Source organism: Schistocerca americana, chromosome 2 (assembly GCF_021461395.2).
Source record: "Schistocerca americana isolate TAMUIC-IGC-003095 chromosome 2, iqSchAmer2.1, whole genome shotgun sequence".
In the NCBI taxonomy this organism is placed as follows: Eukaryota; Metazoa; Arthropoda; class Insecta; order Orthoptera; family Acrididae; genus Schistocerca; species Schistocerca americana.
This window is the reverse complement of record NC_060120.1, coordinates 595,507,391-595,795,748: the sequence shown is the minus strand read 5'-3', so window position 1 is coordinate 595,795,748 and position 288,358 is coordinate 595,507,391. Positions and strand designations below refer to the sequence as shown.

At 42.1% G+C, this 288,358-nt stretch overlaps 1 pseudogene; it reads left to right on the top strand.

Moving 5' to 3' along the window:
• The first annotated feature begins 87,103 nt into the window (after positions 1-87,103).
• Positions 87,104-87,221, top strand: LOC124597203 (annotated as a pseudogene).
• The last annotated feature ends 201,137 nt before the right edge of the window (positions 87,222-288,358 follow it).

The following is a 288,358-nucleotide window of genomic DNA, read 5'->3' as shown; positions in this document are numbered from 1 at the left end:
TTTGTACTTGCTTCATATTGACCTGCAGTATATGGCCTGTTGTATATATGGCCTGTTGTACTGTAACTCGTAAATTGAAAATATGATACGTGTGGCGCAGTAAACTGCTCTGTTATCACGTCATTCGCGTATGTTCGGAGAGTCGGCAGCCGCTCTTTCGGTATGCGCGCAGTTACCGCTTCTTGCACCATCGCCTGCCGTGAACGCATGTTACCTGCTTCGTTCACCTGTCTCAACTGTACTCCTCCCATTTGCTTCTGTTTCGGATCGGAAAATTCCGGCGCAATATCTTGTGGACATACAAATGGAAACTCATGACTTTTTTGTGATTCCGCAACTGAAGCGGAAGATTACATAGTGGACTTCGTTACGTCTTTATTTTTTTCCACCTCTACTTCAGATGATACTACCGATTCTGTCGCCTCACTACTGCTTTCTGTACTGGTCTCAATACACTGCTTCAGGTCTGTACGAAGCTGTTCATACTGCTGCTTATTTTTCGAGACGATGTTTCAATGCGTGTTTCCTATATTTTTAGCGCGTCTCGCGTGACACGTTTTCTGACATTGAGTTCTTCCACGGTTTGTTGCGCCTTACCAGACGCCTTAGGTGCTAAATTATCAACTCAGTACGCATCTTTTTCTGATCAGCCCTAAGCTATTGAATTAGGTCGCGCGCGTCTCTCACCTCTTTCCGGATATCAGTAACCTGTTTATTAACTTCCGTCCGCATCTTTTGCTGATCTTAGCGGACTTTTTCGAACACAGCATTGGTTTCAAATTTAATACTATTCAAAGCAGCATTTGTTTCGGTTTTTAAATTCGCCGTTTCGATTTTTAAGTATGCTAACCCTGCTCTCATCGTTTCACTTGTTTGCTTGCCAACAATAGTGAGTTGCTTCAACATTGCGAACACTGTATCAGACTCTTCGCCATTGTTGTCTGTCACCATTTGGCGTAAATTTTGCCGTTCGCGTCTTTCAAGTAACGTCTCACTGACTTATGTGCACAGTGCTGACGCACTTACACTCATTCTTTCCGTAGGAAACCATCCCGTTAGATTCAGAATTACAACATTTGGTTCAACGTACGGAAGTTTCACGTCCTCTGATTATGCTTCTGAACCACTAGATCTGTCATCTGTTCTGTTTTGTGTTGTTCCGATCTGAGGTACCGATCGCGAAACTGTCACTGTTTCCTCTGCGCCGTCACCTGGTTTGGTTTCGTGAATCGCATTCGATACATTTTCTTGTACGTTATTTTCTATTCTATCACGGTTTTCAGTTTGCCCTATGTGCGATGACACGTCCGTTCGCCACTCAGATCGTCTAACTGACATCTTTCATGCACGATTTGCGTGAGCCTGAGCTCCAGTCAACATGAAGGTATATGATCTGACACATCTCCAAAATATCATAGAACGTCTCTTATGCCATTAACACATCATTATGAACGCTATACTCAAACCAACTCAACACTGCAGTGAACAACTTCGCGCGCCAGAAAGGTCATGTTTTACTCAAAACACAAAATTTTTTTTTACTCGTTAATACGACCTTTTCTACTCAGGGAATGACACATTTATAGTAATCTGATCACTCTGGAGACACATACATTGAACAACCTTGTCACTATTTGTTAAAAAATCTTTTTTTCTTAATACCAAATATAAATTACTCTTTCTAATTTGTCTAATTGCCATCCTGGAAGACCAATTGCCCTCCTGGCAGGGTCGCCATTATCTCACACCACTTCTTTTCACTTTTATTAGACATCAGCAAAACACCCTGTGAGTGCGTTAGTGTCACTAGAATTACTTTTTGGTTGTAGGAGTGGAATCTTATTCCATGACAGAGCGCATCGGTGTTTCGCTGTAAAATTGGTTTAATTTCTCTATTATTGCCAAAGAAGCACATGAGTTTACATAGATTTTGACATGAAAATTTCAGGACAGTTGTCAATATAGCTCATTATGTCATGTTTAGCAGAAATAACACTGAAAACAACAATATAAAATTTAAGCAGAAGGTTCTCTACAAGATTTTTCTTACTTCTAGACAGTGAAGTTGGCCAATATTGTGACAAATCATCCGTTTCCGGTTCTAAGTTTGGCACTATTTAGGATGACAGTCAAGTCTACAGAGGATGGTTACTTTCTGTTACAAGATGAGCAAAAGATTACTCGAGGTTGCTCGACTTCACAGTGGGCGCAAGCTGGTAATGCAACAATTTTACGCCCCTGCAAGTGGCATTTACCTTTAGCTGCGACGTGCTGTCGGCTGCATAGCTGGTTCTGGAAAATACGGTGATACACATGTGCATAGATGGAGCAGCTTGTATGCTTCAACACCCTCTCAGTTCTCACAAGAACAATTAGCTACCTGGCTGTTTCGTTTCTGTGTTACTAGAGCCCAACGACTCTTCAGCTAATTTCTAGATGAATGTCAGCCAAAGTAAACGCAGTGTTCACACAAAATTCCTTTTTTGGCGCCATACAGAGCTTGATGCGCCCTGATCTACCGTTGACACTGGTTCGGAGGAGAGTCCCCAAAGTTTTCGGCATTGTGTCTTTCGTAGCGAACTGTCCCCCACCTGTGTCCTTTCTTGGTTCACGTCACGGCTTTTTCAGGACAATGGGAGCATTCCTTTCATCTTCTGGAAACTAGCCCTGCCAATCGCAAGGGGCTACCTTTAAACTGCGTCGCAGCAACACCCTTCTTTCTCCTTCCAAGTTTATTTCAGCCAGTCGGACATTTTGTGCCCGCTCCTCACGCCTAAATGTTACATGTGTACATCATGAGCATACCATGGACCTTTCACGTGATCAACTGCGTCACTGGTCTGTTTGTATCCATCTGGAAATTCCCCAACACAGTTTTCTATAGAATTTTTCTGTCGCGAGTTGTATCACCTACCGCGTTTGTTGTCTCTCTCGCTGTGGGTCACTAACCCCTCTTGGAAACTGTCCGTTGTATGCAGTCCGTGACGGCGCAACTCGCGCCTTCCCCCAAACTAAAACATTTCTCCCAGCTGCTTTTTTCACCTTTTGCTCATTGACATGCAGGTTTGGGTTTGGTGTGTTAATATCGTCGAATCGAGTGCCATCCCTTATGGCATTACCTACAGTACGTTTGATAGGCAAATGTCCTCACAACCACTGACATATGTCAGGTGACATTCATCTACTTGTTACGGCGTTTAAAATCTCACTTAAGGTTCGAAATTAACATTCATCAAGCTCCCACCTTATACGCTAATGTGCATAATCATAGAACACAGAACATTGAAAATAATGTACACATTTGTGAAGCAGGCTTTTGTATCATCAAATATCAGTCCTAAAGTGTAAGCTTTCACAGCTGATACATCATTTGAAGCTTCAAGTCCGTTAGACCATTTAAATGGGAGTGCAGTCGCATGGCATACGTCTTAGTTTTAAATTTCACATTTCTGGACAACAGAGATCACTAACATAACAAGTTATTCGTATTATTTTATTATTGTTGGCACGCTGAAGTCGTGACTTAATATTTACCTGGGACAATCTGTCGTCATAGGGATAGAGAGAGACAAATCCATTCATGTTGCCACGTAATCGTGACTTATTCGTATTTAGTTTCACAATCTACTAAAGCTCTTTCACACAAACAGGCCAATCGAAATAGACAACCTGTACAGTTTCAACACAAAAAGGGTTTTTCATTAAAATCGGAATTACCTTGCAGGTCAGTCAGTTACTTCTGAAAATGCACAAGGACAAGTGCGCTTCGAACTAAAAAAGCTCAAAAAAACTCAAATATACTAAAATGGCTCGAAAACAGATATAAGATTGACAGTGAACTCAAAACGCTTAGGAAACTATCCTTGTAATTCTTTCAAGGCCACAATGAATTCTTCAGCCTCACGTTTGCTTTAACGGGTGTGAGTTTAGGGAACGTGTCTGTTCTCTACCGCGATTTTATTCTCTATACATGCCCATCAAATCAGAAAGAAGACGTTCCTCACCCTGCAATATCTTACTGTGCACAGTATGCAGTCAATTATAATTAAAATGTGACGTTTGCAATTCATTCCGGATGTTACACTACTTTTACCTTCATATGTATCGAGTTTTTAACGCAGGATCGCTCCAGGAACCACTCTGGACTTAACCAACATACTTTGCGGTAATATAAAATGTCTTGATTCTCTTTATTTAGTTCCACCGGAAAACTGTTGCATCTGACAGAGGAATAATGCATAAGACTTCAGAAATTTTACTGCTCATACCACCGATTTTTCATGCGCTGCATTCCTGCAAATTTAGCACAAAGTGCTTTTTGATGTACAGAACGATGAATCCAGTCTGTCTAAGGTTGAAGTTTTTCTGCTCTTCCATTATCAACTAAATCTTCAAATTCTTTCTGCATGTGACTGTAATATCGTTTCATAGCAAAATTGCAGTACCCGTCGTTTGTGCTACGCATAATACATACTGAAAATTCTCATCCTTCTATTCTGTTACTCCCATCCAATTTTTAAAGGCTTGCGACAATAGATTCCTACTGCCTCTCTTTGTGCAAACAGCTACTGGACCTTCATACCACGAGCAAAAATAGCGAAGAGTCAATGCTAGCGCCACGGCCCGGTCGAGCTGAAGGGAGTTGTGTCGACCGGAAAAGATCACACGGTAATACTAAATGAAACGTCGAGTTCAACCAGGTACTTCCTGGAAGGAACGAGCGGGAATACATGAAGACTGCACCCAGTGAAATTTGAATCCAAGAGAAATCAAATTTACACCCAGTTTTCCTGGAAACTACATACTGAAGGGCAGGGCCTACGTGCACAACGTGAATCCTCATCCACTGGAAACGCTCCCTGTAAGCCACTCTCTACCTGGACTCCGAAAGTTCGCGTCGACTCCAGTGGCTGACCGCTAGGACAGTCACTGTCAATACGACTACGTTTCGTAGTGTTCAGCTGGTGTGTGCCGCGTGTTTGTGCACTTATAGGTTCGATATGGACGCGTCAACTACCATATGAGTGAGCCATGTGGCCACTATGTATTACGAAGAGAACAAAAGCAGACGGTACTGTGATTTGGCGCCGTTGAAAATATAAGTGCGAAAGCTGTAACGTGCTTAGTTCAAACGAGCATTAATGTGGAGCACCGCTTAGAAATACAACATACTGTGAATCAAACAAAGAAGAAATCACGGAAGGAAGAGACTTCGATTTCTAAAATACATACAGATGAGTCAGTTCACCTGCACAATCGACGATATGATTTTGTTACTGAAATGCCACAACAGCAAGCGACGAAGGGGACACTATGCAACCACCGGGCCAAATCATACGAAAATCGGAAAGAACCAAAAACTCGGCAAGAAGCTGATCTTGAAGTAGAGGTACTAACTATGAATGATGTTACTAGTTTTCTCTCAAGTGACGACACTTTGGTGGCAGGATCATAGTTCTGACTGGAAAAACAGTAAGACCAAACAGGACATTTTTATGGATGAGGCCTTCTAATCCTGTAGCAAGCAATTTTTACATATATACGATATTCAAGCAGACTTTGTGAGTGCAAAATATGAAACAAATATCTGTCAAGCGGCTTTTGCATACCTACCAAACAAAAGGAAAGAGACATAAATTCGCTTTTTTCCGCCATGTTATGGATAATGCGCCTGAATGGAACCCAGAAAATGTCACCATTGGTTTCGAATCAGCTGTAATTTCTGCACTAAATGTTGTACTACCATAGGTTGAAGAGCATGGCTGCACATTTCCATACGAAGAAATCTTCCTGGGGGAAAGCGCAAGGCTTGCGACTTACTGGGGAGCGCAGAGAAAATGATAGGCAGCAAATTCGCCAGTGTGCTGCTCTGGCGTTCCTTCGACCTAAAGATGTCTGCGATGGCTGGCTTGAGATACATTCACAAGCATCGGATATCCCACGCTTTCTCACTTTTACGACGATTTTGTGGAGAGATGCTTGGAAAATGATGATCTCCCGATAAAGCTGCTACAGATGGCGCCATCGTACCAACACCGCCGTAGAAGGCTGGCACAACAAAATCAATGATTTGCTCGGAAAACAGAATCTTCAAATTAAAGACGTGATCGAGTGTATGAAGACAGAAGCAGAGAACTCGGCATGTGCATTAGCGAGGTCAGCAAACTAAAGAAAAGTCTCCACGAAACTTGATGAAAGGCTGGACCAAACAGCAAAAATATACGAACAGGATGGTGACATCAGGGGTTGTTTGAAATAAATCTGCTACCTACAAAAATATCAGTGATGTCAGCGAAGTCATTAGCTAGTGTTGGAAGATGTATATGAAAAAAAAAATACAAACGTAAAAAGTAACTTATAAATTTAGAAAATAATTAAAAATTAAATAAAACAAAAATAATAAATTTAAAACTTAAAATACTGACGTGCCTGTGCTTACAAGGTAATTTTAAACGCTCCTAAATGAAAATTTACTATTGTCATTTAGCCAGTCCAAAGTATGGATAAAGTGTGATGATAGTCGGTTTAATAGGAAAAATCCATAGCACAATATGACCACTTCCTGTATAAAACGACATTACGTATATGGAGTAGCATGATTCTGATAGTTTTTTCCTCTCTGTCTCTCTCTCTCTCTGATGGCATTACTAAATTTTTACTTATGACCGGTTCCTGCGAACGTCGATCATCTCCAGAAACAATCGAAAACATTCATTGATCAGCCTACCAATCTGCCGGTATATCCACCTTTGGAACGCAGAACAGCGGCGACATTTCGCGGCATGGAGCCATTGAGGCCGTGGTAGGTCGCTGGAGGGGGTTGGCATCACATTTGCACATAACTCCCGTGAATTCCGAGGAGGAACGCGTTGGGCTCTGACGCCGCGTTCAATCACATCTCAGATGTGTTCAATCGGAATCAGATCTGGTGTAATGGGGAGCAATAACGTCAATTAGAACTCGCTTCTGAGTTCGTCGAATCACACTTCTGTCCTTGTAACACGGTGCATTATCTTGCTGAAAAATGCCACTGCCGTCGGGAAACATAATCGTCGTGAACGGATATTCGTGGTCTGCTCTTTAGCCGTCATGGTACCTAGAATGAGCGCAATGGATGCCTACGTGAATGCTCCCCAGAGCATAAAGCAGACGTCGCCAGCTTGTCTCCTTGCCGCAGTACAGAAGTCAAGGAGTTGTTCCTCTGGAAAAAGACGGATTCACGCCATCCCATCGGCATGGTGAAGAAGGTATCGGGATCGGAATTCACGAGACCATGCAACTCTCTTCCACATTACCAACGTCCACTGCCGATGGTCACGTGCCCGCTTCAGTCGTAGATGCCGATGTCGTGGTGCCAACATTAGCGCATGCATGGGTCGTCGACTGCGGCAACCCATCGTTAGAAGCTGCTGGTATACCTTTCCGGATGTGAGGTCTTGGTCCAAGAAACACTTCTGTTCCTGATGTTTCGTCCAGGACTGCGCTGGACATCCTCACAGGCGCTCTTCCGCTTAGTCTTGCCGACTGACCGGTCGGACGTCCGAGGGCGACATATACACTGCAGGAAAGGGGGCATGGTCGAAGAATCACATGATGAGCAGAGATAATCCATGTCAAACATAAAACTTACCTATCCATTATCGTTTTGTGAAAGACAAAATTATCTAGCGATTCTGCAAAGCTCCTGTACATATGTCGCTAATTTTCATTGCCTCCTCTTTCCTGTTAAAATTATACTGATTCTTGTAAATTTCAATGGCTTCTCTACGTAGTCGTGGATAATAATTTGACTTTATAGATAAAATTTATGTTTCAGAAAACATTTCGTGGTTTCCTGATGTCTCTATTTTTCTGTAGTCGGTCAAGACTTTTGTGCTCTATTAACGGTGTATTTACGCGCTTCTTTGGAGTTCCAGTATAAACTTTACCACACGTACACGGAATTTTGTATACACCACATGCCGACAGAGGAGAGCGTTTATCCTTTACAGATGGGAGTACTTGACTTATTTTCTTTGTTGGTCTAAAGACCGGTCTGATGTCATGTTTCCGTAAAATCTTACCCATCTGATCCGTTACTTTTTTAATAAAAGAGAGAGAAACGGTATTTTTCCTACGTTGTGGTTCATCCTTGTGCTTCAGTCTTCTGTTCCTTGGCGGCCAAAATTGCTGCAAAATTCTCTCTGTTCATTTAAAATTTAGTTTGGGTGCTTAATTGGGTGAATGTAGAACTTTTCCCTTCTAAAATGTCCATTCATTGGCTTTTGCAGACTATGTAAAACAGTGAAATTTCTCCTGATGTTTTCAGTAGAGTGTTTATTCTCACAGACGTGCGTGTCGAAAGCTAAAGGTTGTTTTCGCTCATGTTTAGTTTTCTCTATATCTGTTTTTAAATTTCTGTCTGTCTCTCCAACGAAGGCTTTATTACATTCTCTGCATTTTACTTTGTAAGGTCGGAATGGTTTTATCGTTGTATTTTGTCTATTTTATGAGTGATGTTGGCACGTAATGGCAATGCTGTAACGCGTCGCTGTCAAAATTGTGTTAATATAACGGTAAACAGTGTAATACAATGAGAACCAGTTCTCCATTGCATATAAAATATCTTTGTCACGTGGATTATAGCATGCTGGACAATGAATGTGTCACAACTATGACAAATACACATTATGCACACAGATTAGCGTAATACAGTAAGGCGCAGCTAAAACTGAGACATCTTTTAACGCAGATCTGAGATACGCTTAAGCTGTCCACACTAAACATATACTAAACACAAAATACAGCATTCACTCATGATAGATTTTCTTCTTTGTAATAGGTGGCTTGTGGAAAAAAGCAAAGTTCGAAACTAGTCAGCCAACATTAATTATTTATCATCTTTGGTTTAAACTTTTAAAAACGTCTTTTCTACAATATTTGGAGCTGCAAGAGGTGACACACCGAAAAAGTCTTATAACTTTAAAATACACTTTTCATCGATGTACCTATTGGTACAAGGCATTTACAACACTTTCGTGGGGCAACTCAAAGAATTTATTAAAGTAGTTAGAAACAAACAGCCAAATTTTCTGGTTAGTATATTACTGACATTCACCAATATAGTGACAGAACTAAGAGTTTCATAAACAGCGTACATCTTCGACAAGAGTTATGGCAAATGAAAAGTAATGAAGATAATCATACAATGAAGGCTTTCAGGACCAGATGTTACAGCTGCCGAGAATCCTTCCGGATTGTATGGCCGTGGTCCATGGAAATCTCCTATCCTTGACGTTTCGTACAAAGCTACGTTGGACATCTTCGGAGGTGCTCCTGGTTGTGCTGAGCCTTAAAAAAAATAAAAATAAAAAAAAGGTTGGCCAATTTCTGCCCATTCAACTCGTGTGATTAAGCTCGAAAAAGTTCAGACGTCTTAATAAACGATGTAGAATAAAATGACGGCTCACTACCGCAGATATTCTGCTAAGACGGTACCAGTAAGCTCTATGTATACATTATTTTCTGTTCCCATCGCTCTGGTTGTTGATACACGTACCAAGCTCGTGTATCTCATGGCTGTCTCGTTTTCCCAAATTTACGTGCCTATAGCTGATTCTGTATTCTTCGAGAAGTGGTTCGCGTAATAGATTAGACGAAACTGATCTCTAAGTACGAGACAATACTGTTTCACGTGTCTTGGAACTGCAGCACTGTCGCTGTGAGAAAGAGGAAGCAAGGCTGAGAGTGAAAGGGAAGCATAATTTAGACAGTCAATGACAGAGAGCGACGTGGCCCGGACATTGGTACACCGCAGCAGTGTTGCTGGAAACACTATTACAGCCATACAGTGTCATACGGCCGGCCGAAGTGGCCGTGCGGTTAAAGGCGCTGCAGTCTGGAACCGCAAGACCGCTACGGTCGCAGGTTCGAATCCTGCCTCGGGCATGGATGTTTGTGATGTCCTTAGGTTAGTTAGGTTTAACTAGTTCTAAGTTCTAGGGGACTAATGACCTCAGCAGTTGAGTCCCATAGTGCTCAGAGCCATTTGAGCCATTTTGAAGTGTCATACGGTAAGGCCTGTGTGAACGCGCCGTAAGAGCGCTCGGCTCTCTTACCTGCCGGTCGAGTATCCTACTTGCCGGACGGAGATCGGACGCGAGATTAGTGGAGCTTTCCCCGACCTTCTCTGGCTGCAAATTTTGCTGGGTGCAGCTTACATAACACCATGAGCAGAGCCGACACAAACCGAACCTACATTCTGAGGTTGCCCTCAAACTCGGCCCCCGTGAAACTTGTCACCCCGTGGGACCCTGTATTACGTACACACACACGCACACGCACACACACACACACACACACACACACACACACGCACACACACAACTACACTCCTGGAAATGGAAAAAAGAACACATTGACACCGGTGTGTCAGACCCACCATACTTGCTCCGGACACTGCGAGAGGGCTGTACAAGCAATGATCACACGCACGGCACAGCGGACACACCAGGAACCGCGGTGTTGGCCGTCGAATGGCGCTAGCTGCGCAGCATTTGTGCACCGCCACCGTCAGTGTCAGCCAGTTTGCCGTGGCATACGGAGCTCCATCGCAGTCTTTAACACTGGTAGCATGCCGCGACAGCGTGGACGTGAACCGTATGTGCAGTTGACGGACTTTGAGCGAGGGCGTATAGTGGGCATGCGGGAGGCCGGGTGGACGCACCGCCGAATTGCTCAACACGTGGGGCGTGAGGTCTCCACAGTACATCGATGTTGTCGCCAGTGGTCGGCGGAAGGTGCACGTGCCCGTCGACCTGGGACCGGACCGCAGCGACGCACGGATGCACGCCAAGACCGTAGGATCCTACGCAGTGCCGTAGGGGACCGCACCGCCACTTCCCAGCAAATTAGGGACACTGTTGCTCCTGGGGTATCGGCGAGGACCATTTGCAACCGTCTCCATGAAGCTGGGCTACGGTCCCGCACACCGTTAGGCCGTCTTCCGCTCACGCCCCAACATCGTGCAGCCCGCCTCCAGTGGTGTCGCGACAGGCGTGAATGGAGGGACGAATGGAGGCGTGTCGTCTTCAGCGATGAGAGTCGCTTCTGCCTTGGTGCCAATGATGGTCGTATGCGTGTTTGGCGCCGTGCAGGTGAGCGCCACAATCAGGACTGCATACGACCGAGGCACACAGGGCCAACACCCGGCATCATGGTATGGGGAGCGATCTCCTACACTGGCCGTACACCACTGGTGATCGTCGAGGGGACACTGAATAGTGTACGGTACATCCAAACCGTCATCGAACCCATCGTTCTACCATTCCTAGACCGGCAAGGGAACTTGCTGTTCCAACAGGACAATGCACGTCCGCATGTATCCCGTGCTACCCAACGTGCTCTAGAAGGTGTAAGTCAACTACCCTGGCCAGCAAGATCTCCGGATCTGTCCCCCATTGAGCATGTTTGGGACTGGATGAAGCGTCGTCTCACGCGGTCTGCACGTCCAGCACGAACGCTGGTCCAACTGAGGCGCCAGGTGGAAATGGCATGGCAAGCCGTTCCACAGGACTACATCCAGCATCTCTACGATCGTCTCCATGGGAGAATAGCAGCCTGCATTGCTGCGAAAGGTGGATATACACTGTACTAGTGCCGACATTGTGCATGCTCTGTTGCCTGTGTCTATGTGCCTGTGGGTCTGTCAGTGTGATCATGTGTTGTATCTGACCCCAGGAATGTGTCAATAAAGTTTCCCCTTCCTGGGACAATGAATTCACGGTGTTCTTATTTCAATTTCCAGGAGTGTACATAGTCAGTTACGACACCAAAGGCGGGTTGGTCTATAAAATAATGCATATGAAGGTGCTTGACTTCTTGAATGAAACCAGGATAACAGACGTCGCTATATATATATATATATATATATATATATATATATATATATATATATATATATATATATATATACACATGGATTTTTTCGTAGCAAGATTTTCTGCTCTTGAGTGAGGGAGGTCATTTACTACAAAGGCTGAACAACACATCATAAAAGTGAATCGATTGCGCACATACAGAGGCATGTGTAGCACGCCACATTGATACCAACTCAAACCGCAGGCTTTGGTTCATGAATTAGTAGAGAGTTGTGCTGAACGACGTCCACTAACATTGCAATGCAGCTGTCGCGTGATCGCTATTTATTTCGTCCCTGGACGAATCAACTCAATAACGAGAGGACGAGTGCGATATCTCCATGTCGAAAATGCATTGTCTAAGACTTTAGCACGGCTCGAAGTCAGTAAGGTGCGGCCGTGCATCGTCGCTTCAAAGGAGCAAATCATTATACAAATCTTTTGCTATACGAGACAAATTAGCAAAATAAATTATTTAACAGGTGGAAAACTAAATAAGGAATAAAAGCGAACTTTTTTTAGGTTAGGCTTTACCGTGACTGTTACTGACATTAATTGAAACAACAAGTTTACTGTTACCACTCACCGTTTTATTTTTCCACGACGCGTTTCGAAGGTTTAAACCTCCATCATCGGGTGGATGTACATTGGTTAGTATTACATATGTGTGTGTGTTGTGTTACGATTTTGGAGGAACTTGTGGCACTGCCTAGTGGAGAAACAAGACACTATTTCAGAATATGGTTTTGGATTACTTTTGACAAAAAATTAAACTGATTCTATTGGTAAACTTTAATAAGTAAACTAGAGTACCTCCAGTGGTCACAGGTTCCCTTCGCTGTGGTAACACATCACATGTATACTGCCACATTTGTAAACAAATATGGCGTCTGGAATCAGCTGGATGCAAGGTTCGTATAGCAGAAGAGAAGACATTATCGCAAAGTGCAAAGAATATACATCGTAACAACATTATTCCGGAATAATTGTTTAAAGCATTTGGAGGTATTTGTTTTGAGGTGTCGAATATATGTGTGTGTACTTCAGGTGGTATATAAATCCAATTTTGAAAAGTTAAAACAGCTAAACATTCGTACTCATTTATACAATCAGGAGAAATGTTAAAATGGCTTAAACTTCATACTTGATAATAACAATTAGGTGAAATATTACAGACTTGAATTACAATGATCACATTGGCTACAGCAGTAAAATCATACATGGATGACACTCTTTGAAGAAAGAGAGAGAGAGAGAGAGGAAAGAGTGATTATATGAGAGCAAACATTTACATGGCAAGGAGTCTTAAGATTACGTGTTGCATATATTAGCTGCCTAAAGGTTGGGGTAATACATTGGTTAATGCTATAAAATATGCAGATAGATATACATTTGTGCCAGTAGTTGATGTACATACAGTTTTAAGCTGACAAGGGGTACAAGCTGTTGGTGTGATGAATTATCTGTGAATGATGTCAGTCTCTTGTACTCTTGGCGGCCATGTGAATGATAGACTCACAGACACAAAATTGACGAATCACTTGAACAATACTTAAAACGGGAGTGTACGTGTAATTACGTAGTGCAAGCAGGCAATTTACACACAGTAGAAACGACAAATACAAGCACAGAGCCGCGCATTAACTAGAGATAAACAGCACCAACATATTAAAGCTCGTCTGCGAGAAAGATCACTAACATTCACAGCGAAAGAAAAAGTTTATTAATTGTTAATGTTATCGCGCCGAACACCTATCAAGTTCGTCACACAATTTGAAGTACTAAGATTTATCAAAACGTTGAAGTTGACTGACTCCACAAAAGTGCTTAAAAAATGACAAAAGTTGACGTGGTCACAAAAGCACAATCATTGAACAACACACGAAAATCTCTATCCCGACTGAGAAACTATTTTTAGGTGTCCAACTAACGACCAGAGTAAAAATTATTTACTAAGTCCGAACGTGATATCAGCACCTGCGGCGCTCTGGCCATCCAAGTATCATTCGCCAACCTTATCCAATGAATCCGCCGGTAAACGCACTCACCGGCATCAGAAACTTTGCGAGGCAGCCGCTGCACTGACAGCGGAAAAATCGTAGGCATTTTCCACGTTGCATACACAACAGTACAAAACTCAGAGATTTCTTCGTATCGAAGTAAATTTTTCAAGAGATCTACACTCATGCTCATAAATTAAGGATAATGCTGATACATGGTGAAACAACGCTCTGGTGTGCGGTTTGCGGGTTTAAATCACCTCAGGGTATGACAATGAGGTGCATTTGACCTGTGGTCGTCGCACGGTGGCACTGACAGCAGTCCACATACGCAGAGGTGTGTTGGTGCATGTCAGTGTACGGTGCAGCGGGTAAGTGCGCAGGCGTTTTCAGACGTGCTAATGGTGACCGTGTGTTGAAAATGGCTCAAAGAACACAAGTGGATGACGTTATGAGGGGTAGAATACTAGGGCGACTGGAGGCTGGTCAAACACAGTAGGTCGTAGCACGGGCCCTCCGTGTGCCACAAAGTGTGATCTCGAGATTATGACAACGATTCCAGCAGACAGGAAACGCGTCCAGGCGCTACAGTACGGGACGTCCACAGTGTACAACACCATAAAAAGACCGATATCTCACCATCAGTGCCCGCAGACGGCCACGGAGTACTGCAGGTAGCCTTGCACGAGACCTTACCGCAGCCACTGGAACAGTTGTCTGCAGACACACAGTCTACAGACGATTGAACAGGCATGGTTTATTCGTCCGGAGACCTGCAAGGTGCAGTCCACTGACTCCTGGTCACAGGAGAGTCCGTAAAGCCCGGTGTCAAGAACACAGTACATCGTCATGGGAACAGTGGTCCAAGGTTATGTTCACGGACGAGTCCAGGTGCAGTCTGAACAGTGTTTCTCGCCGGGTTTTGATCTGGTGCGAACCAGGAACCAGATACCAACCCCTTAATGTCCTTGAAAGGAACCTGTGTGGAGGTCGTGGTTTTATTGTGTAGGGTGGTGCTATGACTGGTGCACGTACACCCCTGCATGTCTTTGACAGAGGAACTTTAACAGGTCAGGTGTATCGGGACGTCATTTTGCACCAGTATGTCCGCCTTTTCAGGGGTGCAGTGGGTTCCGGCTTCCTCCTGATGGATGATAACGCACGGCCCCACCGAGCTGCCACCGTGGAGGAATACCTTGAAACAGAAGATATCAACCAAATGGAGTGGCCTATCTGTTGACCCAAACCCCATCGAGTCTGGGATGCTCTCGGTGGACGCATCGCTGCACATCTTCAAACACCTAGGACACTTCAGGAGCTCCGACAGGCACTGGTGCAAGAATGGGAGGCTATACCCTAGCAGCTGCTCGACCACCTGATCCAGAGTATGCCAACATGTTGTACGCCCTGTGTACGTTTGCATGGTGATCATATCCCATATTGATATCGGGGTACATGCGCAGGAAAAAGTGGCGTTTTGTAGCACATGTGTTTCGGGACGGTTTTCTCAACTTATGACCAATAACGTGGACTTACAGATCTGTGTCGTGTGTTTTCCCTTTGTGCCTATGCTATTAGCGCCAGTTTTGTGTAGTGCCACGTTGTGTGACTCCACATTCTGCAATTATCCTTAATTTATGAGCATATATCTAACAATGTATGCTCCGTCAGTCCTCTCTGATGGAGAAAATGGAGAAAGCTGGGTACATGCTATTTAGTTAACAGTTTGAGACCCTAGCGTTTCCGCGCGCTGGCTTAGTTGCCCACAATTTGGCGCACAGCGTCCCTAGTGAGGTACGCTTTATCAGCCGGACTGCGTCCTGGCGCGCGCTGCACTGGCGTGTGGTTCATTAGCTGCACACTCCTCGGGGACAGCGCCGCGCGCCCGGCTCGGCGGACGCTTCTAACGCACTCCCCGCAAATAAGAGGTGGCCGCATTTGCATAACGCCAGTGCTTGGACGCAGCCGACCAGTACTGCCAGTGTGCCGTGTAGCTACCCGCCATCTTGCGCCTGGGTGGAATGTCGTATCATCAGTGCAGGACCATTCTTTCCTGCGTCTGGCACTATGAGTAGCACCTGCATATCTTTCTTCCTTACCCCTTAAGACTTATGGCTTCATCCACACTGGATTATTCTCTATCTGATTTTGTGCATTCTTTTTGTGTTTCCACCCTCCGAGAGCATGACTTACCTGGATCGGCTGCATTATTACGAACATAAAAGTCGAGTGAATTCTGCAGCTGGGTTATCTGGGTACTCTCCTCTTTTTATAGTTTATCATAAAATATGCGTTATTTCTACAAGGTCACAGTCACCAGACATATTTAAAAATTAGCACCAAGGGCCGGCCGGAGTGGCCGTGCGGTTCTAGGCGCTACAGTCTGGAACCGAGCGACCGCTACGGTAGCAGGTTTGAATCATGCCTTGGGCATGGATGTGTGTGATGTCCTTAGGTTAGTTAGGTTTAAGTAGTTCGAAGTTCTAGGGGACTGGTGACCTCAGATGTTAAGTCCCATTGTGCTCAGAGCCATACTTTTTTTTTATATTTTGAGGGGTCTTAACCTTACGTCTGTACACGCCTCCTCAGGCGGGTAGGCTGTTAGTCGTATAGTGATGACCAAGCAAAACAACAGGCTCAAATTACATTAAAGGCCGCCTCGAGACGGTGCTCTGAATCATACGCAACTAAAATGTAAGACACGACAGCGAGGCAAATTGTTAATGTAGCCGACGAACTACACAAACGGAATGAGCTAAGACCTGTGGGTGGAAACGACAAAAAAGACAAAAATAAACTAATCACATGATACTTATCACACAGATGGCTGGTTTAGAAAACGTCTAATAACAAGTAATGTCGATTTACTAGAATCAGCTGGCCAGGTATCCTACAAAAACAGGTACCTATTACACTGATATAGGAATAAATTACAAAATGATTTAATGAAATCCACATGAACAGCCATACAATGAGGGTCCTTTCTAGATTTGTCCCTGTATTCGATAAATAAGGTATCAAATAATGGCTAATCTGTTCTGTAACAAGAATATATAAGAAGAATTAAACACTATTTCAATAAAATACACAACACTAATGAGACAAACAAGGCTGGTAACCACTGCATACAAATAGCTTACAGTTAATCTTAACAACAAGTGCGTTAAACACTATTCAAATTAACTGCAAAAATACCACTGATTAAAGAAGGCTGGCGAGGACTGAATAAATAAAGTGCCAGACAGGTAGGCTGCAATCACGCTTGACAGGAAACGTGGCCGTGCATACACAAAAAGCAGAACCAAAGTATCCAGGCAATTAAGCAACACAAAATATAATCCACATTCGCCACAAATCGCGCATTGCTTTATTTTCTTTTAGTGACAGTCTTCTACTGTTTGATGGGATCCCTCCTGCGCCAACTCCCAACTCAGGGAAGCACTTGGCACCTACGACCTCAATTATTTCCTGGATACGTTCCAATCTCTGTCTTCCTCTACAGCTCCCTCTAAGACCATTGACATTATTCCCTGCGGAGAAACCCCTCATTACTTACCTTACAAGTCCACCTAACTTTCAACATTCTTCTGCAGCACCAAATCTCAAATGCTGCGGTCCAAACTTACATTCAAAGAAATTTCATCCTCAAATTACGGCCTGTGTGTGATACTAGTAGATGTCTCTTCGACAAGAAAGAGATTTTTATGAGTGCTAGTCTGCCTTTCACATCCTGCTTGCTTCATCTGTCTTGGGCTATTTTGCTGCCTAGTGTAATAAAAGTGATCGTAGTGCAATAAATATACTAAATGATCCTTGATCATATGAAATGGCGGGTTCCAAATTACAGACTCGAAAGCCAGAAATCCATTACTACTAGCTACATGAAAATGCTTAAATGTCAACTTATACAAATCCTTAATGTATTTACAATAGGGATTATGGACTTCTTAAAAAAGATAAACCATTATTTGTATTTTATTCATGATATGTTCAAAAGATGATTGTGCACAAACTGATTGATGTATGATAGTAATTTCTTTTTCAAATATTGATAGACATAAATCTTTGTCTTTGAGTAGTCAGTCGCATAAACCGGTATGGAGTAAAAGTTATTTGTATCATATTGATTTGTATTGCTGAGTGAAATGAGCGCAAAGATAAGCGTTAAGCACCAGCAAGTCCACCAGTGCTCATATGATTTAGTAGAAGAAACACAAACATCCTCTAGACTACCATAAAAACTTATACAAGCAATGTGTAACAAGCCTTCCACTTACAACATGGAAGAGGAGGAAAAGATGAATATTATTAATAAAACTCGTTATACAGATCCTACCATTGCTATCTCTTGCTGCAGTGTGGCAAATGCTGTGAAAATTTGACCAACTGCCCAAATTAGTAACTTACTTCAAAATTAGTAAATCAAATTTGGGCAATAAGGGAGTGGTGACAATCAGAATATGGTGGCGTCATCTGGGATAATCTGAAAGTGAAATGTGAATACTATGTTCGACTGTTATTCCTGTAGCAAATTAAAAGTATATACATTGCGAAAATTTTATATGAATAATCAACCAAGTAAGAAACAAAGCTATGAAACAGCAGCAAATGGAATTCTCAAACAAGAAGAAGAAAAGGATGAAAAATAAGAAGTGAGGTGGACAATTAACAATGTCAGAGCCCAACAACAAAGTTAACTACTACAATTATTTTCTGTATGTTTTTCATTTTTTGGTCAATTGTTATGTTGAGTAATCGTTAATAATGACAGACACTGAACATAAATCTGAGTAATATGGGTTGGAGGGAGGGTAAGGGTAATATAGACATTGGAGATGTAGCAGTGTTGTGAAACAATAACAGGAAAACTCTACTGACAAAGCAGTAGAACAAAAAAAGGACTCTGATGATTCATGGACATTATTAAAATTATGATAATAATAAGTACCATGTTGGCATTGTAAATAAAAATGAGTAGTCAACACCTTAAAGATAATAAGGACCAATTTGTAAAAACTAATGAGCCAGTTGAAAATCAAAACAAGAAATTAAGAACAAGTTCACAGAATTCGGCCATTCAACAGAGCACTATTTGATTGCATCAGTAAAAATATAGTGTAACTAAACAATATAAATCAAGAAATTGAGAGAGTACATGTTCAAGTAGTGTCTGTTGAGTTCAAAAAGAGAGGAATTGAACTTAAAATTAACACTGAAGACAATAATATCAAAGATATGATCTCTGAAGACAGAAGAGAAACAAAATTGCTTTCGAAAAGTGCATGTTGACAAAAATGTAATCGAATTTGGACATTGGAAACAAATGTTGACATTAAAGAGGCAACTTTTGAAAGCAGTTTTGTCGAAAAGGTGGAAACAGTAGACAACAAATTCACAGAAAATGTGTGATTAAGTCACAACAAAACCAGCACTCTAGAATGTAGTGTTTCTGTCCTGTGCAAAAAAGTTGAATTGTTCATTGATGTAGTTAATGGAAATCTTATTCACAAAGTTGGTACCATGTTTTTCAACATACCAGTGAAAAACTTTTTGCTTGAAGGTAGCCTACATCCTGTAAAATTTCTGTGGCATTGGAAAGATAATTTTGTGTCTAATATGTCTGACATTATGAAAATCAAATTTGTTAAGAAGGTCCTAGAAGGTGAAGCATTAAGTTGTGCTTATGCATATGCTAAGGATGACACAACTGATGCAGATCTTGAGAAAGGATGTTTAGAGAAAATTTGATCCGAGACTGAACAAGCTCGAATAAAAAGTGAAATTCTCAATGGAACAAATTACAGGGAGGGGCTTATTATCAGAGAACAGTTTTCAAAAATCAGGTTAAAAATTATCTCATTTCAGCAAAAATTTTGACTAACTCACCCAGACAGATGCTTTAAAAACGATGTTACCAGGTGAGGTATAGTAGGACCTAGTCTATGGATAAGATGACACAATAGACCAGTTTTTGAAATATGTAGATAAATTAGATAGAATTTTGAAAAAAATCTGGCAGTGCACCTACAGTAGACACACACATTTTAAAAGAGGTAGCAATCAAAACTGGCACAGTAATAATCACAACAGGAGGGAACATATTAATCACAGTGAATATAATTATCAACATAAGGAACAAAATAGAGTAAATGGTTACAGTTTTCATTCTGGAGAGCAACACAGCAATAGTTAGAGCACAATTTGCAATAGAGATGATGCTAGAAACACAAGGAAACAGGATGATATATTAATTCAGGAAACAAAAAGCTAAATTGTCAGTCTGCAAGTTAGGGGCTCATGGAAAAAATAACAAATGGATCAGAAATTACACAAATACTGACACATACTGTAGTGAAGTGATTAGTAGCTATCTTAATCATGTGTGCTACCTAATTAATACTATATCTTTTCAGAACAAAATATGTTCACCGTGTAAGGCAAATATCCAAATAAGGTAACTGAGCACATGTAAATTGGACAAGAGGATACAGAAGAAATTAATTTATCAGAATCCTCTAACTGGATAGAGACTTATCATTTGTTAAATGCTGAAGTAACTGAGTTTTGTAATGATTTCTGAATTCAGAAACTAGTGGAAGAACCATGTAAGAATAAAGCGAATATTGTATTAATTAACTTAAACTTAAGTGCAACTGGGAATGTAAACAGTAATGAAGTAGGGAATGTTGATGTTGATTAGTGATGATGTTTGTGCTATTACAGAAGGTAAGTAATGATGAATATGATAATGAAGAAGAAAAGTAGTTCGTTTATTTTAAAGAAGGCATTAGGTATAAGCAAGGAAATTTGTAGTAATGGCTATGAGGCTGCAGAGGTACCCAAAGACACTGTTAAAGGATTAAGGGATATTAATTATAATATCACAGCAAACATACTCTTAATTTCATTACTAGTAAGACAGCATGTATAAACAATCATACTATTTAAGTTACCACTTATGACAGTGACAGTAAGCTGCTTAATGTCATAAATGAGAATGAATGTTTTTATATAGTATATAGTACAGTAGGTAGTGTGATGCTATCGTGAAAGATGTAAGCTGTAGAATCAAAAAAGTCTGTGTTTAATTTTATATCCAGACTGGAGGCATAAAATTAAATATATTATTGCAAAATGACTTCAAGAATTGTACCACAGTGTTAATCTAAGGGAAACAAGTAAGTGTGCTGCATTAATGTAATTCTCACTGATGATGATAATGATGTCTGTGTTAATTAAATAAAAGTGTCCCAAGGTACCGAAAATGGGAAGAACAATCATGATTTTGTGAAGTCATTAGTTTTGAAGAGAAAAAAGATGACAAGTCATAAGAGCGTGATATAACTGATAAATGTAGTGATGTTTGTTGCCCATTCATTAAAGTCATTGGATCATGAGAAGGCAAGTGTCTTGTTGGCACAGACGGCCAAACTTCAGGAGTGTCTGAATCCAGAAGTAAAAAATTTAAATGTAGTGAGGGTTATGTAGAATTATCTGTAATTGGAGTATGGATAAAAGTTGTAACTGGGAAACATAGTAAAGTGATTACAAATCAGTCTTTAATAACTTTTACAATTAATGAAGTAACTTTTGCACATGGATTTTTAACAATTCAAAATCGCAGTGACGACCTTATCCTCTGAATGACTTGGATAGTAAGCGTGAATGCAAGTGGAGGGCAGAAGTTGATTATCAGTGCACCTGATGAGGATTATATTTGTATTAATTTTATAAAGTCAACTGTATCTTATGAGAAGGATAAAAGAAATTATATGCAATGTTTAAAAGTCAGTGGGTTTGTTGTCAAAGACATGCCAGAATTAGATACAGATGAAACAGAATTCAAAGAACTTGTTGACACTAAGATTTCAGAAGTAAAAGCTTTAAGTGATAATCAAAAATGGGTATTAGAATATTTGTTGTGGGAGTATAACTAAGAGAGCTCCAGTTAAGAAAGAGTTGCATGAGATGGAAGTCTGTGATATCATTCAGAAAAGTAAAACAAAAATATCATGTGACTAGGGCCTCCCGTTGGGTAGACTGTTCGTAGTTTGCAAGTGCCGATTTGACGCCACTTAGGCGAATTGCGCGTCGATAAGGATGACATTATGATGATTAGGACACAGCACCCACTCCCTGAGTGGCGAAATCTTCAACACAGCTGGGAATCGAACCTGGGCCCTTAGGATTGACATTCTGTCAAGCTGATCACTCAGCTACTGGGAGAAGACATTCAAAGAAGTGTTAGCCCATATAACAGTCCATTAGTCATTATTTCAAAAAGAGATAGAGAAGTGAGACTGCTTCTGGATTCTAGGCATTTGTGCAAGTATTTTTACAGAGAAACAGATCACCCTGGAAAGACTGATGAACTTTTACACAAATTTAAAAATATTCAGATTTCGTCTAGTTTGGATTTAACTTCTGGATTTCATCAGATATATTTAGCTCCTGAATCTCATAAATATACTGACTTTCTTTAAAGAGGTCGACATTACCAATACTGTGTAGTGCCTTTAGGTTTGAACTCATCTGTAGTTGAATTTATAAGAGCATTGGGTTATGTACTTGCCTAAGATCTTGTAGGAAAAGTCACTGTATATGTAGATGACATTTTGGTAACTGGAGAAAGTTGGGAAGAGCATTCTGAACTGTTGAAGGAGGTATGAGAAAAATGTACACAGAGAGGTATGACTCTGAAACTTGAAAATGTAAATTTGCTGTTTCTGAACTTAAATTCTCAGGTTATGTAATTATTAGGGAAGGAATCTTGTCAGATCCTGATCCTGATAAAATTAAAGCAAGCACCATGCAGAAGAAAACAGTTGAGTCACTTTATGGTTTCTGTGGATGGTATTGAAAATTTATGAGGGGACAAAGTTTCAGAGCTCCTGGTTTAAGCAATTTACCTAAAAAGAACACTAATGGCATTTAGACCCAAGAGTGTCCGGAAGCATTTGGAAATATTAAGTAAGAATTGAATAATCAAAATTTGTTTCACAGACCAGATTTTAGCCTACCACTTTGTTTACACAGATAGTAGTGACTATGATTTGGGAGTAAAACTATTTCAGGTAAGGGAAATTAATGGGGAAATCATACAGGACGAAATTGCCTTTGCAAATAGAACACTGTTAAAGCTTGAAAAATCTTACATAGTTACACAAAAACAATTGTTATCTGTTTACTGGGCATTTACAAAATACAGGACCTAATTATTGGGGCATAAAGTAATTGTACATTTGGACCACAAAGCATTAAGCTACCCAAAGGAATGTAGACTACCAGTAACACCGGTTGGGGAATGTATTTGCAACAAATTGATCATGAAATTAAATATGTTAAAGTTTCAGATAGACTGATGACCATAGATGTTAAGTCCCATAGTGCTCAGAGCCATTTTAAATGTTCAGACAATATTATTGCTCAGGCTTTTTCTACGATGCCACTGGGTGGAAGTAACGAAAATTTTGATCAAAATGAGGTAAAAGTGTTTAAAATCAGATATACAAAGGGTATATGTGAAGAGAAAAACGTTAGGTCAATGAATTATTACTTGTGTCGTTACCAAGTCAATTTTACTCATGTTAATTGTATAAAAAGGCTTGGGAATCTATAAAATGACCGTTAGAACATTTCGTTTCACTGTCTAGAATTAGTTTTCATCAAATGAAACTTTGACATTTCTCGTTTTCTAGTTTTGGGACGGTGTGAGGAATGCTCCACACCATTTCTCACAAAATAACTGCAATCCCTTGTAATATATATAATTTACTTGTGTTTGCTGTGATAGATTTTCTTATGTTTAATATTATTTTTGTATATCTATGGAACTTTCATGTTGCCCCAGTGAATCAGTGTACTTTATGTAGATGTGAAAGAAGCATTTAAATATAACACTGACAAATAGTTAATCAACAGCACTTTAAAGCAAATTTCGGTGTTATTGGCATTTTTGTTATAATTTATAGAAAATATTTTTTACATGAGTAACTAAATAATTCATTTTTCAAGGAAACATGTGAGAATGAGCTGGTTGTCTCATCTTGAAAAGTAATTTGAAAGGGTTCGATAGCAATTTTTCATATGTTATTGTATAATCTACTATGTGACATGAAAACTAAAGAATACAAAATGCTTGTAACAATCAGAGACTAAAAGCAAAATGAGTGATAAAACCGTTAATCTTGCACATGGAATAGGTAGAAGCTCTGTTGTCTTTGGTAGGCACACTACTTGGCAAGTGGTGCCTTCCCCTGCTGGGTGCATCCATTCTTACTGTAATTTCTTGTGCACTCTATTCTAACTCTTCCTTGTCTGGGTTCTTATCCCACTGTGCTCTTCACCTTCTTGTTTACTCTTCTCTATCTGGGATCTGTCCTATTTTATGTCATAACTTCTGTGAATGAGGTGATATGACAGTTCTACACTTGAAGCACCTGTCATTTCATGCATAAAAAAATTGTTGCAAAGGAGGGCAAGAAATAATTTTTGTTGAAGCATATTTTTATATCCTGGAGGTGTTCTGTATGAAAGCTAAATTTGGAAGTAAGAAGGTTCTGGTATCCATTGTTGCTGGTAGATTAGATTCAACTGTGGAATTTGGTAAAATGAATGTATACTGTGTTGATAGGAGGTTAATGTTGAGCAAGAGTAACAGTATTGGAGGAAGTAAAGTGAATTTTGCTTCGGTGAAAGTCTGGCACACCTGATGTAAGACAACATAAAGGACATGTGTGTATTAGTGAAAATGTAAAAGACACTGTAAACTGTTGTTGAAAATATTTCACTGGTGTTCTGAGCTAAAGGACTAAGTTCTTAATTATGTACTGTACATTAATTTTGCTGTCCGATTTTCTATATTTTCTTTAAAGCACTTCTGATAAATCTATGTGGACTAAGATGTTTTCTTTTGGCCATAGGGCATTACCAATTAATGATATTTCACTTACTGAACACAGATTTAAAAATATTGTTATATAAAGAAGTATAAAGAAAAGTATTTGTGTAGTGATAACTATTAGACATTTGTTGATCACAGTGTCCTTGGGTTTCGCAAAATGCTTACAGACATTATCATGACACTACTTCTACTGTTATGCCAATACGATAAAATCACTTTTATTTGTATCATCTCTTGCTTATCCCAAATATTTTATATGATGTATGGTAATAATTTGAGAACTACAGAACAGGAAAATAATCAGATTTCGAAATTGCTTTGAAAATTTGTGAGGAAAGATCTTTGTAAAGTGAAATTTTGCTCTTGTTGTCGTTTGAATGAAGTAATAATGCTAAGGTAGTCAAAATGTTGTATATCATGTAGTGAGGAACTGGTGAATATTGACTTGTTACCACTCCGAATCTTGTTAGCCTAGTTAGTTTTATTATTTTGTTTCAAAATTTTTCTTGCATTTTATGCCTTAAAAATTTCTGGGGTACCTGTAGTAAAAATGGTTATGTGGAGATAAATGTACTAACCGATCTTCGAACATATGAAATGACCATCCCGAGCTGAAGACTCAAAACCCCGAAATCCAGTACTACATAGCTATACGAAAATGATAAATGTCAACTTATGTAAGCACTTCATGTAATTACAACGATGATAATAGAATTCTTAAAAAAGGTAAACGATTATTTGTATTTTACTTATGAAATGTTATGTTCTACAAATGAATCTGCACAAAAATATCGATATGTTACAGTAATTTCTTTGCTACACGTTGTGAGAGGTAAATCTTTGTCTTTTAATAGTCAGCTGTGCGAATTTCAGTTGTACGAGTTGGAATTACGAAGATAGAGTAAAATATGTTATAGTGATTTGTATTGTGAAGTGAAATGACTGAAAATATAAATGTTAATCACCAGAATGTTCACCACTGTTTGTATGATTTAGCAGAAGAAAACCGAACATTCTCCAGACCGACATAAAAAGCTATACAAAAAAAATAAATAACGAACCTTCAACGTACAACTAAGAAGAGCAACAAATAAGTATTATATATATATATATATATATATATATATATATATATATATATATATATATATATATAAAGAGAATTTAAGTAAAAAGAAATAAATCAGTTTATATTTGGAAATTTATTTTAACATTGATCATTGAAATTGCAGATATTAAACTTGATTCATAACTGAACTGGTGCCTTATTTAGGATTGTGAAAATGTGAGTTTGTAATCTTACAGAACACATCAAATGTGGAGCCAACATTGGTAGACTGCATACTACACTGCATTCATAAAATAACACACGAAGAACGTTGAAACATATGCAAGAGGGAATTAACCACAACCAACCGATTCAATTTTCACCCAAAGAAGTTACATTCGTAGCGCAATCCTGTCCGTCATGTAATTACCACACACTGGTATACTAAATTCATACTAACTCCCCGTGAAATCTTCCTGAAAAGAATAGCTGAGAGCTACTTTGATGATTACACCACATGCTTCTTCATGTGGTCAACTTGGTTTACACAAAGAGTGTAACTCCATAATAATTTTGATGATTAAAATAAATTAGATCGAAAAGCAATTCACAAAAGAAAAACCTCAAACTGGTTACTATCGTCTTACTACTAACCTGATGCATCAAACAATTGTATATGCACGTGGTACTGGTCTCACAAAGTACACCCCACATGGGTTGAACATACAGAAAAGTTGCTATATTGAAAAATATTGTCAAGACCAGACGTTATAATCTCACGCACATTCGCATTTAAGATTGATGATCTTAGTTAGAGTTACTGAGCAACACATGGTTCCACTTTACCCACAAAGTAGTGACAAAGCAACTACTGGAAGATATTCTGAACTTCACACTCGAAATACACTGCGTTGCAATTTAAGATAACATTAGATATTTTAGAGCTAAACATGAAATAAAGGTGATTAAATTTTCAGTTAGGCTGAACTTAAGAAATCCATTGTCCTACGGACTTAGCAGACACGCGCTTAGCCGGAGATCTTACCACTTCAGACGCTCTCTGCGGACCGACTGACCTGTGCCGCTACAGAGCGTGCTTAACAGATAGAAACGGAAGTGACCAGAGAGGCAGCTTTCTATACCAACACGACAAGGGACGGACAGGACCATACTACGAATAGAACCCTCTTTGCTTCTAGAAAGCACAGCTACCTGTTACGACGTTGGTCCTACTGTTCTCTAGCAGACAGGCTTGTCTGCTACCATCAAGCATGCATCTAGAAATACATTTGCTCATTCATTCTTTCGCACAGAAGGGAAGGGGAACGACAGTATCTTATCATATACAGTATATAAAAGAAAGCGGATGTAGGTTCCATATGAGACTGTGTGACATGAATTACATATAAACTGTATTTTAAAGTGTAGTAGTGTGACAGATCGTTCTTGTTTATGTGTAGTAGAAGTAACATGTTCCGCTGCTCAATCTCCTCCCAGTTAGTCAGAAACACCACAGTAAATTTAGAAGAAGAATTTATGCCGTAAATGACAACAGATGTAAGAAATTAACATGAAAGGAATCCAACAGAGACCTTTCAATGTGACCAGCTGCCCAAAATCAATGTTGGGCAACAAGAGGGCGGTGACGATCATACAAGCTAGTAGAATTCCTAATTGAATCTATTTCCTGAGTCCCAATCCCAATGTTAAGTTCCTCACTGTTCTAATTTCTGCTACTTCTCATTACTTTCGTCTTTCTTCTATTTATTCTCAATCTATGTTCTGTACTCATTACACTGTTCATCCCATTTGGTATACCTCCTTCAGTTTCTCTAAAGAAAGCAATGTCATCAGCAAACCTTATCGTTGCAACCCTTTCACATTGAATTTTAATTCTACTATTCATCGTTTCTTTTCCTGTTATTGCTTATTCGATATGTAGTTTGAAGAGAAGAGGCGAAAGAGTACATCCCATTCTTAAAAACCCTTTTAATCTGAGCACTTTGCTCATGGTCTTGCATTGTTACTATTTTCTCTTGTCTTGTACATATTGTGTATTACCCTACTTTCCATCTTTCCATATAGCTCATAGTTACTTTTCTCAAAAATTTCGAACATCTTCCACCATTTGACATCATCGAATAATTCCTGTTCTACAAATCCTGTGGACATGTCTTGATTTTTTCTCGTCTTGCTTCAATTATCAACCACAACGTCAGAACTTTCTGGTGATTTTAACTTACCTAATGCCAAACCCCTCGTCATCTGTCACATCCTCAAGTTTCTTTTCCATATAATATCCTTGTCAGAACTTGCATGCATGAGAGGTTAAGCTGATTGCGCGATGATTCTCTCACTTGTCTGCTCTTGCTATCTTCAGGATTGTGTGGTTGACGTTTTCCAGAAAGTCAGATGGTATATCGCGAAACTTGTACAGTCCACACACCAATGTCAATAGTCACGTTGCTCTCTTTTCTTCCAACGATCTCAGAAATTCTGACAGAATGTTATCTATCCCTTCGGTCTTATTCGATCTTAATTCTTCCAAAGCTCTTTTAAATTCGGATTCTAATGCTGTATCCCATGTCATGTTGCTCTCTTTTCTTCCAATGATCTCAGAAATTCTGACAGAATGTTATCTATCCGGTCTTATTCGATCTTCATTCTTCCAAAGCTCTTTTAAATTCTGATTCTAATGCTGTATCCCATATGTCTTTTACATCGATTCCAGTTTTCTTCTTGTGTCGCAGCACCAGACAAAGATTCCCCCTCATTGAGGCCTTCAGTATACTCTTTCCAACTATCTTCTCTCTCCTATTTACTCAACTGTGGAATTACCATTGCATTCTTAACGTTCCCACCGTTGCTTTTAATTTCATCGATGTGTGTTTGACTTTCCTGTATGCTGGGCCTGTTCTTCCGACAATCATTTCTTTTTCGATTTCTTCACGTTTTTCTTGCAGCCATTTGGTATTAACCCCATGTGCACTCCCTATTTACAGCATTCCTAAATGACTTGTATTTCTGTATTCCTGAATTTCCCTGAGGATTTTTGTATTTCCTTCTTTTATCAATCAAATGAAGTATTTCTTCTGTTACCCATGGTTTCTTCAAACTATCTTCAAACTATCTATAGCCTCAGAGAACCTCAAGCTTATTCTTAGTACTTCCATGTCTCAATCCTTTGCACGTTGATATTTCCTGATTGTTCGCTTAGGCTTCAGCCTACTCTTCATCACAACTAAATTGTGATCTGTATCTACATGTGTCCCTCTGTACGCCTTATATTCTAGTATCTGAGTTCGAAATACCTTTCTGACCATTATGTAATCAAAACTGAAATCTTCCCTTATCTCCCTGCCTTTTCCAGGTATATCGCCTCCTCTTGTGATTCTTGAATTCGTCACTATTACCTACTGAAATTTCAGTGAAGAACTCAGACTTTCACATCTCTTGTTTCTAGTACCAAGGCCATATTCGTCTGTAACACTTTTTACTGCTCCTTCCCCTACAACTGCATTCCAGTCTCCCACGACTATTAGATTTTCATCTCCCTTTGCGAACTGTATTACCTTATCAATACCCTCAAACACTGTACCTCTTACATTTGGGTAGCGACGTCAGCATAAATACCAGCACTGTCATTTTCGGTGTTGGTTTGCTGTCGATTTTGATGTGAACAATCCTATATCGACCTGCTCACAGTAAGTCACTCTCTGACCTTCCTTCCTATTCATAACGACTCCAACTCCCTTAAACCATTTTCTGCTGCTGTTGATATTACCCTATACTCGTTTGACCAGATATCCTTGACTTCTTTCCATTATTCTTCACTGACCCGTCCTTATCTAGATTGAGCGTCATTATTTACCTCTTCAGATTATTTCGCTTCCTTACTACCTGCAAAATTCTGACATTCCACCCCCCCCCTCCCCCCCCCCCCGCCCAACTCACTAACAGGGAGATCATCATGAAACTTTTTCAGTTGCAGGCCACCAGTTCTGTGGATGCACATTATGTGCCTTTTATGTAGTGGTCTCCATTGCCTTCTGCAGCCTCATACTCTTGGCCATAGTCGATTCCTTCGCCTTAAGGAACTGTTCCCTACCGCAACGGCCAGAGAGTACCCCTGAACTTCTGTCCGCTTCTCTGCTCTCTTTGACAAGCCGTTGGCTGAATGATCTTTGACAAGCCGTTGGCTGAATGAATGTGACTTCTTATGCCGGAAGTCTTCGATCGCCATTGTTGAGGGTTTTGTAAGGTTCCCATGTTTTCTGTTATTGTAAGTAATTCGCCTTTACTGCACTGCGACAAAGATGAAGAGCCTTGACTCTGAATTTAGTTTAATTCTGGTTGGCTTGCTAGACAGTCTGTTGTATAACATTGGCACATTCATATCTGAGGCATGGTGTGAAGAGTTGAGTTTTTCAGAGGAGGAGATCTGTTCTGAATGTGGGAGAGGCTATCTGCAGTACTTTATTTTGAATACGGAAATTCGTTTAATAGTTTAATTCCATCTTGCTTTTTTTAAATCTGTCTTGTAACTCTTTTGATGCAGCCCTCTCCTGTGCCAACCCCTCAGAGTAGCACTTGCAACCTACATCCTCAATTATTTGTTGGATGTACTCAAATCTGTATCTTCCTCTACAGTTTTTGCCCTCTACAACTAACTCCAATACCATGGAAGTCGTTTCCTGATGACTTGACAGATGTCCTATTATCCTGTCCCGTCTCCTTGTCACTGTTTTCCATACATTCCTTTCCTCTCCTATTGTGCACAGAATCTCCTCATTCCTCAACTTATCAGTACATCTAATTCTGTAGCATCACACCTAAAATTCTTCAATTCGCTTCTGTTACGGGTTCCCCACAGTCCATGTTTCACTACCTTACAATGCTGTGCTCAAAACGTACATTCTCATCTAATTCTGTAGCATCACACCTAACATTCTTCGATTCGCTTCTGTTACGGGTTCCCCACAGTCCATGTTTCACTGCCATACAATGCTGTGCTCAAAACGTACATTCTCAGAAATTTCTTCCACAAATTAAGGCCTATGTTTGATGCTAGCAGACTTCTCTTGCTTAAGAATGCCAATTTTGCCAGTGCTAGTCTGCTTTTTATGTCCTCCTTGCTCCGTCCGCTATTGGTGATTTTGTTGCCTAGGTGATACAATTCATTAACTTCATCTACTTCGTGACCATCTATCCTGATATTAAGTTTCTCATTGTTCTCATTTCTGCTACTTCCTATTACTTTCGTCTTTCTTCGATTTACTGTCAATCCACATTCTGTACTCATTAGACTGCTCATTCCGTTCAGGAGATTTTGTAATTCTTTTTCACTTTCATTCAGGATAGCAGTGTCATCAGCGAATCTTATCACTAATATCCTTTCACCTTGAATTTTAATTCCACTCCTGACACCTGTCTTTTTTTTCGATCATTGCTTCGTCGATGTGTAGATTGAATAGTAGGAGCGAAAGACTACAACCCTATCTTACACCCTTTCTAATCCGAGCTCTTCATTCCTGGTAGTCCACTCCTATTATTCCCTCTTTTACATATTGTATACTACCGTCTTTCCCTATAGCTTACCCCGATTTTTCTCAGAATTTCGAACGTCCTGTACCATTTCACATTGTCGAATCCTTTTTCCGTGTCGAAAAGACCTACGAACATCATTTTTCTTTTGTATGGCTTCCATTATCAAGCGCAACGTCCGAATTGCCTCCGTGGTGCCTTTACCTTTCCTGAAACGAAACTGATCGTCGTCTAACACATCATGAATTTTTTCCCATTCTTCCGTATTTTATTCTTGTCAGCAACTTGTTATTTATGTTAATAGAGAACATTTTGGTGGAATTTTATTGGTATGTTTGTAATTTTTGTAATTAGAGAATTTTGTAGTTGTTACAGTTATCCTGTGTTATGCAGTCTTTTAGTCTATCATCGCTGTTAGATTTCTTCGAAACGATTTTCTTGAAAGTAAAGCAATACTATTGTACAACCACTATCGAGCGTGGTCGTGAACTGCTAAACACTGTAAGTTTTGGCCCGGTGTCGCAGAAGTTGTATGCACTCAGCAAGAGATTTGTTTTTATTTGAAAGGAAATTTATAAAAAGATTTGATTATTCGTGTGACAAAAAGACCATATAGTCTGAGAAATTGCTTTCGCTTTAAAATCATGTTATATTACACTCAAAAAGTTAGCTCACAGCTATACAGAAAAGTTATTAAAATGCTTGAGTTTTTCACTCTTTGTGCGAAGCAAAGACGCTACACTAACAGATATAAATTAATTATATTTGTGTTTTAAATAGGAGAACAAATCTTTTAACCTTGTTCTTCTGAATGAAAGCGTTTCAGAGTCCCACCTAGTTATCCAGATTTACGTCTTCGTTGGTTTCCCTAAAGTTCAAATATAATAAATTTCCTTGAGACGGAAAAGCCTCTGTCCGTGAATCGGCACGGATTTAGAAAGTATCGCTATTTCGAAACTCATCTTGGCCTTTCCTCACATGGTACCTTGCAAAGTAAGCATGAAAGGAACTGGCAAATTCCTATTCCTAGATTTACGAAAAGCATTTGACACCGTGCCTCACTGCGGACGGTTAAAGAAGGTAGGAGCATGCGGGACCGGTTGCCAGATATGTGACTGGTTCGAAAGCTTCTTAACTAACAAATGGTTCAAATGGCTCTGAGCACTATGGGACTTAACATCTATGGTCATCAGTCCCCTAGAACTTAGAACTAGTTAAACCTAACTAACCTAAGGACAGCACACAACACCCAGTCATCATGAGGCAGAGAAAATCCCTGACCCCGCCGGGAATCGATCCCGGGAACCCGGGCGTGGGAAGCGAGAACGCTACCGCACGACCACGAGCTGCGGACTCTTAACTCGACTGCAAGTGATCATCAGAGACAAGGGTATCGTCAGGAGTGCCCCTAGGAAGTGTCGTATGACCGCTGTTATTTTCTGTATACAAAAATGATCTGGCGGCAGGGTGGGCAACAATCTGCGGATGTTTTCTGATGATGCTCTGGTGTTCGGGAAGGTGTCGTCGTTGAGTGACTGAAGGGGGATACTAGATGACTTAGGCTAAATCCTTGGTTGGTATGACGAGTGACAGGCAGTTAGATCTAAATGTAGAAAAATATAAGCTAATGCAGATCTGTAGGAAAAACGATCCCGAAATTTTCGAAGGCAGCCTTAGTAGTAGGCTACTTCTTGTTGCAATCATGGTGGCTAAATATTTAGGGATAAAGTTACAAAGAGATATAAGTATAATGGAATGAGCATGTGAGGATTGTAGTAGGGAAGGTGAATGGTCGACGTCGGTTTATTGGGAGAATTTCGGAAAAGTGTGGTTCATCTGTGAAGGAGACCGTATTTAGCACACCATTACGAACCTTTCTTGGGCATTACTACAATGTTTGAGATTCGGATTAAAGGAATACATCGAAGTATTTCAAAGGCAGGCTGCTAGATTTGTTAACTGGTAGATCGAACAACACGAAAGTGTTACGGAGATGCTTCGGGAACTCAGATGGGAATTCTTGGAGGCAAGGCATCGATCTTTTGGAAGAACACTGCTGACAAAACTTATAGAACCGACATTTCAAGGAGTCTGAAGATTGATTCCGTTGCCACCAACGCACATTTCGTATAAGGATGACGAAGATACCAGAAATTATGGCTCACACAGAAGCAGACAGAGTCGTTTTCCCTCACTCTGTTTGCGAGTGGAAGAGTAAAGCAACAGGCAGCCACGCACCGTACGGTAGCCTGTGAAATATTTATGTAGATGTAGATGTACATGGAATCACATAATGCAAATTTCGGGATGTTCCACTGATAATGACGCTTCGTTTCCATCCCCAATAAGAACCCGCACTTTGGAACGTTAAATGTTAATATTTCTTTTTCTGAAACTGCCTCTGGCGCTCGTGTCCATTCTCATCCCCAGAATCATCTCCCCAATCTCCCTCCCTTGTACAGTAACCACTTTCCCATACATTCACACTGACAATTGTTTATCACATGCAATACACACGAATATGTATATGGAAAAGTACGTAAGAACAAACAAACGCACATTCAATAGCGAAATAGCCGCTAAATTAACTGTGCAGTTGCAACATTTTAACAATACCATAGACAAATTAAAACAAGAAAACACAAACTGTAACAAAATTAACAAAAACAACACTGGCTTTGAACAACATAGCGTGTGGGAAATGTTGGTCGTAGACATGCAATATTTTACTGACAAACACACTGGTTACGGTTCCTACAAGCCACACCACAAGTTGGGAAACGGGGCCAAATTTCTAGTAGTTTACTGTCGAATTGAGATTTTCACACACAAATGTTTTATTCATATCTTACAGAAACTAGCAGTATGGCAATAAACAGCCGTTTAAACACGCCGCTAACGGCAATCAAATCATTTATAGCAATACAACAGTTTTAAAATTTAAAGAACATTAGTAAACAGGCCACTAAAGTAAATACAGAACTTTGTTAATAAAGTACGGTGAGGTAGTGAAGCTACCAACACCACCATTAAAAAAAAGAACAACGGTCTCAGCAAACACACGATTAATGGCAATAAAGAAATGGAGGAATTTAAAAAGGTTTTTAAACAAAAGTGTCCTGGAATATCATTAGAACATAACAGATATGACGGACCCGTATTAGGCGGCCACAAATCACCCACTCAGGGATGCTCAGGCTAGGCAGAATACTGACCAATTTAAATACGCCCATGAACACAACTGCCACTCTCAGGCTGGTCACTGCACCGACTTCAGCCAGCTAAAATATGCAATAAGATGGATTAACTTGCTGACAGGATTAGAGCTAACCTCGTGCAAGGAAACATTACACCACACAGTCCTGAATGAGCGACCACATGATCAACCAACAAGAAGCATGAATTTACTCATAACACACGACAGAATAGCGAAACAATTAAACTGCCAAAATTACACCTCCCATCGGGCAGTAACGAGAGGAGGAGGAAAGATCACTGTCTTCAATTACACCGGTGCCGGAGACAGGAAACCCGATCGCCAGAGGGCACAAGGCAGGAGAGACACTGGTTACGCAAACTTCTTACTTAAGGATTAAAGCTTCCACTAACTTAACTTGCAATTATGCTCGAACAGGCAGTACACGACCTCCGATGGCAAGGATCCACACATCCGACCGCGCACACGTTGCCAATGTACCCAACACGCCACGGTCACGTGACAACACACTCTGGGGTCGACAGAAGCGCCCGATCCCATGCGTCGGCTTTGACCCGTGACGTAAGGGTGTTGTCGTGTGTGACGTCATGACGGCGCGGAGTTTGGTTTGAGTGTGGCTGTCTCCAGTTCTGTTTTATCTTATTTTATTTACTTTTCTGATCTGTTCGTTCTATCTCGTGAGATTCTTTTTAAATTTAAAAATAATTTTTACTTATGTTAATTATCGGGTCGACAGAAGCGTCCGATCCCACGCGTCGGCTTTGACCCGTGACGTAAGGGTGTTGTCGTGTGTGACGTCATGACGGCGTGGAGTTTGGTTTGAGTGTGGCTGTCTCCAGTTCTGTTTTATCTTATTTTATTCACTTTTCTGATCTGTTCGTTCTATCTCGTGAGATTTTTTTTTAATTTAAAAACACTTATTACTTATGTTAATTATCTGTTTCCTCCAATTTCGGTTTTAGTTTATTATATTTATCTTTCTGATCTGTTCGTTCTATCCCGTGAGATTTTTTTTAAAGACAAAAAACACTAATCAGCTACTGAAGCATCTTTATCTTATATGGGTTGCAGGGGTTACGACCCCTGGGGAGGTGGGTGGGTATTCATGCATGGCTGTCTTCACTTACACGTTGTAGCTACGCAAGGCGTCTAAATTTGTTTATATTTAGTTTGCCCCCCCCCACCCAAAACACCCCATTTCCCGCGCTTGTCCCGTTAGTGTCATTAGGCTTCTTGTGGAAAGTGTGTGTGTTTTTGTTTCCGCCATATTTGTGACGTCATGAGTCAAAGCAGACGGGCGGGATCGGACGCTTCCGTATTTCCCACACTCTGTCACCGGAGTTCACGTCTTCTCTGCAACGGTGACGGGTAGTGACCGCTCCTTCATGTTAGGTGTTTTAAACTCCAGTGTTGAAACGGAGGACTTAAAGAAGCTTGTTAGCGTCCCACTAAGGTGAAATGAACAGCAACTACCCGTGGGGCGATTCTGTATACAACCAACCCGCGGGGAGCTCTTCCGTCAACTCGACCCACTCGTTACACACAACCGATATACATCACGTCAGCGCTGGAGAGCCACACTGCCCTCCCGCGTCTACCAGACTCTCTGAGCGCATGCCCCTACTTCCGCGCCACCACACCAAGTTACCACCGGTCAATGATCTCACTTCCTCCATAGCTGTTTTCCGGAAGCAAAAACGCAGATATCGATAGCAGAGGGAAAAGGCAACCAAGCAGCCACTTAATGACAGACAACATATCAAACAAACATGTCAGGGGAAGAAAAGGAAAATCAATGCAATTTAAAAACAAGGTGTAGCACGAGTCGATACACGGCTCATTTACATTTACTAAAAATTAATTTTATTCATTTTTCTGTGCAATGAAATATTACGTGATTTCTTCAAACGTCTCAGGCTGTCATCTTTTGATCAGTGCTGCCTTCAGTGCATACCCTCACAATAATGTTGAAGCTGATCACGTAAGAATCTTAACGCAGTTGTGCCTGGAACGAATTAAAAGAAAAAAAAGAAAAAAGAAAAATAAGAAAATGCTGAAGATGAGAATTCTTGTGAAATCTGCGAACAGGCTTCCTCTAATATGGGAGAAACAGATCAGGAAATGACGCACATAAATAAACAGTGTGATTAAGGAACTATTTTCAGTTGGGATGTCTTTCAGCTCTCTTGTATTTTGGACCTGATCCTTGCATTTTACATGAAATACATTTTTACTTAAGAGTTAAAACACTCTATGAGAATTTATTATGTTTATAGTATAGTTCATGCAACACGAAAGTTATTACAAGTACACCAAAAGTAATAAATAGTAGGAAGAAAAATGGAGAAGCAAAGAAGGGAAAAGAAAGGGGGAGAATCGACAAAGGTACACTGTCGACATTATCTATCGAGAGACCTCATTGTGTCTGCAATCCGTCCTGTGTTTGCTCTTGCTGCCACGAGCTAACACCACGTCGTTGAAGAGATACAGGCTAGCTACCGTGTAGCAAGCAGGAGGCGGTATCTGTTAGCCCCTCGGAAACTACTACAGAGTTCATCTCCTAGTAGCATTCATATTCCTCTGTACGTAATTGCGACCATATTGAAATGTTCAAATTACTGACAAAGTACCTTCTACCAGTCATTTGGTAACAAGTTATGTAACACAGCACTAGAAGCTGCGGTTTGCGAGTATTGACGTGTACAGTTATACTTAGAGGAGCTTTAATTGCCGGCCGGTGTGGTCGAGCTGTTCTAGGCGTTTCAGTCTGGAACCGCGCGACCGCTATGGTCGCACGTTCGAATCCTGTTTCGGGTATGGATGTGTGTGATGTCCTTAGGTCAGTTAGGTTTAAGTAGTTCTAAGTTCTAGGGGACTGATGACCTCAGATGTAGAGTCCCATAGGGCTCAGAGCCATTTGAACCATCTGAATTTTAATTTACAGTCAGCAAAACACTTAAGACTGATAACTTCGGAGTTTTATAAGAGTAAACATACCATCTCCGAGAGACGCAGAAACTATTAATTAAAACAGATGTTTTATTTTAATCGCAGCTGTGAAATGATACCGGTGGTCACAACCAGTTTCAACCGTTAGAGATCATCTTCAGATGCGGAATAGTCGGCCACAATAAAATAGGTCACATTCGTCATCATGAAACTTTGTGTTTCAGTATAAATTTGACTGTTTAGTTACCCATTCACGGCGATGAATATGACTTTTGATGCTCCTGACAGCCAGTCTCCAGATGATGATGGCCTCTAATATCCGAAGTAGATAGTTCTCCGGATGTGACTGCAACAAATAATCAGTTTTACACACTTTTAAGATACTGTTCCTGCGAACCTATATTCTCTGTAATGCACTTAAAGCGTTGCATTTCCATGCCCAGTTATTGTTTGGATACTCCTGTCCACTCAATGAATGGCACTTTCTAAGCAAAAAAATTCCCATATCATGGAGCATCATGTTTCGAAATGAGCAAGCCGGATGCTAATCCCCTTTTGGGACTCATCATAGATGTTTGCAGCACTTTGTCCAAATAGTTTGTGGATCCGTTGAAAAAGTTTACGACAAGGCCCCTCCGTCACCAAAACTAGCTTGTGACGCGTCATCGATGATACGTTGGTATTAAAATTTCTTGTTTTCATACAAGCAGAGATTATTTAATGCCTTGTTTACAGTATCTTAGAACAAACTTCAGAATGAAATTGAGCTGCAGCGATCCTCGTAAAGAGAAATGGCACTCTTAATTTCGATCCAAACTTTCTGTATTTGTTTTTGAGAAGACTGCCTTCATGCACATAAGTGACAATGTACTAAATTAATAATAAAGAAACGGCGAATGAGATAAAGTATCAGTTTAGTTCTCTCAAGGGATGATGTCGAATATTACGATAAGTAATGTTCCTGTTTCTTCTTAGCGAAAACCAGCCAAGTAATCTTGATGGAATGCTGATGAGATCAGAAGGAGCTTATTTCGACCATTTTACAGATATTCCCGTCGTCGGAAAGTTACACTGCAAGGGAAAGAAACGCACCAAGGAGCAATTACCCGAATGTGACGGAGATCGGTATATGTGATGCTAATGTAACGACAGACAAATAATCACAATTTCAGAAAAATTGATTTATTCAAGAAAACAGTTTCAAAATTACGAAAATCAACAACGCGATGGTCCACGTCTTGCCCTTATGCAAGCAGTTGTAAGTAGCCTCTTTATATGTTTGTATGTTGGCAACGCGATAGACTGCACTAATAATAACTGACAGCGCTATTCGCCCTCTGTAGGAAACTCTGTAGCTGGTCAGACTCGCAGTTAGAGGTGAGTAGCCAGCAGTGATGGAAGTTAGAAGTTATTAGCCAACAGTGATGGAAGTTGGAAGTTAATAATTAGCTGTGATGGAGGTTAGAGGTCTGAAATGTTAGCGCGAGCGGACGGTCTGGACGTGTCCGTCATGGAGATTTAATATTACTGACGATTATACACTCCTGGAAATTGAAATAAGAACACCGTGAATTCATTGTCCCAGGAAAGGGAAACTTTATTGACACATTCCTGGGGTCAGATACATCACATGATCACACTGACAGAACCACAGGCACATAGACACAGGCAACAGAGCATGCACAATGTCGGCACTAGTACAGTGTATATCCACCTTTCGCAGCAATGCAGGCTGCTATTCTCCCATGGAGACGATCGTAGAGATGCTGGATGTAGTCCTGTGGAACGGCTTGCCATGCCATTTCCACCTGGCGCCTCAGTTGGACCAGCGTTCGTGCTGGACGTGCAGACCGCGTGAGACGACGCTTCATCCAGTCCCAAACAAGCTCAATGGGGGACAGATCCGGAGATCTTGCTGGCCAGGGTAGTTGACTTACACCTTCTAGAGCACGTTGGGGGGCACGGGATACATGCGGACGTGCATTGCCCTGTTGGAACAGCAAGTTCCCTTGCCGGTCTAGGAATGGTAGAACGATGGGTTCGATGACGGTTTGGATGTACCGTGCACTATTCAGTGTCCCCTCGACGATCACCAGTGGTGTACGGCCAGTGTAGGAGATCGCTCCCCACACCATGATGCCGGGTGTTGGCCCTGTGTGCCTCGGTCGTATGCAGTCCTGATTGTGGCGCTCACCTGCACGGCGCCAAACACGCATACGACCATCATTGGCACCAAGGCAGAAGCGACTCTCATCGCTGAAGACGACACGTCTCCATTCGTCCCTCCATTCACGCCTGTCGCTACACCACTGGAGGCGGGCTGCACGATGTTGGGGCGTGAGCGGAAGACGGCCTAACGGTGTGCGGGACCGTAGCCCAGCTTCATGGAGACGGTTGCGAATGGTCCTCGCCGATACCCCAGGAGCAACAGTGTCCCTAATTTGCTGGGAAGTGGCGATGCGGTCCCCTACGGCACTGCGTAGGATCCTACGGTCTTGGCGTGCATCCGTGCGTCGCTGCGGTCCGGTCCCAGGTCGACGGGCACGTGCACCTTCCGCCGACCACTGGCGACAACATCGATGTACTGTGGAGACCTCACGCCCCACGTGTTGAGCAATTCGGCGGTACGTCCACCCGGCCTCCCGCATGCCCACTATACGCCCTCGCTCAAAGTCCGTCAACTGCACATACGGTTCACGTCCACGCTGTCGCGGCATGCTACCAGTGTTAAAGACTGCGATGGAGCTCCGTATGCCACGGCAAACTGGCTGACACTGACGGCGGCGGTGCACAAATGCTGCGCAGCTAGCGCCATTCGACGGCCAACACCGCGGTTCCTGGTGTGTCCGCTGTGCCGTGCGTGTGATCATTGCTTGTACAGCCCTCTCGCAGTGTCCGGAGCAAGTATGGTGGGTCTGACACACCGGTGTCAATGTGTTCTTTTTTCCGTTTCCAGGAGTGTATAATTTTTGTAACTGGATGCCACGGACGATTATATATTTTTTGAACTGGATGTCACATTATTAAGGTAAAATTTGCTGAATACATTGTTTCCTCTGCAACAAAATGTTTCCTTTGCTAACCACATGCCTAATAGTAGTTAGAGCCTACAGTAGTTAGAATCTTTTATTTAGCTGGCTGTATTGGTGGTTGCTGTATCACTATAGCTCCTGTAATGAAGATTTTCTGTGAGGTAAGTGACTTTTGAAATGTATGGATTATTGTTAGGAACTCTTCTAATTCAGGGCCATTCTTTTGAGTTAATTTTAAAGCAGTCACATCGCGTTATCCCTGAGTATTGTAGGTAATTAATGAACAGGAGAAGTTTGAGTTGCGTTTGTCAGGGCAAATTTTGTGGATCAGAAATGAAATGATAAGAAACAGCAAAGTGACTCTTCCATTCAATTTCACTCACCAGATTCAGAACTAAATAACGTAGAAGTTTCACAGTTATTCGGCTTGGCATTGACTGACAGAGTTGTTGGATGTCCTCCACAGCGATATTGTGCCAAATACTGTACAATTCACGGGTTAGTCATAATCTCTAGATGGTTGGGGGGCCCCGTCCATAAAACTTCAAAGGTTTTCAATTGAGAAGAGATGCGACGACCTTGCTGGACAGGTAAGATTTAGCAATGTGTGACCACGTGGGAATGATCTTGTTGAAATGTAATCCAAGGTTGGATCGCCATGAAAGGCAGCAAAAAAGGCCGAAGAAAATCGTCGACTTACGACTATGATGTAAGGATGCCCCTGAGGACAATCAAAGGGTCCTTTTACGAAAAGATATTGCACTCCAGGCCATCTCTCTTGGATGTCGAACCGTATGGCGGGTGACAGTCACGCTGGTATCCCATCATTTTCTGGGGCGTCCCCAGACATGTCTTCGACCTAGAATCTGGATGCTGTGGACGACCACCAAAGGATCCCCCAAAAATGAAAAGAAATGGCTTCCGAGACCATCCCTCCAGGTTGTCATGCTGCATGGCGAGCCACAGTCAGATTAGTGTCCCTCAGTGCCTGGGGCGTCTCCAGACACGTCTTCGCCCTAAAAAGTCATTTACTGAGGTATGATGTGCTCAAAGATGAATCCCAATCACTAGCGAAGACGTGAGTGACAGACTGTTCACAGCTTTTTCTCAACAATATGAAAAAACACACTACAAAAACTCACTCTCCTAGGCGTGTTTCTCATTTTGCCTTTGCTAGCGTACTTCTTCGTTTTTAAAGATTTTATTCTGACTTATTTATTGTGTGGATACACGCCCGTTAAGTGCGATCTTGACGTATACGTATTTTCTAACGTAACAGCAAACTTGTCTTTATTTCGATGTGTTCATGATAGAGCCATGACCCTGGTACTGATATTTTCTTTTCGTCTTTGTTATGAAAATATGATGATGTTCTAAAAAGGCGAAACGCTTCATTAAAAATAATTTTTGCACCTAAGACTGTTTTTCTTCAAAATAATCTTTATATGGTTGCTGTACCAGCCAACCTGACGGAGTGCGAAAAGTTTTATAAAATTAATGGAATAGTATATTATTTTATGTTACAGTGTCAACAGTAGCCTGATATTTTCGTGAGCTCTCCGTTTTAGACGTGATATACTACGAGCGATTCGAGGCTCCATGAAAATCCCACGAAAGTAAGACGCAAATAAATTGCAGTGTGCTTGGCACGAGGATTAAGTCAGATTACTGTTAATATGCCAGTAGGGAAAAGAAAGTGTGATTAGGGTGTAACAAAACGTCTATGGCGATGACATCACAGGCAGAACTCAACCAGAAGAATGGGTAGGAGATTAACCCGGTCCGTCACAAAAGAAACATCGAAGCTTTCGCTTGCCAAATGGAAGTTCAGCGCGTTAACCCTGCGCTACCTCGCTCGGTAGTGTGTCAGCGAATTTTAATCGCCACCATTGATATGATGGTGGGACCCATTGTCGCCTTGACACAGACTGCATGGAGAACGGTATACAGGTATACTTAGCATAAAGAGGCAACAAGTAACTGAAGAAGTCAGTTGAAGTAAAGAGGCTCTTTGTTGTCATAATATGCTTTTAATATGAAGTACTGATTCTTTTGCACTGCTAAAAGACGGTCAGTGCCCAAAATAAAAAGAAAAAAAAAAGAAAAACACACTTTCCAGGAGCTGAGTAACTGGCTGGCTCTCGTGATGACAATGATAGGTCTGTGTCGGTATGGAGCAAAGACACATACATAATACATACAGGAGCTTTTTGGGAAGTTTGGTATATAAACCTTCTATCTGGCTAAATTGTGCACTTTAGTTTCAACTCGTTAATTTCGTGCATGTTTGTTTGTTTATCAGGGACAGTTCCGCGTTTTATCTTCTGTGTACTGGATAGCAACGCTATTCGCATTGCGCCAGGCATTTATTTTGTGCCTGAATAGCCACTGCAGTAGTTACAGCCCCTAGACGGGTGCTAGCTCTCGCTACTGCCGCAGCACATCAGAGGACAACATTTCCGCCTGTGAGTTTGTCACAGCTTCTCATAAAAAGCGACTTATTTTTGATTTCCTCTTAGTTCTATGGTTTGTTTATTTATCAGGCACAGTTCCACATATATTAACTGTCTAAAGTATATTTCCGCCATCTTTAGTGTGGATGAGAACTGTGATTGCTATGAACAGATGCGAGCTCAGTTGGTGGCCTCTCAACTTGCGCCATCTTGTGGAGGGTTTCCCGTTTCGCTTACTATGAGATCAGAGGTCCACTATACACAGGAATCGGCTACACGGATAGCGGGGGCTGTGTGGACGGGACTTGAATGTTTTGTAGGTTAGAGGGTCTCAGGAAACTACATAACGGGCGTCTGTCTAAACGGGTGCCAGGAAAACGTAAGAAGGTAGACCTAGCAACTGTCGGTTTTGTAGCTGTAAATTGTCGTAACTGTGTTAGAAATGAACCAGAGCTCCAAGCACTAATAGAAAGCAGTGAAGATCGAATGGCTATAGGTACAGAAAGCTGGCTTTAACCGGAAGTAAGTTCAGCCTAAAATGGAGGTTATTGCTTTTTACTGGCCATAATCAGGACAGGATCAGTTAAGTTGATAGAAAATCCACGGATTACAGTTTATAAGACACAAAATGCTCTTCTTTCGGGATAAATAGCTTGGCTCGTATTTTCGTGACCGCAAAGGTTTGTGGTATCTAAAGGCACTAATTTTTTTCGCACTGAGCAGCCGGCCTTTTTTTTTAATGAAATTATATACAGGTTCATAGTTATCTTGGTGAGATGGCCACCATGACGGCCAAACAAATATCGCCCAAGCCGGTTATTCGTGTTCGTACAATTGGACTCACCTACATTTCCACTTGGGAAGCTATTAAGAATGTATTAAAGAGATTAATGTTAGGAAATAATAAAATGTGAATCATTAGTTGAATAAAATAAATACTTATTCACACTTATGTGTTCACAGTTATACATACATCTTAACAGACGAAGGCCAGGAGGGGGAAATATAACGAAAGAAGTATCAGAAGCAGACAGACAAGTGATGGAGATCGCGTCACAAAGTCATTATAATTTATTATCCTTCTTAAAGGTTTTGAAACGCTTTAGATTCATATTCCATAAATAGGAAACCTTTCTTTGTCGTTAATATCTCGGTGCATCATTAATTCATTACATCTGGTGAAAGTTAATTTTATTAGCCCAAGAGGAACAAGATATGTCGTTATATGCTGTCAAAAGTAATTCACCTTGTAGTGTGGTTGGGGTACATTTTATAGGTAGAGGTTATACTTGACAACAATATAAACTAATAAACGGTTAAATTTACCGCCCCCCCCCCTGCACCCCCCCTCCACCCACGCACGTGATATAGTCACTGAACACCTCAAAGAAAACTTTCATTTCAAATAGGTACCCAACTCATACAATTATAAGTGGGAGTGATTTCAATCTACCCTCGATATGTTGGCGAAAATACGTGTTTAAAGTCGGAAGTAGACAAAAACGTCGTCCAAAATCGTGCTGAGTGTTTTCTCAGAAACTTATTTTGTACAATTAGTTCAGCAACACACTCGAAGTGCTGATGTTCGCAAAACATATTTGACCCCTCAGTAGCAAATATCCCTGAGCATTTTCGGAGCCATATAGTTAGCATCAGGATGGATACAGGGATTAATGACCACAATGTTGTTGTAGCGATGCTGAGTACCGTAACAGCAAAATACAACAAAAATAAACGCAAAGTATATCTGTTCAAAAAACAGATAAAAATATGCTTGGCACTTTTCGATGAGCCTTCACTCCTTCTAATCTGACAATATAAGATCCGATGTGGTTTGAATTCAAAGAAACAGTATTGACGGAAATTGAAAATTATGTACCAAATAAAATAATAATAGATGGTACTGTTACCCCGTGATAGAGAAAACAGGTGAGAACACTGGTGCAGAAGAAACGAGAAAAGTATGGCAAATTTAAAAGAAAGCAAAATCTCCGAGATTTACGAGTTTTTACAATAGCTCGAAATCCAGCACGATCTTCAGTGTGAGATGTTTTTAATAGTTTCCACAACGAAACTCTGTCTCGAAATCTGGCAGAAAAGCCAAAGATATTCTGGTCGTATGTAAAGTGCATCAACTGTAAGAGGCTATCGATATCTCCAATGCCCGATAGCAATGGTGATTTTGCTGATGACAGTCCCATTAAAACAGAGTTACTGAACATGGTTTTCCGAAATTTCTTCATTAAAGAAGATGATGTAAATATTACAGAATTCGCATCAAGAAAAACTGCCAACACGAGTAACTTAAAAGTAGATATTCTCAGTGTGGCGAAGCAGCATGGATCAATAAGAACAAGGTCGCTGGTCCAGGACTGTATACCAATCAGATTCCTTTCGAAGTATGCTCGTACAAGATCTCCGTACTTATAAATCATAGGCAACCGCTCGCTCGTCGAAAGATTATGGACCCATATCACTAACGACGAATTGCAGAAGGATTTTGGAACTTATACTTCTTTCGAACAGTATGAATAACCTCGAAGAAAACTGTTTATTGACAAACAGTCAACACGAATTCAGAAAGCATTATTCTTGTGACAGATAACTAGGCCTTTAATCTCAGAAATTAATTAGTGATGTCGATAGGGGATATTAAAGTCATTCCAGAGTCTTCGATTTCCAGAAAGCTACTGACGCGGTTCACCAAAAGAGACTTCTAATAAAATTTCTCTCCTATAGAGTAATTCCTCAGTAGTGAGACTGGGTTCGTGATTTCCTGTCAGAATGGTCACATTTTTCTGTCAAAATGATCGCATGTCGTAAAAACTGACAGAACGTCATAGAGTGAAGCAGAAGTAATATCTGACGGTCCCCAAGTAAGTGTTAAGGCCCCCCGCTGTTCCTGATCTACATGAGACAGTCTGAGTAACACTCTGAGATTGTTGGTACATGATGCATCAATTTACTGCCTTGTAAAGTGATCATATGATCAAAACCAACCACCAAATGATTTTGAAAAGTTATCTGTACGGTGCGAAAACGGCCGTTGAGTCTAAATAATGAAAAATGCGAAGTCATCCACATGAGTGGATCTCGGTAACTCTATAAAGCACACAACTTTAAGGCCTGTAAATTCAATAATATAGTTAGGGATTAAAATTAAGAATAACTTAAATCTGAATACCACATACATATTGTTGTGGGAAAATCGAACCGAAGACTCTGATTTATTGACAGAGTACTAAGAAAGCGCAACATGTCTACTTAAAAGGCTGCTGTGTGGTGTGGGATTCACATCAGATGAGATTAGGGAGGATACTGAAACAGTTCGAAGAAGGGCAGCTCGTTCTTTTATTTATTATTTTTTCGCGAAGTAGGGGAGAGAGTGGCACGGATGCGATACGTAAAATGGGGGTGGCGTTCATTAAAACAAAGACGTTTTCATTGCTGCAGGATCTTTTCGTTAAATTTAAGTCACCAGTATTCTCCTCCGATTGCGAAAATATTCTGTTGGCGCCCACCTACATAGTGAGAAATGTTCATCACAACAAAACAAGAGAAACCAAAGCCCCCCGGAAAGATCAAAATGTTCGTTTTTCCCGTGCATCGTTGCGAGGGGACCGGTAGGGAAATAGCTTGAAGGAGTTTCGAAGAAACCTGTGCCTGGCACTTAATTGTGAATTGCAGAATAATCATGTAGATGTGGATGTTAATGTACATCTACTTATTAATCGGGCGTTTAATGTAAAATGCTGACCTGCGGGAAGTAACACGTTATCGTTAGCTTTCCCCAGAGGCAATGGATTTTAATCAGTCGTCTTAAAGTCATTCAGAATGTGAGACATAGTCACGGATTAAAACAGTGAGCCGATTGGTGTAGAATAATTTTATTTTCGTCAATGATCAAAAAACGTTTGGTCCTTTTCGTTTATCAATGACCGTCTTCAGATCTGAAGGAGACCTCAGTAGTTTGATCCCTTAGAAATTCACACACATTTGAACATTTTGAGGTCTGTAGGACAACATGGGAAAATCAAACTCAGCTAGTGGACAGTTTACATTTTAAAATAACAGAAATGTGCTATAATAACAAGTATTGCTTTCATAAGCGTGGAAATTAGCGCTTAGAAGCGTACCTGTTTTACAACACGTAATATAGTGAAGCAGTAGTGGCGTCGTCAAGAACTACACACAAAATCAGCTTAGCTTCGCCGCACATACACTCCTGGAAATTGAAATAAGAACACCGTGAATTCATTGTCCCAGGAAGGGGAAACTTTATTGACACATTCCTGGGGTCAGATACATCACATGATCACACTGAGAGAACCACAGGCACATAGACACAGGCAACAGAGCATGCACAATGTCGGAACTAGTACAGTGTATATCCACCTTTCGCAGCAATGCAAGCTGCTATTCTCCCATGGAGACGATCGTAGAGATGCTGGATGTAGTCCTGTAGAACGGCTTGCCATGCCATTTCCACCTGGCGCCTCAGTTGGACCAGCGTTCCTGCTGGACGTGCAGACCGCGTGAGACGACGCTTCATCCAGTCCCAAACATGCTCAATGGGGGACAGATCCGGAGATCTTGCTGGCCAGGGTAGTTGACTTACACCTTCTAGAGCACGTTGGGGGGCACGGGATACATGCGGACGTGCATTGTCCTGTTGGAACAGCAAGTACCCTTGCCGGTCTAGGAATGGTAGAACGATGGGTTCGATGACGGTTTGGATGTACCGTGCACTATTCAGTGTCCCCTCGACGATCACCAGTGGCGTACGGCCAGTGTAGGAGATCGCTCCCCACACCATGATGCCGGGTGTTGGCCCTGTGTGCCTCGGTCGTATGCAGTCCTGATTGTGGCGCTCACCTGCACGGCGCCAAACACGCATACGACCATCATTGGCACCAAGGCAGAAGCGACTCTCATCGCTGAAGACGACACGTCTCCATTCGTCCCTCCATTCACGTCTGTCGCGACACCACTGGAGGCGGGCTGCACGATGTTGGGGCGTGAGCGGAAGACGGCCTAACGGTGTGCGGGACCGTAGCCCAGCTTCATGGAGACGGTTGCGAATGGTCCTCGCCGATACCCCAGGAGCAACAGTGTCCCTAATTTGCTGGGACGTGGCGGTGCGGTCCCTTACGGCACTGCATAGGATCCTACGGTCTTGGCGTGCATCCGTGCGTCGCTGCGGTCCGGTCCCAGGTCGACGGGCACGTGCACCTTCCGCCGACCACTGGCGACAACATCGATGTACTGTGGAGACCTCACGCCCCACGTGTTGAGCAATTCGGCGGTACGTCCACCCGGCCTCCCGCATGCCCACTATACGCCCTCGGTCAATGTCCGTCAACTGCACATACGGTTCACGTCTACGCTGTCGCGGCATGCTACCAGTGTTAAAGACTGCGATGGAGCTCCGTATGCCACGGCAAACTGGCTGACACTGACGGCGGCGGTGCACAAATGCTGCGCAGCTAGCGCCATTCGACGGCCAACACCGCGGTTCCTGGTGTGTCCGCTGTGCCGTGCGTGTGATCATTGCTTGTACAGCCCTCTCGCAGTGTCCGGAGCAAGTATGGTGGGTCTGACACACCGGTGTCAATGTGTTCTTTTTTCCATTTGCAGGAGTGTATTTACAAGGAGATATAAACTAGACCACACTGTCGGCAGAGTGATCCTATTACCAGCGCTGCTGTTCAAATCAACCTAAGGTGTAGTATGTTTGTGTCATACTCACGTTAGATGTCGTTACTGTGAGCTTATTCATATTCGTATAATTATACATAATGCAATAAAATGAAGAATGCATTAGGTGAAATACATAGTGAGCTCATAAGGTGTATAAATATTACAGTGATAAAATATAACAAATTAGAACATGAATAAAGCTAAATTTTAAAGTTGTTTTCTTTTTAACAATTTTAAAATTTCACTTTATTCCCGCTTAAATTTGCTAAATTTTATCACTGTAATGTTGATACACTTTACTAACCCGTTATAATGATTTGTCAGAAAGAATACGAAAAACTTGTAAGGTTGCTGCGGGTGGCTGTGGTGAGGCTGTGGTAAGAGGGAAATTCGATGCGTGCTGCGCTTCCGCGTTAATTAGCATTGAAATTAGTCAATCAGACCATTGCGCGCTCTTATTGAAGTGGCCCACCAGATACAACTGGCGCCAGTTGTTCTCATAGCGTAGATGACAGCGCACGGGACTGTTCAGTGACTGGCTCGGGTTCGATCATTACTACCGTCCCATGTCCAATTTTTGTATCGAACAAGAATTCGCTTTTGGGAAACCAGACAAAGAATGCCTTTGGCGACACCGCCTCTGATGTATGATCTAAATTTGAGCCCGTAACCCCCTGAATGGTTAAACAGGAAACGGCGCAATATATCGAATTTTTACCTTAGCATTATTTCTTAGCATAACTTACCCTGTAACACCCTTACAAGCTGTGCATTTTCAGTTTCTCGCGGTTTAATGAATGGTCCATTAAATTTCGGGCATGCAGCCGCGCAAATAAAATTTCTTCCACTGCTATTTCGGCCGCGTATCTTCTGGCCATCCTCAGAGTGTGTCGCAGACGAAATATCAGTGGAAGAAACTTTATTTGCATGGCTGCATGTCCGAAATTTGGTGGAATACCCTTACAAGCTTCTCAGACTCTTTCTGACCTACCTGTATAGCTTACTTATTTTATTTTTCATTTTATTGCGTTATGTACAACTAATGAATTAACGAATGCGAAAAGTTTACAGTAGCGACATCTAACGTGCCTCCTACGTCACACGCATAATTCTTGGTTGTTGTACATCAGCCCGATTTGAGCAGTATCGCTGTTAACAGGATGACTCTGCCGGCACTATAGCCTAGCTTACACTATATTTAAAATAGGTGTGACGAAGCTGATTTTGTGTGTATTTCGTGACGATTTTACTATGCCTTGATTGTACCAGGACATATATTTTAAGTGTTTCTTTACGCCTCTGTTAAAGTAGTACTTTCAGTATGACATTTTTTTATTGTGCATTAGTTGTATTTTATTTTCCCATGTTATGCTACAGATCTGAAGACCGTCATTGTTGAGCGAAAGTGGTTATCCGCTTCCTAAATGTAATGCTACTTTCTCTTTTTTAGGCTACAAATAAATCATAATACTGAAACGCCTGTGTAGAATATCGAGACGCTGAGCCAATGTTAAGTTCGTGCTTAGCTTCTGATACCGCGAACATGGAGCAAAACTGGAGAGGACTGTAAAATCCTGGGCGGAGATCTCGTCACCACAACCATCAGCTGACATGTTGTAAGTAGGCTGTTTAGGTTTTCTTATTGGTAACGCCACATAGCGCTCTGTATGAAAATCACTGGCTGTGCTGTGTGCAGTCTGTGGCAAGTTTGCATTGTTGTCTGCCATTGTAGTGTTGGGCAGCTGGATGTTAACAGCGTGTAGCGTTGCGCAGTTGGAGGTGAGCCGCCCGCAGTGGTGGATGTGGGGAGTGAGATGGCGGAGTTTTGATAGCGGATGATCTGGACAGAAACAGTAAATTTGTAAGACTGGATGTCATGAACTGCTATATATATTATGACTTTTGAACACTATTAAGGTAAATACATTGTTTGTTCTCTATCAAAATCTTTCATTTGCTAACTATGCCTATCAGTAGTTAGTGCCTTCAGTAGTTAGAATTTTTTATTTAGCTGGCAGTAGTGGCGCTCGCTGTATTGCAGTAGTTCGAGTAACGAAGAATTTTGTGAGATTCTTTTGTAGGGATTATTGAAAGTCAGATTGCGTTGCGCTAAAAAATATTGTGTGTCAGCTTAAGCACAGTCATGTATAATTTTTCTAAGGGGACGTTTCATATGTCGACCCTTAGCCGAGGATACCTCACTGGAATCTTCTGATTTTTTCTTGTAGTTTGTGTAATTAGTGTAGCTATTGTTTATTGTTAGCGCGTAATTATAGAGAGAATTTCCTCTGTAGTTGTAGTTTTTCATTGTTGTACAGTAAAACAGTTGTGGCGTGCATGTAGATTTGCACCAAGTATTTCGCAGCTGCGCTTGCAATTAAGGAGATATTATTTTCAGTGCTATGTTAATGTGTTTTCTTATTTTACTCTTCAAATTGTGCTTTTCTGTGTTGTCGTGTGAAATATTGTGACAATAATGGCGTGTGAAAAACGTAATACTAGGCCCCATAGTAAAATGAGAAATGACAGTGAAGACGAAAGCAGTGTGTTAGCGCCACCATGTAATGAATTAACTAATGTTCAAACTAGTAATTTGGTAATTGTGCATAGGGAAATGGAGCGGGCGGCAAATAATGGTGTAGACAGTGAAACAATTAGTGAACAGGGGAGCATTATCGATCGATCGGTCGGCAACAGCTTGCCTCAGGAATCCGAAATGACAGGACACAATCTTGCAAATACTGTAGATTCAGATCTTGCGTCCTCGCCGTTTTCTCAAATAAGTCAAGACACATTTTCTGCTTTTCAAAATGCGAGTATTGCCGGTTCAAATGCATTGCCGCATAGCACTTAGGAACATGTTTCAGACACCAGTGCATTGTTATTACAATTAATGCAACAAATGGGACAAAAGCTTCAAAAGTTAGACACAATGGAACAAAATCTTCAAAAGTTAGACAACAATGCAAACTAGCCACAGACTGCACATAGCTCAGCCAGTGATTTTCATACAGAGCGCTATGTGGCGTTACCAATAAGAAAACCTAAACAGCCTACTTACAATGTGTGTAGCCTAAGTCTACTGGCAGCCTGTATGCGACCATCAGGCACTTGGCGACGGCAGAGGGGAACTCTTTCATGAGCGCGAACATGGGTTTCACTCCCGTTTGGCAGCGAGAAAGGGTTGTTACATTAACACTCCCCTACCCCCAGCCACATATCTAGACTGCTGTCCTTTCTAAAGAACCTGAGCTTCCTGCGATTATAATAATAACTACAATACAACGTATAAAATGTTTTGATGTAATAATGAAAATGGTTTACATCACTGCTCAGCTCATCTCTTTTGAATAACATGCAAGAAACTGCAGTTTACAGAAATGCAGAATTTGAAAAGCATTCGTTACAACATTTGAGAAACAAGTTGTCATGCAGTTGATTTATGAACTGTAACATCAGCAGTCTCTCACAACTTCGACAACATCAAAAATATCGTGATGGAAAGTCGTTCTTTCGCCACTGTCAATATTTCAACTAACAGAACTAATGCTGCGGGCTATGAATGTATGATTGAATAAATGAGGAGAAATCTGTTTTTCCTTCAATCATTTCCATCTTTGGAATTACATTTTCCTAGAGTTATATGAGTCTCAACTTTATCTTTGGTAAGAATAGAAGCTGAAGTAATGAATTAAAATTTGTGCCAAGGCTGGGACTCGAACCCAGGTCTCCTGCTCATTTTTTTAAAAAATAAAGGTAACAATAACAGAAATAAATACACTAGGTACCACCTTGTGAAGGTGTAAATCTGATACAATTTGATGCTTTAAGTGAAAAAGCTGTTTGGCACGAATTCGAGTCGAACATCGGCGAGTCTGCATATCCGTCCCCCATGGCATTGGTTCATCTTGTAAGTAGGCTGTTTAGGTTTTTATGTTGGTAACGCCACGTAGCGCTCTATATGAAAAGCACTGACTGTGCTGAGTGCAGTCTGTGGCTGGTTGGACTCATTGTTGGAATATTCGCTTGTGTAGTGTTGGGCAGTTGGATGTGAATAGCGCGTAGCGTTGGGCAGTAGAGATGGGCAAACTGAAACACGTAACTGTTTCGAAACAAATGAAACAGTACAATGTAATGTTTCGATGCGGTGTTTCGAAACAGTGAAACAGTTTGTGTTTTGTAATCTAATAAACCTACACATTTTATCATCTTGAATGTCTACTGTATAAGTATGTCCATATAAACACAAATGAGGTGCGCGAGCTCTAATCATATCGCAGAAAGTATGAAACTATCACTTAGGCGTCTTGGCAGTTTCGTATTTCCTGCAGCAAATGCGCTGCTTTTGTGTCGTGTGACTTTCATACTATTCAATTGGCTGAGGACAGTCATTGCTGAAGACAGAAGAACCACCACGAACGGAACTGGAGGTGGGAGCAAACTGCAGAAAGAACAGATATGCTACTAGGATTCCCACATTCCGTTAGTATGGGTAATATACCCATCCTGCTAATTTCCATGCACACAAAGGGAATCATTGTGGATAATAGGCACAGTGACTATAGACTCACAAATAACGCCAAATAATTCGAATAAACAACAAAGTATTACAGGAAAATTTTTGTCTTTCAAGGTGTTTCGAACCGTTACTATAAATTCATCATGCTTCCCAGCCCTTCCCGTTCACCATTACACTATCAGTGATATGTCAAACAGATTGCTTGCAATTATACCTACATCAAATTTATGTATATGTCTAATACCTGTCACTCTACGCCTTTTTTATTCAAAATGTTGTAGGCTTACTTGCGTTTCTTAATATGATTACTGTACATGAACAGAGAAGCGTATGTTACAAAAAAAGTGTAATTTAACTGAATGATTTTCACATATTTAATATTTTGAATGTGAATAACGTGCGTTGTTTTATTGTTTGGTTAGTGTTTATAAAGCAGATGTTACGCTATTTCGGAATAGGACAGTCAGCTAGAAGCGAAGCTTTATTTTCGGATATCTTAAGCTTCATGCTATTGCTTGTCAAAAAGATTTCGACCCTCTTGAAAGTGTTTCATGAAGTGGTATGTTGTGTTTCAGTACCTGTGCCGAGCCCGAATCTCGTCCGACACAGAGCGGAATGAAACATCATTGTTTCGATACAATTAGTCCGTTCCAAGCACAGGTGGACTGAAACAGCCTTATTTTGAAACAACGATACAGTTTCTGTGTCTGGCTCGAGATCGAATCTGGTTCGGTTATCCGAGACAGGGGCGGAATTAAACACCACTGTTACGAAACAGTGAACCACAGCCGTTCCGAAACACTGAAACAGTTCCACGTATCGATACACTGTTTCGAAACATAGAAACAGTGGCCAAGTCTATTGGGCAGTTGGAGGTGAGCCGCTAGCAGTGGTGGATATGGAGAGAGAGATGCGAGAACTATGAGAGGTTACTATAAGCGGACGATCTGGACGTGTGTCCCCCAGAAAAAGTAAATTTGTAAATATGGTTGTCATGAAATTATAGATATATATGATGATTTTTGAACATTATGAAGGTAAATACATTGTTTTTTCTCTTTAAAAATCTTTTATTTGATAACTATGCTTATCAGTAGTTAGTGCCTTCAGTAATTAGAATCTTTTATTTACCTGGTAGTATTGGCTCTCGCCGTGTTGCAGTAGTTTAAGTAACGAAGATTTTTGTGAGGCAAGTGATTCATGTAAGGTATAGGTTATTGTTAGTCAGGGCCATTCTTTTGTAGGGATTATTGAAAGTCAGATTCCGTTGCGCTAAAAATATTGTGTGTCAGTTGGGTGATGATCAGAATAAGTAAAGAGAAAACGGTTTGAGTACGTTGAGTTTTACTCAGCTGTCTTTGTATCAAATAACGTAGAAGTTTACTAGCACAGTAATTCATAATTTTTCTAAGGGGAAGTTTCAATCTCACTGAGCTAAATAAAATACAACTCTTCGGGATTGGCGCCTGTCTATGCCTATCCGAAAACAACTAACCTATTACTAAGGAAGAAAGTACAGGGAAATAACACACACGGGAGGTATGAAAACGAGAGGATTTGTGTAGGTGTCTTTTTCTCTTATTTTAATTTTTTTATTTTTTTATTTTTTTGTGTATCCCAGGAGTCGCTCACGCTCTGAGATGTTGGAACATCCAAACGTGTCTTCTCGAAATTTTTATGGGAATTCCGTTTGTAGTTCGTTCAGAGCATCATTTCAGCAAAATAAGTATTGGCATCTCATGAGCCGGCCGGAGTGGCCGTGCGGTTCTAGGCGCTACAGTCTGGAGACGAGCGACCTCTCCGGTCACAGGTTCGAATCCTGCCTCGGGCTTGGATGTGTGTGATGTCCTTAGGTTGATTAGGTTTAATTAGTTCTAAGATCTAGGCGACTGATGACCTCAGAAGTCTAGTCGCATAGTGCTCAGAGCCATTTGAACCATCTCATGACCTGGACATTCCAGGTGGAAGGCGGGTCATGGCACTCCACAGAAAATTTGAAAAGAACTGCTTGTATTTTGGATTATGAACGAGTGCACAGAGTTGATCATTAAGGTACCTAAGATAGCTAACCGTATGGCCACGTATCCAATTAAAAGCATCAGTTTTACGTAATGAATCATGTATGGGAATAAAAGCGTCTGGAAAGAGAACTGAGCAAGTGTTAGTCGGGTAAGGAAACCCAACACACGCTGCGTGCATCTCCAGACGTCAAACAACGGACCAAATGAGAACCAAGGTTTTGAGCGTACATCCTTATGACTGGAGGTCTTGGGGACCACAGCCGTTCACTATTGTAAGAAACTGAAGCGCCTACACCCATCCCTATGATATTATTTATTGCTAACAGTTTCGGCGCTTCAATGCGCCTGAAGATGGCGCATGGATGCGCCGAAACTCGTAGCTACCCAATAAATACGTTCATAAAGACGGCTGTAGGCGTTTAATTTTTTTTACAAATGAGAATTGGTGGGAGTGTAGTCGTCGACACCACAGTGAGCACATATGGGTGTGTCAGCGAGGCAGATGCGAGCAAGCGAGACCTTTCGAACTGTTGACATTGACGTTGATACAGGAGGACTGGATGCCAGTATGGACAAGTCTGCATGCACCGCTTTACATACACAACAACATCTGATATGAGGAAACTTGCATTCGACGGGACTGGCAAGACAATGGATTTGTATTGCGTCGTGTACAGTTTTTGTCCAGAGTATTCTTGGAAGGATGTAGCTTAATTCCAGAAATATATGCCGAAGTGATAAATGAGGGGTGGAATCTCTAATAAAATGACTAGGGCTGACGTGGAGACAAGCGAGTATTCGTGTAAAAGCAGTCTGGTGAGGTTCCAGGGGCAACAGCTAACAAAAAGTGCCGTAACCGATCTTCCACATGCAATAAGCCAACCCCAGCAAGCTCACTTGACAGGGTAGGGAAGGTATATTGAAATCTGAATACCGGTAACGTTCCGGCGTAGACAAATGATCCCATCGCCATCAACATACGATGGACGAGGGTAATCCGGACCAGAAATACACGTGCCGTGTGAGAGATGCGAGAGGCATAATAAACACATCAAAAAAAGTTTTGCATCACCTTGGTTCCGAGAGTTCCGCAACCTGTACCGAAAACTGGAATAGAGATCCATATAAACATCATTTCCGCCTTTTTATTGCTCACGAAAACCACACATTGCATGTTGTGCCACCATACAGCGAGACCCTCAGAGGTGGTGGTCCAGATTGCTTACACACCGGTACCTCTGATACCGAGTAGCACGTGCTCTTGCCTTGTTGCATGCCTGTATTCGTCGTGGCATACTACCCACAAGTTCATCAAGGCACTGTTCGTCTAGATTGTCCCACTACTCAACGGCTATTCTGCGTAGATCCCTCAGAGTGGCTGTTCGGTCACGCCGTCCCAGCTCTTTTCCACCTATCCCATTCATTGTGGATAGGGTTCATGTCTGGACAACACGCCGGCCACTCTAGTCGAGTGATGTCGTTATCTTGAAGGAAGTCATTCACAAGATGTGCACGATGAGGGCGCTAATTGCTGTCTATGAAGACGAATGCCTCGCAAATACGCTGCCGGTATGGTTGCACTATCGGTCGGAGGATGGCATTAATGTATCGTACAGCCGTTACGGCGCCTTCCATGACCATCAGCGGCGCACGTCGACGCAACATAATGCCACCCCAAAACATGAGGGAACCTCCATCTTGCTGCACTTGCTGGACAGTGTGTCTAATGCGTTCAGCCTGACCGGGTTGCCTCCAAACACGTCTCCGACGATTGTCTGGTTAATGTCATATGCGACACTCATCGGTGAATAGAACGTGATGCCAATCCTGAGCGGTCCATTCGACATGTTGTTGGGACCATCTGTACCGAGCTGCATGGTATCGTGGTTGCAAAGATGGACCTCGCCCTTGGCGTCGGAAGTGAAGTTGCGCATCATGCAGCCTATTGCGCATAGTTTGAGTCGTGACACGACGTCCTGTGGCAGCAGGTAAAGCAATATTCAACATGGTGGCGTTGCTGTCAAGGTTACTCCGAGCCATAATCCGTAGGTAGTGGTCATCCACTGCAGTATTAGCCCTTGGGCAGCCTGAGCGAGGCATGTCATCGACAGTTTCTGTCTCTCTGTATCTCCTTCATGTGCAAACAACATCGCTTTGGTTCACTCCGAGACGCCTGGACACTTCTCTTGTTGAGAGCCCTTCCTGGCACAAAATAGCAATGCGACCGCGATCGAGCCGCGGTATTGACCGTCTAGGCATAGTTGAACAGCAGACAACACGAGCCATGTACCTCCTTCCTGGTGGAATGACTGGAACTGATAGGCTGTCGGACCCCCACCGTCTAATAGGCGCTGCTCATGCATGGTTGTTTACATCTTTGGGAGGGTTGTGACATCTCTGAACAGTCAAAGGGAGTAAGTCTGTGATACAATATCCACAGTCAACTCTATCTTCAAGAGTTCTGGGAACCGGGATGATACAAACTTTATTTGATGTGTGTTGATATTCGCGTATCGCGCGTGCTGTACAGCTTCGACAGATATAAGGTAGTGATCAACGAGGCCAGCATTTGGAGGAGACATCTGCTGTTCCTTGCTACCATACAACGAAGATCGTTCGTAAAATCAATGCCAAAGCAGCGGATGGTGGTGGCCACACCTGGAAGAATGACAGATCATGGGTAGGTCTTCACCAATGAGAAGAACTAGCGATTTGGAAACGTTAAGAGAGCTGCTCGATGCCTCACTCTATGTCGCCATCCATGTTAGAGCTGCGCTGATGTCATCTATGCCGCGTAGGTAGAGGACGAGATCGTCAGCATAGGCCGTACAAAAGAAGCAGTGTCTGTACAGTGACAGGTCCACCAGGCTTTGGCGAAGTCCCTGTAGTAGGGATTCTAGAGCAAAAGCATTCAGTACTGTGGAAAGTGGGAAACCCCATCGGATGGAGCGCTCGATCGCTAGAGGCGCGGTGAGATGTCCGTTATAGGAAGTGAATTACCACTGTTACTATATGAGCTGGAAAACGCAGGTGCAGGGGGACCATCTTCAAAAAGTATGACTGATATCAAGCAACGCCAATGCACTAGGCAGGTGTCGTGACCTGGCAAGTGCGATCACATCCCTGTAACGGCAAAGGCCATAAGAATATTGTTGCCTTCACCCAGGGAATTTTGATCAAATGACGTGAAGTACGAAATTGCCTTCGTCAGTCATGATGCCAACGAATGGGTGAAAATTTTCTTGTTGCTTTTGAGTGAGCGATGGGCCAGTATTATCACATATCCACAACTGACGAAGACTCTTAGGGACAGGGATAATCATCCCAACTAGAAAGGTGGCTCGGATCGTCGTTGTTGGGGACATCAGTACGCGACAGAGGGACGTCCAAGCAGGTAGCAACAGATGGCTTAAACACTTGTATGATTCGAGGGCAGGCCTTCAAGCCCGGGGGGCTTATCGGCTGCGCCCGCCTTGAGGGTGATTAAGACTACATCTGTGGTCTAGAGCGAAGTCCTCTGGTATGGTGATTATGATCAGTGCCACTTCCTCCTCAGTTAAGGTCAGGTGATGCAGGATGGCAGCGATCAAGCAGGGTGAAATGGGATTAGAAAGTGCGAGCAATGTCACATTGCGTAGTGTATTGTTATTCTAACGCATTGTTGAGGTTGTGGATGAAAACCCGACGACGACGCCGGCGTTCTGCAGGAAGGTGGTGCGTAGACAGCGTTTTGTGAGGCATACAGTCATGAGGTGTAGAGCCTGAAAAGTGAAGTTACCCATGCTTTAGCACGATGTGCTATCACCTGATGAATGGGAGAGAATGCCATCGAAGCAGTCACGTAGGATATCGTAATAAGAAACCATTACGCTCACATGACAGGCCTTGACGTCTTTGCCATATTCCATCAATGCCCCGCACAGAGCCTGTTTCATAGAGGACAGTGAGGGCGTCATGACGATGCCTTGCACATCACCTATTGTCCCCCTGTTGGCACTGAGGGTAATAAGTAGATGCATGGCTGGCGTGAAACATACGGCAGAGCCACTATGGCCTCTATAATTGAGTGTAAGCTGGGTCAGGTTCCACTATGGGGCACACCTGGTGGGTGGGCCAGGATCCTGATCTGCTTCGTCGTCGACATCGTCAGCCCAGGAGATCGAAAACAGTGGCTGGCAACTGTCGCGCCCATCGAGGGCTGCAGGTAGTGACGCTGTCACAGTTGGATCTGGGACATCTCCTTCCGGGGGATCTATTATCGTCAGTCAGGATCGCAGGACATTCCGCAGATGGGACGTTGGGAGCGGCCACACCTGTCGTCAGTCTCGAAGTGAGATCACTATCTGGTATCTAGTTCACTAATCACGATAATCATATGAAGGTGTGTGTCATCGGAGGGCGACTTAGCTTCTTCCATTTTCGGAGTGGTCGTTGCTTTCGGAGGTACCGTTCCATGTCAGAATAAGGCCGTTCGTTGTCCGACATCATGCACATCTGAAGGAAAGCAGAGGTAGGCGCCACACTCATTTCGATGTCCATCACGGCGGGCGGGAAGTCGATCGAACACTGAAGGGTTGTGGTTCTTGTGTCCATGAGAGGAGATGGTGCCGGAAATGTCTCGCCCGCACCACCATTCCTGAGGGGACGTTCCGACGGGAGAACAGGTGCATCTTGAAGTGATGCATCTGGGTTCCACAGAATCGAGGCGTAGATATTTGGTAAATAAGTGACTGTTGGTTTGTGAGGTGCGTCATCAAGTAGAATCTGGTGCAAATGGCGACGGAGACAATATGGTCCCTGTCCACATCCTGCCATGTATGTGGTTGGCCATGATACATGATGGTGGGCTGCATATCACGTATCAGTAGATATGTGTTTGAACGGCTCGTTCTTGATCTGTGTCGTAAATATCTGCCATTTTTCTGCATGTGGCCCACAACCTTCCCTGTGGGGTCGGAAGGCTTCAACGATCACTTCTTGGGGCACCTAGTAAGGGAGCTCAAACACCAGAATTATTTGAAGATCAGAAACAGCGTGATCTGCCGTCACCTCCCCAATATGTCCGTTAGAAATTTTAGTCCGTGTGCATACTGTCGAATTGCGTCAGCGCATGCTTTCTTCGTCGTCACTTTAATGTAGAAGATGCTGCCGGTGACAGGGAAGTCAATACCTATCACTTCTTCTGGGTCCAGCCGTAGCCCTATGCGAATGAATTGTTCGATTTCGTAAGCGCATGGTCGTTCATGGCCGGTTTGGAATATAACTTCACGCGTCACCAGGCGCTAAGAATGCGCCATAGGAAACAATACTTACGGATGCTAAATAACACAAATACCGCCGAAGTAAACAACTCCGTCAGCGGAGCTCTGCCCGGAGCGCTACCACGGCCGAAAGCCGACTTCTGACGGCAGCTGTGCTGAGCACTACACCATTACTACATTATGGCGCACACATCTGTACGGAATATTCTAGTTTAATGCACTCCGTAACACAAACCTCAATTCATACCTTCAGTCCATTTTCTCCTTCTTAAATAAATAAGTACTTATCCAAGATGAAATCGAGACTCACATGTCTCTAGGAAAACGTAATTCAATCACCTACACCTGAGGTACAGGAGTGATTTACCCATTACGTGCAATCCTGGGCTGCTGTTCCAGTATCTGAGAGCCTCGGCAGTACTGACGTTTAAGAAAGGAAAAATGGGCTGAAGCTGTGAATTGCGGTTTGTGTTGGTGAAGCCCGTGAAGCTGTCTGAGCCATAGTGCAGGATGGTTTAGTGGTTAGCACATCTGCCTAGTAAACAGGAGACCTCACTTCGGGCTTCAGCGTTGCCACCAATTTTAATTCATTACTTCAGCTTCTATCCTTAGATCCACCTTTGTTCGGAGAGTCGGTCTTTCCGTTATTTTTCTCATTGAAGTGGTGGAGGTCTACCTCTCTTCGTCTTGGATTATGTAACTTCAAGTTGGTTTTGTTTTCGGTAGTAGGCACAGTCATCCTCTGAATGGTTGCATTTATCTGGTTGGAATATTCCATGTAAGTTGTCAGGGCGCAAGCACATCATGTGCACAAGAAAGTGGGAAGCATCCTGCGTCAAACGTATGTTCCAGAATGACTTCCCCTATAGGAAGTTTCTAGTTTTCATGGTGTTTTATTCCTTGAAAGTTATCTGAGGAGTTTCCAAATTTATTTATCCTTTTCCTTCTTCTTCTCCTTTAACTGCCTCTTCCTCCAAGAACATTGGCGGGAAATTGTGTGATCTGCTGTTTGTCCAAGGTTTTTCTGAAAAGCGATTCTGTGCTTAATCCAAACCACGAGCTTAAGTTATTTAGCCATGCTAAACTTCTACGTCCTGGACCACGTCTGTCATCAGTCTTCACTGGAACTGTTTGCCGCAATGGATTAAGTATTCGACTTTTCTTGTCTTGATGGTACTGAGAATTTCTAAACCTTGGTTCGTACGCCGCAGTACTGCCACATTTGTGATGTTATCAGTCCCTTGCATCTTTAATGTCTTTCCCTACGTGCCCCTCTCAAAGTCCCCCAGTTTCTTACCTCATTCTGTGCTAAGCGCCCGTGACTGAACCCCCACAGAGTACGGTTTTCTTACACGTCGCCGGCCGCGGTGGTCTAGCGGTTCTAGGCGCTCAGTCCGGAACCGCGCGACTGCTACGGTCGCAGGTTCGAATCCTGCCTCGGGCATGGATGTGTGTGATGTCCTTAGGTTAGTTAGGTTTAAGTAGTTCTAAGTTCTAGGGGACTGATGACCACAGATGTTAAGTACCATAGTGCTCAGAGCCATTTGAACCATTTCTTACACGTCGCATCTAAGTAGTTGAGCGCGATGTATAATACTTACGTCACGGAAAGACAAAGGTTTTTCATTTTCTGGAAACAACTTCTAGCCTATTCGGTTCTGCAGCGAATTTCTTGAGAAAAGTAACAGATACTGTTGATCTGACACCCCAAATATTTATATAATCGAACCCTTTCGGTCTTGCCATTAACGAGTGCAAGAGTATCCTGAAACTGAACTCGGTTTCTCTTCATAACCATCAATTTTTTCTTCCTGACCTTTCAACGTAACCTTTTAGTCGTTTTCACACATTTTCCAGGTTGGTAGCAAGTAAGATAGCGTCATCAACATATGTGACGTTACTGAAAATAACTCCATTAATTACAACTCTTCGAGATTCATCAAGAAGAGAATCTTTTCAGAATAGATGTTGAAAACTTTCATAATCAATATTTCTTCTGGGACGCACGTTGGTTCCTTTACAGATTTCCTAACAATCAGAAGTCACAAGCCCAAGCTCTAGCCCCAGTTCAGTTAAGATATGTACATATATGTGTAAATTAAATGCCTTTACTAAGATGTGTCTTTTGGTAGGGGGGGGGGGGGCAAGGTATCTTGAGCTACATGACCGCTGCCCTTTCCTCCTTAGATCCACACCAGCACAGAGGAAAGCTGATGTTTAAATGCTCCGAAATGTTCTACAAACTTGTGTTCTTCTTTCTAAAATCACAGGCAGAAATAATACTCTGTATAACAGATAACTGTAAGTACTTGACAAGAACGTGTTCCATTTATAAGGTGAAAGTACGTCAGAATCTCTTCAGATATTATCTAGCGTTCCATTTCATTAAACTGCACCTGCGTGGGAGAACTTACAGAAGTTCACCGTACGTTGTAGAAGAGAAAAGTGAGTAGAAGCAGTGGTTGTGGCTTACTTTACAAGGAGGAGCTAATGGTACAGAAAAGCCATTAAAAATTTCGTCCGTTCCAGAGTGAAGTGGCTGCCAATTACTGAGAAAGTGATATATGACCGACAACCGACATATTTGGGCAGCCGCACGACGTCAGAAGACGTCGATCCGTTGCTCGCGGCTGTCCGATATCGAATTCCGTCGAGTCGGAGTTGGCGCCGCGACCCATCGATCAGCGGGACGTCGACGTCGGCGCAGCGACGCTCTGACCGCGCTACGGCCGCGGCGCTGCGCCCCAGATATATTGCTTCCCAACTGACGCCTTAATCTCGACATCATTCCGGTTGCCGCTTGCGGACAGCCGGCTATTAATCATAGCGCCGGCAGTCCGGGAGCTGCTCCTTGATGGCTGCCGGCTGCCGCGGGACCTCCTGAGGACGTTCCAGGCCCCGGCATCCGCTCAGCAGCCCGCAATAATGAATAATACAAAACCTTACACTTTTAGATGTGCCGTAATTTTCTTCGAGACGGAAAAAACCAGCACAGTGCTTTTCTGTTGCACGTACTCATTATAAGCTGCCTTGGGTCATTACTATGCTTGCGCAACTCGTAACATGGCTTTTCAGTGTACTCTCCTTCTTCATCTCTTAATCCAGGGGTTAGTATCCCGACGGAGGAGGGTCAACATTTTAGGTTGGATTTTTCTTTTTTGACTTGCGACAGCTGTTACGAAAGCATTTCAAGACTGCATTCAGCACTACGGGACCCTTACGTCACTTCTACAGTATGCGCCCTTAAACAGCGTGATGATGAATACTGTCCGGTCGAAACCGGTAATTTCATTTTGAAACGATTTTTTGCTTGTTGTCGCAAGAGAATAAAAGAGCATAATCTGTCACGACATAATCTACATTGGCAATATTTCACTTTCTCCCCAAAATTTGGAATTTATGGTGTTTCTTTGACGAAAACTCACGGATAGCCGTGCGCATTAGCAGGCCGCTTCCGTGATTTGAAGATTGGCGCCGGCCTCGCATCGTATTCACTCGCCAGAATAAGCATGAGGGCCACTGAGCTGGCCAGCCTGGATGTGGTTATTAGGCGGTTTCCCACATGCGACTACTTGAATATCGTACCATCTCAGTTAACCGATTCACAGATATTTCCAAAAATTTTCTCGCAATTTCATCACAATTTCATGTGATACGATAAGACGCAGACAGATAGTGCACACAAATACCGTCCAATGGAGAAGGGGGTGGGGGGGGGGGCGGCAGAAAGGGAATGCAGTCTCCCCCTACCACTAACACTGCCAAGTCTACATTAACATGGTGACCCCGTGAAGATACGGGGTAAGGCCAGGATAAAAGAGAGTAATTTCTGTGACTGAATGAGTTACCAAGTAAAAATCGTAGATATATCGAGTAGCACGTTGACAAAATATCAGTCTGGTGGAAAAACTGGTAATTAGCTCTTAATGTCGAGAAATGTAATGTTCAATTGAAGTTAAACTTTGCTTCAAATATCTCAGAAATATGAAATCACTAGTGGAAGTGTTCGAACAGGTATTCGGAATGAGTTTGTTTACGGAATGAGACAGCTCATCGTTTTCCTGAGCTGCTGAATCAAAAACAGAAAATTAGGCGATCAGATGTTTCATGAGGTACTTTTGGACAAAAAATTTAAAAAAAATAAAACATGAAATCTGACGAAAATCGTGTCCACCATTTCGAATAAACGTACTCAGTTTTTCATGCCATTGGCTGCTTAGAATAATCCTGGCAGTTGAGTGTGGCAGTTGAGTAAGTGTATTATTAAAACGTGCTGTGTAATTACCTTAGCGATCTCACTACAGTTTCCTGAATTTCACCGTGACAGTTTCAACGTTAGTACACGACATGTAGCACACCATTAAATTCCTCCCACTAATCTCAGTCTCAAGAATGAAATCTATGCCGTAATGTAAGCTCACAGCACAAAAAATTAGTCACCCCTAGGGAAATCACTACAATCCCCATGTAACACCGTGTAAATCCTCTCATGTACTTGTGAACCGCCTGGTTTCCGTGTACAGGCACGTCGTATCCAGGTTAAGCCGCTTGCTGAAGATTTAATTGCGCATTTCCTCCAAACTGCGTGGATGCTGATGTCAGCAGATTTCTTGTGGGTATCAAGACAGGTGGTTTTACAGGTCAATCGAGGTGTAATAAGGGAGGGGGGGGGGGAGGAACTGTTCAGTAAACTAATGACATGTACTTGAAGGCCGGTGGACTTCCTGTTGTGGATGGACCTTCACTCACTGCCTGCAACAATTCCTGTCGGGTTTGGCAGCGGTATAGATTCAGAAGCCGCGAACCGCGTCTCCTGCCCCCACAGTTAGGACCACTTTTCCGACCACCATTCTTTCGTCGTGTTTGATGGACACATTTCTTACACCACTGCTTGTGAACAAGTTGAAAAGCCCGCCGCGGAACATCAACAAAGTCAGGAACATCACAACATTTATGAAGTTGGGCACGGCAAAACACGAGTACTGCTTTCTGCCACTTTGTCAAGTCCTTACATTTACCTATGTTTACGTACAATCTCCATTTGAAACATGAACTCCTCACTGATCGCTACTGCCTTATGCTGACACTGAGGCTGTTGAACACGTGACTCCATCGCTGCGCCATCTGTGAAGGCATAACAATTCATCTGTGCTTGCGCACTGCAGTGATTAATTTTTTGTCTAGTAAACTTAGGTACACATACAATGAAGCGCGACAATAGTATGGTTTCACCTGAATCACACACCTTTCGTTACGTACATTACGCAAATACTTTGAATGGCTGGTAGTTAAAATTGGATGTGTGTTAATATTAACCGCTTGACTACTTAACGTTACTTGAGCAGTGCCTGTATTTAGTGACTTTTTTCCCATGAATACAAATACTCAGAAAGAACAGTTTCCTTCTTCAAAGAAATATTTGTAGGCCACCATCCTGAACTGAAACTGGAAAACGTATTCTATGTGTCCTCAGCAGCGTGCACTTCCTAAGTACGGTAACTTCTAAGCAATGTATTCTGTAACAATACTCTGAATGTATCTTCAAACAGAACACTCACAGCACTGATGAACCGCACTTAAGCTTTTCCATAGACTAAGGTCACCTACGAAATGTCAGTATTAATGCAATTCCAACATTTGGATCAGTGTTCAATTATTACTGATTTTTCCGCCTTAATTTATTGCAGTCAAGGGGTATTTTTCACCTGTCGCATTTCGTTTGCTTTTATCTGCAAGTGATCTTCTGTGGTCATTCTGAAAATATGATGGATAATATTTCTCTACATTTTGGTGTTTATGAATTAAAAAATGCATTTACTTATTAAATTTGGGAACGATTTAGCAACGCTGTTTTGGCCTTTTTACATTTGCTGCGAACCCCAGATTTTCCCCTCATTCTTGTCAGATACTGGCGTGAAGCGAAACTTGGTTGGTTGCCATTTTTTCCTTTTTGTGAACTCTATTTTTCGGACGATGTACTGCTGATTTTTCATTTACGTGACTTTTGTGAGACTTCACAAGAGAAATAGTACCCTAGCTTCAAATGTTATGCACTCAGTACAGTTTTGATATTTATGCATTTGCTTTCTGTATAAGTTGTAATTAAGGCCAAATCGTGTGTGTGTGTGTGTGTGTGTATGTGTGTGCGTGTGTGCGTGCGTGTGACAGAGAGAGGCAGAGACAGACAGAGAGAGAGAGAGAGAGAGAAAGAGAGAAAGGAGATTGATGGAATAAGCGGCAGATAGAAATGAGTGAATGTGTGTATGGGATTTGAGAGGGGGGGGGGATGTTAAATGTTGAAATATGATCAGAAAAGGGGGGTAGGAGGGAGTGACAGTTCGAGTTTTGCGTGGGGGAGGGGGGGGGGGATGGGTGACATTCACTAGAGGGAATGGAACTGGTAAGAGATGGTGGTGGTGAATGGGAATTAAGTGCGTGTGAGTGCGTGGGACTGGGGTAAGGGAATGCGGTTTGTAGTGAATGGTTGATATGTGTAGAGATGTGGTTATAAGTCTATATTTAATATTATACAGTATTAAGAGGACCACTAATTTTAAATCTCTTTGTTTTCTCAGGGTGATCTAATCATTTGTGAGTTGTTTCCTATCAGTTATTTTATGAACGCGGTAGTTTGCTTGTAGGGTGAGAAGGTGTCTTTGCTATTCATCGCCATGATTTCTTGCTCTGTATATCCAGTGGTAATTTTATGTTGATATTGGTGTTGGTGTTAGTGTTCAACCAAAATTGAATGATTTGTCTTTTACTTCATTGCCCTTATATGCTCATCCTGTCTGGCGTCAGATTTCCACCTGGTTTCATTATAATAGCTACGGCAGAAAATTACCATGCGGACAAACATGTCAACGTCAATGGTGAAAACTCAGTAACCTTAGTATTTTGTTTGAAAATATTGACTAGTAATTACGAAAAATTGGGTATTTGACTGAAAATTTACTGTTGTAGGTCTCATTAACACTAAATAAAAGAAGCTTTTGGTTACTGAGTTTTTAGTGTAGTTTATAATATTTTTTAGTGTCATGACACTAACATTCACGACAAAGATATGAAGAAGGGTCGCATCCAAGGTAACATGAAGTAGGGCAGTCAAAATCGAAATTTGAAGTATAACATAATCTGTGGTTGGAGTACTGACAGTTCGTACGTGATGCTGAGCCAGGAAGCAGTGTGACGCTGTGTCGAGGCGGAAGTTTTTGACAGCGGCCACGGAGCTTTTCCACGTACGGCTCACACACAGCACATCTGACGAGATTCAGGCGTTTCGTTTATGGGGCTTGCGTGTACTTCTGGTACAGATGGACTTTCCCTTGCTTTTCCTAACATTACAAGATCTTTCCTGTAATAGCACAGTCAATCCCCTTTGAAAACAAAGAAAAGTTACAATACAGGCACCTCCTTTTCCTATCAATGACTATAAGGAAAGAGTTTTTATGATGAACCAAAAATACCTACGCTTTGATCCCAACTGAAGATGCAAAATCACTCCAAATGTCAGATTGTTAACTGTAGTGTTGACAGATTGCCAACACTACGCACATTATTTAAGGGAGGCGGCCATTAAGCAAGCAGCCGGTCTGAAACAGGACGCTCAATAAATGCTATAAAGAAAAGTACGTAGCTACTGGAATACTTAACTTTAATCCACCATTTGTATACAGCGTTCTTGATGAGACATTTCATACGATAACTATCAAACTATCAATTGCTATGGCGCCTTGCTAGGTCGTAGACTTTGACTTAGCTGAAGGCTATTCTAACTATCTGCTCGGCTAATGAGCGATGCTTCATCCGTGTAGTCGCTAGCAAAGTCGTCCGTACAACTGGGGCGAGTGCTAGTCCGTATCTCGAGACCTGCCTTGTGGTGGCGCTCGGTCTGCGATCACACAGTGGCGACACGCGGGTCCGACATGTACTAAGGGACCACGGCCGATTTAAAGCTACCACCTAGCAAGTGTGGTGTCTGGCGGTGACACCACATTAACAATTATTTGAGTCCAGATTTCTAGATCAATAATTTCTTAAACAAAAAAATGAGAAAGTTGTATAAGTTCACTGGTGTGTTTACTGTTAAAATTCACGTGACGTGATAAAATCAAAACAGTGTCTCCCGACACGTGTATGGCTAGCTCCTCTCGACATTGTTAATGTCAATACGAGCACATCGGATATAATTCGTAGTTTGATACGCCATTAACAACATAATCTCGGTGAAATTTTAGAGCTGATTGAATTGTTGCAGCTGTCCTTATCTTTGAATTCTTTCGTCTTCAGTGATAAATTTTATACTCAGCCAAAAGATCTTTCAGCGGGTAGCACCATGGTGGGTACTTTGGCAGAAATTTTTGTCAGTAATTTGGAGAGTGAATGTTTCATTACGAATCCTGAGTTCGTATCTAATATTTCATCATTCCAAAGTTATGTAGATGATATATTTATTCCATATGAAGATGATTATGGTTCCATTGTTCTACATACTTCCTCTGCAAACCACTGTGAAATGCATTGAACAGTATGTTTGGGTTTCTTGGCATTCTGATCGTGCATGGAGTGCTGGAAGATTGAAGCACACTGAGTTCTTAGAAGATACGTTGACCTGGTGTGCCGACTGTATCATCAACATGTGCGTCTAAGTACATTCGCCGTACACAGATGCGAAAAGATGGCACGAGGTGCCGTATGTTCGCATTGCGAATGTGTAAGGAGCTAGGGAAGATTGACGCACTCAGTGTTTTTACATGATCCGTTCATTTGATATGCTCTCTCTCTTATCTGCATCTACATCCACATATTGCATGCATCTGCGAAATATATGGCATATGGGTCCCAGTACTGAACTGTATGTTGTGGTTTCTTCGTACTTCAGCCGTGTATGGAGCGTGGGAAGATTGACCTACACTAAGTTCGTGTATGATTCTTTCACAGGACTTGCTATCTGTCTCACCCACGTCTAAATCTACACGCACACTCTGTAAACAACTCTGAAGTGTGTGGCATATGATTCTGAAAATTCAATTGTGTGATTGCATTTTCTTCATCTTCCGGTCAAGTATGAGAGTGGGAAGCCTGATTCACCAAGTTCTTGAATGATATGTTCATCAGATCGATAAACTTTCTCATTTACATCTAAATCTTCATAATACAATGTAAATCACTGTCAAATGCACTTGGTACCTAAAGTAGTACAAAGACCAGAAACGGCACTGTGAGCGGTGTAATTAGCCCACCATTATTCTTGTGGTCGCTGTGGGAGCTATGACACAGAATTGTATTTCCAGCTACTTCACTTAATAAGGGTTCTAGAGAGTTGTAAGTAGGTTATCGAGGGATAACTGGCATCACTCTTAAGTCCTATAGCTGTGGAGCTGTTTCAGCATTTACATGGGACCCTTCAGTGAGTCACACTAATTTGTCCTTTAGTTGGCATTCAGTTGCTAATGTTGCTGGTTTACCAGTGGACCTAGAACGCCAAAATGATCTAGCCCAAATGACATACGACGACACAACTCTAGTGCAAGAATAAAATTTTGCAGCATCATGTAGACATTCGTTTTACCCATTAGCTGTTCCACTGATGAAAGCGGGCTGTTACGTTATAGAGTCGAGATTCTTTTCATCTAATTAATTGGTGCGTTAGTAGAAGGGTTTAAACTGGGGTATGTTACCTCCTGTTCCATGACTTATTTTCTCAATATCTTTAATTTCGTGTTTTATTCTGTGCGTAAAGAAACAATGAATTTTGTTAACGGCGTGAGAACGTTTAACTTTACTTACTTACACGCTGCTGGACAACACGTAACCAGCGACAACTTACCAGTGTCTGCTGCAGTAGAGCGTTGTGCTTTCTGGGAAATGGAGAACTGTTGTTCCTTGTAACTACTAATGTCTGAGTTTTTGTGGAGACTGGATTATTTAACGCAATAGCCATAATATATTGTTGTTGGCAACCATCTAATTTTTAATTTGAGAAAATTGCGTCAGATTGCGGACAAGTTTTGAAAAGCTATTACGACTTGAAATGTTAACTACAGATTCTCTGAATATATAGTATTAAGTTTCAGGTACGCGTCCAGCGTTTTTCTTACATTCACCTGAACCCTAGTTTTTTTTTGTTTAGAGATTTATGTGTATGCCAGTTGTGACTGCGTGAAGCATGATGGCAAAATAGAATCTGCACCACGGTATTTTTTATAGCAAAACATTTCCTTAATTTAATTTCATAAAAACGACTAATTTACGAAACGTTCGTCCTCCATGCACAGCGCCGCAATGTACAATCACGATGCAGAACTCTGAATTAAAAGGTGAACGCTTTTGTTGATGTGGGGTATTATGATTAGCGCTTTTCACGTCTGATGTAGCATAGCTTCGCTGAACCCATGAAATCACATTCGTATAAAGAAAGATATTCAAATTGGATTTGAACTGACAGAACGAGGAATCAATGGTAATTCATATACTGAAGTGATTAAATACCTTTGCTGTGTTGTTCACAAAGGGCACAACTTTTATACACCAAGTTCATTACGGCTGGTCCCGGCGGAGGTTCGAGTCCTCCCTCGGGCGTGTGTGTGTGTGTGTTTGTCCATAGCATAATTTAGGTTAAGTAGTGTGTAAGCTTAGGGACTGATGACCTTAGCAGTTAAGTCCCACAAGATTTCACACACATTTCACACACACACCAAGTTCATTAAATAAAATTTAAATTGCTATTTCATACCAATTATTGAACGTTGTCACCAAAATAGTTAAACTAGTATTGAGAAAAGGACATAATTTCCCCTGAAAATTCTATTTAATATTCAGTCACAATTGAAACCTGATAGTCAAGGGAAGGCAGGATTCGGTTACGATTGTGGATGGGGCCGTAATCAATTACTACTGGTTGTCTTTTACAGTTACACACATTTATTTTTAAAACAGTAATTCCAGACTCAACAATAAATAAAAAATACCACACGTTATTAATGAAGGAATTAACAACTGTGTAAATAATAGTGTTTTCAGTGGGTTACAATTTAGCAAATCACCACAAAATACAGATACAGATAATGTTGAAAAAGCAAATTACTGTGATCACGGCTGAATGCCTTACATGCCAAGAATGGCAATAAATTAAAAATGTTTAAGAACTTGCTGCAGTTTCAACTTGCAGGCATTGAAATATTAAAAAGTAAGTGGCCACCAACACAGCAGAAGGTATCAGACGCCAGATGCCAGGCAATAAATTTAGGATGTTTAAGAACTCACTGCAATTACAACTTAAAGGTATTGAAATATTAAAAAGTAAGTGGCCACAAACACGGCAGAAGGTATCAGACGCCAGGTTTAAAGGCTTACTGCTAAAATACAAATACCAAATTATTTTTTTCAAAGCAAATGACCACAATCACAGATGAAGGCCTTACACACCAGGAACGGAAATTACATAAAATTTTTAGAAACCTGATGTGAAACAGTAAATACAAGCAAAGGTTAATTAAAAGAAACCAGCAACTAACCACCAAATCGGTAAAATAAGATGATAACCCTGTAACACAACCCTTACACTGCTAGATTTATTCCAGAAGGCGACCGGAACTGTTAACTAGACTTACATAACCTTTAATGTAGGCATTACAAGGTACGGTAATAAATAATACAATAATAAAACACAAGGACCAGTCACAGACAGTGCTGCAGGAATCGACCTCTGAGAAGGTCTGGCAACAAACACTTTCGCGAGCTATGAGATAGGCAGCCAAGAGTTGCATTCACTTCACAAGATGGTAACTCAGGCTAGTGGCAGTATAACGAGTGACTTATGATAATCTTGCTGAAGCTACCTGGCGTCCGGTAAACCAAATGCAACATTGGAACAATATGCCAAAGCCAGAACCGGCGGTCTGCACTACGTCCAGAATACTGTGTTTAGAGCACCCAGAACGACAAAGGAACCATGACCAGATTTCCGTCCGATTCCACAAACACGAAAATATGAATAAACAAGTCACAGTACAGAACACCAGATAAACTAACAGTAACTAAAACCACACTCGATTTGCGTGCGAGGTAAAACCAAAATATAACCAACCAGAATCAGCAACCATATGTCATTGCAAAAACTATCGCTAGGGGAGCCAAAACCAAGTACCAAATGAGTGACATGAAATTCATTAGGCACACAATTGAACACTGAACTCACTGTAACAACTCTGACGACGGTTGGCAGAATGAAACAAATCTCTCCGCTGCCTTATTAATTCACAGCTGAGTAACCACACCGTCTAATCACTGAGCCAAGTGCTTTCAACACAGTAGCCGCTTCAAGTACTAAGCGGTGCGCAAATCCACCAAACTGCACATGTCGGCGCGATGATAATTTGTCACAGCATCACATACGTACTATGGGGCCCACACGGGTGACTTGACTCCACTCTACTGGGATTGAAATGCACTCATCTTAGAGCTTGATGGATCCAGTTTACGACGACGTCGTGCACCCTCTTGACCACAGCTCTTCCGTACGGCAGTTCATGCGTGCCGCCAGCAGTCCTGGGGTGTTCACGCACTGCGCGGACCTGTCTTCCCCCCAGTCCCCAACTGCACTCGTCACTCGCACGATCCGGCAAAACAACGACGTCGCCCCAAAGATAGGGCCACAGTTATTACATATCGCTAACCGCCGCTGCTGCCACTAGCGGACAGGCAACGCTTGCGAAACCGAGTGCCGCCAGTCAACACGAGTAGAAGACAAACAACCGCAACCATGCCAAGTAAACGATACCGTCTGGCCTCGAACAGAGGGCAGAAACCTACAAACAGCACCAACGTGAGCCAAGGCATGGCTCAACAATATTTCACTGAACTTACGTATTTTTCAGAGTTCCCCTTTTAACTATACATACAGTTATATGACAGCTGCGTCAGGTTATATAAAATATTATTGTAGAAATCCAAGATAATAAACAAGATGACACTGCTTCAATTGTAAGGCTTTTATCTGTTAATGTCACGACAGGTTTTGGGCTAACAAATCACCATCATCAGGTGCAAGACATACAAGAGAACTGTGTTAAACATAATTCTTAGATACGCTTTTATGCATAAACTAATGAAAACTAATAAAAACATTACATAAAAAACTCTAACAGTGTTCGAGCTAGATACACAGGAAAGTGAGAGTAGAATAATTAGAAATACAGTGGCAACAACTAACAGGAAAATCAAGAAACCGTATAGGGGAAGAGACATGGTGTAAGATGAGAACCAGAACACTTACATCGTTTGCTGCGACCCTGATTATCTTAAGATTGGGTAGAGCTGAAGCGACTGCCTCAAACGAACGCAGAGCATAGAGTAGCGCACACGGAGGAGACAGTTAAGTTGCTAAACTTCGGTGCGACGGTACTATGGCGATCTGTTAGGACGATTGGAAGTGAATGACATGAGATCCACTACCCCGGCCTTGCACCTTTAAACTGACAATTTGAAATACAAGATTGGAGAGGAAATATTATAAAGTGATTAATTACGGAAAAAATCGTTGCTCATCAAGTTTTTATTCTGCACAGGCCACTTTTATTTAGTGGTTTTGTCACCTATTCGTTTGGTTTCTTCATTTTAATGTGTTCATTAATGCATTAAATTTGTCTTGGTGTGCTTTGCTATGCACCTTTCGAGTGCTTTACATCACTTCCCTCTCTCACTTTTCACCTTATCTAGTCCGACTGCTGTTATAATTTATATACGATGTTCGTTCTTGTTTTCATAACTTAATACAGTTCCAGCATTCGCTTGATGATCAAAGGAAACCTCCCGAAAACCCCGATCGCAGTCGTGGTGCTAGCCTGCTCTTAACCTATTTCCAGAGCAATGATCTCCTTTGAACCAGATAACGACTGACTTTTTATCTTTGTGGAAATGGCTGGCAGCTGGTGAGTAACAGCCATGAGCAAAATCATACCAAAAGTTATCGTACACTCCAAGGCAAAATAAAAGAAAGATGTACCACGAAAGAATGATCCGAATGGCACAGAAGTTGGTAAAACTGATGTACATGTACAGCCTAACGAATGTTTACAATTACAGCAATACTAGGTGATTTGTCTAAGAGAAAGAACTCCACAAACTAAGCAAGTCAATAATGTGTTGGTCCTCCTCTGACAATTATGCAGGTAGTTATCCGGCTTGGAATTGATTGAAAGAGTTGTTGGATGCCCTCCTGAGGAATATCGTGCCAAATTCTACCCAACTGGTGTTTTAGATCATCAAAGTACCGAACTGGTTGGAAGGCCCTGCCAATAATGCTTAACTGGGGAGAAATCCGGCAACCATGCAGGCCAAGGTATAGTTTGGCAAGCACGACGATAATAACTCGCGCCATGTGTGGGCGGTCATTGTCTTGCTGTAATGTAAGCTCAGCATGGCTTGCCTTGAATGGCAACAAAACGGGACGTAGTGCATCGTCAACGCACCGCTGTGTTGTGAGAGTCCCTTGGATGACGACCAAAGGAATCCAGCTATGAAATGAAATGACACCAGAGACCAACACTCTTGGATATTGGGCTGTATGACGGGCGACACACTGGTATGCCACCGCTGCTCGGGGCGTCTCGGACACTCTTCCGCTTGGACTCTCATTGAATGGAGTAGTATTGTTTTCAGTGATGAGGCCCGCTTGTAAATAAGCCCTAACGACCACCGAAGACGTGTGTGAAGACGTCCCTGACAACGGTGGGCACTGTTAAATGTCACCGCAAAACCGACGCTTACCAGAAACTGTATTTGAAACATGGACAACATTTTTTATTTGCATAATTGTGAATGATACTGACGGCATTTGAGTATGGAACTGAATATCACAACATCTACATCTACATGGATACTCTGAAAATCATGAGAATGATACTGAGGGCATTTGAGTATGGAACTGAATATCACAACATCTACATGGATACTCCGCAAATCACATATAGGTGCCTGGCAGAGGGCTCACCGAATCAACTTCACAGTAATTCTCTATTATTCCGATCTCGCATAGCGCACGGAAAGAACGAACACCTATATATTTCCGTGCGAGCTCTGATTTCCCTTATTTTATTATAATGATCGGTTCTCCCTATGTTGGTTGCCGTCAACAAAATATTTTCGCATTCGGAGGAGAAAGTTGGTGACTGAAATTTCGTGAGAAGATTCCGGCGCAGCGAAAAACTCGTTTGTTTTGATGAAGTCCACTCACAATCCTGTATCATTTCAATGACACACTCTCCACTATTTCGCGATGACAAAACGTGCTGCACTCCTTTGAACTTCCTCGGTGTACTCTGTCAATCGTATCTGGTAAGGATCCTCACAATGCTCAGCAGTATTCTAAGATAGGACGGACAAGCGTAGTGTAGACAGTCTCTTTAGTAGATCTGTTACATTTTCTAATTGTCCTGCCAATAAAACGTAGTCTTTGGTTAGCTCTCGCCACAACATTTTCTGTGACTTCCTTCCAATTTAAGTTGTTCGTAACTGTAATTTCTAGGTATTTAGTTCAATTTACAGCCTTTAGATTTGACTGATTTGTCGTGTAACCCAAGTTTATATGATTCCTTTTAGCACTCGTGTGGACAACCTTACACTTTACGTTATTTGAGGCCAGCTGCCAATTTCTGCACCATTCAGATATCTTTTCTAAATCGTTCTGTGATCTTTTTTTTTTTATCTGGTTGGTTCAAATGGCTCTGAGCACTATGGGGGGACTCAACATCTGAGGTCATCAGTCCCCTAGAACCTAGAACTACTTAAACCTAACTAACCTAAGGACATCACACACATCCATGCCCGAGGCAGGATTCGAACCTGCGACCGTAGCAGTCCCGCGGTTCCGGACTGAAGCGCCTAGAACCGCTCAGCCACACCGGCCGGCTTTTTTGATCTACTGATGACTTTACTAGTCGATAAACGATAGCATAATCTGCAAACAACTTAAGGTGGCTGCTCAGATTGTCCCCTAAATCGTTTATCTAGATAAAGAACAGCAAATGGCCTGTAACACTACCTTGCGGGACGCCAGAAAGCACATCTGTTTTACTCGATGATTTGTCAGTTACTACGAGTACGAACTGTGACCTCTCTGACAGGAAATCACGAATACAGTCACATAACTGGCACGATATATCATAAGCATGCAATTACACTGCAAGCTACTTGTAGTGGAAAGATGTAAATATAACGGTTGTTGAAAGAATGAAATTACATACACCTGTGGACTCGTTTTATGTTTCGAGCCTTCTAAGCTTTCGTGCTGTAAACCGTAATAGGCTTCTCCAGAGTCGTTGTTCCTTAGATAGTGGGTCTAACTGCTGTATTTGATGTATTTGCCTGCGAGAAGCTGCGTATTCTGTCAGCACGTGAACCGTTCAAACGGCTCTGAGCACTATGGAACTTAACAGCTGAGGTCATCAGTCCTTAGAACTACTTCAACCTAACCAACCTAAGGACATTACACGCATCCATGCCCGAGGTAGGATTCGAAGCTGAGACCATAGCGGTCGCGCGTTTCCATACTGAAGCGCCTAGAACCACTCGGTCACAGCGGCCGGCGCACGTGCGTTAAAAGCACAGACGCAAATTTCTGTAGAACCACTCATAATCCGGTGTTCCATATACATTTGCAGTAGTTTATTTTTAGAGTACGAGAATACTGATTGACATACCATTAGTAAATAGTAAGACTGTCAAGTGCTCTTCTCTGATGAGGCTTTCGCTAGTAATGAGTGGCTCTGAGGAAGATGTACTTAGGTCCTCTTCCTAGTTACCTCATTTAAGTAAAATACGAAAATCGAAAGCGATCATCGAGGCCTCTGTGTGTACTGCGCACACTGTAGAGTTAATCAAAGTCCACAGTACCTACTGCCTTTGCACAAAATGCGACCTGAGAAATACCTGTGCAAGCCCTGAAAGCTAACCAATTTTCCTTCATTAATTGTTAGGTCCACATAATTGGCTCGCATCGCATTTAAGCTTAATTTCGCCGGCAGAGCTCAGGCAGCGAGGGCCGTCGTAATCCCTCGCGTTCTCTAAAATCGTCCTTACTTGGAAACCGGCCGGCCGGCTGTAATTAACTGTCAATTAGCATGCAGTAATGCGGCGTGGGAAGCATTGTGGATTCGGCGGGGGCGGCAGGCGCTAGTAATTAGCGACACAAGTAGCGAGCAGAAGGCGTCTGCAGACGGGAAGGCGGGCGCGTGTGAACCTACTGCCGGCCTGGCCGTGCGCTGGGTCAAGGCTCTCCAGCACCACGCTAGGGCCGGAGTCGCACTGACACGCTACCCGGCTACGTGCCGGCAGCGTGCAGGTGTTCCCTGCCACGACAATGGGTCACGGACCTCGCCAAGACCGCAACTGTCGAGGAATAAACACGCGCACTTAGTATTCGTGGAATATAACACACATTTTATAGCGGAAATGACTGGAAGCTAAGAAATCAGTAGAAGTCGGCTTACAGTTACTACATTCCTTTTTCCGATTTCCTCATACAGATTCCTGTTCCTCATGAAAACATCCTAAAACTGATTCTGGGAAAACGGTTGTAGTTGCCTCGTCTACTCTCCCACAATCCACCATTTTTAACATAACAACTCTCAAAACGGATATTTAACAGAAATTATATGATGAATTCTAAACGACATGTGGTTGTCACACAGTGAGTTGTGAAAGGTCTTGGCTGTGAATCAGTTTATTAACGCGTTTCGACACAGCTTCATCAGACATGGCTGTGGCAAAAACAAAGAAAATACAATGTGAAAGGATACCTGAGGACAGTATTTTTCATCAATACTTTCAATGAACTACAAAAACCAGCGACACAAAAGTGACCACGTAAGCTAGAGAATATGTAGTTCTCATATGTGAGGCCAGCCGGAGTGGCCGTGCGGTTCTAGGCGCTACAGTCTGGAGCCGAGCGACCGCTACGGTCGCAGGTTCGAATCATGCCTCGGGAATGGAAGTGTCTGATGTCCTTAGGTTAGTTAGGTTTAATTAGTTCTAAGTTCTAGGTGACTGATGACCTCAGAGGTTAAGTCGCATAGTGCTCAGAGCCATTTGAACCATCATATGTGAGGATCCAGGTGCCAAACTGACCGTACATCGGAAAACATGATGGAAGGAAAACATTTGCTGTCAACAGGTGGCTTTTGCAACCACACAAACAACACATGACTAACAAAGAAATTAACCGCTAGGAAAGCGTACCAAGAATATATCGATTAGGTACTATATGACCTTGAAAGCCTTGGAGGACCCACGCCAGCATAAAACTAAAAAGGAGAGTTATGTAATATACACATTTAAAATAAATAAATATCACAAAATTAAGTACACAGACTTCATTCACAATTTTAGCATATAATAGTTACAAAACGAGAGAAATTTTGAAATCAAATGTAAATCAAAGCAAAGACATAAATGCAGAAACATTAAGGTATAGTTTCATGCATGATAGCAATATATATATATATATATATATATATATATATATATATATATATATATGTGTGTGTGTGTGTGTGTGTGTGTGTGTGTGTGTGTGTGCGTGTGAAATGTCAACGTTAAAACATACAATGACAGAAAATAGACTGATAATATAACTTATTAAAAACCTTGCAAATAAGCTATTACAAGAAAGGTAGATATAAAGCTGTACTGAACCCAATTACAGAACAGGAAGTATTTTGTATCAACGTCAAGTATAGTCTCTAAAACTAAAACAGTAACACTAAAAGTCAACCGAATGTATGATGCGTATCACACCCAGCTTCCGAGACTAAGGCAAGGCATAGGAGAAATGGTAATCCCGAAAGACAGGGTATGTGTGACATGTATCACATTTTATTCTTGAGGAATAAAGTTTGCCACAATCGCTAGTAATTATTCTTTTTATTACTATAACCAGTTTCAGCAGATATATGCTGTCGCCGTCGGATCTTGTAACGTTACAAATATACATGCTGTTTTTGAACACTGAAAGCCACATAGTGATGTTGCGCCAAATTGTAATAAAAGTGCCAAAGGACACCAGTACGCCACAAACAGACAACCACACAGTTAAAACAAACAAGCGTTGTGCTTATGTCCCAGCATACACTCAGATCGCCCCCAACGACTGACTCAGTGTCATATATATGTATCACATATGACATACAATACCAAAATAATAGTTTCGCTACGCTCTGTCAAAGAAATTGTCCTTATCAATCGAGATATTAGGAAACCACGTAGTTAGAATGAATACCTGCAACACTAATTTGTGTAATATCAAAGCATACGGATGGAATTTTACTTCTTAGATCCCCTCTGACTCGCGCGAAATTCAGTTCAAATTTCTATGTCACTCCCTAGCCCCACAGTGTAATCAGCACTGCTCACACACACTCACCGTAAGGAGCACGCCAAACGTGGGTGCCATCTAGTGAGAAGAAAGTAACAGAGGCAGGCGCCCGCCATCTGTGAGTATACGACTAATGTGCAGAAATGACATGGAGAGTAATATGCAAAAGTGACCCATAACTGGCGTAGATGAAGCGAACACTTATGACCTGTTAGTCACACCCATTCATTCGAAGTTGTACCGTGTGCCATGCATTTCACAGTATCATAAAAGTATGTATGTAGAGGTAGATGTAAATGATGCAGTTTTCATATCAGGGAATGTGCCATATAAGGAAGTGGGAGTCAATGTTCCTGCTCTCCTTACACGATTCGTACCCGAAGAAACTCAATTAGGCAGTTTAATGTTAAGTACCATATGCCATTCATTTATCTGTGATTTGTAATGTATGTGGATGTACATGAAGAAGTTTTCATATCCCGTGAACATATCGTATAAGAAGCCAGTGTTTGTCAGTCTTGCTGCGCTCCGTTCAGGGTCGGAATGCGGATAAAATGAAATATACGGTATAGTGGTGAGTATCGTGCGCGATACATTTTACGGTGGCTTATAGAGTATGTGTGTAGACGTATGTATGTAGACAACATGCACATCAGGTGAACGTGTTATGAAAACAACTCAGTACAATATATTCATACCTGGAAAGTATCACATAATAATGAATGTTAGCGGGTGTTTTTGGTTGGGACATTAGTCAGCTTCCCATAAGGGAAGCACGCACCCCTTTCCTGTTCCCCAGCTTTTGTAATGCGTTCTTCTAGTAACGAATGCGATTCGCTTCTCAAGCGTTTTTGAGAAATTGAAGTTTATAGTTTGCCGACTGGCTGAGTACCTTAGGAGCGTACCAGCCGTCGAATAGCCGCGTTTTGTTTTCTTTTTTGTTTCATCCCCTCTCGCCCCATGTGGGCGGGAGTGTGGGCTCCAAACGGTACAAACAGATCGCTCTTCAACCACTGGAATTTGCATCTAACTGAGACGCTAAATTATGAGATGCTAAAAGGAAAAAAAAAACAAGAAGTATTACTATGAATTAAAAATTATTTTAAAAGATGACGTTAATGGAAGAATTTAAATAATATAATGCTGTCTTCAAGAATTATTAATAACAGTGATAAAAATGTGGACAGGCAGCACAGTTAAAAACTTTCGAGAAACTTTTGAAGAACACCAACTAAACACTAGAAAAAGCACTTGAAAAACACTGAACACCACAGAAGATACACTGACCATTAAAAACGGGGTACCGTACTATTTCACTAATACTGGAAAAAGGAACTGTCCTGGGACGGTAGATTGTAGGTGCGAGGAAGGATGGGTGTGGAGAGAGATAGGAGAGTGGTGGTGATGAGGACTGACGACTGGCAAGGGGTGGTGACAGGGGTCGCTGTGGGGGTGAAACAACGCTGTTAGCGCAACCGGCTAAAGCAGGGAAGTGGCACAAATAAAGATATAGATGTAGACGTTATTGAAAGCACGTATAGACTACTGTGACATCACTGCAATACGTGTATCGATATATGGGTTAATAATCACTTCACCAACGTTGCTTGTTATAACTTGATACATCACCACTGATCTACTAGATTTGGTTAAAAAAGTCTTTGGTGCAATTTTAGTTTTTTATTTTTCAACTACGCGTTTCGCCTTATTTAGGCATCTTCAGGTTGATCTTAATTTAGCATTTCTTTGACCGATCCTTTAGACAGTGTAGCCAAAAGGCATCGTCGAATACACATGGCCAACATCGCCTTCGTTAAACTCAGTAAAAACTTTTCTAGATGGACGCGAGTGACTCCAAGACCTGCATAACGCGTTGCAGTACCCCCATCTGCTAGGACTGCCTTCGATAATGAAGAGAGGGAAAAGCTTATTGAAAACAGAGAAAAATATTTTTTTCTTTTTTTAACGGCGAAAAGCTAAGTAGATCGACAATGAAAAGAAAAGAATAAGAAATAAGGAAAGCCTCTCCAACCGGCGGTGTGGGGGCGGGGGGTGGGGGGCAGGAGGTGTGAAAGCCTAAGGCGCTTTTAGCGACTCCTGCCACGTCGAGTACCCTGCACTGGACCTAGCAGGTATTAACTCCGCAGAGTTTTATTCTGAATGGTCGTATTCTCAGTTGCTGGACCTGTCTCGTCTCCTACCCGGGAGGTTCCAGCTGCAAGGAGGGTTGCGGAAAGCATTTTCTGGGTAATTTGGAAAGAAATACTAGTATTTCGGCTTTCCAATAATTTCGATATGCCTTTCTTGCAAGTAATTACAGAAGTCCACGACGTCTTTGGTATCATTTCGAAACAGGTAATGAACAGCGTGTCCTTTGATTCAAGCGGCCGCGTTGGACTTCGTACCAGCGTAGTAGGTATCGTCCGGAAAAAAGGAGGGTCTTTGGGTCAGTATGTGCAGGCATCACTCGGAGAAAGTAGGCCAGGATACATCGAATCAGGTGCCATGTGCCGTCAGCCTCTCCACAGCAAAGACTATGTGCATCCGTGTCCGGCGTTCCGCAGGCGGTGCGATGGGGGGAGTTTGCGTGTTGATCCGGTAATGTCTTGATTGTGTCACCTGTTTGCAATCCAGCGTTACGTATCACGTGGACAAAACATCATACATTCAGGCCCGTCCGTATCCTTTTCCAGACGACCTTCCATTGGGTATGACATTTTGGTGGGTCGAGCCCTTTGGAGAACACGACAAACGTCCCTCGTCGTTATGTAACGCATTGCCGATTCGGATAGGCGAGCATACCTAAATTCCACGTAAAAACAGCTTACGAGGAGGAGCTTTTGTGTAGTGCGAAAGAAGGTGGCTTATACGTTTCTGGCACGAGGCCCATCAGGCTATGTGGCCAAGTCCTGCACGGTTTGAGTCGTAGATTCACTAGATGGTCACCAGACATGAGCGTACCCGAATCCCCTCGATTTTGGGTAGGGTGTTGGATCCGTAAGCCAACGGCTTTGCCGCATTGGTAACACTGGTTCCCGTCAGACCACCGAAGTTAAGCGCTATCGGGCTGGGCTAGCACTTGGATGGATGACCATTCGGTCTGCCGAGCGCCGTTGGCAAGCGGGGTGCACTCATCCTTGTAAGGCAAAACGAGGAGCTACTTGATTGAGAAGTAGCGGCTCCGCTCTCGGAAACTGAAATACGGCGGTGTGTCTGATCACAGACACCCCCCGCCCCCCCCCCCCCTATCTGCATATATCTGCATCCAATGACTCCCGTGGGCTGAGGATGACACGGTAGCCGGTCAGTACCGTTGGTCCTTCATGGTCTGTTCGGGAGAGTTTAGTTTAGTTTTTTTAGTGGGATCCGTAATTGATTTTGAATTCCATACCAGTGGTGACGAAAGAGCTGAAGGCAGCTAACAAACGTCACGCACTCGTGACTGGCAGAGGTACGTCCTGGCCTCGGTGAGGGAGACGAGAAGCCAAAAGGCACTTCATTGTGTCACGAAGTCCGAGGATGACGACGCACGTCGGATGGAATCTTTCCCCTACATTCACAGCCACCGATTTTTCCACATTAAGGACCATGCCATACGTATGTATCCAGTGTATTGGCTGTATATCGTAACATAACTGTGCGTATGTGTGTGTGTGTGAATTCCTATGGAACCAAACCGCTAGGTCATCGGTCCCTCGACTTACACACTAGATAAATTAACTTAAACTTACTTATGCTAAGAATAACACACATACACCCATGCCCTAGGGAGGACTCGAACCTCTGGCGGGAGGGGCCGCTCAATCCGTGACATGGCGCCTCTAACATCGCGGGCACTCCGCGCAGCTAACGTAACTCCACGGAACGTAATCCACTAATGTTCTGACGAAAGCCGCATGACAGAAGCTCAAACGTTAGTGCATTGTGGATAACGGACATCCTTGCCACACCTAACGTGTCTGCTGCTACGGTCGCAGGTTAGAATTCTGCCTCGGGCATGGATGTGTGTGATGTCCTTAGATTAGTTAGGTTTAAGTAGTTCTAGGGGACTAATGACCTCAGATGTTAAGTCCCATAGTTATCAGAGCCATTTGAACCATTTTTGAAGCTGGTTCTCTCGCACAGTACTCAGCAGGTTCGTAAAACCTTAAACCTCGATCTCTCGAAACCGCTTGAGAATTACATTTTACTAGAGGTACATTTGTTACATGTAAGTATTCAGTCTTGCGAAAGACGACCAGAAGCTGTGAACAGCTGGACATATGCTCTTCTTGTCTCTCACTCCGTTATCCTTAGGATCGCCATCAACCTTCATCGCACAGTAATAATCACTGAAATTATTATTTTACTGATAGGCTGAATAAGAGAATAGCGTCATATACGAAGCAGCAGTCATCGTTGACATTAGCACACTCGAGCTGTAGGCAGCCTAACTTCCTTCGTTTCTCTTTCAAGGAGCAATGCAGAAAACGATGGTCTAACGAGACATTAAATGAAATACGAAACTCATGCGTTCATGTGAGACTCTGTATGCAGAAAGACTACTGTGTTGCCCCGTGACAGTTCAGCCTCCATCGTGTCAGCATGATGACTTTTTTTTTTTTTTTTTTTTTTTTTTTTAAAGTTATGTAGCTGTCGGAGTTGGGGTGATGATTCTCCTGACGATGGACAATGAAAATACTGAGGGCGACGCGATCGCTTGTAAGCAGGACCATCGGAGTTCCTGCAGTCGTGTGCGATCAGGTTATATTTCACCTCCTACCACCAGGATGTCCGTGGTGGTAATGAAAATAACTTTGAAACTGAATTTAACGGATGTGACTCCCCATATTACAAAGTTATGTGTGCCAAACAACTTTACACGCTAAGAACAGAGATAAATGACGAAAGAGGACATAAAGGTGACCATGAGTTGGAGAATAACCAATAACGTTATTATTGTGCACGGGATAGGTAAATACTACTGCGCATAAACAATTTTATCGCATGATCAGCCATGTCCTATACTCTACTGAAACTAAAACTCAGTAAAAAGTTTAAAAAACATAAGTCATCGTGCTTAAAATATGGGTTGTTAACGGCTATTACAAACGGGAGTATAAATTCGTTCTGAAATATCTTGAGACCTAGATATTCGAGTTTATAAAAACTGGAACTCAGCAGTTTTGTTTCGGGGAAAGGCGTCGAAGAGGTATTTACATCTATATCTACATTTACATCTACATACATACTCTGCAAGCCGCTGGACTGTGCGTGGTGGAGGATACCCTGTAAGAATATCTATATTCCTCCGTATGAGCCCTAATTGCTCTTACGTATATTCGTGGTCTCCAAGCAAATGTGTGGTGGCAGCAGCATAATCGTTCTGCAGACAGCTTCAAATGCTGGTTCTCTAAACTTGCTCAGTAGTGCTCTTCGTAATGAATGTCTTCTTCTCTCCAGTGATTCCCACTTAAGTTCCAGAAACATATCCGTAAGACTAGCATGCTGATCGATCCTGCCGGTTACATATGTAGCACCTCGCCTCTGAACTGCTTCGACGTCTTTTTTCATTCCGACCTGGTGCGAATCCCAGACACATTAGTCTCCTATATGCGGTCTCTTTTCTAGATAAACCGAACCGCCCTAAAATTCTCCGAATAAACCGAAATCGACTATTCGCCTTCCCTACCGCAATCCTCAAATGCTCGTTCAATTTCCGTTCTCTGATACTGAAGAAACAATTGAACACGGTTTCAGTTCAGTGTTATTTGTGGCATAATTGACAATGAAAAAGTATAAGACATTGGGAGGGGGTACACCATGAAATCAATAGTACCAATAACGGTATTTATGGACTGTGCTTTAAGGAATAAAACTGAGTTCTTAGCTCTGGACACTTGGTGAGTGAGTCATAGGCTCAAGAACGTTACCTGCTTTACTCACCTAAAGGGACTCTCCGGTCGTATCGCAGTGTGACTGATGACTAACGGTAGAAAAAGAAAAGCGTGAGGATGCTACATAGTGGCAAGGATATGTCTTTATACTACTGGAAATTTACCGTCAGCGTGTGAACCTGGCATTTAGGTCTAAAGCTTCGATTGATGAATTCGCAGTCACTGTTTTCAAACAGTTGCAGGGTGTTTGTTACAAAAAATAAAGGAAGCGATATAAGGAAAAGCTATAAATTTCTACATAAAAGACTAAAAGCTGTAAAAATTGTGGCTGTAACAGATGCTGTGTGCACGAGGTGTTGTCCGCTTTCCGAGAACTAACTGCCGAGGAAACAGGTGTTTCAGGATAGGCGATCTCTACAAAACAGCAAACAGTGTCGGTTCCCTTCATCTCTTCTTTTTCTACGTTATAAAACGGCGCACAGGAACCTGGGGTCCCTGAAGTTGAGCGGGTAGATCTAATTCACGCGGAAGTGATATATGAACTGCAATTGCTACTGATAGTTGCTAGTACTAACGAAACGTTAGAGCAAATAAATAAACTACTGATAACAGTATTGAGACCCTGTAATATCGCTCTTAGTGCTGTCATATGTTAAAATGAAAAAAAGTGAACTTTCGAACGATCGAGAATTTTCTATACAAGATTGTCAACCTCTGTGCTGGTTCCATAGATGATAAAATTTTATTTTTGTCTTCCTACATTACCTATTTTGCAGAAGCTCGGTACTGTAGCTTACGTTCTCTGCAATTTGTATTTCATTGCAATCTTTTCTGTTTCCACGATTTCGCATCAATTAATTCGTCTTCTGCCAGGTATACTTTTCCTGGACATTCCAAACGAAGCGCCACCAACTCATCACATCAGGTGGTGAGTTTTACATAAACATTTTTCCCTGCCAACTTAAAGTAATCTCTACCTCAGCTGATTGATTATCTTTTTTAGCATTCTCAGATAAAGTCGCACCTGAGATATCTCTACACTTTATCTAGTTTGGCCATTGCCCGCATTTCCTTTTCATACAGTTCCGTGATTTTCACAGGCTGTTTGACTCTTTAATTTCTGGTAGCAATGTTTCTCATAACCTAAAGTATTTTTCACACCTGTGTTTCTTTATATGTCTTGCTTAGTGTCAGTCATTGAAGGAAACAGCTTTTAGTGCCATTCGAAGTCAACCGCGTAGTGCCTCTTGCGACCTTTACTTACGAAATGTCCTGAAAGTGCTATTTTGGTCTTTTTTTCCCTAGGAAAGAGGCAACGGCCTTGCCGCAGTGGATACACCGGTTCCCGTGAGATCACCGAAGTTAAGCGCTGTCGGGCGTGGTCGGCACTTGGATGGGTGACCATCCTGCCCACCATGCACTGTTGCCATTTTTCGGGGTGCACTCAGCCTCGTGAGGCCAATTGAGGAGCTACTCGACCGATTAGTAGCGGCTTCGGTCAAGAATTCCATCATAACGGCCGGGAGAGCGGTGTGCTGACCCAATGCCCCTCCTATCCGCATCCTCTATGAGGATGACACGGCGGTCGGATGGTCCCGGTAGGCCACTCGTGGCCTGAAGACGGAGTGCTTGTATAGGAAAAACTGACAGAGTGGGAGAGATGCAAAAATGCCTGTATTCAGATCTCTGTGACAGGGAGCTTTGTCGTGCTGGAGGAGGAAATATTTTTATAATGGCAATGAAGGCATCTTTTCCAAACTGCTGCAAGCAATTACTTTAGTTGGTAGCGGTTCCTTTGGAAACAAATTCCTTAGGCGATACCCCCATTTATTGACTTTTTATTTTATTTATTATTTATTCAATTTTTGAGACATCAGTCTTCTGACTGGTGTGAAGCGGCCCGCCAAGAATTCCTCTCCTGTGTCACTGTGCCACCCTCCTCATCTCAGAGTAGCTCCTACAGCCTAGTCCTCAGTTATTAGCTGGATGTTTCCCAGTCTCTGTCTACAGTTTTTACCATTTACAGCTCCAGCTGTGACTCCATGGAAGCTATTCCCTGATGTCTTAACAGATGCCCTACCATCCTTTCCCTTCTTCTTGTGAGTGTTTTCCACACGTCTCTCTCCTCGCCGATTCTACGGAGAGTTTTCTCATTCCTTAACTGATCAGTCCACCTAATTTCCAACATTCTTCTGCAGCACCACTTCTCAAATGTTTCTGTTCTCTTCAGTCCCAGCTTTCCCACAGTATGTGTTCCACTACCACAAACGCTGTGCTCCAAAAGTACATTCTCAGAAATTTCTTCGTCAAATTAAGGCGTATGTTTGATACTAGTAGAATTCTCTTGGGCAGGAAAGCCGTTTTCATCGGTACTAGCCTAGTTTTGATGTCCTCCATGTTTCGTCTGTCATAGGTTATTTTCTTTCCTAGGTTGTAGAATTCCTGAACCTCATCTATTTCGTGATCACCAGTCCTGATGTTAAGTTTCTCGGTGGTCGAATTTCTGCTACTCATTACTTTCGTCTTTCTTCTGTTTACTCTCAGTCCATATTCTGTACTCATTAGACAGTTCATTCCATTTAATAGATCCCGTAATTCTTCCTCACTTTCACTGAGGATAGCAATGTCATCAGCGAATCGTTTCATTGATATCCATCCAACTTCAATTTTAATTCAACTCCTGAAACCTCCTTTTATTTCCCTTATTAATGTTTCGATGTATTGACTGAACAGTAGGGGAGTTAGATTACATCCCTTGATACCTTCTTTAATCCGAGCACTTCGTTCTTGGTCGTTCACTCTCATTATTACCTCTTGGCGCTTGTAGATGTTGTATATGACCTGTCTTTCTTCTTTTCTGAGAATTTCCATCATCTAGCACCGTTTGTCGTTGCCAAATGCTTTTTCCTGGTCCACAAATCTTATGAACGTGTCTTCATTTTTTTTTTCGCCTTGCTTCCATTACCAACCTCAACGTTAGAACTGCCTTTATGGTGGCTTTACCTTTCCTAAAGCCAAACTGATCGTCATCTAACACATCCTCAATTTTCTTTTCTATTCTTCTGTACGTTAATATTGTCAGCAACGTGGATCCATGAGCTGTTTAGCTGATTGTGCGATGATTCTCGCACTTGTCAGCTCCTGCAGTCTTCGGAATTGTGTGGATAATATTTTTCCGAAAATCAGATGGTGTATCGCCAGACTCACGCATTCCGCACAACATCGTGAATATTCGTTTTGTTGCCACTCCCCCCACTGATCTTAAAAATTCTATTGAAATGTTTTCTATCTCTTCTGCCTTATTCGATCTTAAGTCATCCAAAGCTCTTTTGAATTATGATTTTAATAATGGATTTCACTTAACTGTTCACGGTAACTCACTTTCTTTCCTACCTTCCTATTCAATACGAACCTGCTATCTTTTTTTTTCATTCTCTTTTATCACATCATCAGACAGCCGCCCCCCCCCCCCCCACACACACACACAACACACACACCATGGAGCCCGGTCCTGAACTGTTTCCCCCTACCCGCATTCTCCTCTGCATTTAACAGTGTAATTACCATTGAATTGTTAAAGTTACCACGCTTGCTTTTAATTTCAAGGAAGTTTGTTTGACTTCCCTATTGGCTGTTTTCGTTCCAACAATCCTTTCTTTTTCGATTTCTTCACGTTTTTCATGCAGTCATTCCGCTTCAGCTTCTCTGCACTTCATAGTTATTTCATTTCTTGGTGATCTGCATCTCTTTATGACTGAATTTCCCTGAATTTTTTTGTACTTTCGTCTTTCGTAGATCAAGTGAAGTATATCTTTTGTTACCCATAGTTTCTTCACAATTACCTTCCTTGCAGCTGTGTTTTTCTTCCCTTTTCTGCTCTTCTGACGGACCGCCATTCCTCTTCAACTGAACTGCCTACTGAGCTGTTCTTTATCGCAGTGTCTAAAGCCTTAGAGAACTTCAATCGTTTCCCACTTCATTTCGTAATGATTATTTCTTTAAACATCAGGCTACACTCCATCACTGCTAAATTGTGAACTGAGTCTATATCTGCTGTTGGGTACGCCTTGCAAATCCAGTATCTGAATTCGTAATCTCTATCTTACCATAATATAATACAGATGGAACCTTCCCGTATTTCCTGGCCTTTTCCAAGTATACCTCCTGTTTTGAGAGACTATTCGCCATTTCTAAGTGAAACTTATTTGCAGAACTCAATTAGTCTTTCTCCTCTCTCATTCCTAGTACCAACCCGATATTCTCCCGTAAACCTCTCTTCTGCTCCTTCCCCAACAACCGCAATGCATACCCCCATGATTATTAGATGTTCATCTTCCTTTACAAACCTCATCTTAGGCTTGCGACGTCGGCTCGTATAACTATCGTTGTTGGTGTCGGTTTGCTGTCGATTCTTATTAGAACAACCCTGTCACTTAACTGTTGATAGTAACTCACTTTCTTTCCTACCTTCCAATTCATTACGAACCTACTATCTTTTTTTTTTTTTCTTTCTCTGTTGCAGCTGATATTACTCTAAACTCATATGAATAGAAATCCTTGTCTTCTTTCCATTTCAATTCAAGGACCACCACTATATCTAGATTGCGCTTTAGCATTTCCTTTTTCAGATTTTCTAGCTTCTCAACCATATTCAAACTTCTGACTTTCGAGCCCCAATTCATAGAACGTTCTTCTTCCTTCTGATATTCAATCTTTTTCTCACAGTAACTTCCCCTTTGGCACTCCCTTTCCAGAGATCCGAATGGGGCACTATTACGGAATCTTTTACCAATGGTGAGAGCATTATGATAGTTTTTCAATTCCAGGCCACATGTCCTGAGGATATACATTACTTCCATTTCCTTGAGAAAACGTTATTTTCATGATGGTTCCCATCTATCTCTATCTGGGTCGAGGCGTTGAATCATATGTTTCAAGACTTCCAACCTGTACCCCTGACTAAGCAAGGTAGACAGGAATGAAAATCTCTTTTTTATATTTCTGCCTCCATATTCGTTTTAATCCTTCCATTTTTCGAATACTGTCGTGTGCTGTAAGTGTTAACAGGAAATGTCGATGCAAACAATAACATCCTTCGTAAATTTTTACTGCTGCTCTTTATTTTATATTCTCTTTACTCTGCCCATCCTTCAATATTCTATAGATATACCTCCGGTTTCTTTTGAAAGATGGTTCGTTCTTGACCTTCCATCGTCCCACTGCCCTGAAAATGAAAACTTCAAGCAGACTATTAATCGGTCTATATGACGATGACATTTAGATTCTTTCCATAAACTATTTCTTATGATAAAACGTACTAGAGCTAAATCATAAAGTGCTGTGAGAAAAGTGGAAACAATGGCTTAGAAGTATACATACATTACAACAATGTATAGATTGAATATAAATGAACAAGCGTTGAAGGCAACCATTTCGTGCAGTATTTTAGTGCTTGTGCCTTATTATTAACGCATCAATAAAACCCTGTTCTCCATCAGCCTTAATTATTTGATCAGTACGCGTTTCTGTGATCATTCCATCACCAGGTGGATCATACTGTACTTTACACTGTGAACTGAAACATCAAAAAACATACAAACTACTAAGTTTACAACATTTATACTTTACGAAATATTTAATGTTTACCCTTTCTACTTTAAAATCTACGACGTAGCAAGTACTGTCTTGGCTTCGTAAAATAATATGGTTGTCTCAAACGTGTAAGCACAGGTAAATGACCTCTTGCCCTATCTCAGCATACAGCAAGTTTTGTAAGAGAGTAAGTACATGCTCTCCATGTGTGTAACATCTATGTAACTCTATCACAATTAGAATTCTTCTGTAAGCCTGGGACGTCACTTTATCATCACATCGTTGGTGACAGAGACCTTGATCATTTTACTCGCTTGATTCGAAATTTAAAGTTCAACCTCAGCCACAGGGTGATTGTGATGATGGAGTGTCCACCAAACACAGAGTGTGTCTAATGAAAGTGTGATTGGAGCGTGGCATTCATTTATTTGCCAAAATGCATTAGACTACAAAAATTGGGAAATGAATGACTGGTAATCTCTGCTTGACGAAAAGACAGGTTGGTGGCATATGTGGTGCCAAATGTTGAAAGCAGTTACTGGAAGGTGCAATGAAGGCAGAACTGTGAGTCGAAGAAGCATATATCACTTTGCCACCTATTGAATACAACGATAAGAACTAGAGGAATTCTGCCTAATACAGAGGAGTCGCGATAATTTTCCTTCTCATACGCCCGCGAATGGAATAAGTAAAACTATGGGAGGCCACTTACCCTGTTGTCACTACCTTTTCCATCACGCGCTTCACTGTGCCCTGCGAATGCAGATGTAGACAGATTATTATATACTGACAACTGCTGCGTCTGCAGCACATATTACGTGTGAGAAATACTGACATGAGCCATAGAGGCTCACAACTTTTTTCCTCACTTTGTTAATAATGACAACTGCTCTGTTTTCAAAATCGTAACTACCTGAAAATGACATAACGTCGAAATTGCAGTTGTGGAAGCTATAATAAGCAGCACAGTCGATGGCAAATATGATGTCATCCAAAAATACGAAAATGAAATAAATGTTCTTCGAATGCTGGATTAATGAAGTTTTATTATGTGATAAGTAGTTTCGATATGAGGTTAATTCTGATATAACAAGTAGTAAAACATTTTTCTGGAAAAAATTCGTAATGATATGTAAGAGGTTAAGGACCAGAAAATTATTAAAATAAAAAAAAAATCATGCGTAAGAATATGTGTCCGCTAGCGAGGGACGCGCACCGTCATCAGTCTCCATCAGCACTTCTTCAAGTTCCCAGTAATGTACGGCTATAATTATCTTGTTTACCAGCTCCCTCTAATAATTAAGTCTTGTTTTTCCAGTGGGGCACGTTGCCGTGTTTACTTCTCCACCTTCACGGTGAGCTGTATTCCTTTTTAATAAGTCCTTGCCGCTACATCCGTTGACTTCTTACGATGTTATAATCTGATTACTTTCCGTCATGACGTATGTTTATTTTTTACCTGCTTTTTTTCCTGCCTCCTTCTTCACCAAACGCAGGAATAGAACTTAGCACTTTGATTCCGAAAATAACCTTTCTATGTTGAAAATGCCAGACATTTCCTTGAGAAGGCGTAATCCATAGTTGAGCAAACGATGGCGCCTCAGATTTTTGTTCTGTGTAATAGGGCAACGCATATAAGCATATTTGGCTGAACATTTGATTCACATGCTACTGAGGCATGATTATGTAAAAAGTACGCCTAGTGAAGTGAATAGAACGGGACGTAAGTACACTAAAAACTAAACTCTGTCCGAACAGAGCTCCGAAGGCCCAATAATACCGACCGACCGCCATATCATTCTTGTCTCACTGGCCTCAGTGGATGGGGATATGGAGTGGCATGTGGTCAGGACAACGTTCTCCCGGCCGTGGACAGCTTACATGACCGGAGCCGCTACTTCTCAGTCGAGTAGCTCCTCAAATGGCCTTCCTAGGTTTGAGTGCACCCCATTTGCCAACAGCGCTCGACAGATCGGGTCACCCGTCCAAGTGCTAGCCAAGCCCGGCTGTGCTTAGCGACGGTGATCTGGCGGGAACCAGTGTTACCACTCCGGCAAGGACACTAACCGCGAGTACACTACTAACCATAAAAACTGAAGCACCAGGAACGACAGAAAATTGTGCAATGTTAGTTATTGTGCATATACAGTTTATTAGGAAAAATATATGAACAAATTTTTAAGTGATTCAGAGATGTTCGTGAGCAGATAGTTAGTACAAAGAAGTACGATCCCTGGCAGATAACATGGCTCTAATCCAGCTGGGTAAAGAGTCGAAATTACCTTTGCTAAAATATACGGGCGACTTCACTTCTGTCGGACTTCATCAGTGGTTGTGGCTGGTGAATACTGGAATACCTGTCTCTGCAACCCACGATCAGATGTCTCTAATAGGTGCGAGATCTGCAGAATGTGCTGGCCACTACAACCGCCAGCCACCCTCAGTATCCAGTCTCGCTTTTTCTCTTTTTGGAACACTGCGTCACAGAAACCTCGAAGTCAACTCTCGAGCACTGGCTTGAATGGGTCATAAATTAATGGGATGGTGTTCAGATTACCAACTGTGTGAAACACGGATAAACGTGTTGTCTATCCAGTGGCATGCCGTACCTTCACGCTGGGCACTGTGTTAGTATGACGATGTCGAATGCCATGTGGCACTGTTTATCCTCCTCGGGACCTCTATATACGAATGCGTCCAAGGTTATACTGTAGACAGAACATAGTCTGAAAAGCTGGCGTGGAACCACTTCTGCGAAGTATTGTTGTTCTACGCACCACAGACTCCCCTAATTGTTGCCGCGTCAGTGGTAGCCACGACGATGATCGCTGAGGTGACAGTCTGCTGTCCTGCAGACGTCGTTGCACTCCCGGTGTCCCTAGCTGCAGACGAGCACATTTCCTGTCCAATACCGTACTGCTGGGCGAGCATTGCGTTTGATTTCTGGGTCACTAGACCCATGGGTTTCTGAGATCCTGCATACCGATGAATACGGCTATCCAGGATTCATCAATTCGATGTTTGCGTGAGTCATCGGATACCGATCAACATGAGCAGCACTATCGCTTAACGATGTGTCGCAGGATAGACCACGTTCCTGACACTGTCAAGATCCGACATGCGTTTGTGGCATTTTCTTCTCATAATACGAAGTACACAGATCAAAAAAGTTTTGCTTCACCTCGGTTCCGAGAGTTCCGGAACCTGTACAGAAAATTGTAATAGAGATCAACATAAACACCATTTCAGCCCTTTTTATTGGTCATGAAAACCACACATTGTATGAAGCGTATGTAGCACCACCATACAGTGAGACCTTCAGAGGGTATGGTTCAGATTGCTGTACACACTGATACCTCTAATACTATGTAGCACGTTCTCTTGCAGTGATGCATGCCTGTATACATCGTGGCACACTATCCACAAGTTCATTAAGGCATTATTGGTCAGGATTATCCCACTCCTCAAGGGCTATTCGGCGTAGATCCCTCACAGTGGTTGGTGGGGTACGTCGTCCACAAACAGCCCTTTTCAGTCTATCCCGGGCTTGTCTGGAGAACATGCTGGCCACTCTAGTCGAGCGATGTCATTATCCTGAAGGAAGTCATTCACAAGATGTGCATGATGGGGGCGCTATTTGCACTATCGGTCGGAGGATGGCATTCACGTATCGTACAGCTGTTATGCCGCCTTTCATGACCACCAGCGGCGTACGTCGGCCGCACTTAATGCCACCCCCAAAACATCAGGGAACCTCCACCCGGCTGCACTCGCTGGGCAGTGTGTCTAAGGCGTTCAGCCTGACCGGTTGGCCTCCAAACACGTCTCCGACAATTGTCTGGTTGAAGGCATATGCACCACTCATCGGTGAATAGAACATGATGCCAATCCTGAGCGGCCCATTCGGCATGTTGTTGGGCCCATCTGTACCACGCTGCATGGTGTCGTGGTTGCAAAGATGGACCACGCCATGGACGTCGGTAGTGGAGCTACGCATCATGCAGACTACTGCTCACAGTTTTAGTCGTAACATGACGTCCTGTGGTTGCACGAAAAGCATTATTCAACATGGTGGCGTTTCTGTCAGGGTTCCTCCAAGCCATAATTTGTAGGTAGCGGCCATCCCCTGCAGTAGTAGCCCTTGGACGGCCTGAGCGAGGCGTGTCATCGACAGTTCCTGTCTCTCTTTATATCCTCCATGTCCGAATAACATCGATTTGGTTCACTTCGAGACTCCTGGACACTTCCCTTGTTGAGAGCCCTTCCTGGGATAAAGTAACGTTGCGAACGCGATCTAACAGCGGTATTGACCGTCTAGGCATGGTTAAACTACAGACAACACGGGCCGTGTACCTCCGTCCTGGTGGAATGACTGGAAGTGATCGGCTGTCGTACCCCCTTCGTCTAATAGGCGCTACTCATGCATGGTTATTTACATCTTTAGGCGGGTTTAGTGGCATCTCTGAACAGTCAAACGGACTGTGTCTGTGATATAATATCCACAGTCAAAGTCTATCTTCAGGAGTTCTGGGAACCGGGGTGGTGCAAAACTTTTTTTGATGTTGTATAATACTATCCTCTCGTAAACAAATGAGATTTATGAGTGAGTAACCCAATGCATAAAGTTGGTAATAATTAAAGTGCAGCTACTCACGGTGGTGTAGTGTGGGTTCTAATTACCGTATGGCAGCGAAACTTGGTAGATATGCTGCCGCATTAATGGGAGACCGTTCTACGTTTGAAAAAAATTTGTCCCACTTTGGCCACCAGGTGCAAATCTGGCGCTGTATAGCATCTCGTCGACGTCTCCAGTGCTCATATTGAACAAATTGTGTTAGCTGCGGTTAATAACAAAATCAACATTATACCTTTCTGACTTGTTTGACCTTTCCTGCCAACGTTCCGTTCCTAACCCATTACACATAGAAACATTTCTGTGCATCAGTTTTGCATTCATAGGGCCAGATTTGCACCCAGTGTCAAAAATTTTGATTAATTTTTTCCACTGTTGATCGGTTCTGCATTAACACATCAGAATATCTACCAAGTTTACCCGCCATACGGTAAGTACAAGCCATACTGGTAAAACCCAGGACAGGGAATTTGGACAGTGGTTGCTCGCTTAGGTGGAGGACAGAGAACGCACCAGAAAAGGCGGACTTTAAGATGGTCTGAAATATTGCTTTTCACAGCTCTTAGAAATTCTGTAGTAAATTACAGTTACATTCTAAAACAAATCCGAATACGTTTGTAATCTTACAAAAAGAAAACAATAAAAGAATAATATTTTCAATGTCTTAAAAAGCTACAGAAGTTAATATTTCGCTGTGACTAACTATTCTCAGGCTGAACCTTAGAATTAACAGCTTGTACACACTTCATATGATTTCAACAAACGATATCTGAGGCTATCACCTCCGAAAGCTATGTGTTTACATTTATTTTATTTATTGCTTTATTACTTTTTATATCTTTTTCTTCAAGAACATTTCCGGCAGAAGAGCGGATCCTCCACGATAACACATCAACTGAATGCAGCATGAATACTTGATATCCTATCGTACTTCTGTAGTTACGTAAGGAAACTTTACTATTTTCCACAGTAACCTTGTTTAAACGTTGATTAAAAATGACACTAAGAACTGTAGTAATTTAAGGAATGGTCTGTCGCACGTGTTAGCTGACACCGTTGCTGAAAAGAGTGTGAAAAAATATTTCTATGAAGCAGACGTAAATAATTGTTTAAATAGTGTTAACAACATTTTATTGTCATTTAACGCAACCACACTAGCTCAAGAATCCTGGCTTCATTATTTATGAAAAAACTATTATTTATACGTATTGTAAATGGTCTGAATGCAAAAGAATATTTATAACATTTCTTCATTAAGCATTGCTTTAATGTATTAGTCAGTGTGGAGAATGGTGAAGTTGAGCCAAAATCAAGTCTATAGACCATGAGAATCACGTATCTTCGGAGGGATCGGCCTTCAACCGATGGGAAAGTTGCAGTTGCAGAACAATGGAGGAAGATATTCCCCGTTTATGTGCTCAAAGGAGCGATGCTGGACGCTCTTACGTTTGTTTCTCTAGTTCTAACTTGTGAGTAGTATGGAGCTGGAACCGGTCAAAGACTTGAGGAAAATGAATACCGGTAGTCGTAATTTTATTAATTATTTTATTTGACTAGAAGTTTCGGTGCCTTATTGGCACATTTTCAGGCCTCTACAAACGTAGCTAGATGAGTCATCTAAATGTCTGTGCTTTTGTCGGGATCAGTAATTTCAGCTCATTTCTGTAGATTTCTAAAACTTCTCTGTAGACGTGGGCTCTAATGTTAGAGGTGTGGAATTAGTGATCACTACAATAGCACAGACGTTTAGATGCAAGATGGTGCTAGCTAGGCAGTGAAACAGTTGGCCAAATAAAATAATAAAATTATGGATGTCATTGTTCATTCCCTTGAAGCACTTACGTTTGTTCTGGTGGAAGGCAAACCTGTCTGTGGTAACGAATATTACTCGGTAATGTAGGTGATTTAATCTGGCGGTGAACGGAATTTTAAAGGGACTCTAATTGTCACAATGTCTCGAAGGTGCTCAAGCGCGGAGCTCTAATACATCCATTTGCATTATGGAACAGAGAATAGAGACAGTATGAGTTGACACTCGTTATCTCTCGTGTGTTGTTGTGTAAAGTGTCATGCTGAATCCTGAATTAATTTGAGCAGGCAAATATTTTGTTTTATGAAACGGATTTAGTATTCCGCACGTCCTTGACGACTATTTAGCTTTGGGATATTGTTAGCATTATCGTAACACCCTCAACACAACTTTACTACATTTAGTAAGGTTATTTTCTGTCTGTATTATAGTTAGTTAGCATAGGACCACCTTCCATTGGTATGAGAATACTTTCTTGAATAAACACTGTTCAACAGAAATCTCTGATGTTATCTACATCAATTACAGACGTTAGGAAAGAACCATTTTTTATTAATAGTACATTTATCTTTTATTTAAGATTTCTATTTATTTTGTTAATTGGCTGTTCTAGCCAAAGCATAGCAGTTGACTGCAGTATCACAGCTACAGGTTATTATTTACAGCAAGTTAGCTGATGGGCATGAAAGCAGACGTCTGTAGCTCGACACTGCGAAATTAGCGAGCTATTCTTTTTAAACAGTGCCTCGCACCGCGCAACTACCTATCGTGCGAGCAACATTAGGCGAAGCCACAGTTGCTTGTACGGAATACTGGTTAGAGGAGCTACTATTTACCAGAATACCAATTAGCGAAAGTTGCAATGCGTATCTTTAGTGTGTTTCATTTTACCATTGTAATTCCACTAAATGTTTGTCACACCTTTTATATTTCACCCTCACTTGGTTTCAAAAGTTTTCATAACCAAAACGAGATTTGTGACTATATTTATGTCCCCATACTAATCGAAACACACCTACAGTTTGTTCATCGTTTTGTTTCGAATGTTTGGTGTGAGTTTTTGTGGTACTTCTGAAACGTTCCCTTTGAACAATTATACATGACTGTGCTTAAACTGACACACAATATTTTGTTAGCGCAACGCAATCTGACTTTCAAAATTCCCTACAAAAGAATGGCCCTGACTAACATTAAACTATACCTTTCACAAATCACTTACCTCACAAAAATCTTCGCTGCTCAAGCTACTGCAATACAGCGAGCGCCACTACTGCCAGCTAAATAAAAGATTCAAACTATGGAAGGCACTAACTACTGATAGGGATAGTTAGCAAATGAAAGATATTAATAGAGAACAAACAATGTATTTACCTTGATATCATCATATATAAATATAGCAGTTCATGACAAATTTCAAAACTCCGCCATCTCTCTCCCCACATCCACCACTGCTGGCGGCTCACCTCCAACTGCGCAACGCTACGCGCTGTTCACAGCCAGCTGCCTAACACTACAATGGCGAGTATTACAACAATGCAAAGCAGCCACAGACTGCACACAGCACAGCCAGTGATTTTCATACAGAGGTGGCGTTACCAATAAAAAACCTAAACAGCCTACTTACACTTCGACTGAGGGAGAAATCCGTTTAATTTGTGTGTTTGTGTGTGTTAGAGAGAGAGAGAAAAAAATGTTCAAATATACGTGAAATGTTCTGGGACTTAACTGCTAATGTCATCAGTCCCTCAGCTTACACACTACTTAACCTAAATTATCCTGACAAACAAACACACCCATGCCCAAGGGAGGACTCGAACCTCCGCCAGGACCAGCCGCACAGTCCATGACTGCAACGACTTAGACCGCTCGGCTAATCCCGCGTGGCAGAGAGAGAGAGAGAGAGAGAGAGAGAGAGAGAGAGAGAGAGAGAGAGAGAGGAAGAGACAAGGGTGTGGAAGGAGGTTTAGAAGCAAGTGTTTTAAGATAACCGAAAAAGTTTGATGTGCCCCAGAAGATGCACCACGATATCTCCCATCAAACATTCAAAATTACTGCCACAGTGGACAAAACCGATATGCAAGCTGGAGGCGACAATAACGTAGCGTCTCTCGATGAGTGTGACAGCATAGCTATACTCCCACATCTAGATGTGTGTCTGGAAATGTGTGATACCAAGTGAGGGTGGACTTTAAAAGGTGTGGGAAACCATTTACGTCATTATAACAACACACCGAAGACACGAGTACTACTCACGGAAAAATAACTTCAAAATGAATAACTCTTCAAGCAATATCTTCGAAACACTTTGCAGATGGCAAGCAACCATAATGAGGTATAAACGTAAACCCACCCATATGAATCAGTTTCACAATTAATGTAATTTCAGGTGACGAAACAAAACAATAAATGTAATTGTTACGATTTTTTCACTTACAATCTAAAAATAACAGTGAACATTGGATAATATTTTTTACCGAAATATATAGAAATCCTCCGAAGATGACACATGTATGTAGAAACATGGCTGTGTCTTTCGCAAAGCGAATTCTATTGTGTTTTGCAGAAATCAAAGCATAAAAATACAAATTTCATTCGGAGACGCGTAAAACACGCCAACGGGAGCTCTCAATTACCTACACTGTGCAGTTTAACTGAAATGCTAATACGATAATTAGGACATGCAAGCATATAGTAAACGACAGACCCGTTTATCGTTAGTTGCACGCAGCATTCATGGAACGCAACAGTAATAGCCAGCATTGTACCAGGTATTTAGTTACTCACAGTGGTCCAATGTGATCTGTAATTATCGAATGGCAGGTATTATAATGCACGAATGCGGATACCATTTTCCTGGAAATATTTAATTCCAGTTTCGGCCACCTGATGCAAATCAGGAACTGTGAATGCAAGAAAAACATATAGAAGTGTTTTCATGTGTAATTGATTAGAAACGGGTCGTGGGCAGAAAAAGGTAGAACAAATGAGAATGGCACAATGTTGATTATACCATTAGTCGACGCTTATCGTCGCTTACCAGTTTATCCAACATGAGCTCGGGAGACAGAGACGAGATGCTGCATCCGTCAAACAACGTGATCAACAGTTCCGGTATGATCTGAGTAACGTGTTCCTATATACTGGACTTCAGATTAGGTATCCCCGATAAACGCGTTCTAGTAGATATCCCCAGAGTCAAAAGTCACATGGATTAGGATCATCTGATCTAGTAAGCGATACATCTGGCAAACCCTAGTAGAAAAAACGCTCGTGGAAGATTGCACCAACCCGTATCTTTCACTGGGCAAGCGAAGTGAAGTGTTGCCCTGTCCTGTATGAGAACTGCGGTTTCCATACAGTTGCGCTCTTCCAAAGCAGAAATCACATGGTGTAGAAGGAGGTCTCGATAACGTACAGATTTCACGGTATTCCTGCCAGGCCCTCTCGGTGTATTCTCTTAAAAGAAAAAAGAACGAGAATAAAGGTGCATGTGAATCCACGCCATACAGTTACATTTGGCAAGTACCGTGGCCCTTCGCGCATAACACGCAGTTTAACTCTACCTCAAACTCGACAGTTCGGTGTAGTCATTGGATCGTGTAGAGTAAAATGTGCCTTGTCACATGGAGTTGTTGCTCAGTCACATGTCAACAGTTTCGATCCCTGGCATAAACCGAAGAGCAAATTCGAATCGTTACTGCGGATCACGAAATGCGTATTATGAAATGTTGATGAAGAATCTTTCTACATATCGCCACATCGATCTACAATAAGGTAATCAATATTCATATAGTTATGCTCTTTTGCTGTAGAACGAATTTGAATGGGACCAGCTTTGTACGTAACCCCAAGTTTTTTATTGAATTTCTTTACTTGAAAATCTTACTATATTGTGAAACTGACTTGCAGTTGTTAAACTGTATCGTAAAAATGACATTTACGCAAACAGATGAACTTAACAAAAATTACAATAAAAAACTTTGGATTACGTACAAAGCTGGTCTCATTCAAATTCGTTCTACAGTAAAAGCGCATAAATACATGAATACAGATTAGCTTACTGTAGATCGGTGTTACAATATGTAGAAAGAATCTTCCTCAAATTTTCGTAATATTTGTAGCATTTTCGTAATTAATTTTACATCAAATCTTATTTCTTCCATAAGTCATTATCATACGCCACTGAAATTATAACACTGAATATTTAACACTAAGCAACTGCACACTACGGAGCATCGCAACAGACAATGCCAGCCTATGGCGCGCTACTCCTGTTACTCCTGATCAACAACTGCCTACTTGAGCGCGATCTAACTTAAACTCTTTGTTACAGATACTCTGCTTCAGCGATATATGCCTCGCAGTATTCTTTCCCATGTACATTTATCTAATAGACACATAGCTTATGCTCTTGAATAATACGTTAAAATTTACAATTTTCATTATACACTACTGGCCATTAAAATTGCTACACCACGATGATGACGTGCTACAAACGCGAAATTTAACCGACAGGAAGAAGATGCTGGGATATGCAAATGATTAGCTTTTCAGAGCATTCACACAAGGTTGGCGCCAGTGGCGACACCTACAACATGCTGACATGAGGAGAGTTTGCAACCGATTTCTCAGCAGTTGACCGGCATTGCCTGGTGAAACGTTGTTGTGATGCCTCGTTTAAGGAGGAGAAATGCGTACCATCACGTTTCCGACTTTGATAAAGGTCGGATTGTAGCCTGTCGCGATTGCGGTGTATCGTATCGCGACATTGCTGCTCGCGTTGGTCGAGATCCAATGACTGTTAGCAGAATATGGAATCGGTGGGTTCATGAGGGTAATACGGAACGCCGTGCTGGATCCCAACGGCCTCGTATCACTAGCAGTCGAGATGACAGGCATCTTATCCGCATGGCTGTAACGGATCGTACAGCCACGTTTCGATACCTGAGTCAACAGATGGGGACATTTGCAAGACAACAACCATCTGCACGAACAGTTCGACGACGTTTGCAGCAGCATGGACTATCAGCTCGGAGACCATGGCTGCGGTTACCCTTGACGCTGCATCACAGACAGGAGCGCCTGCGATGGTGTACTAAACGACGAACCTGGGTGCATGAATGGCGCAAACGTCTTTTTTCGGATGAATCTAGGTTCTGTTTACAGCATCATGATGGTCGCATCGGTGTTTGGCGACATCGCGGTGAACGCAGATTGGAAGCGTGTATTCGTCATCGCCATACTGGCGTACCACCCGGCGTGATGGTATGGGGTGCGATTGCTTACACGTCTCGGTCTGACCTCTGGATCGCATTGACGTCACATTGAACACTGGACGCTACATTTCAGATGTGTTACGACCCGTGGCTCTACCCTTCATTCTATCCCTGTGAAACCCTACATTTCAGCAGGATAATGCACGACCACATGTTGCAGGTCCTGTACGGGCCTTTCTGGATACAGAAAATGTTCGACTGCTGCCCTGGCCAGCACTTTCTCCAGATCTCTCATCAATTGAAAACGTCTGGTCAATGGTGGCCGAGCAACTGGCTCCTCACAATGCACCAGTCACTATGTGTTTAAGCTGCATGGGCAGCTGTACCTGTATACGCCGTCCAAGCTCTGTTTGACTCAATGTCCAGGCCTATCAAGGCCGTTATTATGGCCAGAGGTGGTTGTTGTGGGTACTGATTTGTCAGGATCTATGCACCCAAATTGCGTGAAAATGTAATCACATGTCAGTTCTAGTATAATATATTTGTCCAATGAATACCCGTTTATCATCTGCATTTCTTCTTGGTGTAGCAATTTTAATGGCCAGTAGTGTATGTACCTATTTGACGGTTCTGCGCTAGCGCATTAGCATATGTATCAAAGACCGCTGGCATAGGATAATTGCAGCCCACAATGTATCTCCGTTTGTAGCTGCACTTATTTATAACCTCCCGGCATTTGGAAAACGGCAATGGTCACCCTTCGTACGATGATTAACAGAAGTGGCGAATAACTCTTGGTACGCATTCCTTGTTACAGTATCCCTCAAAACTGAGTGCTAGTCAGAGTCCCTCCTTCTGTAAGCTGTTATCTGATATCCCGGAAGTGCTCTCTCACGGGCTGGCGGTACGGGGTTCTGGTTTAGCAGGTACAGGCCGGTCCAGCGCTGGAGACTCCTTTCGGACGGTGCGCTGGACTGCGGCACTCGTCGTGCGGCCGTACACCCCGCAGACAGGACGCGCCACGCAGGAAGTCACGTACCGTCGCGTGCGTGCGTGAGTGCGTGCAGCGGCCATCTCGTCCGGCGCGTGCCACCTGCGCAGGCTGCGTATCCGAGCGCCACACACACACACGCACACAGGACGGCTCTTGTCGGCAGCTTGTCAGGGTAACTAGTGTATGGGACTACGACTGTTGTTCGACATTTCAATCACGCCCAGTGCGAATTTTGTCATGGTTACGGTGAGTTAAGCCTAACGCTACCCGGTGCTGAAAAGTAAAGTGTAGTCAGTTTCGGTAATGCATGTGTCGATTCAAATTTTCAGCTTCTTTTCGCTGTTACAACTTACAAGAAACCTGTAGACAAAATTCTTTACTAAATTATGGACTCCATATTGTAGGCATTGATGCAACAACCATATAAGTCTTGTCTTTAGCCGAAAGTTGAATTTTTCTACAATTGCATTGTCTGAAAACTGCTCTAACGTATGGCGCAAGAATGACACATGTCCGTGGTACCATTTCTGACTAACACAGGAAATTATATTGTCGAAGTCGTGCTTGGGGCAAGAAACAGAATACAAATCGATGGCTTGCTTTGTCCTTGCACCAACAGTAGCCAGATTCAGGAATGTAAAATACATCCAAGATGTTCACTGTGGTTGATGTTACACAGGATCTATCTTACGACTTCTTGTGCCATCTATAAAAGCCGTTTCGGTCTAACCTTAAGCTGGCTGATAATGATAAGTTTACTGCTTCCGAGTACAGGTTGTCTGTGTACTGCACTGCAAAAACCATGTAGTTCGCTGTAGTGCATCATTGTGGCAGCTTATCTACCATGATTTCGTCATTCAGAAAGCCTCATCTGCTATCACGTCTCGAAGAGGAAATTTTATAGAGTGCCTCTCCCAGTTAAATCTGAGAAATATGGAGACTTCACGAAGCCAGCCAAGTAGTATGTGGCAGCCTCAGACGTTGAATCTTATAAGTTTGTCTCTGACAGAAGTGTTAAGGACGATACATACAGTTCATTAGAAGTACAAGACCAATGTACTTATTACTAACCTACGACAGGGTGCCCAGTTTTTCGATATTGAAAAAACAAAACTGTTTTATGCAAGAGCGAGACACTAAATACCATAACAAATCTTTTTTAGTTATGTAATAAACCGTGTTGGTGGCCTAAATAAAATTTTCCAGGCAGATTTATGTTTCACTCGGAGGTACTTAAACGTGACATGCCTCGTTATTCACCAATGACTTGAATTCTAAATCTAGAGTTCACGCGCAGTTTCACACATGAAGCAAGCGCTGTGTGTGGTGTTGCACAGGTACTAATGAAGTTCGCCCTTGGTGATTCTAACTTCAGTAAATCGAATTTCGTGATAAATCGAGGCTGAAATTGCAAAAAATCTGCATAAGCTAAAGATATAATATGTGTTTCGGTAAACTCGATGAATAGACGCGATTGTCATGACAGACCACGTGCAAAGACTTCATGATTCGAAGTTCATGGCCATTTAACACCCAGCAGTTCGAGCTGCGTCGTCAGCACGTGTTTCTTCACACCTTGGTTTACTCAGCTATGAATAACGTTATCAGCTGTATAAACTACACTCCTGGAAATGGAAAAAAGAACACATTGACACCGGTGTGTCAGACCCACCATACTTGCTCCGGACACTGCGAGAGGGCTGTACAAGCAATGATCACACGCACGGCACAGCGGACACACCAGGAACCGCGGTGTTGGCCGTCGAATGGCGCTAGCTGCGCAGCATTTGTGCACCGCCGCCGTCAGTGTCAGCCAGTTTGCCGTGGCATACGGAGCTCCATCGCAGTCTTTAACACTGATAGCATGCCGCGACAGCGTGGACGTGAACCGTATGTGCAGTTGACGGACTTTGAGCGAGGGCGTATAGTGGGCATGTGGGAGGCCGGGTGGACGTACCGCCGAATTGCTCAACACGTGGGGCGTGAGGTCTCCACAGTACATCGATGTTGTCGCCAGTGGTCGGCGGAAGGTGCACGTGCCCGTCGACCTGGGACCGGACCGCAGCGACGCACGGATGCACGCCAAGACCGTAGGATCCTACGCAGTGCCGTAGGGGACCGCACCGCCACTTCCCAGCAAATTAGGGACACTGTTGCTCCTGGGGTATCGGCGAGGACCATTCGCAACCGTCTCCATGAAGCTGGGCTACGGTCCCGCACACCGTTAGGCCGTCTTCCGCTCACGCCCCAACATCGTGCAGCCCGCCTCCAGTGGTGTCGCGACAGGCGTGAATGGAGGGACGAATGGAGACGTGTCGTCTTCAGCGATGAGAGTCGCTTCTGCCTTGGTGCCAATGATGGTCGTATGCGTGTTTGGCGCCGTGCAGGTGAGCGCCACAATCAGGACTGCATACGACCGAGGCACACAGGGCCAACACCCGGCATCATGGTGTGGGGAGCGATCTCCTACACTGGCCGTACACCACTGGTGATCGTCGAGGGGACACTGAATAGTGCACGGTACATCCAAACCGTCATCGAACCCATCGTTCTACCATTCCTAGACCGGCAAGGGAACTTGCTGTTCCAACAGGACAATGCACGTCCGCATGTATCCCGTGCCACCCAACGTGCTCTAGAAGGTGTAAGTCAACTACCCTGGCCAGCAAGATCTCCGGATGTGTCCCCCATTGAGCATGTTTGGGACTGGATGAAGCGTCGTCTCACGCGGTCTGCACGTCCAGCACGAACGCTGGTCCAACTGAGGCGCCAGGTGGAAATGGCATGGCAATCCGTTCCACAGGACTACATCCAGCATCTCTACGATCGTCTCCATGGGAGAATAGCAGCCTGCATTGCTGCGAAAGGTGGATATACACTGTACTAGTGCCGACATTGTGCATGCTCTGTTGCCTGTGACTATGTGCCTGTGGTTCTGTCAGTGTGATCATGTGATGTATCTGACCCCAGGAATGTGTCAATAAAGTGTCCCCTTCCTGGGACAATGAATTCACGGTGTTCTTATTTCAATTTCCAGGAGTGTAGTTGAAAGGTGTATAAGTGACTCTCCCACAAAACAAGCAATGCTGCTGAGGCCGTGGAACGTGGGGTGAAAAAGAAAGAGTTTAGCGAAAACTGGCGTTGTTCTGCCCCACGCTGACGATAATCCTGAGGAAAAAAGATGGAAGTGCTCAAAACCTATCACATGGAGATATGTGGTTAGTTTCATGTTTTGTGGATCATTTGTACGTTAGATGATGTGGAACGATCACTTTTACATTAACCTTCAACATTTATATGTTAATATGGCTACAGTTTCATAATACATAATTTTAGTGATGTGTCAATAATTCAAGCACTCCTCTTTTTTCAAGTCATTAGTCTTATGACTAACTTGAACCGCTCCGCCACAAATTAGATTCCTGTGCTAACATCTTCACCCCAAAGCATGTATTCCAGTCTCTCTAACACTACAGTTTTCACGCTCTACAAGCCCCTCTTGTATCACGGAGGCTGTTCCCTGACGTCTTAACACATGCCCTATCATCGTGTACCTTCTTCTTGTCAATGTTTTCCATATGTTCCGATTTTCATATGTTCCTTTCTACGCCGATCCTGCAGAGAAACTCCTCATTCGTTACCTTATCAGTCCATCTGATTTTCAACACTCTGCTTTTGCGCCTTTTATCCCTGAAAAAATTGAAATTCTGCTATGGGATAGGAGAGGTTGTCAAGGAGAAACTTTTCCAGTTTGGTTTCACATTTAACTTCGTCGACTGTCAGACATTTGATATAACTGGGTACGTAATCAAAAATTTTTGTGAAAGTATTGTGCACCCCTTTTTTGTGCTAAAGACACCTGAATGTGGAGTAATGAACGTCTTTTTTCTTCTGGAATGTAATTATGTGCATCATTGTAGCTTTTCACCTTGAGTGGCTTATTTACAACAAATTTCATGAGGGAATCAATATACTCAGTTGACAAAAGACCTAGCCACTTAAACGGATGTTTACAAGGGTGAGCACCACTTATTGAACTGACGTCATGTGTTTGAGCATGAATACTTTATTTATTAAAGCTAAATTACACCATAACGTTATACCATATGACATAATTCAATGAAAATAACTTACTGATATATCCCTCACTAAGATTCGATGCGCAAATGTGACTGAACTAAGTTGTTTTAGGAATTCAGTAATGCGTTTTATCCAGTTTAAATTCTCATTTTGACGTTTCCACCCTAGTCATTATTTTTTTTTTACCATTTAACATTATGCAGTATCTCTTGATGAGCAGAATTGTATATTTTCTGTCTTTTTTGGAACTGTGAGTGGGACTATTGGCAGAAAACTACTTAACAGTACTTTTAAGAACTTTATGAGGCATTTATTCTGTAGTTGCATGTATGTTTCTGTTGATCACGATACTAGAGTCATCCACATAATGAACTAACTCTGTTTGTGTTATGTTAAAGAGAAGGTCGTTTACATGTATACGAAACAACAGGGGCCTAAGATTGAGCCTTGTGAAACCTATGGCAACTTCCAGGCTCAGCCAAAGGTGTGTTATCACTTTTATTTCGGTAATGGTTATTCCGATTTTCCACACAATGTAGGAAATTCAATTTTCTCATATATTTACGCAACACACTGGCGCATTTTCGAAATTTTATGACTTTCCAAGTTCACTCTTAGCGGAATAACAGTTATTCATGCTTCCGTGTGGCAATGTCATGCTACGGAAATTAGTTATGCTAGAAAATCAATTGCACAATAATTTAGATTTAAAATAGAGCACGTACATATTCAAAAGACAATGAGGTGTTTTGATTTTTCTTGATATCATTCATAAATAGTACTTCGATAATATGATTTTTCTGATTTTAATTTACATAACATCACGTAAAATTTTATTGCTCATTAATCACAGAAGATCTTTCATATAACACATACATACTTAACTTCTGTAGAAATGGATTAACTTTTGATAAAAGCTTTAAATGTCCAAATATGTAAAAACCTTGTGACATGACATATTGTAAAGTAATTATTGAATTTATTTTTATAATATACAAATACTTTTACCTCCCATTATATTTCTGAAAATTTTGCACCAAGAGCTCAAAATTATACAACTTACTATTTGATGAGCAGAAGTTTGTAAAACATTCTTGAAGTAATACCGTTTTGTGTGTACATAGAAATACACGCCAAGGCAAGCACTTGTTGTTGATTCTCAGAGTGGCTCAGTCAGTCTGCAATTTGAAAGAATTTTTTCTGCATGTATAGGATGTCAGCATTGGCGGCCGAAGACTTCCGGCATAAGAAGTCAGCCTCATTCTGCCAACGGCCTTGTCAAAGAGGGCGGAGGAGCGGATAGAGGTTCAGGGCACTCTCTTGTCCTAGGGGTGGGAAATTGCCCCTAAAGGCGGAAGAATCAGCAATGATCAACGACATGAGGATGCAGAAGGCAATGGAAACCACTGCATTAAAGACACGTAACGTGTATCCACAGGACATGCGGCCTGTAATTGAAGAAGTGTCATGATGATCTCTCCATTGGCAAAAGATTCCGGAATAGTGCCCCATTCGGATCTCTGGGAGGGGACTGCCAAGGGGGAGGTTACCACGAGGAAAAGATTGAATAATCAACGAAAGGATAACGTTCTACGAGTCGGGGCGTGGAATGTCAGAAGCTTGAACGTGGTAGGGAAACTAGAAAATCTGAAAAGGGAAATGCAAAGGCTCAATCTAGATATAGTAGGGGTCAGTGAAGTGAAGTGGAAGGAAGACAAGGGTTTCTGGTCAGATGAGTATCGGGTCATATCAACAGCAGCAGAAAATGGTATAACAGGTGTAGCATTCGTTATGAATAGGAAGGTAGGGCAGAGGGTGTGTTACTGTGAACAGTTCTGTGACCGGGTTGTTCTAAGCAGAATCGACAGCAAACCAACACCGACAACGATAGTTCAGGTATACTTGCCGACGTCGCAAGCTGAAGATGAGCAGATAGAGAAAGTGTATGAGGACATTGAAAGGGTAATGCAGTATGTAAAGGGGGACGAAAATCTAATAGTCATGGGCGACTGGAATGCAGTTGTAGGGGAACGAGTAGAAGAAAAGGTTACAGGAGAATATGGGCTTGGGACAAGGAATGAAAGAGGAGAAAGACTAATTGAGTTCTGTAACAAGTTTCAGCTAGTAATAGCGAATACCCTATTCAAGAATCACAAGAGGAGGAGGTATACCTGGAAAAGGCCGGGAGATACGGGAAGATTTCAATTAGATTACATCATGGTCAGACAGAGATTCCGAAATCAGATACTGGACTGTAAGGCGTACCCAGGAGCAGATATAGACTCAGATCACAATATAGTAGTAATGAAGAGTAGGCTGAAGTTCAAGCCATTAGTCAGGAAGAATCAGTACGCAAAGAAGTAGGATACGGAAGTACTAAGGAATGACGAGATACGTTTGAAGTTCTCTAACCTATAGATACAGCTATAAGGAATAGCGTAGTAGGCAGTACAGTTGAAGAGGAATGGATATCTCTAAAAAGGGCCATCACAGAAGTTGGGAAGGAAAACATAGGTACAAAGAAGGTAGCTGTGAAAAAACCATGGGTAACAGAAGAAACACTTCAGTTGATTGATGAAAGGAAGAAGTACAAACATGTTCCGGGAAAATCAGGAATACAGGAATACAGGTCGCTGAGGAATGAAATAAATAGGAATTGCAGGGAAGCTAAGACGAAATGGCTGCAGGAAAAATGTGAAGACATCGAAAAAGAAATGATTGTCGGAAGGACAGACTCAGCATACAGGAAAGTCAAAACAACCTTTGGTGACATTAAAAGCAACGGTGGTAACATTAAGAGTGCAACGGGAATTCCACTGTTAAATGCAGAGGAGAGAGCCGATAAGTGGAAATAATACATTGAAAGCCTCTATGAGGGTGAAGATTTGTCTGATGTGATAGAAGAAGAAACAGGAGTCGATTTAGAAGAGATAGGGGATCCAGTATTAGAATCGCAATTTAAAAGAGCTTTGGAGGACTTACGGTCAAATAAGGCAGAAGGGATAGACAACATTCCATCAGAATTTCTAAGATCATTGGGGGAAGTGGCAACAAAACGACTATTCACGTTGGTGTGTAGAATATATGAGTCTGGCGACATACCATCTGACTTTCGGAAAAGCATCATCCACACAATTCCGAAGAAGGCAACAGCTGACAAGTGCGAGAATTATCGCACAATCAGCTTAACAGCTCATGCATCGAAGCTGCTTACAAGAATAATATGCAGAAGAATGGAAAAGAAAATTGAGAATGCGCTAGGTGACGATCAGTTTGGCTTTAGGTAAAGTAAAGGGACGAGAGAGGCAATTCTGACGTTACGGCTAATAATGGAAGCAAGGCTAAAGAAAAATAAAGACACTTTCATAGGATTTGTTGACCTGGAAAAAGCGTTCGACAATATAAAATGGTGCAAGCTGTTCGAGATTCCGAAAAAAAGTAGGGATAAGCTATAGGGAAAGACGGGTCATACACAATATGTACAACAACCAAGAGGGAATAATAAGAGTGGACGATCAAGAACGAAGTGCCCGTATTAAGAAGGCAGTAAGACAAGGCTGTAGCCTTTCACCCCTACGCTTCAATCTGTACATCGAGGAAGCAATGATGGAAGTAAAAGAAAGGTTCAGGAGTGGAATTAAAATACTTGGTGAAAGGATATCAATGATACGATTCACTGATGACATTGCTATCCTGAGTGAAAGTGAAGAAGAATTAAATGATCTGCTGAACGGAATGAACAGTCTAATGAGAACACAGTATGGTTTGGGAGTAAATCGGAGAAAGACGAAGGTAATGAGAGGTAGTAGAAATGAGAACAGCGAGAAACTTAACATCAGGATTGATGGTCACGAAGTCAATGAAGTTAAGGAATTCTGCTACCTAGGCAGTAAAATAACCAATGACGGACGGAGCAAGGAGGACATCAAAAGCAGACTCGCTATGGCAAAAAAGGCATTTCTGGCCAAGAGAAGTCTACTAATATCAAATACCGGCCTTAATTTGAGGAAGAAATTTCTGAGGATGTACGTCTGGAGTACAGCATTGTATGGTAGTGAAACATGGACTGTGGGAAAACCCGAACAGAAGAGAATCGAAGCATTTCAGATGTGGTGCTACAGACGAATGTTGAAAATTAGGTGGATTGATAAGGTAAGGAATGAGGAGGTTCTACGCAGAATGGGAGAGGAAAGGAATATGTGAAAAACACTGATAAGGAGAAGGGACAGGATGATAGGACATCTGCTAAGACATGAGGGAATGACTTCCATGGTACTAGAGGGAGCTGTAGAGGGCAAAAACTGTAGAGGAAGACAGAGATTGGAATACGTCAAGCAAATAATTGAGGACGTAGTTTGCAAGTGGTACTCTGAGATGAAGAGGTTAGCACAGGAAAGGAATTCGTGGCGGGCTGCATCAAACCAGTCAGTAGACTCATGACAAAAAAAAAGGATGTCTGTTGTTTCGAAAATGTGCTATGAAAATGTGTCTCATGTAAGAAAAAATTGTGTTTTGTGAATAAATATTAAAATTATCAAAAATGAGAAACCACTGAAAGAAAAATGTCAAAGTAAAAACACAACTGACCACTTGATTCTTTTATGTCAAAAAGTCTGTATGATCCTCAGTATGATATAGATTGTTATCTGTAATATTACCCTAAATTCTGAGGTGGGTGTACTAATATACTAACAAAGCATCTTCTCTTGTAACATTAAATACAAATCTAGCATTAGTTTAGTTACTAGAAGTGCATGCAGGAAGTTATAATAGTCTGAGAGGGGCTGTTATATTTGTGGCGTTTACCCGGACATACAGAGAAATTAAAGACTGGAATACTATGGTGTGTTAAATTTTTCAGAAGCATTTCAATATACAGAAGTAATTATCAACAATATATGGACCATGGAGCAAAATGATAAAGCTGAATTGGACTTGACGTTGGGGAACAAAATTTTCAGGGATTAAATTATCTCATACATACTGCATGTAAATGAAATAGAAAAAAAACAGGAGATCTTCTAGCCTAATTCCGAGACAAAATCAGTGATAACTGGTTCAAAGCCATCATACATCTGTTATTCAAGCAATATTGAGGATATTTACCCGAGTTGTCACTCGTGTTATTGTAACCACGACAATTAGGACGAGGACTGAGGCATAAGATGGACACAGATGAGAACTGGATGAAGAAATTGCAGAGTATGAAGTAAAATTTCAAGATTGTGAACCGAAATATGTGGGGGAAGCGAGACGGAATTTTAAAGTTAGATTTAAAGAGCATAATAATACACACAACGGCTCATCAGCTATAAAAAAGCATCTCATGAATGAGCATCATTCACTGGGGGGACATAATGGAAAGCATGAGGGTGCTTGCATTTGGAAGAAAAAGTGTGGCAACTTATAGGAGGTGGAGATTTATTGTACCTTGGAAGAGGAGTGCTTGGGCGTTTTGTATGAGAAGACGATGTGTCGAAAGGGTATTTCTGGACACACATTAAGCGATATCCTCCTTCAGAAGCATCCACCAACATATTTGAACTAGTGACAGGATTTACGCATCCTGTTTCAGTTGAGATTTCAGGGTAGAGAAAGTTTTAAGTTAGAGTTGGCTAGAACCACACAGTTATGACGGACAATACTATCATTGGTGCTGAACATTAGGCTTCAGTAATTGTCATCATTGGTATAAGATGGCAGTGGCTCACGAACGTTGGATGCACTGGCTGGTGATGTCTTATGTTTTATAGTTTGAGCTGACAATGCACATGTGCTGCTTGTTTTTAAGTTGTGATGAGGCCTACTGGCACAAACATTTTTTGTAGGGTGGACTATAGCTCAGAACGTCTGTAATCCTCATATGTCTGTCGGTATAAATAGGATTGTTTTATCTGGTTTCTTGTTTTTAGTACTTGAAACTGGGATAATGTTGACCCAAAACATGTGACAATAATCACACAATTGACTACTGGGCTGAATATCCTCAAAAATGGAGGTAAGTACAGACTATATGAAATGTCTTTATGTTGGTACCTGTGATTAATAAATTCAGTAAAGATGACAAGAAATGAGTGTAGCAGTAGGGAGGAAATCAGATGTGAATCAAACTAATACCAGATTAGGAGGTGTAAAACATTAAAGTTTGGCACATAAGCTGGAAATAGTTTCTTTTCAAATAGGTAAAAAGTTGAAAGCTAATAATGACCAATTTAAGTCAGAATCGATGTCAAAATTGAAATTGTTGCAAGATGAGTATATCAGTCAGGTTAGAGTTTTCAAAGATAAAGTTAGTATATAATAAGAAGGGAACAGTGAACAACTCAAAACAATTTCAAGTTAAGTTCAGTCCAATACTAATCAAATTTCAGAAAACAATTGATTGGATTTTAGAGTGAAGAATGTGGAATTTACAGTTAATTTAAATGACAGTGAAAACAGTTTTTTAAATGAAGAAGAAGATCTTTTTGAGTAAAACCAGTAATGTTGCTGTTACGTTTTCCACTAAAATATGCCATTAGTGTCAAACAGTAAATGTTCTGACACAACTTTATCAACTACAGACTTATCTGTTCTTCATAAGAATAGAGCTTCAAATGTAACAATGAAAAACAAAAACAAAAAAATATAAGGCAGTTTGAAAAACTAGTACACTTCATATTGAATGTTTGTCTAAAAAAATGATGAAAGTGTTTTTGTGGTAACTGAGTGTAGTGACACTCTGTTGATTGTGTTTTTCTCCTCACCTGATTTGAAAAAGTTGAAAACTGCATTTTGATGAAACGTTTGCAGAGACTTAGTTGCTGATAATATGCTTATATGTAGATTCATAGAAGGTACAGTTAAAAGTTTAAGTGCTTTTCATGGCAGTTTGTTGTGAATGTACTGTACAGGGAAATGTTGAAACTTGGGCTTGCTCTTAGAGCCATAACAATGTTTGCGGCAGATTACATCAAGGCAATTGATGATCAGGAAACTAGTAAGAGTCATGAGCTACGATTGTGATTTGTGTAGGCTAAATCCAGGGTCTGGAAGCTCATGCAGTATTACTCGGAAATTTTCATTCTTGCATGCTGCAAACTTACACAAACTCATCTGATAGTCTTTTACATCATATTCTACTATTAATCTGTCTCCTACTTCTTCTAGAGAAATCATTTGGTATATGTAAGCATTTATTTATTAAAAATAAACTGTTTCATGGAAATTTTTTTTTATTTGAGCCTGTTGAGTCTGAAGAGTTTCTTGGATGGTGAAAGAAAAAGTAATAATTACTGTCTATAGTCAAGAAGCCCTTGTATATAGAATAACATTTGTTGAAGTGCGAATTCTACCTCTGTCTGCATTTCAAGACATTTGTTTCGAGTAAATTTGATTACATATGGGAAACTTTTGTGCTGTATTTTAAACAAATTGTATTTGCTCTGGGTCCGCCCCAGTAGCTGAGTGGTCAACGTGACGGATTGCCGTCCTCTGGGCCCGGGTTCGATTCCCGGCTGGGTCGGAGATTTTCTCCGCTCAGGGACTGGGTGTTGTGTTGTGTTCATCATCATTTCATCCCCATCCGGCGTGCAGGTCGCCCAATGTGACGCCGAATGTAATAAGACCTGCGATATGGCGGCCGGACCTGCCCCGCGAGGGGCCTCCCGGCCAATGACGCCAAACGCTCATTTCCATTTCCATTTGCTCTGGGTTAATTAAACAGATGTGGGATATGTTGCACTTACGTTATGTTGAGACACAAAATACAAGATGGCTATAAATTTTGATTTTTTTAGGATACTTTTGTTCAATTTGTGAAAGAAAATTGCTTTTTATAAAGTAGTAAATCAGACTTGTCGTTGTGCTGATATAATACGATAACAGTCAGCAGATGAGAATTTGTACTGTGAAAGCATTTGAAGTATTTGAGAGAAGCATTGATGGAAACCTTGAAGTTATAGTTTGGAAAATTGTGTCAACTTTGTTTCTATCGTTGTGGCATTGTGAAATAGAAACTCGTCAGAGAAAGAGATTTGTCAGATTGCAGTAGTAAATAGATTATGAGAACTAAAAGCTTTACAAGTATGTACATAAAAATTTTGAAGTATAATTTGCTATATGAGACACTTCATGTTTTGAATGCTAAACAGTGGTGTCATTGATGGAGTATCAGTATCATATTCATGAAACTTTTATATTTAAGGTACTATGATGATGCATCACTTGTACAGAAGCTATAGTGACGTATTTTGTGGTATCCAAGGTTTTTGGGCTAATATTATGGAATTGTGAAGGTGTTATGGTGAGATATTTTGTGATGATTAAGATGAGAATTGGAGAAATAGATTGCAAAGGTGATGATGCTGAGTTAGGAATTTCCTGTATTCTCTACAGCTGTTTTACATGTTGATTTTGACAGTACTGTGTGTACTTCATGACAAGAATATGTAGACTTGTATTACCTGTTCACCTAAAATTTCATGTGTGGCTATTATGATTATTTAATGAGATGCTTGCTGTGGGTCTGATATGTCTGGAGTATTTTTAAATGATGAACATAATGTAGTATTGGGCATATTGTTGTAGCTGACTATAAATATGTACCATTTGATTAAAAACTGTGTGATATATTAAAAACTAAAGTTAATATAAATCTGAGTGTGAATGGAAATGAGAAGTTAAGATTAACTAAAAATGTGGTCTAATGACATCTACATCTACATCTACATCTACATCTACATCTACATCTACATTTATACTCCGCAAGCCACCCAAAGGTGTGTGGTGGAGGGCACTTTACGTGCCACTGTCATTACCTCCCTTTCCTGTTCCAGTCGCATATGGTTCGCGGGAAGAACGACTGTCTGAAAGCCTCCGTGCGCACTCGAATCTCTCTAATTTTATATTCGTGATCTCCTCTGGATCTTCTCTATCTGCTCCGTCAACCCGATCTGGTACGGATCCCACACTGATGAGCAATACTCAAGTATAGGTCGAACGAGTGTTTTGTCAGCCACCTCCTTTGTTGATGGACTACATTTTCTAAGGACTCTCCCAATGAATCTCAACCCGGTACCCGCCCTACCAACAATTGATTTTATATGATCATTCCACTTCAAATCGTTCCGCACGCATACTCCCAGATATTTTACGGAAGTAACTGCTACCAGTGTTTGTTCCGCTATCATATAATCATACAATAAAGGATCCTTCTTTTTATATATTCGCAATACATTACATTTGTCTATGTTAAGGGTCAGTTGCCACTCCCTGCACCAAGTGCCTATCCGCTGCAGATCTTCCTGTATTTCGCTACAATTTTCTAATGCTGCAACTTCTCTGTATACTATAGCATCATCCGCGAAAAGCCGCATGGAACTTCCGACACTATCTACTAGGTCATTTATATATATTGTGAAAAGCAATGGTCCCATAACACTCCCCTGTGGCACGCCAGAGGTTACTTTAACGTCTGTAGACGTCTCTCCATTGATAACAACATGCTGTGTTCTGTTTGCTAAAAACTCTTCAATCCAGCCACACAGCTGGTCTGATATTCCGTAGGCTCTTACTTTGTTTATCAGGCGACAGTGCGGAACTGTATCTAACGCCTTCCGGAAGTCAAGAAAAATTGCATCTACCTGGGAGCCTGTATCTAATATCTTCTGGGTCTCATGAACAAATAAAGCGAGTTGGGTCTCACACGATTGCTGTTTCCGGAATCCATGTTGATTCCTACATAGTAGATTCTGGGTTTCCAAAAACTACATGATACTCGAGCAAAAAACATGTTCTAAAATTCTACAACAGATCGACGTCAGAGATATAGGCCCATAGTTTTGCGCATCTGCTCGACGACCCTTCTTGAAGACTGGGACTACCTGTGCTCTTTTCCAATCATTTGGAACCTTCCGTTCCTCTAGAGACTTGCGGTACACGGCTGTTAGAAGGGGGGCAAGTTCTTTCGCGTACTCTGTGTAGAATCGAATTGGTATCCCGTCAGGTCCAGTGGACTTTCCTCTATTGAGTGATTCCAGTTGCTTTTCTATTCCCTGGACACTTATTTCGATGTCAGCCATTTTTTCGTTTGTGCGAGGATTTAGAGAAGGAACTGCAGTGCGGTCTTCCTCTGTGAAACAGCTTTGGAAAAAGGTGTTTAGTATTTCAGCTTTACGCGTGTCATCCTCTGTTTCAATGCCATCATCATCCCGGAGTGTCTGGATATGCTGTTTCGAGCCACTTACTGATTTAACGTAAGACCAGAACTTCCGAGGATTTTCTGTCAAGTCGGTACATAGAATTTTACTTTCGAATTCACTGAACGCTTCACGCATAGACCTCCTTACGCTAACTTTGACATCGTTTAGCTTCTGTTTGTCTGAGAGGTTTTGTCTGCGTTTAAACTTGGAGTGAAGCTCTCTTTGCTTTCGCAGTAGTTTACTAACTTTGTTGTTGTACCACGGTGGGTTTTTCCCGTCCCTCACAGTTTTACTCGGCACGTACCTGTCTAAAACGCATTTTACGATTGCCTTGAACTTTTTCCATAAACACTCAACATTGTCAGTGTCGGAATGGAAATTTTCGTTTTGATCTGTTGGGTAGTCTGAAATCGGCCTTCTATTACTCTTGCTAAACAGATAAACCTTCCTCCCTTTTTTTATATTCCTATTAACTTTCATATTCAGGGATGCTGCAACGGCCTTATGATCACTGATTCCCTGTTCTGCACATACAGAGTCGAAAAGTTCGGGTCTGTTTGTTATCAGTAGGTCCAAGATGTTATCTCCACGAGTCGGTCCTCTGTTTAATTGATCGAAGTAATTTTCGGATAGTGCACTCAGTATAATGTCACTCGATGCTCTGTCCCTACCACCCGTCCTAAACATCTGAGTGTCCCAGTCTATATCTGGTAAATTGAAATCTCCACCTAAGACTATAACATGCTGAGAAAATTTATGTGAAATGATTTCCAAATTTTCTCTCAGTTGTTCTGCCACTAATGCTGATGAGTCGGGAGGTCGGTAAAAGGAGCCAATTATTAACCTAGCCCGGTTGTTGAGTGTAACCTCCACCCGTAATAATTCACAGGAACTATCCACTTCTACTTCACTACAGGATAAACTACTACTAACAGCGACGAACACTCTACCACCGGTTGCATGCAATCTATCCTTTCTAAACACCGTCTGTATCTTTGTAAAAATTTCGGCAGAATTTATCTCTGGCTTCAGCCAGCTTTCTGTACCTATAACGATTTCAGCTTCGGTGCTTTCTATCAGCGCTTGAAGTTCCGGTACTTTACCAACGCAGCTTCGACAGTTTGTAATTACAATACAGATTGCTGCTTGGTCCCCGCATGTCCTGACTTTCCCCACACCCGTTGAGGCTGTTGCCCTTTCTGTACTTGCCCAAGGCCACCTAACCTAAAAAACCGCCCAGCCCACGCCACACAACCCCTGCTACCCGTGTAGCCGCTTGTTGCGTGTAGTGGACTCCTGACCTATCCAGCGGAACCCAAAACCCCACAACCCTATGGCACAAGTCGAGGAATCTGCAGCCCACACGGTCGCAGAACCGTCTCAGCCTCTGATTCAGACCCTCCACTCGGCTCTGTACCAAAGGCCCGCAGTCAGTCCTGTCGACGATGCTGCAGATGGTGAGCTCTGCTTTCATCCCGCTAGCGAGACTGGCAGTCTTCACCAAATCAGATAGCCGCCGGAAGCCAGAGAGGATTTCCTCCGATCCATAGCGACACACATCATTGGTGCCGACATGGGCGACCACCTGCAGATGGGTGCACCCTGTACCCTTCATGGCATCCGGAAGGACCCTTTTCACATCTGGAATGACTCCCCCCGTTATGCACACGGAGTGCACATTGGTTTTCTTCTCCTCTCTTGCTGCCATATCCCTAAGGGGCCCCATTACGCGCCTGACGTTGGAGCACCCAACTACCAGTAAGCCCACCCTCTGGGACCGCCCGGATCTTGCAGACTGAGGGGCAACCTCTGGAACAGGACAAGCAGCCATGTCAGGCCGAAGATCAGTATCAGCCTGAGACAGAGCCTGAAACCGGTTCGTCAGACAAACTGGAGAGGCCTTCCGTTCAGCCCTCTGGAATGTCTTTCGCCCCCTGCCACACCTTGAGACGATCTCCCACTCTACCACAGGTGAGGGATCAGCCTCAATACGGGCAGTATCCAGGGCAACCACAGTCGTAGTCCGATCGGGGGATGCGTGGGACGAGCTGGCCGTCCCCGACAAACCCCCATCCGGACCCCCACAGTGATGCCCACTGGCAACAGCCTCAAGCTGTGTGACCGAAGCCAACACTGCCTGAAGTTGAGCGCGAAGGGATGCCAACTCAGCCTGAATCTGAACACAGCAGTTGCAGTCCCTATCCATGCTAAAAACTGTTGTCCAAAGAATGTCTGAACTAATCTACAGAGAGCGCAAACAAATCGATACAAAATTTAAACGGTTATTAAAATACAAGATTGCCTAGTTAATGCAGTAATGCTGCTACTTGCGCACTGCTGACACACTGCTCGGCGGCGGAAGGAGACTACGCGATTTTACACTATTCGGGTACTAAAACGCGATGCTACAACTCTAAAATACTATAATACGCCCGAAATTTATGAATTAAACAATGCAAGTACCAAAAACACGCAAAGAAATTAAGAATTAAACTATGTAACAAACGAGTGAGCTAGGAGTATACGACTTGCTGCTCAGTTGCTTATCCAACGGTGGCAGGGAGCACACTGACTGTGACCAACCGACACTGGCCGTTCAAAACAAAAACAGAAGACAAACGACTACGCGAATTTACACTATTCAGGTACTAAAACGCGATGCTACAACTCTAAAATACTATAATACGCCCGAAATTTATGAATTAAACAATGCAAGTACCACAAACACGCAAAGAAATTAAGAATTAAACTATGCAACAAATGAGTGAACTAGGAGTATACGACTTGCTGCTGCAGCTGCTTATCCAACGGCGGCAGTGAGCACACTGGAAATGTGGTATTGTTACTGATGGGAAAATTTGAAGAAATGTTACTGTTGAAACTTATTTGAAGTAAACAAAATTATGTTAAACACAACTGCTACATAACATATTTTTGAGATCAATTTGGGAAATCTGGGAAATAGCTTGCCTTTGTCTTATGAAAAAACTTCATCACCAAATAAAATTACGAAGCTTCTGCTTTTGGGACATGATTAATATTTCACTTCTAACCGATTCTACACTAGCATTTTGTGAGGACAGATGTGCATTCTTCTTAGGATCAACACATAATATATTATCTGAATGATCTGGATCCACACCAGATGCCAAAAATGGTAAAACGATCTATTACAAATTTATTCCAGTCCACCATATTACTACAAAAATGTGGAATTTTTCAGTTATGCATCTAGCTGGTTCAGTGACACGTTGACTGAAAAAAAGTCAGCAACCAAGAAAAGAACTACTGTACCCAAAATTTGACACTTGAAATGGACAGAATCTAAAGGAAAAGAAAACTATCTGCTTTGTAAACTGACTTTTTTAATGGGTACAAAATTGTTATCGATTTTGTAATTACCAATTATTTGAATTTATGAATGAATTTTTTGGCTTTAATAGTGTTAGAAGTCACAAAAAAGTATTCTGTTTTAACTTACAAAAAAATTATCTTCCTTGCCATGTCTAAATATGATTGCCATTTAACATAACAAACATTTGATAAAAAGATAATTCATGAAATTTTGCAATTATGTGGATTGCATCGTTTTGATTACCATGTTTTCAATAACTATTAATAATTATTAGTAATTAAGTTCATATGACTTTTGAACTATGTTTACTCAAATTTGAGAATTATTGTGTATGTGTGGATGTGAAAAAACATTAAACTGATACTTAACTTGTGTGAGAAATGAAAATAAAACATAATACCTGAATTTTATTTGTTGTCTGAACTTTCCTTCCGTTTAATAGGATGTAGAACACTAATGTGAAAAGTTTAAATGTTGAGAAAAACATGTTTTCTCTTCTGAAACACTCGAGCTAACACAGCTCTGTGTATGTGTGTGTGTGTGTGTGTGTGTGTGTGTGTGTGTGTGTGTGCTTACAAGCTTATTTAATTATTTTGATAAATTGTGCTGTGGGAAATTATTATGGATTGTTGTGAAAGTGTTAGGGATTTGGCAAAATATATGTATTCTGTAATATGAGTTGCTGTAAAAAACTTTTTCGGTGGTTCCGCCAGTGATCTAAAGCCTTGACAACTCCATTGCCTTACGTTCGTCGTCTGAAGATCAACAGAGCGAACTACGGATCGATGTAGTACCACAGATTATCGATTGGTTTTAAATCCAGGGAGTTTGGTGCGCACGGGAGTATGGTACTCTTCGAATCACGCACATAAAGTGTTTGCCATGAGGCACTTTGCATTGTCCTGCTGGTAGATGCCATCACGTTGGGGAAAACACAAGTATGCATATATCCCAAGGATTGTTCAACCCCGTTGTCTATGGCCCGTGGTGTACAACAGTTGCTTCAGTGCCGGTTCTGGAAGCGCTATTTTGCCATGCACAATATACTTCACTCATGGTGGCACTCACAGTCTACAAACTTATCCGTTTCTTAAATGTTTCCACCCTTGGACTGAAAGCCAATGATCATGCCCTTTTGGACATCAGGTCCAGGACTCCATTTCCACATTACGAAAACGACTGGACCGTTTTCGCATCCTAGCGACGTGCTTTATATATCCTTCACTGCTAGGGCTGCCCCTGCCTTCTGTGAGTCGTTATTGTACATTGACATCTAACGTAGCGGGCGGTCACAGTAATGTTTAGGTCTCTTTACTATAACTTAAACAGGATAGAATATTTCTCCCGGAAACATTTCATATCGACAGGATTGATAATTATGTATTTTGAAACGTTCCCTTAAAACAATTATTGAATTACTGTGCTGATAAATCTCTTACATTACTTGATTTTGAAACAGCTGAGCAAAACTGAATGTACTCAGACATTTCGCTCTTTACCTATTCTGATCAACACTAAACTGACACACAATATTTTTTTAGCGCAATGCAATCTCACTTTCAATAATCCCTACAAAAGAATGGCCCTGATTAACATTAACCTAAACCTTTCACAAATCACGTACCTCACAAAAATCTTCGTTACTCGAACTACTACAATACAGCGAGCGCCACTACTGCCAGCTAAATAAAAGATTCTAACTACTGAAGGCACTAACTACTGATAGGCATAGTTAGCAAATGGAAGATTTTGATAGAGAATAAACAATGTATTTACCGTAATAGTGTTCAAAAGTTATAATATATATATAGCAATTCATGACATCCATTCCTGTTTCTGATGGACACACTTCCAGAACATCCGCTCTCAAAAATCCGCCATCTCACTTCCCCACATCCACCACTGTTGGCGGCTCACCTCCAACTGCGCAACGCTATGCGCTGTTAACAGCCAACAGCCCAACACTACAACAGCAAACAACAATGCAAACCAGCCACAGACTGCACACAGCACAGCCAGTGATTTTCATACAGAGCGCTACGTGGCGTTACCAATAAGAAAACATAAACAGCCTACTTACAATTTGTTACTGACGCTTTGTATAAATTATTTTGGTGCAGTGCAGAATGATAGTCTCTTCTCTCATTGTAAAGTTGACCACTAATTTCGATATCGTTCTGTTGTGTCCTGCCCACTCGTCTAATACAGGGTGCCTAGGAAACCTGCTTTCTAGGATCGCTATACAACAATTCAAGCAAACCTCATTAATGAGATTTTATTACACTCAGATAATTGACACAGTACTTAACTTTAAGAAATGTAAAATGAGATGTCGCAAGCAAAAGGCGACATGAAACATAAGCAATCTCTTCAGTATATACAATTCCAATACAAGTCCAGGAATAGAGCCCTAAGTCACTGTTGTTGCGCTCCTACATCGGCTAGTCTTAAACCGGCTGCGGCCAGGCGGAACGGTGCTTATATTCTCTTTGTAGATGCCGCTCATGACTCGGCGTCGTCCTAGAGAGGGGTCCGTCAGCGTACTATTGGCTGACGTCGTCTCAAGCCCTCTCTGCTCTCACGTTCCTGGCCGACGGGCCGGCGCTTGACGTTACACCGGAACTTGTAACACAACTCTCCATACTGAATTTGAACTAAGGTGTTATCATCGTCGCAACTGATGACTGCATACTGGGGTCTTAAGATACCTGGTTTAACACGAGACCTCGTTCTTCAGACGACATCGCATCCAACATGTTCCTACGTCTTTTGTCATAGCAACGAGTCTACTCCTGAAATAACGTACTGTAGAACACCAAAATCCATGATAAATAATTTCAATTTTTTAAAAAATGGCCTATTTCTGTTGTAGATCAGTATCACTGTTGCCGACATGTTTCTGCATTAATACGCACTAAACACAGTAACTGTTTAATAATTGGAAAGCTGTTCGCGTAGCTTATGGAGCGAAAGGAGCTTAAACGCTTTAGGCCAGATTACAGCTTAGTTGAGTGGTCTGGAATACGCCCTGTTGGCAATGATTCCACTACAGAAATAATTCAGTAACCTCTTGTATAAATAGTGGATTTAACCTAATTACAAGATCAGTAAGTGCTGATCGGCGTTTTGGCACTCTGAAGAGCTCATATGTGCACTGAACTGCACCATATTGCATCAGAATGCTTCCGCGTTGCAGAAAAGTCACTTCGTATTATTGTTAATGAAGTCACAGAGGAAATGTGGACAGACACAAGATGTAGACAAAAAAGTAAATAAAATTATTCTATTTCATTAAATTTGGCCCCGATTTTAGCGTAAGGTTAAAAATGGGAAATACAAGCCTAACAATAAAAATGCGAATGTAAAGTAACGTAATGTATCCAGTACTTTTAAAAAATTTGCTAGCTTGCAGTATTTTGTGCTGAGATTTCCACTCTAAAACCTAAGAGTATTCAGCAGTGCTGTGGGATCGAAATGTAAATAGGATCCAAATACACTCCTGGAAATTGAAATAAGAACACCGTGAATTCATTGTCCCAGGAAGGGGACACTTTATTGACACATTCCTGGGGTCAGATACATCACATGATCACACTGACAGAACCACAGGCACATAGACATAGGCAACAGAGCATGCACAATGTCGGCACTAGTACAGTGTATATCCACCTTTCGCAGCAATGCAGGCTGCTATTCTCCCATGGAAACGATCGTAGACATGCTGGATGTAGTCCTGTGGAACGGCTTGCCATGCCATTTCCACCTGGCGCCTCAGTTGGACCAGCGTCCGTGCTGGACGTGCAGACCGCGTGAGACGACGCTTCATCCAGTCCCAAACATGCTCAATGGGGGACAGATCCGGAGATCTTGCTGGCCAGGGTAGTTGACTTACACCTTCTAGAGCACGTTGGGTGGCACGGGATACATGCGGACGTGCATTGTCCTGTTGGAACAGCAAGTTCCCTTGCCGGTCTAGGAATGGTAGAACGATGGGTTCGATGACGGTTTGGATGTACCGTGCACTATTCAGTGTCCCCTCGACGATCACCAGTGGTGTACGGCCAGTGTAGGAGATCGCTCCCCACACCATGATGCCGGGTGTTGGCCCTGTGTGCCTCGGTCGTATGCAGTCCTGATTGTGGCGCTCACCTGCACGGCGCCAAACACGCATACGACCATCATTGGCACCAAGGCAGAAGCGACTCTCATCGCTGAAGACGACACGTCTCCATTCGTCCCTCCATTCACGCCTGTCGCGACACCACTGGAGGCGGGCTGCACGATGCTGGGGCGTGAGCGGAAGACGGCCTAACGGTGTGCGGGACCGTAGCCCAGCTTCATGGAGACGGTTGCGAATGGTCCTCGCCGATACCCCAGGAGCAACAGTGTCCCTAATTTGCTGGGAAGTGGCGGTGCGGTCCCCTACGGCACTGCGTAGGATCCTACGGTCTTGGCGTGCATCCGTGCGTCGCTGCGGTCCGGTCCCAGGTCGACGGGCACGTGCACCTTCCGCCGACCACTGGCGACAACATCGATGTACTGTGGAGACCTCACGCCCCACGTGTTGAGCAATTCGGCGGTACGTCCACCCAGCCTCCCGCATGCCCACTATACGCCCTCGCTCAAAGTCCGTCAACTGCACATACGGTTCACGTCCACGCTGTCGCGGCATGCTATCAGTGTTAAAGACTGCGATGGAGCTCCGTATGCCACGGCAAACTGGCTGACACTGACGGCGGCGGTGCACAAATGCTGCGCAGCTAGCGCCATTCGACGGCCAACACCGCGGTTCCTGGTGTGTCCGCTGTGCCGTGCGTGTGATCATTGCTTGTACAGCCCTCTCGCAGTGTCCAGAGCAAGTATGGTGGGTCTGACACACCGGTGTCAATGTGTTCTTTTTTCCATTTCCAGGAGTGTACATCTGAAAAATGTGACCTTGTAGCCTTGTACAATACTGAGCTTATGTCCTCATCGCTAGTTTTAGGAAATCAGTTGGCACAGCCTCTCCAGCTGCAAGTGAGGAAGACATAGAAGATGTCAGACTACGTTACTCAGATTAATGAAGAAGGAAAAATAGAGCCAGTAAGATGGCAATGATGTGTAGTACTGATAATAGCCGGTGTTGAAAGGAAAGTTGAAGAAGTTAGTCATGAGTCGAACTGAAGAGAGCAACGATTTGCTTTAACTTCATAACTGTCCGCCCCCGGTAGCTGAGTGGTCAGCGTGACACAATGTGAATCCTAAGGGCCTGGGTCCGATTCCCGGCTGGGTCGGAGATTTTCTCCGCTCAGGGACTGGATGTTGTGTTGTCCTAATCATCATTTCATCCCCATCGACCCTCAAGTCACCGAAGTGGCGTCAAATTGAAAGACTTGCACCCGGCGAACGCTCTACTCGACGGGAGGCCCTAGTAACATGAAATTTATTTTACTTCATAACTGTGGAAGACATCGTAGTATAAGAATTCTTTTACCCTGGAAGTAAAATCTCACAGCATGGACGAACCAAGAAAGACAAAGATGAAGATGACAAAAGGGAAAGAAAGCTGTCTTAAAAAACACCTGTATTAATATATAATATTTATATGGAACTGAACCATTCTCTTACGGGTGCCCATAATTACAAGAGAATATGGAAGTGTGAACTGAAGCATTCTCCTATGGGTTCTCATGATATATATATATATATGTGTGTGTGTGTGTGTGTTCACATGTGTGTCAGTATGGCACGCATGTGGGAATAGTAAGCATCCCCATCAGGTACAGTGCGCTACAAAGTCAGCCCCTATCATGGATGTAGAGCAACCTGTAAGTGAAATTAAACTGCCTCCACATATTTGGGATAAGGACTGCCTGAATACCGCAACTGTGATGCAATTTCCAAATCATAAAACGAAGAGGGCAAGGAATGTGTTTTATGAACATAAATTATTTTTCTTCATAACTTATTTTATTTACTGTGAATTGCAGTTCACAATTTCGTTTAGGGGCAGGGGGCGGTTCTCCGTCTTCTGACTGGTGTGGTGTGCCCCGCCACGAATTCCTCACTTGTGGAATCAGCCTTTACATCTTAAACAGCACTTTCACCCTACGTCTTCAATTACTTGCTGGATGTATCCAAATATCTGTCTCTCTGTAGTTTCTATCCACTACAGCTGCCTCTAGTACCAATGAAAGCTATTCCATGATATTTTAACACACGTCCTATCACCGTGATCCTTTTTCTTGTCAGTGCTTTCCACATGTTCCTTTCTTCACCGATTCTGGGAGAACCTCTTCAATCCATACCTAATTTTCAACATTCTTCTGTATAACAGCATCTGAAGTGCATCGATCTTCTTCTACCCCGGTTTTTTATTACCCTTGATTCACAAGCATACAATGCTGTGCTCCAAGGTTACCTTTTCAGTAATTTCTTCCTCAAATTAAGGTCTAAGTTCGATACTAACCGACTTCTGTTAGTCAGGAATGTCATTTTTGCCTGTGCTAGTCCGCTTTTTATGTACTCCTTGCTTCATCCATTATTGGTTACTTTGCTTCAAAGATAGCAGAATTCCTTGAGTTCATCCGCTTTTGATGTTAAGTTTCTCGCTGTTCTCATTTCTGCTACTTCTCATTACTTTCGTCTTTCTTTGGTTTACTCTCGATCAGTATTCGGTAGTCATTAGACTGCTCATTCCATTAAACAAAATTCTTGTTCATCTTCACTCAGGATTCCAATGTTATCACCTAATCTTCTCATCGAAATACTTTCACCCCAATTTTGATCCCAGTCTTTAACCTTCATTTACTGACGTCATTATCTCTTCGATGCATAGACTGAAAAGTAGGGGAGAAAGACTACATCCCTGTCTTACACTCTTTTTAATACGAGCACCTATTTCTTGTTGTTCCCATCTTATTGTGTCCTCTTGATTACTGTACATTTTGTAAATTATCCATCTTTCCTATACCTTACCCCTTTTTTGTCAGAATCTCGAACATCTTGCACCATTTTACGTTGTCGAACCCTTTTTCCAGGTCAACAAATTCTGTGAACATATCTTGATTCTTCTTCATTGTTGTTTCCGTTATCAACCACAACGTCAGAACTGCCACTCTCATGCATTTATCCTTCCTAAAGGCAAACTGATCGTCGTCTAACAGATCCATAATTTTCTTTTCCCTTTTTCTGTATATCGTTCTTGTCAGCAGTTTGGATGCATGAACATTTAAGCTGCTTTTGGGATTGTTCTCGCATTTATCTGCCCTTGTTATCTTCTGAATTGTGTGGACGATGGTTTTTCAGAAATATGATAGTACGATAAAGGTACCGATGTTGAGGCGAATAGGAGAGAAGACGCAGTTTCCGTTTTTATAGTTACCGGTATGTGGCTGCACCATTCTGTTAGTAGCGAGTTAGTAATTGTAGAGTACAGGCGTGCTGCAAATTCCTTAGATGTTGTGAGCGTATGTGCAACTTTTGGGAAGGAATTTTCTCACCGACTGGCCTAGCTAAGTAACTACGATTCCCGAACATGGTGAAATACTGTTACGTAATGGGCATGCAAAGGAATTAAATAAACTGCAATGATGCAAGCGACTGATAGGTTAATGATAATGGTGCATGGTTTGTTTAGTGCTGGTCAGACAAGGCAAGGTGCGTCTTCTTCACTGTTGCTTTAGGGCATTTGACTCATGAAAGCAAGGCTGTCAGTTTCCTGTGAGGCAATTTTGTGCTTATAGTATAATATAGTTTGTCTAAATCACCATGTTGTACTTTACCGTTAAGTACATCATGCTGAATACCTATAAAGGGAGAACGAATCGAGCTTCTTAGCGTGAAGATGGTCTGAGATGTGCGGCCAACGCTGTAATGGAAATGCCGTGTGGCTAGGGCTTCCCGTCGGATAGACCGTTCACATGGTACAAGTCATTCGAGTTGACGCTACTTTGGCGACTTGAATGTCGATGGGGATGAAAGGATGATGATAAGGACAACATGACACCAAGTCCCTGAGAGAAGAAAATCTCCGACCAGCCGGTAATCGAACCCGGGCCGGTAGACATGACATTCCATGGCACTGACCACTCAGCTACCAGGGGCGGACAACGCTGTTATGACTCAGACGAAGTCAATGAAGACGAATCTGTAGAATGCCTGGAACTTTACTCTGAGGTGCGAATTGAAGCTGGCCGGTTACAACGTTTAGTGTGCAAACTGTGGTTGAATGAAGGTTGTTCAGTTTACCATAACATGTTTGTCATTTGTGGGTGAAATGAAAAGAAAAAGCAGATCAGAATCACAGTTATACAAAATCAGAACAATACTTCCTACCATGTACTTTATTTGTTTGAATAGTTACCTCCTTCAGCTTTTATTTCTGTATCAGTTAGCACATGCGTTTTAATAGTCAAGTGTTATTGTTACTCTTTCACTATTGCCATTGGCCTGAAATTGTAATAAAAACCTCTTAGGCCAGTTGGATACCACTAGGTTAGACTTTTCTTTATAATTAAACGAACCTCCCTTTCTAAGGCAGCTCTCCCACCCTTGGTGCGTTATCTTACCTACCCTACGAAGAGAGTTGCCGAAGTACAGTATTTTTAATAACTGTTTAAAATTACCGTCTCATGGAGGTATTTACAGAAGCGATCTTTTTCTGACAGACGAAAAATATGTGCAAACGTATGGCAAGCATTTACATTTCTGCATATGCAGTTTTAAGGGATTTAGACAAAGTTTTCGGAATATGCGTCATCACGCCTCGCTTCATCCCACGTCGCCAGTCTCATGGATTCTACATACCAATTTGAGCAGCCACTTGGTTACAACTTCACACAGCGACTTTAGAAACTCCAAGTGAATGTTATCAATTGCTTCTGCGTTATTGGACCTCATGTCTTCCAAAGTTCTTTAAATTCTGACTGTAGTAATGCATGTCGTATCTGTTCCATATCGACTCCAGTTTCTTCTTCTATCACATCATCAGATAATTCTTCCCCCCTCATAGTGACCATCAATGTATTCTTCCCACCCGTCCAATTTATCCTTGTTTACAGGACGAGGTTGCCAGGAGGCTCTGGCCACCATTGCTGATCATTTTTATTCAAAACTTAAGAATTGTCTATGTACGAAGTCCGGACCCATGACGTTTTGATTACTAATCGAAAACGCTTCCCCTAGACCACAGAATCAGATATACACATACTCTAGAGTATTTTGAATTTTATAACCGTTTTCAAAAGTAGTGGAACTGTTTTAAGTTGCGTATTTCCAAACTATTTAAATTTTCAATATTGTCAAAATATGTGACATAATTTTGAAGAAGAATCTGTCCGAGGATGACAAAAAAGTAGGGTCGAAACCAGTCATCAATTCAAAATAAATATTTAAATGCGGGTCTTGGCTCTGAAGTATTTTTTTGAAGTATCACAATCTGCAGATCCCCCACTGATCAGAACGTCTGTAATACAGAACTTTAAAATATCACTTTATGTGCACAGCGCTGTTGGACACGTTTACCCAATGGTAAAGACAACACTTCAGCTTTGGAAAAAAGTGGAATATACGAAATCACTTCCAACTGTGGAAAATCTATAGAGGTCAGTCTCGCAGGGTGATAGATATCCGCTCTACTTTTACAAAACACCTTCATAAAGAAGGCCATACCTACAAGGTGCAACACGAAGTATTTCATCACTTCCATAAAGGAAGGAAGGTGAACTATCTTGGTGTAGTGGATATTAATAAACTTACTTCTATCTGCTCAAGCTTAGTACCGAACTGCAGGTACTACACACAATATGACATATGCTATGTACATTACCGTTGTTACTCACATTCTCCAATATTTTTCTATATTTCTTCCTGTAATTTTCGCGCTCCGTTCAGAAATTTTACTTTATACTAGGGCAGCTCGGAAAGTAACGTCCGATGGGTCTCGATATGAAAACCAAAGTAAAAATCAAAAACTTTTTATTCGCAACAGTTAGCCACAGCTTCCAGTTACGTCTCTAAATACTCGCTGTTCCGCCTTAGACATTTGTTGTGGCGTTGTACAAACTTTCCAGTACGCTCGTCGCAAAGCAGCCGCCTCTGCTTTCCGCCAATTCTCTATACTGATCTGCCTTTCGTTATTTGTGCGAAAATGTTGTCTTCGTAGCCAGCGGTTCACGTGAGCAGAGATGAACAACGGAGGGAGCCAATTAAAGTCTGTATTGTGGGTTATCAAACACTTCCCATCGAAAACGCAGTAGGGGCGTCTTCATTGCCCCTACAGAAAGCGGCTGAGCATTATCTTGAAGAAGGAAATGCCTGACATTTATGTTATGTGGGCTGCATAGCTTCAGGAGAAATCACTCACCAGATCCACATACTTGGCGGGACACTGCTGTTTCAGGCATTTCTACATGATCACTTTGTGCTCTGAACTGAAAGGAGCGACGTGAAGCGATAAACAGGCACACTAAAGACACTGCCAAACACATTTGTGCAAAATTCCATCGGATTTTAACAGTGCCTTACTTACCGAATATGTCTCGTAAAAAACCACAGAAAATGACTGACCCTTTGAAATGGTTGTCGCAGAATGAAAAATTCGTAAATATCGAGATTTTGATAAGCAAATGACTAAAATCACACAAAGATTCATCACAAGCCCAGCACTGATCACCTATAAATCGTTCCCCTATCCTGCACTGTTTGACGCTACGATGAACTCGCGTGGAGTCCGTGGTTTGCGATCTCTCCACTGACGTCATTCAGTACTCGCATTTACGTGTGAGAGGAGGCATATCAGACTCACTATCAATTCAAAAAGTATTTTGTATTTTTGCTGTATTTCATTTGGAGGAATACATAGTCTAAAACGTAGCGAATGGTAGGTTACACGCTATCACGCTCTTTCAGTGTCAAGCATGAAATGTTTGAGGCTTTCGTGACAACTTTTTGACCAATTGAGTGTTGGCTTTTGTCTCGGGTTCTTCGGCCGACGTTCGTTTGATGATAGGGGTATGGTCACGTCTATAGCCTGTATCCCCTCTCGGACGTAAATCGGCACGTCACACCTGGCCTGATCACCAACAGAGTGAACAAGTAGTATCCGTAAATATCCGGAATCGTCGCAATATGCAACGTCGACATTCGACGCGCGAATCACGTATCAGAGTAATTCTATCTTCACCGTACTGCGAATAATATTAGTATTGACTGTGGCCATTTTGTAGGCTACGCTTGTCGCGCTGTCGCTGGAAGTTGATCCATCATCGCTGAGAGAGGAAGTGGGTTTAGTCAACTGGTGACATTACCCCACCCCGTCCGACCGCAGGTGACACACTTGTAAGTCATTCGTGGCTGGAGCTAACTGGGTACGTCGACATGTCTTCTTCATCGTCTCCCCATGCTGTTGTAGCGGAGGAGTTTTCGTTGACCATACTGTCATCCAGTGAGGGAGCGGCTGCACGGGAAGACAACTGTCTCCAGCCGCGCGTCGTTCATTATTCCGTCCACACAGGGGACGGGCGCTGGCGTGATCGTCGTGCAACCTTGTCCGTCACTGTCGCTGTCAGCTGGCATCGGGAGGAGGGCGTCGTCCACACGTGTGACGTCACATCCTCGTACGCGGGATTGTCACTGGTTCCTGATTCGACATGCGCCTCTGCTTACGCTGCCGTGAAAAACGTTGCTTGCGAACATGTCCTTCTGCTTCAGTGAGTCCCACCGTCCAGGTTCGAAAGCTTCCGTCAACACTACAAGGAAGCCAAATGTAGACACGGTGGCGATGCCGGTCGTGGTGCTAAGTGAAGGAAGTTGCTGCGTGGCGGCTTCACTGTCTATTCGTCCCTTCGCGTCGTCCAAACCGTCGTTTTGTGATGGATGTTACTGGGTGGGGTGCCTAAGCGGTAGATTCGTGAAACAATGGCGGTGGTAAGCGCTCCTGTATATGTAACCGGCAGAGTAGTCTGGATGAGTGGGGACGTCACGTTTGTAGACGGTAAGATGTCCTTTTCCGCATTCCCGATGACATGCGATATTGGTCGTCATACACGATAACGGCTCTCCAAAAGTCGATGCGGGTATAGGAGGGCACGTGGCTACGGAGATCAATATGCACTTGTCGGACACCATTCAAGGTAGGATACGTCTTAAACTGTGCGCATTTCTCGGCTGCTTGGTCGTGGACCGTGCGATAGGGGTGGAAGGTAGATATCACAGCTCGCAGCTTCAGCTGGTAGTTCAGAAGGCTGTTCGAAAACTAATCGTTCGAACGCCCAAACCCGCATGATCGACGGTCATCTGTTATCCCAGCAGCTGATTTCCTAGTACCGATATTTGTCTTACTGCGATTTTCTTTAGTGCAGTATCCACGTGTCTGGTGACCTTTAAGCGGGTCTCATCATTTCCCACTCACTTTAGCATACCCTTCTTTCCATACTCGTTCTTCCATACGATTATTTAATGTGCTCATCATCATTATTAAATTCTGGTTCGAGTCTAAATCTGTTCCAAGGCACGCTTTACAATTCATTATCTGATATCGGAATCTCAGTGTCACCGTGATGTAATCCAGTAGGAATCTCTCATTATCTCCAGTCCTTTCTCTAGTATAACTCCTCAATTTTTGAAAAATGTATGTGCTATTATTAACAGAAATTTGTTGAAGACCTCAGTCAATGTTTCTCTTCGGTCATTCCTGCTGGCAAGCCATTATTCTCCAGCAACTCTTTCTTCTAAGTCTTCCCGTACAATCGCGTTCCTATTTCCCATAATAAACTGATTTTCATACTGAATCAACACTTCAGTGTCCTCATTTACCTTCTTTATCTCATCATCTCCTGTTTGCCTAGGTTTCATGTATACATGAACTGTTGTTGTAGAAATTGGTTTGCTGTCGAATCTGATTAGAGCAGCCCTATCACTGAACTGTTCACAGTAATAATTCTCTACCTTACCTTCCTATTCATAAGGAATCCTAGCATTGTACCACTTTCTGCATGTGTTAACAGCAACATTAGTCTTACCAGAAATCCTTATCCTCATTCTGTTTCAGTTCACTGACCTCCACTATACAGTGGGTCAGGGGTATAGGTACAAGTATTTTTATTGGCAATTGAGTACAGTGTATTGAACACCGTGTCAGTATTAACTCCATTTGCAGGCTGATAATTGTTGCTATTAGGAGTAGTATGTTTTTATTTGTCTATTATCTCCATGTGCATGATGCAAGAGCTAGCCATAATCCTTATTTTCCCCTGGTGCAGCAGGTGTAAGCAAAACAGTTAGTCTATACTGAGAGGCACAGTGCATTCAGTGGTGAAGCAACGGCCATGCAGAAGGTAAGGTGCTTTCGGGAAGACAGACACACAGAAAAGCCAACTAACACACTTATGTGGGTACCAATGATAAAAATATCTGCACTTATCATCCAAACACCCTGTACATAGATTGAGGCTTTGCATTTTCCTTTCCCGATTTTCTAACTCTCCGACTGTGTTCAAACTACATAGATATTCTACTCTCCGATTAATGGATCATTATCCTTTCGTAAGTTATTATAGCTTTCTTCATTGTCACCTACTTCCCAGCAGTCCCCACTTACAATACCGTCGAGGGACTAACCCAGAATATTTTGAAAATGGAGAGATCACTGGACACGTGTCCTGTGGCTACACCTTGCGTGGCTTTAAGGCGGTGGTTGCTTTCTGCATCCTCATCATGTTTACCACTCAACGAGTAAGAGAGTAACCTGAAACCCTTGTCCGCCACTCCAACTTATTTGCCACGGTCGTTGGCAGATCGAGGGTAACTTCTTATGTTAGACGTTTTCAGCTACCATTACTGACGATTTTAACTCAGAATTCAACGAGTGCCTGTGGTCGAACCTGGGATCCATGATATTTTTATTACTAGTCAAAGACACAACACCAGGACCACAAGTCGTACCTCTCTTATGTGCTACATAGACTTACGAGGGATATTCGGAAAGTAAGTTCCGATCGGTCAAGAAATGGAAACCACTGTGAAAATCTCTTAACGCTTTGCACATATGTGTTCGACAGTGTCTCTAGTATGCCTGTCGGTTGCATCACTTCGCTCTTTTCAGTTCTGAGAGCATGGTGAGCACATAAAGATCCGTAGAAAATAGTGCCTCCTCCGTTGTATGAGGTCCTGGTGAGAGATTTCGCCTGATGTTATGCAGCCCACATTACAGAACTGTCATACGGTTCCTACTTTGTGACAATTCTCAGTCGCAATCTGCAGGGGCAATGAAAATGCTCCTGCAGCGTTTTCGATGGGAAGTGTTTGATCACCTGCACTACAGCCCGTAATTGGTTCCCTCTGTGTTTTGTCTCTTCTTACATTAACTGCTGGCTATGAAGACAACATTTTCGCACAGATAACGAGCTATAGATGAGCGTAGAGAATTGGCAGGAAGCACAGGCGGCTGGGTTCTATGACGAGGGTAATGGAAAGTTGGTACAACTCTACGACAAATGTCTAAGTCGGAGTGTTGACTATATAGAGCAGTGGCTGGAAGATGTAGCTAACTGTTGCAGATAAAATATTTCTGATTATCACAGTGGTTTCCATTTCGCGATCAGTCGAAACTCACTTTCCGAATAGTCCTGGTATTTATACCTAGCAACATAGCTGTGAATTCTTTAGAATTCTGCAGACAACCTTTCAGGAACGTCAACCACAGCTATGAGTAATCATCTTGGTTGTTAATAAACCGCTTCAGCTGTATTAAGTACTTTATTTATAGATCACAACCAGTTTCATGGCACTAAAGTCCACATCTTCAGGTGAACATAGGTATAACAAAACCAGAAGAAATAGTAACCCTAAGACATCAATTGATATGATACCTTCCTAAAATTATTTTAAGATTTTTAAAAATTATTTTAAAGCTATTAAAAATATTTTACACAAGAAAACAAAACATTTGTCTAACGTAAGTAAAACTTTATAGCTGAAAAGCTCTGAACCTTGCACCCAATGTTAGTTCTCCATCAGAATCAAACACCGCTAAAAGGCAGTATGTCATCGAACAAAATCATGAAATCAGTAGTGATCTAAAAACGAAGGACTGTAAAAATGAAGGTCTAAATACATCTTAAGCGGTTTGTTAATATCTTTCAAGCTCTGCACACTGCTGGAGCAGCAGTGTGTAATCACAAGCGACTGACACGAGGCTTCGCTTATAGATGCAATCGACTTTGGCATCATCATCCCATTGAATAACATTCCGCAGTCGTTCCTAATATCACCGAAATCACATGTTAGTGCCACTTCATATCACTTCGTAGCATTACTTCTACATGACAGGTTCACAAGTTTACCAAGCGGATGCCGTCTGGTTCTTACACTTTATTTCTGCTGGTACTTTTGTGGAAGAAGAGATATTTACAGTTCCCAAAGCTGTGAGATTAAAAATAAAAAGGTCTCAGTTACGTGATTCACTGATAACACTGCTATCCTCTGTGTATACGAGAAAGAACTATGGGAGATTTAGTATGGAATGAAAATTTTAATGAAGGCAGAACAGAGATTGAGACTTAGACTAAGAAAGATGAAATGGTAAAGATTACTAACAGGATTAGTATCAAAATTTGAATAAGCATTAGACCAATTATTGTCCTGGAGGCAATATACCTGGTAAAGGATCGACCCAGGCGGATATAAGCAATAGGTCTATGGTTACCGTGGAGGGCTAACTAACGGGAAATGGGAGCAACAAAGGCGAAACAAAATGTCTCTCTTTAAAATACGGCTATCAGTATCAAACATAGACCATAAATTAAGAAAGGTGTTTTTTAGAAGGTACGAACGGTTCACAGTCTTATATGAAAGCGAAGCATGGTTGTCAGTTAGCTCTGAATTTGGAAAAATGTAATTAATGCAGACGAGTAGTGCTACTTGACATAGCCAGGTCATTTAAAAATCTGGGCCTAACGTTGCAAAGAGATATGAAATGGAACGAGCACGTAGGGATTGTAGCAGGGGAGGCGAATAGTCGACTTCGGTTTACGGAAGTGTGGTTCTTCTGTTGGGCAGATAGCATATAGACACTACTGCAACCTATTCTTCAGTACTGCTCGAGTGTTTGGGATCCGCACCAGGACGGATTAAAGGAAGATAGCAAAGAAGTTCAGAGGCGAGCTAGCAGATATATTTCCGGTACGTTCGGTCAACACGCAAGTGTTACGGACATCCTTCGGGAACTCAAATGGGTATCTCTAGACGGAAGGCGTCGCTCATTTCGAGGAACACTATTGAGAACCGGCTTATCAAGCTGACTGCAGAAAGATTCTACTGCCCTCAACATACATTTCGTGTAACCCCCACAAATAGAGGAGAAATGAGCGCTCATACGGGGGCACACAGACAGTCGTTTTTCCCTCGCTCTATTTGCGAGCGGAACGGGAAAGGAAGTGGCCGGCCAGAGTGGCCGAGCGGTTCTAGGCACTACAGTCTGAAACCGCGTGACCGCTACGGTCGCAGTTTCGAATCCTGCCTCGGGCATGGATGTATGTGTTGTCCTTAGGTTAGTTAGGTTTAAGTAGTTCTTAGTTCTAGGGGACTGATGACCTCAGCAGTTAAGTTCCATAGAGCCATTTTTAGCCAGGAAAGGAAATAACTAGTATTTGTACTGATACTCTCTGCCACGCACCGTACGTTAGCTTTCCGAGTATGTATGTTGGTGTAGATGTTGATGCAGAAAGGAGCTCATAAATAGTTTTGTATATAGGTGTTAGATGAGTTGAGTACCTACTAGGTAAGGAAAGTGTACTGTATTGTATGTATTGTTTGTTAACCAGGGGCCTAGAAATGACGGAGAGGCTCCGTCCCCGCTGCAGCCACAGTGGTCTACAACCCCACGACGACTGCCTCAGTCCACTTCACACCTTCGGCGCCCCACACCGAATCATTCTTCATTCTTTCAGGGTTATTGTGCGCGGTTCGGAGCCCGGTGGAATCCCTCCCCCCAGGAAACGTCTCACACCAGACGAGTGTGACCCCAATGTTTGCATGGTAGAGTAATGGTGATGTACACGTACGTGGAGGACTTGTTTGGGCAGCAATCGCCGACATAGTGTAGCTGAGCCGGAATAAGGGGAACCAGCTCGCATTCGCCGAGGCAGATGGAAAACCGCCTAAAAACCATCCACAGACTGGCCGGCTCACCGGACATCGACACAAGTCCGCCGGCCGGATTCGTACCGGGGACCAGGCGCTCCTTCGCAGGCCGGAAAAGGAAAGGGTAAGTTGAAGTCTCTCTTTGGAATGGCATTGGATGCAGAGGGTAGATTATGGGTGGGAGAAAAGTTTATTTCCTGGATGAGTTCATGATCTGGGATGAGATCGTTGTCAGGAATGCGAAAAAAATTCGAACTACATTAGAATAGCACTTCAGTATTTGAAAATAAAGGACATCAGTACCGCCCTCATAAGTTTGCAGCGGCAGGTTCAGGGCACGTAACGACGGGAAAGTTTGTTTACGAGATAATTTTGAGAGGTGTTTGGGAACATGATGGAACTTCATGAACTGCTACAGTATTGGATGGTAAATGGTGGGCGAAAAGCAAGACAGCGCACAAACACAGAAATTGAAATGTCTACCACATGTGAGTGAGGACATTGACTCTAAGGCACTGGGTGTAAGTACTATTACGAGACGGGGAGACGTCCGCACGAGATTAACACATGGAGGGTTGGAAGCAGTGAGAAGACTATTTCTCAGGAAAAAAAGAAAAAAAAAAGGAATCGGATCACATAGGTTTAGATCACCGACGATAATAGTGACAGAGGCGGCTGGGATCAGCCTGCTAGTCTGCTCGTGCCGAGGTCTTCTCGGTTACGTCGGCAGGTCTCCGCGGCAGTGACCTCTGCGCCCTGGAGCGCAGTGCGCCCGTGTCCTCTTTGGTGGCGGCACCGTCGCAGCCCCTCGCCGCCCCCCATTATTTATGTAATCCCATCGGCGGCCGGCGGGGCGGGCGTGCCGCGCGGGGCCAGTATTTCTCGGAGTCCTCATTTTAATATCAATCCCATCTCATTTCCAGGTGGCGCGCGGACTTTATTACCGGCAGGATCTCCGCCGCCTTGGACCGCCCCCTCCGCGTCGCTGAAAGAACGGGGCGCCGCCGTTGATAACAAATCCCGAGGCGTTGGCTCGTTTTAGTGCGGCGCGGCCAGTGGCGAGATTGCCAGCCGCCACGCCGTCCGGCCTGTGCTTTTTTTATGGAAATGCGATGCGCGCAGCCGGCGTCCGCTGCAGGTACAGACTGGTCTGGTGCTGCGTTTCCGCGTCTGTCGCCGTGAAGCTCGTAGGAACACAATGAGACACGGGTTTTATGAAATTTCCCTTTTGAAACACCGCCGTTCTGTCCTTGCATATTGACTCCAATTCTGAAAGATTTATTACAGATTTTCCGTCTCAGAAGAAAGGTTTTGCCACATCACAATACGCGACACCATCGGATGGTAGCTACTCTTTGAACGTGGCAAATGTTACGTTACGTTTGATCGCTTAGCATAGGTTGCTACCAGTAACTCCCTCCTCACCGCAACTCGGCCCACACACACACACACACATACACAGACACACACACACACACACACACACACAGACACACACATTTTTTTTTAAATCGAACTTCTTCGTACAAAATAATTTGGAAAGCCTGATTACCTTACAAATGAGTTAATGCGTAAAATTCTTGAAGATGTAAAACTTTTACGCTTGAAGACGCAGAACCTTAATTATGTTTATACTTATATGGATATGGTGTCTGTTCTTTCGGACATACCAATATAAGTATATAGTTCTGGCAATACCGGCCACGACCTCCTTCTTCTGTGCGGATGCACACATATTACACGAACTCTTACGGGACTTCGTAAGAAGTCTTCCACGAGTAATGTGTGTGTTGGGTAGGGACACTACGAATATATTATGTGGACATATAAGGTGAGGATGTGGGTCTCCCTGTGGCGTGCGAGAGATAGTCCCTGCAGTCGCACTATCCTCTGTCCCCTCGGTGGCTCAGATGAATAGAGCGTCTACCATGTAAGCAGGAGATACCGGGTTCGAGTCCCGGTCGGGGCACAAGTTTTCATCTGTCACCGTTGATGTATACCAACGTCCGTGAGCAGCTGAATGTATTAATATATAATTCTAATGTAACTATGTTTGTTTCATTACTAGTAGTTTCGGATCATTCGCGCAGTAGTCTAATGAAAAAATGTAAATCAATATAGCCTGCGTTATTTGCACTCTTTTCATAAAAAACCTAGTTTCTCACGCAGTTCAATGTAGATGATGTCATATCACCTGAACTTTATACAGCAAAATGGTATAATTTTGCAGGTACATCCAGTGGAATATGCCGATCTGACTGCAGAATGTGTTGCGAATAGAATTAGTGGTAAAGAAATAATAGATTAAAATGTGGTGCCTGATACAGAAGTTTAACGGGACAGGTTTTGGAACACAGGGGGACATCTTGACAAATTATCACTTTTCTAAATAATATAGCTCAAGGTCAAGGGTTGTAAGGTCATGTAATACTTACCATCTTGTAACGGTTCTTTTGGGAGCAATTTGTTGTATGAACCGCAACTTTTGGTCTCACTTTTTTTTTCTGAATAGTGTTTTGTGCTGCAAGTGAAATGAACCACGTTAATTATTTATGTACAGCACACATACACATATCTCGAAATGAAAACAAAGTAGAAGTTTTTTTCTGGAAGTTCCTTACGGTATTATGTTTAAAGCAGACGTTTAAAAAGATGTTGCTATTAGATATCACGGTTTAAATTTTTTTAGTAATGATTATCTGAAATTTCAGTGATTTAGTCACACTTTTTCTTCAAAAAAGTCTTTAATTTTCAAATTTAAGGCATAAAATTAGTTAAATTTTTTTGTGTATGTTTTAAGACAATATACAAAATTTCAGCCCTCTATCTTAAATCGCTTTTAACCAATTTCTACCATAACATCAAAAAAGTGAACTTACGCAGTATTCATCCTGAAGCTGAAGCATGCCTCTATGCCTAACCTGCATAACACTAATGCATGCCAGGCCCATATTCATCTTGTTTCTCGTGTTGTTCTCCCTCCCTTTACTTTTTCAGATTTATTATTCCCATTCTTGCTACCGTAGTAGCTTCCAACACTGATTTCTCTGCTTCCAAGAGTCTCCTGCAATTAAAGTTCTTTGCATATATATTCCAACAGGCACTCCCGTCAATTCCATAACCTTAAACCTTGACATTGCATTATCCCTGAAACATAGGAGAGCATCCAGCACACCTGCTTTCGAAGTATTAAGTCCTACCAGAACAGTTTTTGGTATGTGTTCCCATATACAGTCGGTAAAACTCTCGTTTGGGTTTTGAGTGCCACCGTGTAATTACTTCTCTAGTAACTATGAGTCACTAAATCATCAGGAACTAAAAGTTCATAAAAAACAAAGAAGTGAGAAAAAATTCTGTTTTTAACAGAGTTGGCTGCATGACTTGTGGGTATCGTCACGTGTGCAGGCATTTTTAAATTTATGTAGTTTTGTGGCTTTCTTCTGTATAATTTGCTCGAAGTATACATTTTCTTTTTCAGAAAACTACAGAGGACTTTTAAGACAAATATTTGAAACAAGAAATTACGATTATTGGACACTAGTCGTCCTAACTGCATGAACAGTGAAAATATATTAAGCGATAAACTTTCTTTGGACAGGGGGACGGAGCAAAAGTTTCCAAATTATGTGTCAGTTCCGCAGGAAGTGGTTATGTGCTCTCACTCTCAAATATTATACACTCCTGGAAATGGAAAAAAGAACACATTGACACCGGTGTGTCAGACCCACCATACTTGCTCCGGACACTGCGAGAGGGCTGTACAAGCAATGATCACACGCACGGAACAGCGGACACACCAGGAACCGCGGTGTTGGCCGTCGAATGGCGCTAGCTGCGCAGCATTTGTGCACCGCCGCCGTCAGTGTCAGCCAGTTTGCCGTGGCATACGGAGCTCCATCGCAGTCTTTAACACTGGTAGCATGCCGCGACAGCGTGGACGTGAACCGTATGTGCAGTTGACGGACTTTGAGCGAGGGCGTATAGTGGACATGCGGGAGGCCGGGTGGACGTATCGCCGAATTGCTCAACACGTGGGGCGTGAGGTCTCCACAGTACATCGATGTTGTCGCCAGTGGTCGGCGGAAGGTGCACGTGCCCGTCGACCTGGGACCGGACCGCAGTGACGCACGGATGCACGCCAAGACCGTAGGATCCTACGCAGTGCCGTAGGGGACCGCACCGCCACTTCCCAGCAAATTAGGGACACTGTTGCTCCTGGGGTATCGGCGAGGACCATTCGCAACCGTCTCCATGAAGCTGGGCTACGGTCCCGCACACCGTTAGGCCGTCTTCCGCTCACGCCCCAACATCGTGCAGCCCGCCTCCAGTGGTGTCGCGACAGGCGTGAATGGAGGGACGAATGGAGACGTGTCGTCTTCAGCGATGAGAGTCGCTTCTGCCTTGGTGCCAATGATGGTCGTATGCGTGTTTGGCGCCGTGCAGGTGAGCGCCACAATCAGGACTGCATACGACCGAGGCACACAGGGCCAACACCCGGCATCATGGTGTGGGGAGCGATCTCCTACACTGGCTGTACACCACTGGTGATCGTCGAGGGGAGACTGAATAGTGCACGGTACATTCAAACCGTCATCGAACCCATCGTTCTACCATTCCTAGACCGGCAAGGGAACTTGCTGTTCCAACAGGACAATGCACGTCCGCATGTATCCCGTGCCACCCAACGTGCTCTAGAAGGTGTAAGTCAACTACCCTGGCCAGCAAGATCTCCGGATCTGTCCCCCATTGAGCATGTTTGGGACTGGATGAAGCGTCGTCTCACGCGGTCTGCACGTCCAGCACGAACGCTGTCCAAATGAGGCGCCAGGTGGAAATGGCATGGCAAGCCGTTCCACAGGACTACATCCAGTATCTCTACGATCATCTCCATGGGAGAATAGCAGCCTGCATTGCTGCGAAAGGTGGATATACACTGTACTAGTGCCGACATTGTGCATGCTCTGTTGCCTGTGTCTATGTGCCTGTGGGTCTGTCAGTGTGATCATGTGCTGTATCTGACCCCAGGAATGTGTCAATAAAGTTTCCCCTTCGTGGGACAATGAATTCACGGTGTTCTTATTTCAATTTCCAGGAGTGTATGTATATAGCCAGAATAACTTACATGCCATGAGTTACTCTGCCTCAAGAAAAGCACACAGTTTCTAACTTAATATTTGACTTATTGTTTTAAACCTTTAAAGTAAGATGTTGGGGCTTTTGTTGGTACAATTTATTCTATTCTTTACTTTTCAAACTACTTGTAATATGTAGATTACATCAGAATTTTAACTCCTTAAATTCATATAAAATACTGCTAATGAAGACTCTGCAAGCCGTTAGATTGGTAACCTGCAAGCAGCATAGAACTTGGAGCCGTTTAGTAAAATACATATACGTGATGAGGTCCAAAGAAGCGTCCACGTGTTGCTTGACGGCACACTTTGCACGAACATCTTTGGTTTGGCGGGTAGCAGAGTGGTAGTAATGTCTCGCGGAAGCGGCCAGTGAAAATTCGCCAGGTGAATACTTGAAAAGCACGGTTTTTGCTTTCGGAGCTGAGCGAACACAGATCTAGATGGTGCCACAAAATGCCGTAACTGGTGAGATGGCACTACGTTCTGGCGCAAGGGGACCGCAATCCTTCCAATTTTACCTTCATTCTTGGCAAATTCATTCGTTGTACTGAAGGTTCACGTGAACCATTACGGTGTTTTGCATATAGATCTAAGCTAAGTACTCGTTTTTACGAGGATATCCGTCCAATGTTCCAATAAGCACGGATTTTTTAACACTTGCGTAGCCCCTCTTAGCTGGAAGTAAGTCTCTCACACGTTTTAGTAGATTTCTGCTTAGCATCATCTTCGAGCGTTGAGAAATATGTACTGCTCAATCGTCTCTCTTTCTGGAAATGAAGCCCCACGTCCATAAGTAACGAGTACTAGTTGCCTGCCTCATGAATAAAGTCTCCAGTTACGCCTTAATATTTCTATTATTAGTGGACGCTCGCATTCTTTTGGTGGGTAACGTCTATTATTAATTTGCGGGTCCACCTTATGTGACTGACTTGTTTGTAAAATTTTACCCACTAAATATAGAAAAATAAGACTAGGCCCATCCCGGTGTGAATGATTTCCCACGACATTTATTCACCTACCACCTATCCAACATTTACATAAGCCTACAGCAGGCAGTGCTACGCAAATGATACTACTTAATTAAACTTTCCTCTCCGCGTGTCTTGCATTAGTGGCTGCACGGTTTATTACTTTAAACACCTGTAATTTTCATCTCCAGTCGACGAGCAGCAAATCCAGTCACCTCATACAGTAAATGTCTTTGATCCAGAATTAATTAGCAAGTAGCCTCTTGTCAAGAGCTGCATTACTACACATATAATCTACAGCGCGTGACACATCCTTTTTTGTTTGTTATTATTATACTGATACAGGTTTCCACGTTACACAGGCTACACTCAAATGTGCAGTGCACGGATGATTCGTATAAGGCAGAATCTAGTTACTTTCATGCAATATTACAAGTTTTCAGTGCAGTAACCCTACAATACTTAAGCTAGTAGTTCAGTAATATTATAGTAGTGATCTACCGTTTGGATTACCCTTCCACGAATAACCGAATCACACAACATAAAATTTAATGATACCTTCAAAACTGCGGATGTCGACAAATCATAGATTTTACTGCCTTGCACACATAAACAGATACCCAAAGAAGCACTGTGCGCTCATTTAATGTCTGGGTCGCTTTCTCCCTGATTTACATTAAAAACATTAATATTTCTGTCAATCTGACTGAGGTGTTTCCGTATTACCCTTGACTGTAAGAAGAATGTGAGACCTGGTGGTCAAGGAAGGCAGGATTCGGTTACGATTGTGGACGGGGCAGTAATCAGTTACTATTGGTTGCCTTTTCTTTTAATCACACACAGTTTATTTCAAATCAACAACAAATTAAATAATGGCAATAATTGAAGAACTGTTTCAATACTGAAGGCCTTAATGGCAATAAATTAAGATTTGTTTCACAGCTGAAGGCCTTAATGGCAATAAATTAAGAACTTATAACTTGTCGCAACTTACAAACTACAGTTATTAAAATATTGAAAACAAATCACCAAGACCTTAAAGGTTAACTGCTAAAATACAATTGCCACATTAGAATTTTAAGACAAGTAGCGACAGTCACGGCTGAAGTCCTTTAACGCCAACAATGGCAATTATTAAAAAAAAATATAAACGTACTGTCTAACAGCAAGGCAATAGCAAAAGTTAATTTAAAAGACAGGCAACTGATCACCAAACAGGTGAGACAAAATGATAGTAAATATGGTAACACAACCGTTTACACTTGCTGTAACGCCAAGAATGGCAGTTATATAAAAAATTAGAAACATACAATAAAACAGTAAATATAATAACAAGGTTAACTCAAAAGGACAACCAACTGATCACCAAACAAGTGAGACAGATGATGGTAACTTGGTAGTACAATAATAAAATAATAACACAACAATAAAACACAAGGGCTAGTCACAGACGGTGCTCCAGGAATCGACCTCTGAGTAGGTCTGGCCAAAAACACAGCGATGAGAAAGGCAGCCAAGAGTTGCATTCACTTCACAAGATGGTAACTCAGAGTAGTGGCAGTCCAACGAATGACTAATGATAATCTGCTGAAGCTACCTATCGTCCGATAACCAATGCTACGAGGGAACGCCACGCCCAAGCCGGAACCGACCGTCAGCACAACGTCCTCAAAATGCTGTGTTTAGAGCGTCCGAAAGGAGAAAGGAATCACTACTACGAGAGTAGAAGAAACACCAACAAACCTGTCAAAACTACACGCCTTGCTGGACAGCACCATCAAGGCAATGAAACGTACAATGCCATTACATACACTAACCTCCAGGGCAGGTCACTGGGCCGTTAGCGGCCACCAGGCTGGTTGAACTTAATAGATAGTAACACACAGAATGCAGCAATTTGTAACAAGGAGTCGAGGAAAGGTAATTAGATCCGCCTTCCCCAAGCACTCCACTCACTGCTCTTCGTCTCGGCGACACTGCGAGCAGCAAAACCAACCGAAGTCACTGGAGAATCCCGAGATCTCACTATGGTGGAGGTTTCACTGCTAAGATTAAAATCCATTCAACTTGAAGCTTATTGGATCCGGTTGACGACTAGGTCGTGTGCCGTCGCGACCACAGCCCTTCCATCCGGCAGTCATACGTGCTGCCAGCGGTCCTGGCGTGTTCCCGCACTGCCCTCTTGGCTCCTCCACAGTCCCCCAACCGAACTGCTCACTCACACGACCCGGAAGAACAACGACGTCACCCCAGAGATAGGGCCACAGCTACAACATATCGACAACGCCGCTGCTGTCAATAGCGGACAGGCTAGGCTTGCGAAACCAAGTGGCGCCAGTCAACACAAGAAGAATACAAACAACCGCAACCATGTCAACTAAACGATAGAGTCTCGCCTCCAACAGAGGACAGAAACCTACAACAGCACCAATGCGAGCCGCAGCACGCCTCAGAATGATTGAAGGAAAAATCACCAGAAGGTATTCGGTATCTGGCTGATAAGAACTGTCCTCAACTACGTGTCAGATCTAAAGCAGCACGGTCTGTTGTTTGGGATAGAGAATGAGAGGTACTGAAAAATGCAGACAACACGTCTCAGTCAGAGCACTAATGGCTGAGGCACTCTCTGTTACCAGAACTGACATATTTATAAGCAATAAGTCGTCAGATTTTCGTTCGTCCAAAAAAAAAAAAAAAAAAAAAAAAAAAAAAAAAAAAAAAAAAAAAAAAAAAAAACTAGATTAGGTCTATTCCCCTTAATGCGATCAATAATTCCGGTGGTGGGGGATACAGCTGCACATGCGTAGCAAGCGATCTACGTTACTCTTTTACACAGATATACATACGTTGGATGGGAATTATTGTCTCACAATCGATTTAAGTTAGTTCCACTTCTGTCAAACGTTTTCACGAGAGTTCCCTGACTGCGAAGCAAATGCATGTACCGGTAATCATCTTCCAGATATTTCCCCTTCAGGACTGAAATACACATATAGCAAACAACAGGGCAACTGAATGGAGACTCAGGTACAGCTCAGGTATGTTTGATTCACGTGAAGCACATACGTCCACCCAAGTTTCTGAAAATGGCAGAACACAGGCAGTATGGCCTGAGAATATTCTGATCAGGAGGCCAGGAGAAATTGACCAAGACGTCAAAAATGACGTTCACAGCCATGGAAAGGCTTGCAACGGTGGTGATCAGTACTTCTCGTCAACCTAAAACTTGGCAAAAAAAGAATTTTCAGTGAGCTACAGTTGGAGAGAATGCTTATTTTCCACTAAATTTGTTGGTCGTAGCGTCATATTTCGATACTTAGAGGGCTTGCTGCTGTGATAACGAAGTGTCTGTGGAGCTTTTGGCGTGTATTTCTGGATCCCATACTGTGATTGCTGAACTGAATGGCCTCCAGCTAGTTCACGCTGCTGTCACACACCGCATAACTTCATCCACTTTTGATGAAATGTTCTCGTGCTTCCAGCCGCGTCAAATGATTAGAGCCCCACGAACTTTCGATCGAGCTCGCCTCAGCCACTATTAAGTTGTGGATGCCCGAGAAGAATTTTTTATTCGTATATCCACGAGACGATGCATACATTCTCCATCCACAGTCGCTGGACTACTGCAACATGTGTTGTGCACTTAGTTTGTAATGTAGTTCCTACGTGCTTGCCGGCTTTCTCTGAGTATTTCAGCTACGGAATCATCTCGGGTTATCAGCCGAGTGGCGTCGTCGTTTCTTCGCAACGTTCCAGTGGATTCCGTATCCATCATCTTCAGGCGGAATATCGGGATGCTGGCTGTCTGCATACTTAATTTTCTCACTTAGTCGAGAACGTTTGTGCTGAAGGGTGTTGTCGTGTGACATTTCCTTCTATGTGATAGGAATACTACGTTCGCATGCAGAGCATGCTCCTAAATTTTGGTATAGGGCCTAACTTTTATGTAGTTGTGGTTTAAAGAATTTTTTTTTTCTTTTTGTTTAGTCCAGAATCGACTTTAGTCTCCTGTATTTGTTGGTTTGGGTGGGATAGTTCTCGAGACTATTTATTAGTTGGTTTTTTTTATTTTCTCGTGGTTTGCTAGAAGGCAGCCGCCAACTCGAGGAATCTTTCTTCGAGTGTTTTCATTCCCGCGGCGTCGTGTGTATCGGCCGTGGGAAATCGAGAAGGGACGTTTAATGCTCGTCGCAGTGCTCTGCTTTGAGCTTTTTACGCAATGTGAGAGGTATATTCTAAAATTAGTCGCACTAATGTGCAGAAGAGCCTTACTCCAGTTGTCGCTGCACGGCTGCTACTGCTATTTATCAGGGGGCACAACCCGTTTAACCTGGGGCTGGCTTTATGCCAGTGTTCATTGGTGTGTGCTCTCCTGGTCAGGCGTTGGTCTAATGCTACACCCAGGAATATTGCGCCTCCTCTCCAGGGAATTTCGCGCCTGTCTAATCTAAGCGGTACATTTTGCTACCGACGGTATGTTGGGGAACGTTTGCCTTTCGTCTGAGTGAGCATCAGGGCTTGTGTCTTTTCGCTGTTAACTGTGATTGACCATTTCCTGTCCCAAGTTCCTGTTTTGTTTAGAAAGTTATGCAGTCTGTGTGTGTGATTATACACCTGTTGGTATGGGTGGCGAAGAATGCTGTGTCATTGGCATACTCAAATGTGTCTGTGGGGCAGTCGGTGTGTTGGCTGTGTACAAGTTGTACAGTACTGGACCTAACACCGATCCCTGTGGGACACCAGCTAGTATGCCACATGCTGTAGATTTCGCAGAGTCGCCTTAGAAGGTGCAGTTGGCTGGGTAACTGCTCATCAGTTTAACGACTTGGCCGGGAAACCCTAATTTGTAAATCTTGTGCAGGAGTCCAGTTTGCCACACACTGTCGAAAGCCATGGCTACGTCAAGTAGCACTAGGCCACAGTAGCCCTTCCGTTGATGGATTCTGTGGCAGCTTCGGCTACTCTCATGAGTTCAATAAAAACAGTACCAATCGCCGTTATATAGGTTTATTTTTTTGGCTCAGCAATTTTTTTCCGTCAGTGTATTAATGATCACTGTAAAAATGAAACGCATGTCATGCTCTATAGATTTGAAGAACGTTGAGCACAATTTTCTTTCTGAAAGGCAGCTGTTTCCCAAAATACTGACGTGTGGTTTAATAGGGCGTCATCACTTGTCTTTTGGTCCTTTTTCTCTCTCTCTTTGTTAAGACGAATCTAATTTGTGACAGCTTACACTTCAGTAATTTAAATTGTCATGAGTAATTCATCGTTTGTGGTAAATGTTTGATATGTATTGTTGATCAGGGTGAGTATCTTTTAGTTCTGTTGTTACTGTGAAGAGTAGAGTCTTCATGGTATGGTACACAACGTGGTGACAGTAGAAAGATGGTTACAGTGACTTTATTTTTTTTTTTACGACAATATGCGTTAAAGCTGATGAGATGCTGGATTGAAGGAATGGTAGGACGTCTGTATAGTCGACTAACAGGTGCGATGAACCCAAAAATAAATTGCAGGCGATGTTGTTGGGCCCATTTAGTGAACACGTTCGTGACAGAAAGATTATCGACCGGAAGGAAGTGTCAGTTCTCCTTGGATCTCAATGTTCTGTCACAGGATCAGAATTAGCAGATTACACGAAACAACGTACAGTTGTTTTATTACTGTGTAATGTACGATCTACATGAGTTGTACTGAAGGAAAATTTTCCTTTAAGGGCTTTACACAAATAGAAGTAAGAATGTATAAATCAAATGTGTGCGATGGTTCCGAGTGTAGCATGTTAACTTTAATCCTAAAAGCATCTTTTATTGTCCAATACATGGTATATAAACCTATTTCTCTTTGTGATAAACGATTTCATTGTGTCGCAATCACTTTTGTAACTAATGCCCACAACATGCACGGTGTGTCTCTTCTGGGCAATTTTATATAGTCTTAAACGCACAGGTCAAATCAAAGATGACGGCGTGCCCAGTAGTTGCAGCGACTATAAGTTCTGGCACAACCGGCGGTTGTGAGACTCGCGAGGATTCTCGTACGCATGTGAGAATTTCATTGTTTGTACGAGATACGAGGCAAAATCTAATATGTTGGCAAACATACGAGAATTTTTCCTGAGTCCTAAGTTTACACCAAATGTACATCATACACATTTGTTGAGGTTAATTATGAGTCACCAAGTACGTGTAAATGTTGTTACGGATTTATAATTAAGAACACTGAGGTCTCCGAAAATTAACAGCTGAGACTGAGCACCAAGCCGCCGACCCTGACTCAACAGTTAAAGTCTAGAAAGGGGCTTGGAAGACTGACTCTGGAAAAAAATTGAAAATCTCATAGTAACGAATCTGTTTTGTATCATGTTTTGCATGCCGTTCGAATTTTTAGGTTCCACAAATAGAGCGGCCACTTGAATCTCAAAGAAATAAAATGTCATTTCGAACGACATTCTCATATAATTCGAAAACAAGTAACTTAGCCTATAATACTCTGTAGTTCCTAGTGGAATTGTTAAATACAAACAACTGTCATAGTAATAACAACTGTGGAATGAAACTGCGTTAGGCGGTAAGGTTTCGACTTCAGCAAACGACAGTCTAAACAACAAGTGTTTTGCAGTCTCAGTAGACTAAACTGGATTTATTTACTGTTGAGTTTTTGTAAGTGGTTCATGTCATGGGCTGTTGCTTTGAGAACATATAAAAATAGGAAATGATAGTAAATTTGAAGAAACCAAGCATCCCAAGGTCGCTCATGCCGATAAATAGCGTATAAGGAGTGCGAAATCTCTGAAACGGAACGTCATATGCACAGATTCCAAAAGTTGTGAGAAGAGTGGAAAATATATGCCACAGTTCCGTATGGTGTGCGATAGTGACCGGTACATGGCGTGAGGGAAATGCTGTGTATGTGTGGTTTAAAAACCATCCAAAACGTAAGGAAGACTTTAACATGATGCAGTCTGTTGCTGTGCGAGAACCTTCAGTTTCTCAGTTTGTCTCAAACATGCAATCAGTTAAGAGGAAGAGCCTGCCGGGTGGCCGAGCGGTTCTAGGCGCTACAGTCTGGAACCGCACGACCGCTATGGTCGCAGGTTCGAATCCTGCCTCGGGCATGGGTATGTGTGATGTCCTTAGGTTAGTTAGGTTTAAGTAGTTCTAAGTTCTAGGGGACTTATCACCTCAGAAGTTAAGTTCCAAAGTGCTCAGAGCCATTTGAACCATTTTTTACAAAAGTAAACATCCGGTTAGAAAAATCAAAGTACATTATTTGATATTTTGGAAGATGCTGTTTTGTGATATTGTATACCCTGATGCTGAAATTAAAGTAGCAGCGTACTTAGAACAGTATGTGGCATTTTTAGCATCTCATCATTTATCCGATTTGTCGAAAGAAATACTTCGACACTCGGATACTGCACGGGCCATGACTCATAAACGGCACAAAAGACTAGCCATAGTTTCTAAGGTGACTGGAGTGTCACACAAGGAAGTGATGGTGAAAAAGGTACAGCATACCGGAAATGTACAAATTACCTGTGCAGTGACCTGTTTCCATGACAAAGAAACAGGAGAATAATAATAAGAGTTCGTCTTGAAATAATAATGCACTAAATTCTAAAATAAAATTTCCCCTTGAGTTATAATTTTGTATCATTCTTTTTTTTACAGGATGCACTGAAATTAAATTTTGCAGTTATATAAACTTCACGACGTTGCAGACGTAAATATACAGAAAGCAGCATATACTGCAGAGTATCTCTGTAATGACCTAACAAAACACTCCAACAGCAAAATATTCCATTTGAAAATATTACTGGGTTTGGAGCAGATTGTTGCAATATCATACATTCGATGGCAAGCAGATTCCGTGGTACTTTCCCGGAATTTTTTGTAACGAAGTGTGTCTGCCACTCGGCGCAAGCGGGGCATGCGAAAGCCTTGTGAAAACCTAGCGAGGAATATTTAGGGTGTTCTCAAACTCAGCACCAAGAGGCCGGCGGAGCTAAAGAAATTTCGGATATTGCAGCATTTTATATCTCATATTTCATTTTATGTCTTATGAAGTGGATACGGGCTAAACATAACGTTTTATTCTAGGTGTTTTCTAACTTGTAACCATATAATTTGCTTTATCCTTCTCAGACGCGTTGACTTTCTACGAAGGCGGGTATTGCTGCAAAACTGGGATGTCTTAATGCTGCTTTTTTAACCAAATAACGCTTTCTGAGCAAGCTCTAATAGCTGAACAAGTTTTTGAGTATTTACACGACCGCTTTGCAAAAGCGTACTGTATGTTCTTAGAGTGGATTCTTCTAAAATGTACTATTTCCAGCTAATATTTGCAGTCTAAAATAATGGTAATTGTTCATCATTTTGACAAAGTTAGAGCTCTCCATGCAGAAATACTTCCTTATTTCGTGAAACGATCTTATACATTGCGAAGAAATCTGTATCATGTTCGCTTAAAAAATGCAGCTTACCATTTGGAGATTCACAGTTTTATCTAGGTGTAAAAATTTTGAAGAACAACGGAACACCAGGAATGAAGAATCACCCACTAATTCATAGGGATTTTTACCATCAATGCAGCAACTTCCTTGTGGTGAGAATACTGTATCTTCATTTTATCTGTACGATATGGAAAAGGAGTTAAGTTCATTTTTATTTTACAATGAAATTTAAGCCAAAATATTTTAAGAATTTTGCTAACTTCTACTGTAATGTTTCTCGTTTCGCGCAAGTATGGATGCTATGATCTTTGAAATCGTAAAAGCTGCCAACATGTGACTTTATATTTTTATTATGCTGTATTTTTATACATTTGTATGTTTATACGTGGCATACCAATGAGTGCTGTTAATTCTCAAAATGTTACAGACAACTTCGTGCCACGTCAAATTAAGATATATGGCCGTTAAAGTTCCCTCCAAACTGGCGGCTCTGAAACATATAAACGCTCTGTTACGAAGTTTCAGAGACACAACACCTTCGTTTATCTTGTTCATGGAGCTACTGCCACTTGTTGTTCTTCTCACGGATATTGACTTAGCACAAACTACAGATGAAAAATGGAGGCCTCTCCCTCTGGTTTTGGCTTGCCCTCAGACTCTTCAGAAAAGGAACAATCACCGGATAAAACGTGGAATATATTAAATCACGAATTTGATGATTTCAAGGACCTGAGAGATTTCGCCCTCTCAGTTTTTAGTTTACCTCATTCAAATTACGACTGTGAAAGAGTTTTTTTTTTTCTAAGGCACGCTCATTGTTAAAGCTCATGAACTGGTTAATACCATTTATTCATACTTTTTAGGTTATTGACAATTGATGTTAAATTTCAGATAAACTTTACGAAAACTATAAACAGAAACCGACTGCAAACCAGTACATTGAATGGAGCACTTCTTGCCTCGGAATGTGTAGACGAGGTCCCAGAAAACAATGGCACATTTGCAGCTTTTCAATCAACACATGAAATGTACCAGAAAATGACTTCAGCTGCTCCTTATAGAATGAAATGGAAAAGAAATGAAGAAGTGGGCTTCGAATTTGAACAATAGGTACAAAACTTTATTCCAGTTTTCTTGCGTAGGAGTTCATTTTTATTTTTACTAAAATACAAAAAAATGGTTCAAATGGTTCTGAGCACTATGGTACTTAATCATCAGTCCCCTAGAACTTAGAACTACTTATACCTAACTAACCTAAGGACATCACACACATCCATGCCCGAGGCAGAATTCGAACCTGCGACCGTAGCGGTCGCGCGGTTCCGGACTGCAGCGCCTAGAACCGCACGGCCACCACGGCCGGCCTACTAAAATACAACAATGATATGAGGATGGTACGATAATCGTGTGTTCTGGATATCACAACTCTGCACCCGTCCCAGAGAAAAGCTGACCACTGCATTGTGTCTTTGCCCCTTCAGCGCATCGAAATTCTGAGTTTTTAGCGTATGTGCAAGTACCCATCTCATATGGGAAAACTCCACTGTCTTGCGCTGCACCGGATGTGGATATGATATTGCTGAGTTCTTCCCAGATGAAATGCAAAATTTTTTCATAGAGCTTGCACCGATGTTTTAATTTATATTGCCCATATCAACATGCCCTAACACAGTGTGTGACTGCTCGTGTGGTTCGTTCGTCACTGTCCCGTACCTCCATCGCGTATTCAGTAGCACAGTAACTGTTCAAAAACTCTGCTCACTATTTCACAGTTCATCGTATAAATTATTTACAGTTCATGCATTCATGTTTTACATAAGGAAAAGATAGGTAACATACTATAAAACAAACGTATTAGAGTCCTCGGAAAATATGGAATTAAGTATGCTGCAAAAGTGAGAAACCTGTTGGGTTCGGTTAGGGATGATGTGCGCCTGAGGGAATGTGGTGTGCGCAAGATTCCTTGTCATTGTGAGGCAGTGTGTATAGGTCAGACATGTCGCACAGTACAAGAACGCTGCGATGGACATCAGCGTCAAACACGCCTTCGTAAGCGGGAAAAGTCGGCAGTTGCGGAACACAGTCTGAATACAGAACATCGAATGATTTATGAAAAGACTGCAGTTTTATCCCCAGCATCATCTTTCTGGGATTGCGTCATTAAGGAAGCAACACATATCCGAACAGCCGATAATCTCATCAACAATCATGCGGGATTTAAACTGATCACATCCTGGAGCCATGCATTGGCTGCTATTTTTTCACGACCCGAAAATCAAGATTCTTCGATAACAGACCTGTCATAACATTGGCCTAGTACGACCGTTGGTAAGTAACGTCTGGCCGCACGATTGGCAAACGCAGCGTACAGCTCACGGGCAGGAAAGCCGCTCTGCGATTTTCGGCAGAGGGAGTTTAAATGTGGCACCATCTGTTCTAGAAACTGGGCGTCGACGTGCGGGTACCGTCAGTCGTACCTAGCCACCGGCAAGGTTGAACCACCTGAAGATGTCTGACAGTTGCACCGAGAAAATATTGTGAAATTTGCACGACGTGATCCGGCGGCAAACCCGTGAAGACTATTTACAAATGTATATATCCCTTTTTAGTTTCCTTTTTATGACTGTGGCCTTATTTCGAATAATCCTGCATTGTGAAAGGCCCACAATTTGTGCAGGTCAGGACAGCATTGCCTATTTATAGGACAAAAATGAACCTTTTGCGTACAGTATTTAACAAAGACACATGCACAGCTTGGAAAAAACAAAGAGAAAGAACAATAAACACGCTCAGAACTGAACAGATCACATAGTTTGAACTGGCGTGGAGCTACGATACCTGTACTCAGTCAGAGGTGGCTTATTTGGCTACTGTTAACATTTACATTTCTTTGAATACTACTAATACTAAGTAAACTTTCCATCGTTATCTTATAGCAATGTGACATGGCAAGTATTTACAAAAATTTTAGTAATTAGAGCACGCCCCTTTTGTGGTAAGCTTTTGTCTTCACTGTTCCAGAAACACTAGAAAAACACGTAAAGATGTAATCCTTAGAACTAAATGCCTAATACTACAATCATTATAACGGACTGTTCACACAGTAAAGAGTCAACTCACACAGAAATATAAATGTCTTACTTTTCTTCACCATACATAAGTATGATAATCTTCCATGGAACAAAGTCCATCTCAATCACACGACCAGACGCACTGAAAGTGTTTGCTCAGTTCATGCGAACCTGTCTGTCTCATTTATCACCACAACATGCAGGTTCTGTTTCCTATAATGCAGTGTCCAAGTTGTGTTCATACTATGTCTTTTGATCTTATGTTCTTAATGACTACTATTTAAGTATGTATATCACTGAGTGTTTGAATAACCTACGCAGTACACTGCCTGGCAATCAATTCATTTGATATATGCAATTAGTAAGTGAGAATTAACTTTACTTAGGCGTTACTAGCATAAATTACCTCCATGTAATGAATGTCTACGTAGCAGTGGTACTGATCTTACTATATTCTTGCAGTCCACGTGGATACTTTGCTCGCATATGGCTCTAGAATTTTTTTACTAACACCATTGGTTACATGAGTTCCTTGATGACACTTAATGATCAGTTTCATTACAAACATCTCACATAACAAAAACAAGACGGACAATTCATGTAGGTATCTTTTAAGATCATGGGTGACATATAACCCCATAATTTCATGGGTTTTAGGATAGGTCAGGAGGTAGCTTTCTTTGTGCGGAATTCTATTTTATAAGTCTGTGAATGAAAGCTGCCATTTACAATTTATTTTATGAAAAAGCGAAGATATAGAATGAATTTTAATCATGCCTCTCAGTTGCGGATGTCCTACGTACAACATCTTGGGTTTTGCAAAAGATTGGCAGTTAAAAATTTATATACGTAAAGAGAATTGAAATGTTATGTGCGGTATCAAACTATACACTCATGCTCATAAATTAAGGATAATGCTGATACATGGTGAAACAACTTTCTGGTGGGTTAAATCACCTCGGGGTATGACCATGCGGTGCATTTGGCCTGCGGTCGTCGCACGGTGGCGCTGACAGCAGTCCACATACGTAGAGGTGTGATGATGCATGTCAGATTACGATGCAGCGAGTAAATGTTCAGACGTTTTCATATGTGGTAATGGTGACTGTGCGTTGAAAGTGGTTCAAAGAACGCATATTGATAACGTTATGAGGGGTAGAATACTAGGGCGACTGGAGGCTCGTCGAACACAGTAGGTCGTATCACGGGCCCTTCGTGTGCCACATAGTGTGATATCAAGATTATGGCAACGATTCCAGCAGACAAGGAAAGTGTCCAGGCGCTACAGTACGGGACGTTTACAGTGAACAACACAAGAAGACCGATATCTCACCATCAGTGCCCGCAGACGGCCACGGAGTACTACAGGTAGCCTTGCTCGGAATCTTATCGCAGCCATTGGAAAGTTTGTCTCCAAACACACAGCCTACAGCCGACTAAACAGACATGGTTTATTAGCCCGGTGGCGTGAAAGGTGCATTCCACTGACCCCTTGTCACAGGAAATCCCGTAAAGCCAGGTGTTAAGAACACAGTACATGTTCATTTTAACAGTGGTCCCAGGTTATGTTCACGGACGAGTCCAGGTGTAGTCTGAACAGTGATTCTCACCGGGTTTTCATCTGGCGTGAACCAGGAACCAGATACCAACCTCTTAATGTCCTTGAAAGGGACCTGTATGGAGGTCGTGGATTGATGGTGTGGGGTGGGATTATGATGGGTGCACGTACACCCCTGCATGTTTTTGACAGAGGAACTGTAACAGGCCCGGTGTATCGGGACGTCATTTTGCACCAGTATGTCTGCCTTTTCAGGGGTGCAGTGGGTCCTACCTTACCCCTGATGGATGATAACGCACGGCGCCACCTAGCTGCCATCCTGGAGGAGTACCTTAAAGCAGAAGATATCAGGCGGATGGAGTGGCCTGCCTGTTCTCCAGACACAAACCCCATCGAGCACGTCTGGGTTGCTCTCGGTCGACGTATCACTGCACGTCTTCAAACCCCTAGGACACTTCAGAAGCTCCGACAGGCACTGGGAGGCTACACCCCAGCAGTTGCTCGACCACCTGATCCAGAGTATGCCAACCCGTTGTGCGGCCTGTGTACGTGTGCATGGTGATCATATCCCACATTGATGTAGGAGTACAAGCGCAGGAAACCGTGGCGTTTTGTAGCATATGTGTTTCTGGACGGTTTTCTCAACTTATCACCAATACCGTGGACTTACAGATCTGTGTCGTGTCAAGTGTGTTCCCTACGTGTCTATGCTGTTAGCACCTGTTTTGTGTGGTGCCACGTTGTGTGGCACCACATTCTGCAATTATCCTTAATTTATGAGCAAGAGTGTAAAAGAGATGCGTTTTTCATAATACAGTTACATAAGCGTTAATCAGTATATATTTGCTGAATGTCTTATATAAGTATGAAAGATATTCGAACTATATAAAAAAGGAAATAAAATTACTGTAATGACACTCGGCCATCGATCCAACGAATACCATTTTCGAGCACTTCCGACTTTTCTTCTTCTTCTTTATGTATTTCAGTCTTTGCAGAAATGCTGGTAGGGGGATGCAACCTTGTTTAAAATTTGAATTGACTGGGAATCGAAACTGGGCAGCACATCTGTTGGGGATCATTCCAAAACACAACCACGGGAGCTCCTCAGAAATCTGGATTCGTTTATAGCATCAACGACACTTGTAAAACTTCAAAATCGATTTTCTCGAGGATTTTTTAGATTTGCATCGACTGACATCTGAGTTTTACGCTTCATGTACCATAAACATAAAAAATGACAAAAATTTGATTTCGTGTTTTCTCCTCGTCATCTAACCGCTGTTTACTGTCCTGAAAGAAATACAAACAGATCGTAAATGGAAGTGGCACAGGAATGCAGTAAATTACTTATCAGTGTTCGCGCGGGGCAGTCTCCGTTAAGGAGTAATCTGATAGGGTGTTTGCCAGCGAGGGAGGGCTCGTCCGTCAGGCCAAGCTGTCCGCCGCTTTGTAGGTGAGCAGGCACGACCCGCGGCGGCGATACGTCCGTCGCAGGCTGCCGGTCCACATAAAAAGTTATGGAAAGGAAAGAAACGGTTATCGCAAGACAAATGGCTATATGGCAAATGCTATAAAATTTCTTAGAAATAGTCTCCTGTTCACATCCTTCCGAAATCAGGCTTATATAAGTTTTATACGCTCCCTTCGCCCCCGGTCCTTCCCTCCATTTTACGGCATATCTTTACGAGGCATTTCCCTTCCACTGTACACTGTGCGCCGACTCGAACTTGTACTTTTATAGTACTGCGCGGAATCCGAAGTGTGATTAAGAAAGCCCTCCAGCCTCCGCCCGCATGCGCACCCCTCGCTCCGAATGAGGCTAAGATTAAGTATTGGCCAGTCGCGGTGTGGCATTATCTCCCTTATTACTTTAGAACCAAACGTATCCGTCGGAATGGAAGCAGGAACTACGCCTTAAAAAGCAGACGGCGCCGGGCGGCCTCCCTGGCTGACATAAACCGGCTGACGCCCTCCCACCCTCCACCTTCTGCCGGGCCGGGGAGGCATCCCAGAGGATCAAAACGAGAATAGTTTTTACGTCTTTCCTGTCCAGCTGACTAACGCTGCTTCTCATGGGAACAACAGGAATGATCCAACCGCGCACCTATTTCTTACAAATTTAAACCGATAGCCACAGAACAGGTGACACATAAACGAGATCGCTGTGAGGTCAGACTAGGCACAAATAAGTTTTCATTAAAAACTCACAAAAATGCCCTCGAAAGAAATTACTATAAAGTGAGAGTAAGTAAATATCATTTTACACTGAATGAAGCTGTAACGTGGTGCTTACTGTGAAAGAATTGCTCAATAGATTTCGTTTCTATGAAGTATTGTAGGTCACGATACATTAAACGCTACCGTTTCTTTACCTCCTTGATGCACCATTTGTGTAAAACTTATTGTCAACTAATCAGTCAAAAGGATAATCCATATAAATAAAAATGTAAATGTTCGTTTGCTCAAAATCGTCTACCCCTCTCTTTCTCCTTTCTGTCTGTCTGTGTCTGTCTGTCTCTCTCTCTCTCTCTCTCTCTCTCTCTCTCTCTCTCTCTCTCTCTCTAAATTTAGTAACTACTTTTCAGTATTATTTGCGATTACTAACATTTACAGTTTCTATATAAGTACAAATGCAGACGTTAGTGCCTTCAAAATCTGACATCTCCGAAATTTCTTCACAGATTGCTTTCAGATTTTGACGCAACAGATAGTTTGACTCAACATTCCATTCAACTGAAGTGCATTTACGTACCTGCTGGAAAGCCATCTGGTATATACTTAATGTATGTGTGGTAAAAGGGAAAACGTTTTTTAAATGGAAATGTTTGTGTAGCTACGATCAGGAGCACTGGAATTCCGTACGAGAACTGTCGTATTCCAACGCCTATCATGATCTCCCATTGCTGCCTGTGGCTGCCACTTACTACAAAACGGAAATCCATCTCACTATCTTATTGGCGGCGGCACGGAGATTGCTGTTTGGGCAGAGCTCGCGGCAAACTTCAAAGCGCCGCAGGTGGCGCCGTTGGAAGCTGTCTCAGCACCCCAGCTCTTGCTGCGTCCATAGGCGTGGACACAACACCCTTTCTCCCCCGCCCCCCTAACCCAACCCCCCCCCCCTCTATCCAATCCCGCGAACATCCTCCCCATCGTATTGTAATGTCGGTTGCTCCCATGATGGCAGGAGAGAGGCGTGGATGCAGCACGTGATGAAAGAATGGGACCCGGGTTTGCAGCTTGTGCCGAGCACCCACTCGTGCCCCGGCATTCACCTCGCGACCGCCCCCGAATGCCAGACGAGAAACCATGTGGAGGGCACATCCCTGCATTCGTCAGTGGAGCGCGAGCTTCGTGGTGTTGACCTGCAATGGCGTCGTAATGTGCGATGGAGGCCCCTTGGTAGGCCGTGGCGTGGAGAGGACCACTCGCTGCTGGCCGAGGACCACTCGGTGCTGGCTGAGGCCCCCGGTCCAGGTCTTTGGGTTCGGGCGCGTTAGGGCGACGCGGACCCAAAGTCGCTAGGTGGGGTGAAGGCTGAATCATCTGGGGAGGTAACGAATCTATAAACGGAGACTCGGTGGCAATATCAGGCAAGTTACAAGGGCGAAGTTGTTTCTGTTGCCGTTGAGGCAAACCTCCTTGACATCGACTTGATAATTTTCCAATACTGCCACACTCCCAAGCACAATCTAGAAAAAACGTATCCAATAGCTTTGTACATTGCCTGAGTGGGCGGAGTAGGTGTGGGTGCCGTGGTGTGTGCACCAGCAGAAGCAGTGTGCGGCGGCGCCTTCCTCGGTTGCAAATCCGCTGGTGAAGGGCCATTGCGGGTCTGTGAGCGGTTACACGATAGGAAGAGCAGAGAAACTTGTACCCGTGTGTGGTGGGTGGGCTGACGCCTTTTTCCTGCCGCTGAGAAAGTTCGTTTGCAACATGTTCACGGATTCCACTATCTGCTACGTTTTGAGTAATAGTGTTACGAATAATCAGTTCACTGTAATATTTTCCACATTCACACGTAAATTTGCACCGCCTTGTGAGCCCCTGCAGATCTGTCATCCGTTGCCTGTAGTTCGACTTTGTCGTTTTTTGAGTCTAAAGAACATAAATCTTTCAGCGACCACATTGATCTTATAGTCGTAATATTTGTTCAACGCGTCAATAGGCTCCTCATAGTGCTGGCCTTGTAGTAGGGAATAACTTGGCACAAATGCGGTAAACGGTGACACCAATGGTGGACAGAAAAAGGACTGGTTCACAATGTCTTGAATTTGGTGAGCAGCCAGATGTGATTCAAATTGTGGCAAATATACCGAACAGCCTTCCTTTTCTTTTTTAAATTGTAGTAAATAATGCCGCAGGGATGGTTGTAGTGCTTGTGGCAGTGCCGTGGGTGACAGAGACTGATTCCGTATCTCAGTTGCTGCCATTTGCGCTTGGATGAACCCCTTCGGCTGTTCCGTAAGCTGATCCACTGACTGCATCTATCACTGCAGAAACCGATTTAGATCGAGCGATGGTTCCACAGGCCTTTGCGTTTGTGGCACCGCTAATTGTGAGGCTGAGGTGGCATGCTACTCTCTCGCTTTAACAACACTGTCAGTCACATTGGTATTCATATTAAAGGTCATGATTTCGGTGTTCGACAGTACTACATTTGGCATTATAGTTTATGACTTTTCACATGAGAAAATTGTGGGAAGGTCGTTCATATAACTGCATGCGTAGCCTGCAGAGAACTTGTTCCTGAGGGGCCGTAGCGGAGGCGACGGATTACTGGATGAAAGATGGATTGCGGGCCATAAATGCTGTATCTAGCAACTTGGCTGTGTGAATGATTCTGGGAAGCAGCAAAGGGACTTCGGGCCATGCACTCCCCTCTTCCCACTAAGGGACGGCACCTGTTTTCAAAAAATTTTACCTGGGCCAGGTGACAGGCCGTCGCGAAGACAAGGGAGGTTTTGAGCCTCTGATTGGCTCCTCTCAGAGAGTAGGGAATTGCGCGATTAGTTTGCACAATGTGGAGTTTTTTTTCCTAATTCTGCTCCTGTACCGAGGCTCGGTGGAAAGTGATTGTTATTCTTCGGAATCTTTGTCTTCTGGTCCTCCCCTGGTGGAAAACTTCAGGTCTTTCCCTAGTGGGTGAGACTTGTGGTCTGCGAGCTGTGCTGGACTAAGAGCCAGGGGCAGTTTCCAACTGTACTGACAGTGGAACTGCGCATCGTCTCGGTCATATCATACGTCATGAGGGTGAACTCATACGTCCTGAGTCGGCCGTCTGACGTTTGACAATTCCATCAGGCGACGCCCTGCCTGTGAGTCAAATTGGTTGGCCAGACCAACGAAAGGGTGCACCCCACATTGAAATAACGGAATTTCAGAGCTCTGATGGGGAAGTTACCCATGTTCTAATAACCAGAACTCCAGTCGGTGTAATTTGCAAATTTTCGTGGATGCGTCAGAACATGATTCGTATAGAATTGGGCCTTACGTTGGATTCATGAAAAAAAAGTTAGATTCCGTAGTTAAAAGGATTAATTCATGGGAGAATTCAGTTAGTATCAGCTCATTGCAGCTATAAAAGGATAAATAAAATCAGCGTGCAAACTGGGCACAAGTGTCAAATGCAAAAAACTTCGATGATGAGGGTTCACGCAGGAAACGAAAGTGCAAACGATGCCTAGGCGGCAGGTCATGTAAGTTCTCTAAATACGGAAAGAGGTACAGCAAGGGAAAGTAAGAGTGCGATATCGCGACCAAGGCGTCATAGAGCAACTGAATCGCGTGCTTCTAGTCCTCGGTACGTTACTGGAAGTGCGCAAATAGAATCGATCCCTCAGTTTCCGAAAGAGGCAGAAGAGACGATAAGAAGAAGACCAGAGACAGGAGATCCTCATTAATGAAAATAGGGAAACTGAGAAGCGACAAGGCTAGGAGGTAAGAAGGCAGGATGAAGTAATGAAAGAAATTAAGGAAATTCAAAGAATGGCTGATGAGTTTGTCGAAAACATGAATCACTTCAGGAAGGGCACAAAACCAGAGGTGAAGACATTAGGGAAACGGCAAAAGAGACGCGAGAAGTGGCTGTAGAGTTCAAACGTGAGGCTAGGACAGCCATATGCACAGAAAAACGCCCAAATTGCGGAGATCAGGAAGTGCTGGAAAGGTCAAAGTGAGTGCAAAGAAGAAGGCTGTCTATGCTCTTAGAAAATAGGTACAGAGAGTTGTTGAAAAGACGTAGGAAGAAATGTAAGAAATCAAAAACGAGCAAACACGTCTTACTGCCCAGCAGAATGAGCTGGTGGATGAGACGAGACAAATATGCGACATGGTCGCTCGTGTAGAAATTCAGCCAGAAGCAACAGACCGTTGCCGTGTGTTCGTTGGTCACCAGGAATGTCAAAGACAAAACTGTGAAACCCAACGGCGGCACAGGTCGACATACGGCAGGAGCTCCCGCTTAACGGGGGACGACGCTCGGCAGAGTGTGCGCAGTCAGTAGCGACACAAGCGTACGAAAACAAGGATACATGACTCTGATGACGCGAGAGGATGGTACAACAACTTTCAGGGATCGGTCGACCATGAAATCTCGGGCGAATGCTTGCCGTAGTTAAGAGATAATCCAGAGGCGCAAAATTATGAGTATTTCGACTTAAAATATTTTCTCTCATTTCAAAATTTTCAGGTTTACAAGAGAACCATAATTCATTACACCCCAAGTAATGGAATGCTCAGTATTAATTAATCAAAATTTAACGACACAACAGAGTCAATCAAAAGCGCTGTATGTGAGTTAGATTTTGTCAAGTAAGTACAAAACGTGAGGGACCGAATGAGACATAATGAACGATATTCGCAAGGTGCATCTTGAGGAAATAATGAAGGGCGAAATACAAACAGAAACAGGTGAAAAAGTAATCGGTATTAAGTCCAAAGACTTTATAATGAGACATGGCTATTAGTACACAAATTGGAATTTGTGGATGCCTGGTAGGCTAAATAGCAGAACACATGCATAGCACTGCAGCAAACTGCCGCAGTTACGGCGAATTAAGTAAGGTTTTACTAAATACCTACTGGTTACAGGACACCCAGGAAATGAGTAAGCAGAGATTATGTTAGGGAATGTTTATGAAGCATCGGGGTGCCGCGGTCATCGGTCCGCGGTCCGGTAAAGTTTTTCGAGACGCTTGGCAAAAAGAATCGTTACGTGGACCAACCATAAAGAGATAATCCGACACTGCTAAATGAAACTGCCGTTGAGGTACCAGGAACTGCTCATTTACAAATTTAATGACACAACAGAGTGAATCAAAAGCTCTCTACGTGAGTTAGATTTTGTCAAGAATGCACAAAACGTGAGGTACCGAATGAGACATAATGAACGATATTCGCAAGGTGCATCTGGAGGAAATAATGAAGGGCGTCAAAAAATGGCTCTGAGGACTATGGGACTTAACTTCTGAGGTCATCAGTCACCTAGAACTTAAAACTACTTAAACCTAACTAACCTAAGGACATCACACACATCCACGCCCGTGGCAGGATTCGAACCTGCGACCGTAGCGGTCGCGCGGTTCCAGACTGTAGCGCCTACAACCGCTCGGCCACCCCGGCCGGCAATGAAGGGCGAAATACAAATAGAAACAGGTGAAAAAGAATCAGTATCAAGGCCAAGGACTTTATAATGAGTCGCAGTGGAATGATAGAGGCAGACGGGGGACGTACGGCGGTAATTTTCACGAAAACGGAAATAGCAACAGGAGGGATATGCATAATTCTAACCACTTCGTGCGGCCGGTCTGAAACCCAGGGTAAAGAAGGAAGAATGATGGGATTGGTAGGCGAAGTCCGCAAAGTTATCACCAGAACAACGTAGTGGAAATCAGACCACCTGATCCCTCAAGCAGAAACGGCAGCAGAAGTCCGAGTAGGAATTGAGTCGGCCGTTGCGGCCTAGTTATGTCGTTTAGTGTTAAGAATCATTTCTTACCGATTAATTTATGTAGTAATTTAGTGTATTGATCTTTATTTGTTCGCACTGGCACTTTTTTAGATGATTTGTTATTGTAGTTGACGAATGAGATCTTCCCCTGTGACATCTGTTCAATGAATTCGGCAGCAGTAGTTTTCTGTCCAGCATTATCACTTTGACGATTTACCGCAGATTAGTGACGTACTGGCATCCTTTCACGTTTCTTTGATAAGAATTTATTCCCTGGATAGGAATGCGCCAATTTCTCTGCGCAAACATCTCAGATTAATGGCAAAACTGTTTGGTTCAACGCTTGAACATTGTTGTGTTAGCAGCTTGTCAAGCGATAACAAATGTGTGTGTTGGAACAAAGTGAAAATTGCATTATTTGGTTCAGAAGTAGTTTTACAAGTCCTTGAGACACAATTCTTCTTAGAATTCAGCTTTAAATGTAGTAGTGATTTGTTTTTTTTTCTTTTTTTTCAGTTGATACGGTATGCATTGCCGATGGTGCGTATGCACTGTCTATTCCACCACTCGTAGTTAGGAGGCGATAGTGGTATCACAGAAGTGGATTTGTGATCCGATAGTGGCGTGACTTGGATCATGTGACCAATATAGATGCGGGGGGGGGGGGGGGGGGAGAGGGGCCGTATTTTCCGAGATGGACATGGGTTGTCCACGCCATAGGCATGTTGACGTTTGAGTATGGCTATTTTTCTGGCTGTGGTTCGATTAGGGTTATCGCCAGTAGAACGATGGGTTGCTGGAGAGACATCGAAACGGTGGTCCATTCCATTCCACACCAGAATCAACAGGTACCTGTTTACTGAATCGACAGCCTCAACAATTCGATTTCTTAGCTCTTGAAACGTGACTGTAATATGTGGGACAAAGACTCTGTCTTTTACGTACCCTCACATAAAAAAACCGCAAAGTGTGAGGTTTGGTGAGGTGAGTTTGCAAAATTTTTTTGAACAAAATCTTGTTTGCACGTCATCCAGTACAACGTTGTGGCATGGCGTTAAGATAACGCCGCACCCTCAATGTGAAGCTGAGGCGGTGCACCGTGAGGCATAAAAATAAAGTCACTGGAACCTTCGTGAAGCTGAGAAAATAACCAAATTTGCAGCAAGTCAGGCGTGACATTCTTATCACAGAAAGGTCCATAAACTTTGTGAACAGGAACTGCAGAAAAGGCATTCAGCTCCTGTGGCTGTATTTCGTGTGCGACGACGCCAGGGGACGATTCAGCTCGCAACCGCATGACAAACTGAGTCAACAGTCAAGTGTCGGGGCACACCTTGCTGTATTTGAGTGCACTCGTGAAAATCTTTGCCCGGGTAGTTCAAATTTCAGGAACTGGATACTATAAAAAACTGCACTTACTTTATAATTTCAGATCATATACTCCAGATTCTTGTTGTTATGCCTTTGTTTACTTCAGACCGCTCCTTTCTGCCCGGCTGCGTGCCTGCTTCTTTTCCGGATGTGTCAGTTTGCTTAGAGACGGCTCTGTTTTATAATGGTTGTCACTTCCCACATCTACATCTATTCATATATACTAAAAAAACTAACATGATGGTGTGGCGTAGGATACTTCCGGTACGTGATTCCCCCTTTCTTATACATTCATAAATGTCATGGCGTAAGAATAGTTGTCTAAGAATCTTTAATGCTTGTTATTTTCTCCCCATATTCTTCACGGGAGACATACATGGGACGAAGTAGTACTTTGCCCGATTCTTTCCGGAACGTGCGCTCTGAAAATTTCAACAGTAAACCTTTCCGTGGTGTACAACGGTTGTCTCGGTGTATCTGACACAGGAATTTGTTCGGGAACTACGTAACACTCACTCGCCGAGTAAACGATCTCGTGACGAAACGCGCCGGTCTTCCTTGTACCTTCCCCGTCTCTGTTATTAAACGATGTCACTAAGATTGGTTGGTTGCTTGTTTTGGGGGAAGAGACCAGACTGTGAGGTCATCGGTCTCGTCGGTTTAGGGATGGATAGGGCAGGAGGTCGGCAGTGCCCTTTCAAAGGAACCATCTCGGCATTTACCTGGAGCGATTTAGGGAAATCACGGAAAACCTAAATCAGGATGGCCGAACGCGGGATTGAACCGTCGTCCTCCCGAATGCGAGTCCAGTGTGCTAACCATGTCACTCAGAATATCAGACTAATATACAATATCCAAGATTCGGTCGAACAAGTGTTTTATTAGCCGTTTATTTCGTGGCTGAATTACAGGTCGTTAAGATGCTCGGCTTCACATCTACTTTTTCTAATATTTGTTTTATACGGTAAATACGCTGAAGGTCTCTCCTAATGGTTACACGTAGGTATTTACGGTCGTTACTGTTTCCAGTGATTTGTCGACGACAGTGTAATTGGGAAATAGTGGATCCCCTCACTTACTTGTTCACAGTGTGTTACATTTGTTACATTTCTTCAGGATCAGGTTCAACCGTCAGTCCCCGCGGAAGTCATCGGTTTTCTGCGTGATTACCAACATTTCGCTACAGTCTTTGACGTTGCAACCTCCCTATTGATTACAGCAACGTCTGCTAATAGCCTCGCGCGGCCTCTAACGGTATCTACTAGACCTGTGGTCGTCAAACGTTTTTGCTTAAGAGCCAACACTGACGTTGTGGACTGGCACTTTGGGCCGCATTTTCACCGATCTTATGACTAATTCGATAGAGAAGCAGTCAAAATTACAATATTCGTTTTTTATGGAATTGATGACTTGTTTCAGGTTACTTGAATCTATTTTCAAATCATTGAATTACTAGTTACCAATTACTAATTGGTAACCTATTTGTCTGTTATGACCCCCAGTAGACTATATGTAGTAATGGCGTGATAAGTTGGCCTCGGGTCCCCAGGTACTCATCCTAAAAGTCAGCACCATTCTGAATACGTCGTGTCGACTGTTGTGTATCAGACTGTTGCCACCCTCAGTCACCGCAGAGTTGTGGTACAGTAAACTGCCTGATGAAATTTCATCGTTTTGTCTGTATAAGTGGATGATCAACTGATTATGTACTTATATTTAAATTTATTATGTAATATGAAACATGATCACAAATGTTTACTAAATGTTTCGAATTTTATTTTTCTTCTAGTGAATTCGTTGTTTTAGCCCAACCTTATTCTAATTTGATGTTCGTTACTACAAATAAGTACCACATATCAAGACGAACGTATTAATTCCGTGACAAAATTTGTCTGTATCAGCTTATCAGTAAGAGTCACGAACGCCCCTGAGTTGTCAGTTCTGGAAGGCACTCAATAAAATATTTCTTCTCGCAAGTCCTCTCACACCGCAGTGGCAGCGTTGCGGATCCCTCTGCTCCTGAGGTAAGCGGTCCACTTCAGGTAACTCATGACTGAGTCCATCAACGTCAACTAAAATTAAACACATCTTTAAAAAATTATTGCCTCTGTAAGTACTTCCGTTAGTTACTGAGCAGAAAAATTGCACTCTTAAGACGTTCTAAACGTTTGTCTACGTTTTTGGATTCAACTATTACTTGCTAGATAGATATTAGCATCAAATACGCCTGAGAATCGCGGGCACCACGAATACTTGATTCACGCCGCATGCTTCCCACGGGTCGCAGTTTGACGACCAGTGCATTAGATCATTAAAATGTTAAGTAAATAGCAGTGATCCATCGAGGGAGTGTTGTAGGACAGTCCCTTGCGATACTCCCAAAATTACTTTTACATATCTCGATTTTGATCCATTACGAGCGAACTGTTGACTTCTATTCGCATTGAAATGCTGTATCCAGTCACAAATCTCATTCGAAATTGGGTACCCTTCTATTTTCTTCTCTAACCGAGAGTGTGGTGCTGTATCGTATAGTCAACGAACACAATATCAACCTGGTTATAATTGCTCATGGCGCTCTGAATCTCAAAAACTAACAAACTGAGCTGAGTTTCGCGAGATCTCTGCGGCAACCATTTTGATTTGAAGACAGAAAATTTTCATTTTAGAAAAACGTGATAGTGCTTGAGCATGAAACATGTTCCATGTTATTCTACAACAGACGGACGTTAGCGGTTAAGGGCTGTTATTATGTGCATGTATCCGACGGCACTCCATCGAAATAATTTTCAAAGACTACTCTCATTCCTTATAAGGGCGTATTCGTGCCTGTGGTACCACATTTCATATCGATGCTAACGGTCATCAGTTTCGAATGCAATGCAAGTTACATGATTTACTAGCCGTTATGTGGCGGAAATGTCCACATAAGTTGGTAAATTTGGGGCCAGTGTAAAGGCCACGGGTGGTAGCCTCTTGGTCTGAAGCGTCTTGCCACGGTTCGCACGGCTCCCCGCGTCGGAGGTTCGAGTCCTCCCTCAAGAATGAGTGTGTGTGATGCCCTTGACGTAATTAGATTAAGTAGTGTGTAAGCTTAGAGACCTATGACCTCAGCAGTTTGGTCCCATACGAAATTACCAGAAATTTTCAAAATTTTCAGACAAGTGGAACACTTTCCAGCAGTTTGTCTGTGGTTGGAAAGTCACTGAAAAATAGACTTCCTTTATTTTAGTTTTTGTTTTACACGATTGGGGCCTTCTTACAACCAACATCCTTACAAAATAGCTGATTCTGAAAATGGGATAGAAAATGTGTTACACAGGAAAACAATAATAACTACGACAATTGCCTTGGTAATGGAATAACGATATACCAAACGGGAAACCATGACAGAAATACAGAAAGAAATAAACATGCTGAATTTAACTGGTCTAGAAGAAGAAAAATGAAACAAAAAGTAATAGAAAGTATGACAAAGGAAAGACAAAGGAAACAGGATCAAGAAGTCATGAAGGTACTGGTTCACTATTGGACAGGTGAAAGACACGTCGATAGTGAAGCTCACTACAGTAAAAGTTATAGTTCCCTCTTGGTTGCAGACTCGTTTCGGATTATATGTTCTTTACTTGGTAGTTGTGCCAGAAATATACGACTAACTGAGTACAAGAAATACTAACACATTCATCCAAACGCATGTTACAAACACAACATACAGAAGCATTCGTGACTATATCAGGAGATCGGAAGGTTTCGCTGTTTGCTCCGTCTTCTGCTAGATATCATTAGCTGAAAAAAAAACTAGTTGCACCATTATAGTTCGCTAAGCAGGCACAATGGCTCAGTTAGTTTTATGTTGAAACATTTTTCTACATTTTTGAAGTTCATAGACAGCCTGTTTGTATAGTTAATTATTCATCCTGAATTCTGTTCGGAAATATTGATGTGTTTTTGATAGAGCAATAGAGAGGGTGCCATTAAGAAGCAGGGGCAGAACTGCTGTACGAAGAGGTTTATCAGGTAGCGCTGCTATTCGAGACTCATTTGTCATTTCTTAGGGTTTGGTTTGAGACTCACGTTTTGTGCCAAGCGTGACACTGAGCCATATTTGAGATGACGGAAATCGATATTTGATACATATGGATGTCGTCACCAAGTAAGTGGTTACAAAAAGGGTAATAAAAGTCACATATCATTTCAATAGAAAAGCCACACCAAAAATTGAATACCTGTAGGACTCCTAATCAACATTTCTTTTACATTCAAAGAACGATTCGAGAGTAAGTTTGTTAGATACCGAACCCCAAAAGTTTAACGAGATATTCTTATTTTCAGGAGTGATATGTGAAATGAATGATATCGGAGGCTTTACTGAAATCGGAATTAAAATAATTGTTTCTCGTCTGTCCACATTTAATGATGGTACAGTGAATTAACAAGCACGATTATTATTTGTAATGATTTGTTGCTTGTGTGATAAGTTATGTAACTGGATATATGACATTAACGTGTCAAAAATTAAGAAAGACTGTGAGCTGGAACAATAAATTAGACTGCGGGTATTAATCACGCTTATTTTCTCTCCCTCATACCTGCCACCACCGGAGAAATTCGTAAGGTGTTTTTTTGTACTTTGCATGATGGAATAAGTTTAATGGAAAACGTGTTTTTGTGATGAAAGTGCTGCCTAGCAGTTTTTATGACTGACCAATAAACGCAGAGCTGGTTGGGGTGAAAGTCGTTTAATTCGTCACCAGGATAACGCTTTTGCTTTACCATCTTTAAGCTGCGCATACTTTCGCAGTTTTTCAGCTCGCTGCATCACATTCATCTTATAACATTGTGAGTTTACAAAAGAAGTATCACAATCTTCACAATAAATCCGAATGGATATGAATTTCAGCTCAAAATGATTATCAGACATACCACGATTTGAAGAATGTTCGCACGTAGACTTATAATTGCATCACATACCCCAGTGCTGCAGGAATATTTGCCGGCCAAAGTGGCCGTGCGGTTAAAGGCGCTGCAGTCTGGAACCGCAAGACCGCTACGGTCGCAGGTTCGAATCCTGCCTCGGGCATGGATGTTTGTGATGTCCTTAGGTTAGTTGGGTTTAACTAGTTCTAGGGGACTAATGACCTCAGCAGTTGAGTCCCATAGTGCTCAAAGCCGTTTGAACCATTTTTTGCAGGAATATTTCAGTGTAGCTACCACTTTCCCAGTGGCAATACTTGAAAACAACTTCAATAGGCTCAAGGCTACGAGCTGAGACAGGTGTCACAACGTCTCGTCTATATCACCTCCCCATAGTATCCTCCTTTCGGCCTTGCTATATTAAATGTTTTGTGAATAGTTTGCGTTGCACGTTAATCCAGAGTGTGCCCTCTACGACCTCTACTTCGATGGATTATTCGATGTGGCGGGCAGTTGTGCGACATTCTTATGACTTGTACTAAAGTATTTGGGAATTTGTGTACGTTTTCGTGATGCTGCATCCTCAAAGGTTCGCGATATCAAAATTATATCAGAGAGATTATTCCACAACATGCTGCAAAGCTTGAGACAGGATTCTCATAAAAAGCGGTACCGCCTTGGTTATGTGACCGCTTATCTTTATGGCGTAGGTTTTAAATAAAATTAGGGAAGAGAAAATGCACGCACTTTCTAGCTAACCTTCGTGGGAGCAACATAATGCTCAGTGATCATCATAGATAGTCTGGGCACGGCATGGGTTTGCAGTCACGACACCATCTCTGTACAAGTTTATCTGAGTGATGAAGCCAGAAGCATTTATGGAATCAATGAATTTATCCACATGACTGCTCACTAATCACAACAACTAGTTCAGCTAAATTAAACGATGTTAGCGGGGAAGAAAGATCGTCACCAGTGCATACTGCTGTATATTCTTGCCGCTAGCGTATCACTATTTGGCGATAGCTCTCTCGCTCACATCATTATCTACTGCCTTTCTTTCCTGTGATTTCTGTTCTCCATTTAGCTTAGCGATGACTGTAGGATGTACTATATATTCATATTGAAACAATTATGCACTACTTCCAACTTACATCATTCCGATTGCATTTGGGAAACTGTGACCTTCTTTCCATATGTAAGGGAAGATTTCGATGTAGCAGCATGTTTGAGTCTGAGTACCACTCTTGTTTGTATATTTTTGTTACCTCTACATCTGTCCCTTATTTATAACAGAAGCTTTAATCAAAAGTGTGCGTTTAAATACGTCTACGATAAGGAAGTTGACGCCTGACACATGACCAGGACAAAAGCTGTGAGGCAGGTTCCCAGTACAGCAGAATCCAACAGTAACGGGGAAAGAATGCTCTCGTTTAATGAACATGGCGAACCTCGTTTTCCTCTCTCTCTCTCTCTCTCTCTCTCTCTCTCTCTTACTCCCTCTTTTTTCTTTTTTTTAAAAAAGAAGATCTGTTGTTTCGCTGTACCGGTCATAAGCGTTATGAGTACTGCCTCCTTAATAATGCTTACCTGGTGAAGAGAAGACTGGAAGGGAGTAATGGGAGGCAGAGGGAAGTGTGTGTGTGTGTGTGTGTGTGTGTGTGTGTGTATGTGTGTGTGTAAGATAGAGAGAGAGAGAGAGAGAGAGAGAGAGAGAGAGAGAGAGAGAGAGAAATAAATTGCAGAGGCTCTTTCGTTCTTAGGATGGATGGTAGTTGCTACATGTCGTATTGTTCATAAAACTTAAGTGATGAGTTATTACTAAAAGTATTTATGATGGGACTTAGTGTCCCTACGTACTGTCTCAGAAGGGCAGGACACGACGTTGCGATCGTGAATTTACTTCAAACATTCTATATCTTTACTGGGCCATTAAAACAAAAAATGTGAAAGTATTAAGGTGCACTATTCTGGCAGTTCTGAAAAAATCGCAAGAGAAGTTTTACGCGTCTTCTATGTAAGTGACGTATCTGTGCGAAGGCAGTGGTAGCGACAAGTCAGAGTGGTCAAGTGGTTAGCATTCGCACTTATGTAGTGATTCGAATTCATCAATCTCATAGTTTGAGAGGTAATATAATGAAAAAAAAAAAACCACGTGCATTTTCATGAGGTTGTTGTGAATCTGATACGTTACTTGACTATTTACTATTTGTAATTTGACCGGCCGCTGTGACCGAGCGGCTGTAGGCGCTACAGTACGGAACCGCGCGACTGCTACGGTCGCAGGTTCGAATCCGGCCTCGGGCATGGATGTGTGTAATGTCCTTAGGTTAGTTAGGTTTAAGTAGTTCTAAATTCTAGGGGATTGATGACCTCAGATGTTAAGTCCCATAGTGCTCAGAGCCATTTGACCCATTTGTAATTTAATTTTCAAGGCCGAGGGCAGGCTTGGAAAACCCAAGTCAAATGTCGCTTAATAATGATGCGAATTCAGAATCAGTAATACAGTAAGTCACGATGCGTCAGACCACAAGCGTAACGTACAACTACTCGTCGGATGTACTCTCGCTATCACATGTTGCAAGAGTGGGCGAGAGTCGAACTGTCGCCTCGTACACGTTTGCCTTACGAACCTCGAACGGTAGTCAATTGGCCACCGTGAGCTCTATCGTCCGGCACCTACGCACACATAATAGATGCGTAAAATTCCTCTTGCGATTTTCTCGGAACTATGGGTGTAGTCCACCTTACTACTTACACATTATGTTGTTTTAATGGCCTACTAAAGGCGTACAGAATTTGAGGTAAATCTGTGATCCCAACGTCGTGGCCACCCCTCGTCAGTCAAATTATGTTTAAAAACACGATGCTTTGCAAAAAATGAATTGTGCTTCGGGTATAGCTGCGTACGTCTCCTGTACTAGAGACGCAGCCCAGTTAATTTAAATCACTGTCATACTTTTGCTAACTGATTCTGATCTTATAGAAAAAGGCGAAGTAACTGTATTAGATCTTTAGGTATTTGTGTAGGAAGTCACGAATTTTTGTTAAGTCACTATTTTGTGTGCTGAGATCCAAGAGAATAAACATTCTCTAGTAACTATGACAATGAGCACCAATCTTATTTCATTTTCAGTGGCTCTGCTACTAATATTCAAATTTGTGTTACAGATAAAGATTTTTTACTGGTTTGAACCAAAAGACTGGCAGATGGACTGAAAGAACCTTTATCTAAGAAGCTATCTCTTTCTGAATAAATGCTAAATATGGCCACTAGACTTTCAATAAATCCCTGTGGATGTGATGTTTTAGTTTGCCTCTTTCATTTTCTCAGGGGTAGAATTTCATGCTTCACTTTATCACGCAGTCATGTAATAGAGCCCAATGGGAAGAGATAGCAATGTTAGAAGTGGTGTTTCAAGAAACGCAACAATAGTGGGATAAAGACAAGAAAGCAGTACCACCACTACTGAGCAACCGGGGCACTTCTATACATGTTCTAGGGGTATAAGTACAGATATTTTTATATGTGGTACCTTAATACGAGCATGTACACACATTAGTGTGTGCATCAAACAGTCTTCCCACAAACACGTTACAAACTTTACGACCTGCTACTCACTACATCAGAGCCGGCCAGAAATTCTGCACGCGTGCGGTGCTCCTGCACATGTGCAACTTCCGAGTCACAGCGTGCACTCCGCAGCCGTCACGCGTTCATGTAGTGCAAGTTTCCACTTGCTGGGATACTCTGTACCGGCGCATTCTAGTGCTCTTTCCACAGCTTGAAAGCCAACCATGGGAAGGTATTTCGCGTATTAAACATTTAAAATACTGTCACAGTCTACTCACTGAGACGTCTACTTTTATGTTAACAGTTTAGCCCAGTAAGACAAGTAATACAGTTAACAACCGTGGGTTTTTATTAAGGAAGTTTGCTGACGGCACGTAAATACACGTAACGTTTTCGATGTAGTATTTAAGAAAGAGAGCACGTAGTGACTTCCAACGAACCTTTTCATGATTTCAAATAACAGTAAACAAATGCAAGGTCTCCTATAATTAATTCTCGGTGCCCTCAGTTACACCCACATAATTTCTGTCTCACTGACCTCTGAACAGAATGATAACCGCAGACCTCTCGATGATCACCTGTTATTTCAATACCATTATTGCTATATCTTTCATCAGTTCCGTCTGAAATCTGCATAATAACCGACAATTAGATTAATGTTATATTTTATCGACTTCTCCTGAGCGTAGCCCTTCACACATTAAAAAAAACCTAAATGTAAATATGCATTGGAACAATCGATTTAATGACCAACTTTCCTGATAATAATGTGACATGGAGTAGAATGAGGAAACAATGCACAGTTCGTAAACAATAATTTTTAATTATGAAAGGAATAAATCCAAGCACGTTTATCACTGGCCATGAGAAATGATATAGTTAATATCGGGCACAAAAGCACGGCTCATTGACAAACGCAAGAAGTTGCGAAGATTTTCATCACTTATGCTTGATAGAAACCTTGATTTATTCATTTTCATCACCGAGAAAAATCTTTCACAAACATATGTCGACCCGAACACGAACATAAGTCTCACGGCTTCTCGGTGCAGGCGTGGAAATTCTTGTTGTGAAAAATTTTGGTAGAATTCTTTTGTACTTCGCACTGCAAAGAACTTGTCCTTCATTCTTGTATTGCACTGTAGGTCGATCAGTTCCATCTGTAGATCATTCGGAACATCTTCAACTGACGTCGAGAACGGTCGAGCAAAGAGGCGAATGACAGGAGATAAACTCGTAACATATGCAAATCTGCTCGAAATTGTTCCTTAATTTTTACAGTTATTGACATGTATTCTTGAAATCTAGCACTTTCATGGACCAGTCCAAGAGTCGGGAAATGTGCAGTGTTTTCTGTCAATAGCTGGCTCTCCCAAAGCGCAAGCTTCCTTTCAATGACAGTTACTCTTTCCAACATGTCAGAAATTAAATTATTTTCACCTTGCAAACTGACGTTCAGGCTGTTCATGTGAGACGTAATGTCCACGAGAAATGCAAGGTCTGATATCTAGCAAGGGTCTTCCAAAATAGGTTCACTTTTTCCCTTCTCATATAAGAATGTTACTATGACCAAACGTAAATCAAAAAAATATTTTCAGCATTTTACCTCGACTGAGCCAGCGTACTTGGTATGTCGCCGTACTCCGCTCCTAATACCTCCAAGAACCGCCGAAAGTGGCGATGCGAAAGCCCATGTGTCTTCAGATACTGTACAGTACACACAACAATTTGCATGACGTATGTTAACGTTACTGGTTTTGCACAAAGCGCCTCTCGATGCACAATGCAGTGAATTCCATACAACGTCTCGTCTGTGCACCCTAGCTTTTTGCGCATCCGTGCTGTGAGTCCTCTCTGATGGCCTTGCATTGATGGTGCTCCATCTGTGGTCACTGAGACTAACCGATTCCTGTCAATCGCTTGCTCGACAACTTGGAGTATGTCCGCACCCTTAGTGGTCCCTTTCAAAGGTACTAAGTCCAATACGTCCTCTGTTACACAAAGTGCGTTATCGACACCTCGTATGTATATCACAACCTGGACTGTATCTGTAAGATCTGTTGCTTCATCGAGCGCAACAGAGAAAGCAACAAAGTCTTTAGCCTTATTTATTAGCTGCCTGTATACATCGCTGGCTATAGCACTGATACGTCTTGTCACTGTTTGTTTGGATAGACTGATTTCTTGAAACCTGCTAACGTTCGTGGGACACACAAGTTCTGCAGTATGAATCAGACACCCTTTTACAAACTCCCCTTCGGAAAAGGGTTTCCCAGATTGTGCAATTCTTAATGCGATTTTAAAACTTGCTCGTAGTGAAGATTTAGTGTGGTTGTCATTCTGGAAAATTGAAAACAGTACATTGTACAGCGTACAGTAAAATATACATAAATGTAACATAAGAAACTAAGAGTTCAAGACGTATCAGTTATGTTGACGTACAGTAAAATCGAGTTGATGTGTCTCATCCATTTTCTTAAGGACATTTAATTTTGCTTGCCGTTCTTCACTGTTGAGTACACTACACTCGTCTTTGTGATATGTATTGTAGTGTCTTTCAATTGAAAACTTAGGCTGGCCGTCTATTATTCGACGGCACAGCAAACACTGTGAGTTTTCGCCAAAGGCTACAAAAAAGAATTGGAGTTCCCAGTCATTTTTAAACGAATGAGAACATAGGTCTCCCGTCCTTTGCTTTTTCACAGTACCTGCCATTTCTCAGTCCTTCTCTGTTAAGGTTACGGTCACCAGGGGTAAACGAGACTGGGCATATTGCGCTCTTGCTTGTACCACATGAACAGGGAAGTGGAGCCGCCGCCGTTCATTTACGACACATGTCTAATAACAGACGTCGCTGTCCCACACGTGCGCACATGTGCAGCACTTCCGCACGTCTGCACACTGTGCAGCATTTGGCCGGCCCTGCACTACATAGCCATAACTGCACCACTAAGTGGGCTACGCCAGTCAGTATAGACTTATTGTTTTGAATCTAAGTGTCCACATTTCAACACTTGACCTACTGCCCATGGGAAAATAATAATTAATAAATTGCTTTCTGTACATGTAGTTAAAGGTACTACCGAAACTAAAAGCATCCTACATCTTATACGTATAATTATTAGTTTGAAAAAGAAGTAAATAGTGATGTAATGTTATTCAGTATACCGTCCTAACTCAACAATAGAAATGTCTGCACTTACACCAGCTGCCACCTGTGTTATTAAAAGGTTATCTCGGTTCACGGTTCATAGTTCCTGTTGCAGGTTACCTGTCTAATGGCTTGCAGGAGCAATAAAATTTGTATATCGATATTTCGCATAGTTATTGAGCGAATTTAAAAATTTAAGTTGTTGCCATAATCTATTCACTATGAGATTTAATCAGTTGTTATAGATTTAATACAATAAGACAAGAATTGCAGTTAGATACTGTGTGTATGTTACGTGTCAGCATAACTGACTGTGTGCAAATACTCTGATTATACTCATTCAGTATCTTAGAAAGAGAACACGTAGTGTCGAGCAATGAATTTCAAACATAGTGTCAAACTTTTACGATACTTTTTGTCGCTGATAGCCCCCGACAAAATGATGAAAGGAAAAAGGTTATCGCTTACCGCGTTTTCGCTCTTCAAGCGGTAAAACTGCCGCATTACTTTCTTACTAATAACCTCATTTGCACTGCATTTTGTATACCGAATCTACCAGTTCCTTCGAATGTACATGCGAAATTTTATAATTATACAACACGTGGTTGAGGACACACGACGTCGTAAAGAACTACCTTCTGTTTAAAAGGGGCCGAAAATTAAAAGACTGTACACATCCAGTGTTTCATAATGAAAGAATTTAGCTACTTTCAACAAACTTTACGCCTAGTTTCAAACCTTTGCTAAACCTTTTCTCGCCTACATTCTTAACGTCAAATATTTAACACATTAACTCATTTGTCAAGTAGAACTTTGAAGCTATTTTACGCATGGAAGTTCGATTCTTTAAAGAACCGGAGGATTACAGTCATTTCTTTTATTCCATAAGAAAGGACTGCACAACATGAAATCAGTGTCAGCGGAAAACACACAGAAACGGAATGTGCGATGGAATTTGCAAGGATCACAAATTCCCAATGACAGTAAACAGGAGCTGATCTATTGCAGCAACGTTTGCAATATCTGGAAATGGCTTCCATTTGTGTCGTGACTTAGAGAATACAGTACTGACAGCAAACGCATGCACCGACATCGTTACGCATATTTGTCTATATGCACCAATTCCTACAACACATTGTTATCGAAGAAATACTAGGCATTGCTGTAGTGAACAGAGAAGCGAGTTACATCGTTCATTTTTGTTCTACATTTTCTCCATTACGGGATAGTCTCACTATATTACCGAATTATCTGTATGGATAATGAACTTCCTTGCTTTCAAAAGCAGCGCAGTTCATTTCCCGAGTTATCCACTGTGATTCAGGTTCCGTTGCAGTGCATGTTGATGTTTGGCACTATAATCTGTGGCGTTTCAACTATGAGGCTCTTATTCCATATTATCCATTGTGGTAAGCTTCGAAGAGAGAAATATTTGAAAGAATTCCTTTCCCTTACAAATAAGTGCCCCCTTTATTCTACCATAGCTAAAATGTTATGAGAATTCACTTCCCGCAAATCAATTTTAATGATCCTACCTACTGTGTTCCGTTTTATAAGACAAACACATTAGGTAAGGGTCTTTCTTTAAGGGTGGTTACCACTTGCATGATGAATTCAGAATATTTCTCTGAATATCATCATTTCGTTCGAAAGACAGAAACTGTTTTATGATAGTGCAAGGAAGGCAAATGTTGCAGGATACACGCATTATTACGCAAAAACGACATTATACGACATTATTCAACAAGACTTAAACTTTATATGCATTCGTAACAAGAGTGTAGCACAAGTTATCCAATGAAAATTTATTCTCTCGTCACAACTATATACGCCTGATGAGCTGGAATACACATAAATCAGTTAACGACAGTGACTAAATTACGACAGAAAGTTGTAAAGCGCTGCTGGTAAAGCTCTTTTACAAGAATGGCGGCTGTGCGTCAGTAGCACTGTATTAGTTACGGACAAAAGGGATTGGTCCAATGGCTGCTAAGCGTCTGGAGAATTCGAAAGGACAGATTATTTTGATGTGTAATGTCGCAGAGGGAGGAAAGCAGCTGATCCGACGTCTGTTGAAGATGTGACCACAGCACTGCAGGACGGGTTGAGCCATGCTGTGCATTCATGCACCGCATGGATCCTTGCCCGAACGATGGACACGCCTGCGAACGCAGTGCATAAAATTCTACGAAACGCCCTTCATTGCTATCCGTACCAAATCACCCATGGTCAAGTGTTGCTTCCTGATGACCTGCCAGTATGACAAACGTTCGCTACGGAAATTTATTCTTGCGTGGAAGAGGACAATGAATGACCATGGAACTTTCTGTGGACAGACGAGGCCCATTTCCATCTGCATAGGCATGTCAATACGCAGAATTTCCGAATGTGGACAACGAAAAATCGGCACGCACATAGACCGGTAATACTTCACTCTGCGAAGATGACTGTCTGTTGCGAGTTTACTGCAGTATTTATCGCAGGGTCGCATTTTTTCGAGGAGGTGAGTCCTGCGTTTCATGTTACCTGTACCATCACTGGTAAAATCCATGAGACTCTTTTAAGCACGAAGGTCTTCCCAATCCTTCACTGGTTTGGATGTATGGATAGGATCATTTTTATGCAAGACGGCACTCGCCCACACATAGCACAGCCAATGAAGTGTCTGCTGCAGAGTCATTTCGGAAATGCTAGAATTGTCAGCCGTCCCTCCCCTAGAGGAGGGCTATGCGAGAGGCGTTCAATGAATTCGTTAGTAAAGTTCTATGTTCTGACTTGGCAGAAAATCCAAGGAAGTTTTGGTCTTATGTCAAAGCGGTAGGTGGACCAAAACAAAATGTCCAGACACTCTGTGACCAAAATGGTACTGAAACAGAGGATGATAGACTAAAGGCCGAAATACTAAATGTCTTTTTCCAGAGCTGTTTCACAGGGGAAGACTGCACTTTAGTTCCTTCTCTAGATTGTCGCACAGATGACAAAATGGTAGATGTCGCAATAGACGACAGTGGGATAGAGAAACAATTAAAATCGCTCAAAAGAGGAAAGGCCGCTGGACCTGATGGGATACCAGTTCGATTTCACACAGAGTACGCGAAGGAACTTGCCCTCCTTCTCGCAGCGGTGTTCCGTAGGTCTCTGGAAGAGCGTAGCGTTCCAAAGGATTGGAAGAGGACACAGGTCATCCCCGTTTTCTAGAAGGGACGTCGAACAGATGTGCAGAACTATAGGCCTATATCTCTAACGTCGATCAGTTGTAGAATTTTGGAACATTTACTATGTTCAAGTATAATGACTTTTCTGGAGACTAGAAATCTGCTCTGTAGGAATCAGCACGGGTTTAGAAAAAGATGATCGTGTGAAACCCAGCTCGCGCTATTCGTCCACGAGACTCAGAGGGCAATAGACACGGGTTCCCAGGTAGATGCCATGTTTCTTGACTTCCGCAAGGCGTACGATAGTTCGCCACAGTCGTTTAATGAACAAAGTAGGAGCATATTGACTATCTGACCAATTGTGTGATTGGATTGAAGAGTTCCTAGATAACAGAACGCAGCATGTCATTCTCAATGGAGAGAAGTCTTCTGAAGTAAGAGTGATTTCAGGTGTGCAGCAGGGAAGTGTAGAAGGACCGTTGCTATTCACAATATACGTAAATGACCTCGTGGGTGACATCGGAAATTCACCGATGCTTTTTGCGGATGATGCTGTGGTATATCGAGAGGTTGTGGCAGCTAATTATACTGAAATGCAGGAGGAGCTGCAGCGAATTGACGCATGGTGCAGGGAATGGCAATTGAATCTCAATGTAGACAGGTGTAATGTGCTGCGAATACATAGAAAGAAGGATCCTTTATCATTTAGCTACAATATAGCAGGTCAGCAACTGTAAGCAGTTAATTCCATAAATTGCCTGGGAGTAGGCATTAGGAGTGATTTAAATTGAAATGACCATATGAAGTTGATCGTCGGTAAAGCAGATGTCAGACTGAGATTCTTTGGAAGAATCCCAAGGAAATGCAATCCGAAAACAAGGAAGTAGGCTACAGTACACTTGTTTGCCCATTGCTTGAATATTTCTCACCACTGTGGGATCCGTACCAGATAGGGTTGATAGAACAGATAGAGAAGATCCAACGGAGGGCAGCGCGCTTCGTTACAGGATCATTTAGTAATCGCGAAAGCGATACGGAGATGGTAGATAAACTCCAGTGGAAGACTCTGCAGGAGATACGCTCAGTAGCTCGGTACGGGCTTTTGTTGAGATTTTGAGAACACACCTTCACCGAGTAGTTAAGCAGTCTATTGCTCCCTCCTACGTATATCTCGCGAAGAGACCATGAGGATAAGATCAGAGAGATTAGAGCCCACACAGAGGCATACCGACAATCTTTCTTTCCACGAAGAATAGGAGACTGGAATAGAAGAGAGAACCTATAGAGGTACTCAAGGTATCCTCCACCACACACCGTTAGGTTGCTTGCGGACTTTGGATGTAGATGTAGATGTGGATGTAGAGCCAAGCCATCCAGACATCATGACCTTTATCAGTATGAGTTCTGGCTGTTTTGTTATCCGAAAGATGTTGTGTTCAGTATTCCAATCAAGAAAGTAGGTGAACTGAAGGTATGCGTTACGCAACGTGTTCTGAACGTGACCCCGAGTCATTCGATGCTGTTATGGAACATGCTGTTTCTCGATTTCAACTTGCGGCAGGGAAGAGTTGACAGTGTACTGAACACGTCTTACGCCAGTCTCTCGACAATTATCTACCAATGTCATTTTGGGTTTCTGGCCCAGTACGAAAAGAAATCTGTACCATATTGCTTTTCATGCGGTTTTTTGGGCTCAGGACAGTTAAAATCCCATTTTTCTTATCAGATGTGGTACGATCTTGCCGTGGTGAACGGGTTTACCAAACTAAAAGTGCCACAGCTGTTGAATACCGAACTTGTGCAGCGATGCACAGTATGTCTGGTGTAATGTCCAACTTAAATCATAGCGATTCATCTATCATTAGCAGCCAACCTTTTTACGGTGAGACGCTTACAGCACCATCTATTGGTAAATTTTTCGTCAACTTATTTTGTTCCATGACATTTCCAAATGCGTCTAAAATATGCTGTTAAGATTTGATGTCATTCTGTGCAGTGGTTCTCTTTCTATAGTGTTTTGAAACTGTAATTATGGACATCCTTTATCTACCAGACGTCTCCCCTAGGCTTCGACCGCATATCTATTCAACACATTTATTGAACGCATCTCCTCCTCTCCGTGTCCACCTCTTTGTCTGTCTGTAGACATCATCCTCCCACATCTATCTCCAACTTCCCACACCACCTCCTCCATCCCCTGTCTTTGTCCATTCTGGTCTCTCTGATCAAATCTTCCACACGCCTCTCTCTACCATATCTTCCTCTTCATCTTTCCATCGCTGCTCCCCCTTCTTCCTATTCCACCTGGTCACTACTCCTCTACACTCTCCAGGTGCCTCGTGCAGCTCCCCTTCCACGCCTCTCTCTGTACATTTCCTCTATCGCCTCACTTTCTGTCCTCTCGTCTACCGCAGCCATGTTCATCGGTAAGTGTAGCCTCTGCAGTAGAGGTCAATAAAGAGGGCTCATGCTTCTCCAACTAGGCGTCTGTAATGCATGGAAGGCTACACATCAGGGGCTTGAAAATCGTTTATTTACCACTGCTGTATAGGCTGCAATTCAAAGCAGATCGACAGAGCAGGCTGATGCTACTCCTGTACAACACAACTTTCATGCAGGGCAGCTCATGTCGGAGCCTGAGAACAGTTTCTTGTCCATGACATGTAGGCTGTCCGGCCAAGAAGGTCAATTTGGCAGGACAGTACCATTCCCACACTACATGCTTGTTGTGCAGAGCAATCTTCACTCCAGAGGCAGTAAAAACAGGTTTTTGTCCACTCTCCTCTCCTACTAGAGGTAGGAGGTTGTTAACTTCACAGTGCTGCTACTTGTAGGCCTGCTGCTTCTGTGCCAAATGTAGTTAAAATCGATCCAAGGCTTTGAGAAGAGATCCCAGATTTACACAAATACATGTACTCTACTTTAAAAACATAACAGGTAAGTAGTAAGGATACAATAAATTCTCAGCTGTAAGTTCCTGCAAGCATTTTTTGTGTTGTCAGTATCAATAGGTAACAGACTAGGTATCAGAGAGGAGTGACTGAGAGAATGATAACCCAGCCGATATTCGTCACACAGTGATGAGAATGTGAAGGGATTCCCATACATCACCTCAGGGGCTGGATGAGTAAGAAATGAAGTTTAAAATTAGAGTGTCAACACTGATGTGCTGCTCGCAGGCTACACAAATACTGAACATGCATCATACTATGTCCTGTCAAAAGACTAAGCGAGACTGGGAATTTGCGAGTACTATTAGTCAAGAGTACTGTATAATTAAATATTATGAAAGTTATTCAGAAATGCGGAATCTTTCTCACATTGGCTGAGTTAGATACAAAGATATTACCTATTGGTGACACAAGAAAATTTGTTCCGTACCGTGGCTCGAAAGTGCATTTCCCTCCTACCGGGTGCAGTCATCTTAATCACTACTACAAGCCTATTACAAGCCTCAACGGGCAAAAGGACGATCGTACTACTAATGGTGAATACGTTGGTCCCTTTGAAGCCATATGGCGGGAACCCAAGTGAAGTTTCGATCGATGGGTTCAAAATGGTTCAAATGGCTCTGAGCACTATGGGACTCAACTGCTGTGGTCATTAGTCCCCTAGAACTTTTAACTAGTTAAACCTAACTAACCTAAGGACATCACAAACATCCATGCCCGAGGCAGGATTCGAACCTGCGACCGTAGCGGTCTTGCGGTTCCAGACTGCAGCGCCTTTAACCGCACGGCCACTTCGGCCGGCCGATCGATGGGGCCGTGGACGGATTGCCTATGAAAGTGTGGATCGTTCCTGAAAGCATGCTCGGATAGCCAAAGTTATTAAGGCGACCACCTATGATTAGTGGGAAACTCGGGCTTCAGTCAAAGTCTACGACAAATTTTCATGTGTCAGCCGTAGGAAATATCTTCGTAGCTAATGAAGCTAATGTCAGAAAGATTCCACAACTGCGAACAAATTTCATAAATTTAGTACAGCATCAAGATCGTCACCAACGTCTGTTTTTTCGGACAGCATTGAAACTGAGAATTAAATATTAGTCATGACATTGGCCACCACATCATTTAGAATTTACATTAATATCTCAAACGTACTATAAATTTTTGTGGGTTCAGGAGACTATTTCTTATACCACACTCAGCCGGAAACTAAACAGAAATCCTCACCAGTACACATTAATTTACATAAAGTTTTTCCACAGAGAAACTGACGCTCACAGTCTTTTGAGGTTGTAAATCCTGAATCTCTCCACATTATATGCGCAGAGCACACATGTATTGAGATGTATGAGATCAAACATCGCTGTTTGATAAGTACGCAGATGCAGCACGAAATGTTAGGCCACTCACAACCCAATTAATGAGGCGCAAATATTAGCGCTTTTCGTTTTGAATATCCATCACATTCTGCATATTCATGGTCCATCACCAAGTGTTACGACCTGTGTAGGACTAACAGGTGGTAGGAAATTCCTCTGTGCTGTTGAACTACCACTGATGGTGTATAACTGATTACACAGGTAAAATAACAATTTTCTTTTTATTGAAAGCTAGGTATTCGTAAAACCTTAATACATTTGTATTGATTGGAAGTGTGGCTATGTTAAAACTGATAACATGTATTCAATCCTGTTGTTCGGCATTATAACTTAAACGCATTTACCACATTCAAAACAACGTTCACACAGTACAGCAACGTGTTTCGAAAGTCAAAGCTTTAATCATCGAATTCTGATAATCCAATAATAGAACGCGTTTGAGCAGGTACAAGAAACATAAGGAGCATTCGGGCTAGGTAACGGTGGAAATGCAGCAGTAGCTAATAATATATTTGTAACGGAAATTCTTCCACGTTGAAAGAAAAGAAGAGAACATTTGTCTACTAAAAAAGTGCGAAAAAGCTGTCCACGAAAGTAAATAGGAAAATCGGTTGATAAAAAGTACAGGAATCAATCGCAAATAATGGTTATTTGCAAATACAGATTTCGGTCCTGCGTGGCCGTCTTCAGTGCTAAGACATATGACAGAAAACCAGTTGCAATAAGGTACCATGTATGACTTACTGTTGTATACAATGTGCAGAACTGCGCTAAACAGCAGCCTCATTGTGAACTCAATTTGGATATGAATAGTCCAGTTGGGACTCTGTGGATATATAAGTGTTTGCATCATTTTAACTTACATTTGTTGTTATATATTTTATTATTGACTCAGATGTTAAGCTTATAGAACCGTAAACATAGGTAACGCACGCTTGTTACCTTATTGTAACGGGTTATTTCATATACAAGTATGTTTTAGCACTGAAGACGGCCATAAAGTGACCAAAATCTGGATTTGCAAGAAATACTTTTTGCGACTGATTTGCTGTACTCTTTACCGTTTAAAACAAATAAAGCCGCTGGGTACATGTGTTTCCACATGGAATCAAATCTTATAAAATAGGTAACTATTATGAACAGTCAAACAGGAAACAGCTAACTGAATTTTTAATAACTACACATATTTGTTAACTCGAGTATAAAATAATGACCCTTTTGCAGGAGAAACCATAGAACTATAGTCTCTCAAGTAGTATCTCTGGAGTTGATAAGAGAGCAGGTAACCATTTGGCAGTGTTTCTGCTCAGCCGAGTGCGCCGTACATGTGGTATTTCCTGAGCTCATTAGCGTTGGTTACTTAGTCATCATGTTAACATTGCTGGCCAGCTGTTGACGAAAAGGGCGCAAAGTGTACAAGTGCGATTTGTTATGGGACTGTGAAAAGGAACGGAAATGGACGTTATATAATATAATGAGTGTATATTATCTAGCGTAATTTCTATTGTATTTTACTGATTTTCTAAGATGGCCTGCACACTGACAGCCCGTTGCTGAGTGCCTCGATTCCCGAAACGCACTGCTGTTTTGTGTGAACGTTGCTATCAGTTTGTTAAACACTCTAAGGGTTGAATATAATAACCAGTACCTCACAAACACGGAACTGAGCAATACTTCTACATCTATAGTCAGCAAGCCATATTCCGGTGTGTGGCGGAGTATACTTCTGGTATCACTGTGTTTACCGTCCTGCCCTGTTCCAGGTTGCGAACGATGTCTGGCAGGAATGATTTTCTCGTCGTGCTCATACCGCGTGGCGTATGTTGAAGGTAGCAATGTGTTGTCCGACTCCTCTAGGAAAGTATGCTTTTGGAACTTCAGCTTTCAACCTCTCCGAGATATACAGGTTTTTTCATGCAGTGGAGTTTGCTGAGCACGTCCGTAACGCTCCCGTAGTGGCTGAACAGCCCCGTGACGAGAAAAGCAGCAGCTCGAGTTTCCTTGTCTAACTTTCCGATTAACCCACCTGGTCAGGAGTCCAAGACGGATGAGCAGTTATCACTAATCGGTTCAAGAACTGTTTTGTAAGCCACTTGCTTCGTGAATTAACCGAATTTTCAGTGAACCTCAGCCGGACATCTGGCTTTCCCGTTGTTTGTTTCATGTGGTCCACTACTACGTTTCATACGGTAGTTACACTGTGCAGCCAATTTTCGTTAATATAGTAATGGAACAGCAGAGGATCTCTGTCTCTGTTAATGAGCATTATCTCACAATTATTTACTTTCAGGTTTCACAGCCTGTCCCTGCACGAATCGTCGATTCTCTGCAGGTCTTCTTTCGTTTCGCTACAGTCGTCTGACGTTGCAATCTTCCTATAGACAACAACATCGTCTGAGAATGGTCTCGTGGAGTACATCGTTATTCGCATATTATTTACTGATAACAGTTTCGATCTTCCCTTGGAGTACTCCCGAAATTATCTTTACACCCGTTGATTTTGTATTAACTTGTTGTCGATATTGCTCGGTTAAGGCGAATTAAAGTAATACTTATGGATTAATCGTTCGGTTCTTGGAGGAACATGGGCACATCAATAACTTGAATACACAGTATTAATATTCCACAATAATATTTATTTAATAGTTCATTGTGAATCGGCTTTCGGCTTCATAGGCCATCGTCATGAGGCGAAAGAAGCGCTGTATCACTGTTAGAGGTACAGAGGCGAGCGTGTGTGCTGGGGCCTACCCCAGTTCACAACTACCAGCGCCACGCCATCATAATCTGCCTGTGCTTAACATACAAAGGACTGCACAAAAAAAATGTAAGATTGGAATTAAAAATTAAAATTTCTAAGCTGTGTCGATGTATGCTTCAGTATATTAATGTTATCATGTGAAGTATCAGCATGTCCAAATGAATATGTTTCACTAAATATATTGCTTTAAGAAAAAAGTAAGTGTCACTAATAATGAAGCTGGAAAGCTAAAAAGTCTTGAGAATGGAAAAACCTATATCGCAATTAAAAGTTACAAGTCTCAACTTGATCAGAACAATATATTGGTCTAAATTGAAGGCTCTTAATATTAGACTCAGAAAGATGAAAAATCGTATGTAGCCTCAGTTACATGTGGAAGCGTTATAATTGTGCCATCAATAAGCTACGTCTGTTAATTTTCAGGTTATTTACTAAAAATAAAATTATGAATGAAAACTCCTTATTCGTGGTAAATATGTATCATTTGAATTTTTTATAGAAAGCTCTAATTACAGCACTTGATTACATTCATTAAATAATACAGATATACCAAGTTCCAAGACTTTTATACATAAATAACAATCATTACAAGGAATTTTGAAGAAGCAGGTCACAGGTCATGTTCTGCTGTCAGTTCAGCTCTAAAAATTCTATCAACAAAGCTTAAATACAATCAAGCTGAAACTTTTTTAGTAACTAAAGCAAATGTATCTCCATTCATACAAAAATTAAGAAGGTTGTAAATTATTAAACGACAGAGATATTAATTAATACATGTCGGAGAAAAGGACCATTTAGTTGCTGCTCCCTGTGCGTAGAGCGGCAGCTGCAGATGTTTCGTTCGACGATCCGCTGCGCCCTTATATAAATAACACCTGTGTGCGCTATGCCTCGGATGATGTCAGTTACCTAACAAAAGCGTTTTCGGTAAAAGTAAGAAGTGCAGTCTTAGGATCGCTTAGATTTCACGGAAGTAGCTGTTTATGTGCCGCCCGTAATGCTGACAAAACCGCGTGGCAGGTGGAAAGATAATTTTCTACTTTTAAGGCGAGTAATTAAATTCTGGTGATTAGAAGTCAGGGAGGAAGACCATTTTGCCTGGAACTTTCCGTAGAGGTCGCCCCTGAGCTGTTAATACTTCTGTTTCCGGTGGGATATTATTATTATTTCGGATATTAATATATTTTAAGTCTGTGGACTTCTGCTGAATACATCAACCAGTTAAAACTCAAAACTTTCATTTATAGTATTGTTCTTATCCCACTGAGTAAATGACAAGTAGGAACATATTCTTTCAGTGAGTACAATGAGCAATGTAGACATGCAGACTGGAAATTATAGTCAGTATGTTCTCTATCGCTTTCTGCCTGCCCTCAAAAATAGTTTCCAGGCTCTTGTAAACGGCGAAAGTAAGTGTAAAGCACCCACAGACAATGTATGTCTTTTCTCATTAACGACATAACAAAAAGTACGACCAATTTTGATTATTTACCCTCCGCCTCACAGTCAGGTAACACAACTTCAGCGAGAATCAATAGCTAAGCAAAGATTGTTGTAAAAAGATGCGTGACATTTTATGGCTATATCGATCCAAAACAAAAGCACTCATTAATATCTGATGAGATTCTGAACAAATAAATCTCATATTACAGTACATTTAGACATTAAGGCTATATGGATGTATAAGCCAAAAATGACGTACATGTGATTAATGGCACAGGAGAAAGAAGTGAATGTGATGAAAATACCGAAAAAGGAGGGGAGAAAGAAATCTATGGAATGTGGTAGGGAGCTGATTTTGAGTGGAGGGATACCGGGCTATACATTTATAAAGATATTTATTACAAACACAAAACAGTTTATCGAAATACAGAAAATGATGCAAGACGATCTGAGCATCTGCTCCCAGAAATGATTAAATTAATTTCAACAAAACTACTATTGGTAGACATTACACGCTCTCAGAAATGACTGAAATTAGAAGGTTGTTTTTTTACAACAACATTAAATTTCGAAAAATTGATAGCTGCTTAGCACAGAGGTCTAATCATGTCATAAGTCTATACAAATTAACCTGCAGATTCCACATTACAAGTTTGAAAAACATTTTGAAAAATGGCTAACAGATCATTAACATCAGCCATCCACTATGAGAAGACTTTTGGATGTAATTAGAAGGAAGACCACCGGTTCCAAGCAAGCGGAATAACCTGAAAACATTAAGCTCAAAATATGGAATAACCTGAAAGCATTAAGCTCAAAATATGGGAGTTGCAAAGCCAAGAAACTTCTCACATAAGTGTCGATGGCAATCGCAACTAGAGAGGTAGACACTCTCAGTAAAGACATTTATCGTAGCGAGGCCTGTTTAGCTGGACCCGTAATGTTAACGACAGGTACATTAAACTACCGTGGAACATACAAACCATTAATAAATAATTTCCGATTACAGACAATAGACCGAGTAAATACAATTGAAAAAGGCGAACTTTGCGCATGAAGCAACTGATTCCACGATAAACAACAAATTTTAATTGTAGGTGCGGTCAGAGCGAGTCAAAAAGCTCAGGCATCGCTAGTTTAGTCACAGACATTCATAGGAAAGTAACGAGAGTGGGATCATTCAAAGATTCGTTAAAGAAGACGTTTACATGTTATTATAAGTAATCAGGACGACGAGTTCGAATATCCACAGCATGACACGATATAACCATGCCCATAGCAGTCGAACGATCACCATAATTTCTTGCAGAGCAAAGAGTACGTTGAGAACCGCTCGACCAAGGGATGTCGTCAAGTAGATATTGTGAGGAGTTTGCTAAGAATCAGGAACCTATGGATGCTATTCGCCAGATGCGCCTGCACTAGGTCCTTGAAACTGGCAGATACGAACTCAATCCAGCGCCATAGTGGGCACAGACTTCTTGCAAATTCAGATGCTCAGAACAAGTTGTGTTCCGTGCGTCGCACAGAGATAGCTTTTTCAACGAACGAACTGCACGGCCCCAGGCGACACTCAGTCTCACCGAACCCGCAGTGTCCTACAACGAAACAGTGGGCCAAGGATACCGTGAACCAAAAGGTAATGGAGTTTATTCCAGCCTCTGTCAAATACAAAACTCAACCGCCCGTCACTGCGAGAGCGCCTTCTGTCCACGACACCACTTAAATGCCGGTCCACAGAGCTGCCTTCTGCAAGCGACAAATCGATCGAGTATGACGCTAACTACCATCAAGAACTGTCGATACCAAAACGTGCCCACAGGGCACAACACTTCCACCCCTTAAAACTTAACAGGTAAGGTGGGGTGTGTGAACGCCTTGACTCTGCGCCGACATCCTGATTACCCACGGCAACTTTGAGTTCTATTATAAGTTTTTGCGAAGATGGATCCCGGAACAGGAAAGTGATCCCTAACACCTTTATGAGGCCCTACTAACCTTTGGAGAATTTTAGCGGTGACCTTCTGAGCACAGCAAAAGATGGCTTTGGGTAATAGGTGGTGGTGGTTGCGTGAGATATGCCCCTACCAAAACTGAACCTCCTAAATTCTTTAAACACAAACTCTGAGTTAAGCTCGAATCAAAGGCTAAATAGTTCTCTACGACCCTGACTTGCTCGGCACAACCCTACAAACCTAGAAATGGCATGAATTATCACGAAGAGGCATCCACTTAAATAACTGGTGCATGGGAAAGCGCCTAGATAATCGACAAAAGTTTTGTCCATAGGGCTTTCCTCCCAGGCTGAAGATAGTCCCTCTATACACTTGATCAGAAATCGGTTTAGCCTTAACAACATTCTTGGCACCGGCCAACAAACTTTCAATCTCCTAACTGGTTTGAGGCAGCCGGCCACTAAATCCTCTAATCCTCTCCCGTGCCAACCTCTTCATCTCAGAGTAGCCGTCAAACAAACTCGATTTCCCAAAACGTGATGATCCTGTGCTTCAGGAAAACACACTCACACTGTCTTACATGTGAGCAAAAAGTATAAGCACGGAACTACAAACTGACGTATTTATGGACACCAAATCATCAAACAAACCCAAATTCCCAAGATGTGACAATACCGTGCACCAATAAAACGCACACATGAACCGCCCTCTTGTGGAGGCCAGCTAGTCTGCTACTACCCTTACGGCAAGCCTTTAAACAAGTTGGCTGCCAAGCCTCTAGCGGACGCCCTAAACGGTTCAAATGGCTCTGAGCACTGTGGGACTTAACATCTGAGGTCATCAGTCCCCTAGAACTTAGAACTACTTACACACACACATCCATGCCCCATGCAGGACTCGAACCTGAGACCGTAGCGCTCGCACGGTTCCAGACTGAAGCGCCTAGAACCGCTCGGCCACTCCGGCCGACCAGACGGCCTAGATGTATAATTATTGTCGTACTGAGTTCACTAGTGTACTCTCCTACTTTTAACGGCGCTAGAGAAACTAACATGTCACGTAGACATCAAAGGTCATTCCAAAATGCGTTACTCCGTAGTGTGGCGCGTGAAAGCGGCTGAGCCCTGCTTCGGCATTATTTGGTGGGACAACCTGAATTCGCTGTCTAGAGATCGGAAATGAGCTGCGCATATTCGCCTTAAACTCTCCAGCGAGTCCCGTGACGTTATGTGCGAACTTGCTAGATGATTCGACTCGTGAGTCTCCGGCTTGCCACTTGAGTCTGTTGCCTGGTCCAAGTGAACTCGATTCGCTCATAAAGGAGAGCGCGTACATACATACGTAAGTAACATTTTTGAAAGAAATATCCTCCATTCGACTGCAAATTACTCTTCATTTGTTTCACACAGTCATGATTTTGGCTTAATAGCCATCCTGAAGAGCAAATTGAAATGTCACAAAACGTCCGACGAGCCTAAATGATGTAAGGAACTATTAAAAGTGAAAATTAATTTATAACGACTGACCGTGTACCACTGATTATTGTTCTGTTGACACATATGTTCAGAGCATGTCTAACAACTACATTGACATGTAAGAAGTTTCGAGGCTTTACTGTCTGTAACGACAGTACCATAAAACGTGGCATAAGGATGAAGGAGCAGTTTCTAAATAGTGAGTAATTATTAAAATAAATGTATAACACTTTTCGAAAAAGTTACAGAAGCGAATGACAATCTACGTGAGTCGCTGTTAACACATAAATGCGATGATCGAAGAACACAGAAACAACGCGCCTGTTGGTAGCAGGCATATAACAGCGAAGTTGCTCTGTGCTCACTTTCCATTTGACCGAGCACACACTTCTTGTCATGGTGGACGTAGAATAAAAAGACATACAACCATTTTGTTTGCAGTGGACGAAATTTGTACTTTTTCCATTCGAGATGTGCACTGTAATATTTAACATACTCCTGGCATCACTCCTACTTTATAAGAACATATTTGCTACTGTGTACTTTCCGTCTCACATCCGCCACAGTCTCACAATACACAGGTTCTTTACAGGCCATCTGACTCCGACAATCGATCATTTCGCTTTACCAGTGCTGCTTTACAGCTGCAAGATCATGTGTTCATCTTCCATACTAACAGTAAGTCACGACTAGCCCTACACTCCTGTATGCTTCGGTAAGACTCGTCCTACCACATACACGGGCCCTGTGGCATACGTCACAGCACGTGACACTACATGTCCTGCGAGTTGCAGCGAACGCATCCGAAGGGGAGAGAGTTACTGTCTGAGGCCACTGTAATACTTCGTAGCTGCCCGTTTAAATAAACTCACATTCTCGATATTATATGAAGGGCTTATTTCAATAGTGGTGCAAGTCCATGACCTCCACTTTTCTGTCTATAATGCTTCTAACATTAATGGTCCAAACAAACAGAAAGAAAGGTTTATCTCTAGCAAGAAGCCATATATTTACTATCAAAAAAAAGTCTTGAACACGATTTATTTATTACGGTTACTGGTTTCGACCACTACTGTGGTCATCTTCAGACTTACAAGTCGTATATAAAGCTTTAATCAGAGGGCTACATACATTAAAGAAAATACATAAAGTTACAAAAGGATGAATTAGCAATCAGTAAGAACCTACTTCTGCTGGAGAATCACTACTGGAGAACCCACAGAAAAAAAAAAGAAATGGAATTTACATACGAACTTCATAGACATTATTTCATAAATATGCACAATTACTTCGTATCGTATCTGTGCAGCATGTACTATACATGTCAGCTAAAGATTATTGCAGCCTACTTTTTGAAAATCGTTTCAATAAACACATGTTGCTGCTCAATAGTACATCGTCTGACGTGACAGTCTTTGCCGTTCTACTTTCGCAACAACTTCGTTAGAAAGAAGCCTGCTGCCTCATCTTTGGAACGGGGTCCAACTTCACCATGTAAACCAGTGGTTCCAAATGGTTCACCAACAGGCCTTGAGAGGCCAACCATGTACTGTCAAAACGAAGTTCATTTATCCTACATGTTTAAATATTTTAACGCTTCTTAATTGACAATAGCTGTTAAATAAGCTAAGTTTAGTGTGTGTTTATTTTTATTTCTTGACAATGTTCTTTTCACTAAGAAATTTTACATTGTTATTCGAGTTATAACTCATTGGTTAGTAATGACATCTTACTGTCAGAAGTGGTGGAGCCTCCATTATACATAGTAAGACGTGGCCTGGTTTCTCCAGTAGTGATTCTCCAGCAGAAGGTGGTTCTTACTGGTTGGTAATTCATCGTTTTATAACTTTATGTATTTTCTTTAATGTATGTAGCCCTGTGATTAAAAGTTTGTATACGGCTTGTAGGTCTGAGGATGACCACAGTAGTAGTCGAAGCCGGTCACCGTAATAAATAAATCGCGTACAAAATTGTTTTTGATAGTAAATATTTGTAACACATTGATCACTGTCACTCCCATAATGTATTCGAAAGTATGAAGCCATATGCTTGAATATTTCTGGTATGTCAACTGCAGATTTTCCAGCGCTCATCTAACTTTAGGACTTTGTATCTCAGAATGAACAAGATTGCGCTTATACCACTATTGAAATAAGCCCTTCATATGTCAAAGGACTTCAGTAGGAAACTTTTCATTGAGATATGATTCCCAACTGGTTCCGGATGAAGCCTCGATTTCGCTATGTGTTCGGCAAAGGGTTTAATGTGACGTTACAAGTTCATTGTGGGACTCGTATTTCCCGTGGGCCCTGCGCTGAAATACAGCGGCAACGAAGGACGCCCGTTAGCACAGACAGCAGCGCCTTGATTTACAAAGAACGCTACCCGCAACATTCCTTTCTCGTTCAGTTTCTGATCTCCATCACCGACTCGGCGGAGCTCCAGGAAACCTGCCGCCAGAGCTCGCAGCAACTGTAAATAACCAGAGGCTGCTGGAATCCAAATTTCTGCCACTGGCGAGCATCCGGCCTACCACCTCGATGACCTGCAGAATGCACAGTTACAGAAAGGACGCTACTGTTGTATATTTTCAGTGTACACTGTAGCACTTTTGTCTAACAGCGCTTTGGAACAGTGGCGACTACTGCTCACAGGAAAAAAAATGCGAGTACCGTGTCTGATTCCACTTAGCAGCAGCAGAAGCAGAGCCGCGGAACGTAACCGGCAGCCAGTCAGCCAGCCAGCCAGACACGGCGAGCAAGTCCCTGCTCGGCGGACATGGTGCGGCGCGACATGCTGCGACGGACTCCGAAAGCGCTTTGAAGGAAAGCACCATAACGAGTCGCCATGAATATTTCATGACATTCGTTAAGCCCTCGGAATTATTCGGAGCAACGGCGGTCGCAGAGGCGCCGAGCGTAAGTAGAAGGACCGGCGGCGCCATCGGCTACATTTAAAAGGACATAAGTAAGCGCCACCGCCACCTACGTACGCCGGCGCTGCGGATCAGCGTGTCGTGTGGGCGTAACGGCCGCGCAAAGGAACTCGCACGCAGAAACAACGCCAGAGAGAACGGAAGCTTAGGACGGTAAAGAGCCTAGCCAAGCCTTGCTGCTTCTCGTTACTAAAACTCGCGCATTCATATACACGAACTGGTGGGGAGAGGGAAAGACGAGTTTACTGGGTGCTGCGTATCTGCTGCAACTAAGAAGTGGAGAGATGGGGGAAATATTTGCAAGTGTATTTGTATATATGCGTGTGCGTGTGTGATTGTGTGTGTGTGTGTGTGTGTACACGAAGTAAGAGCCAACGGCTGAGCAACTGAATCTCGAAACCTTCTGTGTGTTGGCAAGTTTGTTTTCGTGGTGCCTGAGAGCAGAGACGCAAAAATATACGGTGGGTTTAGCTAGCTTAATCTGTTCTTCGTATATTAGACCTACTGAACACCTCTTTGTGCCTCCTTGTTGGCCGTGAGACGCAGTTACACGTTTCCAGGCAGCGCATGTGAATGCCTGCTGTACTCGAAACTTGATCGTCGTGTTTATTAATTTTATTCTGCCTTACGCGTTTCGGCCTTATGTCTTTCTCAATGGCAGAAACGTGTAATGCCGAATAAAATGAATACGTATGGTAGACAAGTCTCCACCTGCTCTCAATAGTATGCAGAGGACATTTCCAGTCTTTCGGTGCAAAAAAGTTCTATGCACTCTACACTCGTGAAGACTGACCATATTTCAAGGAGAAAGAGCGGCGACGCTTGTGCTTACGCTTTACACTCACCTTCATTAATACACTTACGTTTACGTTTCTTGTCAGTCATCGTGAGATTTTGGTATGCCTAATACGCCTCTGAGCAATGTAGCAGCTGAAAAACCCACAGCAAGGATGTTCCTTAGCTTTGTGAAGTGGAAAAGAAAATGGAGGTACACATAAATAAAATTCTTTTCTACAGAAATAAAAATGGCTAATACTTATCTTTATTACAGTAGACTGGATATACAGGGTGATTCAAAAAGAATACCACAACTTTAAAAATGTGTATTTAATGAAAGAAACATAATATAACCTTCTGTTATATATCATTACAAAGAGTATTTAAAAAGGGTTTTTCACTCAAAAACAAGTTCAGAGATGATCAATATGGCCCCCTCCACACACACGAGCAATATCAACCCGATACTCCAACTCGTTCCACACTCTCTGTAGCATATCAGGCGTAACAGTTTGGATAGCTGCTGTTATTTCTCGTTTCAAATCATCAATGGTGGCTGGGAGAGGTGGCCGAAACACCATATCCTTAACATACCCCCATAAGAAAAAATCGCAGGGGGTAAGATCAGGGCTTCTTGGAGGCCAGTGATGAAGTGCTCTGTCACGGGCTGCCTGGCGGCCGATCCATCGCTTCGGGTAGTTGACGTTCAGGTTTCATAACTAACCTTTTTCGTAGGACTCTCCATAAAGTTGATTGTGGAATTTGCAGCTCTCTGCTAGCTCTGCGAGTCGATTTTCCTGGGCTGCGAACAAATACTTCCTGGATGCGTGTTACATTTTCATCACTCGTTCTCGGCCGTCCAGAACTTTTCCCTTTGCACAAACACCCATTCTCTGTAAACTGTTTATACCAACGTTTAATACACCACCTATCAGGAGGTTTAACACCATACTTCGTTCGAAATGCACGCTGAACAACTGTCGTCGATTGACTTCTGCCATACTCAATAACACAAAAAGCTTTCTGTTGAGCGGTCGCCATCTTAGCATCAACTGACGCTGACGCCTAGTCAACAGCGCCTCAAGCGAACAAATGTACAACTAAATGAAACTTTATAGCTCCCTTAATTCGCCGACAGATAGTGCTTAGCTCTGCCTTTTGTCGTTGCAGAGTTTTAAATTCCTAAAGTTGTGGTATTCTTTTTGAATCACCCTGTATTTTCTATAATGTTTACTCACTATTTTAAATGGCTATAGTTTGTGAAACATAAAATCTGTGCAATATTACTTATCAGTAATATTTACGTTTGCCGTATTTCAGATAAATGAATTGATTCTAGCAGTTTCTTGTTAGAAAGAAGATCATCATAAAATTCTGTGCAAGACACAATATATCAGTTTTCACGATAACAGTAGCTGTCATTGTATCAAAAGCGGCACGACCTTTTTCATTATGCCACTATATGTTAATCAAACTGAAAACCCTTTCAACAGCAGCATTTGTACCCGACAACATAAGTAAAAATTAAAAATTTTCTTTACGCTTTCCAAAGAACCTTACAAATTTCACGTTTTTAAATACTGCAGGGCATCTTTCTTCTAGAGGAGCTTTCTTCGTTACCCGATCTTTGATATGGTGTTCCGTTATGTCCTTAACATGTTCGAACTCATCCAATAATGAATTGTCATTGAAAGCAGACAGAGGAATATCACATTAAGACAAAAACCTATTACAATTATCAAATCAAAAATACCCTCAGCAGTCTTTCTTTTCAGCTGAATTTTACTTTTACCACACTACGCCATCTTCAGTCCCCCTCACCGATGTGTAGGAAGAACTCATCTCTTGTACAATACATCACAACCATACAGTCCCTAGTTTTCGTAGATTTGTTTTTAACAACGCCATCCCAGAAAACAAAGGACAATCCTGAACATCTGTCCAGTGAGACAGATGGTCGCAACGAATATAAGATAGATACTGAACGTCCAAATGTGGGCCAGAGCTCCTCTTTCCCATGTAATTTACACAATCATTAAAAATGTTTCGAATGGTTTGAACAACTATTTTTCTGCAATAATTCCTTTTTCCACAAGGTTTTTCAATATTTATTTAACTGCTGTAGCTATAAACCCGTTGACTTTTTCGTAAATTAACTCTTGTATAAATAAGAAGTTTCATTGGGTGAGACATTTTGATTCCCATTTTTTTTATGGTGGCAACAAAAACTTCTAATGATCTCCTAAAAATCTCAACCATAGTGGGGAACAGCAATTAGACTATAAATTTAGCAGAATTTAGGGGCAATTGTCAAAGGATAAAAAGAGTGGCTTAAGACTTTGGAAGATACGCAGGACCCTCTGCAAAACGGGAAACAGAGGCAGCCAACATGTTTTGGCGTTACATCACAGGGAGTTGTATTCAACACCAGTTAAGTTACAGAATTCATTCAAGGTATGGTTTCTAACAGAATGGTTTTCAAAGTATTTGTAAATTTTGAACAGAATCATTTCAACATCAACTGGCAGATCATCTGTTGCTGACTGAACACTATTGTGCTAAAAGTGAGCATCAAAGCCAACACCAACAAGTGATTTATTTAATAATGCTTGAAGTTTCCGGTAAACATACCGTGTTCCATTACTGCTAGCTCCTCTAAAACACTTGTTCGCACTGTACACAGAAAATGCAATTAATCTGTTCATTAAACTACATTTTGTCAAAATTTTCTGAATAAACTGCGTTTGTGAATCAGTTGTTTCGCTTGGAACATCACTAATAAACAAAATTTTGACTTTTATGCGGAAACCATTAATGTAATTTCGAACCACTAATGGAACTATTTTCATTGCTTTGTGATTTGAAGCATCAGGCACTAAAGAAATGCATTTTGAATTTTACAGTTCTTTAGCCATTTGTATAAGAGCATGTGGGAGAGGGTGGAGGGATGTATTAAAAATAATTGCTTCACTTTTATATCTGACACAACGATATTCAGGCCTGTCGAAAACCTTACGAATCAAGAAGTCGTTCATTTGATCGATGGCTATGATTGTGATAGGTATCATGACACGCAAACGTACCTTCTTCAGCAGTTGCCAGTCACGCTTTCTTGTGCTTCTTCTTTTGAGGTAACCATTTATGTCGTTTCTCCAGCCCTGAGCTATTGAATACACCGATCTGCTCAGTTATATCGTTTATGTCACTTTATTTAAGAAATGGAAATTCTTTCGATAATGCTTCAGTAAATGAAGACTTCCGCTTGGGCATTTTCACCGGACGTCACACTTTTGGAATTTAAAATTCACATTCACTGACCACTAACAGTAGTAGCTGGTAACTTTCTCAGAACAGACTTTCACTTTTCAGTCAGACTTGTTGTCAGTTGTTCCGGAAGTTGTGTCAATGAGTAAGTGAAAGCTGTCAACAATGCGCCTCCCTAACGTTCGACTGCAGACTGTTAGGATACCACGTACCCCCCAGGACAGAATTAGTGTACCCCAACTGTCTGTGTCTACTGGAATCCATGAAATAGTGTGCATGTGTTCAGATGTCTGCGGGCTGTGTAACTGAGGCGGAACGTGGGGACCAGCGCGGTATTCACCTAGCGGGATGTGGAAAACCGCCTAAAACCCACATCCAGGCTGGCCAGCACACCGGCTCTCGTCGTCAATCCGCCGGGCGGATTCGAGCCAGGGCCAGCGCTCTTACCCGAGTCCAGGTTTGCAGCGCGTTAGCGCTCTCGGCTACCCTGGCGGGTTATAAGAGTGCCACGCAATATTCAGTGGAAATGGAAATGAGCGTGTGGCACCATTGGCCGGGAGGCCCCCTGCAGGGCAGGTCCGGCCGCCTTGGTGCAGGTCTTATTACATTCGACGCCACACTGGGTGACCTGCGCGCCGGATGGGGATGAAATGATGATGAAGACGACACAACACCCAGTCCCTGAGCGGAGAAAATCTCCGACCCAGCAGGGAATCGAACCCGGGCCCGCAGGACGGTAATCCGTCACGCTGACCACTCAGCTATCGGGGTGGACAGCAATATTCAATAAGCACTGATAATATAAGCTGCACCCGTCAAAATTGATTTTCAGATGGCATCAACCCAGATGGCTGCAGTAAATGTGGTTTAAGTGATGCACCTTCGTACCTTCGTTTCTGTTGGGCTTACTTGTCTCGAGGGTATTAAAATGAAAAGGCAACAAGTGAGGGACAAGGATAGGCTTTACCTGCTTTTCTTTTCGATATATCTCTTCCTCATCAATCTTCAATCTTTTGACTGGATTTATGTGTTCTAGAACGAATTCCTCACCAGTGTTAACCTTTTTATCTCGATCAGTTGCAATCTATGTCCTCTATTCTTTTCCGGATGTATTCCAATCTCTGTCTTCTTCTACGGTTTTTACCCTTTACACCTCCGTCTAGTATTGTGAAGTAATTCCGTGATGTCTTGAGACATGTACTATCATTCTGTTCCTCCTTCTTGCCAGCGTTTTCCATATACTCGTATTTATTTCCTCGCCAATTCTGTGGAGAATCTCATGACTCCTTATCTTATCCGTCTAATTTTCAACATCTTCTGTAGCACCACATCTCAAATGCTTCGATCTTCCCGTTTCCTCACAGTGTGTGTTTCACCACCAAACAGTGCTGTGCTCCAGTTCTCAGAAATTTGATCCTTAAATTACTTCTATATCTGCATACAAGCTCCGTAAGCTACTGCATGGTGCGTGGCGGCGGGTGCCCTGTACCGCTACTAGGCCCTTTGTTTTCTATTGCACTACAAATAGAGGAAGGAAATAACGTTTATAAGCCTCCAGATGAGTCCCAGTCTCTCTTATATTCGTGTTCCTTACGTGAAATGTACGTTAGCTGCAATAGAATCGTTCTGCTGTCAGCTTGAAAAGCTGGTTCTCTACATTTTCTTCGCTCCGGTGATTTCCATTTGAGTCCCCGAAGCATATCCGCAATACCTGGGTATGGTTCCAACCTACCGGTTACAAATCTTGAAACACTCCGCTCAACTGCATCGATGTCTTCCTTTAATCCGACCAGGTGCGGATCCCGAACACTCGAACAGTACTCAACAATGAGTCACAATAGTATCCTATATGCGACCTCCTTTACAGGTGAATTACTCTGCCCTAAAATTCTATGGATAAAACGGCCATACGCCTTCACTGCTGCAATACTTTTATGCCCATTTCATTTCCTTTGCAATGTTACGCTTACACTTTTAATGACGTGACTGTGACAAGCAGCAAACTAAAAATACTGGAGTCGAAAATTATGGGTTTATTTTTCGTACATCTGCATTTTTCTACTTGTGGACCTATCTGCCATTCGTCACAACATTTTGTTTAAGTCATCTTGTATCTTCCTACAGTCACTCAACATAGACAACTTACCTTAGACCACAGCAGCATCAGCAAACAGCCGCAGACGCCTGCTCCCTCTCTGCCAGAACATTTATGTGGGTAGAAAATAATAACGGTCCTACCACACTTACGTGGGGCATTCCTTATGACACCCTTGTCTTTGATGAAAACTCACCGTCGAAGATAACATACTGAGTTCTGTTAAGAAGTCTTCGAGCCACTCACACACCTGGGTATCTATTTTGTATGCTTCTACCTTCGTTAACAGTCGGCAGTGTGGCGGTGTGTCAAATGCTTTAAGGAAATCGAGGAATATGGAATCTGCCTGTTGCGCTTCAACCACAGTTCGCAGTATCTCGTGTGAGAAAAGGTCAAGACGAATGTCCCACGAATGATGCTTTCTAAAACCGCGGTGGTTTGTAGACAGAAGCTTTTCCCTCTTAAGGAAATTTATTACATTCGAACTGCAAGGATTCTGCAACATACCAATGTTAAAAATGTTGGTATGTAATTTTTCTGGTCCGTTTTTTTACTCTTATTACGTACAGGAATCACTTGCCGTTTTTTCCAGTCGCTTCGGACACTGCGCTGGGTGAGACTTTCGCGATAAATGGAAGAAAAGTAGGTGCTAATGCTGTAGAGTACTCTTCAAAACGGTTCAAATGGCTCTGAATACTATGGGACTTAACTTCTAAGGTCATAAGTCCCCTAGAACTTAGAACTTCTTAAACCTAACTAACCTAAGGACATCACACACATCCATGCCTGAGGCAGGATTCGAACTTGCGACCGTAGCGGTCGCGCGGTTCCAGACTGTAGCGCCTAGAACCGCTAGGCCACCCCGTCCGGCAGAGTAGTCTTCGTCAAACCGGACTGCGATTCCATCAGGAGCTGGTGACCTTTCTGCTTTCAACTTTTTCAGTTATTTCTCTTCACCAGTAACGCTTACTAATATGTCCTCCACGCAGGAGTCTGTGCGATGGTCAAACAACGGTATGTTTGTTCGATTCTCCTGCGTGAACGATATCTGAAATGCGAAATTAAAAACTTCGGTTTTACTTTTGCTGTTGTCTACTGCCATACCAAACTGCTCAACTTGTGACTGGATAGAAGTGATTTTATGTAGGACCAGAATTTGATCCGGTTCTAGACAAGATCAACTGATAATGCACAAGGGTTGTAGTTATTGTAAGATTCGCACATCGATCTTTTTACAGAGTAAACTTTTGCCTCTCCTCATCACTGCATTCTTTTTTGAACCGAAAGTGCACCAGCCTTGGAGTCCTCAGCATTTATCGAATTTCGTGCTTAATCCACTTATTCGACACATACTTTTCCATAGTACGCTGTTTAATAGTAGTAGATTTCTCTTGGGCAGGAATGTCCTTTTTTCTATTGCTAGTCTGCTGTGTCTGTCCTCCTTGTTCCGTTCATAATGGGTTATTTTGTTACCTAGATGATAGCATTCCTTAGCTTCATCTACCTCGTGACCACCAGTTGTTAAGTTCCTCGCTGTTCTCATCTCTATTACTTCTCATTAACTAGTACTTTCTTTGATTTACTCTCACTGCATATTCTGTACTCATTAGACTGTTAGTTCCATTCAACACATGCAGTAATTCTTCTTCACTTTCACTGACAGCAATATTATCAGCGAATCTTATCATTTGTATCCTTTGTCCCTGAATTTTAATCTCACTGTTTAACCTTTCTTTTATTTCCGTGGTTGATTCTTCGGTGGATAGACTGGACAGTAGGGAGGAAAGACTACATCCCTGTCTTACACCTTTGTTGATCTGAGCACTTCGTTCTTGGTCGTCCACTCTTATTATTCCCTCTTGGCCCTTGTACATGTTGCATACTACACGTTTTCCTGTGTAACTAACCCCTATTTCTTCAGAATTTCTAAGATCTTGCACCATTTTACATTGTCTAACACCTTTTACGTGTCGAAAAATCCAATGAACCAGTCTGGGTTTCTCTTCAGTATTGCTAGCGTTGTCAATCAAAACATTATAACTGCCTCTCAGGTGCCTTTCACTTTCCTGAAGCCAAATTTATCGTCATCTAACAGATTCTCAACTTTCTTTTCCACTCTTATGTACACTACTGTTGTCAATATTTTAGATGCATGAGCTGTTAAGCTGATAGTGCGATAATTTTCGGACTTATCGGTTCTTTCAGTCTACGGAATTCTGTGTATAATGTTTCTCCGAAGTGTAATGTCACATCGCCACTCTCATATATATTACAGAGCAACGTGAATAGTCGTTTTGTTGCCACCTCTCCCCTCAATGGTTTTAGAAATTCCGAAAAAAGGTAATCGATTCTTTCGGTCTTACTCGATGTTAAGTCTTCCAAAGCTCTTTTAAAAACCGGTTCTAATACTGGATCCTCCATCTCTTTCCTGCCGACTCCTGTTTCTTCTTCTTCGGGAAAGTTCTCCCTCTAATATATAACGTCAATGTACTCCAACCGCCTATGCGCTTGACTTTACTATATGCTGAGTGAGTCCTCCCAACAATCATTTCTTTTTCGGTTTCTTCACATTTTTCATGTAGCCATTTCATCTTAGCTTCCCTTTCCTTGCTGATTATTTCATTCCGAAGTGATCTGGATTTCTGTATTCATGAATTTCCCTCCACATTTTTGTGCTTGCTTCTTTCATCGATCAACTCAAGTATTTCCTCCTTTGTTCATTGTTTCTTTATAAGTACCTTCCTTTTATCAACATTTCTCTTTCCAACTTCTATGGTTATCGTTTTTAGAGACGTCCATTCGTCTTCAGCTGAATTACATGCTGAACTATTCATCATCGCATTATGTACAGTCTCTAGCGCATCTCTTTATTCCTTAATACTTCCGTATCCACTTTCTTTGCGCATTGATTCTTCCTGACTAGTGTCTTAAACTTCTCCCTACTCTTCGTCATTACTAAATTGTTGTTTGAGTCTATGTCTGATGCTGGGTACGCGTTAAAATCCAGGATCTTATTTCGGGATCTCTGCCTGACTGGAATGTTTCCGTGTATCCTGAAAAAAAAAAAAATGGTTCAAATGGCTCTGAGCACTATGGTACTTAACTTCTGAGGTCATCAGTCCCCTTGCACTTAGAACTACTTAAACCTAACTAACCTAAGGACATCACACACATCCATGCCAGAGGCAGGATTCGAACCTGCGACCGTAGCGGTCTCGCAGTTCCAGACTGTAGCGCCTAGAACCGGTCGGCCACTCCGGCCGGCCGTGTATCCCGACCTTCCCCTAGTATAACTCCTCCTCTTATGATTATTACAGTATTCCTTTTTACTGACTAGTGTTTGCTGCACAACTCAATCAGTCTTTATCCTTTTTCATTCCTACTATTAAGCCCGTATCGCCCTGTAACCCTTTCGCCTACTCATTGCGTACAACCGCATTCCGTTCTCATGACCATCAGATTTTCGTCTCTCTTTACATACTGAATTACCCGTTCAATACCCTCACACACTATATCCATTCAGTTTCCGATTGTGACATTGTAATGTATATCTGAACCATTGTTGTTGGTGTTCGTTTACTGTCGATTCTGATGAGAACAACCCTATCACCGAACTGTTCACAGCAACTCACTCCCTCCCCTAACTTCTTATTCATAACGAGTTCTACTCTCGTTACACTGTTTTCTGCTGTTGTTGATATTACCCTATTCCCGCCTGATCAGTAATCCTTGTCTATTTTTCGTTAACTTTAGTGACCCGTACTTTATCTAGATTAATCCTCTACTTTTCCATTTTCAGATCTTCTAGCTTCCCTAATACGTTCAACCTTCCCACATTCCACAATCCGTATCGTAGAAGGTTATCCCGTCGTCGCTTATTCAGTATCCTTCTCGTGGCTACCTCCCCTTTGGCAAACCCCTTCCGGGTATTCAAAGGGGGGACTAGTCTGGAATCTTTTGCCAATAGAGAAAGTATCACGACACTTTTCAATTCCCATGTCCTGTGGATGCATGTTGTATGTCCTAATGCAGTGGCTTCGATTGCCTTCTTCACCTACATAACGTTTATAGTTCATTCCTGATTCTTATGCCTTATACGAGCAGCTTCCCAGCCGAACTGCAAGACAGTGGCCTGAATCTCCATCGGCTCCTCCGCCGTATTTGGTACGTCCGTTGGCAGAACGAAGGTTACTTCATTTGCTGGAGGTCTGCACCGTTCATAATGATTGTTATTCAAGATTTAAGCAGTGGTAGGTTAGAACTCGGTGGTGAGGACGTTTGGTTTACTTATCAAAGACGCTATCCTCTCATTTCTTTTGTTTTTTCCTTTTTTAATTTTCTTATTTTCGCTTTTGTTGTCCTTTTTTAATTGTTTATTTAATTTCTTTAATTTTTTATGTATCATAGTGGCACAGAGGGCAGTGTTCGCCTCAGAAGGCCTAACCACTGTCTCGCCATGCTCACGGGCTAGAATGGAGAAAATTTGTACCAAGGCCGGGATCAGAATCTGGGTCTCCCGCTCAGTTGGCAGATGAACTATCCACTACGCCACCCCGGCACAACTTAGACCATAGGCAATCCTGCAAGCCGTAACACTGCTTAAACCAACTGCGCTATGTATTTTGCATCTATAAAATGCCACTACCAATCTTGTTACAACAAATTTGTGCTATTGTCAACAACCACAATATTAGAAGTCGGATTAAGGCAACCATAAGCTGCAAGTCCAGTTTTGTACTCTCTACTATTTGTTTCCTTGTTACTTAGAAAGTCTACTTTATCTTACGGATGTTAATGACGTACGGTTACTTCAAGTATCATTCTAATGTTCTCCATTTGTCATAGAAGTTCGGCTTGGAATTTAATGAAGGCCCTAGGCCTCAAACTAAGGAGTGTCACTCCAATTCGCCAAAATTGTCAGCATGCTGCAGAAAGGTAATCTTCTGATGTACGTTGTGCCCAAGAGTTAATAATAGATACCTACATTGGATATGTGTTAGATCTTACGACAATAGGAGTAACATAATACTTATAACGCAGAATTCTGATGTATACTTAATCTATAAATCCACGACCGCATCACAGATACAATACGAATGCGAAATAAAAAAAAAAAAATAAAAGAGTATTTTACTTTTCATGCCGACTAACTCATGATATGAAAATAAGGTATCACTGCAGTTATATGACGCAGACGGTCGATAAGTGTAACTTACGTTCTGTCATAAACAGTCGTACTATGTACCATCAGAAATAGTGTCCAATGGTTATAAACTACAATTTTACTCATACAACAATGGCAGTTGGATGTAAACATGAAAATTTGTAAAATAAAAGGTATATTTCATGTAATCTTATATTGATATGGTACTTGTTTTGTTAAAATGTTTTACATAAGAATTGTATTTTATATATCTTGCATTGTGCAGGGGCTTGTTTTATGGTTTCCTCTTGCGTAATTGTTAACTGTCATCCTTCGCCTGCAGCGGAACCGACCAATGAGTTCATATCCTACTTCATAAATGAGTAAATATCGAATATGTAGCCTACCTCTGAAGCTAATTCTATTGCATATATTGTACGGCATTTTATCTAATATGTTATGTCATCGCGATGTCACAAAATGTTTCCAGTTATTTATCTAATATTGTAGGCAGCCACCCGTGGCAGTTTACGGCATGATGGGAGTCCTTTATGTACAATTTGTGTAAACTTTGCCGTTATGATTGACAGGTCTATTTTACTTTCTTGTTAGATTTCTTCTGTTGTTTCCAATGTTAAACGAAAGTATGAACCTGTTACATTTGTTGTAATTGGCGTCATGCCGTGCAGACCGCCGTCTGGTGGTACCTCTCAGCACTGTCTTCTGTTGTACTCCAAATCCGGTCGTCAGTTATTCTGTCGCAGCCAGTATGGCATTATACCACTAAGACACATGATACTTCGTGCATCTGACTCGTGTATGCATTTTTGAAGTTGAAGTTGAAGTTGTACATACATCGTGATAGCACACCTGGCATGTCATTTTAATGACTCGATTTTCTTACGACATGTTTTTATTTAATCTTTGCTTATTGCAGGTATCCATTATTATATTTTCCCTTTAGGTTGTATCCGTCCATTTGAGCAGAATTTTTACGAGACAATAATTTACACGATGCTGCATAGCGCTAACTTGACAGTGGTTTAAACATTGTATGACAAATTTACCACTGTCTGGTTTTACTGGTATGAAATTTTGGTCATTGAGCTGTTTGTGTACGCCTATAAATTTTTTTATATGGTTGTAACCCTATAACATCATTTTATTTTCTCTTCATAGATCTGAACATGGCAATACATATTCCCGTAGCTAGTAATCCAGTAATTGTCTTAACATAGCGGGAAATAAATCGGCTTTCAGAAAAAGATCGTCTCCCGCATTGAATGACAATGTCAGGTGACAATAATCAAGGCGATCGAGTGATTCCTCTCGTAAATGAGTGCTCCAGACTGACCAGACGGTTTTCATTCGGTTATTCCTACAGGCTGGGCTCACTCAAAAGAATCATCGAATAATTCGGCTAATACAGTGCGTAGAACTGCAACCGAATGAGTCGACAGTTTTCCAACAACCGAGTGAACCGAGCTTATCATTGGCATTTTCTCATCACTAAATTCGGACAATATAGCTCGTGACCTCATAAAAAAATGGTTCAAATTGCTCTGAGCACTATGGGACTTAACTTCTGAGGTCATCAGTCCCCTAGAACTTAGAACAACTTAAACCTAACTAACCTAAGGACATCACACGCATCCATGCCCGAGGCAGGATTCGAAACTGCGACCGTAGCGGTTGCGCGGTTCCAGACTGTAGCGCCTAGAACTGCTCGGCCACCCCGGCCAGCTGACCTCATAAAAGCATCATGTGAACTCCCTAAAAAGAAAAAAAACTGCAAGTGTAGGCTAAACACACGTCTCTGTTTTCACATAAATGTCCCTGTGTCTTGAGAAAATCATTCGGCACACATAGCTGCCCCGGTTTTTAATGGAGAAACAAAATAAATGCAATAAAATTCACTGTTATTGTATCACTGTTATTACCGTTCCGATATCTGCTTTTTATTCATTGCCAATAAATACCTGTTCAGTTTCTCGTCTGTGTTTATGAAGAGGCACTTTCTCAATAGTGAACTTTGTGACTGGATCAGAATGCTGAAACGCTCAATGGAGCGGTCATTTAGAGTAGCACCCGCAACCTACGTCCACCGTTGGTTACTAGATATATTCCAATCTCCGTCTTCATCTACGCTTATTACCCTCCACAGTTCCGTATAGCACCAAGAAAAGTATTTCGAGATGTTTTAACAGCTGTCCTACCATCATGTTCCTCCTCTTTGTCAGAGTTCTCCACATATTTCTTTCCTTGCCTATTCTGAGGAGAGCCTGCTCATTGAATACCTTACCAGTCCTCTTAATTTTCAACACTCTTCGGTAGCAACAAATCTCAAATGCTTAGATTCTCTTCTGTTCCCGTACTCCATGTTTCAGTACCATACAGTGTTATACTCCAGACGTATATTCCCAGAAATTTCTTCCTGAAAGTAAACACTACGTTTGATATTAGATGAATTCTCTTGGACAGGAAAATCCTCTTTGCCATTGCTAGTCTGCTTTTGATGTCCTCGTTCCTCCGTCCGCAGTGCGTTATTTTGAAGCCAAGGTAGCAGAATTCCTTAATTTCTACATCTACATCTACATGATTACTCTGCAATTCACATTTAAGTGCTTGGCAGAGGGTTCATCGAACCACAATCATAGAGTCTCTCTACCATTCCACTCCCGAACAGCGCGCGGGAAAACGAACACCTAAACATTTCTGTTCGAGCTTTGATTTCTCTTATTTTATTTTGATGATCATTCCTACCTATGTAGGTTGGGCTCAACAAAATATTTTCGCATTCGGAAGAGAAAGTTGGTGACTGAAATTTCGTAAATAGATCTCGCCGCGACGAAAAACGTCTTTGCTTTAATGACTTCCATCCCAACTCGCGTATCATATCTGCCACACTCTCTCCCCTGTTACGTGATAATACAAAACGAGCTGCCCTTTTTTGCACCCTTTCGATGTCCTCCGTCAGTCCCACCTGGTAAGGATCCCACACCGCGCAGCAATATTCTAACAGAGGACGAACGAGTGTAGTGTAGGCTGTCTCTTTAGTGAACTTGTTGCATCCTCTAAGTGTCCTGCCAATGAAACGCAACCTTTGGCTCGCCTTCCCCACAATATTATCTATGTGGTCTTTACAACTGAAATTGTTCGTAATTTTAACACCCAGGTACTTAGTTGAATTGACAGCCTTGAGAATTGTACTATTTATCGAGTAATCGAATTCCAACCGATTTCTTTTGGAACTCATGTGGATCACCTCACACTGCCACCTGCCACACCATACAGCAATTCTTTCTAAGTTGCTTTGCAACTGATACTGGTCTTCGGATGACCTTATTAGACGGTAAATTACAGCATCATCTGCGAACAACCTAAGAGTACTGCTCAGATTGTCACCCAGGTCATTTATATATTTCAGGAACAGCAGAGGTCCCAGGACGCTTCCCTGGGGAGCACCTGATATCACTTCAGTTTTACTCGATGATTTGCCATCTATTACTACGAACTGTGACCTTCCTGACAGGAAATCACGAATCCAGTCGCACAACTGAGACGATACCCCATAGGCCCGCAGCTTGATTAGAAGTCGCTTGTGGGGAACGGTGTCAAAAGCTTTCCGGAAACCAAGAATACGGAATCAACTTGAGATCCCTTATCGATAGCGGCCATTACTTCGTGCGAATAAAGAGCTAGCTGCGTTGCACAAGAACGATGTTTTCTGAAACCATGCTGATTACGTATCAATAGATCGTTCCCTTCGAGGTGATTCATAATGTTTGAATACAGTATATGCTCCACAACCCTACTGCAAAACGACGTCAATGATATAGGTCTGTAGTTCGATGGATTACTCCTACGACCCTTCTTAAACACTGGTGCGACCTGCGCAATTTTCCAATCTGTAGGTACAAATCTATCGGTGAGCGAGTGGTTGTATATGATTGCTAAGTGGGGAGTTATTGTGTCAGCATAATTTGAAAGGAACCTAATCGGTATACAATGTGGACCTGAAGACTACCCCTAAAGTATCTACTTCTAAGAAACTCATGCTAGCAGCTGTTCGTGTTACAAATTCTGGAATATTCCATTCGTCTTCCCTGGTGAAGGAATTTCGGAAAACTGCGTTCATTTATTTCTGATTACCAATCCTGAAGTTAAGTTTCTCGCAATTCTCATTTATGCTATTTCTCATTACTTTCATTTTTCTTCGATTTACACTCAATCCGTATTCGTTATTCATTAGACAGTTCGTTCCATTCACCAGATCCTGTAATTCTTCTTCACTTTCACTGAGGATAGTAAAGTCATCAACGAATTTCAGTTCCACTCCTGAACTTTTCCTTTATTTCCGTCATGTTTCTTCGATGTATAATAGGGGTGAATGGCTACATTCCTTTCTTACACCCTTTTTAATCCGAGCACTTCGTTCTTGGTTTTCCACTCTTATTATTCACTCTTGGCTGTTCTACGTCTGTCGTCGCCTATTGCTTACCCCTATTTTCCTCATAATTTCGAACATCTTGCACCGTTTTACGTTGGTGAACGCTTTTCCCAGGTCAGCAGATCCTATAAACGTGTCTTGATTTTTTCTTTAGTCTCGCTTCCATTATCAATCGTTTTACCTTGGTGAACGCTTTTCCCAGGTCAACAGATCTTATAAACGTCTCTTTTGGTTTTTCTTTAGTCTCGCTTCCATTATCAACCGCAACGTCAGAACTGCTTTTCCACTGGCTTTACCTTTCCTAAAGCCTAATTGATCATCATCTAACACTTCCTCACTTTCCTTTTCCATTCCAACTAAACCTATATATTTAATGCCAAAAGCATGAAAATTCGTATTTAAACAAATAAATACATGAATTTTGAAAATACTTCATTTTTAGATTTATACATTCTTTTATTAGCCTATCCTTGAGGTAAAATACGGTACTAGTCTTTTAAGTAGTTGGCAACCCTAGTCAAAAATCTTGTACAACCGCAAATCCTGAAGAAGTAAGTAAATGAAATCATGCAACCCAAAGATTCAGTGAAAACATGGATATAAATAATGTAACCGTCAGAAACTAGTTTCGTTCGGTTGGTTCATTCGACTCAAAAATCCACCTGAACAAAAACAATAAACTACCCAAACGATTTATAAGCCCAGTCGATTGTTCAATCACTACCTGAATTATGTACTGCCTGTGTTATCCTAGTCTTAACTCACGTCGACAAAGTGGGAGGTGGACCGTCGGTTGTTGGAGGATACGAAAAGAATACAGAGTATCCATAAAGTACTGACATTATTTCAAATAATCATAAGTTTCGAAATGTCTGAGATGGAGCGTTGTGGTTTTTGTAAATAGTTTCACAGCTCGCATCGTTTTTTTCTTTTTTTTCTCTTGTGCCTAAATTTCAGTGTGTGTCCCACTTGTCGCTCATAGAATATCAAGGGGATGTCAAGTTTTGCCCATCTACGGGTCACCATTTTCATCATCGGTAGCTCAGATCTCTTCACTGATTCATGCGCGAAGAGTAGCACTGTCATTGACTGATGTTGTTTTACATTCGATCCTTCACGTAGTGTCACAAAAGGAGCCAAGTGGGGTGACGTCGGGGCAGCGGGTGAAATGTAATGTGCCCGTCACGAACCACTCACCATGTGAAAACTTTTGAAACAACCAAACTATGCTTGTTTTGCCGGTCGTGCTCTCCCATATTAGCTTCGATAATTTTGAAGTATCGTTGTCACAGGTGCTGTGGATATGTGGCCATTCTGATGCACTCCAAGTCAAATTTGCAACTACGTACAAAGAAAATATTATGGTCGAAATTCTGCTCTAGGTTAGCTCCTCGCATTCAGCGCACTGCTACATTTTTCAGCGCTGACAAGCGTGTGTCATTTTCCAAACAATGAAAACAATGGTAACATTTCAGAATTGCTAGATATAGTGCAAACTCCGCTGCAAAGCGGAAATTTCATTCCCGTTACTAGATACTACTTTTAACCGAAATGCAAATGGTAAGTTTTACATTCTGTTACAAGTTTTCAGTTTTTTCTCAATTACTATCTTAGATTAACACAGCTTTTTCCTTAGATAAATCGTTTCATGTATAAAATACTGTCACGTACAATTACGAACAATTTTCGGTGACGGTGCATATTAAACCTCAGTTGCATCGTTTATACGAAGTGTTATGAGAGATCGCTACAAGCACTCTGTTCGGCTACAGATTCTCCCAGACAGCCGGCGGATCCGTTGCTGATTTTCATTCGCAGAGTCCAAATACAAATATAATATTTTCTGTATACTGTTCTTTAGCTACAAACTGTATGAAATGCTTTTCAATTGTAGTCTATCGGAGCTGCTTTGTACATGTTTTTCATTTAATGCAACTGGTTTTGAAGATGCAAGCAAAAGTGAAAACAACCTCTCCACATTTAGTACGCATCTTCGAAGAAATTAACACTTTACAGTAGATACAAACGCTAACCTTTCTATTCTTCATACAGCCGGAAAAGGGAGCTGCATGAGCATCTTCGAGGAAACGGAAATCTATACACATTTGGCAAACAATCCATATAACATCCTAACTGAACAAACAGAACCCAAAAATTAAAAGTATGTTGAGATTTTCGACAAAATTGTTATTGATAACAGATAATTTAGGACGAAAGACAACCATAAATTTTACATGCTGTATCAATCGATTATCATCTTACCGTCAAAGATAAAAATTTAAATATACTACACACACACACACACACACACACACACACACACACACACACACACACGCACGGACGCACACAGAACAAAGATGTATGTATATAATTAGTTTGATTATAGAACAGTTAAAAAAGTACCTCTGGTGGACTGTCATTGCAATGCACATGTACAAATATTAGGTACGAAATAACAAATCAAGACATTACCTTTATTATTCTTGAAAGGGAACGGAAACTCTAAGAATATCCTGATTATACAGATGTTCTCTCCTGATGACGAGGTTGGTGTCACTATCTTCACAGCGGCTATCATCGACTGATAAACTGCTACGATTATTATTGTTTCTTTCATTATACCACCGTCATAGTTCGACCTTCTCATTCCGTACATGGTTCACGAAGTTCTCCCATATTTCTAACGTCATTCGCGTGACAATCTTGTTTCGTTCATCAGTCTCTGCAAGTCTCGTGGTGCAAACGTTTTGTTTCGCTAGGGCGACACCTGCTTTAATTTGAGCCCGGAAGAGTTCAATGGCACTGCGATTGCAGTGATACCTTAGAAGACTTCCCTAACAAAATGCACCACAACACTAACTGAAAACCATACTCAGACTGAACTGCGGCAGCCCTGAGACGTTGCCACATAATTGTAAGCACTATCGTGTTTCGTAACAGGTCGAGCACTAGCGCCAAGCTCACTTTTCCTTTAACGTCACCTGTGCTGTAAGGTACAGATCAAAGATAGCATTGCGTATTGAAAAGGTAGAGAAGGGAAGCAGTACAATTACACCCTGCAGATAACGATATGGTGAATAGTTGCGGAATCTCTCTCTTTCTCTCTCCCTCTCTCTCTGCACTGCAGCAGCACCAAATACTCCAATATCCCCGAGAAAGTAGTATTCTACTGCTTCACAGTGGAGGTCACCAATGCGATGTGAGAGTAACCGGTTGCCGGCCGATGTGGCCGAGTGGTTCTAGGCGCTTCAGTCTGGAACCACGCGGCCGCTACGGTCGTAGGTTCGAATCCTGTCTCGGGCATGGATGTGTGTGATGTCCTTAGGTTAGTTAGGGTTAAGTAGTTCTAAGTTCTAGGGGACTGATGACTTCAGATGTTAAGTCCCTTAGTGCTCAGAGCCATTTTTTACTAACCTGTTGGAAAAGAAGTTTTATCATCGACAGTAGGTCCGCAAGCCGAGAGAAAGTTATTCCCCAACGTCCTAGGTTCAGTCCAACGCGACTTTGTTGTGTCTCAAGTTGTGGGGGCGTAAGTACCGATGAACGTCTGTTATTGTACGGCGACGCAAAACTTGGTGGGCTTTTAGGGCAACTCCGGTTGAGTTGGTTTCATGCTAAATTCAGATGTAGTGTTGCCACAGTCTTTCATTCCATAACAGTTCGCAACAGTGCCATCATGACATTAGTCTGCAGATGAATCATAGTCAGTCGCACAATACTACAATTACTGTAAACAAAAGATTAGCATCGGGAGAAGAAAAAAAAACAATTATACCTTTAAAACGAACCACGACGTTCTTATTTAAGTACATACTAGTCTTGGCAGATACACAGAATTCAATTGCTCTGTGAACAACTACAGTCACCCGTTATCGTACTTCCGAACTATGTTATGAACATAGAAATACGCTTAGCGAACATGGTACTTACCAGCATTATACCAAAACAATCAGTGGGGACTGTAGCTTTACATTGATCTGAAGGAACAGGCAGTTCTTCTACTCTGCAAAAATTTATGGTTTTCCAAGTAATAAATTCATCAGCGATATTCTCCTATAATTTACGATGGTAAGTAACTAGTCAATGTGTTATTAGTATGCCTTCATTAAACGTATTATTCTGACGTCGGAAATCTTATCATACTATGTGAAACCTAAGATATTTCTAGCTCCTCGAAAGTCTGAAATATTATGATGGCTCTAAATTATTGATTCCCTATGAACCATATTACTATAATTGCCTTATTTTCTTTAGGTGTGAGCTAAAGTGCGCGTGATTTAGGAAGGCGTCCGAGTTTAGGTTCGTTCTGCGCATCTGATGTCACAAAACACAGTCAGCCAATGAACAGAGAACGACGTTGCCACAGCTCGACTGCAGTGCAGAGAACGGACAAGTGTCTTCAGTTTTAGAAACGTTCAGTCATAAAGTAATTGAACAAAAGCAATGTCTTGATAGCAGACTTTGTATACAAGGAAGGTCGGAAAAAGCATTCTTTATACAAATTGCTTCATATTCTATTAATTAATGAAACCAAACAAGCAATAAGCCTCCTAATTCAGGCGATAGCAGGGAAATTTATTCTCACTAATCGCTTTTTTGCAATAAAGAACAATGGTAATTGTTTATTCCCTATTGTTCTTCGACGAAACGTGAGTAATTCATAGTCATACCAACCGTGTTTGTCGGTATTTTGCGTGATTTTTTAAACTCCTCTAGGAATTCAGTAAAATGACGAGCTGCGTTAGCATAATGGTTAAGGTGTTCAGCTGCAGTCGGCTCACGGCCGTGTTAGCGTGCGGAGGTGCTCCGCGCGCCGTCCGACGCTCCGCTCTCGGTGGTGTTTACTTCCGCGTCGCGGTGTTTGTGTCTACCGAGTCCAGTACTAACGTACACCATGGCGCACTCGTACCGCCGTGCAACGATCAAAGTAACGTTTCGGGCCGAACATCCACGACCCAGAATGGCAAACAAGTTAACCGAGATCGTCTACACCGCAACCATCTCGCCGATTCATCCCTCTGCACCCACTGTGGAATGTCCACCGGTTCCACCGTGGCACAGCGTTCGACGTCTGGACACTTGCGCGGCGAATTTTGGCGTTTCTTACTCGACAGACACCAGCTCAGATCGACGTCCACTTGCTTTTGTACCCCGATAGGACTTTCTACCCCTTCGCCAAAACTCACTCTGTGAATTGGATCTGTGGCCACACGATCCGCTATCTTTTTACTTCTGGTGACAAGTCTACGCTAGGATATTGGACTTATCTCAACGAACGACACTGCGTCCTGATACGCAACCCACGCTAAAAGCAATATTTTTCCAATTTCTTACGGAGCACATTCGATGACCCACCTCGTAGCTGGAACGTCCAAGCCCTGAGAAGCTGAAAACTGTATTAACCGAACCCAGAACCCACGCCTACGCAATGAGAAGAGACGTTTGGACGAGCTGGCCTACTGTAGGCGGAGACACTTCAGGCGCTCCTGTAAGAACTGGTCTTTCTCGACAAGTCGCACGACGCAACAAGCCACCGCGCCACTCGCCGGCATCCTTCCCGTTCACACTGACGCAAGTTGCAGCTCTGTAGCTGACGTGTACGCATCGCTGTGCTACTTTATAATGTTTACGATTATTGAATCGCCCGCCGTGTGTGAGATACGGTCAGTGATACGTTTTTTGACCGCGAGAAGCCTATCAGCTGCAGAAATTCGTCGTCAGTTAACAGAAGTTTATGGCTTGAATGCAGTGAGTGAAGGTAAAGTGCGTCAATGGGTTAGAGAGTTTAAAAATGGCCGTTAAAACGTCCATGACGAGGAACGCTCAGGCCGGCCCTCTGTGATCACTGATGATTTGGTGGCTGCAGTCGAAACAAAGATTCGTGAGGACAGAAGATTCACAATTTACACTCTTTCTTTGGAATTTCCACAAGTTTCAAGTTCGGTGTTGTACAAAATTGTGTCTGAAAACCTAAACTTTAAGAAACTGTGTTCTCGGTGGGTACCCAGACTCCTCACAGAGGACCACAAAGGGAAGAGATTTGCCACTTCATTGGACTTTTTGATTCGTTACGAGGAAGAAGGGGATGACATGATGAGTCAAATTGTCATTGGAGATGAAACATGGGTATCCCATATCACTCCCGAAAGCAAGCGACAATCGATGGAATGGCGACACCATTCAAGGTCAAAGCCAAGACGCTGTCAAAGCGCAAGATTATGGCAACTGTGTTCTGGGACCGGCGCGGTGTTTTGCTAGTGGACTTTATGCTACGAGGAACGACAATCAACTCAGATGCCTACTGTACAACTCTAAAGAAGCTCCGCAGAGCAATTCAAAACAAAAGGCGCGGCATGCTGACAAAAGGAGTTTTGCTCCTGCACGATAACGCTAGGCCTCACACCTCTCAAAAGACTCGGAATTTGATTGATTCTTTCGGCTGGGAAGTTTTGGACCATGCACCATACAGCCCCGACCTTGCTCCTAGCGATTTTCACCTTTTCCGCTACCTGAAACACCATCTTGGCGGGCAGCGCTTCAGTGACGACGATGAAGTGAAAGCGGCCGTGAACTCTTGCCTGTCGGAGCAGGCGGCCGAATTCTTTGAAGAGGGAATTAAAAACTTACTTGTTCGGTATGACAAGTGCTTAAATAAACAAGGCAACAATGTAGAAAAATAGGTAAAAGTGTGTAGAATGAGAAAATAAAAGTTTTTTTGCAAAAGTAGTTGTATCATTTTTTAAAAAAACGGCCCTTACTTAAAAAACAACCCTCGTATATATAAACTAAAATCAAATAAAATAAAATTTAAAAAAAACTTTTCCTTATTTATTCCTCATAATTTCTTTTTAAAGGAAAATGAAATTTGATTTTGGCTTTGAGGAACTTTTTTTTGTTCCAAAAGATTACTTCTCCGCCATCAAGATGAAGGAGACTAATTTAATTTTTGGTACTGGAAGGAGAAACCAGTCTAATTGGAGTATTTGATTTCTTTTGAAAAAAAAAAAAAAGATGTTTAGTGCTCCGACTCCTACGCCAGGGGTCACGGGTTCTATTGCGTCTCTGGGCCTTTTTCTTTCTTCTGTTCCATTTTCAAAAAAAAAAAAAAAAAAAAAAAAGGTTGAAAAAAAAAGGTGTTTGGGGCTTGGAGTCTTACCCCAGAGGTCTCGTGTTCGATTCCTCCTCTGGCACATTGTTCCTTCTTTTTCATTTTCTTTGGTTATTCCACCAATTATTCAGAAAGTTTCGAAAACCTACATTATCTTTAACAAATTGATTGAATAAAAACTATTTTCTTTTTGTCCAACAACACAATTCATAGCAGTGGGTTTTCCATTTTTCATTGTAAAGTATATAACAAAAAAAGACAAAGAAATGGAAAAAAAAGCTGCTAAGCAAAAGGTTCCGACTTCAAACCTTGTTTGGTGCCTAATATTTTCTTTATTTAAAAACCATATCGAAGTGTCTTACTTCATGAATTTCATTCGTTTGAATGTAATTTTTTGAAATTTCTAGTGGCAGCTAAAATCGACCATACGGAAAGTATACGCCGTGACTTTTACCTCTGCAAACTCTTCAAAATTTCGTGCAATGGATTACTACATTTAATGCTGCACAATAACTGCATTGAACATCGAAACAAAAGTAAGTCATTTATGGGGGGAAGGTAACAGTCAAGATGGTGTGTTAAAATCAAATTTTTGGACCAAATAATTTTTGTGAAATCGAATGATAAAGTGTGTCACAGCAGTCGGAACACCATGTGTCTGCACACAGGCGAGCAGTGCAGTGATGACAAAATCGCGCACAGTGCGGAATGCGGGGAGCACGTCTCTGTAGCAGCTAAAGGGATAATGCGGCCGTGGGGGCTTTACTTCATAAACTGCGCGCTCCCCGCTAAACGTAAGTCTGCAATTATACTATACTCTACTATGGCGCTGCTTCTCTTGGTGCGTGCGTCGTTTGCAATTGGCAACGCAGCAATCTCCCGCATCTGATAAAAGAATTGAACTATAGTTATCATCTAACTTCCCTTGAATTTTACGTTATACATGGTCGTAAATTATGTTCTACAGAAGTTACAAAACGTATGACATAAAGTTATTTATGACGTAGGCATTAAAATCATATATTCAAATACACAAAACAAAAAGACGCAACATAAAGGAGTTATGCAAATTGGTCGCAAATTGACGTTAGTACAGATATCGACGGAAGAGGTAATATTGTGAACTTTGCCGGACGACGGGCGAATGTGTGAGGGTACAGGTCAGTTTCACAGCGCAGCTGGCAACGATAGTAAACAGAGGACATGTCGGTACTAGGACATAAACTCTTTCCGAATTTCATTCAGTGTACTCAGTTGGACAGATACTGTGCCTAGCAGACATGCGTAGTTTGGCTCAACGAGACCATCGCACGAATCGACACGCATTTGAATATGAGCGATCAACTATTCGACGAAGTTGGCAGAAATGGGTGAACCCTGGCCGAAAGCAGCGTCAGGAAGAAAGGGTAGGATTTAAAGAGACGACAGAACTTGAGGACTGAGCAATCCTCAGAGAGACACCCAGAGCTCCACATTCATCATTATCATCGATCCGAACTGGAAATGGTACTTCAGTGAGTACAAGGACCATTAATAGGCGTCTCAGAGGAAAGGGGGCTGAACTCATGGCGCCATTTGCGCCAACTACCAGTGACCTATGTGCACCATTATGGCCGTTTGCAGTGAGTCGGCGCATTCGACATGGAATCTCATTGGCTGAATCAGAATTGTATTCAGTGAGGAGTCCCACTTTCTAAGTGAGGTCCGGTGACCGGCAAAGACGTGTCTGGAGACACTCGGACAGCAGTGGGATACCGGCCTCTGTTGGCCACCGTGACAGGTCTCTGTTGCATTCCTTTCACGTTAATTTCTTAAATCTGTTGTCATTAACGGCATAAATTCCTCTTCTAAATTTACTGTGGTGTTTCTGACTATCTGGGAGGAGACTGAGCAGTGGAACGTGTTACTTTTACACATGATCAAGAACGATCTGTCACACTACTACATTTTTAAACACAGTTTATATGTAATTCATGTCACACAGTCTCATACGGAACCTACATCAGCTTTCTTTTATATACTGCATATGATAAGATACTGTCATCCCCCTTCCCTTCTGTGTGAAAGGATGAATGAGCAAATGTATTTCTAGTTGCATGCTTGATGGTAGCAGATAAGCCTGTCTGCTAGAGAACAGTAGGACCAATGTCGGAACAGGTAGCTACGCTTTCTAAAAGCAAAGAGGTTTCTATTATTAGTATGGTCCTGTGCGTCCCTTGTCTTGTTGGTATAGGAAGCTGCCTCTCTGGTCACTTCCGTTTGTATCTGTGAGGCACCCTCAACAGGGGGCCCACGGGCAGTCTGCCCACGGCGAGCGTCTGAAGTGGTAAGATCTCCGGCTAAGCGCGTATCTGCGAAGTCCGTAGGACAATGGATTTCTTAAGTTCACCCTAACTGAAAATTTAATTACCTATATTTCAGGTTTAGATCTAAAATATGTTATCTTGAATTGCAACGCAGTGTAATTCGAGTGTGAAGTTCAGAATATCTTCCAGTAGTTGATTTGTCACTACTTTGTGAGTAAAGTGGAACCACGTGTTGAGAATCCGTAACTCTAACTAAGATCATCTATCTTAAATGCGAATATGTTTAACCCACGTGGGATGTACTTTGTGAGACCAGTACCACGTGCTTATACAATTGTTTGACCCATCAGGTTAATAGTAAGATGATAGTAACCAGTTTGAGGTTTTTATTTTGTAAATTGCGTTTCGATGTAATTTATTTTAATTATCAAAATTATTGTGGAGCTACGCTCTTTGTTTAAACCAAGTTGACCACGTGTAGCATGTGGTGTAATCATCAAAGCAGCCCTAAGCTATTCTTTTCGGGAAGATTTCACAGAGAGTTAGTATGAATTTAGTATACGAGTGTGTGGCAATTTGATGATGGACAGGATTGCGCTACTTCTTTGGGTGAAAATTGAATCGGTTGGTGTGGTTAATTTCCTCTTGCATATGTTTCAACGTTCTTCGTGTGTTATTTTATGGATGCAGTGTTGTATGCAGTCTCCCAATCTTGGCTCCATATTTGATGTGTTCCGTAAGATTACAAACTCACATTTTCACAATCCTAAATAAGGCACCAAAATAAATGTCTAAATATAAACTGATTTATTTCTTTTTATTTAAATTATATATATCATCAAACTCTTTCTCTTCAATATATCACCGGTTGTCATAAGATGACTATTAAAAGATTATAATTAATGTTAGTCTGGTTGGCAATTTGGTAAACTAGACTGGATACCTGGTGAAACAGTTGTTCAGTAATGCAAGGTTAACTTCCCCAGACAGCTCACAGCTTGTAACCCACTTTTATTGTCCTGAATATCAGCACCGCTTTCAGAACAAATTAATGCATCAACATTACAACCGTACGGCCTGACAACTGGGAACGATGGTCTGAAGGGCCATATCATTTCATAGCAGTGCCATTTCATTTCTTAACCCCGTTTTGGTTATCATCTCAGCACCCTTACCTCACAGCGGTAAGTCGATGATATTCTACGCATCGTTTAGTTGCCCTTCATGGCAAGCCATCCTGGGCTCACATTTTAGCAAGACAATGTCCGCCCGCACACGACGAGAGGTTCTGCTGCCTGTCTTCGTGCTCGCCGAAAACTACCTCAACCAGTAAGGTCGCCGGATTTCTGTACAACTGAGAAATTTTGTAGAATTATAGACAAGGTCCTACAACCAACTTGGGATTTTGACGATCTAACGCACCAGTTGAACAGAATCTGGCACGATATCCATCAGAGGGACAGCCAACAAATCTCTCAATCAATGTCAGGCCGAATAACTGCTTTCATGAGTGCCGGATATGGACCAATTTGTTACTGACTTTATCAAACTCTTTCTCTTCAATAAATCACCCAGTTTTTTTTCCGAACTTGTAATGATTTGTTCGTCTGTACATGTACATCGCATATATTGATTTCCGTCCCATTCGGATAAATCCTTGGTGGTGTGAAGATTTCATTCTCTTTCTTTCTTTTTCTTTTTTTTTTGTCTTATAGTGTGTGTTGCCCTCCCTTTCGCAATGTAAGACCGCTGTTTTACTTACGTCAAATGACCGTCAGTAACAATTTTCATGCTGTAATGGGAACGATGCTACCAGCTACAATTACTCCAGGATGCAAACTGGAGGTGGAGAGCGGAAATACAAGTTGGAGATACGTGTTAAATTACAACAGATTATAGTGAACATCCTCTTCAAAAAATGAGAAGATTCACTTAGAAGACACGTTGAGATATGAATTGAACTACAAAGGCAAATATTAGGAACAAAGTAATCGATGAAAAATGATCTAGATATTGACCTATTAGCGTTAAACTTTACCTTGAAATTTAAAAGGACGAGGAAAATTGTAAAATAATGGAAGATTAAACATAATTCGGAAGAAGTAAAGACTAATCTACAATATATTTATCGGAAACTTCTATTAACTGTCAAGTAAAACGAACAATGTCATAAAACATTTAGAAATTATTGTAGAAAAGCAAAACTCTTGCATACTCAGCTAGTTTTCAAACATGTTATTCAAATATGTATATGTCCGCACTGTAAAACGTTATGATCTTCGGAGACAATGAACTCAAGAAAAAAAGTAGTTTTCTACAAAAAGGTATAATAAAATTGTTTTGTAAAGTTGACTTACGAATAGCTTGCAAAAGCCTCTTTAGGGACTTAAGGATTCGTACACTTACGTAGCACTACATGTACTCCCTCACCGTATCGAGGGTAATAACAAGAATGAATGTAGGAAGAGCTGTAAAATACTCAACTAATAAATAAGAAACGAAAATAATTTTTATATATACCCTTCTAGGCTTCAGAATCGAATTTTATGTTGGTTTCACAATCAGAAGTGTATAATAGCTTCCAGGCAGACCTCAGGAGATTGAATATCCTGAGATGAAGAAAAAAGTAAAAAAATACCATATTAACAAGTCCTCTGTAATTTATCAAAATGTTTTGATTCAGGACGATAATTCCGCTTAACTTAATACTTCATCTGAAACAAGTTTTGACACTGCCTGTGTATACACAAATGATAATGTTCTGTGTTAAGATAGATAAATGTTTTGCTAGATATATTAGATTAAAACAGAAACTGAGCAAAAGAAGAGGAACCGTGGTGCCTTTCTCCTAAGTAATTGCTTCTCATAATACACTTAAGACCATAGTATTCTAGAAGTGATTTGCATACTCTGTTTATAAAGATCTAATCAGAGACATGCCGATACTGCAACTTACAAGTTAGAAGTAATTTTCTTACTAAAATTGTTCTTCAACCATAATATATTTTCTGTCGGAAACAGATAAAAGTTATTGTGATGGGAGTATTAATCACAGAAATATACTTAACCTGTAGTTCCCATTTTTATTATTTTATTTAATGGTATAGCTAGGTCACCCCGTCGGGCAGGACGTTGGCGGGTGCCGGTCCTTCGATCTGACGCCACTTCGGCGACCTGCAGTCGATGAGGATGGTAGGATGATGATGAATACAGCACAACACTCAGTCCCTGGGCGGAGAAAATACTCCGACCCAGCCGGGAATCGAACGGGGGCCTAGAAGATTGACAATACGTCACGCTGAACATTCAGCTAACGGGGGCGAACATTTTTATTGTTAATGTCAGTAGACAAAGAAAACTGTAAACGTTACAGAAGTATCTTGTGATGGCTCATTCTCTCTGTTAAGTGTAAGATTACGTCTTTCACACAAGCTTAGACCTGCCTCCGCAGCCGAGGTTGCTAGCATCGACTCTGAAGTAATCCGGTTTGAATCCAGGTGTTGGAAAACTTTCGCTGCCGGTATTTCGACGGAAAAGGGAGGAGAGGGGTTGTGCAAAATTTCTCATTACTGGTGTTTGCGACAATGTCCTGGATTAAATTCCAAACCACTCCGCAGTGGCTCGTGGAGTGAGGACATGTGACAATGTTGATGGACATGCGTCCGTGGGACGTGGACGTTAAGCTCGGCGACCCCCACCGTGCTATTCGAAAGGAACAGGCTATGTGCCCTCCCCGGAGTTCACCCTCTCCCTTCCCTTCACAAATAACGACAAAAACCCACGCTTTACTGTACAAGCTCTAGTTATAGTCATCAACACGACACATATACACTCTGACACTTACTAACGGATGGGTGAAAGGCAACTGCAAACCACCTGCAACTAGGACTTTACCTGGACGGCGATGTGTGTTATCTACACGTGCTCCCTTCTACTCAGTTCCACAATATGGTAGTTCACTGACTTGACACACAAGCAGGTACACTTTCGATGTCAAGCAAATCATGTACTTTACTCATATACACATGAACAAGTACACGTACACATGGACTAGGCTTAAGATTTTTTTATCCGGTGCTTCCAATCGCAGAATTATATTAAAAATAGTATCATTCTGTCAATAATTACCAAAGTTTTCTGGAGATTTCTCTTGGTTGTAAGGAATGTTCTGGAACTGGAAATCGCCTCCCGAATGCTCCCATTTGGGATTTCCTGTGTAACACAACCATCTCGCCTGGTATTTGGCTTAAAAGGCCCTGAATCTTAGAAAGGTCATTACTCGAAGAGGCTACTCTGCTTTTAGGTGTAGGGAATGAAAGGGACATAATTGTTTAAGTAAACATGAATCTCTAGTGTATCACTGTTTTAAACTGGACTAAAAATAATCATGGAAGACATTGCATGTGCTCCACTTTTTTCGTTTTAAATCATAGAAGTATATTCATACCTAGCGTAGACTTTAATCATCCAGCAACCAATTGGGAAACTTACAGTTTTGTTAGTGATTGGAGTGACAAGACATCCTGAGAAACATTACGTCTACGTCTTCGTGAATACTCTGCTATTCACAATTATGTGCCTGGAAGAGGGTTCAATGAACCACCGTCAAGCTGTCTCTAGAACGGCGTGATGGAAAAAACGAGCACTTAAATTTTTCTGTGCGAGCCCTGATTTCTCTTATTTTATCGTGATGATCATTTCTCCCTATGTAGGTAGGTGCCAACAGAATGTTTTCGTAATCGGACGAGAAAACTGATGATTGAAATATCATGAGATGATCCTCTCGAAACGATAAACGCCTTTGTTTTAATGATTGCCACTCCAATTCACGTATCATGTATGTGGCACTATCTCCCCTATTTCGCGGTAATACAAAAGAAGCCGCCCTTCTTTGTACTTTTTCAATATCATCCGTCAGTCCCACCTGATACGGCTCCCACACCGCACAGCAATACTCCAGAATAGGGCGGAGAAGCGTAGTGTAAGAAGTCTCTTTAGTAGATCTGTTGCACTTTCTAAGTGTTCTGCCAGTGAATCGCAGTCTTTGGTTTGCTCTACCCACAACATTATCCATGTGATCGTTCCAACTTACGTTATTTGTCATTGTAATCCGTAAGGATTTAGTTGAACTTACAGCCTTCCTATTTGTGTGACTTATGGCGTAATCGAAATTTAACGTATTTCTTTTAGTACTCATGCAAATAACTTCACTCTTTTCTTTATTTAGCGTAAATTGCTACTTTTCACACCACACATATATCTTACCTAAATCATTTTGCAATTCATTTTCGTCATCTGATGACTTTACAAGACGTTAAATGACAGAATCATCTGCATAATAATCTAAGAGGGCTACTTATATTGTCTCCTATGACGTTAATATAGATCAGGAACAATAGAGGGCCTATAACACTTCCTTGGGGAACGCCGGATATTACTTCTGTCTTCTCTAAAAACTACCTAGAACAGATAGTTCAGAACTCCATTCGTCAATGATACATATTAGTTCCAAGGGCTACCATCACACTGACCACTTTGAGGATGTGCTCTTTGATACTGGAGGCGGTTGTGGCAAGTACAAAGGACAACTGAAACTAGTGGGATCATATATACGTTCAGTAAATTATACATAAACACGAAGAGTCATACCTCAGTGAGGAAGTTGAAAGTTTCATCACAAACAAGGGCCATTACGGGAACTATGGCTTAAGTTTAAAAGAAGAGTTGACCATGCAGTGAGTAGATGTGCACCTAGCAGAACACTTCATATTGGGAAGGACACTCCGTGGCATACAGTTACTCTAAAGAAACTTCTAAAGAAACGAAACTATTGCTTAGTAGGCGTAAAACAAAGCATAGGGCTGTAGACAGAAATATGTTGAATGGAACACATTTGGCTGTCAAGAGGGCAACGCGCGAAGCCTTTAACGAATACCAAGGGGAAAAAAATAATTCTGGCAGTATGTAAGGACTGTTAGTGACACCAAAGTCAGGATTCAGTCACTGGCAAATGAGACGGAAACTGATATTGAGGGTATCAAAGCAAAAGCTGAAACACTTAATTCCGTTTTCACATGTTTCCTTACAAATGAGGACCCAGGGGAATTGCACCAGTTTTATTCTCGTACCATTGAAAACATGAGTAAAATAAGTTTTTGTGTCAATGGTGTTGAGAACAGCTGAAGTAGTTAATACAGAGCTCTAGGGCTGATGGAATTCCATTCAGACTATACAATCAATTTGTGACTGACTTAGCCATTCCTACAACTATGTAACCTACTGTAGATCCCAAGAACAAAAACTGTGCCCGTTAGCTGTAGGGAAGCACAGGGCTCACACGTTTACAAGAAGGACAGTAGAAGTGATCCACAAATTTACCGTCCAATATCGCTCACACCGATATCTTGTAGAATCTCATAACGCATTTAGAGCTCAAACATAATGAGATAGCTCGATCAAAATGATCTCCTCCATGCCAACTAGTACCAGTTCGAAAACCAGCAATCATGCGAAACCCAGCTCATACTTACCTCACGTGACGTACTGGAAGCTTTTGTTCAAGGCAGTCAGGCAGATGCAGTATTTCTTTGTTTCCGAGAAGCATTTAACTCAGTAACGCATCCACGTTTATCACCAAAGGCATTATCATATGAGGTATCAAGGGAACTTTGGGCTGTATTGAGGATTTTATCGTGAGAATGACGCAGCACGTTATCTTGGATGGAGAGCCATCGTCAGATATAGAATTAAATTCGGGTGTGCCCCAGTGAAGTTCACTGTAACTCTTTCTATTTGTTTTTTATTAATGGCCTTGATGACGATATAAATAGTATCCTTAGACTTTTTACAGATGATGTAGTTATCTACAATAAAGTAAAGTCTGAATCAAGCTACATAAATATTGAGTCAGACTTTGATATGTTCAAAAGAGGTGCTAAGTTTGGCAGCTTGCTTGAAATGTTCAGAACTGTGCACTTCGCAAGCCGAAAAACACGTAGTATCCTATGACTATAATATCAGTAGATTACAGTTGGAATCAGCCAGATCATACAGTATTTTGTATGAATATGAAATGGAATGATGACGTAGACTCAGTCGTGGGTAAAGCAGGTCGCTTTGAAAATACGATTAGGAAGAAGATTGCTAACAAATTACTCATGCGACACGTTCTAGAATATTGCTAAAGTGTATTGGACCTAATCGGGAATACTGAATGAATACAGAGGAGGGCAGCACGTATGGTCACAGGTATATTTGGCTGCGGATGAGTGTCTTGGAGGTGCCGAAGACACTGAACTGGTAGACTCTTGATGGTAGATGTAGACTGTCCCGAGAAATAGTTTCGGTGTTTCAAGGACCGGTTTTAAATGATGACTCTATCAATATAGCACAATCAAGTTTAGCGAGTGAGAGAACACGATTAGATTAATTACAGCACTCAAGGAGGCATTTAAACAACCGTTCTCCCGCGCTCCATACGTGAATGCATCGGAAATTAACTATAATAACTGATACAGTGAGAAGTACCTTCTGCCATTCACTTCAAGCGGTTTGAAAATGATATATGTAGATGTAGATACTAAAAATTCATAAACCAGTTTTCAGGACTATCTGCGTGTGTTTGGCAATCTGTACGTTATACTTTTTAGACTGGTTTAAAAACGTGATATATTAAAAATTAATTTTATTTAAATAATTATTTTCAACGTTCTACTCTTCTGTGTGTGGAAATAGCTTCATAAAATTGCAGGAGACACATGCGATAAATTTCCGGTTTATTTCAGTTTTTCTTCATTGACTCAACCAATATATTGCTGCCTCCTTTGCATATCTCGGGGAAAAACCGTGAAGATAAAAATTAGAGTGATCCGAGCTCACACAGAGACTTACCAGCAACTGTTCTTCCCACCACCAATTCGTGACAGGGACTGCACAAGGAACAAACGACTGTGGTGCACGAAGTACCCTCCACCACGTACCAAACGAAAAGCGAGTTAATGTTGCATTATCATCCTGTTCCAAGCTATGTTTAAAATTTCAAGCCTATAGCTCACCCGGAAGTTAGCCTACTATCAACTGCAGAATTTATGCCGAACAGGCAGGCAGGTAATCAAGAAAGCGATATCCATTTGCTCTCCTCCCCCATCCCTTCCCTCTCACTCCCTGCTGAGCCGTGCCCGTCGATTCGCATGCCGCCTGAACGCATTCCGATTTCACTTGTATAAAACACTAGCCCTGAGGGGTAGTCGAGCTATCACGAGCTATCAGATATTACCATCATTTTTAGCCCCCTCTGCTATCCCCCAATGAACAGATCGACAACAAAGCGAGTTAATATTATACTGTCATCCAGTTCTGAGCTACATTTAAAACTGCTAGTCTACAGAAACCAATAGAATAAAAATGTGATGAAAAAGAAAAAAAAAGGGCCTGACTACTGACACACTCGCAGTCACAACGTCATATAGTATTTGTATCTATACTCTCACACAATATTATTTTTTTCCTGATACAACGAAAACATGGCCTCTAAATAAATGAAAATTTTTCCGGTGTCCCAGTTACGACCTAAATTTTTGAGAAATTTCCCTCGGTTGTTAGCTGAATGTTGGAAGTCCTCTACCAAATATCCTTTATTCGGATTTCCTCAACCCCGATCCAAATTTGCTATAAACGAACGTTTAATATACTGATTCTCAAGCAGCCTGCACTACTAGTTGGAGGACAGACTGAGAAAAAACAAAAACAAAATAAAAATAGTCCTCTATGTTATTCTTTGTGACGGACTTTACTTAACAGTATACTCGAGTGAATCAGTGAACGAAAAGAAATTTCACGTCCCTGTACGTTAAATGCTGACACCCCTTAGAAACTGTCAATGTGTAAGTAAATGTCATTAAAAGTGACTGCTTGCTCTCTTCACTTATTCATTTACTAACCGCTGTCACCGACTAAAATAAAAATACGGTCGAAATAAGAAATGATTAGTCTACAAGTAAGAAGTGAAATAGATTAGAGAAACATTTGACGCACCTATGAATGATGCTCAAAATTGTATACAGCGTATTTAATGTGTCAAACGTTCCTCTTTTTTACTTCTTACCTTTAGACAAATAATTTTACAAAACATTTCACCATTCTCTGGCTCAAAATTTTTATTTTCTTTTAAAGTTTTTTTCAGAAAGCAAGAAATGTAATATATTTAAGTGTAAATGGGATTTTATTGTTATTAAGGACGCACAGGATTTTCAGTAATAGTCTGAAAAACTTGCAAGTGTGTTGCAGAGTGGGTTGTGCTGAGAGATAATTGTTAAGAAAAAACTTCGACACGTTGCGTCGTTTTCGACTTAATTGACACTGAAATTAGCCAGTCAGGCCGTTGTGCTCGCAAATTCAAATGTCCCGCCAGAGATAGTGTCACCGACCATACGTGTGCTTCGTTGGTTTCCTGAAACCGAATGAGAGAGCGATACAAATATTGGACATGGTTTGGTACTTATGTTCGATCCCGGGTCACAAGGCTGAACAGTCTCGTGCTCTGTCGTCTATACCAAGGGAACAACTGACACTAAATGTATTTGAAAGGGCCACTTGAATTAGAGCGTGCAGCGGTCTGATTGGCTAACTTCAATGCCAATTAACTCGAAAACGGCACAATGTGTCGGTTATTTTTCTGAACTCTTTAACATGACAATATCCGTACAAGTTTTTCAGACTGTTTCTGACGCCCCTGTACAGATCAAGAGAAACCAGAGAAGTTTCAGTTTATATTGTAATTTGATATTGACTTTATTTCTACATGAAAGAAAGAATTCTACGATTTCTACACGAATGGGCAGTATAGCTAGGCCTTAAAGATATGTACCTGTTGACGGTCCATTTGCATAGCAAGCACCAACTGTACATTAAATACTTCGGTTTATCCTCAAATCACTGATTAATTTTTTCTTGATTAATCTGACTACTTTCAAGCGATTAAATCTTTCTGTGGAAAACTAGACCTCACGCTGGTCAATTTGATACCCCATTTCTCCGTTTTCCACACTTTACTTGGTTATGAAAATTCGGACAAAAATTCATCGAGTAATTTGTAGGGAATCTTATTTTCACTCTGCTCAAATATTCGACGAATAAATCAGCGACACAACTAGATTACTACTCACTTCTTCTGGCCAGTGTGCCCTGTCCCAGTGTGTACGTAGCCGTGTGGATGTGGCGTCGCTTGTGTTGTTCGCTTATCATGGCGCTGCGTCAATCCCCGTGAGACGTGCGTGGGAGCGGACGGCCAGAAGCGCCGGGGAGCGAACGAACGCTCCTCTCCCATCGGCCCCGCCCCAGCCTGCCCACCCTAGATTCGTTCAAGTTCAATTTCAGCGGGCCTGCGCGGACAACGCGCTAGACGTTTCGTAAGGGCGCAATTAAACTTTCGCTCTCGTTTCATTAACGCTGCGCCGGCTGCCAACTTTATTATGCGAAAGTTCCCGGATCGGCGCGGAGCGGCCCAGAATTTCCCTCCGAGCTCGCGGCCCTCGCCGGTGTCGGAGCACACGTGTCCGAGCTCGATTTTACGTCTGTCCTCCCCGCCTCCGCCAGATGAATGAGTTGCGAGCGAATTAATTCTGTCCGATTCCCAGGAATCCGCTCACTGCGGGGGGTATCTGGTGGAAACAACTATTGAAATTTTATTACTGTGTCAGCGTTTTTGCCATCGTTCGAGAGCTGAGGCGTTGATTTCTACAATAAATAGCTCGGCAACGGCTATGGGGGGAACGCTCTCATGAATATGGATATTGCGATGCGTCGCTAAACCGGTTTGCAGACTATTAAGTTAAAAACTGCGGACTTTATAACACGGCTGACTAGCCACTTAAAAGCCCGGCATAATTCATCTCGCTCATAATTTAGTTCTCTCTTCGTTATCGCAAATGTTCTCGACTGGGAGCGACCGCCGCGTTAGCGAGCATAATATTCGGGAAATATTGTCTATTTTTAGGGCTTCGAACGATTGCGGTCACAAATATACCTGACGGACAAACAATATTTTTCCGGTAGGTAGCATGGCTAAACATCTAAGTCTATTTGCTTAGTTTACACGTCGAGGCGGAACACTTATTTCACGTTATTTTTGTTGTTTTTGCTGCTGTTGTTACTACTGTTACTTCAGTTCGACACCGTGAAAGGGGCCTCTTTCATTCTCTTTCGAGTAATTATCATTCATAGTACCTTGTTTATCTTTGAATTAGTCTAGTTATCTAGTTTTCAGTTTTTTTGTTGTTGTCGGTATACATACATAATGTGTTCCGAAACGCCGCGCATACAAACAGGAATTTCCAGTGATCATGCCTCGGGTTCTATTGGTGATGAAATGTTTTGGGTATCCATTGGGCTAGGGACCATTTGCATAGCCAACAGAATGATCGTCTTAGTGTCACTATCCTACAATACAGGATCAAAGTATGAATATTACACAGTTCCTCCTGATTAGGTAAATAGACCAAATAGGTTAGTTCTTTTACATTTGATGTGGTCTACGGTGGTCGTCATGAGACTTGTGGAAGCACCATTAGTTCAAGTGCGGCTATTCAGCAAACCCCACAAAAACGATATTTTTTATTTTTTAATTTATAATTTATTTATTTATATTTTTACTAAATTTTCGTCCTCACCAGCGGATCAGAACCCAATCGAGGATTCAAAGAAGGCTTTAGACAACAAATTGCTAAAAATTTTACAATATGTTCCTAAAAAGCTGATCTCCAATAACCTTGAAAGTTTTCTTGATATCTTTATTCGTTTCCAAAGTACAGAGGTTCAACGTTACCCCACATCTACTACACGTAAAATCCGAAATCTAAATAATAAATAAAATCCGAAAACTGCTGAAATTTTAACGATGTATTTTATGGGCATTTATCTAGAAGAGCCATCTCTCCCTTTTCAAAAGCCTTTATCCGTTATCGAGAAACACTTAATAAATTTGTGTTTTGAGTACGAAAACCGAAATGAAATTCCGAGGCGGCCATGCACAGCAAACGACTATAATTTTTACGATGTATTTCTCAGATCTCGATCTCGAACAATTTTGAAAAGTTTCTTCATCTCTTTGTCCTTCTCTGAGATACATTGATTCAAATGTTACCTAATTGTACACGTAAAATACGCACGTATATCCAAGTGTAAGGTGAAAGCATAGTTTACAGTGACGCAGCACGCCAATATATGCTATAAAGTATCTGCGTTATCATCTGGGAACCCCAAGTTGTAGTCCCGATAAACACGTCAAATTTTTTTCTGCAGGTAAAAGCAGGTCTGAGGTAGCATTAGTTTACTTTATTTCCATTTCACGTAAGTATCTAACTTTTATTGTTCAATACAGTTCTTTTCATACGAGTTACATGCCCTGCTGCAGCAGGGAAAGTAAGGGAACCAGCAGAAAATGCTTTTGTTTATTTAAACGACTCTGACTGGAAAGTGGCGTACCAGTTGCCTCATTTTACCTTCATCTAAACTAAAAACTAAACCCTGCCCAAGCAGTCCATGAAGGCCCAATGGTACCGACCGGTCGTCATGTCATCCTCAGACCACGGATGTCACTGGATGCGGATATGGAGGAGCATGTGGCCAGCACGCTGCTCACCCAGCCGTATGTCAGTTTACGAGATTGTAATTCTACCTTCATCAGCACCTTTAAAAATTTGACCAATAATTTTGGCATACAAACATATTCTTGCTTTTTTGTGCTGAGAGAGAAGAAGAGAGTGGCAGTGGCAAAGAGATGGAAAAATAATAAATACTAGAATATAACTGACAGTCGTGTTATAGAAAGAGCGAAGGAGAAAATGGCAGTGTGAGGGAAAGGGAGAGCACAGTGACAGTGGAACATAGTTGACAGTGACAGAAGAGTGCTAGAAAAAGAGTGAAGGAGACAGTGCCAGGAAAGGAGGAATAAACAGAGAGGTGGAAGTGGGATGGAGTCAGTGATAACGAGAGACAGAATACATGACAAAGACAACTGGAAAGAGAGAGATAGAGACAGTGAGAAGGGACAGCAGCAGTGGGATTGAAGGAATGATTATTAGCAGTAAGAGAGAGCAAGAGGGAGACAGTGGCAGTCAGAGGAAACTACAATTAGGATAGAAAGAAACGGACTGTGGCTGTGACACAACAGTGCCAGAGACAGACGCAGGGAGATAATCGCAATGAGTTGGGCTGTATGAGTGAGTGAAAAAGGGCTACTGGGAATGGAAGGACATGAGCGACTTACAGCAATGAACTAGTGGGTATGAGTTACAGTTACGAAAGTTTGTAGGAGTTTGAGGTGAATTGCATGTTAAAAAAAAAGCACGAATACGTTCACATGTGACAAGGTGCTGAGGAAGGTAGAAAGAGGCAGCTGGTACTCCAATTTTTTGTCAGTATCTTTTACATAAACAGGAACATTCCAGAATAAAACTTTCACTCTGCAGCGAAATGTGCGCTGATATGAAACGTCCTGGCAGACTGAAACTGTGTGCCAAACCCGGGACCTTAGCCTTTGGCGGGCAAGTGGTCCAACATCCTTTTTTTTCATGTTTCAGGTAATGAGAAAAGAAACAACAATCTCTAGTGTATGAAAATAAAAGACGACGTTCTTCATAAAATAACACAATATACCTTGAAACTGTGAAAACATAAATACGTATATTTTCATAACATTCTTCTTTTTTATTTTGTTTTTATTTTGTAAACGTAAATAAGTACATAGTCTCACGTCAGCAGCAACCCAAGTTTTTTCATTTTATTTTTATGGGGGAGCACAGGAGAAAGAAAGCAAATAGGCCGCAGATAGAGAGCTGTGCTTGAAAAGGACAAACAGGTGCAAGGAAAAAAAAACTTAGAAGAGGAGGAGAAAAGAGAAGTGAAAGAAATTAGTAATGCTTTCCGCGCCATGCTCTACTTTGGCGCGCCATCTGAACAATGTCCATTCTATCATTGACCATTGGAAGGAACACGTGGAATCGGCCAGTGTTGGCTGGCAGGTTTCGCTGAGATTCCAGCTCCGAGGCGGGTTGGCGAAAATACTCTCTAAATGGGTCGCGAAAGTGGCCCGATAGGTCGATGTCGGCGAAAGGTGTGGTGATGTACTTGGAGGCGTGTCCAAAAGTCCGCCGGGTCGACGAAGTCGTCCTGGAAGAGGTAGTTGATAGCCATGCCACTGATCCATGTGATGGCGTGCCACTTTGACGATGGAAAGCATCTCGGGTCAGGATATATCATCATGGTAGGAGAAACGTGATGTGGTGGTACTCGGAGGTAGAAAGCCGCAATCTTCTGTACGAGGGTGCAGACAGCTGTTGCTGGCCCACACTCAAAACGATGTAAATCTGTATCGTCCACATTGCATTTGAGGCACAGGGCCGTTGACGAGACGGTACCACGACGCGATGGTGTCAGTGGTGTGGTATCGTTGGTGGATCCTTTTCCAAACTGTAATCCATGAGGGTGAGATGCTTCAACATGGATTCGGGGTGGGGTCTTTCGGAGAAGGCGGTAGATGTCGCGTGTGGTCCACGTCCTGAATTCTGGGAGCTCGGTGCATATGTAGCTGTATTCCGAAATGAAACAGCCGATGTGCATCATCTGAGGTAGGATGTATGCCAAATACGTCGGCGGGCGTCTCGAAACAGGTGGCCACCATTTCAGCAAAAGTAGCATGTTGACTTTTCCATAACCGGAGCATAGTATTGGGGTAAAATCCCGTAGTCCTGGCTCTCGCATTAACTAGATCGAGGCCACCATCACGCTTCGGTAAGGTGACAGTTTCATACTGGACTTTTCGGATGTGTCCAGAATATATAAAATACCCGAATGCCGCCTGTAGTCTGACTGCAATTGTCGCAGTGATAGGCAGAGTCTGTACGATATGGGGTATCCGGGCTGCCAGATGGGTATTGTCGAAGGTGACTCTCTGGCACATATTCAGCTGCCGTAGTAGGTGATTTTGTATGTTGGCCAGGATGCGTTCCAGTAACGCCCGAAAACTGGTATCCAGGTGCGGCGAATGTCTCGCGTGTCCACCAGGCCCAGAAAGTGAAGGGTGTCCACCAATTGAAAGGGGACTACGCAGTATGCTGGAAGGCCGCGGACGATTTTCATGGTGCATGATCTTGCGACGTTCATAGCGCTCCCTGCCACTGTACTGTAACGGGTAATCCATTGCATCGCAGCTTGTACGTCGGCCGGTGAACGTAAAACGAGAGCCAAGTCGACCGCGTAGGCCCGGCAGCTGAACATACGATCCCGGAGTGGAATACCTGTCAAGCGTCGCCGTAATCCGCAAATGAGTGGTCCCATCGCAATGTCATAAGGCACTGTCGACAACGGGCAACACTGCCGTACTGAGCGTTCAATCCGTATTGTTTCTGTAAGTCTGCCGTTGACGAGAAGCCTGGACGTTGCCCCACGAAGGAGCAGCATAATCACTTGCTTGAACGTTGGAGGAATCGCCATCCGGTCCATCACTGCGTTGAGGAATGCATGATTGAGGCGTCAAACGCTTGTTCGAAGTCGGTGGAGATTAAAGTGCCTGGCAGTCGCGAGTGTTTTCCCACAGCAATCACATATCGATATTCACTGAGGGTTGTCTGTATATTACCATCGCCACCTAAGGATGTTTGTTCGTGGGAAACAATGTCTCGTAAGACAAAAATTTAAAAAAATGCCTCTGAGCACTATGTGACTTAACTTCTGAGGTCATCAGTCCCCTAGAACTTAGAACTAATTAAGCCTAACTAACCTAAGGACATCACACACATCCTTCCACTAGGCAGGATTCGAACTTGCGACCGTAGCAGTCGCGCGGTTCCGGACTGAAGCGCCTAGAAACGCTGGGCCACTCCGGCCGGCCTCGTAAGACATGTTTGACTCGCACTACTATAAGGCGTGTGAAATTCATGAAGTCGGAATTTAGTAACGTGATCGGCCGATAACTGTCGTTTTCGTCCTGCAGGTTTCGAGACTGGTACGAGTAAGTTTTCCATGAACATTGGTGGCGGGATTGCCGCGCCGGACGAACGTTCCCAGTACATGTCTCTCCATCGTGGCAACATCAAATCTTGGAAGGTTCTGTAAAATTCAAGACGTAAACCATCCGGGCCGAGAGACACCTTTGGCCTTAGCGCCATGGACGTCGTCGGTGGTCACTTCCGCAGTCAGGAGGGTTGCAGTCACGGCGTTTAGTGTACAGTGTATCTCCTGGGCAACCTAAGCAATGGCCTCTGAACCGGCAGGTACTTCTTGATAGAAAAGTCTGTAGTGCGTTGTGAAGGCATCCACAATGATTGGTTGCGAAGTCAGCCGTCGTCCATCAGGTATGTCTAAAGTTATTAAAGCCTGTCGGCGTCGACGAACATTTTCAACAATATGATGCATAGAAGGTTCTTCTCCGTTAATCCTATCTTCGCTGCGTGCTCGTACAATGGCTCCCTCTAGACGGCACCTGGTCAAGGTTTAAATCTTTGCCTCGATGCATTGAGCTTCTTGTAGACGATCCGGGGATGGAGGATGATCCTTGAGCTCGCATATAGTAAAAATCTGTTGTGTGGTGATTCTATCTGGCTAGGACTCTGCAATAGTGTGTCAAGGTGCGACGGATGAGCTGTCTGGCGCACGGTTTAGTCTCCTAACGCGTGATGCGTTAAACACAAGTGTACCACGTGTCGGTGACCTTTTGTCTACATTCAGGATCCCGCAGTACCGTGACGTTGAGTTTCCAAGTTCCTGCACTGCGCCATATAGATTACCTACGTAAGATCATGCTACAGACATATATGTTATGATCCGAAAAGGCAGACGGCCAACGTTCCGCGCCGAGGAGAACGGATTTTAGAGCGTCAGAGACGTATATTCTATCGAGTCGGCTGGTGGAGTGTATGTCCCGGACGGTCGCCGTGTACCACTCTCCAAGGGTCGAGGAGACGAAGGCGGTGGACGAGGAAGCGAAGTTCCGGACATGTGGTAAAATGAAGGTATTGATCCGCACGCTCGAGAACACAGTTGAAATCTCTACCTACCATGAAATGATCATATCTGCCGAGGAGTAAAGGCGTGATATCTTCTTCGTAGAGCTGGGAGCGATCCCTCCGTTTATCAGTGCCCGATGGGGCGTAGAGATTTATGATTTTGATCCCTTCAACTATTATGGCCCTTCCTCACACCGTTGGGAGATATGCGACATCGGAAACTGCAATCTCTTCTCCGAAGAGGATGGCTGCACCTGTGTGTTCCACAGCTGCTGGGGCGGCGTACGTCTCGTACCCTTAACACCCGGACCAAGTTGCTGTCCTCAGTTCTTTTAACAGCGCGATGTCGATGTCCGCTGCTCTTAGCTTGTCACGGAGCAGTTGAAATTTAACTTGGGAGCCGATATTATTAGTACTGATGGTAGCTATTCGGTATGCCTGATGGGGGATCCGTGCTGTCGATAGGTTCTTTGCTGGTGAAGATTGTCGTGGTGGATTCTGGAAGTCCATAAAAGTCGCAGGAGTAGTCGTAGAAACATCCCCCATTTTAGTGTTGCTCTAACTGAGGAACGGATCTCATTTCCGCATCAGGTAGAGGTGGGAAATCTGTGTCCTCTGCCCATGAAACATGTCCGTCATCGGTGAGAGGTGGTAGCGCTGACCAAGCCGGCTCAATTGCGTCGGTGATGACGGGCGTGCTATGCTCCATGGTATCTGGGCGCGGAGCTTGCTCACGATCTCTGTTGGACGCCTCACCTTCTTGTGGATGACGCCGTGGCAGAGGAGAAAGAGCTATCGTATATTCCGTCAAAGTTATGTGCCACGTCTTCGTCTTGCGGAGGGGACTCTGTGGTCGATTCTGATGACTTGCGGTGTTTTTTTCGTCGTTTGGGCGACTTTTGCATCCGGCAATGTGTTTCGGTAGGGCTGGACGTGTAGTGTCGCCGTATAGGCTATTGGAAGGGCGGTTGTGGTTCGGTCGGTGTTCGTATCGTCGTGCCGTAGTTGTGTGATGCGACGTTGCACGCATTCATTTCGGATGTGGTCTTCTTTGTCACAACCGGAATATGTTCGAGGTTGTCCGTCATAAATGACCACCGCAGGGCAGCCGCCGATAGAAATGTACGAAGAGGCGTGCCGTTTGAGATCTATTCCGACTTGTCTTACACCATTAAGCACCGGATACGTCGTAAACTGTGCCCATGTCTCGGCTACGTGACTCTGGACTTTTCTGTACGGGCCTAGAGCCGCTTCATTCACCTCGAAAGGCAGTTCAAATACACGCATCGTGCGAAGGCCAAGTCCTGCATGGTCGACATCCACAGGCGCGACGTTGCCGTCGGAGTCCCGAAATTTTAGTCCATGCCGCGTCCGTTGATTAATCTCGTTGCAGGCAGCGTCGGAAGTCATCTCAACATAAACGACGCTGCTAATGATCGATAGTTGTATGCCGATGAGATCGTCACGAGGGATCTTCACATCTTTGCGTAGGAAGCGTTCGATGGCTAGTGCTTTGGGTCGTGCGTATTCATTTGAGAAAGTGAACTTAAGGGTGTTCTTCCTGTAGGAGTTGGCCGTTGTAGCTTGTTAGACTGAGAAGCGAGCTGACGGGGTAGTAAACAAACACTCCGCGCGCGCAGGGGCGTGGACGACAGAGCGGGGTCCGCACTGCTGCGCTGCTGAAGGCAGACTGTCATCTGAGCTACCCAAGCACTGCGCCCACACCGTCCTCAACAGATTTACTTTCGCCAGTACCTCGTCTCCTGTCTTCCAAACTGCATAGAAGCTCTCCTGTGAAACTTGCAGAACAAGCACTCCTCGAGGAAAGGTTATTGCGGAGACATGGAACAATACCGAATAAAATGAAAAAAAAAGTTGGTAGAACACTTGGCTCCAAAAGGCAAAGGTCCCGAGTTCGAGTCTCGATCTGGGCACACAGTTTTAATCTGCCAGGAAGTTTCAAACAAGAACATATTTGCATTTCTTTTGTGCTCTGATAGGAGCATTTTTCCGCTGCTTATGCTCGGAAGAATAATTTACAGAGACTAATTTGTTTCACTCAATCCAGTCACACTAATGTGAACTCTTTCAAAAACCTGAATAACAACCTTCCGCAGAGTGGACGTGCGGGAATAGAGTCAGTAAGGTTTTGGAAGGTATCGACTGCGCTGTGGAGCAATGCCGACTTCAGTGTCGTAGCCAGCTGCACTGTGTTTCTTGGCTGACGATTCATGGTACGAACAGCCCAATCGAGGTGATCCCACAGATTCTCGATTGCGTTTAAATCCGGCGAGTTTTGTGGTCAAAGGAGTACGGTTGGCTCATCCTGGTGCGCTTCGAACCAAATCCGAACACTGCAAGCTGTGGGACATGTTGACCTGTTCTGCTGATAGATGCCATCGTGCCGAAGAAAAGTCAAATTGCATATAGGTATGGACAGGGCCCCAAGAATAGAGGGATACTTGTGTTGATGCATTGTGCCTTCCAAAATGAGCCGGCCGAAGTGGTCGTGCGGTTAAAGGCGCTGCAGTCTGGAACCGCAAGACCGCTACGGTCGCAGGTTTGAATCCTGCCTCGGGCATGGATGTTTGTGATGTCCTTAGGTTAGTTAGGTTGAAGTAGTTCTAAGTTCTAGGGGACTGGTGACCTCAGCAGTTAAGTCGCATAGTGCTCCGAGCCATTTGAATCTAAGAAGGCCGACTATGCTGCTAGCAATGGCGAGTTTTGAGACAAAGTGAGAGACGGCTTCTTATAGCTTTCTGAGAGACTATAATAATCTACAATCAAATGTTAATGCAGATCTAAATACATCACCGTTCCCAGAAAAATGAGGCCTGCAAGTACTATTAAAAAACCTTGCTAATTTAAAAGTGGTCAATTGCATGCGTTAGTGGACACCACAGTTGAAATGGTTCAAAAATTGTTCAAATGGCTGTAAGCACTATGGGACTTAACTTCTGACACTGGACTCGCAATCGGGAGGACGACGGTTCAATCCCGCGTCCGGCCATCCTGACTTAGGTTTTCCGTGATTTCTCTAAATCGCTCCAGACAAATGCCGGGATGGTTCCTTTCAAAGGGCACGGTCGACTTCCTTCCCCGTCCTTCCCTAATCCGATGTGACCGATGACCTGGCTGTCTGGTCTCCTTCCCCAAAACAACCAACCAACTTAACGTCTGAGGTCATCAGTCCCCTAGACTTAGAACTACTTAAACCTAACTAACCCAAGGACATCACACGCATCCATGCCCCAGGCAGGGTTCTAACCTGTGACCGTAGCAGCATCGCGGTTCCAGACTGAAGCGCCTAGAACCGCTCGGCCACAGCGGCGGGCCACAATTGAAAAGAGAATCACAAGACGGTTCTCATGAGCAGGCTTAAATAATTGTTTAACGACACTTTGGGGCCATTTATTGTGAGCGCATTTGTTCAAGAATATTGGCTTATTTATGGTCAGACCTTTATTTATATTTACTGTGAATGTTGTGAGTGTGACTGAAAGCTTATAACATTTCTTCATTTAAATATATTAGTACGGGAAATGATCATGTTGAGTAAGATCAAGTCTTTAGAGCTTAAGAACGCTGTATTTTTGATGGGGATAGCCTGCATCCAGTGAAGAAGCAGACAGTAGCAAACACTATGACAGTCAAGTGGAGACCGGTACTTCTCGAGTAAACAGTTCACGGGAGCGATTCGGGACTCTGCACGTCTAGTTTCTGCGAGGAGGCAGACTTGCCTATCGTAACGAGTGATTTTTCACATTAAGATGTTCGATTCTCGGTGGTGAACGGCTCCTACCATACTTTAACTACTGAAGATACTTTATGTTTCGAGAGGTTTGACTGTGCTCCAGATTAGGACTCTGTTTCCTTTAATTTACGTAACTGATAATAGAGTATGAGTTACTATTCTTCGCATCGCATGTGTTAATTATGAAACTTGCTTTCTGTCAGTATTTCACCTGGATATCCTAGAACCACTTCCCATTTGATGTTTTTTCTTGAATAAATATTATTCATTATAATTCTCTGTCGTCTAAATCAATTACAGACTTTAAATAGAACCCTTGTTATTAAACTGAGTATTTAGTTTTTACTTTACCGTTCTGTATAACATTTTAATTCGGAGTTCTAGCCAGTGCATAGATTATTAACCGCGGCATCACAGCTATTGCACTGAATTAGCTCTAGGACATGAAAGTAGATGTGCACTGCTAGACCCAGTGACTACATCGAGCTATTCTTTTTAAACAGAGTAACCACACGTAATGACGCAAGTGGTTTACTCGTATGGGATGCTGTTTGGAAGAGAATATAGGATCAGTCGTAACGGTTAGGTACAATTGCAGTTCAGTTTTTCTCGTTCGGGATATGAGTCTAATCGCTTTAGATTACAACTGTAATTCTAACACTTTACAGTATTCCGTGACCCGGGTCCCAGAATCTATTGCACGGCAGGTAATTTTCATGGGGGCTCTGAACATAAGATTTCCAGCAGATGCTTGCTTCAAAATTGGTAGCAAAAGCTAGGTGGGTGGGAGGGATAGCTCGCCGCGGAACTTCAAGAAAGAAGAAGAATGCTACGGAGAGGCGTGCGGAGTTCGAGTCAGCAGCGGCCAGCAGCAGAGGAGACTTCGACGGAGGTTCAGTGGCAGTGGCGGCCACGGCGGCGCGGGCCTCCGGCCGCGACTTCGAGTTCATCAGCATCGACACTTCGGAAGCAGAAGTACAACAGAAGCAGCCAGCATGACCCACAAGTTAATCACTTGCGCCTATAGTGCTAAAGTGTGTAAACCTGCATCGTCACTGACAGTGCTGGAACTTCCACCCATCAAGCTGTCACCCAGTGTGTGTGGTTCAGATAATGGAAATGAGTGTTTGGCGTCATTGGCCGGGAGGCCCCTGACGGCGCAGGTCCGGCTGCCTAGGTGCAGGTCTTATAACATTCGACGCCACAGTGGGCGACCTGCGCGCCGGATGTGGATGAAACGATGATGAAGGCAACACAACATCTAGTACCCGACCCAGCCGGGAATCGAACCCGAGCCTGTAAGACGGTTCAGATAATGCTAATGGGTCAGTTAGTCCAAAATCTGAACGTGGTGGTGCTGATAGGGACGATATTAGTGGGACAAATAGTCTGAAATCAGAGAAAGGTGATGTAATTGCGAGTGATTCAGTAGCGTGGTTAAGGAAAATTCTGAGATACTTGAATTATAAAATGGGGGTATTGGGTACTGAGATAGGTTCAATGAAAATGTGGATAGTCTCAGTACAGACACATGCATCAGAAACTGTAAAAGCTGAAGTGGTGAAAATGAAATCACATATAGAAGGAATGATGGATTCAAAATTAGAAGGTATAAGGGCAGATGTAGGCAAAATTTCTGGCCTGGTTAACATAAGTCGACACAGTGGAAAAAGATATCAGGGACAAGTTAGAAAAGAGGCCGAACTGGGTGACTTTTTCTGCAGAGGCAAAATACGATTGACGACGTCAGAAGTAAGTGTGTTAACAATTTGTATAGTAGAATGTGAAAAGGAGATGGTGAAAAATAAACAACAATTTGTAGTGGAGATTAATAACGAAATTTAGCAGCGGGAACAACAGATTAAAGAGGTACGGCCAGAACAAAATGTCTTAGCAGCGAATCAAACTACTACGGTGATGAGTGTTCCATGGCTTAATTCAAGAACGACAAAGTGTTTTGCAGATGATGGAATATACCATCCAATTGATTTTCCTGCTATGTGTAGAGACAGTTTTGTGAGAGGACTGCCGGAAGAGGCAAAAATTCAGTTAGTTAAAAGATATCTTGAGGAAAATGCACAATCATGGGAAAATTTAATGAGTGCTTCTTTTATTACCTATGAAGTGTTTGGGAATTGTTTCCTGAACAAATTCTGGAGTAAAGTGTAACAAACGCGACTTCGGAATGAGATCCTAAATGGATCAAGTTTCAAACACGTAAGTGGAGATTTTTATGAATGGCTAAGATGACGGATGTACATCGTCCTCTGGGAGTGTTGACGGAGATTACGACGCTCAAGAGACGTTTACCGGGATATTTACAATGGAATCTTGTCCACAGTCCGACAAATCCCGTCGATAACTTTTTAGCTTTCATTGTAACACTTGACCATGTTCTGAAATTAAAGCCACTGAAAGGTGAAGTAGACAGGGCGATGGATACCAGTACGCTAACTGTCGTAGTTTCCAGAATAATTGAAATGATCAAAACAGAATTAACTATCAAAGTAATAGTAATCTTCAAAGAGGAAAAGGAAACTGAACTTTCGTAAAGGGAATCAAAACCGAAAACGGAGATATGAAAATCAGAAGCCTTATGAAATGCAACACGAGAATAAGAGTTGAGGGAACTAGAGACTGGTGCATCTCAGGTCCGGATATGCCGCAATAACCCAGCGTTGAAAAGCGAAGTTCTTTAAAAATTCTGTGCGTGTCGAAATTCGGCATATAAGCCACAAATGTTAGTTTGAAGGTATAAGAAATAAAAATAAAATGGGGAATAATTCTAAGCAGCGCAACCATAAAGAGGGCGCAAGAAATATTGTAAAATGTGTCGGGAGATTAGATAATGATGATTTGCTTCTGGAGAATTTATATGGGGAAAGTGGTGTTAAAGATGGAATGTATGTTTGTTGAGAGATTTTGTGATCAAAATAGAGGCAGAGGTGGAGCTGAATTTGGTAGAGGGGGAGAGTATAACAACTTCTAATGAGGTACTAGAAGTAATCAACAATTATAGTAATGTAGCTGAAAGTAATGTACATGATTTTTATTGGAGGAAGCAGGTAAAGCTATCTGTGAATGCGGTGAAGCTGTGGGCTCGTCTCCTGGAGATGAACGCTGTAGAGTAGCGACGGACGCATGTAAAGGTATTTGTGGAGGCGGCATAGCAATAGTATCGTTAGCTGTTAAAGGGAGGTGGAGGTGATGTTTTACGTACTGAAGTTGTGAAGGCTGAAGCTACTGATTTAGATAACTAGGAGGAAGGAGTTTGTACATTTACTTCTGTTGAAAGGAGTGAACCAGTGGCTGTTGATGAATGCATGAGTTGTGAGAGGATGTGGAAGGATGAATGTGAAAGTAATGTTTTAGGTAGTGGATCAAAATGAATAGTCTCGAAGAAGTCTGTGAGTAGAGAAACAGTTGCGGAGACAGAGGTAGTTTCGAATTTGGCGCAATTGGAGTGTACTATGAAGTATGATGTGGTGCGATGCGGTAACTGCAATCTGAGTGATGTATCGGATGAGGCTGACGAAGTTATTGGTGGTGATTTCTATAATGTATTGACGCATGTGTAGTGATCCGACGACAATATGTCATGATTTGTTTAGGACAGCCGAAATTTTGTGTGGTTAATTGTGAGAAGGTTGCAGCTACTGATGTAGTTGATCCTGAGCGAGGAAACAGTATATTTTATGCTTACGAGGATGATAAAACGATGGGTTTCGAGGGTAATTTAAATCATACACGGGAGTTGGAGATGGCTCAGGAGAATCTAGGAATAATAAAAGTGAGAGTTATTCTGAAACTGTAACGTGTACCATAAATATGAAGGAAACACGAAGGAACGTTGAAACTTGTTCCTTCCAGAATAATGAGATCATCCTCGCAATGCTACAAAACATTTCCCTGACCATAGCAATCCCTCCTTCGGACTAAACCCTTTCAACGAGTGTTTCAGGGCCGTATACACTAACGGCTGTCTCCCCGATAGAGCATAAAACGTGATTCATTTGATAATCCCACTTGTCGCCACTCAGTGGACGTCCAGTTGCATTATTGGCATACACAACCCGCCTTCGTCGCTGACGAATAGCAGTCATCATGTGTGCTTGAAACACGCGCCAGCTGCAGAGGCCCATGTCCAGAAGCGTTCGCTGAACGACCCGGGAAGTAACGGAGTGGCAACATAAAGGGCATCTTGAAGTTGTTGTTGTGGTCTTCAGTCCAGAGACTGGTTTGATGCAGCTCCCCATGCTACTCTATCCTGTGCAAGCTTCTTCACCTCCCAGTACTTACTGCAACCTACATCCTTCTGAATCTGCTTTGTGTATTCATCTCTTGGTCTCCCTCTACGATTTTTACCCTCCACGCTACCTTCCAATACTAAACTGGTGATCCCTCGATTCCTCAGAACATGTCCTACCAAACGATCCCTTCTCCAAGTCAAGTTGTGCCACAAACTCCTCTTCGCCTCAGTTCTATTCAATACCTCCTCTTTAGTTAAGTGATCTTCACATCTAATCTTCAGCACTCTTCTGTAGCACCACATTTTGAAAGCTCCTATTCTCTTCTTGTCCAAACTATCTACCGTCCATGTTTCACTTCCATACATGGCTACACTCCACACAAATACTTTCAGAAACGACTTCCTGACACTTAAATCTATACTCGATGTTAACAAATTTCTCTTCTTCAGAAACGTTTTCCTTGCCATTGCCAGTCTACATTTTATATCTTCTCTGCTTCGACCATAATCAGTTATTTTGCTCACCAAATAGCAAAACTCCTTTACTACTTTAAGTGTCTCATTTCCTAATCTAATTCCCTCAGCATCATCCGACTTAATTCGACTACATTCCATTATCCTCGTTTTGCTTTTGTTGATGTTCATCTTATATCCTCCTTTCAAGACACTGTCAATTCCGTTCAACTACTCTTCCAAGTCCTTTGCTGTCTCTGACAGAATTACAATGTCATCGGCGAACCTCAAAGTTTTTATTTCTTCTCCCTGGATTTTAATACCTGCTCCAAATTTTTCTTTTGTTCCCTTTACTGCTTGCTCAACATACAGATTGAATAACATCGGGGAGAGGCTACAACCCTGTCTCACTCCCTTCCCAACCACTGCTTCCCTTTCGTGTCCCTCGACTCTTATAACTGCCATCTGGTTTCTGTACAAATTGTAAATAGCCTTTCGCTCCCTGTATTTTACCCCTGCCACCTATAGAATTTGAAAGAGGGTATTCCCGTCAACATTGTCAAAAGATTTCTCTAAGTCCACAAATGCTATAAATGTAGGTTTGCCTTTCCTTAATCTTTCTTCTAAGATAAGTCGTAGGGTCAGTACTGCCTCAAGTGTTCCAACTTGTCTAAGGAATCCAAGCTGATCTTCCCCGAGGTCGGCTTCTACCAGTTTTTCCATTCGTCCGTAAAGAATTCGCATAAGTATTTTTCAGCTGTGGCTTATTAAACTGACTGTTCGGTAATTTTCACATCTGTCAACACCTGCTTTCTTTGGGATTGGAATTATTACATTCTTCTTGAAGTCTGAGGGTATTTCGCCTGTCTCATACATCTTGCTCACCAGATGGTAGAGTTTTGTCAGGACTCGCTCTCCCAAGGCCGTCAGTAGTTCTAATGGAATGATGTCTACTCCCGGGGCCTTGTTTCAACTCAGGTCTTTCAGTGCTCTGTCAAACTTTTCACGCAGTATTGCATCTCCCATTTCGTCTTCATCTACATTCTCTTTCATTTCCAGAATATTGTCCTCAAGTACGTCGGCCTTGTATAGACCCTCTATATACTCCTTCCACCTTTCTGCCTTCCCTTCTTTGCTTAGAACTGGGTTTCCATCTGAGCTCTTGATATTCATACAAGTGGTTCTCTTTTGTCCAAAGGTCTCTTTAATTTTCCTGTAGGCAGTATCTATCTTACCCCTAGTGAGATAAGCCTCTACATCCTTACATTTGTCCTCTGGCCATCACTGCTTAGCCATTTTGCACTTCCTGTCGATCTCATTTTTGAGACGTTTGTATACCTTTTTGCCTGCTTCATTTACTGCAATTTTATATTTTCTCCTAACATAAATTAAATTCAATATTTCTTCTGTTACCCAAGGATTTCTACTAGTCCTCGTCTTTTTACCTACTTGATCCTCAGCTGCCTTCACTACTTCATCCCTCAGAGCTACCCAGTCTTCTTCTATTGTATTTCTTCCCCCATTTGTAACAATTGTTCCCTTACGCTCTCTCTGAAACTCTGTACAACCTCTGGTTTAATCAGTTTGTCCAGGTCCCATCTCCTTAAATTCCCACTTTTCTGCAGTTTCTTCAGTTTTAATCTACAGTTCATAGCCAACAGATTGTGGTCAGAGTCCACATCTGCCCCTGGAAATGTCTTACAATTTAATATCTGGTTCCTAAATCTCTATCTTACCATTATATAATCTATCTGATACCTTCTAGTATTTCCAGGATTCTTCCATTTGTATAACCTTCTTTTATGATTCTTGAACCATGTGTTAGCTATGATTAAGTTATGCTCTGTGCAAAATTCTATCAGACGGCTTCCTCTTTCATTTCTTTCCCCCAATCCATATTCACCTACTATGTTTCCTTCTCTCCCTTTTCCGACTCTCGAATTCCAGTCACCCATGACTTAAATTTTCGTCTCCCTTCACTACCTGAATAATTTCTTTTATCTCATCATACATTTCATCAATTTCTTCACCATCTGCAGAGCTACTTGGCATATAAACTTGTACTACTGTAGTAGGTGTGGGCTTCGTGTCTATTTTGGCCACCATAATGCGTTCACTATGCTGTTTGTAGTAGCTTACCCGCACTGCTATTTTTTTATTCATTATTAAACCTACTTGTGCATTACCCCTATTTGATTTTGTATTTATAACCCTGTATTCACCTGACCAAAAGTCTTGTTCCTCCTGCCAGCGAACCTCACTAATTCCCACTATATCTAACATTAACCTATCCATTTCGCGTTTTAAGTTTTCTAACCTACCTGCCCGATTAAGGGATCTGACATTCCGCGCTCCGATCCGCAGAACGCCAGTTTTCTTTCTCCTCATAACGACGTCCTCCTGAGTAGTCCCCGCCCGGAGATCCGAATGGGGGACTATTTTACCTCCGGAATATTTTACCCAAGAGGACGCCATCATTATTCAACCATAAGTAAAGCTGCATGCCCTCGGAAAAATTACGGCTGTAGTTTCCCCTTGCTTTCAGCCGTTCGCAGTACCAACACAGCAAGGCCATTTTGGTTAGTGTTACAAGGCCAGATCAGTCAAACATCCAGACTGTTGCCCCTGCAACTACTGAAAAGGCTGCTGTCCCTCTTCAGGAACCACACGTTTGTGTGGCCTCTCAACAGATACCCCTCCGTTGTGGTTGCACCTACGGTACGGCCATCTGCATCGCTGCGGCACGCAAGCCTCCCCACAAACGGCAAGGTCCATGGTTCATGGGGGGGGGGGGGGGGGGGGGGGGGGAGGGCATCCTACCACACGTTAAATTAACCATGCAAAATCTGTTAGTAACCATGCCAACCCCGAGGCGATGCGGGACAAATGCACAAGTAAAAAAGGAAGAAGAATCGTACACTCAGCATGGGTCTTTGACGGACATGAATACTTTAGGAAGCGTTAAACGTCTCACATCACGATCATTCACCCGATCGAAATCTATGGGGCGAAATTACACAGCATTTACGTACCAACAAGCATTATTATTACAGTATTATTTCAAAGGGACAATAAACTGAGCCCACCATGTTTAGCAAAGTCTTAAGAAATTAAATAAATTGCTACCTATCGAAACCTTCACCGACCTGTGAAAATTCATTCTGTTCAGTGAATTAGGTATGATACCATTCGTATTGAGGTATCGTAGATGGCCACAAGTTCTTTAACTAGCTCAGTAAATTGTTTAAAATTGTCAAAGTCTGACACACGCAAATTTAGATACATGTGTTGCTCAGTGACGTGAAAATTTGTCGATTAGTCAGTCTCCTAGCGGAAAACACGACTGGTTGGTACTACAAAGATACGCATTATCATACACGAAAAATAAGTACGATTAAAATAATCAGAATGGGAAACAGAGTTAACTTATAATCTGCTGAAACTGGTCAATAGAATGATCTGAGGACTTTAGATGACGGTAGCCTGATACATGGGTCGCATCTGTTCTCCAAAGAAGAAATAGATCATTCAGTTATTCACTTCACACGATCCAAGAGGGCGTTAATCTGTTAGCAAAAACGGAAACAAATCCTCAATCCCACTAAGGATCATGTTAAAAACTGTGATTCAGTACCAGACCTAACTCAAGGTATGAGATCAGTACAGTCAAAAATGCGGCCTTCTCGTAATAAATCTGTAACTGCCAACTTAACTAAAATGATTACCTAAATTACAACAAGAAGAACTTAGAGAATCCTTACCGAAACTGTAACTTATGCTAGGCGTACTCCGAGGAGCACCATATGCCCATAAAGACATCTTCAGGTAGCGCGTCTTCAAAAAACTTTCTAGTCGACACTGTTACTACACGTTTTCGATGACTACTCTACGAGGTGGGGCAGCAGCGGACCGATCGGGGAAACACTAAAAAACAACTGCCCGGTGCTTAACAAATCGAAGGGAAGCTGAAAAAAAAGCAGGCGATCGTTATTTTGGACCATAATAGTTTTCTGGACACATTTTTGAAGAGAAATCCCATGGAAAGTTTGCAAGACCTTACACGATGAGTGTTCAGCCAATCATAAGACCCTAAAAAGTCAGGTGTCCGTTGGTCTAGACAACACCTGCCAGAGTGGGTTGAAATTCAGTGAAAAGACTGTTTCGTGAACATCCTCATTTTCTCTTAAGGAACCATATTGATGATATTCGTCGCTTGACACACGATTTGTGCTGTGAGCTGTTAATAAACTTCAGTTTCATAACATATGACTTTTGTTCAGACCCCATATTCGTGTCTCTCCTGTGAACTCACGGATAAAAAGAGGATACAGTTATAAAAAAAAGTGACAAACGTGTAATGAAATCTATGCACTGTATTGTCATGTTGAAGACTCCATATTAATTTCCGCTGTGCGTTCCAGTAACTTACAGTATCAGTAAGACAAATTTCATTGTGCCTTGAATGACACAACATGCAGCGGAACTTATTATTCGGGAATGCTGTTTTCTCACTTTACGAGCGTTATAGAGCTCTAAAGAACTTCCTGATATGTGGCAAAAGTGATATTCCGGAAATTATATCTAAAATGAGCATGAAACATTAGTAGGGATAGCAGTTTCTCAAAGAACGGAGACCACGTCTCAATTTTTGTATCGTTTCTTCTTTTACTTCTTTCTATCCGATGCATATCTCAATACCTTAGTACACAAACGATTCTCAGAGTCCTCACTCTTTCTATATAATGTTATATGAGTTTTTCCTGCAATATTCCTTTCTCCTCATCCCTCTGTTGAGTTTTTCCCTCCCCCTGATTTTTATATTGCGAAATTAGCTACTCTTACCTATTCACCTCCCTCTAAATTTACATTTAATCTTCGCAAGCACCACGATTATTCATTCCCCTTTCAGTTCCATTCGCAAATACTGCGAGAGAAAATGACGGTCGGTATGCCTCCAAATGAGCCCTAATTTCCTTTACGTCCCTTACGCGATATGTACATGGTGACAATTATCGACCTATATGAAAAAAAAGGAACGTAAATTATTAACAAACCATGGTGTTCATAAAGTTTGTTCAACACGCAAATGCCATTACAGATATTCGGATTTAGGTCATCACGTGTTCGATATGCCTGCCATCCATGGTGATGGTGTGGTGCAGACGGGTAGCGAAATTCTGCATTACCTGGACCGAAGTGTCGGAACATTGAAGCTGTCGATTGCCTCATGGGGTTATTGCTGTACACATTGTCTTTAATATAGCCCCGCAAAAAGGAGTCATATGTGTTCAGATCCGGAGAATATGGCGGCCAATCGAGGCCCAAGCCAGTGACTCTGGATACCCCACAGACAGAATGCGGTCGCCAAAGTGCTCCTCTAGGATATGAAACACTCTCCTGCTTCGATGGGATCGAGCTCCGTCTTGCGTGAACCACATCTTTTCGAAATCAATGTCACTTTGGATTATGGGGATGAAATCATCTTCCAAAACTTTTACGTACCGTTCGGTAGTCACCGTGCTATCAAGGGATATCGCGCCGATTATTCCTTGACTGGACATTGCACACCACAGAGTCACCCGTTGGGAGATCGTGAATTGCGGATTCTCAGTCCCGCAAATGCGCCATTTTTGCCTACTAACGAACCTATCCAAATGAAAGTGGGCTTCGTCGCTAAACCAATCCACGCATGCTCATACTAATTTCCATCTTGCCCTGCGGCCAACCGTGCAGTTTGAACGTCCTGTCGCAAGCCGTTCGAAAGTTATGACGATGTCGTTTCATATAGTTCAATAATTGTAACCCTCTACGTTGGCGCAGAATGATCGTTCTGCAGTCAGCTTTAAACGACTGTTCTCTATGTTTTCTCAATATGTTCCTCGAAAACAACGCCTGCTTCCCTCCGAGGATTACCATTTGAGTTTTCGAAGCATTTCTGTAATTTTTGCGTTTCGATCGAAGCCACTGGTAACAAATCTAAGAGCCTGCCTCTTGATTGCCTCTGTGTCTTCCTTTAATCCGACATGGTGGGGATCCCATGCACTCGAACAGTACTCAATAATGGGTCAAAGATCTATGACAGACCATTGCTGAATAATGAAGATTTCGAGAAAACCACTATTCTACATGTAATTTCACTTTGATCATCGCAATGTGCCACACCAGCTTTAATTGCATCTACATTGAATTGCATTCAATATCTTGAATTTGTGAATTTCTGTTTTGTAATCTGGTTTTATTGAAGCGACATCATTCTGCAGCAATTGTTTATTTAAGTCTAGCTTTGAACAGTTTTTTTTAATTCACTATAGAGAAATAAATAATGAAAAAGTGCAAGTTAATTATTCTTAGGATTTTATGTATTCTTGGTGACTAGAACAAGATCCTAGCCGTAAATTCATCAAACAAAACAGTCAGATAGATTTTTAACCAATTTCAACACCTTACTTACTTTTCAATGAAGAAATAATAAACAGCCAATAAGTTGTTAAATGGAAGGTATATTTAAACCCACTCACCGTGATTTCAACATTTATAAAAATTTATTCCTCAGGAGAATTGTGATGACTTACACAAGCATGGACAGGCGAGCGGCTGTCAGCGGCTACAATTTGCCGCTCTCCGGCCACATGAGAATAAAATTTTAAAAAAACAATATAAAAAGCCTGACATGGCGGTTGAGGAAAATAAACATTTTGCACAATAAAACGACAGACCGTCAGTTGCATAAATTAAAATATGAAAGACTGATTTGGCGATTAATTAAAATATAGACACAGATGAATGGAAAATGAGGGTCACACGTGAAATACATGAAAGCAGGTGGCTATTTGCATGAAGTGAAACTGACGGGACGATGTGTTGACATTAAAATAGATACATAGATCAGTGACGAGATGAGTGCAAAAATGGCTCTGAGCACTATGGGACTCAACTGCTGAGGTCATTAGTCCCCTAGAACTTAGAACTAGTTAAACCTGACTAACCTAAGAACATCACAAACATCCATGCCCGAGGCAGGATTCGAACCTGCGACCGTAGCGGTCTTACGGTTCCAGACTGCAGCGCCTTTAACCGCACGGCCACTTCGGCCTGCCGAGATGAGTGGATGCAGACTGCCAGACGTAAGGGTATCATGGGAACATAGCATTTATAGTTAATGCGTAGGAGGGTGTTTGTGTAGGTAGATGTTTGGAGGTGGGATTGGGGAAGAATGGAGAGGGAAGCGGTTCCCAATTAAGACATAGGAAGTGGGTGAAGAGGATTTAAAGGGGAGGGAACCCTGACAAGGAGTGGGTGATAGGTGTCTCCTACATGTGGTAGGACAGATATAGATCAGGGCGGATTTCATGCTCGGGTAAGGGAAGGCGATTAAAGATATGTTGGTGGAGGCTGTGTAGTGTTGGTGGTGTAGCGTTGGGGGAATGTGGTGGTAGAGGCGCAGCAAAGAACGAGGATCAGTGAGAGGCGGGGAAACTGGGGGGTGGACAGTGTCGAGTTTACCGGTAACGTAGGATACTCGTTGGCTTTGAAGATGGAAGAGTAGGTTGTGGTACTTTATGAGTTGGTAAAGGATGCGAATGGCGAGAGTGGATGTGAAAGTCTGGCCGGAGTACATGGCGTGATAAAAAGGGGGAGAAGCGGAAGTGTATGCCACATTGACCCAGCAGAGGACGGATCGGATCAGGGCCTTATAGGTGTGGAGCATTGTGGAAAAGTGCAAATCCCCTTATTCAGCTGGTTAGTAGTTTCAATGATTTTAGTCTGTCGTGGTCCTTCTGTTGAAGGGTTAGTAGATGGGGCTTCTGTTTAGTATGCGAAAAGGCAGTTAACAGTGAGTACACGATATATTAAAACTCGTAACGAATATAAAAATTATTCAGAGTTACTGAGTTACATATTGTAGAGGTGGTGCCTTGAAATATATCCGAATGGCGCCACTGAAATATAAAATTTCACTTCTACAATATTAAAAACATCCACAACAAGGGAGCTTCAGTGAGTAGTATTCCATCACCATACAGCTAATGCACTAAGGTCACCTTCGTAACGCTTGGGCTAAGGATTGCTTCAGGCGAGAGAGGACACCAGTAGTCTGCACGAAAAGGTTCGCAGTATTGTGTGGAACTAGCTTAAAACGTTAAAACTAAAATTATAACTTTAAAGACCGGATCATATTAGGTTTTGTAATTATTTTTTTTTTATTTACACTTCAAGTTCCATAGGACCAAACTGAGAAGCAAATCTCCAAGGTCATGGAACGTGTCAGTACCTGAAATTACAACATAAAAGTAATAACAGATAAAAGTAAAGTGTTTATGAACTCGAAAAAAGTCAAGCCATAAGTTTAAGTAAACACCATCAACAATAGAAGAATCAGCTTAATTTTTCAAGAAACTCGGAATACAAGGAGGGACCCGTGAGGAAACTCCTCAGTTTCGATTTGAAAGCGCGTGGATTACTGCTAAGATTTTTGAATTCTTCGAAGTCCGATCCCAATAGAGGTTTGGTTTCTGCCGAGTATTAACTGAGTGAAAGCTGCTTATTCTTTGGAATAAGCTAACATTGTTAGCAAGAAATGACAGTAAGGAATATATACATTGAGAGCCAAATGCAAAATACCCAGATTCGTCAACAGGGGTCAACAAGAGGTTCGTGAACTTATACCACTTATTGCCCGAACCGCCCGTTTTTGAGCCAAAATAATCCTTTTAGAATGGGAAGAGTTACCCCAAAATATAATATCATACGACATAACCGAATGAAAAAAAGTGAAGTAGACTAATTTTCGTGTCGAACGATCACTCACTTCAGATATCCTTCGAATAGTAAAAATGGCAGCATTAAGTCTGAACAAGATCCTGAACGTGGGCCTTCCACGTCAGTTTACTATCTATCTGAACCTAGAAATTTTAACTGTTCAGTTTCACTACCCATATGCACATTCAATGAAATTAAAATGTCATATTTTGTTGAATTGTGTGTTAGAAACTGTAGAAACTGAATCTAACTGTGATTTAACGTTTGTTTATTTTCTAAAAGCCATGAACTTATGTCATGAACTGAACTATTTGAAACCGAGCCGATGTAACAGACAACATCCGATACTAGCAAGCTTGTGTCAGAAGCAAACAGAAGTATTTTAGAGTCACCCGTAATACTAGAGGCATATCATTTATATAACTAAGGAAATGTAAAATAACCAAAATGGCAAATAAGTAATGGTACCATTAAGAAAAGGTTATTGTGGTAAAATTAAATTTCGTAAACTGTGAGGCAGCATAAATAATAACAGAACAGTACGCCAAGGGGAGAAAGGAAGGGGAGGGGGGCAAGATGGAAAAACGTATATATATATATATATATATATATATATATATACGACAAATTATGAACATAAAAACCTCAAGAAAAACCTTAACAGCATAAGAAAGAGGAAACAGACTATCACCAGTATTAAAAGAGGAGGAAATTAATACATCCATAGTCATCAGGAAGATCGAGCCAACACTCTGTTACGTTAACGAATATAGGGGTCTGAAACTGTCTAGAAAATTCCAACTTTTGAGTTGCGACTGTCCATTTGAAATTGATTCATCTTTGTGAGAAAAATGTTTAAAAATTTCCAATTCTTCTAACAGGTCAAGCTACTAATCTTTGTTTGCTTCATGCAACTGTTGTAAGTTTTGTAGTCTCTGTGGTGTGTGTTGGATAAAAATCAGATGTTCAATGAAAGTGAAATTACATACATTTCTCCAACTTTTACTTAGCAGCTGCTGTTTAATCGAATATTTCACTTCGAATGGCCTCCCTGTCTGTCCTATTTAATTGTTCGGGCAGTCATTACATGAAATTTTAAAAATACCAGAGTTAGTGAAACGATGTATTTGTGTTGTGATTGCATGTCTTAAATAACGTTCTAGACCATTTTTTATAGGGAAATCAACTCTGCAGCCACATTCCTTGTTTAAATGTCTACTTATCCTGTGCTATATATTTCATAGAAATAGCATGGAAATAAACTTATTACTCTCACTTCCTGTCCTCATGCTGCTGTTACCTAAAGCTGAACAATTAAAAATGTTCTTTCTTCAAAATACGACCAAGCAAACTAGAGCCATATCCATTTTGAACTGCAGTGGATTTAATTTTAGATATTTTTTTTAAGACAATGCTTTTATAAAGGTGTATACACTGCCCTACGTGTCGCAGAGCGGAAAAAGCGGTTTTGTTGGGCTGTGTGCGGTGGGGTGGGGTCATTATGTCGTTATCTCGTCTCCTTACTCTCTCTCTCTCTCTCTCTCTCTCTCTCTGTCACTTTCATCGAACAGTTCACCTACCTCTATATTTCTTCCTTCCGACGTCCCTTCACTCTGCAGTAGTAGATACACATTAGGCGGTGTAAAGCAGCGTTGATGAAACAACTAGCTAATACCTACCACACAGAGGTCGCGTAACTGAAGTTGCAAATCAGTTCCTGTAAGTTCATTTTCACAAATTTCGGGCGGTAGGGGAATGCAGTTTAATAGCAGTAAGCATTTGAAAATTCTATTAACGCCATTTTATTCATAAGGTAGCACATGAAATGGCTATCAAGTCCGTATTTACTATGGTCATACTCTATCATTCAAAGTTTACTGTCTATCCAACATATTTACACGTGAAAGCAGCCAGAATTCCTGCAAGTCCGACCCGGTTAAATTTGTGACCTAACAGTCACTAACTCACCACTATTAGCGAGTTGAACATTCGGTCGTTTCAATGGTCTTCTATGTTTAGAAGTGCTCGCCAAAGTATTCCATAAAGAACACGGAATATGCCACGTGGAATTGTCTCTACGACTAAAAGATCACACGCTTAAAAAAATTCAACTAACTTATTCAGAAACATCAAACTTTCCTCAAAATGTTGGTAACTTTAAGCCGCCATAGTCACGACATGTTTTAAACGGAATGAACTCACTAGTTCTTCATTTTACATATTATTTTCAGGGAGACATCTAACATGGTGTTACTCGGAAGCAGGTTAGCGAGTGACTATCTCGATGGTCTTCTCATCTCTGCCTATCTAATTCTCTTTCCACGGGAACCGCTTACTTCTGATTGGCTATTGATCTGAATGACTAATCAGAATGATCCTTCCAGATCATTCTCGCGGCAAAACTTGCCTTAGCCAACCCCTAATCAGACAGTCATTTACATCATTAAAATTTCAATTTCTATTACATTGTTTAATAAAATAAAACGAAATGCAAAATATTCTTTAAATTAATATAGAAACTTTTTCCCCTCCAGACTTTTATCCTGGCTGCTCTCTTACAGAAGCTAGCACACATCGACATACTTCATCAGCATCCTACACAATTTACCCTCTGTTCAGTTTTATAAGGTTTTACATAAAATAGCATTAAGTTTTAACGTATGTCCCGCATACACTCTCTCATTCATTCCCATGTATTCACACAACAAAATAATAAGCAAATAATAATTTTGAATGATTTTTATACTACTTAATGTAGAGTAATTAAAGTTTTGGAAAGAAAATTCCGATTAAGTTATTTTATATACTGGGAGCTATTTTACGACTTCAGGTGATAATAAAAGACATTTAGTTATTGTTCCTTACTGAGTATTGAAACATAAGTGTCGGTTTTAAGACGTCTAAGTAATTTTATCAATCTCCGTAACTATAAGAGGTAAAAATCTGAAATTCGGACAGGCTCTCTTCCTTAATAACAAAAGATTGCGTACCGAGTTTGAACAAAATCGGATGATAATTACTTTGGTTTATTTAGATTCGCAAGGGGTATGAATTTGCGTACCGACTGAATGTTACTTGAGACTATTCTCACGGCTAGTATCGTCAGCTGCGCTGTGAGTCAGAGCGAAGAACAAACATAGACAACCTGAAGCCACCGTGCTGCACGGCTGCGTGCCTTACTGCATCGAATGTTATCTCGTAATAGCTTGCTACGTTGCTTGTGGATCACATGGGTCAGCTGGGATTATATTATCTGCAACGATTAGTTTAATCTTAGGAACCATATTAAACAATGCGCTTTCACTGGGGTTACATTTTACTCCTCGTCCATACCTGGTTCGTACTTTGTAGTTACTCAGTGGTCAGGATGGAGAAGATGTTAGTCTGCACCATCAGTATAAGAACATTTTTTTACATGTACCTCCCAACAGCCACACTACCACTAAGTCGGAATGTTTCAATGATGGGGAAGGAAACCGCCGTGCCATTTCAAAGGAACCATCCCGGAATTATCTAGCATCAATTTAAGGATATCATGGAAAACTAGAATGTGTTCGGCCGGACGTGGATTTTAGCCATCGTCCTCCTGAATGACAGTCTAGTGTGCTAACCATTGAGCCATCTCGCTCGGTCATGAGAGTTGAGGATTCGCTTTTAGTCCAGCTACTTTATTCGTGTTTATTGCTCTTGAGGAGAAACATAATTTGCAGGCTTCCATGTCAGGAGCACGATGTGGCGCTATATACCGGGTGATCAGAAACTCAGTATAAATTTGAAAACTGAATAAATTACAAAATAATGTAGACAGAGAGGCACAAATTGACACACATGCTTGGAATGACATGGGGTTTTATTAGAACCAAAAAAATACAAACGTTCAAAAAATGTCCGACAGATGGCGGTTCATCTGATCAGAATAGCAATAATTAGCGTAACAAAGTAAGACAAAGCAAAGATGATGTGCTTTGCAGGAAATGCTCAAAATGTCCACCATCATTCCTCAACAATAGCTGTAGTCGAGGAATAATGTTGTGAACAGCACTGTAAAGCATGTCCGGAGTTATGGTGAGGTATTGGCGTCGGATGTTGTCTTTCAGCATCCCTAGAGATGTCGGTCGATCACGATACACTTGCTACTTCAGGTAACCCCAAAGCCAATAATCGCACGGACTGTAGTCTGGGGACCTGGGAGGCCAAGCATGACGAAAGTGGCGGCTGAGCACACCATCATCACCAAACGACGCGCGCAAGAGATCTTTCACGCGTCTAGCAATACTTTTTTTGTTTTTTTGTTTCTGTGGTTCTAATAAAACCCCATGACATTCCAAGCGTGTGTTTTTTACCTCTCTATCTACGTTATTCCGTGGTTTATTAAGTTTTCAAATTTATACTGACCTTTTGATCGCCCGGTATATAGGGCCGAAGGCAGGCGAGAACGAGACTTTGGCATGTTTCAACACTGTCTCAAGATTGTGAAATGGTAAACACCTAACGATCAAGTCCAATTTTAAACGTAGTACAGATAAAAAACGCTACTGTGTTACCCTGGTCACTAGAAATGATATCGAGAGGTTTTCGGGAGTGCGGATAGCAAAACGAATGTGAAGCGATCAGACAGAATGTCCTTTATGGCCATCGGATCTCGTAGTACACTAGAGGGGCACGTGACATCTAGGATAATATTAGGTTGGTGCAAAAGATCGTAGCGTTTTCTTTTTTGCATATTGGTATACGGGTTGCTATGGGATTTTTTATCGACTGTCATTTCATATATCTATTTTTCTTTTGCTATTTGAGTTTACATGTTGTCATTTTGTCATGTGTAGGTGGTGAGTGGAGCCGTGGAGCGAAAAGTGGGGAAACTGGAACATTTCGGGTTATTTTCTTCTGTTTGAGTTCAGTAGAGGGGTGGCACCAGCGTAGGGAGCCAGAAACATTTGCGCCCTGTATGGGGAAAATTCCATTGGACACATCACGGATAATCGGTTTCACATTAGTGACTCTCCACGTTCAGGAAGACCTTCGTGGTCTGATGAAAATCGTTTAAACGCATTATACCACAATGATCCACCTCACTTTACTAGAGAACTGGCAAATATGATGAACTGTGATCATTCCACCATTGTGCAGTATTTTCATGCAAAAGGGAAAGGTTAGTAAATTGGGTGTATGTGTACCTCATGCTTTTAACCAAAATCACAAAAAAGCAGTGTGTGGCCATATGTGCATCTCTGCTTGCTTGTCTTCAATTGCCTAGCGAACAATAGCGGATATTCCTATTCTATATCGTTACTTGTTCCGAGAAATGGTGTCTTTATACTAATATAAAGAAAATGAAGGAATTAATCCGAGAAATTCTTTCTTAGTCTTCCACTCTTGTTGTTGCCTCTCAGTTCTTGTACATATTGCACAGTACCCGTCTTTTCCTATAGCTTATCCCTGTTGTTCTCAGATTTCGAACATCTTGCACCATTTGTCACTGCCGAACGCTTTTTCCAGTCGACAAATCCTAAGAACGTGTCTTGATTTTTTATCGACCACAAAGTCAGAATTGCCTCTCTGGTGCCTTTCCCCTTTCCTAAAGCCAAACTGATAGCCATCTAACACATTCTCAATTTTATTTCCCATTCTTCTGTGTATTATTCTTGTCAGCAACTCGGGTGTATGAGCTGTTAAGCTGAGTAGGTGATAATCTAGCACTTGTCGGCTCTTGGAATCTTCGGAATTGTATGAATGATGTTTCTCCTAACGTCAGATGGTATACCACCAGACTCACATTCTACACACCAACGTGAATAGCCGTTTTGTTGTCACCTTCCGCAATGACTTTAGAAATTGTGATGGGATGTTATCTATCGCTTCTGCCTTTTTCCAAATGTGTGTGACATCTTATGGGACTGAACTGCTAAGGTCATCAGTCCCTAATCTTACACACTACTTAACCTAAATTATCCTAAGGACAAACACACACACCCATGCCCGAGGGAGGACTCGAACCTCCGCATGGATCAGCCGCACAGTCCATGACTGCAGCGCCTCAGACCGCTCGGCTAATCTTCGCGGCTCGCTCCTGCCTTATTCGATCACAAATCTTCCAAAACTCTTCAAAATTCTGATTCCAATACTGGGTCCCCTGTCTCTTCTATATCGACAACTTTTTCCCCTTCTATCACGTCATCTTTGCCATCGAGGCCTTCAGCGTACTCTTTTCACTTATCCGCTTTCCCTTCCGCATTTAGAGTGGATTCCTATTACACTCTTAATGTTACCACCCTTGCTTTTGATTTCACCTAACGTTGTTTCGACTTTTCTGTATGTTGAGTCAGTCCTTTCTTCAATCATTCGTTTTTCGATTACTTCACGTTTTTCGTGCCGCCATTTCGCCTTAGTTTCCCTGCACTTCCTGCTCATTTCATTCCCACGTGACTGGTGTTTCTGTATTCCAGAATTTTCCTAAATATTTCTCTACTTTCTTCTTTCGTCTATCAACTGAAGTATTTTTCTTCTGTTACGCATTGTTTCTTAGAAGTTACCTTCTTTCTACCTAGGTTTTTCTTTCCAAGATCTGTGACTGCCCTTTTTTTAGAGATGTCCGTTCCTCTTCAACCGAACTGCCTACTGAGCAATTCATTATCGCAGTATCTCTTCATTTCGTAGTACTTCGGTATCCCACTCTTTGCACATTGATTTTTTCTGACTAGACTCTTGAACTACAGCCTACTCTCCATCACTACTCCATTGTGATCTGATTCTATATCTGCTCCACTGTACATTTTACAATCTAGTATCTGATTTCGGAATCTCTGCCTGATCATGATGTAATCTCCCCGCCTTTTCCGAGAGTACCTCCTTCTCTTGTGATTGTTGAACAGAGTATTCGCTATTACTAGCTGAAATTTATTGCAGAAGTCTGTTAATCTTTATCATCTATCATTCCTAGTACCAAGTTCATGTTCTCCTGTAACCCTTTCTTCTAATTCTTCCCCTGAAACCCTATTATAGTTTCCCCTCCCTTTTACGTACTGAATTAGCCGTTCAATATCCTCATATACTTTCTCCATCTCTGCATCTTCGGCTTTCGACGTCGGCGTGTATACCTGAACTACCACTGTCAGTGTTGTTTTGATGCCTGTTCTGATAACAACAACCGTATCACTGAACTATTCACAGTAACTCACTCTCTGCCCTACCTTCCTATTCGTAGCGAACCCCCGTTATACCATTTTCTACTGCTGTTAATATCACCCTATATTCATGTGACCAAAAGTCCTTGTCTTCATTCCATTTCCCTTCGCTGACCCTACTATATCTAGAATGAACATTGCACTTCCTTGTTTATATTTTATAGCTTCCCTATCATGCCCAAACTTCTGACACTGCACGCCTCGAATTGCAGAACGTTATTCTTTCGCTAGTTATCTTTTCTTCATGGCATCTCCTCTAGCCAGTCCCTTCCCAGAGATCCGAATGGGAGACTATTCTGGAATCTTTTGCCAATACGACACTTTTCAATTGCAGGCCATATGTCCTGTGATTACACATGATGTGTCTTCTATGCAGTGGTTATCACTGTCTTCTGCATCCTCAAGCCGTTGGTCATTACGGATTCTTCAGCCTTTAGGGACAGTTTCCCACCCCATGGACAAGAAAGTGCCCTGAAACTCCGTCATTTTTGAAAAGGCCGTTGTGAGAATGAGGCTGATTTCTTATGCCGGAAGTCTTGGGGTTTGAACCTGGAACCGTGAACACTTTGGTTACTACTCCTAGAACAAGGGTGTAATGCTACGCGTCTGGTAGAACAGCAACGGTGTGGTGATACGAATGCTTCCCCAGGGTGTCACCATCACTGCTGACTTTCATTGGCAACAACTGAGACGACATGCAGGTGTAATCCAAGAACTATGATCAAGAAGACCACGTGAAGTAATGTTAGTCCATGATAACGCCAACCTGTATTCTGCTAGAATGACAAAAATCCCTGTACAGCAGCTGGGTTGGGAAGTCACTCGGCACCTATGCTGTTCACCTGATACTGTGCCTTGAGATTTTTATATTTTCCGTTCTCGATCGAGCAGTGTTCAAGGAACACTTGATGAAAATGCACTCTGATCATTCTCCTCAAAACCTCACGATTTCTGTAGTCACGGAATCGAAAAGCCACCCCGACGTTGGCAGACTCTTATAAATAGTGAACATGAATATATCATCGATTATTGAAGTCCCTGTTAAGTGTATACGTTGTGTTTATTAAATTTATGGAAAACCCTACGAACTTATGCACCAATATAATACAATGGCGTTACACGAATGCGATCTACTAATGTGAGCGCGCTCCGCTACACGCTAACCATTTCGCTGCCTAACACTTTTCCTTAGTCATCGGTCTTTGAACTGATATGATGCGGCCCACCATGAATTCCTCTCTTGTGTCAACTTCTTCTTGTCAGAGTATCAATTGCGCTGTACTTCTTCAATTATTTCTTGGATCTTCGGATCTCTGACATACCCCTATACGTTTCCCCCTCTAAACTGTTTCCAGTATCATGGAAGGTATTCTCTGTTGTCTTTAAGAGAGTAAGAGGTAGCAGGTGTCTTTATGAGAATTGCAGACGTAGGAGGACCGCGTATTGTCTGAAATATCATCCTGTCCTGTCACTGTTCTCCAATGTTTCTTTCCTCGCCGAATTTGCAGAGTACTTCTTCAGAACTCAGCCTAAGTTGCAGCATACTTTTGTAGCGCCACATCTCAAATTAACTTCTTTTGCGGTTTTCCCACAGTACATGATTGCCCTCCGTACAATGCTGTGCTCTAAAAGTATATTCTCAGAAATATCGTTTTACAAATCAATATTTTGCTCGTCAAAAGACGGTCTGATGCGAGTATACAGAACGCGGGGCTCATGTTACCCGTTTCGACAAATCATGTATTCCAGGATTATCTTGCAAACGCTGTGTCCGTGTCTCTAAGCAGCTGGGCATCTCCCCGTGTATTTGGAACGTCTCACATGGTAGATGGTTGGTTAAGTACTCTCCTGTAGATACCTGTAGCGACTGATACGAAGAGCCAGTCACCGCTATAATTACATGCTGGGGGACACAGAACACAGTCTGCTAAGCTGCGGAAAATCGGGTGCCAATATGAATCGTGGAATGCAGAGAACAGCAACAGAAGAAAAGAATCACAGTCACCGCCGATTAGGAGACGACACCATATAAACATACTGCATGCGAACCAATTCCAGAGACAACAAACTTTGTAGCGGCTAGAACTGCCAGATGATTTAAAATCTTTGGGAAGTATGTATATTTCATGTCAAATATTTTTTTTAAAAATAAGACACAACTTTTAAGAAAGTTAGTAATATGAAATAATTAGGAGACAAAGTACAAGATTTTTTCTTTCCTGCTTCTTGTGGTTGTCTTGTTACTACTCCAATCAAAATGAACGAAAATCTTATGACACAAACAAAAATATATTTAAGGTATTCAAAATGGTGAACCTAACTACCCTTGATCTTTCACTAAACCTGGCAGAGCCTTTTATTGTCAGGAGTGCCGACGGAAAACGTCTGTTAATGTACCATGCAGCGAAGAATTCAGTCGAAGGAAGTGACGATGGAGACCGCTACAGAGGCTGTAAGTGGAGAACGAAAGCTTTAAAAGAAATTGGTTTTTTAAGAAGGCTGAAACTCGAATATGCACTGTTATATCTCGGACAAATCCACCATGGGTTATTCTGTTTTTATAATAATTTAGTTTGTAGTACGAAATGAACAAAATAAAGAGATTCTCAATGAAACATTTTGGCCCTCGAAATGGAAGAGCATGTGGTTTCAGCACCACCTAATGCCCTGCCCAGTACTCTTCGTCAGTGAGAAACCAAATTTATGAGACAGCAAAGGTTATGTTGGGTTCTTTGTGCTGGGTATAACCGGCTTTCTTTTTCGTTTTTTTGTTCCTGTCTACGCGTCGACTTATGGCTTGGATGGATAACTGATGACGATTGTGTGTTTAAAGGAACTTAACTACTGGGTTATCTGTCCCATCTCAGATAGAGCCAAGTCGAGAATTATAATCGTTCAAAAACAAACCATACACCATCGCGAAGTGTGCACTGATGTTCAATTCAGCCGAAAACACTCCCTCGGGCTAGAGTTGTCGCAAAGGTGGGACCCTGATGTTACTAACTGTGTGAGACTATTGGACAGAATCAATCCCACCATGTGTCCCCCAAGTTCACGGAAACATATCCACCTTTACTCTAGCTAAGACAGCAAAGTTCATAACGGAGACTTTTTGACGGTGCCGCATTTGCTTAGCAATTCGGCCTGCAGGAAACGACACCCTGTCTCATATTCTGGTAAAATTTAAGACGAGTTTCGAAAAATGTATGACGCAAAGCCGTCCTGTGTTCATTTATTATTACTACCGGCTTCGGACATAAATCTTCATCTTGGTATTAAAGAGTTAACAATAACACCCACATGCCAAACAAATTGCGACATGGAAACACATTAACTGACATATCATTTATATTGCGCACATCTAGCAAAGTTACATTCATAAGTATGATGCCGACGACCATTTAATAGCGACAGAGTAATTGACTTGGCAGTTACTGAATATTTGTTTTGTTTGTAACAAAACATTTTTCGCCTATCAAGGTTCATTACTGCTCTGTAATTGAAAGAAAATGATTCAATTGTGCGTACTTTGTCAATGGATGATTACCATTTTCTGGCGGCATATTCATTTGTCTTAATTATTTACAAATGTATGATTGTGATTTATCAATTACTTTCATTTTTCTGTTTTTGTCATGTATCTCCTGGATCTTCTGCAGGCACTACATGTATATAGCGCAAGTTTCTTATTAATGGGTCACATTTATACGAAACCTTGTCTGTTGCAGATTGCACGTGGCATTGCCCAGTCGCTGTACGGTTGACAGAACGAGTACGGGAACCGCAGATGGTGATAGTGGGATGTTAGGACGGGTTTAGAGGGAAGGTGGGTAGTTGGGGCAGTGTATCTACATCTACATATATACTCAGCTAGCCACCAAGCGGCGTGTGACGGAGGGTACAATTCGAGCCAAAGTCATATTTCCCCTCCATTGTGTGTGTATGTGTGTGTGTGTGTGTGTGTGTGTGTGTGTGTGTGTGTGTGTGTGTGTCAACCTTTCTATTTATTATTATCCTCTCCATATTTATTGTTTTTTTTAAATAAGTGTTTCTTATTAATTGTTTAACTTTTATTTCTTACGGTAAGCTGCGATTTGGTGAGAAAATAGTCTTTACCTCACAGAATTTTTTCATTTAACGTATTTTCATATCTCTGACCCTCTGTATGAAATACACTTCCGGAAGGCTGAGGATTTCTTTGATGATTATGGCGTAAGATTATTTTTGTGGTGGAGCACTTGAGAATGGGCACGAGATCCCGAAACTGGGAAGTGGAAAGTGGCTGTTGAAATGCCATACTTTTCAAAGAAATTAGGGGAACACGTGTATCAATGTCTGTTATGTTAAACTTATATTGGAGGAAAATAAAAATTAGTACACCATTTTGGAGGTTTTCAATTCACTCGAGATTTATTCCTTCAACAGTGTGTATGGAGTATGTGAAATAATTACATTTACAGTTCAATAACACAAACGCTTCTGAGTTATCAGGTATCAGTCCATGCTAAAACGCCGTTAATAGTAAGTGGTGTAGCTTCACTTGTGGCAATGCAGGCATTTACTCTGGCATCCAGTGTATCATACAGATGATGAATATTGTCCGGGGATACGTTATTCCATACCTGCTCAACCTTTCACGTAGTTATGTACGACTTACTTGTTTTGTAAATAAAACCGCCTTTCCTTTATGCAACTTAAATTATTTTTCTCAGGTGCGTTCCGCTTTTTTCTTACTCTAAGGCATCTTCAGTGGGATCTGTAACGATACAGTTTGTTATTTTTACATTATCAAACAATTCACTCTCTTTTTTTATGGAGAATAGTAATTACTTACAGTTTGCTGGGATGTGCATTTTCTCTCATCTGGTCTGGAGGTCGCACTGTCATTTTATATCCGAAACGTAAGCACAATTTTGTATTTCGAACTTTTTCACTCTGTCCACCATGATTCTCCTTCTTTTTTGTGGTGTACTTTTATTCTTTTGCCACTAATTACTGCTAATTGTTCGAACACTGTGCGTTTAACAACGTAAATATTGTAATTTCCTTATACGAGGGCAGTTCAATAAGTAATGCAACACATTTTTTTTCTCCGCCAATTTTGGTTGAAAAAACCGGAAATTTCTTGTGGAATATTTTCAAATATTCCCGCTTCGTCTCGTATAGTTTCATTGACTTCCGACAGGTGGCAGCGCTGTACGGAGCTGTTAAAATGGCGTCTGTAACGGATGTGCGTTGCAAACAACGGGCAGTGATCGAGTTTCTTTTGGCGGAAAACCAGGGCATCTCAGATATTCATAGGCGCTTGCAGAATGTCTACGGTGATCTGGCAGTGGACAAAAGCACGGCGAGTCGTTGGGCAAATCGTGTGTCATCATCGCCGCAAGGTCAAGCAAGACTGACTGATCTCCCACGTGCGGGCCGGCCGTGCACAGCTGTGACTCCTGCAATGGCGGAGTGTGCGAACACACTCGTTCGAGATGATCGACGGATCACCATCAAACAACTCAGTACTCAACTTGACATCTCTGTTGGTAGTGCTGTCACAATTGTTCACCAGTTGGGATATTCAAAGGTTTGTTCCCGCTGGGTCCCTCGTTGTCTAACCGAACACCATAAAGAGCAAAGGAGAACCATCTGTGCGGAATTGCTTGCTCGTCATGTGGCTGAGGGTGACAATTTCTTGTCAAGGATTGTTACAGGTGATGAAACATGGGTTCATCACTTCGAACCTGAAACAAAAATCAATGGAGTGGCGCCACACCCACTCCCCTACCAATAAAAAGTTTAAAGCCATACCCTCAGCCGGTAAAGTCATGGTTACAGTCTTCTGGGACGCTGAAGGGGTTATTCTATTCGATGTCCTTCCTCATGGTCAAACGATCAACTCTGAAGTGTATTGTGCTACTCTTCAGAAATTGAAGAAACGACTTCAGCGTGTTCGTAGGCACAAAAATCTGAACGAACTTCTGCTTCTTCATGACAACGCAAGACCTCACACAAGTCTTCGCACCCGAGAGGAGCTCACAAAACTTCAGTGGACTGTTGTTCCTCATGCATCCTACAGCCCCGATCTCGCACCGTCGGATTTCCATATGTTTGGCCCAATGAAGGACGCAATCCGTGGGAGGCACTACGCAGATGATGAAGAAGTTATTGATGCAGTACGACGTTGGCTCTGACATCGACCAGTGGAATGGTACCCTGCAGGCATACAGGCCCTCATTTCAAGGTGGCATAAGGCCGTAGCATTGAATGGAGATTTCGTTGAAAAATAGTGTTGTGTAGCTAAAAGATTGGGGAATAACCCGGTGTATTTCAATGCTGAATAAAACAACCACTGTTTCAGAAAAAAATGTGTTGCATTACTTATTGAACTGCCCTCGTATGTTTCCTCCTCTTTGGTTTATTTTTCTATTTATCTACATGTTGCCAACCTAACGATGTAAATGTTTGTGGCCAACTTCTATCATAATGTTTATATCTGTGTGCGTATGAGAGACAGAGAAAGTGAGCTGAACAGTGTATATATGGCTTTTATTTATTTTTTTAATTTTCTTTTGTCCACGTACTCCTCTACAGAAAATTGAAACCAGAAGTCAAATCAGCTCAAAGCAAAAGCTTCCAACCACTCTCTAACACTTATTACAGTCTATAACTCAAATCACCAGCCCACCCCAGACGCACACACACACACACACACACACACACACACACACACGCATTCAGACACACACTACAAAAAAAAAAATCGTATTCACACTATTCAGCTCATTCTCTCTCTCTCTCTCTCTCTCTCTTATACATACACACACACACAGAGAGAGAGAGAGAGAGAGAGAGAGATACATACACAGATACACAGATGGCAGTTGTCATTTGTGGACGTTGTATTCAACCATGCACATGCAGTGGCATATCTGAATGCGGTACAAGTTGCAAAGGCGGTCTGTTCGATCCAAAAACGATGTACTTCCTGGCGTGTTGCTGCAGATGACAACGCCTCTCCTACAGTTATTCACAGATTGTGGACACGCTACAGGAAGATAGCTCAGTACACAAGGCGAGATGGACGAGGTCGCCGACGATTACAGCTCCACGTGAAGACCGATATCTGGCCATCTTTACGTTGGGGTGACGAACAAACACCGCCAGAGCACTGCAGGGCTCTTCCAGAAGGGCACTGGAGACGCTGTATGCGATCTGACTGTAATGAACAGGTTATGAGAAAGGACATTACGACTCACAGTGCCTGTTCGAGTGTCCCACTTGACACGAGAATGTCTTGCAGCTCGCCTTCAGTCCTGTCACTGCAGAACGTGTTGTGCACAGACGCAAGCTGATGGCCTAGTTCGTAAGCGGTAGGGGAGAGCGGGGTTGCAAGTTCCGATTTTTAGTTAACCTCAAAATTCGTTAAGAATACTTGATTTTGGTATTCATGCGATGCAATCAAAGTTTACTTGTATATGTAACTTTCATATTAAGATAGTTATTTGGGTCATTTGTTGTGACATTTTTTAGTAATAATGTTTTAATGTCTAAAATCGTGAAGTCACAACTTACACCGACTTGGGACAAATTGTTAACAAGCGGGGGTAAGTTGTTACCATATTTGTTAAAGCTATTATTTGCGAAATAAAAATAATAAGTGATTAAACCAAGTCAGTTTATTTAAATAATAATCTATAATGTCGTACGAATCAGCACGTAAACATCTGTATGTTATATAACAAGTAACTGTAATTTGTACTTAAAAGCTTATCAACCATTTAGTAATCAACGGCTTATCAAATACCTTGTAACTACTCAGCCTTGGTAATTCAGCCTTCAATCATATTGGCCTTGTTTCAGGCTGAAAGTATCTATCATATTGCCATCATAGGCTGAAAATATATATACTTATAATTAACTAGTCATCAGATGATATATCACAATCACAGTTCCGGCATAGGGAAGCTAATAAGGCTTGATTCTGCATACATATGGAATGGGCCCAGTTCTTACATTCTTGATACTGAACCCATTCTTCCCCAGAACGTAACACTCTAAACTGTCTTCTTCACTCTCAGACCTTTCACTACTCGTTTGCAAAACCTGTTGTTTAACAGAGTTGCCCTTTCATTTACCTTTTCCTTTTCCATTTCCTTGTATTGTTTTACCTTTCCGTTTTCCTTTATTTTTTCACTTTTTCATTGTTGATGTTCACTTTCCTTTTCTTGCTTTGCTTCTCTGCTAATGTTTGTTTTGCTGGACTATCGGTTGAAATAGAGGATTTTGTAAGACGTCTCTTGTTTGTTCCAATCCTTGGCGGTGCCTTCGGAAATGGAGAGAGAGGGGTTTGATCTCCGAGCCGTACTCCCATGACAACAGAAGGTGCAGGCAGATTAACAACTCCTGATGGCCCTGGCGCCTCAACGATTTTTCTTATATCTGTTCTAATGTTTACAATTTCAGATGCATTGGCGTCTACGCTAGTAACAGTCTCTGATACTGCTTCCGACCTATTATTGATGATGTCATGTGAAATGCCTAAAGTCACATCTGATGCGTTTACTAAAGCTAAAGGCCGATCTGTAACGTACGATGGAGCATAATCGTTTTCTGTATAAAACGTTGGCGTCATAAGGCCAAATGCCAGCTTTTCTGAAAGGGAGCATTATGTTTGTGGGCGTATCTAACAATTTATGGGATCTCGTATATTGACATCGTCAGGCCGGAATTATTGCGTAGCCAATTGTCCTGAGCCTTTGCACAATACCTTTTGAAAGGCGCATTTACGCCAACATCTAATGGTTGTAGATGGTATGTACAATGAGGTGAGAATGACAGCATTATAATGGAGTTATATTTCGCTTTATCCACCACACTGATATCAGTATGAGATTATTGACTATCGAGCAACAACAAAATCGGATCTGCAGGTGATGGTTTTGTATGTTTGATAAAATGATTCCAATATTTCACGAACTCCATAGCTGTCATCCATCCTAAACTGTTTCCCGCGCCGACAGATTTCGGTGGTCCGCCTTTTATAAACAAATACCTGTATTTAAGCCTTGCGGAAATAAATATGGGAGGAACCGCGTGATCTAATACCAGGTCCAAAGTAACCAATGTCCCTCATTCAGCAGATGCTATTGCTCCAACTTGCTTCATTCCCTTCTTGGCAATAATTGGCCTAGGCTTTAGCACTGTGGTAACGTCTGTTTCACCTAAGTTATATATTCTTGATGGTGGAAATTCTTATTTAACCAATACTGTGCTCAGCTTTGTAAAAAAATTCGGTAACATTGTGTTTGTTAGATGATGTCGCCCTGCTGGCACTCGTTGACTCTGGTGTCCTTATTGACAGGTGAGGGTCTCTCTTTAAAAACCCAGTCAGCCAGTCTGGACCAGCTTTTTCATTTTCGTACCATGGTGGTGGACTATTTCCAGTATTGAATTTCAGTGCACATTCGTACGCTAACTTTTTGACTTCTTCTGGCAGAAGACCAAAGAAAATTGAAGTACATTACCACAAATATTCTGGTAACTTAACTTCCTGTTCTTCAGAAAAGATCAGTCTTACTTCTTTGTAACCAATCGCGAGATTTTCTAACCCAGATCTTAGCTTTTTGACAAATCTGTGTAAATTCATATGACAAGTATCTAATTCTTTGGCAACCGTTTTTATTTTCCTGCCATCGTTCTGAACTGCATCTGCTTCATTTTGCATCACCTCCTATGATATAGAACCTCGTGTTGTTTTTAGGGTATACATCCTCGTATTACAAAAGAAAAAGATAACGATATTTATATTGTATTGTTGGTACAAACGAATTGGGGGAAGGTGTTCCGAGGTCAAAACGTGCCCCCGATAAACGTAACATCTAGCCCCATTGACAACTGTTTAAATAAAAGCAAGACGTTTGTTACGTTACGAAACATAGGTAATTTACGCACTGTGTACCAAAATAGTAGATAAATCCTTACAATAAAACACTGAAACACTAAAGGCTACTCGTTAAAATTCGTGTGAAGAATCAAAAACACAAAAATATTTACTTACGTCACCCAGCGACACACGTGCTGTCGTTCTGATGTTCCGGGAACCACTACCCTGTTTACGATGGCTGCCGTCGGTGCGCTGTGGCGCTTCATTTCACAACGTGTTTCTTCGTATTCATATCTCTATCCCTCGCGAAGTTATTTCAATCGGAACAACTTACCTTGGTAATTTTTAGCCCTACTCTCCACTACCTTCTAAATGTTGCCCAGGAAATCGACATATTTCCAAGTTTCTGTGATGCTGCGAGGAGGCTTCATTGTTGACAGCCATACATATCTTTTCGTTCTCCATGGTCGCCTTACCGCCAGGCAGTACATAGAACAGGTACTGTTTGACGATATGGTAGCTACTGCATACGGTGGTGTCCCTGAATTCCTTCTCATTCCAGGGCCTATGCGGCGGGCATTAGCAGGGATCTCTCGCGAAGTCTGACATTGAAGTAATGGAACGGTCGGCGGTGAGTCCCGACCTAAGGTTCATCGCGCATGTGTGGCACATGCTTGACGGACGTGTTCGTGATCATTTTGTTTCACGACGGAGTCTGCAAGAACTTTCATGGGTTCTTATTAAAGAGCGAGAATGGGAACCACAGGGTGACCTTCCGAGATTTATGTGGAGCATGCCACGTAGGTGTCAGGCAGTGATAAACGCTTAAGAAGGGCGTATGCGCTATTGAAACTCTCGAAATCCAGTGAAGGGCCTCCAGGACGACGGGATGAATGATTGTTTCCACTTTGGTTCCGACACCTGTTGGACATTTAAGTTGTTACGACACAGGATGTAATGATATTTTGTTGTGTACTTAATTTGTGAAAGATGAAAGTGTAGTTTGGTAACATACTCAGTTCTCAATTTTTGTTCAGTGCAGAGTATGGCAGACGCCCAAATTCATGCTCCTATAATTCTTTTGAGCAGTGTCTTTCACTTTCATTGCACAGTGAAGATTTAAATACATAATATTTTAGTTCTTAATCAGCTTTTGTATCCCCAGTTTATCAAATTCTCTGCTGCCAGTGACGAAGAGGCAGACCAGAGGCGCATCCAGCAGCTGTGGGTCGGCGCTCACCGCGAAGACGAATGGCCCGCAGACGCCGACGCGGTCGCAACCGATGCCCTGGATTACGCGCGCGATCGCTTGCTGATTACGCACTTTGTTCGTTCCCTCCTTCGCCCGATTCTCGCATGTCTATCGTTTTTCTTAGTTAAGGCTGCGATGGCTGCCTCCAAGATACAGCACTACACTGTCCAGTCCAAAACTTCAATGAACAGCATGCGCCATTTCTCCCCGCTTCGGGGTTACGTACCTCTCACTCGACAGAAGTTGCAAGCCCTCGGCGAAGTTCCATATATGTTTCAGCAACCCTAATACGTGGCTGCAGCGTTGTTGTCCAACTTTCTGTTGTGAAATCGGAAGTTGTGAGAACTACTACAGAGGGGTCCAAACAAATGTATCCACTGTTTAAAAGTCCATAACTTGCAAACTAATTGTCGGAGTTGTCTCATTTTTGGTGAGAGTGTAGCTTAAAGTTCAACTTAAAGATATCACTGTAGATGTTCGAAATGGTCACCATTAACATCTACACACAAACGATGCCGCCGAACTGCAGCACGAACTACCGACTGCAACGTGTTCAGTTGGATATTTGCACATGAATGTACGATGGATTCTCGAAGTTCATCCAATGTGCGTGGCTTTTGTCGATAAACTGCGTCCTTTAGTGTTTCCAATAGGTAAAAGTCCAGAGGAGTTAGGTCTGGGAAACGTGGTGGATGCTGCACAGCACCTCTTCGGCCTATCCATCTTTCTGGTAGATTTTCGTCGAGATACGCCCTAACACGATTTTGGTGGTGGGCTGGGGCACCATCTTGTTGAAAGTAAACTCTTCCCTCTCCTTAAAAGTCTCAGATGGCAGGTAAAATGGATGTCTGAATCTTTTGAAGGTACACCTCGCCGGTAACAGTTCCGTCAAAGAAGAATGGCCCAATCAAGCACCGGTAAGACAACCCAGAACACGCGTTTACTCCTGGTAAATTCACGGCTTTGTCTACATGGACGTTCGGATTTTCGGCGGCCGAGTAGATGCAATTGTGGCGATTTACTGTAGCATTGAGTTTGAACTGTGCCTCATCAGACCACACAATCATCTCTACAAACTGCTCATCGTTGCGCACCATGTTAGTAAACCACTCGCAGTACTCCATTCTACGATCTGGGTCGTCCTCGTTCATTGCGTGTAGCAATCGTTGGGTGTAGCACTTCCACTTTGCTGTCTTCAAAATTCACTGAGCACTTGAGCGACTCACTCCAATTTCACGGGCACACTGTCACACAGGCTTCTGTGGCACGTGAGTGAATTGTTGTAACACAAGACGGGAGTTAGCTGGACTTGTTACTGTTACAGGTCGTCCAGATCGTTGTTTGCGAACATCTTTAACACAGCCTTCGGCTTAAAATTTGTTTCGAATGCGGCGAATTGTTAAATGTGTCGGTGTCTCCGTTTGTTACTCATTTCGCCATTGCCGTTGAACCCCATCAATGTTTTCGTACTTGAAATACCACTTCAAAACTGACTTCCTTTCATCGAATGTAAGCCTTGAGCCGGCCATGTTTACTCAAGTAACTAGGTGCAACTAAGAACAAAACACTGACTATCTGGCGACTGTCATCTGACAAAACAAAACAACGCAATACAGCGCTTGTCTGGTGATTGCCGGAACTACAAACTATTACACTACCAAAGATGAGACAACTCTGTAAGTTAGTTTGCCAGTTATGGACTTTTCAAAAGTGGATACATTTTTTTGGACCCCTCTATATTTAAGAAAATATCTTTACTTTTATCTTTCCGCTCCGCTTTCCATACTATCTTCCCTTAAAAGTAGCTCATATTAAGAATATAGATGCTGTCACCGTGGGTATTACTGAACCATCAAATTATTAGGTCATGGTCGCTAAATACGGCACAAATTATTTACGGAAGAATGGAAAACTGGTAAGCTGACCTAAAGAAAGATCGGTTTGCTTTCGGGAGAAATGGAGGAGCACGCTTGATGTATTGAATTCACTGAGCACTTGAGCGACTCACTCCAATTTCACGGGCACACTGTCTCACAGGCTTCTGTGGCACGTGAGTGAATTGTTGTAACACAAGACGGGAGTTAGCTGGACTTGTTACTGTTACAGGTCGTCCAGATCGTTGTTTGCGAACATCTTTAACACAGCCTTCGGCTTAAAATTTGTTTCGAATGCGGCGAATTGTTAAATGTGTCGGTGTCTCCGTTTGTTACTCATTTCGCCATTGCCGTTGAACCCCATCAATGTTTTCGTACTTGAAATACCACTTCAAAACTGACTTCCTTTCATCGAATGTAAGCCTTGAGCCGGCCATGTTTACTCAAGTAACTAGGTGCAACTAAGAACAAAACACTGACTATCTGGCGACTGTCATCTGACAAAACAAAACAACGCAATACAGCGCTTGTCTGGTGATTGCCGGAACTACAAACTATTACACTACCAAAGATGAGACAACTCTGTAAGTTAGTTTGCCAGTTATGGACTTTTCAAAAGTGGATACATTTTTTTGGACCCCTCTATATTTAAGAAAATATCTTTACTTTTATCTTTCCGCTCCGCTTTCCATACTATCTTCCCTTAAAAGTAGCTCATATTAAGAATATAGATGCTGTCACCGTGGGTATTACTGAACCATCAAATTATTAGGTCATGGTCGCTAAATACGGCACAAATTATTTACGGAAGAATGGAAAACTGGTAAGCCGACCTAAAGAAAGATCGGTTTGCTTTCGGGAGAAATGGAGGAGCACGTTTGATGTATTGAACGGCAAACCTTCGATTATAGCATTTCTGAATTCAGATAAAGTTTGAACGATGTTGACTGGAAAATATTCTTTGAAATTCTGAAGGTATGAAAACTAAAATACAAGGCGCGGAAAGATATATATAACTTGTACAGAAACGAAACTGCAGTTGTAAGAGTCGAAGGCCTTGAAACACAAGCTGTGCTTGATAAGAGAGTGAGACAGGGTCGTAGCTTCTGCTCCGAATTTATTCTGTCTTTAGATTAAGCAAGGTGAAATTCTGAAAGGGAGTTAATGTTCACGGAAAACTAATAAAAAGTTTGATGAATGCCAAAGACATTGTATAAGGGGCGATAAAAAAGTTTCGGTTTGAGGGCGTTGCTGCCGCATATATGCAGCACAGCGCGACTCTGATGCTGGTACATGAGCACTGACATGTAGCAAGGGATTTGTCTATCATCTGTGCCTTTCCGATGTGCGTGCGGTAAATGCGGAAATGCGAACTATGGCGACGTTATTGGCATACTTCTTATTCTTTTCTTGTCATCCGTCGGAGAATAAAGAATGTGTATGAGGCAGCACGTGTGTCGGAGACCACTACTATGGAGTGGTGCACGACAAGGGGCGCTGCAGATTCACGATAACGCACGTCCCCGTATCGTAAATGTCGGACGCAGGAGTTACGCAAACTCAAGCGGGAGGCACTCGAGCACTGACGCTATGAACCTAATCTCTCCTCATGCTATTATCACGACTTCGATCCCTTAAAAACGATTCCTGTCGCACGAGGATGTGCAGCAGGGAGTTTCGGACTTCCCCAGGACGCGGTTTTTTACCAAATGAGTATCTTAAATATGAATTCCTTGAAGGTCACCAATAGTAAAACAAGGGCAATAGAATGTAGTAGAATTTATTCAAGTGATGTCGGCAGAACTAGAATACAAATCTACTCACTAGAAGTAATAATTGAGTTTTGTTATTTGTGCACAAAGTAATTATCGATGGCCGAAGTAGGCAGGACATAAAATGCAGAAGCAGCAGCAAGAAAAGGGAAATTTTCTAATATAGGTATATATAAGTGTTACGCGCAGCCTTTAACGAAGGTTTTTATCTGAAGTTTAGCCTTGTACAAAAGTGAATCGAACAAGATAAGCGATTAAAACAGTGAGAGGATAAAAGCTTTTGAAATATGGTACTGTAGAAGAATACCAAAGATTAGTTCGACGGATACGTTAACTAATGATGAGGTAATACTGGAATTGGAAAAAAAATATAAATTTATGGCACTATTTCACTAAAAGAAGGAATGAGTTTATAGGACACATTCTGAGACATCGAGGAATCGTCAGGTTGTTGTTGATGGAAATGCCGGGCGTTAAAACTGTAGACGGCGACCAAAGGCTGAATATAGTAAACATGTTAATATGGATGTAGGTTACAGTAAACATTCGGAGATGAAGAGGCTTGCACCGAATAGACGGCTCGGAGATGTACATCAGTCTTCGGACTACAACTACAATAATATTGTAATTGAAGATGTATAAATGTAATCGCAGGGGACGCGACTATTTAACTAATTGGTAATTTGAGTTCGAAACTAATTATAAGGAATCCGTGTAATTATTGAACAGCATGCATAATTAGTCTTAAAACAATATTGTATGACACCATCTCCATCCATAAGTGTCATCAGTAATACACAGCGGTTTGTCAATATCATCCTTAAACATAAACTTTTAATGGTGCGACGGTGACACAGTATGGCTGCCACAGAATAAGAAATAAATACATGATTAACCTGTCCCCACTTTAATTTAATTTATTCACTTCACATCGTGTTTCTGTTGGCTAGTTTCCATCATTAGAGGCAGTCATGCAGATTGTTAAAATATTCACCGACAGTTGATCAATGTCGAACTTCTGTGAAACGATTATTGCGATATCTGGTAGTAAAATGGTCATCAAAATATAGCACTCAAATTTAAGCAGACTACTGTTTCAGAACTACTTGAGTTTGGATGGAATATCATCCTGGGCATTAACTGTGAGGTACCGAAGATCGAACGTGATTACTTTTTACATGAACAGTTTAATTATTCCCACAACTGCTCTCACAATAGAAACTGGCCTCAGAATACACGTCACTGTTCCCTTTTGATTGCTTCATTTGCCACTTTTTTGTTTCTTCTCCTTTCGTCAGTTAGATTCAATGTCTTCTCCTTTTGCTTATTTGATCCTCTAATTATTTAATCTCTCATAGTTACCTACTCGTCTGTTATGGCCTTCCTTACCCTTGTTTCAGTTAATCGTTGCCTAATGCTTTCTTTCTAATCTTAAACAAACTGTGATTGTTTCAAATCCAGGTTCTATTTCTACACTTTCCTACCTCTCTGCAGTTTCTTCAATTTTAATCTATATTCCAAAACCAATAAATCTTTATCAGGATTCACATCTCCCACCGGATTTGCACGTTAAAATCTGGTTTCCATATCTCTGTCTTACCACCGTGTAATCTACTTCATTACTTTACATGTCTTCAGGTCTCTTCCACGTACACAAATTTGTTTCTCGGCTTTAAACCAAGTATTATTGATGATTAAATTACGATCTGAGCGAAATTCTAACAGGCGGCTTCCTCTTTCATGGCTGACCACCAGTGCATGTTAACCTATTATTACTTCTCTTCCTTTTCCTCGTATCGAATTCTAGCCGCCTATCACAGTTAAATTTTCGCCTTACGTAACTATCTAAATAGTTTATTTTATCTTATCGTAGATTCTTTGAATCTCTTCATCACACGTTGCGCTAGGTAAGTATAATCTTGTACTATTATTATGGTTGTCTGATTAGTGTTTGTCTCGGCTATGGTAAAGTGTCTATTATCATGTTTATACGCAGGAGCTTGCTCGCCCTCCGATATTCTTAATCATTATTTACCTACACTTTCATCATCCCTTTCTGATTTTGTATTTATAATCCTACGCTCAGCTGACCAGAAGTTACGTTTTCGTGCCAGCACATTTCTCTAATTCCCGTTATACGAAACATCAACCAATCAATCTCACTTTTTAAATTCTCTGACCTACCAACCCAATTAACTTTCGACTTTCCAACGCTTAGAATGTCCGTTTTGATTTCCCTGGTGACCACATCCAAGACTACTCCTCACATGGGGATCCGAATGGTGGCCTATTTTACTTTCGTAATATTTTACCCAAAATGATACCGTTATCAGTAAGCTGTACACTAGAGCTGCCTGTCAGGGGAAAAAACAGTCAGTCGTTGGCAGTACTAGCACAGGAAGGCGTGTTGGCTAACGTTACGACGCCAGATCACTCAGTCATCCAGATTGGTCATTGACAGTACTAACACACCAAGGCAGTGCTGGCTATCATTACAAGGCCAAATCAGTCAGTCATCCAATATGGCCATTGGTGGTACTAGCACAGCAAGGGTGCTACCACAATAAGGCAGTGTTGGCTAACGTTACAAGGCCAAATCATGCAGTCATCCCGACTGTTCATTGCACAGCAAGGCAGTAATGGCTACCGTTACAAGGTCAGATCAGTCAGTCATCCAAATTCGTCATTGGCAGTTCTAGCACAGCAAGGCAGTGTTGGCTAACATTACAAGGCCAAATCATTCAGTCATCCAGACTGGTCATTGGCAGTAGTAGCACAGCAAGGCAGTGTTGGTTTACGTTACAAGGCCAAATCAATCAGTCATCCAGACTAGTGATTAGCAGTACTAGCACAGCAAGGCAGTGTTGGCTAACGTTACAAGGCCAAATCAATCAGTCATCCAGACTGGTCATTGGCAGTAGTAGCACAGTAAGGCAGTGTTGGCTAACGTTAGAAGGCCAAATTAGTCAGTCATCCAGACTGGTCATTGGCAGTACTAGCACAGCAAGGCAGTGTTGGCTAACGTTACAAGGCCAAATCAATCAGTCATCCAGACTGGTCATTGGCAGTAGTAGCACAGCAAGACATTGCTGGTTAACGTTACCAGGCCAAATCAATCAGTCATCCAGACTGGTCATTGGCAGTACTAGCACAGCAAGGCAGTGTTGGCTAACGTTACAAGGCCAAATCATTCAGTCATCCAGACTGGTCATTGGCAGTACGAGCACAGCAAGGCAGTGTTGGCTAACGTTACAAGGCCAAATCAATCAGTCATCCAGACTGGTCATTGGCAGTAGTAGCACAGCAAGACAGTGCTGGTTAACGTTACAAGGCCAGATCAATCAGTCATCCAGACTGGTCATTGGCAGTACTAGCACAGCAAGGCAGTGTTGGCTAACATTACAAGGCCAAATCATTCAGTCATCCAGACTGGTCATTGGCAGTACTAGCACAGCAAGGCAGTGTTGGCTAACGTTACAAGGCCAAACCAATCAGTCATCCAGACTGGTCATTGGCAATAGTAGCACAGCAAGGGTACTAGCACAGCAAGGCATTGTTGGCTAACGTTACAAGGCCAGATGAGTCAGTTGTCCAGACTGGACATTGGCAGTAGTAGCAGAGCAAGGCAGTGTTGGCTAACCTTACAACGCGAGATCAGTCATCCAGACTGATACCACTGCCACTAATGAAAAGGCTGCTGGCCCTCTTTAGGAATGACAGGTTAGTCTCATCTCTCTACTCTCTCCACAGATACCCCTTCGTTGTGGTCTCCTGCGATACGGCTGAATCGTTGAGGCACTAAGGCCACCTCACCTCGGCCATGTCGGTGGTTGAGCGGTATATTAATCGTACATAAATGACAAACTTTGTGTGTTTGTAGTCAAATGTGTTATTTTAATTTTAAAATGTGTTAATTAATTGTTTTGTGCTTGTAAGGATCCTCGTATTGAAACTCAGTGGCAAACAAATAAACATTAATAATAGGAAACAACGACAATAACAAAGCATCCCTACCCAAATTATTTACTGCAGGCTAAACAAAAAGCGACAAGTATCATAGAAAATAGTTTTAAAACAGCGGAAGTCAGTTTTAAAGTTTTTCTTCCGTCATAAGGTTATTTTAATTTTAACTGCAAATATTGTTAAGTTTATGGAAGTTTTAACCTCCACATGGGGTGAGTTGAGCTGACAAAATGTTTACAAATTGAATTCTTATTTGACCAAAAATATTACTGCTTACGAACAACTGCCTTACCTTGGAAAATTTTATGTGGGCCAGCTTTAGTGTCATTGGGCAATCGGACTTTATAAATTATTTGACAAGTAGTTCGTAAGTAATCACTATAATTCGTATGTGTCTCAGGAAAATAACCGTAACGTCAGCTAAGGAGATACCGTCCAAGCAGCTTATTTCCATTTATGCAATAATACTCACCGACACTTCCACTAAAGAACCTGCCAAGATCGTGTCAGGGGCCTTGGTGGTACAAAATAAAAGAATATGACATAATGCTTTAACATAAATATTTGATTATTCTCACTTTAAAAAAACTTTCTCTAATAAAGGCGTGTCAACAGAAGAAAGAAAGATAAAGAAGGGAATGACCAGAGATATATGTCAAACAAAAGACGGATATTGCTTTACAAAGACAGCTTTGTCACTGGATCTAAACTTTCTAACTTTAAGCATTATCATTTTATGTTTTGGATGCACGAGACATTTCTTCATTAGAAATCATGCACTTCATATACTTGTTCTTAAAAAAAACAATAATCTTAATTAAGTAAGAAAGAAGAAAAACACTATTATGTCGTTACAATCCGCACCTTTCCGATTAATGATTTATGAATTACATACAAACATAATAATTTGAGGCAACACTATCACTATAAGCGATTAGCAATGACATCGTTTCCATGATTGTCCTCTAACAGCCAATTTTGCATATCACACTTGCAGCCCACTGGTCCTAAATTTTCGAAGCAATTGTAGTTTTGACAATATTGGCCCGTGTGTTATTACTTCTTTGTGGAATATATTCATATCACATGTTTACATGGACTGTTGCTGTTTTTGGATCAGTTGTCACAGCCCACATTTTTCGTATGCTACAGATTCCACCGGACACTGTGGTGACATATAATGGAGCTGACGTACTGTTAGAATTTAAATTAACCGGTTTATACTATTTACGCACGAGGAGTTTTGTATTCAGAAAATCTCAGTTGTAACAGCAAACTATCATATCCGCTTCCAATGAACCTATGAAAGGAGAAACATATGGCCACTTACTACGCAGTTATTCGTATAGTGTTTCCAGGATTAGTCCACGAAACAGCGTTAACTCTTTCTCCGAAATTAAATGGGGTCACACTGACAGTCAACGGACAGCGGTACCTGTATTTCGTGTCCCAGAGGTATTGTGATGCTAGTAATTTTGGCTTGAGCTCTGCTCGAATAAATAAAGCCTCAGACAGAAACAGAGTTTCCATTTCCCGTCAAAACCAGTCTCCGTTCTTCGAACAAATATTTTGCATTCGCTTTCAAATTCTAGCTTACCCGTTGCTACTGCTTCCCACAGCTGTATCTCTGGAGAGCCAAATGGATTTTAACCGTCAGATTTGACTTGGCAATTTAATGTTTTTTTTTCTTTTTTCCTTTCTTTTTATTTGTACATTTACAGCAGTACTAACTGAGAGTAAAGGACTGAGAGCCACGGTGTTAAAATAAATGAGAACACCCCAACGGCATTCTAGCTGGGGTATAACGTGTCAGTTAGTAAAGCAGCCCTCTGTTAATACTATTGTGCTCAGAAGGCGAGGTCGATGCGGAAAACTATTTTCTAACGTTTCGTCCCCATCTGTTAGAGGCATCTGCAGATACAAGCAACAGCTCCACTGGTAGCTCAAGCGATCCTGACTTTGTAGGGGCATTATGAACTGTTTAGGGCAGAGGTTCTCAACTTTTGTGTCCATTAGCCCTAAGTGTAATCATATATTAGCTAATACCCCCCCCTCCCCGCCACCTCAGCACCCGCACATTCTCACCACCATCGCCTCCACCGTCACCATCAACGACAGCGCCAAATTAAACTTTAGAATGAAAAATAATTTTCCTTAAACAGAAAAGCACTATTGTTTTTGAAATGACGGAAGCTAAATAATACTTAGTTATTGTAGGTGTTTTATTAGAGTGGAAAGTAACGGGTTAGTGTGACAATTGGTACTGGTTGTTTCTGACAACTTTTTATATAGAATATTTAAGCAATTCTCAGTGAATACATACAACTTCTTCACAGAGAAGGATGTTATCTATACACACTCAGGCTAGTTACATGTTATGAAACGTGCTTCCTCAGTACCAATCCTTTCGCTAGTGACACTTGTTTCATCCGTGTCCTACAACCACGTTTAAAATCCACCAAGTTAAAATCTTTCTAATTAATATTAGTGTACCACTTCAATGCTTCGCTGCTTACTTCTGAAATGGCAGAAATTGGAAGGCTATGGCTGCCACAATTAACAATAATAATAATAATAACACTGTTTAGGAATAACACAATGTAGTAACCGTTTCGCACTCAGTGATATGTTGTACCGTGAATTAGTTCGTTCACCTGTTACGAAGTGTGGTGCCGCCTATACAGCTCTTAATGGGCGTATGAACTCGACGCGCCTTCTGCTTTCGGTCCATTCTGAAAATGGAATCTGCTGGCAGATCAAAACGGTATGCTGGAACTCTCAACCGTAACTTTTGTCAACCTCGTGAAAGTGCTCATCGATTGAGCTATACAAGGCACACCCTTTCATCTGTACTTCCGCCAGTCCTCTTCTCCTACTTTCCATTCTTCACAGACAATCTCCTACATATCTCACGGGACTAGCAATCATCGAAGAAAAGATATTACAGAGAAATTGCTTAGCCACAGGCTAGTGGATTTTTTCCAGGATGAGTTTTGAACCTGTGACAGAATGCGCTCTGTTTTCGAATCTCCTGGCAGGTTGACACTCTCTTCCAGGAGTGCCTATCCCGCAGGTATTCAGGAGCATTTCTGTGAATCTGTAACCAAACAAAAGAGTTACTTTCGGAAGTTAAATTGTGTGGGCGGGTTTTGAGCTGTGTTTGGATGCTAAGTCCGTCGAGAATTTGCCCACGATAGGCAAAAGTACCAAGTTCATGACCCTGTTTTAAACAGCGTACACTCCACTGCAGAGTTAAAATTCATTCGCAAAGTCGGGAGATGTATACTGAAGTTGGGGTGGAAAGGTTAGTAAATAGGTTTCCACAAGGATTACACCGTCTCAGTCCGAAAGTTTCAGCAGAAGTAAACACTGGTTCAGAAAGTCCACACTGTATTAACATGCTTTCCACTTTTTTGTTAGTCAGTTTTCCTTGATGTCAGCCAAAATCATCAGGTAAATCCTCAGACGACCATAGAATTGCTGCACTGGTTGATAAAGGTAATGTATGGGGCTTTAGGTCAACAGAGCGTACCTGAGAAGGTACCAAATTTGATTGGATAATTGAGTATTTGCACTGTCTAAGCAAATATTTTCCGCTGAAATCAGAGAAGATGAATGTACTAGACCGATATTACGTTTCACTGCCAGACCCGCCCAGAGAATCGGGCGCGCTATCACGCCGTTACCGGAATTTCGGGAATCGGATCGAACTCGACCGGCCGATTAACGACGAGGGCCGGTGCGTCGTAGTCTGGTGAAGCTGGCATCTGATTAAAGAGAAATACACAGTGTTTTCAGAGTTCTTGGTAAATATGCTATAGTTCTATACCTGCCTGTACAAAATTTGAATAGTTATTCAGAATCTCGCGAAAAAAAATTGTGATCTTAGTTCTGAATAGCAGGACCCGATTTTCGAGAAATATACAGTGCTTTCAGAGTTCTTGGTAGATATGCTATAGTTCTAGAATTCGCTGTACAAAATTTGAATAATCCAGAATCTCGCGAAAAGGACTGTGATCTTAGTCCTGAATAACGCTGAAGTTCGCACCTGACTTTGAAGAAACTTATATTTCGTTTCAGAGTTCTTGATCGATATTTTATAGTTCTAAAATCCTCTGTACAACATTTGAATTGCTCTTCAGAATTTAGAAAAAAAATACGGAAACTCTAATGATATTTTCTATGAAGATAGCAGTTAACTCCAATAGTGAAGGACACGTTTTCACTACACAAAACAACAAATGTCTACAACAATTCTGTTCACAGTTTTGGATCGCACCCCAAGAATTCTGCCGCATATGATCAATAAAACAATTTCTCAGGCTCGGAAAATATTGTCTTCAGGTAGCAGGATGATCCAACCTCGAACTAGTCAGCCACCTGCGCAAGAGTATGTAGCACTTTTTTGTTTAATTTAAGCAAGACATTTAAAGTAAAATTGTGTCAAGGGCTGATTTTACAGCGTTTCAGTGATCGTGTTAATGTACATTTAATTTGCAATGCGAAGCTTTCTACAATCTGAAATACTATGGTGAAAATTCGCGGTGGTTTTTCAGTGTATTGGAGGCACCGGAAACTTATTTTCAGGTTTGGAAGACGCTTATGACAGTAGTAAGATGATGTTCATTCTGGCAGATCTTGTTAGCGCAATTTGCATTCATTCGGGGAAAACAAACACTGAGTGGAAAACTTGATTGATGTACGACCCTCTCCTCCTCCCCATAACCTGTTGTTCTGTTAATAGATTTATGACCCCCTGTGGATAATCTGTCCATCTGAGATACCACCCCCACCCCTCCCTCTCCCCCTACACCACTCACACTCCTCTGCGAAACCCCTTCACCAATATAGGGCAAAATCTGAGATCAAATTAATTGACAAATTAATTAAATCGAAAAATTATTTCACCTCCCCCTCTGGTAAATATCCCAGCCTCCGCCCCTCCCCATCTAGAAACTGGAGGGAAAAGGACCCAGCTTCTGAAGAGGAAGGATCTCACAACAGGAAAGTCAAACCAAAGTCTATTGCTTAAGAAAGGATGTACTGTTTATTTATAAAATTCAGTTTGCATGGGTTATATCTCTCTTTTATTCGGTGGGAAAAGCTGATCATTGTCTGCTGTTTTGGAAGATGCAGGTTTCGTAAAATACATCGAAAAGATAGATCGCTTTTTGTCCAATTGTGCAAGGAATGCAAACATGAAATCGACGTCAACATAACTCACCACACGTAACTAAAAATCTTCCGATTGCGTCTTCGCACCGAATGCAGGGCAGACACGCTGTCTGTTTAATCTATTCCCGCGCATGGTGCATGGGAGAGAGGCCTGCACACAGTGCCGGCTAATGCGTTGCATAGACCAGAAGTCGTGCTACTCGCCGAACAGTGCGTCAGTTGATGGTAGCATTTTACCTGGCTGTACCAACTGGTAAGAGATGGTAGAAAGCACTAAGTTTTCACTGCTACGAACATCATATGTGAATTTCTGCTGTGATTACAGTGCTACAACAGTGAGAATAATAATCTCAAAGACATCATCAATGATGACCTATACATTCCACACAGATCGTGGAAAAACACTGCCTAAAACATATGCTACAAATAAGGTCTTATAAAACACACACGCACTAGCAGCTCTGAGCAAATGCTCAGTGCTTCAAAAGTAGCTCCTCCACTGCACTTCGATGCGACAATCATGACAACACGTCTGCTTCTCACAGGATCCAGAAGCCTTGTGCCCTGGCCTGCTGAGAACTAGGAAATATTTTTTGAAAGACAACATATTCATGCCAGTGACTGTTATAAGTTTTTTTGTCCTTCAAAAAGTTTTTTTATGATTGGGAATCCCAGTTACAACAAGTGTATTCATCTAGCAAATAATTCCAGTGTCCCCAAGCAAAATCGGTAGAAACTACTGACTGGTGATAACATCACAAAGAGTGATGTGATGCATCCCCCTACGTATAGACAGACGAAAGCTAATCAAGTAATTAAATTTGAAGAACACTCGCCATGTATTGGGGATCTTGTATTCAGAGACATTTTAGAACACAAGCACATTTCTCCATGTGCTGCCCTTAACCTATACAGTTACGAAGGCA